At 38.6% G+C, this 275,794-nt stretch overlaps 5 protein-coding genes and 1 long non-coding RNA gene across 6 annotated transcripts; 1 reads left to right on the forward strand and 5 right to left on the reverse strand.

Moving 5' to 3' along the window:
* Positions 1 to 598: 598 nt before the first annotated feature.
* On the reverse strand, positions 599 to 90,097 carry cachd1 (cache domain containing 1). Its single transcript, XM_042006766.1, has 27 exons — positions 89,491 to 90,097; positions 54,071 to 54,133; positions 48,729 to 48,877; positions 36,534 to 36,640; positions 27,548 to 27,674; positions 26,299 to 26,443; positions 26,000 to 26,216; positions 25,706 to 25,855; positions 23,089 to 23,373; positions 22,851 to 23,000; positions 21,467 to 21,590; positions 21,231 to 21,348; positions 17,770 to 17,938; positions 17,545 to 17,687; positions 16,557 to 16,738; positions 15,663 to 15,773; positions 14,658 to 14,780; positions 14,060 to 14,159; positions 13,713 to 13,829; positions 13,205 to 13,365; positions 12,799 to 12,885; positions 11,874 to 11,990; positions 11,126 to 11,277; positions 10,386 to 10,547; positions 9,391 to 9,468; positions 9,121 to 9,222; positions 599 to 4,239 (listed from the first exon to the last, which is right to left on the reverse strand). The coding sequence occupies exons 1-27, from the start codon at positions 89,737 to 89,739 to the stop codon at positions 3,989 to 3,991; spliced, it is 3,939 nt and encodes a 1,312-aa protein (XP_041862700.1). The 5' UTR covers positions 89,740 to 90,097; the 3' UTR covers positions 599 to 3,988.
* LOC121653349 (zinc finger BED domain-containing protein 4-like) lies at positions 28,618 to 31,615 on the forward strand. Its single transcript, XM_042006767.1, has 2 exons — positions 28,618 to 30,123; positions 30,252 to 31,615. Exons 1-2 carry the CDS (start codon positions 28,661 to 28,663, stop codon positions 30,742 to 30,744), a joined length of 1,956 nt encoding a protein of 651 aa, XP_041862701.1. The 5' UTR covers positions 28,618 to 28,660; the 3' UTR covers positions 30,745 to 31,615.
* A 29,282-nt stretch (positions 90,098 to 119,379) lies between the features above and the next one.
* Positions 119,380 to 239,332, reverse strand: ror1 (receptor tyrosine kinase-like orphan receptor 1). Its single transcript, XM_042007125.1, has 12 exons — positions 238,906 to 239,332; positions 160,094 to 160,156; positions 151,500 to 151,790; positions 151,287 to 151,320; positions 132,258 to 132,385; positions 130,823 to 131,140; positions 130,348 to 130,593; positions 129,647 to 129,855; positions 126,298 to 126,477; positions 125,363 to 125,590; positions 124,216 to 124,580; positions 119,380 to 122,672 (listed from the first exon to the last, which is right to left on the reverse strand). The coding sequence occupies exons 1-12, from the start codon at positions 239,009 to 239,011 to the stop codon at positions 121,973 to 121,975; spliced, it is 2,868 nt and encodes a 955-aa protein (XP_041863059.1). The 5' UTR covers positions 239,012 to 239,332; the 3' UTR covers positions 119,380 to 121,972.
* LOC121653571 lies at positions 184,911 to 203,096 on the reverse strand. Its single transcript, XR_006012818.1, has 4 exons — positions 203,086 to 203,096; positions 198,944 to 198,948; positions 187,679 to 187,684; positions 184,911 to 185,009 (listed from the first exon to the last, which is right to left on the reverse strand). It is a non-coding gene; the product is annotated as an uncharacterized LOC121653571 (long non-coding RNA).
* A 7,050-nt stretch (positions 239,333 to 246,382) lies between the features above and the next one.
* On the reverse strand, positions 246,383 to 253,407 carry pgm1 (phosphoglucomutase 1). The gene is made up of 11 exons (XM_042005283.1): positions 253,085 to 253,407; positions 251,051 to 251,213; positions 250,768 to 250,911; positions 250,484 to 250,609; positions 250,185 to 250,375; positions 249,595 to 249,749; positions 249,161 to 249,276; positions 248,933 to 249,068; positions 248,379 to 248,562; positions 247,946 to 248,080; positions 246,383 to 247,122 (listed from the first exon to the last, which is right to left on the reverse strand). The coding sequence occupies exons 1-11, from the start codon at positions 253,328 to 253,330 to the stop codon at positions 247,033 to 247,035; spliced, it is 1,686 nt and encodes a 561-aa protein (XP_041861217.1). The 5' UTR covers positions 253,331 to 253,407; the 3' UTR covers positions 246,383 to 247,032.
* A 553-nt stretch (positions 253,408 to 253,960) lies between these two features.
* On the reverse strand, positions 253,961 to 266,360 carry efcab7 (EF-hand calcium binding domain 7). The gene is made up of 14 exons (XM_042005282.1): positions 266,301 to 266,360; positions 266,032 to 266,149; positions 265,246 to 265,457; positions 264,908 to 264,994; positions 264,288 to 264,486; positions 262,414 to 262,535; positions 259,393 to 259,534; positions 258,725 to 258,834; positions 258,277 to 258,440; positions 257,940 to 258,073; positions 257,700 to 257,848; positions 257,341 to 257,550; positions 256,712 to 256,819; positions 253,961 to 255,671 (listed from the first exon to the last, which is right to left on the reverse strand). The coding sequence occupies exons 1-14, from the start codon at positions 266,334 to 266,336 to the stop codon at positions 255,591 to 255,593; spliced, it is 1,872 nt and encodes a 623-aa protein (XP_041861216.1). The 5' UTR covers positions 266,337 to 266,360; the 3' UTR covers positions 253,961 to 255,590.
* Positions 266,361 to 275,794: the final 9,434 nt, after the last annotated feature.

A 275,794-nucleotide genomic window follows, 5' to 3' on the forward strand; every position in this document is an offset into this window, starting at 1 on the left:
GGAGCAGTTTCATTATGAGTTGTTTTTCTATTATCTGGCCTTAAAAGCACTGTCTGCTTTCCAATTCTGTTCTAGTCTAATGATGAATTTTTTATGCAGTCATTTCACTTGGAAAAGACCCTACGACTACCTGATTGCATGAATATTAAATCTGATAACATTCAAACAGCAGTAGCTTCTTAAGTTCTTATGATTTGCGTGTTTTATTGTGTGGCAGAGGCTCAGACGAATCATGAGCTGGGTTCAATCTCTACCCTTATATATGTATTATATACACTATGCTGTATGTAGGGATGCCACTGAACCCCAAATTACTCCCAGTAGCAGCTGTAAGTGTGTACGACTGGGTGAACATGAAACTAATTAAGCAAAACTGATGTGCAACATGGGCACAAACCATTTATTAATGAGTTTGTTTTTTTCATGTTGTATATAATGAAGATGATGATCAGCTGAGTTTGCTGGAGATCAGAGTGTAAAATTTATAGTTATCTCACATAAGGCTGTAGTCAAGTATCTGTACTATATTTTACTGTAGCAGAAATCGAAGACATCACATAACCACCACAATTTAAGTGTAAAATGGACTTTTATCACATTCACATTGCAATAAATTTCAATTTGATAACTTTTAAATGATACATGGGGGCTGGCGTACATGTTCCCTCAGTAAATTGATTGCAATTCAGAATGTTCTTTATACACACACATATATATTTGCTTACAACAGCCGGTAAATACTGTTTAAAAGCACTCCAGGAACAAAAATGAACGAAAAAAAAAAAAGGCCCAGCACACACAATGCTGGAAATAACGCATTAGATCCAACAATCGCTTCCATTAGATTTCTTCCACGTGAAATTAAACTTACTGAAACTGCGTACCATGTTGAGTAAAGAAAACAGGTCAAACATTCGGGGATGCTAGTAAACATTTCTGTAATTTAAGATATGAGTGGCACATTTAACCCCTTGCATTCAACAGTAGTAGTACTTTGAGGAACATGAACAAGTACTATGACAAATCCATTTCATCAGATGATTTAGCACTTGTGTAGATGAACCCTTAATGAGCTCACAAAGCATCAAGCACATTACAAAGGCTGTAAATGAACACAGCTGACAGTTTTTAAGTAGCAACAAAACCATAGCACTGCTTACTGTAATCTATAATCCACTACAAGGCTGTTGTTTTGGTCATTACTCACCGAAAAGCTGTCGTACTCTCTTACTACAATTCTAAATGAGCTTGTTGAGTTTTCATAAACATTTCGAAGACACAATAGACCTTTAAAAACTAGAATTCTCTTAAACATAAAGTATGTATTCATTTTAAAAAGTACTGACATTCATCCAATATGGACCTAAAGAAAAATAAGCCTAAAAAAAAAACATCCAAGGCTTCAAAAATATAGCAAGACACCATGAACAGACAAGTCAATAACCCGAGTATCTGAGCATCGTGAGAATACATCATGTTTCACCAACATTTTTAAAAAATGGAGTGTACAGAACATTAATAGCTATTTGTGATTCTGTATTTACACTTCATGATAAATCTCTGTAGAACAACAGAGATTTCGGCATCCAAAGGAAAAAAAAAAAAATGGATGCCACACTGACCTGCTGAACAATCAAACCCATGGAGCACACACACATCGGGTCAAGTTCAGACTCTTCATTAGAATAAAAATAAGTGGATTTCTCAATCATAATAATTTCCTCTATAATTTTCTAATACTATTACGAAAAATAATGCATTCAATGAAAACGTTCCAGGTGGATAATCACAATTTTCATCACACACTCTCTCTGACACACACACATTTAATTAAACACATGTAGAAAATACATTTTGAGTGGTTAACCACAGAGGAGACAACAGATGGGTGTAACCTCTGTGCGATGACAGCAGCATCTCTATCTTTTTTCTCTCTTTGATGAGAAGGAGACTGCATCATAGGCATCGCTGGAAATTCAACTTGTTTTGCACAAAATCCAGCAAACAACCTTAACACACGTACAGCATCAGCTGGGCCTCGGAGCCAAAAAGGTTGTAGTGAAAGAAACATTCTCTCCAGGTTTTTCTACTCGGGTTGACATTCGGCAGCTGTGAGGCCCCACCCCAGTTATTCTCACACACCGAACCCCCAGCAGTAACTTTAACTGGGAACTTTTTTTTTCTTTTGCTGGTGTTAGCTTCAGTCTTCTTTCCTCCATTCACAGGAGGCTGAAAATTTTCAGTGAGCACAAAGGTTCTGCCTCCTGATGCAGAAGACATGTCCAGCATGACAATTTTTTTTTTTTTTCATTTTGTTTTTTTCTTCCTTCCCAGTTTTATCTCACGTGAACCCCTAGAACTAAAAACATGACAGAAAAAACACATCCTGCTAACTGCTTTGAAACAAGATGTGATTAAGGCTAAACATTTTAACTGTTTTTTTTTTTTTTTTTTTGTCTTGGACAAAAGAAAAAAACACCTGGATATTTTTGAAAGAAGATTTTCCACTCAGATTTTTAGGTCCCTGCTCATCTCTACTACACAGAGTTGGAATTTTACATCATATACCAGTAAATGAAATGAAATGCAATGCAACATTCCTGCAATGGGAACTCTTAATATTTACTTTTTTGGGCCATTTTGCTGGTTGGTTGTTGGTTGGTTAGTTTGCTAACCAACATTATGCTGAAAAATGCTTCTTTATATACATAAGAAAGGCATGCAGCAAATTACATTTTTAGTGCTGGAACATATTTAACATCTCTGTAGCGGTGGCAAAAAGGTTTAATAAAATTAGTGCTTATGACAGGGATGTTGCATTGGATTTCACAGAATAGACAGATCCATCTTAGAAATGGATTTTTGAGTGTACATGGTAGTTCAACTTGATGAAAATATAATCCCAGCTGTTGTAATAAACATGTTTTTAAATTCCTAAATAAGTAACAATGTTTTTTGGAAAATAAAAACTAAACTAAAAATAATGAGCTGGAAATCTGATGCACTGGTTGCAAAAACGTCTGCAATGGCGGCAGCTGCTTACTTATCTGGCTTGAAGCTCTACCTCTTTAATAAATAGTAGAAAAATAATATCTTCCTCTTAAAAGCATTTCCTCTGGCATTTATGTGATACACTGAAACTTTTCCTACACTGAAGTTCACAGACATTCATGAAAATGTCCAAAAATCTTCCCACTGCTTGTTGTATGAGACCAGCAGCCTCTCCTTTGGATTAAGGGTGCAACTATCAGAGAGAACAAAATAAAAAACTCTGGAGTTGCAGCGCCAACGTGAGTGAAAGGTGAAATGGAAACAAGATCTTTTTTTTTTTTTTTTTTTTTTTTATGAAATAAAGTATCACTAGAGATGCCCCACAGTTTTCACAAATATAAGGAGTGCTCTGTTCCCTTCCCACCCTTTTCCACAAGTGGGCTTGGCTGGCAAGCTACCTGTTTTGTGCTGAAGACTTGGTTAAAAGAGATCCACAAGGAGCTCCAGCTCAGATTAAATTATCCACTTGAACAGGAAAACATTGAAAAATAAAAGTTTTGTCCCTGTTCAAAGCTTTTAGGCTCCAGTTGTGTGCTTTCTTCAACGATGTCTGATGAATGGGCTGAAACGGCATCATGTTAGCTTCTCTTACTTGTGAGTTTGAATTCCTTCAAAAGAAAAACTAAAAATCCCAACTGGCTTTACATACTGGCCCAAGACTGTTTATATGCTGTGTTGTATATCTGCCAGATTTCAAGTTGGGTTGAATAAAAGATGGGTCAAGGTTAAAAGGTTGCCATGGTAATGCAGCACTGCATCATCCATCAGTCAGGACATAAATCCCAGTGGCCAGGAGAGAGTCCAGCGGTGGCATCCCCCTCCCTCTTGGCAGTATACACTGCGTGTTATCAAATTAAGCATAAAAGTGTTTTTTTTTCTTTCTTTCTTTCAAAAAATAAGTTTTTAAAAAGTTCAGTCCACATCAGAAAGCTGAGGATCAGCATTCTGCATCCACACTGTGCACGGTCACTGCAGCCTGCAGATGGTGTGTATGCGTGTGTAAAGGGTGGTGGTGTGTGTGCGTGTGCCGATAGGGATGAAACTTGTGGCTAAGCAATGCTGCTGTTTGAGGAGGCGTGTCCAGGTCCATGTCATCGTCATGGTTACCGACATCAACACCTGCCGACAGCGGGTCGTTGTTTCCTGGTGGATTCTCACTGTCCTCCTGTGGACTCATGGTGCTGTAGCCTAAACACAATAAAACACTGGAATTAATGGATTTGTTTCAAGACATAAAACAGCCGTCTGACCTCCCAACCTAAGTCGTTTCAGGTTGGAAAGCTGGGCCTCACCCAAGAGCTCACCTGAAATGCACAAGGAGACATAAAGACCATATTACAACTAAAATTTGTTGTTAACGTTTTTCCCAGTTTGTCTTCTTATAGGTGCTCCTGATGATTCTCTGCTTTGTTTTCTTACAGAGGTTGTTGGATATTTTCTGTTCAGTTTCTTTACAGGTGTAGCAGCTGGTTGTGTGATTTTTGTTGCTATTTTCTATCTTTTGTATCTTTGTTTCCTTTTTCTTTTCTTCACTTTCTTCTTCTCTCTTCTGCTCACTCTCCTCACTCTTAATTTCCTCTGTCAGGTTGTCCAGCAATAATAGCTAATTTAGCAATAACCAAACTAAAAAATAAAGAATGATAATTAAGTGTCAAGGTGAGCCTTATATCCCAAAAAAATTAATTTTCTTCCATTAAGCTCTCCCTTGGTAAAACAATTTGTTCGGCACAACATGGTACATAAACCATTATTCTGCTTGCTGGACAGGACAAGATTAAAAAAAAGGAAAAGCAAAGCTGAAATTTATGATGTTACTGTCAGATTTGATTTCCCAGCATGCCCTGTTAAAGATTTAAGTTACAGGTTGTGTTACCAGTGATGAATGACCTTGTTTATATTCCCTTACTATCAATTCAGATTAATATTTGGAGAGCACAACATAGAACAACATCTTCATGTACTGTTGTAATCCATCGTTGAAAGAATTTAATTTAAGTCTTTACTCCACCTAAAACTGAGAATAAATACCCATCAACAATGCAGCCATCCTGGAGACAAAGTGGGGTGACAAAAAAATACATAACAAGTGGTTAAGAGGAACTTTCAAAACATGATGGATAAAAAGTGTCAAGAAAATACAGTACATGATACAAAGGATTTAACCCTCAAAATAAGAAACCAAGAGGAACAGCAGGAAGCGGACGACTTTTACAAGTACAAAGTCAAGAAAATGACTTTGTACTTGTACTCTATATGTTACAGGTATAAGAGGGTTATGCAAAGAAAAGGCAGGCTTTTTATGTAAGTGAAAAAAAAACCACAAAAAAAACGAAAGTATATATATATATATATATATATATATATATATATATATATATATATATATATATATATATATATATATATATATATATATATATATATATATATAATATTTTATTTCCAGAAAATTATTTTTGAATATTAAAAATAAGCGACTGAACAGATCTGTTTTATTGTATCAGAATACAACACTGAACATTAGAAGCTGCAGGATTGGTTGTTGATGCATCTTCACATTTACTGTACATGTGTAGTAACTGATGGGCATTGACTGAAGTGGAAATGGTAAATCATTAAAGCTACAATTAAGCAAGTGACACCCCCAGTCTTAGACATTTAGCACAAAACACATTTATGAAACCACTTGCTAATTCATAACATTTCTGGAAGCATTAATTAAATCATGAATGTTTTCAGATTTATAAAAAAAAAAAAATCACATACATATTAATAATCACTTCTCAACACATTCTACACATATGTTTAGCCCAAGGAAACAGTTACACAAGCCAACATGGCTGTTAGGATATAACCATAACTGGAGCAGTGGGAGGGATGTTATGCTGTCACAGAGAAAAGAGATCACTATGTCAGAGAAAAGGTAAATAAAATATACAAACAGCAGCAAATAACCATATGCTTCTACAGTCCTTAAAGTTAAACTGTTGATTCTTGTATTTTTTACTTTTCCTTGTGCTAAATAAGCCCCCCCCCCCCCCCCCCCCTTATAAACAGAGCAGGTTTCACCTTTAAGCCTATAAACTTAATCTGAATCTAAAAAATATTTCTTGGCAGACAATAAATCCAATCTTCCGTAATTCCTTTACCGCCATATTTTTTATCTTCAAAGAAAGAATTGGCAGTGTGCTTTGCAGTGGAGCATCAATCTGTTTTTACTGTTGGAGCACATAGCTCTGTGACTGCTTCCATAATTGCATTTGTAGAAAAATTGCTGTCACTTTATATGATGACACATTAAACCTCCACATATACTGAACCCTGTGATTTGTGTGCATGTGAGTGTACATGTGGATGTGTACTGCAGATATCTGTCATGTGATCTTTTTAAGGCAAAAAGAACATTTCAGATTTTCGTGATTTAAAACACTTGCTTTCAGGCTCAGACATGCACAAAAAACAGTATCAGATCTCCATAATTCTTCTGTTAATGATTTAGTTGACAAACCAACAACTTGGATATTAGACATTAGATTTATGACAAGTACTTTCCTTTATTGTGGCCATCTGAAAGAAAAAGTCAATTAAGAAAAAAGTGTCATCGTGGAATTTTTTTTTTTATTTTAACCAAAGAACTGAATCTGGAATACATACTGGATTTAACCACTGTTGCAGGTTAAAACAGGTTGCCAAGTTTGGTAAGTTTTTAATCATTTAATTATTATCATTATTACATTTATTTCACATTATCAGTTTCTTACTCTACTTAACATCTGACAGCTAAATATCTAGACAACTGCATCCATTAATCTTATTTTTTTCGGGGATTTGATAGTACAATTTTTTAGTACATTCGATTTTTTTTCCTTTTAATGCACTTGTTATTGCTCCCTTCTGTAATGCTTTTAATGTTTTATGTAAAGAACTGTACGTGAAATGTGCTATACAAATAAATTTGTCTTGCCTTGCTTTACATATATTTCAATCTTTCTACATTTTAAATACTCCAACCCAAAGGAGGTGAGCCCATAAAAAGTCCTAATATTCCATGTGTCTTGTAGTCTTGTAAATAGTGGCCCCAAAAGATTGACAGTCTTTGTCAAATCTCAGTCTGAGACTAGGCTGAGACTTAAAACTCTAAACATTTGTCTTTAGATATGATAGTTTGCTAGTCTTTTGCAAATCTTTTAAAAGTCTTGTGGCGTAAGCCCAGCTTTAGTGGCGTCATAGAACTTTTTTGCCACTAGTTGCATACACCAGCTTCTGCGAACACAACACATAAACAAGTAGGCCTACATGGCTCTCTTAGTTTCTGGCACCAGCTCCCAAAAAGCTTGTCGTCTCCACCCCTTCTTCTATCCATGCCCAGCACCATTTGGTTCTAAGGCCGTTGTCAATTAGGATGTCTTTCCCTGGCTTCATGAATTTACTCACCTTTTTTCTGATTTCGGTGAAACAAACATTGGCTTGGATGCTGCGTTCAAGACCACTCGGAGATAACGTTGACGCTACAGGTTAACTCGGCGGAGAAAAACGAAGTGTGTTGTCACTATTTACTGAACACTGAAAACATATGCAGCAGCAAGTTCTGCTTATTTTCGAAGATGAATACATGTAATTTTCGACTTTAACATTTTTCATTGTTAAATTCATTTTCTACAATTCAGAGCCAAGTCAGAGTCTCAACCACTATACAGTTTTTTATTTTTTTTCTCCCTGAGTCATAGTGAAAAGCCGGAGATCCGGCACGGTGCCGGAATACTTTAAGCCCTGTGTATGCTAAGCTAATATTTAAACAGTCTTACTTGATTTGTCCAAATGTTAATATATTCTAATTTCTTTATGATATCTAAATTCTTTATGTTGCATACACAAAACCATTGTGTAAAAAATTCACATTTTTTATGTTCCTTTCATTGTGGCTCTAGTGATTAGCTGAACTAAGCTAGTAGGCCAGCTGTATACTGGCTTTCAACTTTGAAGCCCCAACTCATTATGAATTTGCAGGAGTCCCTAATGGACCCATTTCCCCTGTTTTCATTATTTTACACCAATCTTCCTCTCTATCCATATACTCATTTCCCTTCTTTCATCACTTTTGTATCTCTCCAGCACCCCGCTTGTCCTACACTTTCACATACTGTACAATGTCCCATCCTCCATTGCACAATGTGATCCTTTTCTGCTCACTTATCTGGACTCGTTTTAGCAGTCCATTTTAGATAAAAGGACAAACATGAGAGAAAAGAGAGAACTCTGAACATGAATGTGTGATGGCCTTTCCTCAAAATGTTGCTTCTAAAGTTATAGTTGTGTCAGGCAGGAAGTGTGAAGTATGAAAAGCATGACTAGAAAATAAAGATGAGCTGATCTGTTTCCCCATTTATACTGTAACATTTAACCAATAAGCTTGTTTTTCTACCTTTTTTTTATTTTAGTTTCACTTTAGCCCACTCTCCTCTCTTCATCTTCACCCTTGTTATCTCTGAAACATCCGTTACGCAACACGTAACAGATACTCATTTCCAGGAAGTGAAGTGATGCCATATGTGGGCGGCTGAGAACCCATGTGGGTGAAACTGTCCATCCACACTGAAAATAAGTCTTGAAATTTCAACAACAGTTTTCTAGTTTTAACAGTGCGCATGAGCAGCCCGTCCAGAGCTGCAGCTCAAGAGACAAAGAGGTCCAGACCTGGAATGTAAGGAAAATAAACAAGGCAGAAGCTGAGGCAGTGCCACAAAAGCTAGACCTAAGACTTCGCTTAAAGACTGAAAAGTTAAAAAGATTAATTAAGCAACTGTAAAAATCTTATTAAAAAACATGTCAGAAGAAATTTCAGGAACTATGAGCCTTCAGACACGTTTAATTTTAAGTAAGGAGCATGAATTCAATAAAAACTCAGTTCTGCTTTAACAAACCTTTCAGATAAAACTGACTCAGTTTTTCTTTTTTTAAATGATGATGAACTTTGGTTTGGTACTGTGGTTAAAACATGTCATCACACATTTCTCTCTCTCTGCAAAAGGTCAAGCTCCCGTTCAACTGTGGACGTATGTGATGTCTTACCGTGGTCACTCTCTGTTCCAGATCTCCCCCAGTACCTCCGTCTCCGCTCAGGAGTGTGAGTGTGTCTTTCGATCACTGCAGCTATAAACCTGGTATTACTGACTAAAAGCAAAGAAAACACACCAGTGAGACTCTTTATCTGTGAAGTAATCAAGCACCAGTCAAACAGTCAGTTCTGGGTAAAATGTAAAAAAAAAAAAAAACCATGTCAAGACTTCACACTTCAAAAATGTAGTGTGGCATCTCGTAAAGATAACACATCATACTTACTTATTCCTCTGTCCTCATGACTGTCTTCATCCCTCTCATCTCTTTCATTATCAAGGTTGGACATTCTCACTGACATTTCTGAAGCACAATGGAGGCAAAGAGGAAGGTAAGAAGACTTATTTACTATTTTACGTATTACAAAAATGACCAGTTTAGGTTACATTTAATTAAAAACACAAAGACATGGATAAAAATGTGCCATGACAGCAGCATATTGTTGGTAATGGTTAAAAACTGCTTCATAAATCAAGTATTATCACACTTCACAATGAACAATTAGCAGCAGATATGGGCAAATTCACCCTGGTTATGGCTACTGTTGGGATTGTCTGAGGGAGAACATCAGCCAATCCAATTAAAATAGGATCTGCACCTGCCAGAGGCCATCTCATTAAGTAGATATAAAATATTCAGTCTGCAGCATGATGTGTTCCTACCAGTGGATACCTGGAAACTGTAGATAACTTCAGATATTATTTGGTTTCATGCAGATGTCTTACTTTAAAGCTTAAAAATGTTTAGCCTTCATTGTGTACCAATGTATTTGTTATGAGAACACTGATGTAAATATATGTACTCAACAATTGCTGATCCAGTTGCTCAGCCTACTGACTTGTGATGTTGATTTTTCAAGTTGCTTACCCAGCTGCTTGACAGGAAGTAGTATATACCCAAGAATTTGATCAAGATAGCAATTTTGTTTACATTTTCTAGCCAATTTCTTTTGTGTTGATACCACTGTCGGCTACTTAGCTGCAGCATCACTTGCCACAATGCAACCTTTTACAATACATCTGGGCATATTTTAAAAGCCATGTAAACACAGTGGCTCTTACAGGTTTTTTATGTGCTACCATTTAGGACAATGAAAGACAAAGTATAAAAATACACTACAACATATTAATAAACACATGCTGTAACTGCACTTAACTGAAAGTTGTGCCCTACATATATATTTGTGAGACATATAAATCTGTCCCATCACTCAGTCCTACCTTGTGCAGCCAGAGGTGACATGTGCTGGTGTGAGCGTCTGTGGATCTGGTGTCTGTATGCATACACAGCCAGCACCAGCACCATGATGCATCCCATGATGCCCCCAGCAACTGGACCCACAGGGGCACTCTTGATCATGTTCAAAGATGCCACCTCCTCATCTGCAGAAGATAGCAACATGGAAAAAGGAAAAGCAAGGACAAGAGCTCATGAGGGATGTCAGAATGTTTTAGAAAATAAGAAAAGAGTCGGTATCAAACAGCTCAAGCTTAGAGCCTAACTCTCATTATGATGCTGGTACATTTTCTACTTTACTTCTATTTTCACATTACAGTAAAATGCCCCAAATATATATATATATATATATATATATATATATATATATATATATAATAAGTCAACCTCAGGCAGATAACCAAGTTCCTTTGAGATGCTGAAGAAAAATGTAGCAACATTTTAAAGGATCATGACAGTCTGTGAGCTACATAAACAATATTTTTGCAATCTTAGATATCAGATTACTCTGCTGGTCCCCATCTTGTTTTGTTTTTGCTTAGACATTTCATCATTCTGCTGGCTGAGAGGTACGCTGCAGTATATCTATTAAAAATCTTTCAAAATGGTCAAATAAATCTAAAACACTGCAAAGTCCTGTATAATGAAACGATGCAAAGAGAATATAGGAGATACATTTATAAACAGGGTGATTTATCTGACTGGCTTCGTTTATGTAACTCACCAAGCAGCCCAAGGCTGTCTGCATAGGGGCTCTTTGCACCGACGATGCCTCCAAAACACTCCTTCTGCAGGGCACAGTATGGCTTGTCCAGGTGAGTTTTGCCATCACTGTCCACCATGCACCACTCACAGTCCAACACGCCAAAACAGTCACTGTAAAAAGGTGCAGAATACCGGGATTATCACAGGATTTTAACCCTTCAGGTGTGGGAAATGTTTCATTTTATATCAAGAATTTAAAAGCTGTAGCTTGGAAGTGGTCAGACATAAAGGCATGAAGTAAATAAGAGAAATGTTGACTATCAACTATGAGTTTATGACGGGAGTAAATTTACTCATTTCTCTTACATACTGAATGTGAATCTGCAAAGAGCTGAGAAAGTACTTATGCTAACAGTGAAAAGGTGTTTTGTGCTGCTTTCTCTGTAATCTGCTCTGTATCACTGACAATGAACACATCCGCATAAGCTCAGCAGGGTGAATTCATTCTACTCAGAATGGAAAATCCTCCTTGTTTCTACCACTGGGTGGCAGTGTGCCACTGATGTGTAGCCGTGTCAATGCAGGAAATACAACCTAACTGTGCACACCACATCTGAGGGTAGATTGGCGTGTTTCAGTTTGCTGCACGTATGTGCTTGTAAAATGCTCTGTATAGTATATATATATATATATATATATAAGTCTGTAAAGACTTCTGTATACTTCTGTATAGACTTTGCACATGTAAAAGTAGTTGGTGTCTGCACCTGCTGGTGTATCTCTGGCCACAGCGGGTGTTGATACACTGGGGCAAAGTGTCATGTAGACTGGGATCAATCACATTCAGACTGACAGGCTCTTGATGCACTTCACAACTGGGGTTCCTGTACAACATACCATGACAGAACAAAGTGAAAACCAGATCTGCACTTGGACATTTTCCTGGTTAAAACACAAAAGCAGCAACACACAACAGCTACTCAAATCCTGGCATGAAATAGGATTATATTCAACAGACAAATAGGCTAAAAAGTGACAAAAAAAAAAGAAAAAACAAGAAATGAAAGCATTAGCAAACCAAGTTGTCATCAGAATGGCAGTGAAAGCAAAGCAGCACTGGCTGACACCAAAAGAGAGAAAAATGACAGTGAAACATGATAATTACATGTCTTCCTGAGATAAAGGAGGGCTCTGAAACACTGACATGCTGTCAATGGCAGCTGATGGCTGATGAAAGAAGGTGGGTGAAGAGAGACAGAAAAAAAGAGGCATACTGTGATGGGTATGGATGCAGAGTTTGGAAAAGACTCAGTACAGGTAGTGAGATATAAAAAAAGAATAAGGAAACACCCCCAAAGATTCACACAGGAAGCATTAAGTTTTTGCAGAGTTGTTTGAAGGGACACACGCCCCCATACACACACCATTCAAATGATGATGAATAGAATAAAAGAGCTGACAGTAAAACAGCATTTAGTAATATTTTTATATTCCATAACAACAAAAGACAGAAAGAATTAGAATAACATTTAAATTAACTCAAGTTATTAGATAATCAACAGTATAGAAGAGCAAATTACAAACAGCTCATTTTATATAAAAAAAATTCAAGCTGCAAATTTTTTGACCTTTTCTGTCATCATTCAAAGGTACTGGTGCACATATACAGCATGTAAGACTTGTTGCACTGACCTGTTCTCAGCATTGGTGAGGTTGCCTGTGCACTCATTGACTTCCAGAGGGCACTCACATGGACATTCACACTCATTCTGCTCCATTCTGAACAACAAAAAAACAGTAAGAGGACATGTCAGAGAAAAACACTTGTAGTAGTTTGCAGTCATGCCTGACCTAACTTCTCTGTTCAATTAAAAATACATTGTTCTGTCCCTGAACACTGTAGAAATAGTGATAACTAGTATTTTACTAGTTATCTAGCATGTAAATGATGAACAGTTCTGGTCCATCAAAAAAGCTTAATCCATCTTTAAAGCTTTGGCTTGTGAAAAAATCTAACCTTCTCTGTATTTTCAATAAAGATCAGCAGTTTCTTTCATCAGTAGGAATGTCTGATGAATGTGCAGTTTCAAATAACAACCTGTGGCAGTTGAGACAGAGACGGTCCACCGTGCTGCAGGCACAGAACGCCAGCGAGTCACACGTCTCGTTGACGATACCAGCAAACGCGTTGGTGCCGGGGATTCTGGTCAGGCGGTACTTGGAACAGTGGCTGCCATGGACCAGATTGGTGAGGTCTCCCTGAAAGACAAATAATTAGGAAGATCACTTAAATCTACACATCATCCAGATCATAGCACCTTATAGTTTCATATCTATATTCGAAATAGCAATGTAAAGGTAGACGAGCATATTAGGTTTAGGAAAACATTCTAAATCTGCCTCTTCTAATCTGTAAATAAAACTATCAAAAAGCAAAGCAAGGATAAAAAAAAAAGCAGAAAAATTCCAAGCTGCAACCCCCTTCGCCACCACAAGGTGGCAGTGTTCTACCATAAAATCATGGTATATTGCACAGCGAGGGCTTGTATGGCAGCCTGAATAAGTTTCTCTTCAAGCCTTTTCTACATACAGTTTTTCTATCATACCAATATGCTGGTGTTGAACTTGTAGAAGCGCTGCACTGTGCGGTCACTGAAGCTGTTACAAAGGTTTTTCTTGACAAAGTTGGGGTGGTTCAGGATGTCGTTGGCCACCAGTGGCTCCTACAATAAAAAATAACATACAAGGGTGACCATTTAAAAACTAAAATCAGAGTCAAATGAGGATGCAGAAAGCCTTTTTTTCTCAGGTCACTTGATTTACAATATTCTGAAAGTTTATAATGGATTTATTTATTTTATTATGTTTTCTTCCCCATCTTACAACAATCTTTGTTGAATACTGTATGTGTGGCTAGGGATGTAATATGTTTATTTATGTCTGAATGTGTTACCTTGTGTGTGATGTGCTGCTGCTCTGTAGGGGCATGACCTTTAGGGTCAATGAGAGTGGGGTGAGCAACCAAGTAGCCTCTGTCCTCCATGATGAAGCACCTGAGGTTTAAACAAGTACATATAAGTATAGATTGTAAATAGAGATCAAATCACATGTCTTAGATAGTACTTCAATCAGCTTCTTCTCTGGATAAATCATAAAGTATCCAGATAATTTTACATCCCACTGGTGCTTCAGTATTTTGGCAAAAACAGCTTATTTCAGTCCCAACACCCTTTTTAGGTAATCTAGTTTTATTTGGCTCTTTAAAAATCCACAGAGAGAGCATGAAGGATGTTGAGAGCCAGATTTAAAGGTGGGGACTGATAAAAAAGGGGTTGTGACTAAGGCAGTAACAAAAAAACATCTCCAGCAGGAAAGTCATGATAATCAGCTTATGTCTTCTGCCCACTCTTTTCTCTCTCTCAGAAACTGTAGCTCTTGCAGAGACATCGAGGGGGAAATGGAAAAAAAGAGAATGAAAAGGAAGAAGGAGCATTTATCTGCAATAATAAGCAAAAACAAATCAATAACAATTCATTCAATCATCTTCCTACCGGATCTTGTTGCCTTTGTCCTGGTTGCAGATGGGTAGCAGGTCCAGTAAGACCTTATAAAAGTACCGAAGTGTGAAGTCTATACCCATTACTGCGATGGCATAGCCAGGGGCCATCTGAGAGCTACAGACAGAGCAGAAAACACAAAAAAAGAGGAATCATGCGACGATAAAAAAAAAAAAAAAAGCTTCGAAATTGTAAATCTTCTCAGTTGACCTGCTTGAAGTCAATCACATTGTGCAGTTATTCCATAAGTAGTCCTACTTGTACACAGACCTTTAGAAAACACATAAATGTTGAAACACAGCAGACAAAAAAAGAATAAAACACCAAAAACACAGCCCAAACATTTATCTGCAGGGTCTTTTGAAATCCGTATTCAGTACAGACTGTTTGTTATTCTTACTGAGGCAATGTAGAAAATACATCTTGACTTATCACACACACCGACACTGATGTTTGTGTATAAACAGGATGCTTGTGCAAACTGTGGTAAACAGTTTGCATTGTACAGCTGTAAGCAGTGCAGTGGCCATTGTGGTGGGTTGCATTTAAGCTCACTGAGCAAGAAAAAAATATTTTGATCTCAGCCCAGTCCTGGAGAAGAAATGTCTCAATCACCTCAATGGCCACTGACCAAATGGCGCCTCCATCTGTCATTTGTTGTTTCTTCCATCTCACCACCAGGGGATGATTGTGACTGAGCAGTGGATTTAATGGGAGGATATTTTATCACTGACTAAACAGCTATGAAGCTGAATTGATAAATGTTGTTTTAGTACAATAGTCTGGATGACATGTCTTTTAGATTGAGGTGCTTGTTGTTCAGAATGCCATCCTGGCTCACAACAGTCTCTACTAAAGAGAGTCATCACATGCTTTCAAGTCTGAAGGTCATGTTTTCTATGAGAAAGATAGTTGAAGCAAGAGACTGGATTTTTACTCTGGTGTGACAGAACATCTTCACTCACTTGGTAAAAAAAAAAATATACCCAGTCTGTTTACCTGGAGGCATGAATAGTGTGGCTGATGGTGACAACATAGCCGGCCCCCCCAACATCCAGGTAAGGCCCCGTAAAGGTGATGAGACCAGGGTTAGCCACAGCATGCTGGTACCTACACACAGAGTCAGATGGTGACTTAATGTAGCTGAGACCATTTAACAGAAAGAAAACATTAAACCTGAAAACACTGTTTACCAAGATCAGGATTTGTCTCCATGTTGAAGATTTAAATTTTACAAATCTAACAGAGGAACACTGCTTTGCATTTGATTACAGACATTTACAGATTACAGACAGACATTTAAATTCACAACTGACCCAATTTACACTGTCAAATGTCAAATTTAATTTCTCAATGAACGTGGTTTCACTTGTCTTAACCTGAGAAGAACCTGGTCCCTAAAATCAAACTAGTACCACAACCTATCCTGACTCCACCCATGAAACAGAGTGCTTGCAGGAGGACTTTTTTTTTTAAAAAGGAAATCTTAAAGGGATAACAGATTTCAGTACAAGACCTGCTAAAATATCAAAATCTGCTCTAAATCTTTGTTGTAGGCTTAAGAAATGCTATTTAATAGTGATGGAAAGCTGAAACTGAGAAAAACATTCATTTAAAGCTTCAAGTAAGGTTGATTGTTCTCTAAACGCATTGGATTAAATAACATTGTTAAACCCTGAAATGAGGATGAAATGAAGAAAACTTTTGTATAAATGGCTAAATAAAAACTAATCACAATTTCATTAGAAAATCTAAACTAACACCCGTGTTCCTTCAAACTCTGACCGCTCGAAAACTATCCAAAACTTCTATCGCTGCCCTACAACACACAGATGCACACACACCTTCACTCTCTTCTTCACCCCCCCTCACAGCCTGCAAAGTAAGCCTCACCATTGTCTGCGGGTCGGGTCGAAAGCTTTGTCCATCAGCGATCCTGGGTAAATCCGGAGCACCCCGCTGGGCGTTGCTATGTAACGCCGGACAATGTAGCAGTTGAGGCTACTCATTTCCATTAGTGTCATCCACTCATCCGTGACGTGACTAGTCGCCATAACCTCGTTCCTGACAGAGGACTGCAGAGGGGACAAGATGGAGGGAAGTGTGAAAAGTAGAAAGAGAAATCAATGAAACAATTGGGTGGGTTGACAAAGACAGAAAAAAGTTTCATTTGCTATTAGCTTGAATGTAAGTTGGCCAAAACTTTTGGCAAGTTCACCTCTGCAGCCGAATAAGCGAATACATCTTTTCTAAAGAGAACGGTAGTTTGATCAAAATCCCCAACAGCCCAGTTGAAAGAAAGCAAGAATTAGGACTCGATTAGCTCTTAAAGCCCTGAAAAATCATGTCCTACAGCCATTCTCATATAAGCCTTCAAGTTTGAAAGCGGTGATGAGGTCACTGGAGGGGGTCTTTAAGACTAGCCTGGGAATATGTGCTGGAAATGGGGTTTTCAAACTAACTCCCCCCAGGACAGGAATGCACACAGAGTGCCAAAACCCACTAGGAGGTTTGTCCCCTTCTTAAAGAGACAGAACATAATTTTAGCTTTTGGAATTTTAGCTGCAATACCACAAGTCTGAAAAGCTGGACATACTTGTCAGATGTAAGAAATTAGAGCTAAAAAAAAAAAAAACATAAGAAAACTCATGTTACAATAAATAAATAAATCTATTCAACAATTTCTGAATGTGAGATATATTCACTGTGTTTAAAAGAGAACACGTGAACATGTCTTAAACCTGAGCCCAAGATGAAGCATGTGCCATGTGTTTGAAAGGTAAACAAGCTTAACCTTTTGTGTCTGAGACTGTGTGCCCTCAGGCTGGTCCTTACTGTGGGCTACATTTGTGTGTGTTCAAAGACTTTTGTTCTTGTGTACCTTGAGGCCTGGGTTGGCTATGAGCCTGGTGTTATCACTCAGGTAGGCAGTGTAGTGCTCCACCATCCGCTTTGTTTCTGGCTGACTGAGGTGCTCATAGGGAGAGGAGAAGCTACCAGCTGCCAGCATCACTGTGGGAGATTCTGGGAAACAGGGACAAGTTTTTTGGACTAAGTTTGCATCCTGCAGTAACCCCGGTCTGTTGCTTTTGGTGCTTTTTCTTACCAACAGTGGCGAGTTGCTTGAAGTGCAGGCAGGAGCTGGGCTGACCCAGCAGATCCAGACGATGATAGAGCAGCTTAGAGCTGGGAGCTGTATTCAGATTCTTCAGCTGCTTCACTGGGATCTCTGGTTGCACGTACACAATACACAGGATGAATGACGTGTCCTGGACCTAGAGGACAAAACAAGGAGAGGAGGAAACCAAATATAAATTGAAATGAATCCTGTAATTGTCATCAAATCTAATTAAAGGGCCCAAACCTTCCAGCGGCTCACAGCTCTATACTTCTTCATCCCTCTAAAGGCCAGGCTCCCCAGCACATAATTTCATTTTAAAATAAAAGTCCCCAAAATTACAGAGTGCTGTGGCTTTCACATAGAATGTAAAAATGAGAAAAAAGGTGAATTCAAATGCGATTTTCAGCCATGGACTTTGGTTAAAAAAGAAGCCCTAGCAAACCTGGAGAACTTGAAGCTGATCAGCTTTAGCTTTTCAGCCTCTGTAGAAACAAGGGACATCAAAATCTAAAAAACTAAGTTAAACCTGCAAAATCTGTTTCATTGTAAGTGACTGATTTTGTCTACATGTTTATTCATTTGTTAGTTTATTTTTGTTTTGTTTTTTTTTTGGGGGGGGGGGGGGGGGGGGTACCATTCATGTTTTGGAAGGTAAAACTATATATAAGCTACATTATGTAATAATGGGTTAAAAACCTGATGTGAAAATGGGAGCAACTTGTAATTAACTCCAGTTTCTATGTGTTCATTATAATGAAAGAACAGATTTCCTGTATGAATATTTGGTGAACACATATCATAGAAGAAAACTAAACTGCACTTTATGGTTAATTAACTGGTGTTTTTGGTCTATTTAGCTGATTAGCTAATAAGGAAAAATGCAGCTTTAAGTTCCCTTTGTTGATTGATGCTGTTTTCATGTTGAATAAATCTGCATTCTTTCTAATGGCCAACGGGGGGCGATGTTTTTAACTCTATTCATTAAATACTGTTATATTGTTTTCATGATTTTTACAGCTGGTTTTAGGTAGTTCACAATAAAATATTATGTTTATTATATAAACATACTGCTTCAATTGCTTGTTAACACAAATCAGCAACTCAGTGCATTTAGACAACTTGCTGAAGTCTAAACACAGCATCAGAATGGGGAAGAAAAGTGACTTTGAGCGTAATTGTTGGTGCCTGACAAGCTGGTCTGAGTATCTCAGAACTGCTGATCTACTGAGATTTGCACACACAACAACCAAAAAGAGATAATATCCAGTGAGCAGCAGGTGTCTGGACCAAAATGCCTTGTTGATGTCAAAGGTCAGAGGAGAATGGGCAGACTGGTTGAAGATTATAGAAAAGCAAAAGTAACTCAAAATAACCACTGATTACAACTAAGGTATGCAGAATGCCATATCTGAACATCTAACCTTGAAGCAGATGGGCTACAGCAGCAGAAGACCACACCAAGTCCCTCTCCTGTCAGCTAAGAACAGAAAACTGAGGCTAAAATTCACACAAACAGACTGGACAGTAGAAGATGGAAAAATGTTTCCTGGTCTAATGAGACTTTATTTCATCTACCATAATCAGATTGCTGGATCAGAACTTGGTGTATACAATATAATACCATGGATCCTTCCTGACGCATATCAATGGTGTGCAGCTGCTGGAGGTGTAATGGTGTGAGGGATATTTTCTTGGACCACTTTAGACCCCTTAGCATCACCTGAGCATGGTTTAAACACCACAGCCTACCAGAGTATTGCTGCTAACTATGTCCAGCCTTCTTCTGATGGCTACTTCCAGCAGGATAATGCACCATGTCACAAACCCAAATCATCTCTAACTGGTTTTTTAAAACATGACAGTGAGTTCACTGTACTTCAATGGCCTCCACAGTCACCAGCATAGAGCACCTTTGGGATGCAGTGGAACAGAAGATTCTCATCCCAGATGTGTGGCCACAAATCTGCAGCAGTTGTGTGATGCTATTATGTCAATATGGAGCAAAAACTCTGGGGAAGCCATGAAGAATGAAGACAGTTCTGAAGGCAAAAGTGGGTCCAACCCAATTCTGACAAGGTGTTTCCTAAAAAGAACTGACCTGTGAGTAGATGTTCTTGTTCAAAATAAAGTGGAGGATAAAGCAGGATAGATTTTAGAACAGTGCTAACTTGTGAGTGACAAGTCTTGATGGGTGGGCAGAGTTCTGCCAATTCTGCCAATGGGATTCATGCATGGTCCAGGGGTGGGGAACGCCAATCCTTGAGAGTAGCTGACTTGCAAGTTTGAAATGTTTTCCTATTCCAACACAACTGAGTGGGGAAACATCTAAAACCTGCAGAACAGTTGCCTGGGAGGTCCAGAGTTCCTGACCCCGTTGTCTAAACAATGCTAGTGGATGCAAAAAGGGAGAGCTGGGGTTACATTCTTTACTTTAAAAACCCTAAAATAAAAGCGAACATTAATACTACCTTTATGTCAACTGCTAAAAAACTACTAAAATTAGGCTCTTGATGCCATCTTTCCCAATTAGATCAGTTTTTATATTCAGTTCTCAGCTACAGATGAGAAAAGTGTCCTTTTAACAGCTGTTTTACTATTGGTGTTTTACTCTCATACATCTCATCGCTGAATCAAGCAACATGTTGGACACACTGCAAGTAGTTTTCAGACTGATCCAGAAAACTCCAATCTCTCATCAATGAGAGAGACAAAGAAAGAGAGAGAGAGAGAGAGAGAGAGAGGCCAAATTTACACCAAAGGTGATGTGTTTGAACTCGAGTGACTCAAGTGGAAAAAAAAACATGTCAAAAGCACACAAAAAGAAGTTTGAGTAAAATGCCCTAATTAAATGTGCTTTCTCTGCTTCTGCCAAAAAAATCTAAAAGCAAAAAAAAAAATTCTCTGAAAGACGTGATGTTGTTTCATGTCCTGTTGCCATTTTCCCCTAAAACATGCCACTTCTGGGACACGGAGGAAAAGCAGATTTGAGCATTAGACAGCTGATGGCTGTGGGTTTTTTATTCCAAGGACTAATTTAAAGGTGGTGGAGGTTTGGTGGTGACATAAACATTGGGAGCAGAAATCTTTACACTGTTGTTGCAGAGCGGTGCAGTGAAGATCAAGAGAAGGGGAGGGAAGGGGCATTGTGTAAATAAATGACAGCATTGTTCCAACTATAGCAATGGCTGTTCAGGAGTTTTACTGTGTAAGAACTCACACCGGTTCTAAGGTACAATACTTCTACTAATGAGTACTCTGGTCTGCTGGCAGTGAAATGTGAATACTGAACCCCACTACATCATTTGTTTGACTCACATAGCATTTTCTCTTTGTCAAAGAGTAGAATCATGCAGACAATATGAAGAAGATAATGTGCAAAGGACTCCTTTAAAGAAGAAGTTTGAGGAATTCTGTTTGGTGTCTTTACAGTGAACAGGAATACTTACCAGTTTCCAGGCGTAGCTGACATTGTACGCGTCTTTGCTGTTGTCTCTGAGGCGGTTGGTGTGCCAGGACAGGGAGGAGTTAACAGGCACAGCAATGACTTGACTGCCCAAAGGGAGGCTGCAAAACACACACTTTGAATTACAAAATGCCCTCAACAATAAGCTCATCTGTGCATTGCAGCCTAGAGGAATTTTTGTTTTAGTCGTTTTTAACAGTAAAACTCATCTTCTCTCACCTGAGGATGTTCTGTCGGACAACAGGGAATCCTGGGATATTCTCATAGTGGATGATATCTGTGTGCAGGGGAGGCTCAGTCATCAGGTAGGGCCTCGTCAGTGAAGGGTGCATCAGGGTGTAACCTGCAGCATGATACATGTTCAGTGGTTTTAGTAAAGCAAAAGAACAACAGGGCGATCAGCTAAAACAGGAGCAGGGGACTCACTGCTGAGGACATGCAACTAACAGCTAATCATGACAACAGGTTTGCGTAATTATATGTTGGTGCATGATTTTTAAAAAGTCAGAAAGACAGTCATAAACATATTTAAATTCTTCAGACTGTTTTAAAAGAGTTTGTCACACAGAGCCTTAAAACTTCAATAGCAGATAAACTAAATGCAAGAAATATTTAAAACGCACTCATTTGCTATTTTTGGCTCTTTCCTGTCGATGCCTTTTGTTAGCTGCATATTTTAATACTAATTGGCAGCAGATGATTTGAACAGCAGCTAATAGCTTTAATGGGAGTCATTTGTCCTTGTTTATGGAGTTGAGGATCTAATAGGCAGTAATGAGCTATAATTTGATGGCATATTTATTACTATAGCAAAATCAAAAAGAGACTCATTGAAAGGTGCAGCAAAGAAGCAAACCTCACACCTGCAGACATTCTTTAACTTGTGAAAAATTCACAAGTTGAACATTTATTTCATCCTTTCAGGTAAGTCCATGTAATTCGCATTAAAAAAAAAAGCTTTAGGATGCCAACATACTTTCCCCCAAGTCCCTCCTCACATACCAAACATTTCTTTACAGCTGAGACTCCAACTTTCCTTTCATTCTTTTTCTACTCAAAGCTCCTCAGAAACTTTCCTTTTAATTTGAGATTTGGAATCCATTCTTGTTCTTACCTGTTAGCTTGACTTTTTTCACCCTGATGTGCAAAACTCCTGTAAAAGCCCATCCACTAATGTCACTTCTCTCCAGGCTGGCACAGCACAGCCTTTCCTGCTTTAAAGCACCAGTAGTTGAGTCAAAATCCTCCTCAGTCGAGGCCAACACAAACCTGGACCGGACATGGGCACTAACCGTTCGGCACTGTGGCAACGCACTGAGGCAGCTCAACGGAGAATGAAGTGCCAAAGAAATGCCAGCACTACATAGAAGATGTCAATTAATCCTAATAAGAAATAATGGCCGTAGAGGAAGATGAGACAAACCAAATAAAGAGCTTTTCCACTTTTAAGTGGAAGAACAAATATAAAAAAAAAAGACTAGAAATGTTTCCTATAGAATTCTCCTGTCTTTTGTATCATCTGGAAGAAAGTGGGCCGAAGGCAGAATTAAAGCCTATTAATGAGAAATGTTTGCATTTCTCTGTGCACGCCTCTGTGACTGACCTTTGTTGTCAATGAGGAAGGTGTATGAAGCCAGGGAGTCTTGGTAGTAGGTGACGTCCTCCAGGATGTAGGCCAGGTTTACGTCCACCCCAACGACACCCAGAAGCAGGTTACCAAAGTAACATGGCCGGCTCACAGTCATAATAAATCCTTGTGATTAAGAAATTAAGTTAATCTAAAAATCTTTCTCCTGAAACTAAAAATCACTTAATATCATCTGTGACTGGATTTCGCTCACCATCTCCCATCGGGTCAGAGTAGGGCAGGCTGAAGCGGGCCAGGTCGATCATACGATTGGGCAGGTTGATGTAAAAGCGTCCTACCGTCGTCTCAAGGTTGCTCAGCTGGTTCAGCACCATCATACTGCCTTTCATCACCTGCATCATGGAAGCTCCTGCAGATCCGGCCGAGGACGCGACAGAGGAGCGCTCTCGGTCAAACATTCGGTCGACTCCATACTTCACTGAATTCTGCTCTGCCAGGTCTCTTAGGAAGGCAAGCTCCTTCAAGCCTGTAACTCCCTCTGAGGGAGGAAAAGAGAGGAGTGGTACAGAAAGTGAGTTAGGGATAAGAAAGGAGGTCAACTGTTTGATTTAATTAAGCAGAAATATTGGGAACAGATCTGTAACTTGTGGTTTGCCTACAGACCAGTTGAAAAGGGTAACAGTGAAAATGAAAAGAGGAGGGAGTGGCTGAAAAGGAGCTGAATGAAGTAAACAGTTCTTCACTAGAGTGCATGACTCAAATTCCGACTATAAAAGGCAACATTTTCTCTTTTTCCTCTGGCTATAAGAAGAGAATTACTTCAAGAAGCTCAGAGACAGAAATCACACTCCTGCCACCAAACAAGGGCTCAATTCAAAGCAACTCTTGGGACGAGAAGTTTATTTTTACTATAATTAACCTCGTGCGCTTCACATGGTTGAACAGCAAAAAGCTGGCATTAAATTGGATTATAATAAACCTTGCCACATGAAATTTGCCCAAAAAGTGTTTCAACAGTAGAAGCAGAGACAGACATCAACATGCAGGCCTTGGCTTGTAGTCCTGCTTGATGGTCTCCGTAAATTTCACTCTTACAGTCCCATGCTCCTACAAAGCCCAGCTGTCGTCTGTCAAGCTCAGAGATCGTGACATAAATAAATCCCTCATTGCTTTAAAGACAATATTCAGCTCAAACATGAATGCACACTTCAGACTTCACCTTTCCAGGCATCATAAGGTCTTTTAGAGGATGGATGGAAAAATAGATGGATGTGTGGCAGTTCCCTACAGCTGTCACCTGAACATTTGGCATCCCATGCCACATTGGGAAGGACGGGGCAGACTGTCTGCCAGCATCCAATCACTGAATGGATTACAGCAGAATCCCTTTTTAATACCAAGGCTCTGCTCTTTTCATCATTATGCTGGGCTATAGAGTGGAGGCGATGTCGCCATGGATGATAGCATCAAACAAGCTCAAAGAGGAAATTCTGCTGACACCTCAGGTTTCTATTGACTTTCATTTATGTAGAAGAGAAAATGCTAACTCATGTAATATTCTGATATGTAATGTTTCTCAAAATTTCCAGAGGAATCTCTTTCCTAAAAGTCAAATTTACATTTCCTACTTCTCATTAAATAGTCCCTTAATTATTCTGGGGTGTAAGAAATATGTTGAACAGTCTTTTTTTATCATTAAACTACAAAGCCATTTCCCCCCCCTGCCCCCAAAACCTGCCACAGACATATAAACGCACACACTTAAACATGAAACTGTGTGCTGTAGTACTGAGAGACTGCTGATCTGCTTGAACAATCAGCACTTCACATTTGGCAGGAGATGCGGTGAATAAGAGTCCCGCACCCACAGCAGGCCTTTCAGCATTGTGCAAAACCATCGGCCACAAAACAAATGTTTTTTTGAATATGCAATGCTAATAAACTCAAAGAACGAGAGATTTCTGCATCCTTTTCATCATCTCTCTTAAAAGACCCAAGGTCCTCTGTCAGTCACACACCGAGTGAGCAGCACGCCCTTTGAAGTCTCATGCTCCCCTCTCTTAGATGTACCTCATTTCCATTCTCCAGTGCAAAAATGATTTGTATTAATGGTGGATTAATGCAGGCTCAGCAGGAGAGTGCATGTGTGTTGCAGAGGAAGGTGGGAATTAAAGGAGACTGATGGATGGAAAAGAACAATGAAAGAGGAAAATAAGAATACAGACCTCAAATTAACACACACAAAGAGAAAAAAAAAACCTTTGAGGTTTCAGAGCGCTTTTGTTACAGTCAGTCTTCTCTTGAGCAAAATGTACAAAGGAACAGAAAATATCTAATATCATGATGTGAAACGAAACATTTCCCAGCTAAGCCAAAAGGGGAAAAAGTCCTTATTATTGTAGCCAAAAAAGGGGGAAAAGAACAAATGTGTTTTTTTTTTTAGTAAAAGGATAAAATTATTCCACGTTGATGCATTCCCATCCATCTACAGAGTCAAAACAAGTATAAAACCTGATGTAAGAGAGCTACCGTGTTGTAACATTCAGGAAAAGATCATCAATATGCAACTGAACGTGAACAAAAAGCCACCCTCTCTTTTAAAGGAAAAGAAAAACTACTAATTTTTTTCATTTGAATAATTCCTGGAAATTTTCAGTATTTGTTTAACTGCAACGACAAAAGATGGAAAAACAAACTAATAAACTTCTTAAGGAGGGTTAATGAGCAGCAGATAATTCCCCTTTACTTTTAGTTGGCCCTTCATTATTGCAGTTTTTTTGAGTGTTTCTTGTAGCAAAAGAAAATACTGAATGAACTATGTTGACTTGTGTTTGAAAGCATTAGTATATCTTCCAGGTGTAGCATCTCACCATTCATGAGAGCGTAAGTGAGGATCATGACCGAGTTGTTGAGGTGTCGGTTCTCCTCTCTGACCACACTGAGAGTGGCTCTCTTCTCCTGCTCTGACGACTCTCGAGACGTGATGCCGGATGACAGATAGATGATCACCATGTCTGTGGCTAATAGAGGACACGAGACATATCAGGCAATATCAGACAGAGTAATGAGAGCACACTGATTATAGTTACTATCTGTTAATGGCAGAAGCAAAACTTGACTTCATCTGTGAAACAGCCACAGCTCAAAGCCGCAGTTTTTCTTACTGGTGCTCTGTTTGCTGAGACTGCTGGTGTTGCGGAGCAGCTGGAAGGCCCTCTGGAAGCCAGCTGCATGTTGGGTGGCTCCATCGGATGCCTTAATATTGGAGATGAAGGTGCTCATCTTCCTCTTGGTCTCGCTGGTAGCTGGAGACAGCAAACTCTTATAGCACTGGTCTAGAGAACAGGAGCGAACCGTCTCTGCTACCGACAGAATGGAGATCTGAGGAGGAGAAGTAGTTAAAATTTAGCACTTTTACTACCTAATAAGAAAAACACAAAGGAGTCTGATCATTTCCACAAACCTTGTCGTGTTCATCTATGGCATTGAGGATGACCAACGCTGAATCCCGGGCAATCTGAAGCTGGGTTTCAGTTACAGAAGCTCCATGGTCCACCATCACCACAATGTGTTTAGACTGTGGCCGAACTGCAGAGACATACACAGGCCTGCAAGGATGCACACACAAATACATGGTCAGGTAAGGGGATGTTCAATAGCATATAAGCATATTCAATAGTTGTACGGTTTTGTATGAGTTTTGATATTTTCTTTACATCACACAGTGAATATAAATGATTTTTAGAGATTCAAAGATCATGACAAAGTTGAACAAACCACAAACACATTTCACTGTGGTGATATCAAATATGAAATAAGCCTTTTAAGATCAAATCTAGAAATGCATACTGATCTGTTATCAACTTTATGGGATTAAGATGTATTCAAGTTTTTTTGTCTAATGTGTTTAAGGAAGCATCACTGAGGAGTCAGTCTGTTGGTGCATGAAGCTACAGTTCTGATGACAAAGTTTAATTACTCTTAAAATAAGCTGAATCCATTTTTTATTTGGTTAAGACAATAATATGAAGTGTGTGTCACTTAAAGTAAAATAATGTGTGTGTGTGTGTGTGTGTGTGTGTGTGTGTGTGTGTGTGTGTGTGTGTGTGTGTGTGTGTGTGTGTGTGGTCTGCTGGATGAATTGACACATACATGGGGCAAAGAATGGAGTGATATACTCACAAAGCCTTATTCACATTAGAAACAAGCTAACTTACGTCATTTCTCCCATAGCTTTTTGCCAGGTTGCTGATCTGAACAGTAACAAGATTTAAAAAAGAAAAAAAATCCAAAAGATATGAAAAAAAAAAGAGAACGTAGAATATGTAAGGGACCAAGAGAGAGTCCTTCAGTCATGGTTTTAAAAAAAAGAAAAAAAAGAATCCACAACACTGGAGGCGTAAAATTCCACCGGACTTTGGTGGTACAAAGCCACATTCCAGCTGAGGGCATGAGTGGTGGTGGTGTGAGAGCAGCATGCCATGAGCAATGCCCTCTGGGCCACCCCCACAACAACTGGCAGAGATGGACGGAGAGGGGTGGGTGAGGGTGATGAAGTCGAAGGGAGAAACAAGTTGTTGTGGCTTCAAGCTCAGCCAGTCTGTCTCAGGAGGCTGCCACGTGTATATTTTGGTAGCAACCTAATTATTTTCTGTCTGTCTAACAGCTAGATGTCAAAAAAAAAAAATCAACAGAGAGACGTTCTGGTGTACCTGCTGCGGTGCTCATAGTTTGCTTTGCAGTGAAACTTGTGAGCAGGAAAGACGGTGAAGATGCCCTCCTCTGAGCTGAAATACTGCCACTTTATGCCTGGGTTGGACTTCAGGTTGTCAGCCAGCACTGCAGAAGAAGGGACAGACAGAGAAGTTAATTTCATCAATGAAATTAGAAGAGAGAAATGTGCGTTAAAGCTGTGTAGGAAGTGATTGCTCATTTATATTTTATTTCTTTTTCATTTTAAATGTAAATTCTTAAAATTAATAGCAATATTAAGAGGGAACACCACAGTCCCTAAAGTTTGAATCAGAGACATCTAAACCTTTTTTGTTCATCATAACCCCTCTCTCTTTTACTGGTCTTTTGTTTTACAGCATATCAGAGACTACGTAAGCTTCCTTATTTATGCTTTACGAGGTCTCAAATACTGCCCTGCCTTCTGTTTAACCACTGGTCAGGGCACTGTGCACATCTTTCATTCACTTTCTGGATTTTTATCTGAGATGGCAGTCTGCTACAGCTTCTGCAGGCTTATTTTGTTAAAATTGTTAGTGAGATTTTAACAAGGGGTGTCAAAATTACCACTTGCTAAGTGGAAAGAGTTAGGGAGATACAAATAGCAATTTTTGGTCTTTAACCAAGGAAAAAAAACAACAACACAAGGGGATCAGTGTGCTTCAAAGTTGGCTTATATGAAAAACTAGCATGTGCAGCTCATTAGACGACTTTTCTTTATTTAAGATACAGAAAAGAAGGTCAACGGCAGCCAATCTAATCATCTCAAGTCCTCTAAGAGGAGGTAGAAATAACCACCAGTCTTTATATGACGCACATGCTGAAACAGGCTTCAAACATGTTATCTGCAGTGTACAGCAAAGTGTTTCAGTTCTTTAAACCATGTGAGAATAATAACAGTCCTTAATTTAATGTTATCTGAAGAAAAGGCTTGGTTTGACTTGACTAGATGTGTCAGTGTTTAATTTCTTAGCACTTATAATTATTAGGTCATTAAAAGCTTAATCTGCACTAGAGGTGTTCCGATCGATCGGCCACCGATCATGATCGGCCGATTTCCATGAAAAAACATGTGATCGGTGATCGCCGATCACATGTTTTTTTGCCGATCGCAAAATCCGATCACTTATATTACATACTTTGCAGCCTACAATGGTGCTGTTTGCGTGTGCAGTGACGTAGCTTCCGCTTTCCTCCTCACTGAACATGTGCGCAAATCCAAAATAAACATGTCCGCCGTGTGGAAGTTTTACACTGTGTGTGACAGTGACATCAAGTTTGCATCCTGTAACACTTGCGACGGAAAAATTCCTCGTGGGGGAAGCACGGCAAAAACTTTCAACACTACGAATTTAATCCGACATTTAAAAAACAATCACTTGGCGGAGTATGGTGAGTTTACGAGACTCGCTGCACAGAGTGAGAAGAAGACACCTGGAGCAGCCAGGGCGCAGTTAAGACAAACAACAATTGCTAATGCTCGTCCGTATGAACGTGACAGTCAGAAGGCTAAGCTAATTACTACCAAAATAATGGAATTCATCGGGCTGGATGACCAGCCATTTTCAGTTGTTGAAGACACTGGGTTTCGCCGACTGCTTTCACACTTGGAGCCTCGCTACTTGCTACCTGGACGTAAATACTTCATGGACGTAGCCCTTCCGGAGCTCCATCAGACTGTGTACGCTCACATTGAACGTCTCCTGAAAGAAGGTCTCTCCTCCTCCGTAAGTTTTACGACGGACATATGGAGCTCGGATGTCAGTCCTGTCTCGTTGCTGAGTTTAACAGCTCACTGGATCGACTCAGATTTTCATCTCCATAAAGCTGTTCTGCATGCCCAGGAGTTTTCTGGCTCCCATACTGCTGTAGCTTTAGCAGCCACATTTGAGAAAATGTTTGAAACATGGCATATTCCGAAAGACAAAGTGCACGTGATACTGAGAGATAATGCCAGAAACATGGTGAAAGGCATGACAGATGCTGGGTTACCAAGTTTGGGGTGTATGGCTCACACCCTGCAGCTAGCTATTCACGAGGCAGTGTTGTCTCAGCGCAGTATAAGTGACATTATTGCCAAAGGAAGACGCATTGTAGGGCATTTCAGGCATTCGCCATTAGCATATGCAAGACTTCAGAGTGTACAGCAACAACTCGGCCAGCCCACCAAAAGACTGCAACAAGATGTTAGCACGAGGTGGAATAGCACTTATTATATGCTCGTCAGTCTCCTTGAGCAAAAGCGAGCACTGGGTGTTTATGCAGCTGACCATGAGTTGCCTGCTACCTTTACAACTTCTCAGTGGGAATTGATTGAAAACCTAACAACACTCCTACAACCGTTTGAAGAGCTAACGAAGGAAATATCATCATCAAATGCATCTGCTGCTGATGTCATACCTGCTGTGATGGTTTTGAAGCGCCTCCTTGCCAAAGAGACTGCAGCAGGTCATGGTGTGAAGACAACTAAGGACACATTGCTGGAAGCTGTCACCAGAAGATTTGCTGACATTGAAGAAGAGCCCCTCTACAGTTTGGCAACACTCATAGACCCAAGGTGAGAGAATTATTATGTAATGGTGGAAAATTAAGTATTTTCAAATACTTTACATTTTTTATCCTCAACTGACCTGAGACAATTAGTTTCATGTGAAATAAATGTGATTTTCCTCTGCCCTCTTAAAGGTACAAAGACAGATTTTACTCTGAAGACTTGAAGACCAACACACACAGACTGCTTGTTGGTCTGATGACACAAGCCACTCAGAGGAGCCCAAAACAAAGACCTGAAGCTGACAGCACAGGGGAACCAGCAGAGAAGGTGCCGAGACCAGGGTCCTTGTCTTCAGTGTTTGGTGAAATCTTGGGAGAAGAATCCAGGCACCAGGTTCTCACAGAAAATGCAACACCATCAGAAATGATCATCTACCTCTCAGAGCCAACCATCTCTCGTAGTGCATCACCATTGGAATACTGGAAAGCTAACAAGGAACGCTTTCCAGGGCTTGCTAGTGTAGCAAGAGCATACTTATCTGCCCCTTGCACAAGTGTGGAGAGTGAGCGACTATTTAGCGCTGCATCCAACATTGTGGATGAACACAGGAATAGACTCATGCCTGAAAAAGCGGAGATGCTTCTCTTTATTAAAAAGAATCTTCCCACAATGCTCAACAAGTAATACGTATTTACAACAGCATGTGTTAAGGCTGTTCAACGTTTCTGCCTGTTCAAAGCAAATGCACTTTAAATTCACTTGTGATATTTTCTGTTTCATGGTCTTTAAGACCACATTAATGTTGTTCAGGTGGCAGATGGTTATTCATTTTACATATAAAGCAGCAGGCCCATTGTAGGTTTTTTTTTTATTCATAAAAGGTAAACAGTTTTTTTCTTTTCAGAACATGTAACTCATGCACAAAACAGTAAGCTCTTCTCTCAGCTAGTAACCTGTCTATGACTGTAAATGTTTCCTTTTTTACTTGACATTTTATCCTGGTAATGTTAAGGTTTTTTTATTTTTTTAATTTCTGCATCATTTCCTGTTCAAAGGGAAAGCACTTTAATTTCATTTGGCCTGTTTTCTGTTTCAGAGTCTTTAAGGCCACAGTAATGTTGTTTAGGTAGCAGATGGGTTATTTATTTATTTTACTATACATATAAAGCAGCAGACCCATAGTATTTATTTTATAAATTTAAAAAAGGTAAGCAGTTTTTTCTTTGCAGAACAGAGGTTACTCATGCACAAAATAGTAAGCTGTGCTCTCAGGTAGTTCTGATTTAATTAGTTAACTCAAATGCAACCTGCCTATGACTGTGAATGTTTCCTTTTTGACTTGACATTTTATATGGGCAATGCTAAGTTTTTAGTTTTGTTTCTTTTAATATCTGCATTATTAAGCCTGTAGGGAGCCTTAAATCTGTTTTCAGTCTGTTAACAATAGTATTACTAATTAGAATTTACTACTATTGACTGAGTAGTTCATTTATTGTGCCTTAAAGTGTTTTGTATTTTTTCTCTTGGAAAACGTAAATAAAATGTTTTGTTTTTCTCTAAATGAAGGGGATTTATGGTTTCTTTTTCCAAATCATGTAGCCAGTAGTGCTTCTAATGTAATTTAAAAAAATTCGGCCAATCCATGTGATCGGTATCGGTGATCGGCAGTGATCGGCACTTATTAGTGATCGGGATCGGAATCGGCTGATCAAAACCTGATCGGAGCATCCCTAATCTGCACACATGATATGTTGTCATTTGGCTAAATATTGTTAGGACAGGACTTCAAAATATCTTGATACACATAGTCTCTAAATGTGGGCATACTGAGTTAATCACCTGCTAAAGAAAACTTGTTACCAGTTTTGCAAGCTGATTTTTTTTTCCTCCTCCTTTTTGGTTGGTGCAAAAAAATACTCAAACATTCAAGTGACAAACAGCGAACTCACACAACTTATAAGAATTTTAACATACACAAAAAAAAAAGAAAACCACCAAAAATCACTACTGGTTATATTTACTCTTTATTGAGACACATGCATCATCCATGCCTGGTGACTCCATCCATCTCTGTGGCTCATGTAAACAGGAACCACTCAGCTGCGTCAACAGCAGAAGGATTATATAAACATATGTTGATCTATTCTGCCAACAATGTTTAAATCTCAGAAAGAGATGGACGAGGCAAGAAATTGTGACCACATGACACTCATTTTCCTCCAATTTTACAACTTCTGTCTTCAAATAATCTGCTTTGATGTATCAGCATCAACATATAAACAGTTTAAAGTACAGCTATAACACTGAAAGTGCCACCCAAGTGTATCCTTTTAGTTTCCTGCTCTAAATGTCTAAATGTTTAGTTTTATTGGAACTTAATTGAGACGAATGGTTGTATCTTTCTTTAATTTGAGTATCTTTTAGTCCCCGTTGCCTGCATCTGGTGCATAATGCAGCAGGAAGAGACAGTAATACACCAATACTTCAATTCTTACAACGTTCAAGCCCCTTTCAGGCCAAATATGATCACGACCCTGTTGCACTCTAAATTATTTACAGCTCCTTGTGCCATGCGGGGATGGCTCCATGTCACAAGGAGGTGAAGGCCATCCAGCCAGGCACTCCCACGAGAAGTGCCCTGAACCCAGCAGTGAGTGCAGTGCAGGTCACTTTCCTTCTCAGGGGGGAGTAACTCCTTGTTTGTTAAGTTCTACATGGGTCCACAACCCAGACCACAAAACATCTCCTCTGCACCCATTGTAACTTGGCCTGTTCAGCAAAATGTCTAGAGATCAAACCTTTGTTGTGTTAGTTCCATTGATCTGCACTACCTTCCACTTCAGCTGTTCCTCTCTAATGACACTTCAACAACCCAAATAAGGTAGTACAAGCTTTCTAATTCTTTTAAAACTCACTCACTATTTTACTATTTTCCATTTCTTTCTTTGCTTATTGCACATATTTTATTGGCTTGTATACCTCTATTATTGCTTCCTCTATTCCATCTCTTCATTCTGCAGGTATTAAATCCATTTAGGGGTATTAAATACATCCTTATCCCTGAGAATTAACACTTAAATAATAAAGGCATTCACTGTGTTATGGCAATCCAACAATCACAATTAAAAACATCACCAAACAGACACCAGTTTGTGAAACTGAAAGGCTCTGGGTCTGAAAAGGTGGTCACCAACATGGGAAGACTCAAAATGAATGATGTGGGTATAGTAGAAAGTGGGTATAACAGCAAAGTGGAGGTCACATAACACCTCTTCAATAAGAAAAACTGCTAAAAAATTGTTTAGGAGGAAAGACTGGAATAAAGAAAGGTTGAGGAAGGAGTGAAGATGTATTAAGCTAGCTCTGTAATCAAACTGCACTCAGCCCATTTTCTCTCCCACCAGCTGGTATCAGTACTGACCCTTCCATATCCACCATCTTCCTCTTTCTACATTAAAAAAATGAAATGATAGATGAAAGGGCAGAAGATGAAAGAAATACAATGCAGTCTTGACGAAATTATTCCATTTCAATCAGCTCTTACCCCTCCCTTCTTTCCCCTCATTTATCCTTCTCTCCTTCTCAACTATCCCTCCCTCACCCAGATACACCCTCCCTCCCATCCGTAGCAGCTTGTTTAGACTGGACTGAGACAAATGGGAGAGAATGAATACACTGGGAGTTTGGGGGTCAAGGAGGGCTGAGTGTGAGGGATGAGAAGGGGGGAAAGGAGGCGGAGGGGTAACTTGAACTTGCCTTGACTGGCTGGTAAGGAAAATAAAAACCCGCCGATGGTGACGTGTCATGAATGGCTGTCATTATGAATGGCTTGCAGAGAGGGGAGGCTGGAAAGGGTGGGGGCAACTATGGGATGACAGAGGATGAACTGATGGTGATGATTCATAAAGAAAGAGGAAATATCTGGTACAATGAAAAGTAGTGTTCAGTGCACTTCAGACGCCACATCTTTCAGGTATCCCTTTGGGAAATCGTAGTGTTCTTTTGAGATTAAAGATGTTCTAAAGTTCTCAGTTTTCTGAAGTTGTGAGCTATAACTTGCAAGCTCAGTCATGATCCTTGAAATATTCCACAATTTATACTCTATCCAGGAAGTTAAGCAAACCTGGATACGTTTTATTGGCTGAACTTTAAGCTCACTTTACAACTCCATATAGAACTGGAAATGAGATTAAATATGAAAAAACAGGTGAAACATTCGTAATCATATATATTCTTTTAACTTATCCTTTAAATTAATTTTTCAGCATTAATTAGATACAGTAACATACTTCACATTTTAACAAGCTTTTTGAAAACTATATTTCTGATTAAGCTCTTATTTTTCCCTAAAACAAAAAAAACTGTAAACTGTAAAATGTAAATAAAAACAAAATGCCATGATTTACCATTCTCATCAGCCCATATTTCATTCTCAAATAGAACCAAAACAACATATCCCATGTTGAAGTAAAATTTTACCATTTTATAGAAAATATTAACTTTGATGGCAGCAAAAAAAAAGTTGGGGCAACAAAAGGCTGAAAAGGTAATAAGAACAAATAAACAACTGAAGGAGCGGAGCCCTTCGGATGTAAAGATGGGCACAGATTCCCCAATTTGCAGTCAACCGTGTCCAAAAATTAGTAAAAAAAAAAAAAAAAAAAACTATTTCAGAAAAATGTTCTTCACCGTAAAATGACTGAAGATCCCACCATCTACTAATGTCATCAAAATATTCAGAGAATCAGGAGGAATCTCTGAGATAAGGCCGAAGGCTATAACCAGTCATCTTCAGGCCTTCAGGCTGCGCTGCCTTAGAAACTGACACGATTCTCTGCTGGAAATCACTGCGTTGGTTAAGGAACACTTCCAGAAATAACTGTTCATCATGCAATCCACAAATGCAGCTTAAAGTTCCATCATACAAGGAAGAAGCCATATGTTAGAACAATCTAGAAATGCTGCTGTTTTCTCTGTCGGCCAGGACATTTGTGACGGCAACACTAATGAAGGAGAATATATACAGTAGAGGTTTTAGAAGAATATATACTTCCATCCAATCCAGACAACGCCTCTTAGGGGAAGGCCTTGGATATTTCAGCTAACAATGCTAAACCACATACTGCATCCATCACAACAGCACGGCTTTGAAGGGATAGTCTGGATGTTAAAATGAGCTGCCTGCAGTCCAGACTGTACATCAACAAAAAAATTATAAGAAAATCCAGCAATGACAGCTCAGGATTGGTGAGCAGTCCGAGTCCTGCATCAAACAAGAATGGAACAACATTCCTCTCCTAAACCTCCAGCAGCAACTGGTCTCCTCATTTCCCAGATGTTTACAGACAGAAGGTAAAAGAAGCAGGGATGCTACAGAGTGGTACAAATCACCTTGTTCCAACTTTTTAGAGACATGTTGCTGCCATCAAGTTCTAAATGAGCTAATATTTTCCATGAAATGGTCAAATGTCTGAGTTTCAGCATCTGATGTTATTTATGTTCTATTAGGAATAGAATCCAGGTTTATGAGATCATTACTTTCTGTTTTCATTTATATTTTACACAGTGTCCCAACTTTTTTGAAACTGGGGTTGCATAAAGATGTTCAAGTGTGTCTGCTATAATGCAAAGTGAAAATCCTGGAAAGAACTAGCTGTAGTTTTACTAAATAGTTGTGTATTACTGTGGAAACTGCACCCTGTAAGTTCTGAAGGGATGCTGTGCAGTCTGAGATTTCTCCTCTGACAGCAGGCACTAACTGAGCGACAGCAGCAGAACAGACAAGCCAGCAAGGGAAAGATGGCTTTTGCATGGTTTTAATCAAAGTGGCCCATTTTGTTCTCAATCAGGCACAGACAGTTGTAAGTTTTACAAGGTAATACTCTGCAATGTGTATATCAGGAGCTTTAATACATGTATTTTGACTGCAGCGAGAATCAAACTGTCTATGGACGCTGAGGTCACACAAATTGCAATTCAGTGGTGTCTTATACGTTTGTAAACTGTTGCAACTTCCATTTCAGATCAAGCTGCTTTAATAAAATAATGATAAAACTTACATTATTTAAGTAAAACCAAAAACTGAGAGCTCAAAGTCAGACAGACTTCATTTGATTCCTTGACTGTGGAAAAAAGCTGAAAAGGCAGGAAACAAAAAGAAAAAAGGAAGACAGTACAAAGACTTCAAAAATGTCTCTTTGGATGCACAGAGCTCGTTTTAATCTCACATCAATGTCCTCTACTTCATTAAAATTTCAGGAGCTGCGAGAAAGATGGAAGCGATAACACAAGTTCATGAAAAACTAGTTGCAATCCCAACTTCTGTTTTATTGTTGCCCATTTTATAAACAGAAGAAATCATTTTGAAAAAGTTCAAAAGGTTCAGTTTTTAAACCAGTTTGGCTTATTCACAAGCAAATGCCTCTTGATCTGCACTCTGAGTCTGTGTGTGTGAGTTTGTGTGTTGAGCAAACCTGAGTTGAGGTCTCGTCCGGGGTTGAAAGCTCGGCTGTTGACGGTGGGGGAAAGTCTGTCACAGCAGATGGTCTTGGAGACGTTGGTATTGAAGTTTCCATCAAACCTAAACACACACAAACAGCCAGCATTTGAGAATTTATAGAGCATATCCAGCTCTTTTGTTGGAGGAGCGGCACTGGCTTTCAGATTTACCATTCCACTACTTACTTTATATAAAAACCAAACTCACAGGTTTGAGCACACCTCGGACTTTATGGCATTGACGTGTTTTTAGTGAAAAACCTTCTCACTTAGATGGACCTGAATAACATGAAGCCACAAAGTTAATGAAATAACATGAACCATATGCTGAAACTAATGAGCCCTGCTTGTTTCATTTCAGCTAAACTGCATTAGTAACTGTATCATCTGTTGCCCAGACCTCAAATTAAAGCAGAGGTTATAGCTTGTGAATAATACTTTCCATGGGAAAATGTTCTGTATTTTTCTCTTTAATATCGAGCTTGCCATGGTTTGAACAACATTAAAATAAAGACTGCTCACTTAATTTGATTATTTAAATCATGTATTTAAAAGACAAGACTTCTGTTATCGGTCCCCTTTCTTCCTTCAGTGTCATTTTGAACATTATATTACAGCACTAAACTGGGATTTGCAGACTTTATCTAGGTTTTGACTTCAGGAGTCTTTTCCTCAACCGAAAGCCAAACCGAGTTCCCAGGCAGCAAGAAGGTTAGAAGGTTGTACATTTGAGATGACAAAGAAACCGAATAGGACTTCCAGTGCCAAAAATTAAGTGCCAGCATCTTATGTCAACTTTTCTGTCTGAGTGATCTTATGTTTAATCTCAACAACAGCTTGTAAAACTTGCAATTTTTGTCACAGGAGTAACTGTTACATTTATTAAACACAACATTCAATCCCAATGATTCAGCTCTGCTTCAATAAGCTAGGGAGAAATAGCAGGCACCATAAGCCAAAACAGGAAGAGAAGCCTGAGTTTGAGCCCCTCAAGTAGCCTGCATAGATCTCTCCCTAAAGAATTTCAGAATAAAGTAGTTCATAGTCTTGAGCTATCTTTTTTTTTTTAAACAATGTTTTTACTGTTTGGAAAAAAGTTGGAATCTTGCGTGACTCTTCCGGCTTACGTTCTGCAAGCAGGATAAGACTCAGATGCTGCTTAAGTTAATTCTCAAAGTTGGTAGTTTAATATGAGCAGCAGGAACTTTTGCAGGAAATACAGATGATCCCACCTTCAAAGAGGGCAAGTGTTTGGCTGAATTAGGGCTGGACAATATATCAAGACTTTCAAATATATCGAGACTTTATCAGACGCAATATAGAAGGAGGAAATATTGTTTATATTGAGATAGCTTGTTTTGAGTTAAAAGCATCTTTTCTTTTGCATTTTTCACAGCTGTATTTTTATTATGGTAATTGAAAAGTATTTTTAATTTATTTAGTTTTAGGAGCATTTAATTTAATATAAAGGTACTTTAATTTCAGTCAGCTGTTTTAATGCACATGTGCTGCTGATCCTTAATAAAAGTGTATTTAGCACTGAAGGCTGTAAATTAGAGCTGTCTCTTTGGTTACTTGACAAAAAAAAAATATATATATATATATCTATATCGAGATATATATCGTATATCGGGATTCAGGTAAAAAATATTGAGATATAAGATTTGGTTCATATCGCCCCAGCCCTAGGCTTAATATTGGATTCTTCATTCAGTGTTCCAGTGTTTGTTAAGAGAAGGAGCAGTACATGAACTCTGCAGGGTTTGCGCAATGAAAGTCAAGTACATCACAGACACCATTAATGTCCTGGCTCACATCATCTACTATAATCCAGAAGTGAAAGAAGATGGACGAGTTAAAAGTCTAGCTGTTACAGAGCGAAAGAGGAAAACAACAATCCATGGTATCATGCCATTGTGCATGTTTATGTAAAAGCCTATACTTGAGGTTCACAAAGATACAAACGCTCAAGTTGATTGAAAAAATACTTTATGGACTATAAAAGCAAACCAGAACTGTAAGCAAGTACAGGCAGAGTCCAAAACAAGCCACACGTCCTTTGCAGTACTTATAAGCCCATACAACCATTCATCACAAGAACTTGTTAAAAAAAAAGATGGAGTTCACACTGACTGTTTTATCTTTTTTTTGTGTGTGTAGAGCTGGAGAACTTTGTTTATTCTTTAGAAGGAAACCTAGAGGTTTCCTTGCTCTTAATTGCCCTGACATGCATGCATGCCGTACTGGCTGCCACAGCACAGAACAGAGCAGCTCAGATCACAACACACAGGGAGAAGCCTCTTCCTAATGGCAAGGAGCTATAACTCAACCACATATTTTATATACATATTCACATCTTTTATTCATGTTTAAAATATTATAAATTATAATCAAAATCAAATATTATACATTTTACAGTTCATAAGTCACAAATATGAAAATCAGAATAATTCAAAACACTGCTGGATTACATTCAAGGGCTCATCTACGGCCAAGTCTAGGATTACAGTCAACATATGGCATTTGAGAAGATGAAAGTAGAAGAATGGTGGGTGGTCTCAAAGATAAAAATAAGATGATTGCTTCAAACATTACATTAACTATGCCAAACCCTAAAAAAATACACAGCGGAGGTCACGGATGAATCCTTCGCTCACAGAGTTCTACTGTGCTCAAGCCTATTTGGAAGAAATATATTTGAACATATAATGAGCCTCATATTTTAAATTGTTAATTAAATGATTCCTCCTCCACGATGATGAAGAGAGATGCAATTAAACGGTGCAGGCAGTATTCATATGTGGGTCACAAGGAAAGACACAGACAGGAGAAAGTCATGGGCAAAGGGATGGGAATCCAAACTCTGGCTAGGATGTGTGAGTCTAAACACACACACAAAAATAGACGCATGCAAGAAATACTGTATGAGTGACTTGATTTAAATGTAAGCAGAACATACCCAAAAAACTGCTTTTCCAAACATATTTACAACCTATCCAGGTCAGCTGATGGTGAAATGCATGCAAAATGTCCATAGCAAGTAGTTTTGCACATATTCCAAGTAACATTTTTTTCCATCAATTCTTTTTAAAGGTTTTTACAGAAATGTATCAAAGTTGCAGAGAATCAAGTTGTTGAAAACAGAGCTGAAGATTTGTGCTTTAGGCTGCACTCAATCACATAAATGCATGATTATAAAGTCAGATCTGTCTCATTGACATGATTTGAAAATTAATATAAGCCTACATACATAAAATAATGCTTGGGGTGGAGGGGGGTCACCAAGAATTCCCTTACACAGATGACATGTAATTTTACAGAAATGTATTTTAACATCATCAGCAGTGCTATTTCAATATGTGTTATATGTATGTCAAATGCAAAGCCTAGTTTCCACAGCCTGCAAACAAAAGGGAGGTATGCAGAGGAGCAGGCTGTTCTGCAGTGCACCAAGCCTGGGTACTTTGATCCTTCCTTCCCTCTAACTACATTCCCCTTCACATCCTCTGGCTTAGCAACAAACAGACAAACATGTGAACTTGTAAACACGCACACATGCTGCACACTTGCAGACCTGGCACTGGTCGTTTTGACTGACAGGTACTGTGATGTACAAGCTGCTTTTGAACATCACACATTTAGAGTCCCATAAGGCTAAAGTCATTACTATTCTCCTTCAATCCTCTCTGCATAAAGGGGGTGGGCAGGATGCTCAGCAAAATGCATGCCAGATAAAAAAAAACAAAAAAAAAACACATTTGCAGCCGCTTTGAATTTGACATCAAAAAAACATGAGAAAGAAGGAGAGAGCGAGGAGGAAAGCTGCAAGTCTGATCAAAACATCTCAATGAGGGCAGAAAAATCTGTTTCTTAAAAATGAGGCTTGACCCACCAGAGTTGCAGAAAATACAAATGCAAACTGCCTTTCATTTATTAGGGAAAAGATAAAAAAAAATTATGGCATAAATCCAAACTACTCCCAAAATATTGCTAAAAACACAAAGTTAGCATTCCACTAGCAGTGAATATTAATAACATATTGAAGGAAAGCTCGATCATCATACCCTTGAAGCCGGGTGTTCTACGATAAAATAGAATTCCCCTCATAATTCGAATTAATAAAGAGCACTAGGATCAGCGACTTTTTCAAGATTCCTTGAGATTCGAGTATATTTATCTCAGAGTTAAGTTGTGTATTACAGGAAAAATAGGACAAAAGCAGCCTTCCCAATTTGCAATGGAAAAATCTTTAAGGCACCAGAGAAAACACATGAAAACCCACCCCTTTGCAGCACAAAGGGAAAAATGCAGCCTTCCAAAAAAAAAAAAAAAAAAAAGGTAGCACCTGTCATTTTCAGTGTTGCAGCCATTCTATTACATTAAGCTGCACCCAGGTACAGGAAGTGAGTATGTCCACATAGCAGCCAACCCTACACCATTCAAAACACCCTGTGAAAACAATTACCTTCAAGAGGCTGGCTGCTGTGTGAGCCACAAAAAAGAGTAATACCATTTCTAATGTGTTTGCTATCCCTCAGTGGTAGAGCAAGCAATGTGCTAGCTGGAGAACTGAGTGCTTGAAGAAGGTCTTTCATGTATAAAGCTCTACCAAAACAGATTTGATTGTAATGCCAAAATGCAGAAGAGAAATAGGAAAACAGTTTCTAGCAGCTATTTTAGAAGAGAGGATAATTGAGGTAAAGCTCGAAGGGTTTTGATCCAGTGTCATTACATTAAACTGAGAGGTACCTCTGATATTCTGGTCTTTTATCAGGCATGAAGACAGATGTGAACAACATAGTACAGATGTTTTTCAGAACAGTGTTGCCCAAAATATGGCTGCTACTACCAAAACCTTTAAAATAGTCAGACTTAAAATAGTATGAAACTTTTTTTTTTTTCCAATGTTAGACTACCACACCGAGAAAATGAGTCCAATTTCTCCTGCATGTTTGTGTTCAGTTAACACACCAGCGGCAATCAAAAAGAGAGAGTGAAAGCGGGGTTAGATGTGAGAGTTTAAACATGTGCTTCACACATAAAAAGTGCCACAAATTATTGGAGTAAAGCTTTAAATGGCTTGTTGTTGGTCACAGGCGACAATGCACATAGCCACTACATGGTGTCAGAATGGCGTTTTTTTTTTTTTTTTTGGGGGGGGGGGGGGGGGTGTCATGGTTTGATCCCCCGTGCAGTCAAACCATCCCACATGTCCAGACAGACCATAAATCCAGTTTACAAGATCAGCTAAGCTGTTGGCATTCGCGTGGACTGACTGCAGCAGAGGAGGTTTCCAAAGCCCACAGCTGACCAACATATATGGGCTGGTAGTCAGGAGGCCTCTGGGCGTCACAAATTAAACTGTAGGCAACTGAGGTTTAAGAAACTGGTCTGCTAGTAAAGATGTATGATTATTCTTAACATTCAGGACCCTACATGATTCATTCAATTGGCTCCTTCTATTGCATCAACTGTTCAAGCTCAATCACCATGTTCCGTTACCTGCAGCTTTAAATCTTTATAGTTACTACTAGCACCGTTATGATCCTAATAGCAACCAGTACAGACATAGCTGTTGGTCCCGCTGACAATGGTGACAATGGTTATGATGCAATACACCACATTTACTGTCATCCATTTCATTTGACATTCCCAGTTTGGACTGTGTACATTTACCCACTGCATTTATATTTCAAACAGAGAAAGCTAATAGTATTTTCAGTGAGCAATCCCACCCAGTGGTGCCCCATATTTTGTTCTGACAAACTGTTGTATAACTCAACAGTTGATGGCACAACTAACACTTATTGGTATGGGTTGTATTAATCTCAGTTTGTTGCTATTGAATTATATTGAATTCACACTGGTGCTTCCACGGATACTACATTTAGTTTGGAGTAGTAAAAACCAGGGATCTCGGTTCACTTCAGTCCTGGTGCAGTTCGCTTGCAGTGTGAAAGCAAAATGTACCTTATAGTGAACCAAAGAGCAGAAGTAGTATAAGGTGTGTCATAGGGCAACATGCTAGATAACTCGCTACCCCTCCTGCTGCCCATACTGAACAGATTCTGGTAAAACTACATTAGGTTTGAACACCAAAGTAAAATCAGAAACCCCAATACAAAAAAAAAAAAAAAAAAATTGTTCCATCGTTTACCTGCAGTGAACAAGTCATTTTTGGTCCTGGCCAATCAATGAGCTGGATTTCCTCCTTTCTTTTTGGTCAGTGGTAATTTCAGGATATATTGACATTGTTTGGGCGGTTGGGTATGCTTCAATAAAGTGCAGTGTGAAAGCAAACCAAACAAAATGGTGTGAGTCCGCTGAACTATCCTGGTGTGAATGCGATAACAAGGCAAGTGTGTTTACATGGATGTGCATTCTGGTTAGGCTTGAGATAGTATGAGGCTTTTGGGATTGTATGAATTTGTTCAGAAAGCCAGCACACACAAAAAAAATACCTGCAGGAAAAATAACTCCCCGTCTCATAAAAACCAAAAAAGTTGTCTTTCATTACATTGAATACACCTGGTCAGTTAAAGATTTTTAAGTCTGCAAGGGGACGCCTACATGTGTGAGCTTCTAGGCATAAGAGAAAATGTTTTCTAAAAAAAAAGAAGGACTTAAAAATCTAAAACAGTTTGTTATTAAAAAATGTTTGTAAATGGAAATACTTCTGTGTCTATGCTTAAGAGGTCAGTGTTCATCATTAAAGGATTAAGAATGGTATTTTTCTTCAAATGTACCTCATTAGAAACCAATTATATTCACTGCATCAATGTTTAAAGGAGCCATTTCAAACCCTGCTAGAACAGCAGAGCAGATGCACCCTTGTAGGTCCATTCTTGATTTACTTGCACTTGTACTAGTATTTGTCATGAGTTTAAGGAAAAAAAGGTGGAAAAAAAGAAGAGAAAGCTTAAAACCAACATTTTCTGTGTTGCACAGACACATCAAAGATTGAGCATCTTCAAAACAGGAATAAGCCCCATAACTGAAATACCCACGTTGATGTAAACAAACACCGCTGCATAATTTAATTTGTTGTCCTGTTTTCACGGTTTCACAATTGCTTCCAGGAACAACTTCAAAGGCCAACTCGTTTCTTCAGCATTTAATGTGATCGTGGTTGAGCTTGCTGCATAGCTGTGCACCGACATGGATGGTGATGGCAGATGACAGACCGCAGCAACTAACAAGGCTTGAATGTTCACCAGCTTGTAGAGTTGTTTATCTCCAGGAGGAGCACTAGACTCAAACAAAGTTTTGGTTGTGCTTTTGGCTGTTTTAAGCATGTGAAAACAATTATTAAGTTACAGGTTAATACATGAATCAGTATTTTAACGTTATATAACATCTTGTTCTGAATTTTTACATTTTTATGCCAACTTACTGCATGGCTTCACTCAGAAACTGGGAGACAGTGATGACTGACATGTGACCGGTTACTTATGTGTTTGCCAATCCAACTTTTAAATTAATTAAAATATATTGTGGAACTGAGATCTATTTTAAAATATAAGCAAGATGGTATTCCAAATGTAGGTTTGAAGGAGGAGGAAAATAGTGAAGGACTGGAAAGAAAGAAAAGATGATGGTGAGAACAAGACAAAAAACAGAACAAAGAACAAAAACTAAAGAAATGGAAGCAAGCCAGTAATGGAAAGTTGAAGGAAAATATGGACACAGGAACTAAGAAGAAAAAAACAAAGCAGGAAAGATGAAGAGTTTGACATTAATGGAGGCATCTGCAGGGAGGAAAAATGCATTTACACCTGTTAGGGTTGCTTAAAAACCCCCTCTCTCAACCTAGCTGGAGATTTGCCATCTCCTCCTCTTATGCACACACATAGATCTCAACGTTATGCCACTGGACAACCAGAAGATCAGCTTGACTTTAAATCTGAGTAGCTACTCACTAATGCAACATATACTCTTGAAATGAACTGTCAGTCTGCCAGAAGCAGATAGTGAGAGTGCTTCCTCAGAAACAGGAGCTAAGTATTAGCACTATGCTAACTTCAAAGATTACTGGAAATTCTGCAACACAATCTGTCGTATGGTATTACTACATTACATATTAAATAGTAATGATGTGATCATTGAAGTTGATTGTGAGCATTTCTGTTTAATGTTTACAGGAGTTTATACATACATGATTTAAACAAAAAAAAAAAAAAAAGATGCATAGTTCCTGTTTGAATTTTAACTTTCTGCAGCAACATTACCGAAACCTAAACTGTATTAGAATAACAATAAAAATGGGCTTAATGCAACAGTGCAACAAAAAAAGGTCAATCAATGCATGTGTTTCTACCTTTTAGGCAAAAATGTACTTTTAATATGCATAAAAATTAAACCTAGGGTACGAGACTCTAGAAAAATGGTTTGAGCAAGCTACATTTTGAAAATACACAATTCAAAAGTCCCAACACCTTTCTTTAGACTTTCCCTTGAAGCTGCGCCTCCAAAGCACAGAAACATGCAATGATTGTTCCCGAGGATTCGCCTGGGCAACAGCGATTCGTTAACACTCTGCTTTCACTCCGCTCTCCCCTTCAGCTTTTGTTTTTCTTGGAAATAGCCTTCTCCAAAACAGATTTCCTTTTTTCGACCAGTAACCTGTCCAGGATGTACCTGCCTTTCACCTGCTAATTGCTGGGATAAGTTCCAGCTTTTCCGCACCCCTGAACTGGAATACAGGGTATTGAAAATGAATGAATGAGTGAGTTGATTGATTTATAACTGGGAAAATGGCTGCAGAAACACTGACAAATGAAAATAAAAAAAAAATAAACATAAATAAATAAAAGTAAATAAATGTAAAACTAAATGTCTTATGAGTAAAACCAGCACAATCTTGCTAAAATGGGGGCTATTCCAACATTAACTCAGGAACTAAAGCTGAACATATCCCAGTGATGTGGGTCTGCCGGAAGAGAGCTGCAGTCTTTGGGAACACCTTTCCATGTTTAACCTCTATTTAGATGAAATAGGTTATGAATTGCCTTATGAAGAAACATTTACAGGTCATATGAGAAACAATTAAAGCTTTTCTCTTCAACAACTGCTGGTGAAAAGTGTTATCTGGGCTGTTCCAGAGCACACTTCTCACTTTCGCAAGTGCAATGCAATGTGAAGCGTTGAAATGAGCAGCTGGAGATCTCATGTTAAAAACATAAACATACAGACACCCAGGAGTGGACAAACCAATTCTACAAGCCATATATATTTGCTATTTTAGGGGTCCAGCCTGTTGTTAAGACCAGGCGATGATTAAAGCATAGCACAGAGTGTTAAGCACTGCCCTCTGTGGCCTCCCTGTGAAACGATAGGCTGCCAGCTTGAAGGCTAGCAGACATGGACACCCTGTGAACCACCTGATCTCCACTAAACTGGATGACCTGACTGAGACCCCCAGAAGCAGCTGATGCCTGAAACTAGTGAGGGACACTGTGAAGTGGCCTACAGATGAACTCCTGTCATGAGTCTGAGCTCACTCCTGTCCAATCAGCCTGCAGTGTGTAATGTTATTCTGCCAACAACATAATGCAGTTTTCCTTTATGTTTACAGAATAATTAGGCCATCTAACAGCGGATAGTTTGGAAACCTTAAATTATCTGTTTACGAGCATGGAAAGAATAATCTTCATCATTCCCATTCAATTTCAGGATATCTTAGCATTTAAAAGCTGCAGGGATATATTAGAGTCAGTCAGTTTGTATATTTAAATGTACATTTAATTTAGGTGTCATATATTTAAACTTAGCCAATTTCGGTGGATGACTTGTTCTTGCTCCAGCACACACAGTTAACTGAGTGAAGTATACCCAATTCTCTTACAAAAAATGGTGATTTGCCCCTTTCAGCTTATAAATATTGATCTATTTTTCTTTAGTTTATCAACTAAGTTCAAGACCAAAACAACTTATATTAATTTTCCACCAGATAAATTCTCATACTAAATTGTCAATTAACCCTGAATTGGTTCCATGAGTACCTCTGAGTCCATTTAAAGTAATACAAGTACAAATAAACTATCTGTATGTGTTAGTCTGGCTTCAGCCTAGTGTGATTTCAGCCTAACATGTTTACAAGCATTTCTAAAGTCCAAATTTTTCATTCAGGCTAATGTAATTAAATTGTTTTCTTTATAAATATGGTAAGACTGTTGGTTGTTTCTAACAATTCTGTAACAGCAGAAATTAAAGTTGAATAATGTGACTCTATTAGCAAGAAAGTGAATGAGCCCAAAATATAGAACAAAACTTTTAATGAGGAGAAAAGCTTAAGATAAATGCTACAAAAATGAAAGCTAACTTGGCTACTTTCCACTGTTTTACTTTTTGTGTCACTAATGTTAGGCACACAGAAAATGAAATGTATAAAGAGAAAGAAGTGGTTTCACACAGAGATTTTTACTGTAACTATTTCTGGGTAAACAAGTTACATAAAACTCTTGTGTATGCTTGTTAGCTATGTGGTTGCTTTGTATACTTAGCTTAGCATAAACACCTGAAACGGGAAAAAATAGCTCTGCTTTGTCCTCAGGGAACAACATTTGACAGCCAGCACAACTGAACCTCATTAAAACCTCATTAATGAATACACACTGCTGTTTTAGTCCCATTTCAAATTCTTCTCTTTTGCCCTACCCCTTCATTTTGCAAGGGTAAGGTGCCCCCTTTTTGTGATGAAAGGGTAGTGGTAATTTGGCTCTTACTATGCATATCACAATATTTTCAGGGTCACCATCTCGAAGGAAAAAACATTTTGCACCATGTTCTCTACCTGAACCAACATCCAGTTCGAAGCCTTTTTTAAATGTAGAATTATTATTATAGGAGATCTAAATTATTCTCTATTTGGTAACTGAAATTATCTCACGATCAAGTGCAAATCCAAAAATGAGAGTAAGAGAGCTGTAAGCCTTATTCCTCCCCTGCGGAAAATGCTTTGAAGTTCAGAGATCTATCAGAGGCTTCAGTTTGGTATGTCCACCACAAACACCACTGACCTCCGCAGACCCTCCCACAAATCAATTCCCCCTTGCTGCATGGGTCTTATACAATCTTTTTACCAAGTCAGTCCTACATTTGTAAATCCACAATTTTAAAGGATATGTCCAAGTGAGCATATTTGGGTAAAAAATACAACACGTTTGTGTGTGAACAAGTGTTGAATGTATTTACAGCATGTCGTGCACTTGATTCAGCAACAGGTGCCTGGTGGCTCTGAGCCAGATGGCCTCCCCCCTCTGCACGACAGGAGGAAAGACAGGTGACCTTGCAGCCTGTGAAGACTGCAGAGCAAAAACTTCAGAGCGCAGTAACTAGTTGCATCGGCAGATAAAGGGCAGGGAGATAGACAGAAATGGAGAGAGAGGGGATGAGGGGCAGAGACAGCTGCTGCTCTGTAGATTAGAACTGAAAGTAGTGCCGTCTTTTTCTGAGCTCCGCTTTGAACTGTGTTTTTCCCAGCTGGAGTTGACGAATGGCTGAGAAACCGGGTCTGCAGTAGACCGGGCCAATTTCAGACCAGGACTTCAATGTGAAAAAATCAATTGCTCACCCAGTTTCATTAAAATGCATACAACTGTCATGTGAACACTCCTCCTTTCACAAGTCCTCATTGATTAATCATATGAGTGCCATTGACTATATATAGTTTGTATTAAATGTTATGATATCAAAGTTGATGCCAAGGCAGTCATCAAAAATCCAGATTTTCTATAACCTTTATACGCCACAAAAGCTAAAAGTGAGATAAAAGTGACATCATACCCACAACTGCTGAGGTAGCACTACCAATAAAGAAATAACTGTTTTAATAAGGGTAGAGTCTGACATGAGGCTGGAAGGTTTAAAAAAAAAAAAAAGGTTGCCAAATATCAGTGCAAGCCAATACTGCTCAGAGCTGTAAATGTGATTTATGTACAGCTAAAAGTAATCCCAGGATGATCAAAACAAGTTTAAACAAGAAAGAAAAGGGGTTTAAGTGTGTACTTCCATTATGAAGCCATGCACGGAGAGCTGAGTGCAGGTGCTAACGGTGGGGAGTGAGTTTACACACAGGGAGTTAACCTCCTGCTGAGATTTCTGTACTACAAGACAAACAGAGAAAGAAATATGTGACTGTGTGTGTGTGTGTTAAGGGCAGCATTACTCACTCCATCATTGATGCTGGTATGGAGCAGCAGTCCTGTATTGCAGTGAGCGGAGAGGTGAGGTGGGCGGTGTACGAAGCCTCTACCACCTGTTTGTTCCTGTTCACGACATCCAGGTAACGGTTAAACTTCTCCCGAATCTTCTTGGCCAGCTGGGAAAGATGAAGCACGGACATGTTAGACTAAAAGTGACACTCAAGTTGGATTTTCCACAGACAAGTCATGACAGAGCGGATACAGTTTTAAACCATTTTCTTTTCTTTTACTTTGTGGAAGGTCTCAAAGAAATACAAGATCTCTTCTTACAGGAAGTCCTGGCCAAGATGACGGCAAGAAAAAAATCTACATGTGTAATTAAAGCTACCATCTACATAGCTTGGAACATATTTGTTATTTGGCAATGACATTTGATAAAAGCCTTTCATATTTTATTTTGTCTACCGTAGCTGTAAAGACAATGAATAAATGCTTCTGCAAAAAGGGGATCAATTTATGCAGTTCTGCAACATCTGTGTTGATATTTGCAGCATTCCTGCATTGAATAGTTGTTTAAAAAGAACATCCCCAAAAACTGACTGTTTTTATTTTAGCCTGTGCAATACATCACAGACACAACACAACTGGAAATACAATAACAGCACCAAACACATGCATCGTTTGCAAGAAGATAATACAAATGAATATAAATAGAATTGGTTTCTAAAAAATATATAAGAATAGATCACAAGTTAAAACAGTTAAACTTTTTAATTCTTTCTCATTTATTCTTTCCGTCTATGTTTATCTATAACTACTCATCCTTGTTGCATCTTATTCTTTTGGTTCTTTTTACTGTGACCTTTGAATTGCCTTTACTTTACATTTTAAAAGGTAAATGAATAACTTTTACATTCAGCTCATCATCTACAAAAGTAACTCAAGTTTAAAGGGTTAAAACTACCAGTATGTGTGTTTGTGTGAACAGAGGGTGAGTCAGCTTTTTATAAACACACCAAATCAAATCTGTATCTGTATTAAGCATCCATGTGAACAGCCGTAAAACATTGAGGTTGATGTAAAGTTGTGAGAAATCCATCACAGTTCAAAGCAGAGTAGCATTGCTGATGTTTAAGGACACAACCTTGGCCTACCCATAATTCTTTTATCTACTAAAATCCTTACCCTAAAACACACCACAGTGCCATTGTAGCAGCTACAAACCATTCTGCTTTACTCACAAGTTGTTTGTAAATAATATACATTTAAAAAACAGAAAAGGTGTTTGTTTTTTTTTATGTTTTCACTGGCATGAAGGCCAGGAAGCAGGGTGGAGGAAAGCTAACAACTAGCCAGCTAGCTGGACAGTAATAACTTGCACCCTCTTATAACAAACAGCTGCTCTTCTTTAACATAAATGCAGGATATGAATGATTTTTCTATGGACGTGAAAGCTGACATCAAAAACTTTAAAGCCATGTTCACAAGTTTCTAACATTAAATCTTAGACAAAAGACAAGACAAAAGATAAAGAATACAGCAGCAAGAGAAAATTAATAAAAGTTAGAATCTTTCGTCATTAATTCCCTTGTGTTCCCACAAACATTGTTTCCTTTCGGAATGGCTGTGAGGAAAAAGAAACCAAGAGGAGGAAATTCTGTTAAAAGAAAAAAAAAAAAAACTTAGATGTTTACTTAAACTGACTAACACAGACTGTTGATGTCTCAGTATTAACTGTGGAATATATTTTTTTACATAGGGCAAGAAGCTTGGTCATCCCAGAGGGGCTCACAGTCGTTGCTTTTATTGCATTGAAAGAAGTCAAGTGATGTGGTTCGGGTATCTGTTCAGAATGCCTCCTGCACGCTTCCCACAGAAAGGTGTTTTGGACATGTACCACAGAGATGAGACCTTGGAGCAGACCCAGGGATCCGGTGGAGAGACTGTATAGGGAAGGACAACTTGGTGTCATGGTAGAAGATCTGAGGAGGTGATTGGAGGTCTGGGGGTCACTGCTTAGCAGAAGGAAGATGGATGGATGGATGGATGGATGGATGGACGGACGGACGGACGGACGGACGGACGGACGGTTAAATTTTCACACTGAGTTTTTTTGTTACATAACACAATGTGGGGAAAGTGTCATGGTCTTGACACAAAACATTACATGTTCTGCAACTGTATACTAGTTACAATTCTACATGAACTTAACTTTGAGCTAGTTCTTTTTAGACCAGAACTGGAGTGACAATAACCCAAACATGTGGAGGTTGGGACACATTAAAGGACTAAAAAATGTTATGGGTTGAGATATTGTTTCTGAATAGAAAGAAAAGATGTCTTCTTCTGTTCCACTTCTGTTTATAATAATTCTTTGAGTTAATCAGTACTCTTAGTGTTTGATTGGCCCATTTTAAATAGCGGGAGATAGTTTTACTGTGACAAAGGAATTATATTTGAGAGCATGGTAAAACTCCAAGAAATATTTAAATAATGCACGTGAATGAATATTAAGTCTTTTTTCCAGGATAAAGGGGAAAAAAAACTTGAAAAGCTTCCTGCCATGTGTTGTAATGTGCAGGGAGGGCAACAATAACACAAAAAACTGTGATCTAAATACTTTCTGTAGCCATTGTAAGCCACCTCCTTAGCCTTCTGGAATACAGAAAAGGCTTATTTCCACAGTAACTGGACCCCCTTTGTTCACATCCCATAATTACTGCTGCCTGCAAAAAAGACTGTGATTGAAGCCAGGAACAGGAAGAAGTACTGCGACCCACTGACCGCTTGTACACCTAATCAACCGGCTGCTATTCTTATTAGGGTTTTAACAAGGGCCTCAGGCACAGCCCACAATTACTGCTGCTATGCAGCAAATAACACACACACACACACACACCCACAGAGATACCAAGACACTAAAGTATACAGTCACATCAGGACATAAAGCTAAACTCCACTGCACACAGAACTGTCAATGCATAGCAATTAGCTGCATTGAACTTTGTATTAAATAAGGAAAAATGGGCCAGTGTTCAGAAGAGGGTGTTACCGACTGGGGGGAGGTAGAGAAAGGAAAAGAGAAAATACGGCTCGACTTTTAACAGAGTCACTTCAGAGAAACCAGAAACTTCTAGCTGTGCAAGTTAAAGCTTAGGTTACAGCCCGCCACTGAGCAGCCAAAACCAACCTATGCTCTGCAGATTAACCACACTCTCCAAAACACAGGGCTCCTCTCTCCGTTCCCTGACCCATCCGACCAGATCGTTGGGCTTGCAGCCCCCCAGTGGGACTGGTTCAGCCACAGAAGTGGAGTGAGTGGAACGGGTGTTGCCTGATGTTTCGTCTTGGAGCTGTGAGATTTGCCAGGCAGCCTTCAACCAAGGTCACAAGCAGCAGTGTTTTCAGGCGAGACTGAGACGTACTTTGGGACACAGGTTTGTTTTGCAGATACTGGTTTTGAAACCAGCTTATTCTTGGATGAATATTAAATTACTGCAAACCCAAGGAGCTGAAAATTTGAGGCATTACTTCCAGTAAAGGTCATAAGACTTTTAACACTGCTGACTTTGTTCCCTCTAGAAGGTGACATAAATAATCTAAAGAAATGTTTAAGTACAGAAAAGTAAAATGTTTTTACTAAACAAAATGTTAAATTTTAAAAATGATAAAATGGTAAAATATGGGAGAAAATATGGGATTGTGGAGCAGCTATTGTGTTCTAAACAGCAGTCGTTATCTTCCAAATCTGTTATAGTTGTTGTAGGCCTACATGCGGAAAGTCAATGAAATGCCAGAAATGCGGACCAGGAAAAGAAGAATAATCCAAATCTGATTTATTTTTGTTTATTTATTTATCTATTTAGCCGTCATTTCTAGTCTTGTTATTACAATTTCTTTAAATGTCACCATGTGTAAAAGGCTGTAGCTGGACTGAGTCCAGCAGCTGCAGCCCTGCTGCAAATCTAAAGAAAGTTAATAGTGCATTCAGCCTGCTACATGCTGTGCAACCATGCCTATGCATTCTCAATTCATCTTTTTTAATTACATTCTGTAGTTTTTGATGTGAGAAGAAACTATAAAACCACTTTGCTGCTTTCTAAGAACAATGGATTCTCTGATCCAAAGTAAAAACATTAATAAAAGCCAGCAGTTTAAATTATTAATAACCACTCTGACAGCACATCAATGAATAAAACAAGGAGATACACAAAGACAGCAAGCTTGTGTCTTTAGAGAGTGAGAAACAGATGTTTGCACATATCTTCTAATAATTCATTTCTACAGAAGTTTGCTGAAGATGGTGACTCCTCGCTGCAGCTCCTTTCCTTTCTCTGCTTTCTTCCAGCCTTTCTCTTTCTCTGTTGATGCCATCCTAACTGAGCCTCAACTTGGTTCTGGCACACAGCCCCTCTGACCACAAAGAGCAAGTAACCCAACCACAGCAGAGCTATAATCTGATGAAGTTAGACACCACCTCAGGAGGGTTATAGTTCAAATTTCTGGGCACTCTTTAAAATGCTCCCTTATGTAAAATGGTTTTTAAGAGCATACCTTGGGATTAATGCTAATTAAAATACAATTACTAAAAGATGCTGCCTTCAAATCTCAGGGTTATTTTTTTAATTGAATTTCTTTGAAGGAATCAGTTGAAATGCTGTAACTAGGGCACCCAAACCCACTTCTTGGTGGTGGTTTTTGTCTGTTTAGGACAAAAACAGCTGTAGAGACAACAGAAACTGTGTTTTTAAGGCTGCCTCTGGAATATTAAAATAAAACCTACAAGCTGTATTTTGCACACACAAATCCACGCACCAACACAGAAGGATTCACCAATGCTCACACAAACACGGTCACAGGAGAAATGCAAACAAACATAAACCTGTCTATTCTTGCTGGTGGCTGTTTACCAGTCTGGTGTTTATTGTCACTCGTCCAAGATCCTGTGCAAACACACACACACACACCACGTCTGCACACAGTCATTGAGACTTTACACAGACTGCCAGGATATCTAGACTTAGTAGAACCAAAGTACCACATATAAATTCTGACTTCGATTTGGGTTCATTGAAGACAAATCGTTCATTTCTAGCTGCGGTTTGTTTGCCTCTCTGAGCGTTTTTGCAGCGTCTGACTGAAGCTCTGCGCTCACATTGTAAGCAGAAGGGGAGGAAGGGAAAGAGAACCACAAGTGGAAAAGAGACAGAACTTCAAAGCCAATGAGACAGCAGCCATAGAATTTTAATAAACCCCCTGGAGTATGTGTTCACCACACATGACCAGAGACAGACATCATCCAAGACACATGCATGCACCAACAGGTATGAGCGCGCACACGCTGGACAGCAGAGGATTTTGTTACTCACCTGCTGCACTTCTGTCTCTCCGTTTGATGTCTTCTCTGTGTACACGAAAGAGTTAAAAATCCTCTGTGGAGGAAAAGAGGAAGAAGAAACATCAAGGTCAGATCAGGAGGAAGGCTGAAGATTTAGATCCAACTGAAAACAGTTACACGAGGATGTGCCTGAAGAAACATTTTGTTTTAGATGTTATGCAGAAACATTTGGCCTCAACAAGATGGAGTTTTAACATCTATAAAAACTGTTATATTATTAAAAGATAAGAGATCGTTACCAAACAGCTACTGGTAGCTCAATGTTTCACATCTGTTTGTAATAATGCAAAGATTGTATGTCGTCACATTTGTAGAGGAATCCAGTTATATTAGGATGTTTTCTGACTGATGAAATCCATGCATATTGGCAAATAATGCTTGTTAGGAAACGTCTAATGAAACTGCTGCTTAAACTGGATGCTGAACTACTAAGAACTCATCCACAGACATTTTGGATGAACACAGATTTTTTTTTTTTTTTTTCCCAGTTCAAGTTTAGTATTTTATTGTGATTTTTATTTATAGCCTCCTGTTTGTCTTTTGCATTCAGTTACAACAAAAACTGAAAAATGGCATGAGATTAAATGTTGCCTTAAATGTAAAATAATTGTAAAAAATTGGACTAAGACTAATTTATTTAGACTGAAAAAGATTTTTTAAAAATGCTCTATTGAGAAAAACAGAAATAAAATAATCCAGACCTCGAGTTATGCATGTGTAATATTCATGCCCGGCATTAAAACCTCCACATTTTCCTCAGTCTGGTTTCATATTTCTCATTGCTGTTTATGCAAATAAACACAAAGGTTTTATAAAACTAGAAGTACATCACTAGTATAAATATACTCTGACGCCAAAGAGATGGCAGTCCAATTGCAGTCAATAACCGGAATAACAACATTAAAGACCAAGACATTAATATATTAGGAAAAATTGAAAACGCTTGAAGCCACACCATAAAGAGTAACTTTATCACCTTACATCCATGGGGTGTATGAATTGTAATCTGCAGCAAAAACTTTTGTTTTCAAAACTTTTGTTTAGGTTCACTTCCTAATGTGGCCTGAATGTCAGGTTTAAAAACAGCCCATCTTTCAGCTGAACCCGTCTTCAGAAAATTTGTGATTGGTTCTTTAATGGCCCATAATGTTAATTTTTCGCTATTAGAATTAATAAATGCCAAAACCCACTCAGGTGTATTGATGCTAGAGGTGCAGAGCTGTGGTGCAAAATGATCAGATAAAGCTGTGCATTGTATCTGCAACTGTTCCAGAGGTGCTGCAAGTGAGACTCTAATGTCTGTATTCGATGGGCCAGAGTTATTCATAAGCTTATTCAGAGAATAAGCTTATGTTAACATAAAAGCTAATTTCCTTGAGAAATCCCATTGAGCGTGTGATTTTATTACATGTAGCTATCATTATTATGTCGACTCAACTTTCCAAATTGTAAGTTAATATATACGCAGCAGTAGTTTCAGACTCAGTCGAACAAGATCTTGAATCATACTGTATATCCACCTGACAGCATCCAAATCAAGTTCACTGAATTAGATGAAAAAACCTGAGCCACCATCTTGAATGTCAACCCTGAGAACAAACCAGAAACATCAGCAGCGGCAGCGATGGAATTCCCTTTCACATACAAGTGCATCTGGAGCCATTTCATTAAGCGGTCCGTAGAAAACGATAACCCAAACTATCTGCCAAAACCAGAACCCCAAAGACTCAAATAGCCAACCCCGTCCTTTGCATCAGTTTCTTGGTTAGGAGGGGAAATGTGTCACCTGAGTGAGGAGCCCAGCTTTTACACAGAACAAGGGCTTTTTTGAGCCAGGTTCACAAGTTGATGTTACATATCCAAGTTCGCCTTCCAGGCTGAAACATTTTAGTGGTCTCCAATTTATACTAAGGGAATAAGTAGCAGAACGATGCATTAAGTCATGGAGAAAATGAGTCCTGGAATGACCTCAGTGGTCTGAAAGCCTCAGAGCTGCCTGAATATTCACCTGCTACAACACACTGGCTGAAAAACATACATTTATTCAGCAGGTCTCTCGAGCCCCATCACCTACACAGTCTCTCTTTGGTGTAGTTATGCACACACACACACACACACACACACACACACACACACACACACACACACACACACACACACACACACACACAGGCTTTACATACAGGATCCAGTGCTATGTGACAGCTACAAACAGAGTAAAACTAATGTTTGTGTTGTGGCAGCAGGCAGGCAGGTGTTTCACTGTAAGCTCCCCCATCACACTTAAAGCTCTAAATTGCTCGGTTTATGTACTCCAACATTTCCTGCCGTTTGTCTACACCTTTGTTAGCCACATTGCAGAGATCCCCGAAAGCTACAGATACACACCTAGCATGGAAGTCACTTAATATAGACTTATCGCCCTGCAACAGATAACATCAAGCATCATAATGAGCTTGTAGATGTTGAAGTGTCGTAAATATAGTCACTTTTTTTCCATTGTTAAAGGTAGTTGCTTAATGTGTCTTAATTCATCAGATAATCTACAAAATGTCGCTGAACAAAGATTATTTTTGTTTGGTTTGTCCAGAATACATAATAGTGAGGGACAGCGCAAATACAAATATGATAATCACCCTTCTGTGGATCAGTTATCTGATTAGTCAAGTACAAACAGAAATAGATGCAACTGTTTACTGAAATCTCTTTATAATCCCACCGTCTCGATCATAATTAGTCATAATTTGGTAGATTGAGGAATTGAAATTTCTGACTATTCAGTTATATCTAATATTGTCTATAAACAAAGGCTAGCATAAAGATTTACACTCAGACTTTGATTAAACAAAGAGCTCAGATTTAATCCAGATCGTCTAAATCAGTCAGTCGTTGTGTCATTATTTTACAGCCCACGAGCTGTACAAACAGTTTTATTGTGTTATCATTACACTTGCATACATAAACATGCACAGTTGCATATTCCACTAGCGAGTTATTTGCAAAGTACAAAACCAAGCCCAGACAGTCTACAGGTCCCCACCCTTCTTAGTGGAAGAAAAAACGGAGGACCAAGATGTGAAGCTCTCAAATAAACACGAACAAGTACACACAAACCGAGCTGCCACCACTTAGCAGGAATCATGTGCTTTTAAAAGTTAAGACCACACAAACAAAAGACAAAGAAAATGGGGGAGAAAGAGTTACTGGAAAGGAGAACTACATTTTTCCATTGAGCCAGCAATTCTGGAAAGTTGGGAGCAAATCCTCCTGAAGAGTTAGGAAAACTCCTGTTGCTGATTAGCTACAGGTTAGCTGTCTTTCCCCCAGTGCCTTGAGTGTTTGTTGTTGGAGCTGCTTTGCGGTTTTCACAGCTATGGAGCAGTCAGGGAGGAATGCTCAGCTCTGAAACTGGAGAGGCCTGAGGCTGCCTGGGCCACCGTGGGCCTATGGCCTCCTGTGACCCATAATCAAACACTCACACATGCACAGGCACACTCACCAAAACTACAAAATATTAGAGCTTGCTCAGACTTCTCTACACACCTCACTGCTGACCGCTTTTAGGGAACAATCAATTATGGGAAAAAGTTTTTCTCAAGACCTGAAAGTGCTCAGCTAATGTCAAGGAAAGGTTAAAATGAACATGTTCTGTTACTATGTTCATGTACTTAAATGCATATGATGGTTGTAGTATCTGTCCATTTGCAGAGACACATGTACAAAGTGAACTATGACTATCAAAAGCATTTATTTCCCCAACCAAAAATAGACAAAAACAACTTCAAAAATACATAATATAAAAAATACCACAAAGACACATCATTCACGACAAGCTATATGGTCTCTTTTAAAGATTTAATGTTTTGTAGATAGATTTTCCTGTTAACCACGTTTACCTGTTAAATACGGAAAACCTACATAGCTGAGGGATTAAATCATTTTATAGAAGAGCTTGTTGAGGCAAAACTTGCACACAAAACAGAATATCTCTTTTGAAATATCCTAACTTTGTTTGGTCTCTAACGCCAAGTTAATATGAGCAAAATAAAAAGACACTTAAAAAGCTTCTTAATCTTAAATGGGCAGCATTCTGACATCTAAGCTCCCAGGAAATGCATTCAAACATTGATCACAGAGCCTTTGTCTCATTAGGCTGGTTTTTCAATCCACCCACCTCGGGGTTAATCCTGACCACAGTTGAGTGATTTGCAGGAATGGCTACACCTCAGAGGAAGCTCAAACTCGAGTTATAAAGAAAAATCTGAAGTTTCCAACACTCCTGTGACTGACACAGGTGTGCTGGCTGTTAAAGCATTTCTCTCATAAAAGATCATTTAAGCTATTTTTTCAGATTTTCAACTTAATCATGTAATTTCAGTTTTTGGTGAAAGGAGGATTAATGCCCAACCAGCTTCACTACATTCCATTAGATTATTTTGTGGATTTGCTATGACCTATGCAAAAAAGATCTCTCCCTTTTTTATTTACCTATTTTTTTCCTCTTTGCATCCTGTTAGAGCAGTTTATACCAACAGTGAAGATGCTCTCTATGTAAACAGCATCCATTTAATTGGCTGTTCCACTACTTCTGTTATACCCTCTTCAGATGCCCTAAGCTACACAAAGAGGCTCTTCTTGTTTAAAGTGACAATTTTGTTCTCAATGGAAAAGTGAACAAAAGATGAGCGATAATCGCAGACACAGGATGGAGACGCTGTGAACCACTTCAGTATGCTTTCGAGGGAAAATGGTGGAATAGAAAGAAAGATGTAGAATAAGAAGAGAAACAAGGGGGAATAGGAGCAGACTGTGGAAGATGGAGAAGGAAGAGGGGAAGGTACAGATTTTTGTGGACTACAGTTCTGCGTTTAACATCATCCTTCCCCACAGACTGATGGGCAAACTGGTGGATCTGGGTCTAACACATGCTACCTGCATGTGGATCAGAAGATTCCTGTCCAGTCGAAGTCAGAGGGTGAGAGTGGGCCCACACACATCCCTCAGCCTCAGCACCGGCTCCCCACAGGGCTGTGTGCTGAGCCCCTTGCTCTACACCTTCTACACCCCCACCCACTACAATAACACCATCATCAAATTTGCAGATGATACCACGGTGGTGGGACTCATCTCAAGGGGGAGTGAGACCACCTACAGGGACGAGGTGAAGCAACTGACTGTGTGGTGTGGGAACAACAATCTGCTGCTCAACAGCTCCAAAACCAAAGAGGTCATTACTGACTTCAAGAGGAAAAGAGAGGACATAATGCCACAGAAGATCAGTGGGGACAGTTTGGAGAGGGTGGCAGACCTCCCCTTCCTGGGGGTCCACATTGAGGAAGACCTAACCTGGAGCGTGAACACCTTGGAGCTGCTGAAAGGCCCAGCAGACACTGCACTTCCTGAGGGTATTAAGAAAGAACAAAATTTCACAGACATTGCTGGTATCCTTCTATCTATGCACCATGGAGAGCATCTTATTGTAGTGTACAGTCAATGCACAGTAGCTCAGATGAAAGCGCTCAAGAGGGACATCAAAACAGCTCAGAAGAATGTCGGCTGCCCTCTCCAAACACTAGAAGAACTACACAGTTGCCAGAGCCTCAACAAAGCACAGAATATCTTTAAGGACAATTCACACCCTGGACACTCTCTGAACTTTTGCCATCAGGCCGATGTTACAGAACAATAAAAACCAGGGCAAGCAGATTCAAAAACAGTTTTTATCCAAATGCAGTCACCACACTCAATATTATAAAACACATAAAGAGATGAGTGATGAGTCTCTGCTTGAGCTGCTTTTTAAGTTGCTTTTATTGCTTTAATTTGTACGTATTATACTAATTTTATATATGAAGTATCTGATTGTATCTACTCAGATCCAATCCAATGACAATAAAGATATTTTATTCTTTTCTATTCTAGGTAGCAAACCCACGCTGGGTTGAGTTGGGCCTGCACCTATTAACAATTCACCCAACTTCAAAGGCCAGAGTGGAGCAATGGTGAGCCATGCTAATTTGGACTGGACAGGAGAGCCAGCACACACACACACACACACACACACACACACACACACACACACACACACACACACAACTACACAAGAACACACGTTAATCCTGTCTTTAGGGCTTCAGTGGTCCAAGGTTGATCTGTGAACAGGGCAAAAATTGAAGCATCTCTTGGGTGAAGTCAAATTTAAACACACAAGCACGGGGGCTATGCAAATGTACATAAGTAATGCACATGTGTAGTTCAATGACTGCTTACCTCATTACAAGAGGGGTCTATGAATGTGAAGGTCACACACACAATTCACATCCACACATTAGGGTGGTGTGTAGATGTTTTGGAGCTGTAGGGCCTGAGAGATTGGTTTCCGCAAAACTGACAGATAAAAGCCCGAAGCCCAAGGGACAGCAACTGCTGCTTCCTCCATACTGCTGGTGTACAGCCCAGCCCCTCTCCTTCCTCTAGTACTTTATCCCCCCTCTTGGCTTGTCCTCCCTCCCAACCTGCCCCCAGCCAACTATCTGCTCATTGCACTACAAAGGACTGGAAGCCAGGGATGCAGCATTAGAGCTTCACCTCTGATGTGCATGATGTGCCCCCCCCCCTCCTCCCTTTTCTCCAAGACTCTTGCCATGTCTTCATACCCAACCTCCGCCTCCAATCTCGATTTTTTTTTCTTGAGAGCTACAAAGCAAAGTCAGAAAACAGGCACCTGTGAGAGAAACAGCGAGGGGGTGTTTATGTATTTTTTGCAACACAACAAAAAAAGGCTGAAATAATTGCATGTGCACTTTACAGCGCCACAACACACACAGCAGACAAACGGAAAGGACAAGCATTTGTATTCATTCATTTTCTATAGGGATAAACCAGCTGTACCAAACCATAAGACAAAGAATTGCTTTAACGGGTATACTCAATTATAACTTCTTGCAACTCAGAAGACTCAAGAGGGCAAATAAAAATAAAATTGGTTGATTCCTTTTTAATGAGAAAACATACAGATGTGACAACTTGCACAATGTTAGCTCACTGATTCCCAAAAGGAAACTGATCAATCTAAAGACTTTGATGTCACCAGAGAAATATTTCAAAGCTACAAAGTTAACTGAAGCCAACTTCAAAGTTAATTAATGCAAGAACAAAAAAGTTTGGATGATTCTTTGAAAAAAAAAAACAAACAAAAAAAAAAAACAACCAAAAACATAAAATGAAGATTTTACGCAAACTCTCTGAAAACAGACTGAAATCAGATCAGATCAGAAATACTTTATTAAATACGCATGAAATGAATGGAGAGGGGCCCTGCGATGGTCCAGGGTGAGCCCTAACTCTCACCTGCTAATTGCTGGGGTAGGGTCTAGCTTCCCCACACCTGAATTGGAATAAGCAGTAAAGGAAAGGGAAGGAAAGGAAAGGAAAGGAAGGAAGGAAGGAACGAACAGAAGGCTACGTCTGTGTCTGTATTTAATGCTGCTCACAAGTGAGCCCTAAAATTTGTACGTCCAGAGTACCTCTGCCTTGAAGGGGATAGACTTGTCACTATGACAACAGGAAAAGATTAAATGACATTGTATTCTCCAGGCTTTGTTATGGATAATAACTTACACATAGCCAGGCTAGGACATGACTTGTGACTGCAGGTGATCCACAAACAGTGTGACAAAGAATAAGCTCCCAGCTGTACCAATGACAGAAGATGATCAGTTGCATCTCTTTTTGTCTGCAAGCGCTAACTTTTAGAAACATTTCTGTGCATTTTTGTTGCCCAGACTAAATTTCTTTTGTACACCCAGATCTTTTGTTTCCATCAATGCACAACTGCACTGGAGCTGATTAAAGCCCATTTCTACTGTTTGACATGGGACTAAATCTCAACTTAACACTTTCATGTTGCACTTGGAAACCTGATGTTAACCAAAAAAAGCTTTACACTATTGCTAAGAGATTTAAGGAAAAGAAAACAAGCATAAAATCTTAATAATCTCCTTTATGTTGAAGTCTTCTTAACTTAATATGCATAACAGATAATTTCTGCACAGATTTTTAAAGCTTTAGATGCTACAGAAGGAATTTAAATTTTTCATGGTTTTGACTGTGGCTGGCACCTAAAAGAGGGGAAAAAAGGGAGGAGTTAAGTAAAAAGACGTATGTCAAAGCTGGATTGGTAAAGGCCACTTTAATGACCATAGAGAAACCAAACTCTTGCTAATTAAGTGCATCTCCATTTCAACCCAGTAGAGCAGGTTGGCTAATTAAATGACTGGTTGTCAGTGTCTGCCAAATGCTTGCTGCTGTGTATAAGAGGGTGCAGGGGGTCAATTTAATTTGCTTGAATCCAACTAATGGACAACCTGAGGCAATGGCTCTAAAGCCCCAGCCCACCCACTGTGGGCTGGGGCCCACACTACATATGTGTGTGTAAAACACTTGTGTTCTTGACGATGTTCATCTGCTGTTGGAAACAGGGTGTTTTTTTTTTTTCATATGCAGAAACAATTCCTTGCTTTTATTGTATACCTTCAAAAAAAACCATAGCTTGGTTGTCATAGCAACGCTGTAATGGACAAAACAGTTTAATGCTTTTTTTAAGGCAAAGTTTAAATCCCAGGCTACACTGGGCGCTTCAAAGAAAGCCTGGATGATTTCACATTTATTCCTGATGTGCACAGTGAATAATGCCTCATTGTCAAAGTGCTTGTACTGAAGCAGATTTCAGTGAGTAGAGAAAGAACCGATGGGATCTTCTGTAAGCAGTCACAGAATTTAATCTTGAAGCACCTACACAGAGATTTGCATTGTGATCAATGGAGACTTTGGAGGGTGTGGTGATGCATTCCCTGTGCTGTCAGAGAATCCAGCTTTAGGGACAGGAAGTGGAAACCGGGAATCTGTTCAACATCTGACAAGTTTAAGGCCACATATGATTGCTTTTCAGTATGGAGCGACATAAAAAGAGCAATACACAACAATGGTTTTAAAACGTTCTCTACCAGAGTCCCTGAATTTGAAGAAAAAGTCTTCTGTCTTAATGGATTAAAAAAACTAAAAGTAACAGGCATTTTCTTCAGTAAACTGACTCGGACCAATGACCACTTTCAAAACTGTTTTTGCTGATTACTTTTTAAGTTGTTAGTTTTATCTGAGAACCAAAAGAAAACCACTGAACGTCCATTTTTCCATGCAGCAAGGTTTGGAAATGTTTCTATAAAAAAAATTGTGTATTTCTAAGATAAATGTCAGAGGGTGGTAGTTCATTATTATGTCTTAAACAGAGGCGAAAACAATTTGTCATCTAAGCATGTTGCCTTATACAAGAGATAAAACAAAAAAAAGTCAGTTATTTTTTGCAATCTTTCCCAAGAGCAGAAGCAGTTATTTGATATAAACAGGACTTCTTTAAAAACGCATCCATATTTACCACAAACACCCAAAGAATGTCTGCAGGATTTTTAAAAATTCTTGCTTTGTGTAAAAAAAAAAAAAAAAAAAAAAAAAAACTAAAGCGCTGAAATATACAGTTAAATAGGAGTTAAATATAGTTAAATATAATCAATCTGAGTTTCATGAATGGAACTTCCATAGACTTAACAGAATGTAAATCTCAGCTACCTTAAAGTCAGCCCTGCTAAATCACCAATATTCTGTAGCAGGTAACAGGTAGCCTACCCAATTCCATCTTTACAGTGTGAATTTGACATGTGATAATGCTTAAATAACTTATACATATCCTGACAAGTAAACTCGACCATGATGTCACAGTCTTAAACCTCATCATGGACTAATTGTCCATAAATGACTGAAATCCTGAGACAAAAATCAGTGAGGACAGAAAAAAGTTTAACTTCTGAAATGTCCTGATCAAGTGAATAAAGACAGTTTCACTCAGTAGAATCGCTCTAAATACTCTTAAAGTTCAGATCTGAGACAATGTGGTGACATAAATAATACCCCTAAGTATAATAGTAGGGGAAAACTGAAATCTTGTAGGCCAATGCAATACAAACATACATTCTGATATATATCAATGACAATGATTTTTTACATTTTTTACAAGCTTAAAAATCCCAATACAACAGTGCCTTGAGGTCAAAACCATTTATTCAAATCTGTCCAAAGATTCTGATTAAATAATTCTAATAAAGGATAAAGAAGCCATGTTTTATTAATATTATTAATTTCAAATGCACTGGTGTGCAAAGAGGTACTACTACCAAGTACTTCTGTAAACTGGAACTGGGCTTTCTTTATCTCCCTCCACCTTATCCTACCAGGGTCTCCTCCACCCCAATGTGGTGGGAGGGTGAAGCCTGTCAGCTACTGGGTGCTGTGGTTCTGAAATAACAAGACTCTCTTTTGTTCCTGCTGCTTCAGAGCCAAGAGAGAGTCACCAGCATGCAGATCCTAACAGCCTCCCCAGCACTCCCTGACGCCTCCCCAAGAGGCTCTCAGTCTCAGCCTGAGATGTTTGCTCTCCCTCCCCAACAGACAGGATATAATGCTTTCCACATGTGACAGAGAGAAAAAGAGGGAATGGAGGGAATAAGAAGAGTTTAGAAAAGTGGGATGGGGTCAGGAAAGAGTGGTAAAGGAAAGAGAAGGATAGCAGCACTTAAAAAGGGCAGAGATGGCTCCATCGTAAAGTCAGCCATGTTTACTCAGAGATATGTCTGTCACCAAATCTGAGTACTTGATGGAACTTAATATCTGGCTCTTGAAATTGTTCTGTAGTGTATTTTAGGCATTTTTGCAAATATGACAAAGTATCTTTAGCATTTTCCCCCATCTTTAATATGTCTAATAATACATGGATACAAGCATGGAATAATGTGAATAACCAAAACATTACAGTCATTTAGCAGACGCTTTTATCCAAAGCAACTTACAGTAGTTAGACAGTAGCGTTAAGGGTCTTGCCTAAGGAACCAACTAGAAGGTGTTAATAATCGTCCCCTGGGGGAATCAAACTCTGGTCTCCCGCATGGGAGTGGGATGCTTTGCCAACTGAGCTTTCCAGCAGCATGCGAAACAGGAAGCAAAACATGCAAATACAACTTCTAGAGTTCAAACAAACAAACAAATAAAACCTGGTTGCGTTGTGGCAAAAGTCATTCGGTTCACACCATGATGGCACTAAGAGGGATGCTGCAAAAATAAATACTGAAGGATTTGTAGCTTCAAGGTAAGTAGCAAACCAGTAAAAAACGTTCTAGTGAACAGTACACACATTTTGCATCTCATAAAAGTATATTAAAGCTTATGTGATGCTTTGAGTCTGTTTATCTCATTACAGCTGCAGCTCTCTAATTAACCAGGCATCGTCATTATACAGTCTGCATGCATCAAACATGATGTTGTTGGCCAAGTTAAGTAGACACCTGTAGTATGAACCTAGAAGACAGTTGAAATCAAACTGAGTGGCTAAATTTAGAATGGGTCATCATAAGGTTGATAGTTCAATCCCTGGCCCCTCCACGTTCTAAATACCTCTTGAGAAAGACACTGAAATGCAAATTATCACTGACAGCAGGTAAAATTTGTAAAGGAGTTCTATGTGTTTTGCGTGTATTTGTTTTATTTTTTTCCCTGTAAAGTGTTTTTTGAGATTCAGTCAAGTTTAAAGATGCATCAGGTTCATCTGCAGGACAAAGGATGGTAATAAATCATTTAAATTGAGGCTCAGCTGGAGCCCAGACTGAAGCATTGTAAATCTAATAAGAGACATCATCTGGCAAGAAAGGCAAATCAGGTTTTTCTTTAATTCTCTTTGTCTTTTCTTTGGTGCCAAGAAACAGACATGAGTGTGAAAAGCACCACATATTGTCAGTTTTGGGTAAGAAAGGAAAGTTAGGAACAGTCACAAACAAATATTCTGTCTGACCTTGTGTGACAAGGTTCTCAGAGTCAGAATTCAGCAGCAATAACAAGACACATCACTCTTTTATGCATGACTATCTAGGATATTTCTCAAAGCACAAACTGTTGGCAGTCCCTGCAAGAGCATATGTCAAGTGCATGTGGTTAGAGCCATTGGGTAGAAGTCATTACCTTATGGTTTTGCCGCACAAGGGCTTTAAAGTCAAGGCAACTGAGTCATTAAAACAAGGCCTCAGGCCACAGTAACCACATACTAATCATGTGTAACTAACTGGAGATGATAAAACCTTATGAAGACAAATTCCAATATAGGGATAATTATTATTTTAAATCAAAGTCAGCGTTTTAAGTCTTGAATGAAATCCAGGATATTAACAGTGAAGGTTTATTTTAATGAATACAACTACACATGCTTAAAAAGCTTCAAATTCTACCTTTTATTGAAAGCACTCACATGCATTTAGTTCGTACCAGCAGCAGCGCCAGGCTGCAGTGCATTATGGGAATAACAACCTGGTGCTAAAGTGGAGCCAATGTGAAAACGTTCCAAAGACTGATCAAAGCTGCATACCTGAGCATCTCCATTAAGGTGATAAAATCTAGCAGTGAAAGAGGACAAAAACAAAACCTCACACGTGGCAGTCAAATTAATCCAACAAAGGAATGCACGATAACGAGAAAATTTTGTCATTTTACAGAGGCTTTGAATGTTTCTCTCTATCAAAAAGCCCACAAATGAATGAGGAGCCAGACATGAATGTGGTTAAACCTGGAATTGTTGCCATGCACCGTGAGCCATCAATGATTTGCACATTTAGTAAATAAACATAAACCAAGCTAATCAGATGAAACTTGGGAGAGAAAGAGGAAGAAAAAAAGCCCAAACTCCCAATGAGCATTGTTCCTTTGTCCATAACATTACAAAATGAAAATAAATAAATAAATTTTGGGGTTGCATGTCTCATAAACAGCAGCTCTTTGTGAAATAGCCAATCTGCTGCAGTTCCCCAACATTTAACCTCTGCAGTGGGCTTTACCCATCATAAGTTGGATGCCAACATGCCAGTGGCCCCTGGCACCACACGTCCCAGTCACACCCCAGTGCTACACCCTGGCAGGAGCAAAAAATTTAAGCTGGACTTGGAAAAATCAAAAGGTACCAGATTGTGTTAAAGTACTAAAACTCATGTACTGTTACCCTGGTCCAGAAAAGGTTGAGAGAAACAGACATACCAATAAAATCTAAAACTTTGCTCCCTGTCAAGAGAGCTCCCATCTCAACCAAGTGAAAAGATGCTCAGATGGGGCGCCTGCTCTGTCTGCACAAATATCCTGGATTATCTTCACATTCCGATGCTGTGGGCTCATCTCGAAGGGCTTTATTATGTAGTTTTCAAACATCTTAGTATGAAAAGTCTGTAAAGATGTTGCAAACATGAAAAGGGAGGGGGGACAAAAGAATTAGGGTGTTTAATTTTGGACCAAGATTAGTCAGATACGCTTGAGTCTGTTTTTATCTCTGCAATAAATAAATAAAGCCTGAGAAATAGGTGGACTGAATGATGGCCCTCACACTGTAAGAGCCAAGGATATGAAGACAGATAATGAAAACTACATAAAAAGGTAGAACTTTAATATTTCCTGTAGCAGGTGAATACGATGGGGTGGCCGAAAGAAAGCATGCAGTCAGAGGAACAGAAGGGAGAGATGGAAAAGAGATAAAGAGGAGTAAAAGATCTAGGACAGAGGAAAAGAATTCCTGGGGTGGTCTCCTTCTCTGGTTTCTGACGAGATGTGAGATCATGTCTGGCCACTGTTATAAGGTCTCTATATAGACAGGGAGCTTTGTTTTAGCTCATGTACTCTTAGGGCAGTTACATGCACTGATTAATAGAGGCAGGGGTTGCTCTGCAGAGGGGATTAAGTTAAATATGATACTGCTTTTGACTTTGCAGAGCTAAACTAGTGCAGCATTGTCTAGAAGGACCTTCATTGGCCTTTTATTGACCCAAGAGAAAGAAATGTCCTACAAAACAAAATATACTAACCCAAACCTCACTAAAAAGAGACTGCAAATGATGTGGTGCCTAAGAAAATACACATGTAGTTGAAAACCTTGATGGAATAAACGGGAATTAATTTGTAAAAGTGTGTCAAGACACAAGATACATCCTCATGTCCAGTTTTAGAGGTATAGAGTCAACCACTTACAATTAATTTAGTCAGATTATACTTTATTTCTACAAGGAAAAGTGTGTCACATAAAATCTTAAAACAACACATTACAACCAGACACCCCTAAAATTAAAAAAATACCAAAAATGAGGGCGAATCATGACGAAGTGTAATGCAAAACCAGTATCCAAGGAACTTGCTGGTGCAGATGCAGATATTTATGCAGTTTTAAAATAACTACCAACCAGCCTGAAACACAGCAGGCACTGCCTGTCCATTTCCGCTTCCCCACATTTTATCATCTGAGAACCGCACTGACTGGCCAAGAAAAATCTTTCTCTGTTAAGATTATTTTTATGTCATCAGGATATAAGAAGACAGATGAGCAGGTTCTTCCCCTTATTAACAGATAAATCTAACAAAACAAGAGAAATTGTAGAGAAAAATGTCAAAGTTCTCTGTTTAGCCAGCTTAAAACACAGTAATGTCATAAGCAAAGTTCCCCATTTAACATTAAGAGTGATCTATAGACAGAAACATAATATAAGAAAATATATTTTTTTCTTTACACTAAAATTGACCATTTAAATCCAAAGAAACAAGGTCAGATCTTTGCCCATCACTCATGGTGCACTGTGATGTTACTACGGTCGTCCAGAAATAAACTAAACATCGACTTTCAAGTGAGTCATTTGTGTTGGTCACGGCTGAAGTAGTTTGGGGGTGAGGGGTATAAATTTGGTTACATTTTACAATTTGAGCCACTAGATCTCACTGCACCCTAAACACTTTACTTTAAAAGATGTACTAAGCTACATTAGAAAAATGAAGGGATGTTGCACTAGAGTCCAAAATAAAACAAGTCAAAACGAAAGTGAAACCTAACTGGGGAGTCCAAAAAATGGCTAATAAATTCCCATTATTGAGGTATAATTTATATGGACACAGATTGCATGAAATGTGTTAAATATTACTTAACCAAAGATGGTGTTATTCAGTGAAACATCCAACTCTGCCCACATCCAAGTCATTTATCATGTGCCTTTTACAAGCTATGCCAGCTAAAATCTGACTACACACTAACCCCATCCAGATCAGTCAAAGTGGTTGGATGGACCAAACACAGGTCAGTGCCAAACAGACTTGTGTTATTCAGAGAGGTACAACTAAACATTAACTCTTTCCAAAATGCATGAACATGCACCGACAGCTACCTCTGATTATGACAAAAACAATCTCAAGAGCAGGAAATACAAGACATGCAGAAGTAAAGAGGCTGCATGTTCTTCCCAGAGTCAATACATCCATAAATCTTCATACTGTTTACTGGTTTGTTTTTTAAAATATTGTTTATTGGAATTTCTCATGATGAAAGTAGTTTTGTAGCTGCTTAACACAAATAAGTCCTAAAGTAAATAAGCATGTAAATCTCCAAACATGCAGCTAGTTTTGATCTAAACTTAAGGTAAATTAGATTCTTGACTTAATATGCAATTTTCATCTGTGAGCCAAAACACCCCAAAAAGTTTTATAATTACTCATAATTACCCAGACACCTTGTCACCCATAGTTTCTGGACAATTTCTTCCAAATATTCAGTGTTGGTTAACATAAAAGCAGAATGCACATTCCCACAGACGTTTTACAGAGCTGCGTAACGCATGCAATGGCATGACACAGCACAGTATTAGTCTTTATGACATGATGATTAATTGGATGCAGGATTTGTGTTGGCTACTCAACGTGCAGCGAGAGGCAACATGGGAGTTGTGGTGAGGAAGGAAAACATCAGCCCATGCTTGGCAAAATTACAAACATACACATATAAGCAGATTTATGCACACTCGTGGACAAACACATGGAGATGGAACAAATAACACAGCTTGAGAAATAACACACTGGCAAGCTTTTTCAGACTATTTTGACAGCACTGCTAAAGCATGCAAGTAAATGAACATTTATGGACTTGTTCATCTTGTCTGCAGCAAGAAACCACAACTAATGCAAATGTGAACCTGTCTGTTTCCTCTATTTCATGAAAGGAGTCAGAAAAGAAGAAAACTACAACAAAAGATAAAGAAGAAAGAAGTCAACACAAAAAAAAGATTGGACGAGAAAATGAGAAAAAAAAGAAATTAAAGACCATCACTAAACTTTTCTCTAACTGACACCAGTTTGAGAAAAATCCTGAGAACTGTTGTGTGGGGTTGGAGGTCTCTGGAGATATCAAAGGAAGGGAAGGAAAATTATGAAGAAGAGAAAAGAAATGCAAACAAAAGCTTGGAAATGTGCACCTGTTGGTTTTGGAACAGCTAAAGCATGGTCATTATTCCCATAAACTACCATACAGAGCTTTTCCTGGAAACACAGTCCACAGCGAGAGTGTATAAAAACACTTTTAGACTCTTCTGTTCCAAACTTTACAATACAATTATTTTTTCTCCATTTTGTATGCCATTCAGTCCAGGATGTGACCTAATATTTCTACAATGATGGCTGAACACTCCTCAAATGCTAATTTTGTTAGATGAAATTGGGGCTACAAATTTAGGATTTTATTGGATCGACGACTAAGTTAAGTTGAAACATAAATATGTGAATAAGGCTAGTTTTCATTTGGAATTTTACTTAGGCTTTGGTTTTGTTGTTGTTTGTTTTTGTTGTTCATTTATTCGTTTTTCCAAAAATCATGCAAATCTATGCTAATTAGGAAAATGTGAATGCCTCATCTGAAACTGCTTGCGGAGTTTTCTAGTTTACTACAGCATGCTTTGTTAGGAATGATCAAATATTGAACATAGACTACATAAACTTTGTTTACCATTACTCTAGAGGTCATATTCCAGCTTCTTTCTAGTGAAGTGTTATACAGGCCATGCTGAAATAAAACTATATGAAAGTTAAAGATTTTAAATCCCCTGATTTTCATTCACATTCATTGATGAAGACTTCATAATTTGATCCAGAGTACACAGTACAGTCAAAGTCCCCATATTATTATGGTATTAAGTATAAATTCATAGGCACAAACCTTGCTCCGACAAACATAAAAATGATATAAAAACAGCTTTTACAGAATTAATACTTTTAAAAGCTAACTGGGGGGGGGGGGGGGGTCCAGTCCCATATGCATCAATTTTTTTTTTCACTTCCTGTGCTGTCTAAACACTGAAAACCTTTCCTATTCACATTCATGAGTGGATCGCTGCCGTGTGCAGAATCTCTAGCAAGAGTGCTTTTAAAAGAGAGAAAGAGAGTTCCCCAAGGACATTCGCAAGTTTCTGGTATGCAAATGACGACTGGCTTTGCTGTCGTCAATGTGAGGAGAGGGGGAGCGGTGCTTTTCTGATGATGTGCGCAGAAGACATTTGACAGCTCCTCTCAAAGAAGAGTCTCCCATTTAGCATTCCTGCTGCAGCAGTCGGTCACTCAAACTGCTACACTCTGCACCTCATTTAACACCAACATAAAACTCATATTCTAATGGTGTGATATGTGAAAGGATGTTATGTTATAGACACATTTTTATTACTGGATTCCATTTGGTTTTTGTGCTACTGAATCCACTCAGTTGTTAAAAGTCTCACCGGTAACAGAACATTCCAAGTCATAGATTTATCTTATTAAATTTTAGTGGGTTTTATTCATTACAGCTGTTATAGTCTAGTCTTCTTCCCACGTTGTACTTAAATATGTACATAAATCCCTTGTCAACATGTATTTTTGGAAATAGTCAATCGATTACTGACTATAAAAGCAACAATACGTGTCTGTCAGAAAATAAATTCAATGATATTTCATTGGAACTTAATTCCATAAATATCAAAACATTTTTGTTGATTTTTCCTTTTCATGATACAATACGCTCGCTTTGTTTTTCTACTGTAGGTAACAACTTCTTTTCTTGCACTGCAAAGCTCTTATAACTCTTATATATTCAGCCCCTATTGTAATGATAAACACATTCAGTCCTTCGATACACCTCCCCTGCCAGTCACCTTTGATTTGGGGGCTTTCACACCAGGGTAGCCTGGAGGACACACATTCATTTGGTTTGCATTCAAATGCACTAAAATAAAGCAGACCTAACCAATGTCAGTTAGTTTGAACAACTGCTCGCAAAGAGGCGATACTCCCGAAAACAGCCACTAATAAATAATGAAAAAGTCGTGATCCACCGGCAGCAAGTTAACAGCACGATGCAGATGTTCTGCAACTGTTTGTGGACCGACGAGTAACCAACAAAAACACTGTTTTGTGGGTAAAAATTGCAGGTGACATTAGGATTTCTGTTTTTTGTTTTTTTTTCTCATTCCTTTTTTTCTTTGTTATTTTGTGGACATGACAAGTGTTTTACTTATCAGGTGCTGGTGTCAGCTTCACTTTGAAGCCCTGGAAGACTATTTCCATCTTGTTTATGCAGCAATCTCTCAATCAAAAAGAGCCCACAAGTGACAAAATAACAGACTACAATGAAACATAAAAATATTAAGAGCAAGTTAAATATATTTTATTGTGTTGTCTTTTCGTTATTTATATTTTGGCCTTTTTTTGGACCATGGTCCTCTTAAGATGGACCAAACAGTGGCAGTGGTAAAGCATCCTAAAAGAGTCTCCTAAATCCGTTTGATGTAATAAACGCAGACAAAAGTTTTCTGTGCTACTGTAGTTTTACACTATTGTAATGAAAGACAGGTAATTTCCACCCAAGCTGAGCGGTTACTGTCTGTAATGGAAAGCACTAAAGAATCGTGCTGAGCAGAACAAAACTACACCGTAGCATGAAAATGAAAATTTTTACTTATTACAATGATAAAAAAGATCTTTTATTCCAGTCCAAGCAACCCCACTGGGTGTGGTTCAATGATGCCCCAGCACCTCCCCTTAAAGTATTGATTGTTTTTTTTTTCTAAATGTCTTCAGTAGCCTACTGTGTAATTTTAAAATGGACATCTTAAAGATCCAGCAAACCAAACATCACAAAGGTGATGGAATTCAACACACACGACTGAATGTGTATAAAATGGCAAAAGGACACAAAAGAAGCAAGAAAGAGCAAATTCTCACAGGTTACTGTTCCCACAGAGCTCAGTATCAGTTTAACAGACCTTTCACACACAGACAGAGTAACACCAACAGATTAATGCTTCTGGAAAAGGTAAGAGATCTGGCTCTACCTTCGTGACAGGATTTAGTAAAATCAAAGCTAGCTTAAGGCCACTTCAAGCTTCTTTTTCACAAGACAGTGCCCAACATAGCTGGAGATTTTCTATCAGTCTTTGCACCCAGCTGATTTTTGTTTTAAGTATTACCATATGAGCCTATTTTTCTTCCCCCTAATATCAGTTTTATTCAGTAATAATACTTGGTGTGTTTTTGTGATTAATAATTTAATGATCTTAGTTAAACTCCTCTCTGCCCTTCTGTCAAGTAGAGCCAGAGAAAACAGAAGAAACAATCAGTGGAAATAATGTCATAAGAAATACCTACTACATATTTCCTGAAATATCAGTTTACATATGTACGTAAAAAAAAAACAAAAAAACAAAACAGTTACATAAAACTGTTTTTAAAAAGTGTGGTTCGTTCCCTGTTCTGCTGCTTAGAGATGCCAGCAGCAGCTCCAGCTGGCTGACTTCACCAACGCCGGTGCTGGACAGACTGAGAAAAGCTGGAAAGACACCAGCTGTCCAAACCTGGCAATAAGCTGGTCTTTTGGAAAGAAATGGTCCAAGACATGGCTGTTTGGAAGGACCAGAGAAGAGTGGAAGAGATTGGATAAAATGAAATTGTAGTGTTCTTGTAGAGAGTTAACGGGAGTAAAATACAGATGAATTCTAAAACACTGGCAGACCGATTTACTGGTCTGGTTGCTCAACACCCTCCCAAATAAACTGATGTAACAATCAGGTTTAGTTTCTTCGTGACAGGTGACAGCTCCTCCTTAAATTTAGTGCGTTTTTTTCTGTATTGATAAAAGCGTACAGGAATCTGGGGAAGTTAAACACAAGATAGACAGGAAAGCGATTCACCCCAAGCAGACTGGAGCTGTCCTCCCTCTAAAAACTTAACAGTGCAATTATTCATTCGTTATTTCTATTTAGTTTTTAAAAAAATGCAAACGCTAACTATCACGACTGTGCACATGTAGTCTTATTGGCCATCTCAACCAGGCGACCTCAAGAATTAAGCTAGCAAAAATGATGCTAATATGTTAATGTTTCAAACGAAGCAAGTTTCCCTCCCTAACCCCAACAGAGTCTGTTCCTACACTTAACTGAATCATTTTTACTCAGCCCAAACGTCTTCCATATTTCTTACACAGTGGGGGCTTTTGTTTTGTCAACTTCTCTGACAGTTTGGGAAGTTAACATGAGTTCAGTTTCAGTCTCAAACCTGCTGTCGTGTTCTCTTCGCCTACACTAATTCTCTCCTGCATTTCTCCTCATTTTCTATCTCATTCTGCTGGCAGGTCATAGTATTTTTTCCCTTTCCCCTTTGGGTGGTTAGCAACCAACTTGGGGGTGCATTACTGCCAACTAGTGGGCTGGGGTGTGGTGAGGGACACAGCGCTGGCTCTGTAGATAGATCGACTGAGTACATTCCCTCCAGGGTAGTCTGCTAGATTTGATACGATTAGGGGCTCGGTTCAGTTGGGGGTTGCAACATCTTTCCAGCCAGATTTTGCCTCCACGCTGCACAAACTGAAACAAACCAGATCTTTTAAATAACGTATTCCCCTCCTCACCAGTGGCGGTGATGCATCAATAACTGCTGAAGGTGAAGATGACACAATGAAGAAGAAAACTTATCTATTGGGTAATGCAGGACAACTTCCATTTCCACCTCAACCAAGCAAAACATGAAGTTGCATGGACCATATTTCTAACTAAATTTTCTCTGTGTTCTTACATATCTGACTTGGATCATTTCTCCTGGCCAGAGATGCTCATCGTTCCACACGCATGTATGTTTGTGCTATGTTTATACAATGTCCACTGCTTTGTAGTCCGCTTCCTGTATTGGGTTCACTTGAATTGAACTGAGATCCACACTTGTAGGTGGATCAGAGTTCACTTCTTTGATCCGAATCAGCTTGTTAGCGTATCCACAATTAATCAAAGCGGACTTTCTGGTCAAACAAACTAGGATTCGAATCAAAAGGGCTGGTGTGAAAGTGCCCTGAAAATATCGTGTGCTTGTTACTGCCCTACAGCTTCATGTGACTCTTTAAATATGGAAATGATCACATATGTTGTTTCATGTGCCGTGTATGTGACAGTAGCTACGTTTTCATTAGTTTTTTGCAAAATAAAAAATATTTCTAACATTTTGACAATGTGCAGTTGCGATTTGCAGGTGTTTCCATTCAGTGGTGTTTAGCGTATTAGCCGTTATTCTTGTAAAATCTCGTCCCGCGAGACTCCACTTTGAGGAGGATGGAGATTTCTAAAACCTTTGTAAAACTCTTGCATTTCATCGTTATTTCCTATCAAGGATGACGATTATATTTTTTTTCTTTAATTATCTGTAAAAAGATTTCTGTCTCATCCTGCGTCTACTCAGACTGCGCCATCTTTATTTGAAACAAACTGGTCACATGACCTGCTACATCACATCCAGTGAAGCGTAAATGCGAGAAAAGTGTTTCCATTACACTTTTGCGACATACTTCTATATCGAAACGTCAAAAAAAAAAACATCTCATGAGAGCGTAAAAACTTTTTATGTAAGTGTTTCCATACCAGTTTTTTATCACGATATTTAGCTTTTGCGCAATTCTAGGGGTAATGGAAACACACCTAATAAAGATAAATTACCTAGATGGCTGTTTAGATTGAAGAACTGCAAAACCAAAATCAACTAAGTCTTATACTTCAGAACTGCAATCAAATCATGAAGAAATTCAACTGAATTCAAAATGGCCACTGCGCAGCACAAACAATACTGTATTGTTTTTGTAAGGTGCAGATTTTGTATGCGAGTAATCTCTTTGCCAGGCTTAAATGCCTGGAAACCACTCTGAATAAAGAACCATTATATTGACATGGCTGGTCTACCACAAGTGCATATTATGTGTAAATACATACTGCTTACTGCTGGCATGCCAGCATTGTTCCACTGTTCTATCTGTACTGTAGAGACAATGATAACTAAGCACAGCTGTAACCACTCTGATGCAGTTTCATATGTGTCTCCATTTGTATGATGTGTGTGTTTTGGCAAAAACATCAATAATGTAAACTGTGTGACTTTCTGTGTTTATGGGAGTTTGGAACCATTTAAAGCATCATTTTCAGTCTCCCCGTGTTTCATTTCACTTTCAAAGCCCAGACACTCCTCTCTGCCTCCTAATTAGCAAGCTGTATCAGGTTTTCCCACTTGCCATTTCCTCCAACAGAATAAAAAACACTGCAACTCTTTTCATCTTCCAACCAGCCTTGTCTTACGGCGACAGAGGCAGGGAGACCAAAGTTCAACTCATCAGCCCAGGTCACTTCCTGATTCATCTTCAAAGGGAGCAAACCAGCAGCAAACAAAAAGCACAGGACACTGTTTCACATACCACCACCCACGGACACAATTACACCAGGAGGCAGGAAAAGATGAAGATGGTGGGGAAGATAGACAAAGAATAACTAGGAGCAGTGAGGCAGACAGCACCTTGTCAGCCTGCTGATGAGACCTAAGAAACAAAGGAGAACCACTATTTTTGAAGAATTTAACCATTTTTTAGTAAGGCAGCTAATACAAAATTATATAGATATAGAAAAATTCTCTTTGCTATAATGATACTTGTGACATATATTCTCCCTTCTTAGTCAAGAATATGTTTTACTTTGCATTAAAAATGGATGTATGGTGTAATACATACATACATCTCTGTGTTTTGGTTTAATGTTTTCGGTGATAATGACCTTTCATACGGAGGTTGCTTTGAAAAAGTTTGTGTTAATGTATGTAGGTTAAGTACCGCACGCTAAAGTGGCCTGGGCCAGAATTGAAAAAACAGATTACTGCTGTTCAGACTGTAATGAAAAAGATTAGATGTGGGCCACATATGGGGGAAAAAAATCATATTTGAGTCCTCCAAGAGGAGCTGGAGGTGTTACATGTCCATCTTTTGAGTGGTTATACATTGTGATTGGTCATCAACCAGCAAACCAGGTATAGGGATGCAGAGCTGCAATCTGCCACTTGAACAGTTAAACTATTGTGAGAAAGGGCCAGTTCACCAGGAAGCACCAAGGATCTCCGGAACGGAATCAGAATCAGAACGGTATCCGTCTGACGTAAGTCACTATAAGTCAATTAACAGCTTCTTTTCTTCCCTTTTAGTGGGAAAGTATGACATTATTCCATCATGACCAATGCATATTTTTTACAGTTTATGTTAGCCATGAGTCATGAGTTGCCTCTATGAATTTCCCATCTCATTCACATTATTCAAGCTATCGGCATTGTTTACCAGAAGCTGACTTAGGTTTATAAAAGATCAATAGCACAGTGAGGATTTCAAGATTCTGATGATCTAAGACTTCTTTTTTCCAGCAGTCTGGTGCTTATGAAGAGCTTTTAAACTAACTGAGCTGACCTCCATGACCCTGTGACCCTAGAGTTTGAGAAGTGCTAAAATCCCCCACCAACTGAGAGCAGACTGCTGTGACTGTGTTTGAGGCTCCACAATATGAGAGCCTGCATTTTCTTGGCTGACACTGCTGCACACACTCTCTTCTAACTTCTCTTTTATTTCAAGCCCATGCTTCTTATTTAGCATTTTCTCTTGCACTCTGAACTGCTCTCTGCTGTGGGGAAGAATCCCAAAGCCCATTGTTGCATATGAACAGATATTCACCAGAGAGAGTGCGCCTATCCAAACGCACACACACAGAAATGCAACCAGGCATAAGAAACATGGAGAGATACTTGAGATAACCTCAAAAAAGTGCTTCTCAAAACTGTGAAGTCTGAGTTTACTCTTAAGTTTGTGTGTGCAACAGAGAGCCCTGAGATAGACACAAAAGCACAAAAAAAAAAAGTCTGATCGGCTTCTCCACAGTAGGTGTTCCAACCCTCCTCATCGAGAATGCAAAGCCTCTTCAGCAGGAGGGGTGTGCATGCATGTGTGTGCATACTGAGGGGGGTGGGGGCTTTAAAAATCCAACTTGTCTGGGGGAGGGAGTTAGTCCCTATATTCTCCTAGCCCTCCAAAATGGGTATTTTGCTCACTACTCCTTCACCACAAAACCCCCCACTGCTTTCCTTTCCCCCCATTCTTTCTATCAGGCAGAGTTCATTTTGAGTCTTGGCTATTGTGGCGCTTGCTAAAGGGTGGCCATGGGTCTCCTGGCTCACACTCTGGGGTCAGCCCTGTTGGAGCTAACTAAGCAACACTGGCAGGAATTTCAGAAAAAGAACCACACATCTTGGATCACCAATAAAGATCCTTTCTTGCTCTATGATTGGATGTATTTGTTATCAGTTTTTGGAGTGTGTGAGTAGCAGAAAGGCTGTGTGTAAAAAGACAAGGGATAGGGAGTAATGGTGAGAGGGAGATAAAGAATGAGAGGGAAAAACACCATTAAGGAAAACTGAGAATGATCTGATTAAACACAGCCAGATAATTAGTTCTCCTCTTTCATAAGCAGGGGACTGTTACCTACCTTGGTTTAAAAAAAATAGAAATAAAAAAAAGTTGGGCTGTATAAGGATAGAATTCAAATCAACACACTAAAAATTATAAAGGTTAATCAGAAACCTGATATTTGTTCATCATTATTAATCATTAAAGTCACGGGCTAATAATGATTACAGTAGTACAGTACTGTGTGTACACATTTCAGGGCTGTTATACAAGAAAAGTTTATGTAACAGTTAACGCCTGTTTAATTTTTACTGACTGTTACTCTACTATACAGTGACCAGTCCAGACAACTTTAGTTTACATATGCTTTGGGCTAACATGTGAATGCACTCACCCCTGTGAAAATAGGCAAAAAATAAATCTGTGTAAACAATGCATCTTAATACTAGTCTTAGAATAAATTAAATCAACAAAAACCATAAAAACATAAAAGATTTGATACCAAAGTCAAGGTTTTTGTTTGTCCTTTATCTGATTAACTAAAACGGTTTCAGACAAAAGCAACCATGACAACAGTAGATCCTGATAATACACTTTCTCAGAAAGAGACCTAAAAAGAGGTAGCATAGAAGATGGCAGACGATTAAAAACATTGCAGCTTCTTCTTTGTTCCTTACTCTGGTCACGTTAGCTAAACCAGGCAAGCCACTGTGTTTGCCAGTGGTACTGCTCTGTTTGGTACGTCGGACTATGGCCCTCTGAAAATGGACCAAAATACACCTGTAAAAGGATGCAGAAGACGGATAGCAGGCTCCATCTGTATGGGTATACATCTCTAGCTTGTTGTGTAAACGAGCATACATAGACTGTAAAGACTGCTTGCAAGAAAGAAAGAAAGCTTGCTAGTGGATAAGGAGCAAGTAGAAGATATGCTTTACTGTAAGGTCAAGCTGTAGATTTAAACAGAGTAAATGACAGCAGGTGCTTTGTAAGGTGTGTGTTTTTAAATTGCTATGTTAAATACTTAATGTGAAGGCTTGTTTCATTTTAATATAGATAAATTTGTTTTTGTGTAAAGCACTGTGTTGGTTTTTGCAAGAAAAGCCCTTTAAAATAAATAAATAAAAAGTGATTAGATTTGTGTTTTTCTGTAATGTCAAACGAGGTGGTCTCCTTTCTTTTATACCCGCTACATGGCCACACTGTTGTGAAAGTGTTGCCTGGTTTGGAGAAATGGGAATGCCAGATTGGATGAGCTTGTGTCTGACATTTTAAAGTTAGCCAATAGCTTTCTGATGTAATGCCTGCTTTTTCCTGCATGCACTTGCTATGTGGACAGCCAATCGGACTAAGCACTCTCACTGACAGTAAGCTGAATTGGCAAAACAAAAAAAAGACTGAAAATACAAGAAAACAAGTGGTTCACTGACATTTTTGATACGTGCCAAGCAAGCAGCTCAATAAATAAAAACAGATAGAAACAAATAGAAAATCTTATTTTCTTCTACATACCCACTAAAGAGTATTTTTAGTCCAGAAGTTCCAAATGGAGATTTGATTTCCAACCCTACAAGACACAATTAGTATGTTTTGAAGGTATGTACTGTAATTCTTGGTGGAATGCCCTCATCACCATCAGCAAGACCTCACTTGTTAGTTTCAAAATTGCTTTGTCTGATCTCCATGGACACAGATGGCGCTGGATTGGCTCACTTCAGAAGATCATTGTGGAAGTTTTCTTTGTTTTGGTTTGAAATTTTAGCAAGGCACCATGTTGTATGCGAGAGTAATATGTTGTTCCACATTGATCGTTTTATCTTGAATCTTATTTCTTAATTACTGAAAGCCAAAACCATGAACATGCCAGCAGGTTAGCATGCACATTTATCACAAAACAGATGTGAACACAGATGCGCACTCTACCTGCTGGTGGCATTCTGATGGTAATCAGGTAAAACTGATAGACACTGTGTTTACATCTGGAAAAAATGTTTTATTCCCCGCAATCAGACCATGATTAACTTTGTTGCACTTTGATGCCAGCCAAGGAAACATTCAGTCTAGATTCTTAACAGGTGTTTGGTATTTTAGGGCCGATCAGCATGAGCAGGAAAAGATAGAGTGAACAAAAACAGACATGAATATGTTAAGGCTTCAGAGACACTGCAAAACCAATTTCAGTCAATGCCAAAGACAGAGAGGCCCTCGTTCAACTGGAAATTTGTAGAAGAAGGATCAAAAAGCGGTCAGATAAATGATCTGGCCATGTACAGACAGATTTAAACCACAGCAGCTGCAGCAGAAGAGGGAAAACACCAGTTTCATGCTAAGTTCTGACCACCATGCAGCGGGACCCAATTGATGATGCAGGGACTGTACTAAAATAAAATAAAATAAAATAAAATAAAATAAAAATGTATCCTTGCAAAGAAGGGTTGAATGACTGCTGGCAGACTAAGAGTCCGAATTATACATGTGATGCAATAATGTCTCTCTAGCTTTGGAAATGTTCAAATACACGAATATCAAAAGAAAATCTTTTCAGCAGAAAGTTTGCACATTAATCCGCAAAGTTTGGCACTAGCACACCCATTCTACGCTGATCAATCAGTGGAAAAAGTTTTTCAGAGCTCAGTTTTCTAACAGAACAAGTCTGAGGGGGATCTTTAAGGTTACTTGATTATCTTTCAGTCACAGACCATAAAACTAATACAATTACTAATAAACAGAAAAAAACAACAAATAATTAAAGGACATAGCCCTCTTTTCTTAGACATGACACAAAAAAAGGAATACTCCTAAAGGCAACTAAGCTCTTGTTCCAAAACCCTTCAGGCTCCCACAGCCTTCTATTCAAAGAGTCAACTTCATTAACTACAGTTGATCAATGTTTTCCCCATGACTCTCATTTAATGTCCAGATAGTTTTCACAGTCTCTATTACAGTCTATAGTTTCAACCAAGTTCAGCTCTACAGAGGAACTATACTCATACTTCATATACTTCTGAAACCCAATGCAGCATCAAAATATCTGCAATAGACCTCTGGTTACCGTTCAGGAGTTTGAATAATTATTATTATAAACTTTGACCACATGGACAGCAAAAAAACAAGAGTCACCAAATCCTATCAATGGTAAAATTACTGAGACTACTGACCTCCCGTGTCGCAAGGTACACTAATTCATAGGATAGATCCTGAGCTTCCTCCATGAAGATATGTGCATAATTCTAGCTTCATCTAGCCAACCTTTACCAAATATTTCCGTCTGAACTCGCAGCAGAGCGACAGACAATGCTGTTGTTATTGTTGGGAAACTGTGTGCTAAAGACACAACAAAGTATTTTTAGTTGGAGTAACCCTGGCTTAAAATTTAAAACACGACTGAAAAATAAATTAGAACATTATTTCTTTTAACCTCAGAATGAACAAAGTTTCTATCAGACAACAAAACTAATTCTGAGTCTAATGTCCAACAAGTCTGAGGACTCCACCATGTCTGGTGTATGTTAAGTTTGGAGGATAGAGACACTCCTCCTGAAGGCAGTTGGATGTGCGGGCCTCCAGAGCCCCTCACTCTCTGGATTCAAGCCAAAGCATACAAGCAGCCCACCATTTAATAAAACTGAAGCTCCATGTTTTGTTCTCTCCTGCACTGTGACAGAAAGATAAAGGTAGAGTCAACAGAGTTGGGCTGTTTCCACGGCTCTTTGGCAAGCCAAGAATTTTTCAAGGCTTATACGGAAGTCATTCCAAGTTTTAAAACACTGCAGATGTCGCTGCGGGACTCAGCAGCTACAGTACTGGGAGAAAGCCTTGTTTTTTTTCTCCAGAAAAATTAACAGCAAAAATAAAAACATTTTCAATATATACGAACCCCCCCCCCCCCCCAAAAAAAACATAAATTTTTAAAAAGCTATACACAACAGAACATATAATATCAGTTACCATGTTCGTTTACAATTCACCTGAGGAAAAAGAAGGATAATGAAGCACAAACACAATCAAAACAGTGAAGCTTGGCTTTATAAAGTATTAATGTAGCAGCAACTTGGGAGCAAGAATCCAATAAGTGTGTGAAAACAAGGAAATAAAAAAAGAAGGAAAAAAAAGGGGGTTGCAATAACACTTTGGAAAAACGCAACAGTTAAAATGGAAAAAGAACAGAGGTGCAGACAATTCAGCTGATCCGCCAAGGACTCGTAAATCACTGAGGCTCATCAGAATTTATGGGAGGTGTAAAGGAGAAGATTTCTACCCCTGCACAGCAACGTCGACCGACTAATGCAAAGCACCTGTAGCTCTGTCAGCCTGAACACACTACACACACAAAAACAAGTGAATGGAGAGCGTAAATAGGGCTTTCTCATTAGTTTGAAGAGATTAACATCCACTTTGGTTTAGATTCCTGAACATAATTAAAGCTAAAAAAAAAAATCAGGTGATGACAAATCTGTTTGGTAGGGAAATCATTTTACTGCTTGATGATCTCATGAAACTCCAGTAGAGATAGCAGGGAAGACTTTGAGCTTTTACTGTAATAAATATCTATTGTTAGTTACAAATACACTTTTATCTTTCTTTTTTAAAGTATCTAGGGGCCAAATATCAGTGAAAATTGAGAAAATTAGCCTTTTGTGATGAGCACTAATGTAAAGAAAATATCTACATCTTTTAAGATGCTCAGTTAAATCAAACATAAAATGCAGTAAAAAAACGACAAGAAAGGCTCAAAATCTTCGTGGGCCACGTAAAATATTTTATAAATTTATTTTGATCACTTCAAGAGTTTAAGTATATGCTTTAGGGCTGGACGATATGAACCAAATCTTATTTCTTGATATTTTTTATCTGAATCACGATATACGATATATATCTTGATATTTATATATTTTTTGTCAAGTTACCTAAGAGACAGTTCTAATATACAGTCTTCAGTGCAAAATATACTTTTATTAAGGATCAGCAGCACATGCGCATTAAAACAGCTGACTGAAATTAAATACCTTTTTATATTGAATTAAATGCTCTTAAAACAAAGTAAATTAAAAATACTTTTCAATGACCATAGGAAAAATACAGCTGTGCAAAATGCAAAAGCAAAAATGCTTTTAACTCAAAACAAGCTATCTCGATATAAACGATACTCCCTCCTTCTATATTGCGTCTGATAAAGTCTCGACATATTTGAAAATATCGATATATTGCCCAGCCCTAATATACTCTGACATGCACATCTAAGGAAAAAAAAATCTACACTCCAAGTCAAATGAGAGAATGAATGAGAAACGGTGCAAGTCCCAGATGATGCAGCGGACCTATGAAACTAATGGTAACCTTGACTATGTTTCCAGCCATGCAAGCAGTGCAGTAAGAGGCAAGGAGGCTTTGAAGCTTTACAGCAGAAGGCATAGCAGGAATTCTGATGTCCTGCTGTACATCCTCAAATCCCCCATAATCATCCCCCTCCAGCTCCTCCTCCTCTGCAACTGATTCAATATAAAGCTAGGAAAAGAGGAGAAATACTGTTTATGCAACAGAGGCCAATAAAAGAAGAAGCAGGTAAATGAGAAGAAGGTGGTTAAAATAAAGGCAGGGGGAGAGGGGGGAAAGAAACATATGTGCTTACAAAAAATTTTTTATTCTTTTGGATTCTGTTGCCTCTGGACACAAATCTGAAAACTACCCCAAATTACTTATTCTACACACAAGTACCATGGCCCTTAAATCACGATGAATATTTAATTAAAGGGTTTAGGGTCCTGGACAAGGTCTCCTCCATACAAGACTATTCTATGGGCTATAAGTTCTGGTTTCAGTTGGTATTGATGGGTTCATCGATGGCCGTGCTTATTTATTTTTAACTCAATATTAAACTTTTGTATCGATTAGTACTGGAGTCAGTTTAGTGCGTCCTAGTGTTGTAAAATAGTTTTAATTCAGGGTGCAAGACCACGGGATGTGCAACATTCACAATTCTTCAAAAAAAAAAAAAATATAAAAACTAGCCTCATTATCCTACAGAATTTTAAACATCAGAAACAGTTCTCCAACACAGCCTGCAAGACAGAATGATGCTATCGCTTAACGTTAGGCTATGTCCACACGGCACCGAAGCCAGTTCAGGTGTGAAACCGGTGGCAAAAACTAGGAGAAAGGCTTCACCGTCCCCACAAAACTGCTGTAGTGCATACTACAAGGCTGTGGGGGGTGCTAAAGAGCAACACTCCAAAGCTAGAACAAGACGTAGCACATGCGCAGACAAAGGCTCACTGTGTTGCAGGAAGTTCACTTGGAAGAAGAGAAGATGGCTGAGGATTCACTGCAAGGCAAAAGAGAAACATTTGTTTGGACTGAAGAAGAAGTTGAGCTTCTTCTTTGAGTAACGCTGGACTACAAAGCAAAAAAAAAAGAAGGCGTGGATTGGGAATCGGCAAGTGTTCGTCACATGGACGTCATATCTCCCAGTCTGGCTGTCCTCAGGTAACACAGACGGTTTCAGACCTGATCGGTTTCGTGGAGGCTAATCCCTGGTTTTGTGGGGCTGAAAAAGTGGATTGCTAAAATACTTATGCGGTTTTAAGGGGGGGGGGGCCCTTAGTTACACAGCTGATTCCTTGGAAGAAGTAGTAGTTACTGGATTCAACTCCAGGTCTGTGGGCACACAATGGCCCTTAGAGCATCAATGGTAACAAGCTACATCATACATCACATTCACCCATTCACACGTTGATGGCAGGAGCTGTCATGCAAGGCACTACCCATGATCCATCAGGAGCAATTTGGGGTTCGGTGTCTTGCTCAGGGACACCTCGGCATGAGCTCTCCAGGCCAGGATCAAACCGGCAACCCTTGGGCTACAAGACGACTACTCTACCCACTGAGCCATGGCATGGATTATGGCGACTCGGTCTATTTCAGTGCCAGACTTAGACTTAGACTTAACTTTATTAATCCACTGGGATGACTCCCTCAGGAAATTCAAACTCTAGCAGTTTGGCTGACACAACAAGCCAGGAGCAGGAGCAAATTCAAAATGTGTTAAATTCTTCAAAGACTGTTCTAAACTAAAGCAGAACTGATAAATTCCTCATTAAACACAGAGGAATGTTTTTTGTAAATTATTTAAAAGTAATTGAATTAGAACGCAATCACAGTGTTACTAAAGACAATAAACAGCATGACAGTTTACATCACACACGGAGTAAAATGATGGATGTAAAAGCAAAAATCATCTAAAAAACATAAATGGTCCATGCCTGCACTGAAAAAAAACACTAACTATGTTTGTTACTAAAAGATTAGTTTAACTATAAAAAAACACACACACACACACAAAACTAAGTAAAAGAAAAATCCTAAAGAGACTAAATGGCAGACAAAAAACCAAAGTCAATAAGTCTACGCTGAGACAATGAAAATGCATATCAATACAGTTTCCAACTATTTTTTTTTTTTACTTGTAGCTTATGAAACAAGAAACAGACACTAAGTAAAGGCTGATGCGTTCCAAGCCGACTTTACACTCAATCAGTGATCAGACTGAAAGCAGACAACTGCAGCAGGAAAATGTGTGACAAACAAAAGAACCCATCCCTGGAGATAAATATTTCAATATGACTGGAAAAAAAAAAATCATCAGCTTAGGCAAAGTGTCAACTCATGTCCCCTGAGTAACTCAATGACAGACTAAACAAGGCAGACCCAGTGACTCGGGAGTAGTGACGAGGAAACCCTCAAATTACACATCTGCAAGAGAATGAGGGGTGGAGAGGAGAAGACTACAATTACATTTTAAATGAAGAGGCTGGGATCCTCTCTTTAATGGCAAAACCCTCAGAGCTGATCCAAACAGAACCACATGAACTATGCATGCTGATATCTCACTGTCTAAAAGAGCAAAGAAGTTCTCTTACATGTTAAGGTACTAAATAGCCCAATTAAGTCCTTAACCTGACTAAGATGGATTTTCTGAACACCTTATGCCAAATAAATTCCTTTCGGTGTAATCAAATTAAGCCTAGAAAGTGTCAATCTCATGATTAAATTATTACATCCTACCAGAGTTTTCATTACATTTGGCAATATATGCCTTCACTTCCACAGTTGCCAGGTCTGCTTATTACAAGCAACTTTGAGCTTCTTTGTTAAGAAACAATTTACTCATTTTGAGTTTGTTTTGATAAATGGGGTTGGTCATTTCTGTCACAAGACTGGAGATGACGCAGAAGGGAACGACTACAGGTACAAGGATGACATGTTTGAGGTGAACAGTGCTGCTGTGCAAGTACACATTGACCTTGTTGGGATGTAATCCTTCAATCATTGCCCAAATGAAGCAACCAATGGATAGTCACAACAACTGGAGATTTGTTTTAGGTGAAGCTTAGACCAGATGATGCTGTTAGTATGCTGCAGTCACAAAGCCAGTCAGGAATTTGGCTTTAAAAAACAGTCCCATGCTGTTAAGCTGATTGGACAATTGTGGCATCAATCCTCAGAGATAATTGTTTCTAAAAGTTTTACACATTTCTGTTGGCAAAAACCATTTTTCTTCAACATTCCAATAGTTTTAACCCAGCTGCATGATAAAAACACCACCAATCACCTCCTGAGAGTTATTAGTAAAACATTACACATACTTCCCAAATGAAGTGCCAGCAGAGTAAAGTCCTTACCATGGTAAATCTGACTGATATGAGCATTTGCTTTGTCACATACAGCTCCTTGTTGTAAGATTTCAAGGCTGCAGTGCAAGTGTGATAACAGAGTCAGTTTTCAGATAAACACTTGCAGGGAAGGAAAAATAAATAAATGAAAACCTGAGAAATAACAGCCTCCTGTAAAGCACAAAGGAAAGAAAAATGAAAATATCAAAGACCCTGAAGGATTCAGCTCAAATGACACCCTTGCATATCTAAAGTCTGTCTTCATCCAAGCTCCACAGCAGATGTCTGCACAGCCAGCGTGGCTAACAGATTCCTGCACTCTGTTTTCATACTTGAATGCAGTGTTTTTACTGGATTGCTATCTCTTGCATTTGCAGAAACCACTCAGACACATCCAAATCTACTGCTTCGATAATATTCACATCAGCTTCACGCCAAGGCAGTTACTCGCAGCTTCTACAACATGACATCACAGCGGCGCATTCCCACCATACAGCAAGATGTTCAGGACCGCACTTTTCATGAATTTTAAAATTAGTTATGAAAATTTAAATGGGACTAAATCTGAAATTATTTTTAAGTTAATTACATGTTTTGAGTTGACAAAATGATTTTAATCTCATTTGAGAGAGAGAGAGGAAAAAAAGTACATTTTCAGTATAATAAAAGAAAAAGAGAAAGAATAATGCAAAGAATAACAGCAGAGATAACGAGAGCAGAAACAAGACAGCTAGAGCACAAAGTGGGGCTTAGAGAGGGACGGGCGGTGACAAGAGCGGATCCGGTGGGATCAGAGGAAGCCCTCAAAGCTGACTCCCAGTGCTGGGATGAAGGCAGCTCAGTGTGGAGGCAGAGAAGATGAAACACCATTTGGGGCCTGGGGCCCCCTGCTGCCTTGCCTCTGTGTTCAGGGCCTGTGAGCTCCTCTGCCTCTGAAGTGCAAAACACCCCTCTCTCAAATCCCCAGCACCCGCCGCCACTGCACCCCCTGCCATTTGGTGACTCAATGTAGCCCTGCCTGGATGGACATGGCATAGATGTATAACCTACATCTACTCAATTAGGGTGGCAACACACAAGTCTTATCATTAGTGATGAAGCTTACAATTATTTTCACAATTAGAAGGTCTTTGCTTGGTCTATAAAATGTCAAATGATTAAAGTTGATCATCAATATAGGATTAAGCCAAAGATGTGAGACAGTATGGCTATATCCAGCAAATGTATAAAAATAAGAAGTTATAACAATTTATTAAAACAAAACTGCCCATAAATAGATCCAACTGTTTCTCTGATGTAAACACCTTTTAAAAAATTTATATTTTCAGGTTCTGGAAACATTTGGATTAATATTTTACATTGTTAACTTAGGGAAACAAGCGTTGTTGAGATGATTTAACAGTAGTAATTAAAGCATATGTCAATATCTGACACATGGTATACAGGCAAAATCTGATCACTTGCTGACTCCTTTTCTTTCTTTGCACAATGACATGAACTGATCTACATGAGGATCATATGAGGAAGACACTCAGCATTCAGTAATATTCTGCACATGCAAACCATGAGGATAGGGGCATTCATGTTAAAGACATCTGATCATGTCCTCTGAAATTATCCCAGAAACGAATAAATGTTTTCAGCTCTCTGCTCGCCTTTCTACACAGATATTTCAACACAGAACGCGTTGAAATATCTGATAAGGTACCTTAAATAAAATGCGTTTATTAGATAGGCCTAGTAGATAAATTGTCAGCCGCTCAGAGCAGCAAACCTCCAGCGTGTTGGATGTCCCAGATTAATGCATCCAAACTTCAAAGCGCCTGTTGTTTCACTGCAAAACTGGGCAAAGCAACACGAGAGCTCGTTGTTTCATAACACCGATTATTTGGCCGACAAAGTTTCTGCTTGTAATTATTACAGTATTTTGGTGTGTGAGCTCGTTTGTCACTCCTGTTTATGTCAGAGGGGATTTTAAAACACGCTCCAACTTCAAGTAGAGCAACCACTACGTCAGTTTTACTGAAGACATATTACAAACGAGTTTTAAACATGTATTATGTCTGGTTTTACCTGCATAGTAAAGACTCCCAGCTCCTGAGCGGACAGCTTTTTCATTTGCTCCGCTAAAACTTGCGCTTCTTCCAGGATTGAAAACTCCGTCTCTGCTCCGCAGTATCCACAAGAAAGAACCGAACAGATTAAAACGAAGCTCAATGGTGAAGCCAACAAGACCCTGTGAAAGCGAAGGTGTTTATCCCGGAAAGCAGCGCGCGTAGTCGGCGTCAAAACCAGAGGTTTCTCCGCAGTCCGTCTCGCCATGATGGTTGTAGGTTTATAGGCTGGAGAAAGACGAAGTCCGAGATGGTCGCGGAAAAAACAAGAACTTAAAGGGAACTACTTTTACAACTTTGCAGCGTAAAGCACTTGTGCTCTTTCTCTTTGGTACGCGTCTGCAAAATTTCCAGCAACGCAAACCATTGCCGCTCCTGGAACTCCCTGAAGAGAAGGAAGCAGATCCATGCGGGGAAGAGGTTATGTTTTCCCTTCTCCTTTTTTCTCCTAACGTTGTCGGCGTTGCCTCTTCGATCAGTCGCTCCAACTCCTAGAAGTCTGGCAAAGTGTGTACGAGCCAGAGATTCACCACAATGGGGGTGAAAGTGGGAGGCGTGGAAACAGAGAGGAGTCCTACCGGCGCCTGGATTTCCCGATCAATGGATCAGAGTCTTACGATGCCTTCACTGTAACTGGGGAAAAAAGATTTTAAGCATTTATTTTATTTTGCTTGGTTTAAAATTTTATTTCATTTTAACAACTAAAAATTTATTCACAAAAAAAACAAACTCTTGATATGCGACTACTTAGCGCTGATTTCCGATTCTCTTTGAACACCCCACCAACACCATTCTCCAGACGATCTCTGACCCACACCAACAGGACAATGAAAACTTTTTTCATATTTTATTTATTTATTTTTATCTTGAACATACATTTTATTAATCATGTTGTATTGCTCATACTTCTTTTCTTCTTTACGGTGGGAGTGGGAGGTTAAATATTTAAATACTTCCAAACATACTTACTGGACAATGGTGCGTTTGAAGTCAAGAATCTTGTGTATAGAATATATTTGGTCTCACTCTACAAATGTAATATTGAAGATATTCCAGAAGGAAAAAAAGATTTCAATTCATGGACTTAACATAAAGTAAATTGACCAAAAAAGACACAGCCAGGCGAATAATGCAAAACTATTCAAATGTGACATAGATGTTAAACAACCAATTAGTGACACAAAAACAACAGAAATTGATACAAAACTTCTTAAGACATTTGATAAAAAACAAAAAATATATAAAATGGCTTAAGGTCATTCAAATCAATAAAAACTTAATTTAAATGTCCCAAATGCAACGACTATAAATAGATGTAAAAACGAATTAAAATGTGGTTTAACCACACTAAAAAGATGCAAATTGTCCTAGCTGTGACACAAAAGGCTTTCTTATATGTAAATAGTTACATAGAGATGCATACATTACCAATAGGAGACTCAAACTAACCATTCAAAATTACTATAAAGCAGCTCAATAGCTAAAATTAGACAACAAATGTGACATGACATAATTTGACTCACAAAACTTCCAAAATGAAGCTACAAAATTAACACAAAGCAATTTTAATAAGAAAAAAACAAGATCAAAAGGAGTACAAACTGATCAAAATGAACAATAAAGTAACCAAAATATGCACATTAACCACAGTGGGTTGAAAAATAATATGAAACATATGCAAGATACACAGCTGGAGATACAAAACAACCATAAATCATATTTGCGTGGTAGTTTTATGTCTCCTGCAGTCTGTGTGTCTGCCTCTTCTGTGGGACAAGTGGAAGGCCTTTTACTTGTCTGTGTCCAGGGGGGCTGTTCTTTCATAACACATCTATGCTTTTTTTTTTTTTTTTTTTTTTTTCAAAAGTCGCTTTTACATGAAAAGCCCAAAAGTCCCATATGTGCCTCAAAGAGCTTCACAGAGCCAGTATGAAATACCAACCAGTCTTAGGTCTCAGTGTGGATGTGGAAAAACTCCACATAAAAAAATGTGGAGGAAAAGGAACACCTGTCAAAAGGTAAGTTGGCAAGTTTCCTTTCCAGAATCTTTAAATATCACCTCAAACAAAGCAAATATGACTTGACTTTTCAGGTACTTCATTATTGAAGTTTTGCAAAGATCCATTCAGTCTTCAAAATTTTGAAATAATTTCCCTGAATTTTCCTTTTTTTTTTTTTTAAGTGGCTTTGATAAAAACTGAAAGGCATTTGGGTTTTATTGATGGTGCAGCCTTGCAAATTCTGTAAATGGTATTGTTTGTCTTTCTTTAAGTTTAACTTAATAATAATGCTCAGGAAAAAATTCAGTCAAAGATTGCCTCGCTTTTTAGGTATGAAATGTGAAATGTGATGATAACAGAGTTTTTCTGCTGGTATAACAGCGTGAATATACATTAAACTACAAAATTTCTATGAGATTAAATGACTTTAACCTGCAGAACCTCCATTCCTGTGGGAATCCAGTTCCTGTTTTCAAAGCAGCTTCAAGAGCAAGCAAAGATTTGTTGGATTTGGGCATTTCCCGTTTTGATTGATGACTACAAAATAAAGACATATGGCAGATAGTTGCTTCATTAAAGAATCTTGTATTGGGGGCAGATGATGTGAGGCTTTGAAGTTTAACAGCACTCCAACCCATTAAACAGCTGACCTTTAATCAGTGTTCTCTCTGTCTATCAGTTTGTCTCCACTTCACTGGATTGCAGTGCGTTTGATTTGCAGCTGCACAACTGGCCTCTCCTCAGCCATCTCATGGCTTCATGTAACGTTTTTGGAGATTTCCTGGTAAACCAACATCACATATAGGCACAAAAAACTTGGCTTTGTGGTTTTTTAATGGAGAACCAATCCTCTAATGTTGAATACAGAAAATAAACTCACTCAGCAGGCTAATTTCAAAATCAACTTTTACATTTCGTTTTGTTATTTTGGAATTAAATAACTGAATCAAACACAATCAGAACAGTCATCTGATGTTCATGCAGGGCAGAGAGCTGGATGACGAGAGCTTGGAGTTGGAGGTATGCCTGGGGAGTAAAGCAATAAAAGTAGGCAAGAGAAAGATGTAATATATGAATGAGAGGAAAGAGAACAGAATGGTGAGGGAGGATGAGGAAGGCCAGTCAGAAGGTAGTGAATCAATGTAGTGGGTAAAGTTGTGTAGGTGGTTAACATGCACAGGAAGATGCTGAAGACATGAAAGGTGGACAATCCACTATCTTTCTCCTAAAGGTGAGTAGCAGAGGAAAAACGAAAACTGAAATATAGATATTTAAGAAAAGTGCTTTACTTTATTGAAATTGATGACAGCTGGTGATTAATGAAGTTATTTGAAGAGGAATAACAGGATTTTCAGGATTAATTGTGCTTTTCTTTTTTCTTTTTCCAACCTAATCCAAACTGTTTAATAATAACAGAGATGACTGTAATGACTTAACATTTTTTTCCTGCTTTTCTGATCATGTAATGAGGTCCTATGTGCCGCTGTACTGTTTCCTGTGCCATGTACTGCTTTACAGAAACATTTTTTGCCAATAATCTTGATACCACAGACTTCTCTCCACCATTATGAGCTACTGTTGAACTAGTTTTGTGCTGCAAGAAGGATCAGTGACACACCTTTGACACACAACATAAAAAATATGTGATAAACTTGGTTTAAACACATGAAAAGTAGCTAAATGTTCTGAATTCTTAAACATCTTCTATCATTTAAATTAAATATCATTATACTACCATACTGAGGAGAATGTCTTTCACAAACATTTATGCATCACTGTACACCTATCTGGCACCAACAATCGATTTCCTATTTTCATTCTCTGTGTTGTTTCATAATGAGTCACTTGCAGACGGGCTGACTTCTTTGGAAAAATAAATGCAATGAATGTTTCAGTCAAGTCAGCTATGTTTGGTCACGGTTTTGATCATAGTGCGGATAGACAAGCCTTCCCACTATGATTATTTCAAAGTAGAGCCAAAATAACTTCACTTCATCTCAAATGAAGAAATATTTTTAGTCTGTGGTATTTTGGTATTTCAGGAAAGAAAATCCAGTCTGACAACCTGCCATTGTTACAGGAGTTGCAGTGAGTGATGTTTTTACTGATTATCTGTTTTTTAGGACATGCACCTTTTGGCCTTTTTCTTCCTTTTAAACTTTTTGGCTGTTTTGAACATCTTCTGATGACTTTATATTGATGGATCGTCCTCTTTATTAAAAGAAAGTGTGATTGATTCAGTGGTTGAACACACAGCCCTGAAGGCTGCAGTGCCATCTTGAATGAGTCGTCTGTCTGTCATTGGCTGCAGACCCCGTCAGATGTTTACACGAGTGTTAGTTGCTTTTAAACACTTGAAAACACAAGGATGTTTGTTAAGAGGTCAGATGAATTGCATGCACCCCATACATTATCAGTTTCCAACTAAATGAATGTTTTCTAGGGGCCATGTTGATTCTTCTATAGCTCAACAGGCAAAATTATAATTATAGTGCAGCCTCAAGTACATAAAAATGCATGGAGATATTAGACCAAATCCATAAATTAAAATATTAAACTCCAATAATTAGGAATAAAATTTAAATGCCATAACTTGAAAAAAATAATTCATTATTCCCCTTTCAGCTACAGGCAGAGTCAACCTCATCAAAGCAAGAGAGGCATTTATAATTTTGAAAGGTTTTCACACCTGTTATGCGTGTGTGTTTGTGTTTATGCGTTAATGTTCTTGTGCATAGATGTGTGCACTGCAGCAGCAGGTGCAGATATGTTCAAAGGGACAGGCACATCATATGACCTTCTTAAGGCATTTGACTGCTGTTGTTGTATGATGGGATGAAGATTAAGATATTTGGATTGTCATTAAACCATATAAACAAATTATTTAGTAATATATTGTCATTGCATGAATTGATTACAAGAATCCAGATATGTGATTTTTTTTTTTTATTTAAACCTTATGTAGTGAAGTTTACATCAGGGTAATACAATTTAATGTAAAGTCCATAACCTGAGATGGCGTCTGTAGTGTTTTTGATAGACTGTGCCAGCAGGAGAGATGGTCCTCTGTCATTGGTTGACTAAAGAGATAACTAAATTACCAACACTGTCTCCTGTAATATTTTGTCAGCTGTGGCTCAAGCAGTATTCTGGGGTTGTCGAGTTATCCTGAGGATAATAGTTTGATCCCCAGCCACTCCTATTTAATTTTTTCCATAGCTCTCAATTAAAGAGAGGAAAATAAGAAACTATGCATTATGAATGATAAGGGAAGATTCTTATACCTGAGCCATGACCATAGCAGTAAGCTAAAATTGTCTGAACCAGTGACAGCAGAGCATTCCTCCAGCTTATGTAAAACAGAAATGCATATAAACAATGTCTGCATGATACCAAAGCAAAGTTAAAAGCATCCCAATATATATTTAAATGGACTGGAAGTATTCAACATACTAACTGTTCGACTTCTGTTGAGTTTTATCTTACATAACTGCTCTGGTAAGTTACTGAGGGAGTTTTAGCTACCTACCTACATCAGATAATACCAGCATCATAAAAAAGTTTTCAAAGGAACAATTCAGTCTCACTAAGGCTGGAATAATAAGCTTCATAAATGCAGAAATTAAACGGCTGCTCTACATGACTCATTAGCTTTAACTATGGTCAATAGAAAATTCTCCAATTTTGTAGTATTTTGCACACGTAATGGTAACTAAAGCTTTTTTTTTTAAGGTAATGCAATATAAAAAGAGGCAAATGTAAAAAAGTAGGGATTAATGTCAAATATTTAAGATTGTTTTGCAAGATTTTCCAGGAAAAGAAAGAATGTTAATTATTAATCTTTCTTTATTGAAAAACAAAGGAATAAGTAAAGCTTAACTATTATGTTCTTTATCTAAATTTCATCTCCACATTTCAGATCACTGAATAGTTCATGTTCGGTTCTTATAAAAAAACAAACTGGCAGCATTAATGTAACGTGATCAAATGTAAACTTTTTAAGCAGAAAAAAATTGACAATATCAGCTCTTGGTTGATCTTTTGGATAATTTCCAAGTGTGGCTGTAAAACAGCTAATCCTGACTGGCTGTCCGATGAGCATCCCCCCCTGATTCTTGGTTCATTTTAAGACAGTCATTTCACTACACAAGAAAGCAGTTAGGGGTGTTCATTAACAGAGACAGAAGGATTTGTTTTACAAGATTAGCCCATTTGCATTTTTTTAATTACAGCACAGACTCACAGAGCCACCTGGTTTGGGATGATAAAGGGTAGAAGAGGAGAGTTTGAGGCTGATTAGTGTAGAACTCGATTTGTGAATATATTAAATTACATTTGGAATGAGTTGCAGTGAGGTCTTAATTAATGCAAGACGGACGAGTTTCACATCTGGCCTCAAAGACTATGACTGAGGTTCCTTTTGATGAGCAAACACACACACACACACACACACACACACACACACACACACACACACACACACACACACACACACACACACACACACACACACACACACACACACACACACACACACACACAAAATGGCTCAGGACTTTATATAACTTGTTACTTTTGGAAGTGGTGAACCAATATCCTGTGATGATATATAGCTATTAATATTTAAATAAAAAAAAAAAAAACTGTGTTCTGTAGGATTTGTGTTTCTGAGTAGGAAACAGACAGCACTACAGTTGAATTTTCTCATATTGCAAAAATGAAGCCAAAACCAAATGTTACTGAGTGAGCATAACATCCATACTGCAGCATTTCCTTCTGCAAACACAGGGGTTCCTTCAGAAAAAGAGGCATGTTAGAATCAAAGTTAGAACATTTTACACCTAAATTAGTATTTATTAAATGGTTTAGTGTGTGCAGCTGCTACAAGAACCTGATTAAATCAGTTACCGTTGCCAAACGTGTTTGACCTCAGTGCACATAATTAATACAAGTAACTACCACTATCTCCCACAGTAAAGCCTATAAACTACAACATAAAGGGATTGCATTGCACTTTATCCTCTGGGCTGTATTAGATCACTAATTTGGATGATCACAGCTTTCTGAGGTAATTAGACTAGCTTGTTATTTTCTTTTTACTATACTTTGGAGGTCAGCCTGCGCAACTAGACTGACACTGAGCAGCCGATTGTCTTACAGATGGGTAAAATCAAATAACTGCATCTGTGTTTGTCTGCCAATTGTTGCTGTCATTTACATAGTGTGTGCCTCCATATGGAACATCACAGTCAGTAAACGTGTATTTTAGGGAAAACAAAAGTGAGCTGTGCCTAGTTTTGCTTCCTCAACTTTTGCAAAACACCATGAAAATTAGTATCCACACCCAGGTATTGCATCAATGCTGATAGGAGCCAGAACTGACTGATGACTTTAACTACTGCAGTCATTTGAGGCAGCTCTGAACACAAATGCAATATTTTCCCAATGTACTTAAAACCAGATGTTTTTCGGGGGCTATTTCCTACCTTGAAATATTTATACGCAAAAAAGGGATAATTGCTTATACAAATAATTTTTTACTTTTATTGTTTTCTGTTAGTTATTGTTACTTCCGATACATTTCCCTCTGTTCAGAGGGCTGTAAACCAGTCAGACTGTGCTGTAAAAAATTCTCCAGAATTTTCCTTGTGTTTAGTATCAACTCACATAAGACCCGTGCTCTTTGGAATCACTATTATGATCCTTTTCTGACAGTTTTGTCTGCATTACTGATTGTGGATTTTTGCAAATTAGTACATTTCTCACCAAAAATCACACATTGCAGGCATAGCAGAAACATATTTTTCCACACAGGCCTGACACATAGTGACATGATTAAGTTTGGCTTCCTGTAGAAATTTTGGGGGGAATATGATTACAGTTTATGCAAATCTTTAACTGTGGTATGCAATTGTCAGCAAACTTGGTGTTGATCATTTTAAGCAAAATTTGAATTACTTATATATGTTTTAACTTATTGTGGGTGCGTTGTCACAGCCCATGGAAATGAGACTGACCATGAGATGTCTTTGAGAGCCAGGTGGATGTATGTAACTATAACAGCTTGTGCAGGGTGTTCCAAATGAATTAACAAAGATAAAACAGACAGACACAACAAATTACATCAAGGAAACAGCACAGGGGTCTCAAGAACAACTTAAACCGAAAACTAAAGAACAGACTGCAACAGAAATCCAACAACTAAACTAAGATCAGAACCAAAACCCACATATCATGACATGTGTGACCAGTGTCCTCACCACAGCTATTTTTACCCAGCTGGTGCTGGGTCATTCTCCAACCATTTGGAGGAAATGTTTTGGGTACAGCTGCTCCTACTCTTTCTATCGCTCATTTAGACAGCAGCACCATCCTGTTAAGAGATTATCTTCCCTTCATGCCCAATCAGAGACAAGAATCAAAAACAGCAGAGTGAACTTTGTGAAGCTGACCCTGTGAATTGGAAAATTCTAACTTATTTATGTGTTATATAGCATTTTTTCTCATTAGTCATTACTACAAAGGCATCTTTGTTAAACAAGACCCCTGTTAAGAACCCTAAACACCAGTTACATTTGACAATATAGAGAAGAATGATCCAAACCAACTAACTAGATTTTCTGCCTTGATGACCATGGTGCCTTGTTGATCACTCAATGGTGAAAACAGAAATCATATTACATGTAAACAGTCTCCTTATTCCCTACTGACATGAACTCACTGGCAGCTTCAACATTTCAGCGTCTCAATTTCTGGGCAGCCGTCCATCTACAGACAGGAAACTGTGGAGACAGACCAATCAGACCCGGTTCTTCTTCATGCATGACAGACCACCAGCCCATGAAAGAAGAGCAGCTCAACCAAAAGACTGCTCTGTTTTGGGGTCACAGATAGAAATGAAGAACTTATGTTAGTGTGACATTAATAGGCAAGGCAAGGCAATTTATTTGTATAGTACATTTCATGTACAGGACTATTCAAAGCGCTTTACATAAAACATTAAAAGCATTAAAGATATTAAGAAATAGTAAAAGGCAGCAACAAATAACAAGAATCACAAAATCAGAAATGACATTAAAATGATTAAAAGCAAGATAAGTTAAAAAGTTACAATGCAGATTTCATGCACAGGTGCATGAGAAAAGAAATGTTTTTTACCTGGATTGAAAAATGTCCACATTTGATGAAAGTTTAATCTCCACTGGCAGTTTGTTCTACTTACTTGCAGCATAACAGCTAAATGCTGCTTCTCCGTGTTTAGACTGGACTCTGGTCTGGACTAGTTGACCAGAGTCGTTGGATCTAAGAGCTCTACTAGGTTTATATTCCCTGAAAATATCACATGTGTATTCTAGGCCTAATCAATTCTTAATACATTCTTAATACATCAGGTTTTACCCACATTTTTTCTATTTAATTAACTTAAAATAGATCTAGTCCCATTTTAAGCAGGGGGTAGCACATAAATCTCTGTCACACATAAACAAAGAAAACCATCACAGTATCTTATTAAGAAGTGCCACCAGAAACAAGGGCCACAATTGTGTTTTATAGTTTAAAAGTTATACTGATGGCCCTCTACTGGAGTTTACTGAAGTGTAAAATAAGGGAGGCAATCATACAAATATACTTATTCATTAGATTTTGAGCTGAGTAATTCACAGCTAACTGGATCTTTCTTTTTTTTTTATCACTGGAAGAAAGCATGCCTTGATTTGGTGCTTGACATAGCCTTGAGTTGCTGCAGGGAAGTTATTGTGCAACACAGGCAAGAGAGACTGTTTGATTAAAGTTATTTTTTTTTTTACATTAAAATGTAAATTTATTTAAGATGATAGAGGAAGACCTTTTCACAACATTTCGATAGTCAAGCTATGCTATTTTTAGTTAACTGGAGGAAATCTTCATTTTTAGTTCACTCTGCTTGTTTGAATGAACACACCATAACTTACACTAAATGCATACCATCATTGGCATTTTACCTGTATTGTCTAGAGAAATAGAGAGTGTTGGAATGCCGAGATGAAGAAAAACAAATTTACAGGTTCATTATGACATGTATAAAAAGAAACTTTACTCATAATTTACCACTGAGGAATGCAAGGAAGTCCTATTTCTCTTACATTATTAGCAAAAACTGTCATAATGCTCGGGTCTTACTACTATCAACAGGTTAACAAACCCTCCTGTGTTAGTGCATGAATTTTATTCAACCAAGGCCTGCTGTGAGTCTGCCAAGGAGTTGGTTCATCAACAGCAAGTTCAAGAGACATTATCTGTCCATTGAAAACCAGTTTAAACACCATGACATAGTTTAATCCCATTAATAGCAAAGATCTGGGCGTCATCTTACCTCAGCTTAACTCCTCCTCTTGCTGTTTGGACATCCTGCCCACAGGTTTTTTTCAAAAAGGTCTCAAAGACTCTGGAGCCAGATTTGTTAAAGACTGTGAATTTCTCTTTATTTCGGGCGTCTTCTCAGAGCTTCTGAAAACAGCTGTCATCAAGTGTCTGCTAAAAATGAACAATCTAGACAAGACACAAACATCTACAATCTCAAATCTCCTCTTTCTAAGTAAGATCATTGAAAAAAGCCGTCTTTCATCAACTAAATTACTTTTTTTTTTTAACACAAAACAACTGCTATGATGTCTTCCAGTCAGGACTGGTTTGACCAAAGTGATTAATGACATATATTTGAATACAGACAATGGAAAAATGTGAGTCTTAGTTTTACTGGACCTCAGTGCTGCATTTGATACAGCTGACCACAATATATTATTAAAACGACTGGAGAACTGGGTGGGCCTCTCTGTTACTGCACTACATTGATTTAAATCCTATTTAGAGAATAGAAACTACTTTGTGTCAATAGGTAACGTCTGAGCAGACAAGAATTACATCCCAAGGTTCCATCCTGGGGCCTCTTCTGTTTAGCATCTGCATGCTCCCACTGGCACAGGTCATAAAGAAAAACAAAAATTAGTTACCATAGCTACGCAGATATATATTACAATGTCACCAAGAGATCGAGGCCCCGTACAGGCTCTTGGTAAATGCATTGAGGAGATTAATGACTGTTTTATCCAGGTTCTTTCTTTTTCCTTTCTCTTTTGTTTTAATTGTTAAATTATGCTTCTTTTTTTCTTTGAATCACCCTGCTGTTGAATTGTGCTATACAAATAAACTTGACTTGCCTAGTGTAGTGTCTAATTATTAGCATTATGTGGGTAGTATAATTAGATTTATATACAAGAGTAAATATAGGCATAAGGGTACGTTTCTGTGAGTATCACATGGATCTAAAACAAAATGACCTTCAGAGTAGAAAGTATCACTTGAACTCAGCAAAGACAATTATCGATTAACCATAGGAAACATTCCATAAGTTTAGGTTAGCCTAAGGGAAGGTTAGCCTCAGGGAAAGTGTCAGAGGTGAACTCTGGAATGTCTTTGTTTGTTAACATACAGTATATAAGTCCACTGATTTGAATGCTCAGTGGGATTCTCAAAATTGGCTAGAGACCTCACAGATTCTGCAGATGTGTTTAAGATGTCACATTTTGTAATAAATCCTTATTTTTTATTATACATCAAGCTGGCATCTGGAGCTCTTCTTTTTACCTGAAAGTATTTTTGTCACATCATCTGCTTCCATGAATAAAATGCAAAATGGCATCACGGTCCAGAGATGAAGGTCACAACACAATGGCGACACCTTATTGCAGAAACAACACTAGAGAAATATGTGCCTTTACCAAAAAGTCAGGCCAAAGTAGATGACAGCAGGGTAATTTTCACCAAGGCCTATGGTTATTTGGCTACATGTTAGTTATAAATATTTCTCCATTACTAATGTGTTCTTTCTGATTCTGAACCAGATTTTTTTTAAAAAAACATCTTTCTTACACTTTCTTACAAAAACACAAATAGTTTTGCTTCACTTTTTCATACTTAATGCAACATAGTTTGATTAGATGTTAATTGCAGTTCACCTATGCTGAAACATTAGCATTTATTGTGTTTCTCCATCAATTTATTCAAGGTTTATATTTACTTATTTTTTTTATGCAAGTCGCCTTAGGGTAGCAGTTCAATTGGCTCAATAGAAGCTCCTAGAATAGAAGTCCTGGCTCATGCCCGTTGCTGCAAATCAGTCCCACTCTTTCTGCCCTTTTCCTACCAAGCAACATTCAAGTAAAAGCCTCTGGTGCCCCAAAGTTTTAAAGTCTCGAACCTGTTTTTTTTTTTTCTTCTGTTTTTGAATAATTTATGTGACAACTAAGTATTGTTTTAGCAAGATAAGAGAAGCAAATGAGAATTTGAGGGATGTCATAAGGACAAATTCTTGGGTGACTATTTTAAGAAATTTTTAAAATACTTTTTTTTTACGTTAACTGAATTACAACAATATATGGAATGGTTGTGTTTGAGCCTGAGGACTTGTTGCAAAATGTACTGATATACTCATAATATAGTGCTTAAAAGCAGTATATCATGGCCTTGATTATCCAGCCATGTGATGCCAGTGCTTATAAAATGTTTTTCAAGGTCTGAGTCATTCTAAACATTTAGTATAGTATATATAATTCAATATTTTCTAATTGAAAAGACAATACAGGTGGCACAATTATTTACTGATGCAATTCCACTGGTCACAAAATGAAGTACTGCACAAACAAAAATGTTGTCTGTGTCATAAATAGGAATTCATGGAAATGAATTCAATACATGTTTAGAAATTGCTTGTTGTAACAGAGGGGTGAACAAGCAAATGAAAAAGCTACAACGTGAACACATGAACAGAAAGCTGTCAAAGCAAATCAAGTGAGTTAAAACTAAATTTGAAATATTCATATTAAGTTATGTCTTTGAACTTGAAAGGATAAAGATTGTATTTAAAAACCCTTTAAGTCAATAAAGGCTAGCAACACAGCAAATCATGAAAGAGAAGAAATGACAGAGTGGGAGACGGATCTGATTACAAACAGAACTTAGATCTACTGACAATAAAATGATAGCATGACATAATAATTACAGGGAGCAAGCCCCAAACATCAATACAGAAAAACATTGAGAATGTTACGCCAGCACTGTCATGGCTGTGTGTGTGAGTTTGCAGGTTGGGTTGAGCAGGTTGCCATGGGGACGGAGGGCGGAGGCTGGAGCCTCAATTGACACCACCTGCAGCTCATCAGCGGGCTCGTTAGCCGGGAGAAGAGCTGGCTATTTAGAGTCATGCAGGAGCTCCAGTCTTCGCCAGATTGTCATTCAATGAAGCGTGGTAATCAGGCCTCTACCTACGATCTATTTGTGCTTTGCTCCTGGATTATTGACCTTGTCATTTTTTCTACAGACTAAGACCTTGATCCCCTCAGTTAACCTCAGCACCCAGGATTTTGGACTACTCCTCACATCAAGCTACCTGCCTGCCTGCTCGCCCTGCCTGCAACCAAGCTCACAACACCATCCACAGATAACATCTCCTGGTTCACCCCTCCACAAAGAGTTGCCCGGACCTGGATCAAGCTACCAACACTTATCATTAATAAACATTGTCGCACCTTTCTCCCGGCTGTCTGAGTGTTCTGCTTTTGGGTCCGCTTCCTGGTACCGCGGCTGCAGGCCGTGTCAGTACAATCTGGCCAAAAACCATGGACCCAGCAGACTCTTTTCGAACGGCCCTAACAGACCAAGGGAAACTCCTCGCCGAGCACGAGAGAGCCCTGCACTTAATAGGAGAACAACAGAGTCATTGTAACCATCGCCTGGATGCAGTTTTCGAACAGATACGAAGTATTCACAGTCTATTATCTGTTTCATCCACAGCACCCACCGGACCTCCTCCCACAGCCGCCGTGCCCAGCCCTCCAGCTACTCCAGATCCCGTTTTCCGTGACGCCGCTTTCCCTACTCCTGAGCCGTTCTCCGGGGACATAAGCAGTTGTGGAGGTTTTGTATTGCAGTGCAAATTAGCCATTTCTCGCTCTCCCCGCTCCTTCCCCTCTGACTCCGCCAAGATTTCATTCATCATAGCCCTCCTCCGTGGGAAAGCGCTCGCATGGGCTCTGGCATATTTTCAGTCTCATCAGCTCGATTCAACCCTTTTTTCTTCGTTTCTAGACGACCTCAGCAGTACTTTTGATCACCCCTTAAGAGGAGCCGATGCAGTGAAACGACTGCTGAATATAAGACAGGGAAGTCGACCCGCAGCGGAATTCATCATAGACTTCCGGGTTCTGGCCGCAGAGACGGGTTGGCCGTCGGAGGTCTTAAAGGGAATCCTGCTTAACTCCCTCAACGATCAACTCAAGGATCAGCTGGCTCTGAGGGAAGAAGCCGCCACTTTCGAGGAACTCGTCACCTCAGTAATCAAGGTGGATTCCAGGCTAGCCGAGAGGCGTAGAGAACGCGGAATCCGGATTTCTCAGCTCAGCGAACGGACGGCCGCCAGGCTGGAGATGCCGTCGGGCGGTGCTAGCTCCAACTTTCCGCCTCTACTCGAACCAACCGGAGAGGAGGAGCCAATGCAGGTGGGACGAACTGGTCTAACGGCAAAAGAACGCCAGCACCGTACCCGTAATCATCTGTGTTATTACTGTGGGTCAGCAACACACCTAGTTTCAGGCTGCCAGCTGCGGCCAAAAGACGGTGCCCGCCAGTAGGGGCAGGAGTACTGGTGGGCGGAGCTCAACAGCCGAATCCTCCACGTTGTGTGTTTACTGCAGTTCTCTCCATAGACGGTACAGATCATCAGTTACAAGCTTTAGTCGATTCTGGAGCCGAACAGAACCTGATGGATCCAGATACGGCACATGGTCTCGGTCTTTCCCCCGTCGCTCTGACAAACCCCATCTCAGTGACTGCTTTGGATGGTAGGATTCTCACTACCATCACCCATACTACTGGTCCTCTCTCATTACAAGTTTCCGGTAATCACACAGAGACCATCAGATTCCTTCTGTTTCCTGTTGCTAACAGTCCTCTCATTCTAGGATATCCCTGGCTAGCATTGCACAACCCTCACATCAACTGGAGCCAGAACCGCGTAGAGAGTTGGAGTCTTTTTTGTCTGTCAAACTGCCTCAGATCCGCACGTCCCCCCACTAATTCTCCGGCCCATCCTCCTGAAAGTCCAGTGGATTTATCAGCCATCCCTCCAGTCTACCACGACTTAGGTTCAGTTTTTAGTAAGGATAAAGCTATGTCCTTACCACCACACCGACCGTACGACTGCGCCATAGACCTGGTCCCTGGAGCCACATTTCCGAGCAGCAGGTTATATAATCTGTCCAAACCCGAACGTGAGGTGATGGAGAATTATATTCATGAGTCACTGGATGCAGGCCTCATCAGACCTTCATCTTCTCCCCTCGGTGCAGGGTTTTTCTTCGTCCAGAAAAAGGACAAAACCCTGCGGCCGTGTATTGATTATCAAGGACTGAATCACATAACCATCAAAAACAAATATCCATTACCTCTGATATCATCTGCTTTTGAACCCATCCAGGGGGCCAGGATTTTCACCAAGTTGGATCTACGAAATGCCTACCACTTAGTCCGGATACGAGAGGGAGACGAATGGAAAACAGCCTTCAATACTCCCCTCGGTCACTTTGAGTATCGGGTTATGCCTTTTGGGCTCACAAACGCTCCAGCCGTCTTCCAGGCCCTAATTAATGATGTCTTACGTGACTACCTGCATCACTTTGTTTTCGTGTACCTGGATGACATACTCATTTTCTCTCGATCCCTCACAGAGCACCAACAGCACGTGCGTCTGGTCCTGCAACGACTGTTGGAGAACCGCCTGTACGTCAAGGCTGAAAAGTGCGACTTCCACGTTTCCTCAATCTCCTTCTTAGGATACATCTTCCAGGGCGGGCAGGTGAAGACGGACCCCTCCAAAGTCAGGACAGTGGCTGAATGGCCCACACCAACCAGCAGGAAGGAACTGCAACGCTTTCTTGGGTTCGCAAATTTTTACCGACGTTTCATTAGGAACTACAGCATGGTGGCGGCTCCTCTCACAAGGTTGACCTCAGTTAAGCTCCCCTTCATCTGGACCCCGGAGGCAGGACAGGCCTTCAGCACCCTCAAAGACCGTTTCATCTCGGCTCCCATTCTGGTTCAACCAGACCCTGACCGACAGTTCGTCCTTGAGGTAGACGCCTCCGATTCCGGGGTGGGGGCGGTGTTGTCCCAGCGCTCAGGTAAGGGGGATAAATTACACCCTTGTGCTTTTTTTTCTAGACGATTATCCTCTTCTGAGCAGAACTATGATGTGGGCGACAGGGAGCTGTTGGCTGTCAAGCTAGCCTTGGAGGAGTGGCGGCACTGGCTGGAGGGAGCTCAACATCCTTTTTTGGTTTGGACAGATCACAGAAACCTGGCGTATTTACGAAGCGCCAAGAGGTTGAATGCCCGTCAAGCACGCTGGTCACTGTTTTTCAACCGTTTTAACTTCTCCATTTCCTACCGCCCAGGATCCCAGAACACTAAGCCCGACGCCTTGTCCAGAATCCACGCCACGAATAGGGACTCCACTGAACCAGCACGCATTCTTCCTCCGTCAGTGGTCATTGGAGGGGTCACATGGCAGATTGAGGACAAGATACGCCAAGGCCTACGCATGGACCCGGACCCCGGGAACGGTCCTCCCAACCGCCAATATGTGCCCACATCCGCTCGTTCTGCCGTTCTGCACTGGGTACATACCGCCAAGTTTGCTTGTCATCCAGGCATTCAAAGAACAATAAATCTGGTCAAAAGGCATTTCTGGTGGTCATCCTTGGCAGGGGACGCCAGGGATTACGTCTCAGCCTGTACAGTCTGCGCTCGGAGTAAATCCTCCAACCAACCACCATCAGGATTGCTCCAGCCACTGGAAGTCCCAGGACGCCCTTGGTCGCATATTTCACTTGATTTCGTCACTGGCTTGCCGCCATCCCAAGGTAAAACCACCATACTCACCATAGTGGACCGGTTTTCTAAAGCTGCACATTTCATTCCCCTAGACAAGCTGCCTACATCCACTGAAACTGCGGACCTTCTGGTGAACCACGTCTTCCGTCTCCACGGCATCCCCGCCGAAATCGTGTCCGACAGGGGTCCTCAGTTTGTGTCCAGAGTTTGGAAGACGTTCTGCACTGCCCTTGGGGCCAAAGTGTCATTAAGCTCTGGTCATCACCCCCAGTCTAATGGACAAACGGAACGGCTGAATCAGGAGCTGGAGGCCGCCCTGCGGTGTGTCGCGTCCGACAATCCCTCCACCTGGAGCCGTTATGTGGGCTGGGTGGAATACGCCCACAACTCCCTGTCGTCATCGGCCACTGGTTGTTCCCCATTCGAGGCATCCTTGGGCTACCAACCTCCTTTGTTCCCCACGGAGGAGCGGGAACTGGACGTGCCGTCCGTGCAGCATCACCTGCAACGGGCGCAGCGGGTCTGGACGCGGACTAGGGCGATCCTGCTGCGCACGGCGGAGCGCACCAAACGCCATGCTGATCGTCGCCGTCGACCGGCTCCCGTCTACTCGCCTGGTCAGAAGGTGTGGCTGTCTGCCAGGGATGTCCCTCTGAAGGATGTGCCTCCTAAGCTAGCTCCTCGCTTCATTGGCCCCTACACTATCGACTCCCTGGTGGGTGCTTCTGCGGTCCGGCTCCGGCTCCCCTCTTCGCTGCGTGTCCACCCCACATTCCATGTGTCCCAGGTGAAGCCCGTCCTGTCCAGTCCTTTGTGCCCTCCGGCCAGGCCCCCTCCGCCCGCCCGGGTCGTGGGTGGCGCTCCGGCCTTCTCGGTCCGCCGCATTCTGGATGTTCGCCGCCGCGGCCGGGGGTTCCACTATCTGGTGGATTGGGTTGGTTATGGTCCGGAGGAGCGGTCTTGGGTTCCCCGGCGGTTCATCCTGGACCCTGCCTTGGTGGCTGCTTTCCGCCGCTCCCGGCGGCGTGCTGCTGTTGGGCCGCCTGGGGGCGTCCCTTGAGGGGGGGGGTACTGTCATGGCTGTGTGTGTGAGTTTGCAGGTTGGGTTGAGCAGGTTGCCATGGGGACGGAGGGCGGAGGCTGGAGCCTCAATTGACACCACCTGCAGCTCATCAGCGGGCTCGTTAGCCGGGAGAAGAGCTGGCTATTTAGAGTCATGCAGGAGCTCCAGTCTTCGCCAGATTGTCATTCAATGAAGCGTGGTAATCAGGCCTCTACCTACGATCTATTTGTGCTTTGCTCCTGGATTATTGACCTTGTCATTTTTTCTACAGACTAAGACCTTGATCCCCTCAGTTAACCTCAGCACCCAGGATTTTGGACTACTCCTCACATCAAGCTACCTGCCTGCCTGCTCGCCCTGCCTGCAACCAAGCTCACAACACCATCCACAGATAACATCTCCTGGTTCACCCCTCCACAAAGAGTTGCCCGGACCTGGATCAAGCTACCAACACTTATCATTAATAAACATTGTCGCACCTTTCTCCCGGCTGTCTGAGTGTTCTGCTTTTGGGTCCGCTTCCTGGTACCGCGGCTGCAGGCCGTGTCAAGCACTGCCAGATAAGACTAAACCGATCAATTCACACAGGGAAACTGAGGCATTAGCTGCTAACCCTATTGGGTTTTAATTAGCTGCAGCAGAATCCATCACTAACTACAACAGTATGATCTCTGCTGGATATGGAGAGCGGCAGCATCCATGAAAGAGAGAGGGATAGTGATAGAGAAATAAGTGATTAGAGAGTAAGTCTGCACCCACTATATGCTCTCTGCCATCAATTTTTATGAATACATTTCTTATGCATGTGTGTGTTTGAGCAGGGGGTTGTATGGGTGGGGTGGGGTTTAAAGTAGGCACCATGCAGTTACCATGGCAACATGGGTCTTTGAAGTTTTTTTTGCCCCCTTTTTACAGCTGGATCTGCTCTGTTCAACCCTCTGCTTCCCACCTCCTCTCCCACCATCTCCCTCTCACTCCTTTTGCTGCATCAAAAATTTCTCTCTTTGAAGGCTTAAGCCAATTCCAAGTCAAACCCAGTGCTATTTTTGACTCCATTCAAGACAATGGCTGTGGCTTTGTGTAGAGTTGTGTTTGACATCTAAGTATATAAAAGATGAGGATATCATTGTGCCTGTGTGTAAAAGATGTGTGCAAATGCTGAAAAAAATAAATGCATGTGTTCATACACAAAATACAAACATGGTTGCAAAGCTGCCCGCTGCTGGTGACTGATAATGAGTCATATTCGCATGTTTGAATTTGTGCTAGTGTGCATGCGGTATGCAAGTGCAGACACAGGCCTTCAAAAAGATTTCAAAAGAAATTGATGGCAGGAGTAGAAGAATAGAAAAGGAGATGAAAGGACAAAATAGAAAGGAAAAATAAAATAGCAATTCACCTTGTTTTCTCTTATTTCTAAATTCTGTCTCGAATGAGTGAAAATAGAATATAAGATAACTGTCAATGTTCAAACCTTAATCTAATCATATCAGTGTTCAAAGCTCTAGGTCTAATTTTGTGTTGAACTGATTTAATTCTAAAATCAGTTTTCCTGCTTGGATGTTGGAGTGAAAAGAGGAAAACAAAAGCCAGTCTGGCTTTTCAGATTAATTGGAATTTATTGACTATTTTGGTTAATTAGCTTCTTTGCAGAAAGTTACACAGTGATAGAAACAGTCATTCGGTATGAATCCAGTCTGCATAACCACGAATGGTTCAGCCCAGAGTGCAAATAGAACAGGCAGAGAAGTGACAGTAAGTCTTAAGTTAGGTGTATTTGTTTGTTAAAAGTGTTGGGAGAAGAATTCTCAGAAGAAATAAGTATTTAAGAGATTTTGGGTTGCCCCTGCTCTGATACCATTTGGTTGCTTGTTCCATCATCATGAAATCTTAAATGAAAAAGCCCATACTTAGACGTCAAATAGCAGTGCCGGGAGGCACTGCTGAGGGGAACACCATGGTTGAAAAGAATATTCGGCAACTATGGGCTGAGTTTTGGTAGTCGAAAGACCCCCACAATGACTATGTAGGCAATAACTAATAACTTTACATGTAATATGTGCATCTATGGGTAGAGTTGAAGAAGTGAGGTAATAAACTGGGTTAAATTACAACGTTTTCATTAACATTTACCTGTGACTGTGAAGGTGGAGGTGAATGATTGACACCCATGAAACTCCAAGCTGCCTGTAGCTAAGAGCTAACCAAGCTAACCTGGAGCTAATGGTGGCAAACCAGCTAACGGAGGTAGATGGGCTAAAGCTAAGGCGCGCTGTTTGCTGGCTAAAAGCATAGAGGCTAAAAACCACGGTTGTGCTGCACGCCCATCTTGCCACAGATATTGGGTACCTGTCAATCAAAAGGATACGCCCCTAATTATGCCAAATTTCAAGATTCAATAACATCCAAGTTAGAACCCCCTAAAATGACTTTTTTTTTTACAAGGCTTTAAACATATTTATTTATGCTGTGAACTTGGTCTTTTTAACATGGGAGTCTATGGGGATTGACTGTTTTGGAACCAGCCCCTAGTGAATGAGGAGTGAACTGCAATTTTTTTGCACTTCTGCATAAGCTTCACATTTTAGCAGTTGCCAACTGTTTGTACATTTGAAAAAAACACTTAAGGTTAAACAGGATTTTTTCTTCCATGTAGTTCCTTTTCACATAAATTAATGGATGATGGTTGTTAAGTTAATCTAACATAAAAAAGCATGGGTAATAATGCATAAAAAAGCATATTTCATGCTACCAACTGTTTAGCTAGCTGTTGTGCTCTGGTTAAACTAGCTTGAAGTAGAAATTTTCCTTAAACTCTTAAATATAAATTTTTTAAAAAAATCCTTACATTATAAAAGCATTTGACTTTCTCTTAGAGGTTCCTATTAAACTTGTTCAGTTAACCTGATATTGGTAAAAAAAAAATCTAACATAAAAAATCTAACATAAAAAAAATGCATGGGGAATAATGCTAAAAAAGCATATTTCGTGCTACCAACTGTTTAGCTAGCTGTTATGCACTGGTTTAACTAGCTTAAAGTAACAATTTTCCTTGAACTCTTAAACATAAATTTAAAAGAGAACCCTTATATTATAAAAACATTTCGCTCTTTCTTAGAAGGTGTTATTAATTTTGTTCAGTTAACCACATTTTAGTAAAAGAAAAAAGCATGAATACAATAGGCATGTTTTATGCTAGCAGCTGTTTAGCAGTTGCTAATTGATCATGTACATTTAAAAGAAAACACTTAAGGTTAAGCAGGCTTTTTTCTTCCATTTAGTGTTTTTTCACAGAAGTTGATGGATTATAGTTGTTTTTTAGGTAATCTAACATAAAAACAAAAATCTAACAAAAACAACAAAATATAGATCAAATGAGCACATTTAGCAGCTGTTTAGCCAGATTTCATGCTTTGGTTAAACTAGTTTAAAATAGCAATTTTCATTGAACTCTTAAACATAAATTTGAACTTCTAAACACAACCACACACACACACACACACACACACACACACACACACACACACACACACACACAAAAAAAAACTTATACTATTAAAGGGTCACTCCAAAATTGGAGGACAATTTGGGCTTAGAGACATTTGAAAAATGAACTGTTTATTTAAGCATAGTTTTCGCATGTATTTTTGAAAACAGCATTATAATCATACAAAAAAATTTATTAATCCAGCTTAAGCATAAAAAATGTACTTTTTATGAGATGATTTGTGGTGTGCGCCATGCTTAGTGCAACCCTGTTATGAATACTTAGGAACCCCATATACATACATTTACAATACAATTTGTGTTAATTTTACAGCATGAGTAACAGGGTTGCATTGGTTAGAGTGACACATTCAATCAAGGCTGCAATGATTGGGGAAAATATCGAAAAATTGAATAGAAGCCTTACCCTTGGTCTGCCCATTCTGTTAGCACAAATCTTGATGAGTCATTTCCTGTGTGTCATGTGACTCACTTCTTTTTTATTTTCTTCTGCCATGTCAAATAGGTTTTGGTAACAGGGTTGCATGCATGTTGTGGGACACAACTTTAGCACATTATTACTATTACGGTTTTTAAGATATACTGATTATATATCAACAAAAGAGAAACACTTCCAAAAAAAAGTGCATTAAAAACGTATTCCACTGGTTATATTTGACATGCAAGTTTATCTTCTAGAAGAAAGGATAAGAGAAAAATGCCATTTTAGGGGGTGCTTGATATCTATATGGTAGTTTGAATAATCATTTAGAACATATTTTCCAGTTTTTCGTTTCAGTTTCAACAAACAGAATACCATGTAATGCTTAAGAGGCATTGACTGACAAATTTATATCAATACTGAAGACAAGCTAGCTGTTTTTTCATTTTAGTGTTACCTAATTTGAGGTAACTGGTTTCATAGGCCTATTTAGTGCACAGAAAACTTATTGTACGTACTGCAAATTAAAGCTAAAAATCTGCACATTTCAAGTCTGTTGTTTTCATATACAAATGTGTTGTTCATGCAGAAATTTTATATTTATACTAACTTCAAGATTGCAGTGTCTAATGGTTGTGAGAACAACTGTGTGTGTGTGTGTGAAAAGGTTGTCCATGTAAAATTAATCTGTGTAGATGACAGTTTTCAGTGACACTGAAAATGTACCTTAACTGTATTCATCTCATAACAAAGAACAATACAGAAGGAAGGAAGGGCAATCTTTATGTGCACAGCACATTCAATGCTTTTAATTCAAGTAGTTTTGTTGACATTGGAGTATTTTATTGGTCACAGTGTAAGAGGAAAGACAAAAGAAGGAGCACAAGACTGCATGCATATATCACTGCTAGCTATACAAACCAAAAGTTCCCTCAAACCATTTCTTCCATTAATTTGCTAAAACAAATATTTTTTTTACCCTGCAGAACTTCAACTATAAAAGAATATTCTTCCCGGTGTTTCTCTTAGAATACAGACTGGTGCAGCAGTTTAGTTACTTCTCATGTCTTGTATATTTAGGTTATTCATTTATGTTGAATAATAGATCTACTTGAAGATTTATGGTGAATTTTAGACTAAAATAAACCAAATTTAAAAGTGCATTTTCAATGCAGTTCATTGTCAGATAATACTTGTTATTTTTAATTAATTGTTTTATTTGTTGATAAAATAACAAAAACTAGCAAAACAATTCCTCCAGCAATAAGAATACCAGTAATGAGAGAAATAATGGGAGCTGTTATCAAAATCACTGCTCATTTCTTTTAATAGGTTATAATAATTAAAAAAATAACTGAACAACTGCTACAGCATGGTGTATGCTGAAGTACAAGATTACTTAAATGTATCTCTGCTTAAGCATTTTCAACAGACCTTTTGTTTGCGCATCACTTTTTCATCAAGCTTTATGAAATTTGATGAAGTTTTGTAATTCTTGCTGACAAATTATGAAAACTTTTCTACATTAAGATGAAAGCCAAAGTGGAGATTTAAGGGAATACTCCACCCACAGACTGATTAGGTGCTGTTTTAAATTATGCCTTCAATAAAGTCTGCAGATGATTTTTTTTTTTGTGTGTGTGCTGCTTTCACACAAAATATTTAGTGCCTCGTGATGCAATCCAAAATGCATATATGATTGATAAACTCATTTATTCAGCTTAACATGACCCAGAATCTCTAGAGTGCAGGGAAAAATAAATCCAGGGACCTGGCCCACTTCCCCTTGCTGCCTGAGGCCAGGAGGGGCCCCAGCATGGAGCAATGTCTCAAACTTTAGGGCTGAGTGGAACCAGACTTGGGATTTTTGTTTGAAATGAGTTGAAGTGGAGAGGGGGAGTGAATAAAGAGTGGCAGGCCTTGCCCTTGGAGCCCCTCCACTGACGCACACACATGGAAAGCATTAAACCTCCATTTTACCACAAAGATGGATGGATTATTAGATAGTCTGAGTGGAGGGGGAGAAAAGGTGAAATGTGGAAAGTGTAGGGTGGGAATCTGAGAGTAGACATGAGGACTTGTGAGGGAAGAATGAAGACTAAAGAATTTTTTATTCACTTTTAACAGATGAAATACAAATTGTTTTTCTCTAAATGTCCTTATTCACAGATCTTTGTGTGGAGATAAAATCAAACATTGCATGCCTAAATCTTGCAAGGTCAAAGCAAAAGTAACACTACAGACCACTTTACATACATTTCAGTCAGCATATATGAGGAAGCCTGCAGAAAAGTTACATTATTCTTTTATTAAGGCAATGCAAGTCATGAAGATGAGGGAGATAGGGTGTATCTCCATCAATACTGAAATTCTGAAGTAAACAAAAGCTACTTTTAAAATATAGAGGACAGAGTTACAATCTCCACCCTGTCTAAAAATATATAAATATTTTAGATGTCCGGCATCATAAACATGTAAAAGACATTTCTTTGAACATGACCCATTACAGCTAATAGCTATCTGACCAAAATAAAAAGTTTTCATTTTCATTTGCAGCGATCTGCTTGAATGGTCTAGATTGGACTGTAAATACATATTGTTTAGTGCATGCAGAAATGTTTGTCCTTTTTATAATCTTTTTTGGAAACAAAGACACATACTTTTTCATTTACATGCAGCATTTCTAAGCGAGGAATACTTGCTAAAGGCTGTTTATGACCTTCATCCAAGAGCTATTCATACACTGCAAGCCTCTGTAAATAACTCTTTATTCATAAAATGTGTACCCCCTCATGAGATATGTATCTCTTGAACTCTAATCGAAGTGTGTTCACATGCAGCACACCTCCAATTCAACAAAACATGTGGTTTTTCAATGCATTTAAATTTAATTAGGTCATTCTATGTTCTCTCTTTTCTGGTTTGACTAAACAATCACATTTACTCAAAGCATTCAAGGTAATATTGTAAAGATTGAAAGAGTGATGTTGATTTGTTTGCAAGCACAGCAACAGTTTTTATATTTTATGATGTTAAAAGAAATGACAAATCTAATGTATTCATGCAGAGAACCTCTAGCCTCTGCTTAAATTTTTCCCCTCATAGAGGGTTGCCCAAAGGGAAGCATTTAGGTTTGTCTGTTAAAGATAGCATTGTGTAGTTGAGTAGTTTTATGTGACATTGCCTAACTTACTACAGAGAGGACAATACAAAATATTCTACATAGCATTCATGTTTATTTATTACAATCACACCTCTAATTTTCTGTCAGTTGAGCAATGCAGATATCTCATCTACTGCATACCAGTCCAGCCAGCCATAACAATATCCTACAATATTCATTTTTTTTCTATGCCTCATAAGCAAATAGTACAGCAACAAAGAACTGCCCCTTCTGTTTGTTTTGGATCAGTATGGTTTACAATACCCATCCTATCCTATGGAGTGGTGCAGCATCTTAGGGACACTTCTTGCTGTCCACTATTAGGTGTTCTTGGGACAGCCTCCTTTTTGCTTTCCATTGGTCTATATAATCCATTGATACAATGGAGGTCACCACGTTTGTGCCAATGGAGTACTAGGCCAAAGAAACCTGTAAGACAAGAAAATGAATGTGAATCTGTGTCCAGATGCCGGTCCATTGTTTTCCTCCCATCTTTCCCACTCTGAGGCTATATGAGTATCTGTCTGAAAAAGAAGAGGACTTTAAGATAGTCACGGGCAAAGTTCAACAATGAGTTTCTGATGTCATAGACACCGTTAGCACAGCACCTCAGCACTGCAGTAGATAGAGTTACTGACAGGAAGCCAAGGATCGGAGATGTGATTGATTTTTAGTCATGCTGACTTCATGGCTACATTTTATGTAGTATTAGCATTAAATTAAGTCAGATTTCAGTCAAAGTTATTATTATTGTTAGATGTCTCATTTTAAATGTCAGTATTTTGATAAACATGAATATTTTAGCATCAACAAACACAAAAAAGCACCTGTTTTGCAGGTCAAAGAAAAACAAGAATTATGAAGAAGATATAATTAGCATGACACAGGGAAATAACAAAGCAGACTTCACAATACATACCAGCTCTGTCAAAGCCCCAAGGGAAATTAAACTAGGCACTGATAGTTCACTTGACAGCATTCAAAGGCTTCACTTCTCTTCTCCTCTTCAAGGTCAGCATGTAGCAGCACAGACAGCAGAGGTCAAGCGCCTGTCAGCCCTTCAACAAAAACAGCTCATGTTCCCCAACAATCAGTGGCTTGTTAGAGGCTTCCAGAGCTGCCATGACAGACTGAGGCAATGGTGAAACTGTATCCCTTTAACTTCTCCCTCCCTGCAGCCCATCTTCTCAGTCATTGCATTGTCAAAGAGGCTTACATTCATTAAAACCTGGAGTCTGTTGGTGATGTAGAAGCAGCTCTTCTACATCTCATACCTCATGTGCTTCATTGATGAGTATAAGATGAATACATTAGTGTCTTTTTTATTGTTATTAGTTATTAGTCAGGCCCTTTGATTCTCTGATGTACTGTACATGTTGACTCAAAAAAGTCCTCACTGATAAGCCGATATACATTTTATCAAGTTGATCTCTTTATGCTGTTTTTCTAAGCCACATATAAACCCAATCAGACATCTACTGCATTTTACCTGGATCCTTCTTTGAGCCAAAGGCACATCCATTTTCATCCCCATGGCTCTTCTTTACCTTCAAAGGCCATTACAACCCATTACATCCTGAACTCAATAGGCCTAATGAGGCTTTTTTAGCAGAGTGCCCTCAAGGCTCGTCTGTCATCTGTGAAGAGGGAGTGGTCGTCCTCAGTTACGCGGTCAGGCTTAAGGAAGTGGCCGCTTCTGCTATGAACCAGAAGCGTTTTATCATTGGGACAGGACACACCCATCCCCACTCATGATTTAGACAGTGGGTCTGGTATGTTTAAGTCTGTCTAGTGGTGGTGGAAAGAAACTTGATCTGTGTCTAAGGAGAATTTTGATTGACCATATCAACCTATTTGAACTTTTATCTGAGCATTTTTTTTACCAGCTGCTGTTAAGATAAACATTTTAGTTTAATTTAGCCTTTTCATTTCCATGCTGAGATTCACTTTTTTTTTCTTGTTTTTTTTTTTCTTTCTTTCAATGTTGGATGTCAACTGGACAGATGTAGATATTCTGCCACTTTGCACACATTTTTAGCAGTTCTTTGCTGAAGGAGTTGGCTCAAAATTTCTCTTCATAATACCCCAAATAATGTGCTGTTGAATTCAAACTAAGTGACATAATCATGTAGATTCTATTTTTTTCTTTTTGCACTTCAGAAAAATTCTTATGTGAAAGATTTTCTTTGTCCCATGAATCTTTGCAGTTGGTTGAGGAAGTATTAGGGCTAAAAAAAAAACAGAACATGCTAATTAATGAACACTATGTTGAAATTTTTTTTTTTAAGAAATGGAATAAAAAATTTGGATAAAAAAGATGTTTTGATATGTATCAGAAGCTGCTCCTGCTGCAACTTTATGTGGAAGAGCAATGTAGAGTTTAAAGTACTATATTATTAAGAAAAAGCTTTACAGTTATTAGCAATCTTGATGCATAATGAGCTGTTTTCTTTATGTATTCAATTGGTTTAAAGTAGACGTTAGAAAAATAGTGTACTTTTCAATAAATTTGGATTTTTGACGGTTAACAGCTTGAACGACCTACCTTTTTAACTTTTTAAATTTTATTTAAAACCTGTATTTATCTATTCACATTCTTTTTAAGTTGATTTGTTCTTGTTTTTAATTTTGAACTCCAGAGTTTTTCTCATGGGGATCCTCCACACCAGTGGCTTTGCCTGCTTAGTCTGCAGAGTTGTTGCTACGGTGATCACCCTTGTCTGGGTGTGTGTGAAAGAGATTATAATGAGGTGTGTGTTTTTAAATTGCTGTTATATACTATTGTGTGTGAAGGCTCTTTAAACAATCAAAATAAAATATTTTTATTGTGCAAAGCACTTTCTGTTGCATTTTGCATGAAAAGTGCTTTATAAATAAAATTTGATTTGATTTTTGCACATCTGAAAAAAGGTCAGTTTTTTTTGTCAAATCTGCCATGCAGAAGAATTTATCTGTAAATCAGAAGCTATGAAAGAACTATTTGTAGGGAGTGGTAATCCAGTGAGTGAGTGAAGGAAGTCTTTAGTCTGGCTTTAAGGAAATAATAATAATAAAAAATAAGTGTTACAAAAACTCCTCCTCAAAGTAAAACACATCCACTCATTTTTAGGGCTTTGTAAATACCTGGGTTACACTGTTCATCTTAAACCCAGTCTAGCTGTCATACACAGGGTTTGATCATTAAAAAAACATTAGCATATCTCATTACCAGACTCATAGATTGAAAAGAACTGCTACTAAAACATTGTTAATACAAAAGAGGATGTAACCTCAGAAATGATCTGGAATAAACTGCTGTTAGAGAAAACCGCTACACAGACGTTGTTAAGAGATCACCCAAATGAATGGCGTAAGTGAATTCACTTATTCTTTCATTATTCTCCTAATTTATGTTAGAGTAACAGGCATTATTATATAACCTTGAGTGATTTATAATACCATAGTTTTCATTGTACAGAGGTTTAATTTCTTTAAATTGTGCTGTAAATAGACAGGATTTTAAAAGGCTGAAGCTTCACACCTGTGTACACAGACAGGTGGTGAACAGGGAAAACTGTCTATGTAAGATCACTAGAGAGAGGTGGTTCTTTGTATAACACTGTGATGGAGACCCAGGAGGGCTGAAATGTTGGTATGAAGTGTGATGGAAAGTGATGCTTAGCAAGATCTGTGTGTGTCTGTTTGTTCTTAACAGTAAATAGCAGAAGTGTCTTCTTGTGGATATTTTCACATTCATAGATTAAATAAATGTAAACAACTTAATTGATAAAGAAAAGTCATCTGTTGTATCCCTTTTTCAGACCTTTGGAAAGCTGTTCAACAGCTTGATGTCAGGAAGGGTGGGTCTCATATTCTTGTGTACTTAAGATTTTTCTTTGACCAACAAAAACACACAGCTGAGACAACAAAAAAGCAGTACACAAGTGCATGCAAGCATCAGTGCTGAATGTGAAAGTCAAATGCCTTCCATGAAGTCAGCCACACTCAGTCTCAGACAGGATCTTGGCCTCTCACATCAGCACAGATGTTGGTTTCTATCAGCTACAGCTGCCTTCTGTCTTCCCCGTCATCTCCCTTACCCTCCCTCCTTTTACTTTTTATCTGGCAGCACTTGCAAGAATGGCAAATGGCTTTGTCCTTGCCTTGGGAAAAACTGCATCTAAAATTTCCAGAGCACTGCGCCTCTAATGAAGAAGTCACGGAGATTCATTGCTCTGCTTCTGTTATCCACAGAAGAAATTAAGACAATAAGTTAATGGTTTCATGACACATCTGTATCACTGCCAACATTGGTTTTGGTTTGTTTTTTTCATGTCTATTATAAACATTTTAGCTTTTTTTTTTTTTTTTTTAGCATTTTAGCAGATTCGCAAAACAATGAACTAGAGCAAGAAACATCAAAAGATGCCTCTTCTTGCATGCCAAACTAGGGCTAAATTGACAAGTCTCAAATTCAATATATACTATGTGAATGATAAGATAGAATATAAAAAAAGAACGAGTATCTTTACTGGTAAAATGTGCTGAAAATGAATAAAAACAAAAAGATAGGTAAAGCCGAGCAGTTGTAGCTAAACTCATGTCCAGGTTTTTGGTTGCCTCTACATGTAAATGGCACCACCTTGTGGTCAAGAGTCATCATTGCATCACTAATTTCAGATAAACAACAAAAGGTGGAAATTTGGTGGCGCCCAGTGGATTCCCATTGCTATTACAAATCTGTGTCCAACTTAAAAAGAAAAGACAATAATCAGATAATTGCCAAGAAATTAACCAAACATCATCATTTAATAAATGATTTTTGCAATACAAAACATCTGTGCAAAAATATTCAGACAAAATACAAAGACAAGGCATCTCTTGGTCAAAATGAATGTAAACCTTCTGTAATGGGGACTCTTCTTGAATTATACATTTATTTGAACATTGTCTTGAAAAAAAGATCTAGAATAAAACAAAAAAGGCACACGTTTTTTAGTCAAATGCATGAATACCTAGTACATGATTAAGATTCACAGTCTTGTGTACAAGTGGTTTTTGCTCTGCTATTTAGTAATTGTACATCCTTTATGTGCTGGAAGTCATGTGAGAAAAAAAACTTTAGGCAGCTCAGACTGCTTTAAAACAAAAAACAAACAAAAAAAACTTGGAAGAACAGGGGAAAAAGACAGCTGTGAAAAAAATTGCTGGTTGAAAAATAAACTTCAGGTATTTAAATTGACTGGATTTGACTCAAGAAACAAAATTCCTTCTGAAGATGAAAACAAGGGCTTCCTCTTCATCCCCATTTGGTTTTTCTAATGAGGATATTCAACCAGAGTTTTTAATCATTTATCTGATTTATAAAGTGAAGGTGATGATTTGAGCTGCTGTGTTTATCCACTGACAACAGGAACCCTGTAGATCTTTAAAGATGGATAAACCATCTACATTCTACCACACACTCAGCGAAAGGCTGCAGGGGAACTTATGAGTTATATCTGATGTGTGTGAGAAATACAGCTGAATTACAGCATTATAGTCAGTGACAACATGGTGCAGCACACACACACACACAACCAAGAGCACTTCTGTGACCATTAAAATCCTGTTGATTGTTCATTAAACAAGTGCCGAACAATTTTTTTTCTGATTTTCGTTTTTACAATTAAACTTTAAGATCAAAATTAAGATCACAAACAATTATTTTACTCCTGTTTTGGTGGCCCTTTTATTGTTAGAAGAATCTCACATTTAGCATCTAATCAATGTCATGACCAAAAACTAACTGAAAAGACAGTTTATCTTTTACCAAACACACACACTTCTTCATTTTTAAAAAAGGAGTCAACACAACCAACTTGAACTGACTGCTTTGATGCTTTATGCTGTACATTTTGACAAATAAATATAACGATAAGCAAAGACTTGCATGGATGAACTATGCTGGTTGTTTTTGTGCTTTTCTGAGTGTTTTCTCTGCTCCTTACCTAGATCCCCTACATGTTAATACAGTTACCACCAGGTGTTACTGAAATATCGATAGAGTTGAGTAAAAGTTGCATCCATAAATCTCTCAGCACATATCACAATCTGTGAAATAAATCCTCTTTTAGGAAAAACTTTCTTTTTTCAGGCACAAAACACACACATTTAAGGACATCCAACAAGATTTTTTACTGTACACGGCTGAGACTTGAAGTACCACTGTAACCATATCAGATAAGAAATGGTGTTTTCTGTATTATACTGATAAACAAAACATAAAGACAAGCGCTAAGGACAAAATCTTTTAAGTCCATCTCCAAAATAAAACTGACTCCAGATCTTATTTGTTGGGTGAAATGCCTTCCCTGAGACCTGTTCAGTTTTAAAGTTAAATGGTGAATCTGATGGGAAAATAAGGAAAACGATAAGGAGCTTATTGTCCAATGAGAAAAAGTCCTGGGTTCTCTGATTGGGCAGGTTTGAGGATAGTTTGAACAGACAGAGATGCCTGTGTACCTGTTGGTGAAGTCTCAAGATAGTCATGTTGAGGTTGCAGAGGAAAAACAAAAACAAAAACAAACAGAAACAAAAGAAAAACATTCAGCTGTCATTTTCAAATGGATTTTGTCTGAAAATGAAGATGCACTCTCCCAGATCTCAGCATATGCTGTTGCCATTAACATCTGCAGCCCGTCCGAGTTCATATGAAATGATAGCATTTAGCTGTTAGCTGTCTGGCAAAACAGCTAAATCAAACAAACTGAAGAGCATTTCTGGACTTTAAAGGGCAGAATATCATACCTGTATACTTTAAGAAGCTCAGGACCAATCTTCTAACACAACCCACCTGTTGCTCCTATTCTTGCTTGACTGGCTATCTGATATTTTTGTTAGTACATATATAAAGGAGCAAGTCACAGCATCGCTGAAAGGCACCTAAAGGTGGTCTCATAAATGAGGAATCCTGTGTTTAAGTCTATTAATGGGCACAGGAACTCTTTATCAAGAAACCATTTTATAAGGACACAGGGTGGGATTGCTACTTCTTCACCTTTAACGTTTTTTCTTAAAAAAGTTCCTTTGAATATATATTTATGTATTTCATTCATTCACTCAGGACTTAGGTACCATATTTACAAAGGTTAAAATAACATTTTCAAATCGTGATAGTAAGTACACTTGCTTTAAACAGTAAGGCATTACAAAGTCAGACAGCTGTTTATAATACTTGTGTAGCTGTGACAGAGGTCTTGCATACCTAGATGTATGTACAAGCCTGCTTCTGTTGGGTCGCAATATGACCAAAGTACAACTGTGATACTGGCTCCCCGGCTTAGAGACGAAACTTCTCAGATAAGTGTCCAGAGAAGGGAGAGTGAGCATTCTGCCGTCCATCTACAGGTTTGCGGTGATCACTGAGTCGTTGTACATCAGTGTGTCAGAGTCAGGAGTGAGCAGAGCTGATGTTTGTGACACGTGGTCCAGCTGTGCCCCCCCTTTCTGGGAAAGTTGTCCATACATCTGAGCCTGCCCTCCTCCGCTTCCTGGCATGATACAGTGGGAAAGCAGCGGTGTGTTGGCCTCATGGTTGGAGCCTGAGGTGGAGGGCACACCACTGACGTGACCCGTGCTGGTGGAGCCGCTGGCACTGCTGGGTGAGCGGCTTTTGGGAGGTGGCAGGTGATGTTGGATTACTCTAGTGGGTGGAGCCGGGGGTGCAAAATGAGCTGGAAAGGCTGCGTATCCTGGTGGGATGGGGTATCCGTTGACAGGGATAAAGCGCTGGTGGGTTTGGGTTACAGCCATAGGCGTCCAGGCTGGAATTGGAGCCATTTGCCCTGGCGCGGGAATAGCCTGAGCTGGATAGAGGTAGCCTGCAGCAGCGGCAGCAGCATAACGAGGGTTGCTGAGGTTGCTAACAGGGCTAGCGCTGAGGGAGGTGGTCTGAGTGGTGGCGTTGCCTCCTCCAGAAGGTGTGCTGGAGCTGGCATGGGATGACAGCCCCTCCCAGGCTCGCAGGCGGGCATGGATGTCCTTGAAGCGCGGTCGGCGTGCTGGTCCTTCCTGCCAACACTCAGTCATCAAACCATAAAATCTGGAAGATGGCAGAATGACACAGTCATCATTTACTGCAACTGTTATGTTTTTGTAAATTAAACTTGATGATCAAAAAAAAATAAATGAAAAATTTTAAGATTTTGGGTTTCTCATTTCCAAAGATTCTCTCCAAAATACAAATTTAGAGGTGATATAAGTAGCTATTAATAAACAGATAATGCTTTATTTGAAAGTTTGATGAGGAATTTATTAAATTTAGAGACTGTTTGAAACACTTTTTCAGATGATGAGCAAGATGTGAACAAAATCTTTTTATATTGACTGGCCAAAAAAAAAAAAAAAAAAAGTCACCACCTGGATTTAACTAAGCAAATAGGTATCCTCCCATTAGATAAATACTGCGTTGGAGATTATCTTTCAGCTGGCACCAAGTTATTTAATCCCAACTAATGCAATGAGTAGCTTCTCATTTCTTAAACAGTCATGCTGAAACACACATCCCATGGTAGTGGAAAAGAAGTTAGTTTGTTTCAGAAGGGTCAAATCAATAACATGCATTAAGCAGAGAAAACATCTAAGAAGATGCAGAAAATACTAAAATTGGGTTGTAAAAAACTCTCCAATGTATTACTAAAATGTACTACTAAAAACTGGAAGGACAGTTGGGAACAGTAGAACTCAGGGCTATGTTTAATAGTGAAAATAAGAACATTTCCACTTGAACAATGTGAAGGAACTCAAGAGATTGGGACTCAACAGCTGTGTAGCCAAAAGAAAACCACTAATCAGTGAGGCTAACTGGAGAAAACAAGGCTTCAATTTGCTAGGGAGCATAAAGACTGAACTCTGCAGCAATGGAAGAAGGTCATGTGGTCTGATGAGTCCAGATTTACCCTGTTCCAGAATGATGGGTTCTGCAGCACACATGGCTCACACACTTTCATTCAGGTCAGCTGGTACCTGAATATACTGAATGAGCAGGTTATTCCATCAATGCATTTTTTCTTCCCTGATGGCCATATACCAAGATGACAATGCCAGGATTCATCAGGCTCAAATTGTGAAAGAGTGGTTCAGGGAGCATGAGATATTATTTTCACACATGGACTGGCCACCACAGAATCCAACCCTGAACCCCACTGAGAATCTTTGGAATGTGCTGGAGAAGGCTTTGTGTAGTGGTTAGACTCTCCCATCATCAATACAAGATATTGGTGAAAAAGTATTGCAGCAGTGGATGGAAAAAAGATCTTGTGACATTGCAGATGCTTATCGAAACAATGCCGTAATCAAAGCTAAAGGTGGTCCAATGAATTCTTAGAGTGTGTGACCTTTTCTTTTTGGTGGTGACTTCTTTTTTTGGCCCAGCATTACATTATGAACATATCCGCACTATCACTGAACAAGTGGAAGGCAACATACAGTTCAGATGACATGAAGCAGCAACTTTCATTAGCAGGCACACATTCCAAAATGTCCTGAGATTCAACAGAAAATGAGGATACAGTAGCTGTTTACTTTGTAACACCAAGTGAGAAGTAAGAGTTACTACCTTTGCATAACAAACTACTGCAACATACCTTGGTGGGCAGTCCTCTGGGCAGGGCAACAGTTGCCTCTTTCTCACCATCTCCATAACTTCCTGGTTGGAAAATCCGTAGTAGGGCTGCAAACCGTAGCTGAAGACCTCCCACAGCACCACTCCAAACGACCAGATGTCCGAGTCTGTGGTGAACTTGCCGTAGGCTATTGTCTCAGGGGGCATCCAGCGAATAGGCAGCAGAGTTTTGGGCTGGATGCAGTAGTAGTCAGAGGAGTAGATCTCTCTTGAGAGACCCAGGTCTGATATCTTTACGTGAAGCTGTTCACCCACTAAAATGTTCCGAGCTGCAAGGTCTTTATGGATGTAGAAGTGACTGGCCAAATACTCCATCCCTGCAGCCACCTATTTATGATTATGAGAAGGAAAGAACCAAAATTAATCAAGCAAGGAAAGGAGCTACAAGAAGATGAAAACTGATGTTAAACTGAAACAGTCATCATAATTACAGTTTAAATTTTAAAGGCAGCAAGTGTACAGTATTTGTCTCTTGTTACTAAGTACTATATATTTATATTTTGTTAAACTGATACAATTTTCCAGTTGTTTTGAAAATTATTCAAACATATAAATCTCTCAGTAAACATCTGTGAACCACAACTGTGAAACAATAAATTGTCTGTTACTTTATAATGAAATATACTTTATTTATCCCTGAAGAAAATGATAGTTTAATCAATAACTTTGTTCAGTTTCCTTAATTTACCAGCTCATATTAATAGCTTCACCCACTGTATGAGTAAGTTTGCCTTTGAACTGTGACGAACTGTTAACTCTGCTTCTTATCCATCTGATGACCTCGTCTCCTTCACCTGTCCAGATCTTATGTTGTCCTATCCGTCTTTTACACTCTTCAGCTCCTCTGATTATCTAGTTTTCTTCTGTTCCAGTCCTGCTCATACAAAGTCCTGCTCAAAATATACATTCCTGCTGTCTGGAAATGGCGCCAGCCACCACACCACTGTACATATGCGCTCAGACTTAACCTGGTCAGATGTTTTCTATAACAGTGGCATTACATACACAACTGTGCGTGATACACTGGATTTAGATGGATTGGTTTTATGTAATTCTAACTCTAGAGGATGTAAATAGGAATCTATGCATTGAAAGATGTCAGATCCTACCTGTGTGGCCATGTGCAGAAAGTCGCCATGATCCAAGGTGGATTTTACTGTGCCGTCTTCATCACTGCTACAGCCAACATCAGAGTGTGGTGAACGCATTATGAGGAACTCGTGAAGATCCCCATTTGGCAGAAACTCAAACAGCATACACACCGGCTGCTCCTGGGTCACCACACCCAGCAGGCACACCACGTTGGGGTGCTGCAGCTCGGAAAGCACCGCAATCTCCTTTATGAAAGCAAAATAAATTATGGTGAGTTTAGCGCGTCATTAGACTAAATTTTCTAGAGACTCAAGTAGTTAATGCATAAACTAAATCCAACTTGAGTTTCTTAAAGCTAATCTGCAACTGCTTTTCATTAGTTTCATTCAAAACATTTTTGTTGCAGCGTCACTTTAAGAGCCAGCACCTCAGGCCCACCTTATTTTTTTCAAAATGGAAAGTGAGAATAATGTTTTAAACAAGTCATCTGTTCAATCTGCCTCAACATCTAAATTTATCGGGACAACCTGTCAGCAGTTATTCTTTATTTTTGGAAGTATTTCCACAGAACTCAGCTACAGTCCAGTGATTTCTAGCCATAAGCGGTCTCCAGCCATTATATTTCCACATTTACCTACTGTGGAAATATAACAACACAAGCCCCAAATCTTGTGGAGAGAGAGTGTGTGTGTGTGTTCTTTCCATTGAGAATTTAGCCTCTTTTAGTTTATGAAAGTAGGTTATATTAGTAATGTTATTCTTCATTGACCCACACTAAATCAACAAAAGGGACCTCCAGAAATTACATCACATCACAGCTACTGTACAGGTTGTTGCTTATTTTTTTCAATATGTATAGACTATCTATGACTTTGATAGTTGCCCACTTAGCAATGACATTAAACTGAATGTAAACTAACTAAATGTTTGGAGGCATCAAACCATTCTGTACCTGTTGGAAGTCTCCCCACTGCTGAACATTGGAAACATCTTTCAGAGTCTTTATAGCCACAAGCTGGGCCTGGTCCATGCCTGGCAGGTACAGGTGACCCTTGTAGATTTTCCCCAAAGGGCACTCTCCAAGTTCCTCCATGAAACGTACTGCTGACAGGGGAAGCTCTTTGGCTTTACTCTGCAGAGTTAAAAAGTACAAAAAACAGAAACAGCAACATTAATGGGCAGAAAAGATGGGTCAGAAAACTGTGACTATTATTTTTTTTTACAGGTCAATTTCTTACAATTATCCTTGTACAAAAAAGAGAAATGAAGACAACAGGTTAGTCTGCTTTTAATTCAATACACGCACATTGCCTAACATTGCACCAAAAACAATTTTAAGTTGTAAAATAAAGTAAAACTATAGTCTAGAGAATTGATAATTGTCATAATCAAACTCAGTCCATTACATCAGCTCTGAAAAACTCCTTTACAACGTTGGAAAGCAATGGGGGAAAATTGTGAAATCTGGCAACAACATTTTTAGCTTAAAAAAACATTTGGCTCTCATGTTAAGCAGCATTTAGGATCAGATAATAAAGTGAAGTAAGTAAGTAAAATGTAGCATGAATTGCAGAATTTTTTATATGTGTATGCATATTTCCAGTTCAATTCACATGAACTACTTCTGTTACGTTTACATCTAGCTTCCACATGACTAGTACAAAAAAATAAAAATCCAGTTGTGACACAGAAACAGAGATGGACAACCATTTTCCTTTATGACTGAGTTTTATTATTCACAGTGTGCTGCCATGATTCACCATATCCATATTGAATAGTGGATGGATTACCTTACCCCTAAGACTGATGCTATGAAGAGGACAGTATCCTATAGGTCAGTTGTGTTGTGGAACAGTCTTCCACGTGAGGCTAAGGTTATTCATAGAAAGGCTGGTTTTAAAGAGAGACAAATGTATTTGTTACCAACACCTTAACATTCTTCCTCATCCTGATTGAGTGAGGTTGGGTCATGTGATATGTGACTCGTATTGTGTTTTCCTTTATTTTTAGAAAATAAGTATCTTCTATGTATTCTTATGTATATATATTTATTTCTACGTATTATCATCTGTGTAGTATTCTATTTCATATTATTCTATGTATTATTATGTCTATATTTCTATGTATTATCTTTTATGTGTTATTTTATGTATTAATTTCCATGTACTTTCTAATTTTTTAGAGACTATAATGCTTGTCTAGCTGATGTCTGGTATCAGTTAATGGGGATCCTTTTAAATTAACACTTAAAAAATATCCTTGTTATATGACCCTTTTCTGTATGTTTTGATTTTGGTTTAGAGCTTGATTACTCTACAGAACAGGCTTTCAGAATGGATGCTGCCTTTGTTTTAAATCTTGCATGCCTGCTGAGAAGAACTCCGACTGGGAGAAGGGTTATTTTTTTAAAACAAATCATTTTAACAGGGCTAAGTTTCATGATGCAGTTGCATTTGATCATGTGTACACACTAATTAAAGATGAATTCAAACTATTATTTCTGTACTTAAAGATCTGTTATAATGAACACCAATGGAGTCTAATATGTGTGTGTGTGGGAACTCTGTGGTTGTGTTCAGGAGAAGATAAAAAGCGAGGAAAGGCTGGCAGAGATTTTCAGATTCCAGGAACTCTAAGATGAATAATGAAATTCTTCTGTGAGCAGGACACACACACACACACACACACACATGGGGCGGTGAGCTATGAGGGGGGTGTGAGTGTGTGCTGAATATTATGAGATTCACAGATGTTTTCAGTTATGGGTTTGTTTCACCCTCTTCTTTCCTCCCCACACCCAAAAACCCTTAGATCCTCTTCACACCACCACAGGTTTCTGTGCATGTATACACATGTGTCTCTAAGTGGATTGTTACACACTGTGGCCCTTTCATGACCCTGAAAAAAAGCCTGCTGGGCAGCAGTGTAATTCTAACCCCAGAAAAAGTTGTAGATAATGGAAATAGGAAAGAAAGACACTTCCACAACTTGGAAAAATATACCTGAATATATAAGGATTTACTGCTCATTACAAGGGAGTTTAAAAGACTGGAAATCCTCATTTATTTCAAATTATCTTGTAGATTATTAGCATTTAGCCATTTGATTCATGGATTGAAAAATGAGCCGAAAGCTACACATCTGCAAAGGTATTACCAGTTTTAGGAGAGCTTATGTACTTTGATATGTCTGGACCACATTTCAGGTCTTGTATAATTTCATAACGGCATGCTTGTCATTCTGGAAAAACTGGCCTCAAACTCCTGTAAGCTTGACTTATTACAGGTATATTCATCATCTAAACACAACGAGGAGAGTCTCACTTTTTAGGTTAGAGAAACCCTTGTCTCCATCCAAAAAAAAAACAAAACCTAAATAAAACAGCAATATTAATGGATTCTGACATTCCTCTGACATTTGGTGGTTCTCCCTACAGTTGTTGATGGTAATATTATACACAGTACCTTGAGCATCAGCTCTGTTATGCCCAAGCAGACATGCTGTCGAGATAATCCCACACCCTCTACCTTAACCACTAAAAGTTATGTGGAAAAAGATAAACAGACACGATACAACTGAGTGTGCAACCTTGAAGGAAACATGATACAGATTCTAATGTGAGCTATGTGTTGGCTGGGAGCGCAGGAGCCCAATAATCTGCATTACAAAGAGGCTCTGTGAAAAAGGGAGGGGGTGAAGAGGGAGAAAAAAGTAGTAGAGGGATGGAGTGAGAGACATAAACAGGGCAACCCAAAAAAGATGGATTAAGTGAAAGCAGGAGTGCAAGGGAGAGGTGTGGAAAAAAAAGATACAGTGGGAGAGAAATAAACAGAGGAAAAGAGCTGCAGTTGAACATTCCTGATCCTGCTGAGACCCGATGATAGAGATCTGAAGCTTCGCCTGAGACAGGTCACTTCCACACACTCGCCCCTGCAACCCCAGCATGCTGCGATGTATCCCAGTTAACACACAGCGTGCTGTTCTAGTGTTTTGACTCCTACAGTCTGCTCTCAGGACTTGTATAGAGAAACAGAAAAAGGGTGCTTATTTAAGGGCTGACCTGACTGAAACTAAAGCTGCATTTTGTCCAAAAGCAGCAGGTACTTTCAAGGAACCAAAAAGATTATTATAAGGAAGACTGTGATGTGTCTAATCTAACCAAGCTGAAACTTTCAGTGCTTGCATTGTATTTTCTGATATTTTTTTAATCTCCCTTTTTAAATGAAAGAAGGTATAAAAAGTTCCAACATCTACTCCTCCTGAACACAGTATAGTGTATGGTGACTTGGTTGCATGCAAACCTTTGGTTTGTATGCCGTTGTGAGCATGGACATCTCCACGTTTTGTCCTCGGACCGGTTTGGGTGGCCGTGGTGCGGGAGGCCTGGAGGACTTCTGGTTGTTACGGCAAACACAAATGAAGAAGAAAAGCAAAGCGATGGCTAATGGGATCGCCACACTGGGAACCAGGATGTACAAGATCTCCATGTTGCTGCCACCAGGCTTATGGTCTACGGAGAAAAAGGAATATGAGCATTGCAGGTTATTTTATCACTACACTGTACACTATTAGCGTTGTTCAACCAACTACGAGCCCAACTATTACAATCACAATGTTACACTCCACAACTTTCATATGCACATATGGTCATCTTCAGAAATTTGTGCCTTCTACTGTCTGTCTGTACATCAAAGGTCTGCAAGTTTTATGGCCAAATTATGCGAAGAATTTCCTTCTACAAAAAGGGAAGCTATTTAGCTTCCTGAAGGCCTCATTTGTAGTTCAGACTTTTCTTCCTTTACTTGATTACAACAAAACAGAATGGGTTTTTTGAGACGGGGACTTTAAAGACTCAGGAGCTAAGATAAGCGTTTAGTATCATACAGTATAATATACTATTATTAATCTTTTTTATCAAAGCACTGAAACCTATTAAAATAGACACAATATAGAATTGTGTATATGTAACTTTAAAAATTATATTAAAAAGTTTAAGTTGTACCACAGATGGGAATGTCGCAGAGCTCCATTTCGACCCTTTCATCAAGTGTGAAACACCAGGGGGCTTTGTGCTTGTTCCCTGGATTTCGGCAGTACGAGTGACCCCCATTCAGTTCTGGGTAGTGGATGGCCAGAAAGGTGTGGCTGTGAGGATACTGGGAGTTCCACGGCTGACACTGACGCCCTGACTTAGTCATGCTGATCGTCCCTCTGTAGTCTGTCCCGCTGTTGTTGTAACATTTGTGATCTGTGGGAAAAAAGTGAATGTATATTATTTGTGCAAAGCCAACAGACGGTCATTTAGCTGCTTATGTGGTAGATGTTTTACCTCAGGACATACAAGATCATGTCAATGTGTAATCAATGTTAAAATGTAAGATTGGAGATGGCTATTAGGAGAAGATGTGGAAAAAAGAGCTTTTCTAAACAGCGTTTCATTGTAAAACCGCAGCAGTGAACAAGATAACAGGCCTTACTCTTGTTAATGGGCTCAGCCATGGGAATCCCGATCCTCAAACAGTTGGCAGCCTCTGGGCTGTCGGAGGCAGCCAAGTCCTCACAATTTGGCAGTTTTAGTCTCTTCAGTATAAGTGGGTTTGAGCGGGCGATGATGTACTCTGTCTTGCACAAATCGTTCTCCAGGATCTCACATTCATCTTTACAAAGCTCCCGAGGTTTGTCGGTACCTGAGCTGCGGTCACATGTGGGGAAGGCAAAATGGCAAAGAGATGGGATGGCAAACTGGGAGCAACGATCAGACAAATGATTGGATGTTCCGATCATGGTGAAGGCAGCTGGGAACAAGAATGGAGAAATTTGTTGGAGATAGAAAGAAAGAAAAAAACAAACACTCTTTCTCTTTAAATGACATGGTCAGCCATTTAAATCTAAGAATTTAGAATCTAAATGTTGCTAGAGGAATTGCTTCAGAATTTTACAAGAGCATCTTGTTTTTGCAAACAATTTCTCCTTCGACTACCTGCGCTCTCAATGAACCAAATACAGACTGATGATGAAAACTGTAGTTTTAAATGCATGACTCATAGCTGTATAGTTACTGCACACACATGCTTTTCTTTGGTTGTCATTATCAGTGTCACCTCGCCAACTATGTGCCAAGTGGTGAAGAGGACAGGCAAGTAATGAGAGGGTAAGTGAATCTGGCTGCGATCCAAATATTTCTACAGCACATATTGCTTGAATAAAATGATCATAAAGATCAATAAAGGTAACATTAAATTCAAATGCTAAATATGAATGCACTGCCTGTAACATTCATGATTTACATTCCTCCTGCAAGCTTATTATGATTCTGTGGCAGCATAAATCTTCAGAACCACTCGTCCTTGATGTTTCCGATTAGAGTCTGGGTCCATGGGGCCCTTTATCCCTGAACCTTTCAGGGGATAAGGTGACAGCTGCACGGATGTAATCAATAATGTTTGCATTTAGCTGACCTCTGAAGACATACGCACGCAAACACACAAAACAAAAACAGAAGCGGAGACGCGCTCATTTATAACAGAATGAAAGTGTGTGGGCCATGTGTGCTCCATGCAGATTTGAAAGCATGCTGAACTTCCTCTGAACTCCGATGTCCAACTACATTTCTTCTGCATAATGATACAGGATGAAGAAAGAAATTGGAGAAGATTTTAAGTTATTTAGGAAATGCAGAGTGGCTACTTTAATGAAGGTGCTTCATCAATTAAATAAGTAAGTAAAATAGGAGGCTGAAGATGGTTGAACTGGTGAATTCATTTGATAAAAGTAGAATGTGTTTAACAATGTTCATAAAATGCATCCGCATGTAGTTTTAAGTCTGAATCTGTCCAGTATAAACAAATATTTTGTCTTTTCAGTGAGAAACTTGAATCCACTCAAACTGCTTTGCAAACATATTTTTCTCACCTGTGATCTGGGTCTCAATCTCACCCTGCATTTGCAGCGAGTCGACAAAGATGCTGCGGTTACCGATGAAGCGAGCGCAGGCTATCCCTCTGTATGGCTGACAGAATCCCTCCTCATCAAATTCCTCTCTGGCAGGAAACAGAGACAAGAGGAAGACAAGTTTGAACTATACAAACACATTAAACACATCCTTCAGTGTCACTTGTTCAATTAGAGGAACAGATATGAAAATTCTGCAGTACACAGAAAACACCACTAGATGTCACTCTGTTTAAAATTATTACACAAAACCAGCTAGTTATGATTTGATGGGGAAAGGCTGTTTCTTGTTGTTGCCTTTGTTTGGCTTAAGACAAGCCAAAGATCTAAAACACACACACAAATTAGAGTTCACAGCCCAGATGTAAACCACATTAGGAATTAAATATGTCAGAGTTTTCCTTTTATGGCAGAGAAATGTCAGTGTTTTGTAATTTAAAAGAAGTTTACACCAGTATTCAACTTTGACTTAATTCAGAGTTTAATACAACAACTTTTTTGCCATATTTAAATCCATACACCCAACTCTCCGTCATACTCACTGTGCCTCAATCTCTCACCTTTCTTGTTCTATATATACACACACACACACAAACCACACGCCCACTAGCAGGCTATTTGCTCAGTGTGAGATCATTCAGTCATGTGCTTTAAGTCATGCCATATGGGGACTTTAAGACCAAGCAAAACCACAATATATAGTACAGGGGAGTACGTGATGCCACTTCGCATATACACACATTATTGGCTGATGTAAAGTACATCCTCACGCTTTAGACACCGAAGCTCGAGTAATAGCAAACAGAAGCACAAGTGACCAGATTGTAAAGTTTTGGAAAATACATTAAATTATATAGTGGATAGATGCCGTCTTCGGCTATGATGGTTTGAATTCAATAAAAAATACCCATTAAACATTTTGACTGTAATAAAATTCTATTCTAAATAATATTGCAATGGAAATATCTTGTTAATTTAACCAAGAGATCTATATTATTTCTATAATTCACTCTTGCTTCCACATTACAAACCCACTGCTTCACGTCTTGCAGGCTAAAGCTTTATATTCCACTCTGTCCTGCTGCCTTTGCTGATGACGCTCACATAGTTTACAAGAGACGTAACAGTGTGTGAATTAAACCAATTACTACTCCACAAAATGTAAAACTGCACTTTTAAGATGTATCTGCAAACAAGGTGACAAAGCTTCAGACAAGCACATGCAAATGCATGAGCACAATCACACAAAACACACACAGAGCCTCAGTGACATCAAGGGTGTGTAAGTTTGGTGTGAGTCAGGGGTCATTAGGTTCCCTTTCTCTGAGGAGTGTTAAGTGACTGAAGGGCCAAGGTCAGCTACCCCCTATCCCTGACTGTGCACATCTAAATGGATTTTCCAGACATGGACACAAATGCACACAAGACTATAAAGTAGTGGTCTGCATACTGTCAATTCCACACATATATCTTTAAGTTACACTGAATGTAGATTTAAGCAGATGTTATGTTTAGAATATGTTATTTCCAACTAAAATATGGATAGTATAAGTCATTTCATGTTGTGGTGTGCCTGCAGAAGGATTAGCACCCCTTCATTAAGCCACAACCTCTAAAACTGCTTCATCTTCAAATATTTTTCCTTTAGTAAAAAGCTCAGTCTCTAGGTGTCCACTGACAGAACCAGTAGATTAATTTGAGGGATTGATGATTTATTGGGTCATTGCCATTCTCAACGTGATGAGCCAAAATATGAAAAAAACAGCTGGAGCATGAGAAAACACAAATACAGCATAAGGAATGAGGGCTGGAGTGTGTCCAGGCAGCTCAGAGGTTAGTGCGTCACAGAGGATGGTGGACACACTAACATGAAGCCACACACAGACAAGTAAATGACAAGGGAGAGGAGACGATCCACCACAATTCAGCCAGATCGCCGTGGGTAAATTATAACTGTCCGAACGCCCTCAAGTGAACCAGCTCAGCCAGAATCACGAATCGCCCTCCACTGCTCTCTATTTTATTTCTTTCCTTCTTTTTCCAAATTAACTTAGATTCATAGCTCTGCCTAAAAAGCACAATAAAATGTCTTTTAGTGACTTGTAACAAAAAAGAGGAAAACAAATCTAAGAATCACAATGAGACATCTGAGGTTTTGCATCCATTTATTTTTTTGTGTTTCAAAGTATGCATGCAAGCTGTCCCAGGCAAGGAGAGCCAAGCGAAGTTGCTATTTGTGTAAACAGTGGATAGCTACTTGGGCCTTTTATTTTACACACTAACACCACGAGCCTTCTGTGTAATGTTTTATAACATTTAATTATAAGAAAAGATTTCTCCACCAAGACTAGATATATAATGCAGATATAAAACAAAAACTGAACCTTAAAACACAACCTATGTAAACAAGGTATCAAGGCGACTGATGACCCAAGTAGATTTTTCCACTCTTTTTATGTATACAGAGATGAGCTTGTTATGCTCCTTGCTTTGCTCCTTTTTAACTGCATCAGCTGGTCGTGATACTGCATTAAGCATTTGCTCTGCAGGGAAACATGTAAGACTGAAAGCAAAACATATGCTTTATCAAAAGGGTTCAACCATTATCAAAATTCAGTGATGATGTTATACTTGTGTTGACCTTGTGAATCGAAAATGTTGCGAGCATTGTTTCAGTATGTTGCTTCAGGATGCCAAAAGTCACATTACACCAATAACCAAGGCCTCAGGATTTTGAAGGGGTTGGGCTTGTTGATGTTTACATGCTTTAGAAAAGGGTTTAAATTCCTTGCAATGTTATAAATACAGTAATAGAATCACTATCCCAGCTGAACAAGCACCCTTTTCTCCTACTTTTCCCACTTAAAAACACAGATTTAAGTGTAAAGTAGTAAACCAACTGAACACACAAAGGGAAAACCTTAAGAAAAAGCATTAAACGAGACAAACACCCAAAAAAGGCTCGAAACAGAAAAAAAAGTAAACCAAAACCCAAAGACCATGATGCTGATATTTAATGCCTTAACTTAACAAGATGGTTTATATGTCTCAAGGTAAGAAAACAGCAAGCAAAACAAAAGTAAAGTTAAATGAAAGAAAGTATACTATAAACTGAGTTAGCCTCCAAATAACAATTTTTTTACCTCTCCATGTAATTAAATACTCATGTCCTAAGACTTTGATTAAATGCTGTGAAGTTGTATCAATTTATACGAAGAAAAGAAGACGGTATGTCCAAAAACACAATTCTATACATTACGTTTTATAATCATTTCACCATTGACATGAAACTGGACCGACTTATTGTATTAGGAAATATGTGCACATGCCTGAACATAAAAGCTTATACACCAGAAACTGATTAGAAGATTTATTGGGCCAATTTTAGGTGTCCTCTGATGGATGCTTGACAAAAATATTTCTGACTGTATAAACACAGATGTATCAATATAATCACACAGGTACAGCTTTGATCTCCGAGACATGGATTAATGGTCGATGACAAATTTAATGTTGGCAGCAAAGAGAGTTTACAGTTGAGAAGGTGGCTGGAAGAATCGACTCTGCACTTGATCATCTTCAGGGAAAAGTTGAATTCAGCATCAAAGCCGCAACAACTGGGTTCCTTTAAACTCATAGTCGATCAAAATGTCAGGTCTTCCTTTTTTCACTCTCCCTGAAGGAATAGCCAGAACTTATATGTCACCTCTGCTTTAGGTTTTCTACAAATATATATTTCTTTTTAAGCAGCCATTAAAAAAAACAGCTGGATAGGAACATTTTCTAATTTCTTTTGCAATTCCTGTTAGTTGCTTTTCAGTTCTTTTAGCTGATCAAACACACCATAAGACTTAGCCTTTTGGCAGAGCTTGTGCCAAGTTTTGTGTCCAAGTTCTCCAGCTGAACTCGAGTCTGTTTCTGTGGCATTATGGTGAGACTTGAAAGCCTGTGGATGAGGCGAATTTGAAACATTTCAAACAATGACAAAGAAAAAAAAAACATTAAATATTTATAAAAACTCCTTAAAAAGTGTGGGAGACTTCTGTAGCATCCACCCTGTTTATGACATACAAAGCTTTGTTGAGTCTCTACTTGGGTTTAGGATTTGATTATGGCTGACAACTTTAGGAAGTCAACTTTCTCATCAAGGATCTGTGGGCTGTGATGATGGGTTTGTATTTTAGGGCTCAAGGGATGTGAAACTCAACGCTCTTTGTTGAAGGGAAATATAGAAAGGATGGGATTTAACAGTGAGGACCCAAGGGGGCGGATCCTGATGACATTTTAGATTTCAGGGTTTAATTTCCAGGAGCTGCTGTGGGTGCTGAGTGAAGAGGAGATGAGCTGCAGGCAGCATGAGCTCACAGCTGTTGGATCCTGATTGGGGATGCCCCTAAACATGTGTAAAAATACTTTATGATTTTAACTCTCTGGTTTCACTGAAAAACTGATAATTACTTTCTGAAACACTTTAATAGAGTTCAGAAAGTGAATCTTGATCAGAGTGGCAATGTGTGTCCCTAAATAACTGACCCCATTGTTTCCATGTTTTGAGTTGCCAATTACTCTCAAGCAAGGCGAAAATGTCACATTCTTACTTTGATCGAGTTATTTTTAGGTGCATGTCTGTGCATATGAGATGGTGTTTGCATTAGAGAAAATGTGTTCAGCAACAAAACGAAGAAACTTGTGGGTCTGGAAAGGAACAGATAAGAAGATAAGAAGAGGAAAACAACAATTAAATCATTTTTACAATCCTGAAAGGTACCAAGAAATAAGTACTTGCCTACTATTTAATTTAGGTGATGTGAACGTCCTCTTTGTTTAGTTTTATTTATGAATTGCCTAAACTTATACACATATTTTGCAACAACCAACAATTGCAGGGTAGTGATTCATATTCAGCTGCTGGTGTGGTTGCACTGTGCAAAGAAATCTCAGTGACAGGGAGCCAAAACGGCCACCAGAGGCTGAGGTTGCCTGGGATCTGAGGCTGCCGGTGGCCCATGACCACACTGGAAATGAAGAGCGAGTGAGGGCAACTGAGGCTTTGCATTAGGACACAATAGAGAAAGAGAAGGCCCTCTGGGTCCTCATGTTACTGCAGCTCACTGACAGCAACAATGGAGGCTTCTGTCAGAGAAAAGGAGCAAACTAAGAAAGCAGGGAAGCAAGAACAGGCATAAGGGATGGATTTGAAGTGGAAAGTTTTCTTCTTATTTTAAATTCTGGGAAAAAAAGGGTCATGTCTGATGGACAGCTCTGAGGTAGGAATCCTTCAGAAATCATAGTTTTAGTTTTATTATTGCTATAAGAATGTCCAGTTTGACTAAAATATTCATCAGTTTTGAGTTTTATCAGGTGCTGAAACTCTGTAGAAGTTTAATAAGACTTTGTGGGAAGGAAAAGTTATTGCAGCATCAAATGCATAAAAATTAAAGAGAAAAGACACAAATATGGCTTGACATCATGACTCAGACTGACATCATTCAAACGAATGAGGAGGATACATTTTTTAAAACTATAATAAGTCAGAACCTATCTATATGGTGGTAATCTCTGATCTTGATAAATGTGCAGTTGTTGCATCTCTTTTAAATAAGCACATGTTTTGTTTTGGCTGCCAGGAATGTAAAATGCGTCACCTCAAGTGAGTCTGTGGTATTTTCCCAGAAAGGCTGTAGCAGGCACTGGGGGGGCTGCAGCTGTAAGGCAAAATCTTTATTGAAACAGCCTTTAGAGGAATTACTCTGGTAAACTTTTATTTATGTTAACACTTCACTTAATGTAACTTAAATGCTGATCTAATCTAAAATATTGAACAAAATGACTTCCAGACACTGATACTGGTGTTTGATGTGTTGAAGTGAAGAATTTGTTTGAAGACAATTACTTTGCCAGATAGTTATGAGTGTGGATAAAGCTGAAGGCTTTTAATAACAGGGTTACCACATACATGGTAACTCTACATTTGTTCCGTCACTCCTCACAAAACTCCTGACCTGGTGACATCACTTTCCCCGAGGACTGCAGAGAATCAGAGTGTGGGCGTGGGTGGGTTTGGGGAGTAAAGGTGTCAGTCAGCCTGCCAATTAGGAATGGAGGCAATGTGTTTCTTAAAAAGGAAAAAAAGGGGAAAAGTAACATAAACCCAGTGGTGTTTAGACAGACATATACAAACAAATAGAACATAGAGGTCATACAGTAGAATCAGCTTCTAAAGAGCTGAATATAAGGATGAGGGTGGTGAGCTTTGTTTGGACTAACCACATTAATATTGACAGTAATAACTAGAAGTGAAGTATGAGAAGATTTTATCACCTAAATAATAAACTTCACTCAATTTTCCATCCTTACTGCCATAAAAACTTCTTCCCTCAGCTTTGTCTTAATAATATTCCTTAAACTGTCTCCAGGCTGCCTGCAAACATCAGTGCGGAAATAATAACAAGAAAAGCAAGGACAGTAGAAAAGAAAGAACAGGGGACCAGAATCGCCAAGAGCAAAGCTACTTCTGGGATTTACACAGCGTTTATACACCCCCCCAACACATACGCACATTTTCCTGCATGATTTACGACAGCTCATTGCAGAGATCACAGATCTCAATCTGAACACACAAAGGCAGACACTTTAAGAAGACAGGAGGACACATGTTTTGGCTGACTGGCAACTGAACAAGCTTCAGGAGCAAGAACACACAGGTTCAAACATGAGCAAGACTTCCTGAGGAAAGTCAAGTAATCCTTGATGAGAGTGATTAAGAGTTGCTAAAGACATGTACTGTGGGGAGGGAAAATATTACTGAGTACTGAGAAGCCCATAAATAATCCCCCTTTACACACACTGCTGTCTAAGGTGGCTGTACTCAGAAAACAAACAGAAGGGCTTAAGACTATACAGTTTACAGTACATTTATACAACAGAACTGCTAATCAGCTGTTGACAGTAAAAGTTGTAGGACTTTGGTAGAGATCTAATTCTTTAACTTTTTCTATTTGACTGATTAATCTTAGATCAGAGCAGACAGCAGTTAAAATAGCCAGGTTTCTATGAACTGTGATCTTTTGAAAAGCAAAAAAAATAAAAAATAAAAAAATAAAAAATGAATCTAAAACTCTTCTGTTCATCGGTTTAAAGAGAATAATATGCCGTATATGCTGCCAGAGGGTGGCAGTATAAATTCTATTACTCATGATTATAATTCAGCAGAAGAAGAATCAAAACAACAACAACAACCATAGTGGACATCTACGAGGACATCCGTTTTCATTTCTAGAAATATTTGGGGACTGGGAAGTGAGTGATGCAAGTTTATTATACTGGAAACAACTGGTGAGTCACGTCATTGTAATTTTTGCCAGACCAGGCGGGATATACAAAATGATTTCCATGTGTCTTAATGCGCGGCACAACTTCATAATAGACAAAAACCACTTCAAGTGAGCAAATAAACCTATTTTGAACATCAGTGGAAGTTTTTCCATTTTTTTAAGTTGCCTTTTCTGATTCACATCTTCTGAATATGAAACTTAGAGCACTGGAAACCTGGCTAATGATTACTGATGACTTTCTCTTGGCTGGAAAACCTTCTCCTGAGAAAAATAAATTGAGTTAAGGGCATGCTGTCTGTGGTTTCCATGGATTTTGGACAAGTACTTAAAAATCTCTGGATAAAACTCAGGGAGACAAACCAAACTAAAAGATTGTGGGCACAACAACGAGATAAAACACAACACCTCATCAAAAAATCTCATGGAATACATCACAGATTTCAATCAGCCATAACAGTGACAGTAATTCTGTGGACTCAGCAATACTTTTGTGGAAGGTTTGCAGGACCAGCTACATAAAGGAAACACAGCAGATTATTTTTTTAGTGTTCCATTTTAAAGATCAATTGTAAATACAGCAGATACTGACCCAGAAATTTGACAGTTTTTAAAGTATTGCAATATATAAACTGTAATGAAGTGTAACAGTATGTTACTGTAATATTAGGTTACGACATATGACAGTTGTACATACATATATGGAGGATTTTTATCTAACTCTACACTAGCTACCAGCATGTTATTTTATTTATAAAAGGATAATAAAATCTCCTACTATCTCAAACTTAAAAAAAAAAACATACTGCTTTATGATTTACATGCTAGGGATGGACATGTAACTATATCTTACAAGGATTATGAAATGCAATAAGACAAAGTACTGAATTGCTATAACTCAGCAGTAAATCTAAAGCAGCATCTTAAAGAAGGCTCTAGTATTATATTATTATAAACAAATGGGACTAACCAGCATATTTTTTGCTTTGCTCAAGGGGCAGTAAAGCACTCGTAAAAACTTGTTACCAATATTTACAATGCGGTCCACACACTAAGTGTGTTAGCCTTTATGTATGTTCAAAGGAATACATATTTTAATTTCTCCAATGCTTGCTATAATTTTGAAATATCTGTGTCTTGTTAGTGTCTTAAAACATCTCAGAACAAATTCTCTCCTCGCTTCTCTATAAGTTAAATCCACTACTACACGCACACACACACATCTCGCTTCCTATCTGAGCCCACCCACACATTTGCCTTTTGGGACCAATTCAGGTTACGCTGGCAACAGATATTTATGTAAATGAACACTGAGTTGTTCTCTTTAAAAAACATCTGTGGGTGAAAACACATTAAAAAAACATAATTTATCCCAGTTTGTTTCCAAGCCCTGGCAGCTCACATTGTACCCCATCTTAACCATGCAGTTCAACCTCTGGTCATCACATGTGAGCCAATGTAACTGCTGAAATTGTCTTACGGCGATTATAGATAAGCATATTGTATAGGTTGAATATTTACAACACTAAAACAGTTGTTAATTATGATGAATTATTAATCATAAAAGGGAGCTTGCTTCAACTTATCTGTGGATATTTACTCAAATCTGTTAGTCTGTAGTTTGACCAGACCACTGATGTTGAAACTTGACATTCAGATGTAGTCTTAGTTTTTTTTGTTTTTTTTTTAAGAACTACATTAAAAGAAAGAATTTGATCACAAAAATCCCTCTAGTCATATGTATGCAATTTGGCAGGCGCCAGGACTAATAAATACAAAGCTGATTGATAAACTGACCTTCACTGATAGAGGAAAAGGGCATCCTTTATCAACTTTCTGAACATCAAACTCCAATGATCCTGTTAAGCTCTACAAATTACTAAATATCCTCTAGCTTTGGCACGCAGGTTAGCGATCCCAACTGCAAACAAAAGCCTCTATTTATACCTAGAAATACTCAAGGTACACTGTGGCTGACTGTTTCTGTCACACACCACCACTAAGGGGAAAGAAAGAACATTTTCTGTTCATATATGTCTCCATGTCCATGTCTCCTCTTTTCTGTGTGTTCATGAGAGGTTTAGATCAGAGTTCAGGGAAACCCCAAACCCAGTCTAGGCCTTGGAGCCCTCAGGGAGAAATCATGATTCACAAAAACACACACATGCACACACTCTCTTAAACCACAGACGTTACCAGACCTGACCTTGACCAGACCTGCCAACAGGATCACCAACAGACTGACACAAGGGAATCTGGGAAACAGGAAACAGGAAGTCGGCCATGTCCAAGCTGAGTGTGAAAGCTCTGTTCATAATGAGTTGTGTAAGAAACACGCTGTGTGTGGTAAAGCATAAAGACAGACTTAGCAGTTACTAACGACTAATAATGTAAATTGCTTTAATGGTATAAGCAGTCTACACATCATGACAGTCCAAGAGTGTGGGTGTGTTGGACTATGTATGTAAAGACCTCCCCACCCCCAGACCCCCACCGATCTTAGCAGCATTTAGCAGCAAGGCAAGCAGTCTTGTGGGAGGGAGCTGCAGAGCAATCTCTGGTTTCAAACAGCACCGATGCCCTGGGACCAGGCCATGTCAAAGGGCCTGTCCCTTATGAGCCATATTAAGACCCTGATCCCCAATCAATCAGCACCACCCTAAAAAGAATCCACAACAAGATGGCAATTAAGCTCCACCGAGGACTTAACTAAACATGTGTGAGAGAAAGCTTTTGTAAGAGTAACTGTGTGTGCAGTTCTTTGTAAAACAGCCTGTGGGTAGACACTACAGGCTACTCCGGACGTGCAAAGTGAAGGACGGAGGGAATAGAAGTGGCAATAGAGTGTCTTTGCCTTTCAGAACTGCATGAAATACACACACTGTATAACCCAAAACGCTGCATAAAGTGAATGCAAACATGAGCAAAATATTATATTACAGTTTTTAGCCATAAAGCTTCATTATGTCATTCTGCATGTTTTGCAGTCAAGTATTTAGTAATTTGGGGATCTTGCAATGGCTACTCCTCTTACCCTGAGTTAAACTATGGGCTGAGAGTCAGTTGTTGGCAAGTTCAAACAGTAACAGTTTTAGAGTGAAGGACATGCTCTCAACTGGAACCCAAAAGTTAAATAACTTTGGAGAAGCCCAGTTTTCTTTAGTTTTATGTGTTGAAGCAGTGCTGAAATAGACCATCATGTTGCAGCAAATTGCATTGAGAAACTCAGTGAGCCTGTCATTTCCCTTCGGTCTGAATGGGTGCTATGCTTGTGGTGTGGAGCAAATCATCATCGGTCCTGGCCAACATCGAAGAGCCACAGTAGTGTTGACACTGGCGCTGAGGTAAGCAGGAGTGAAACCAAAATCCAGAGTTTCTCAATAAAGCACACACAAGTTCTAGGTCTGAGTTAAGAGCCTATTGTGACAAAACAGCACACACTCTATGCTGTGGGCTGAGGGGTTGTCGAGTGGGTGAAGAGGCTGTTTTTTAAAAGGTGGACTTGAATTTCAAATGGGTCTCTTTCTGGCTAAAGTGTCCCTAAAGGGCACTTTTGTGCCCCATCTTAAATTCTGCATACATGGGAAGGCTACACAAAATACTGCAGGGGAGCTGTAGCAACATAAGAAAAAAAATGTGAAAAAACAGAGCAGCTTAATATTTTGAAGCTACTCAGTGACTGATGTGACTCACCCAAGTAAACTTGTTGGTTTGCCTTCAGGTCTAGTTGTTTAAAGAAATGTTATAGCGAGGAGTGAAGCTTGATTATGGCGTAATTTTGAACACTTCGCTGATATTTGCCAAATAAATTCTTTAACAGAGTCTCTTCAAAATGCACAGTTTCACAACACACCTAGAAGGCTGATTTATTATGAAATTACGAGTCTTAATAAATCACACAGTTCTCACACAGACCCTGTAGGTAGAACCCTGTCACGACGGCTGCAGTATGGAGAAGAATAAAGGGGTTGTGAGAATAAATCAATCTATAAATATTATGATTGCCTTACACGTATATTTTGAATATCTTTAAGCAAGCCTGAGCAAGAGTTAAGATCAACTATGTGTGATATTTTCAAGTCATTACACCTTTGGGGAAACTACTTCCTAAAGCTAATTTGTCAGCCAACGCCCACACCACAGAGGTGAGACACACATGCTACAGTCTTGTCTATAAAAATTCAAACTGTTCCTTTATTTTATACTTTTTGCTTCTTACACTGTGTATCTGGATTGTCGACACATCTGCTCCGAGGTAAATGTAATCCAGTGTGTTGGCAGCTGGCTAATTACAGAGCCATCTGCAGTCAGCTGGTTGTTTTCTTGCCACACATATCTGCAAGGTCCATATTCACCATTCACACAACTGAGGAAGACGTTGTACTCAATGTGTGTTTATATTATACCGAAGTTAAACACACCTGATTGAAATAATCGCTCCAAGTCTTCAAGTTACACCCAAACATGATCTCAACTGGCAAATTAATTGCAAACTTACAAAAGTAAATACAAGGTTTTGCTGCATTACATAGATGTTAATATACGTTAACATAAAGTTTGGACACACCACCTCATCAAAAATTAATGGGTTGATGTATCTATGAATGAGAAGAACTTCTAAAAATGCTGTAAATCTTCTATTGCTTAAAAAAAAATATATATATTAACAAGTGATAAGAAGATCAAGGATGAGCAGGGAGTGTAGACAGAGACAAATCCAGTTAAAACAGAGCAGAGCAAGTCTGTCCTTTGTTAAGCTCAATGAGTCTTTACTCCTCAGTACAGGGTTGACTGAAGGAGAAGAAGAGGCACAGTTGAGGGGGGGAAAAAACAAACAAAAAAAAGAAAAAAAAAACCCCAGCTATTTTTGCAATTGCTTTTTTTTTTGCCAGTGCTGAGAGAAAAGTGGTGGGGAAAGTTTGGAGAAATTTAAACAGCCTCGACAGCCAGCGTGTAGCGGTATTAATCTTTTCAAACAAGGAGAGAGCCCCTCTGTTATAAACACAGACAGAGACTCCAGGATCAGCGGCTGTGTTGCATAAAATCTGTTTATGGCTGCTGTCAGATTAGGAGCTTCTATATTCAGTAAGTCATCATTTTTTTGTAATAAAAAGCGATGACATTAAACCATTTGGGACAAACAGAAACAAAACTGTTAAGAAAACTCCATCACCACCTTTAAACTGGATATTTCTCATTATTTATTTAATGGTAGAAGTGAGATGGACATATAGTATATATAGATAAACTGAAAACTGATATCCAGTGTAAATATTATGTACATGTTCGCATTCATCTGGATTTATTTTTAACTGGCCATGCAAGGCCACTATTTGCTCTCTAACAGCTGAGGGAAATACGTGACTGTTCAGCTGCTAATTCTTCACATTATTCACCAGCTAGTTACTAACTTTTGGATTTTTACTGATGTCTAGAAAAAAAAAACAAAAAACCAAACAAACAAACAAAAAAAAAAAATCTAATTGTGGACCAAAGCTTAGAAAAGAGGAAAAAATGCCCAGATGAATGCTAATTTTCTATGTGTGTGGAAACTATAACCATCATGCTTGATGCAAAACTCAGGGGAGCTTTTTTTTGTAGCTTGCTGGCCACACATCATACTTTAACAACTCCCACAACACATACAATGTCGGCTATAGTGTTTTTATAAAGTTATTTAAACTAAAATACTTTAAAATTTAGGTTCAGTCTACAATGTTTCTGATGCAGCCAACTAACCAAGGGAATCAGCTGAATGAAGTCTGTAAATAAACATGAGAAAAAAGCGTTTAAATATGGGCTGTTTTAGGCTGTTCTGTCACACTGTGGCAGTTATTAGCTGCCTCTGATCTGACCTTATAGGTAAACCTCCCAGCAGCTTACACAGCTAATCACATCTGAGCGCCACCGACCCTGCAGGACCCGGGAATCAAAGAAAAACATGTTGCCCTCGAGTGTTAATGGTACCATCCTCCTCCTACTTTGCTAACACTGTTTTTCTTTCACTCCCTGCACCCTCCCACCATCTCAATCACAACCCTTTTTCTGAAAATGAAGCAAGTATTGCAGCACAAGAGACAGAGAGGAAAATAGCTAAAAAGAAATGAGGAAAGTTAGGGGGGGGTTTAATATTGGCAGGAGAGACTGTTTCCACTTTACCCTGAATTTAGTTTGGTTAAAAGAAAACAATCTCCCAGGAGGCAAGGAAAAGGAGGTAAGGAGATGTGGGAGAAGCACTGATAAAATAATGTTCTTATTAGTTTGTGATAAATGCTGATATCAGAGCTGTATTACTCATACTTTAACATAAACTTTCAATTATATGGTGAGAGAGAGTGTGTGTGTGTGTGGGGGGGGGGGGTATAATTTTTTCATTTACTATTCTATTAAAAAACAAAAATTAAAATATAATTAATCAGCTTGTTTTCCATTATATTACAGGCTGTTTTAATAGTTGTCTGTTGAGAATGAATCTAGGATTGTTGCAACCATTGCAAAACTGTTCTGGCTGGTTAGCTTCAGCTGTCCTTGTAGTTGTTACTGCAGAATGTAAAAGTAGTAGTATTCATTTTTTGTACAGGACAAGGCTAATTGAAAAAGGAAAAACAATGGGGAATATCTATACATATCTATGAATCTTTTACTGATTTCAGAGGTAACACAGACTCTGTCTAAGAATAATGGAATGAGAAGATTACAATAACAACAGAGGCAAGGAAATACGAGGCATAGAAACATCCCCTTAGGGGTTATGTGCAGGATTCTTCCAGCCTGTGCTGGTTACCTGGCAAACACAGTATAACAACAAAATACAAGGTGCTAATTAGTTAAATCTGGAAACAAGACTTTTCTTTTTCCCTTCTTTATCTTCTTCTTTTTTTTCTTTCAAGACTGCATCCTTCATCTAAGTGTCAAAATTTAAACTGAGCACCAGAAACTTTTCTGTAACTGTTCTTCAATGTTTTCACCACATCCACGTCCTTACCCAGTCTTCATCGCTATGGTTACTTACCACCCCAGCTCTGGCAAACATTGCTGGGTGAAGCAAAATGAATTGCTACTGGTGTGACAGCTGGGGATATCATCACAAACAGATTAAAAACTTGGGTTCAGTAAGAAGGACCCAGAATCACTAGTTGCTGATTCAGTTAAAGAGCATTGTGTGTCAGGTTTTCCATGTCTGCAGCCTCTATGCTCAGCTTCATATCACCAAACTTCTTAGTAATTTTCTGTCTTCACAGAACTCCAGTTTGTTTGGATTGTCTTTGCTTGAGCATCTGACATCTTCTTTCCTGACCTCCATGAATAACAGATTTGTCTGTTTATCTGTGCTTAACCTTTAGTTAGCTGTGATTCCCATTTTTGGAACTAACCTTAGGCTTGTTTGTGACAAACAAATATACTTCCTAAAATGTCAAACCCTTCCCGTCAATTAAGACTTGACTTCAGTGGAATGTTTTGGGTTTAAAATCTTAAAGCATTGCCCTTTTGAAATCCAAGAACAATAAAAAATAGAGAGACACCAGAAATAGGCATTGCTACATACCTCCCATATCTAATTATATGGTCTGTACGTTGATAGAACCTGGACCCAGTCTGGTGTGATTTCCAACTATTCCTTTAATAAAGACTGAATTTATGGAGTTACTGGATGGTTTTGGCTCAAAAGGCTTTGAGAAGGTTAAACCCTAGAACATATAAAACAGCAGAAATAAACAGGCATGCAGTCACACACCTTCCTTATCTGGCGACTAGGCCTCCATATGGATAAAATCCAGTCCCAACTGTATATAAGTTTTCACAATCACAACCAACAACCAACCACAGGCTTTTTCTACTTGCAATATCCAGATAAAGGTAAACTTAAGTTGGCCTTTCCTTCATGGATTTGAAGATCATAAAAACATGCACTACTGAACAACTCATGTTAATTTAGCGCCAAAATCTATAGCTGATGCAAAAGGTTTATTATTCTCTGATCACAAGCTGTGTGGATCATCAGCTGAACCCTCCAGGCTGTCCGTCAGCTTTCAGGGAGGCTGCGGCAGCTCTTAAAAACCTAACCCTTGGGATATATGTGAACACACACCGTAATGTTCAGCACACCACAGAGTGTATACTTGAACCCAGCGTGGAAACGATGAAAATCCGAGCACAGACTGAAGCAAAGGCAACACAGAAGACCTTAACTTCATCCTGTGTGCAGGTTCTACAAGGTGGGTGGCGAGAAATTTCCCCCAAAAGGTATTTGTGGATAATTTTTTCAAGAAAATGGAAGTCACTTTGTTTGCAAGGTTGGGGAATGTGAATAAAAATTAAAAAAAAAAGGATTGCAAAGAAAATGAGGATACTTGAATTATTAACTAAGAAGCGTCTGCACCAGATGTCTTTTCAAAAAACTTGGGAGTCAAGGAAGAGAAGCTAGGATGCTTGAACAGCTGCAGTATGAGGTAAGCAGGCAGAGGTCATTACTTGTCATCATTAGGTGACCTTGTCTTTTTGACGGCTGCCACCTTAACTTTACAGTTAATAACTCAGGCATGATGCTAACGATGACCAGCAGTGACAATCAGCCCAACGCCGCCACAGTTCTGCCTTCGACAAAGGAGGCCCCAGTCTATTTATATGAAGTCTTTAATGACTGTAATGGTTTCAGAGCTCACTGTTTTTAAAAACCTGACAAGGAACAAAGAACAAGGAGATGTTAATTTATTCAAATTCCTCACATGACACATCCAAGGAGCGCATCAGTGAGTTTAATTCTTAAAAATCTAAAGTCTAAAAGATTCTGTTGGATTAAATGAGCATGAAAACAAAATCGCATAGATTTAATGTTATTTATGAGAATGCCATAAACATAACTCTGGAATTAAAACAAATAATTTTAACATCTATGCCATCCATCCATCCATCCATCCACCCACCCACCCATCCATCCATCCATCCATCCATTCATCTATCCCTGTTTATCCGGGGTCGGGCCCCTGGGTCCACTTCTTTCAGGTTACACAGGGGGTTCTTAAGGGGGGATTATGCTGGAGGGACTATGCTGAGACACCTAGTCCCTCCAGCATATCTTACCCTGGGCCTCCTCCCGATGTGTGGCCTGAGCCACTTTATGTGGTTCCGTTCAATCCCAAAGAGCAGGAGCTCTGCTTACTTCAAAATGTCCATATGAGTGTTCTAAGGAGTTTCAAAATTAATGCATGATTAAACTTTTTTTTTTTAATTCCAGTTAGAAGACTTGAAAATCCTTTGATAAAAAGTAATATATTGCTAAATTTCCTCCGATCATAAATCATATTGGTCTGACAACAATAATCAACATGTAACATAAAACTAAAACCACATCCTCCTTTCTTACTTCCAAATCCAACTTTCCATTTGTGTTTATCTTAAGTATTTACACAACTATTGTGACAGAAAATTCTCTTGGCTTTTTTTTGGATTGATATTTCTCCTGTGACTTCCTTGTGAGATGACTGTCTCATCCACAACAAGCAGTAATGTAGTTGAACAGGAAAAAAAAAACAAAAAAAAAAAACATGTAAACAAAGGAAAACAAAGGAATGGCAGGAACAGATGTTTGAGTAGAAACCTCCTCCATTGTCCAAGTCTACACATTTAGTTGTCCAGAGTGAGTGGTTTTTGTAACTGTGTGTTATCTGCTCAGTGCCAGCAGTTTTGATTCACAGAGAGCAGCATGGAACATGGCGGCAAGCCTTGCCATATTCTCACTGGGTTAGAAATCATCTCCTGAATCCTTTAATCCTCTGAGAATCAAACAGAGTGAGTTCATAGAGTTTTATCCAATACCACAGTGGAGAAAAACAAAGCGAAGAAAGCTTGCCAAACTCAGATTAAATTTTAATATGGACAGCACTGTTTTTATGGCCACAAAATATGAAAATATTATGGTGGAATATAACTGTATTAATTTCTTAAAAACTTTGCGCATAACTTGGTTTTATTTGCGACCCTAAAAGATTTGCTTCATTCAGTGTTCAGAGAATGTTAAGACATCAGTGTGTGGTTGGCTTTTGTTATATTTCCAGACAGCTGGCAACTAATTGGTTGACTTTTAAAGGTTATATAACAGAAACCACAGAGACACATGTGGGTAATTTTGTCTTTTTATTGCTCATTTCAGAGAGCAATATTTTAAAGAGACATGATGGAAGCAGACATTCTTAATTATAATAACTTCATTACAGCCTTGATGGCAGATAAATGTTTCATTGTTGCTCTGAAATTAAACTAATGGAACACATTGGTTAAAATTTTGAGTCATATGCTAGTGTCTTGTAAGTGATTGCAATTTTTTATAATACAATAAATATAAGTGTACAAGATGCTAAAGAGATGCCATGTTTGTGTGTGAGAGTCTTCGTCATGACTAGTGTGCAGATCAGTTTATAACTGTTCACATACTTTTCAAACTGTAGCTGAGTGTAAAAAGCCCGCAATCAAATCCGCACCATGTGAGCTTCAATATCTGAGTAGAAAACTTCTTCCTGCTTTTATTTGTACTTGGCTAGACAATTGGAACATGCTGCTCACAGGAATATCCAAAAATCATCCCTGGAATGTGGAGTTTTAATCAGGATCAAGAAACAAAACCATAAAAGTGCCGTGCTGACAACATCCCACTGACTTTCAGTCAGTCTTAGCCTTGGTATTAGAATTTTAATGCTTGGTTTTAGGGTCACACACAGTGTGACAAGTAAATTTCTTTTAGACACAGCTGTGAGCTTTAATCCAATTGGACTACTTGGGTCATCTGAAAAAGCCACCTGGCACTACCACAGTTCTGCATGAACAGCAGCCTGTAGCTTTTATTTTCCAAACCACTGGATCAACCCACATAATCATAATACAGTTCGAAAGTGGTAACAACAGGAAAAATAATCTTTTAGCCGCACCCTAGCAGACTGACTTGCGCATATCAAGAATGATTTTATTTCTATCTTTTAATGATTGTCTTCAATTGTGTTTATTGGAGTTAACATTGTTAAAAATAAGTGAAAAAAGATAACAAGCCACATTAATTATTAATATGTTACAATTATGTTTACTTATGGCTTCAGTTTTACCTTTGCACTACTGACTGCATCAGTTTATACGCATGCAGCTGTAGAAATCTGTCAGGCTTTGTGTAACAAATTATGCTTCCATTTAGGAGTGAAATACGTTTAGTTTGCTTTCTAAAGAAAAAAAAAGGCAGAAAGCAACATTTAGGATGTACAGAACCTCACTGAATAATCATTTAAACCCAAAGAGACCTGAACCAGTAAAATAGAAAGTTATAGACCGCCATTGTTAGAAAATGAATGACGTCTCTACAAATAGTTTTCTCGTTTCAAGACAGTTTTATAAGGCAGTATGTCAGCATGATATGTTTCAGTTATGGACATTGAGAAGATGCTTAGCTAAATCTTACCAGTCTTCATCATGTTCCTATTTTATTTTAATGTCAAAAACATAAGAAAAAATTGTAAAATGGTATATAAAAAAAATCTTTTGAATAAAATTCTGTTGATATTTGAAGTCTGAGATTTTCTCACTAATCTCTCCTCTCAAAGTTTCCTGTATTCTTATGTATAAGTACAGTATGAACAGACTGACAAAGAGAAAAATGGATAGAGGAAAAGCAACTTACGTGGGCTTTCCTGGCTGAGGTGTAGGGACTGGATCTGGAAAAGAAGACAAGGGGATATTTTACTACAGGATAAACAATATTGCTCCCAGATCTTTCTCTGCGCAAGCTGCCAGATACAAGAGGAATCAGTAGGGATGAGTGCTGCTGTGAGGAGCCAAAATCTCAAAGTATTTATAACAGCAAGGTGATAGATTAGACCCAAACTGTTCTTACCAAATTTGACATAGAGCACTCCTGTTGTAGACACAGATCCCTCAGAATTCGTGGCCACACACTGGAAGTAACCTGTGTCAGTTGTGTCCAGGTTGCGGATACGAAGACGTGATCCATATGGCATTGTACGATAGGAGACCCGCCTTGGCTCCTGCACCACAGGGGCGTCGTTCTTCAGCCAGCGGACAGTAGGCAACGGATTGCCAGATACGCGGCAGTGAAGTTCGGCTGTGTGGCCCAGAGAAGTGGTAATGTTGTTCACGGGAGCATCAAGACGAATAAAAAAGGGCCCTGGAAGACATGGAAATCATGTGTAAGATGAAAGGAGGAAACACAAATGTGAGCAGTAATGGGAAAGTTAGGATAAATTTAAAAAACAGACCAAGTGAGACGAACATTGAGTGATACAAAAGACAGGAAAAGTGTTGTGTTACACAAGGATAAAGAAATAAATCAAACAACACTTATTGTTCTACATCAGGGCCAGGTTTTATCCTACAGAGTGAAAAAATGTGGTAAAACAACATCATGTTTTCAGATGCACATAGTCAGAGCCTGGTTTTACAAGGCATTCTGTGGTTGCCACAGCTGTGACACCTAATTCAACTTTTCCCCGTGGCTGCATGAAGCTGAACGTTTTTTTTTAAACTTGTGTATGAGAAATGCACCTACATTGTTGGTGAAGATATTGACGAGGCCAGAAACACACATAAAGTATATTATCTTGAAGTTGGTCTGAAACTGACTAACTTCACTAATTGCATTAGAGACCTTTAAATGGTCAGGAGAGATGGAAAAAGGCAAGTAAAACCTGCACCACTGCATGCCCCTGCTAGGGTTTTAAGTCTAAACACAAATTATGAACTTATGCTGGAGAGGCAAACCTTGCAGAACCCACTGTAAAAACCTCAGAATGACGTTGTTGGATTGCACAGTGTAGGAAAACACAAAGACAAACGATTGTGCTAAGTTAACTCCAGTATCTTTTCTGAAGGTGGTTAGAAAAAAAAGCATCCTGGTGGGCCACCTAAGAGTTTAATGTGCAGGAAAACATTGGTGTTAATGTTGTGAAAAAAAAACTTCTGGAAAGTTCCCTCAACCCCAAAACCCATCTTAGGTATGCAGAAATGCCTTTGGTTACACAAACCAGCCAAAACAAACAAGGGAGAAAAGCACATGGAAGGGAATCTCAAAAAGTCGTCAGTGGATGTGTGATCAGAAAAAAAAAGAAGTGCACACTGACTTCTGTTAGAAATGACACACATTTACATTTTTATTACTATATATCACATCCAACTTACACACCGTGCAGAGTTAGAAAGATGTTGAAAGATTTATAACTACTGAAACATTTAAAGGCAGCTAATTTTGCTTCTTAAAATGAGTTTTCCAGTTTGGGCTGCTTTCCTCATCATTGCTTTCACTTCAGCTTGAGTAATAAACCCATTTATCCTAAACATTTATCATAATCTGTTTAACTTTTCACACCCCACCAACAATTGAACAGAAATGTATACTGGGTTCACCATCCTGTGATAAAGTATAGCAGAAAATGATCTAATTTGAACCTTAAAATGTGCCTCTCATTCTTTCTCTCTCTCTCGCTCTCTCTCTCTCTCTGTATATATATATATATATATATATATATATATATATATATTATGGTGAGAAAGGGGCCAAGAGGCAAAACTCTTTACCAGATGATCTACATTCCTACTCTCACCTATGGTCACAAGCTATGCGCAGTGACCGAAAGAATATGATCGAGTAGAGCCACAGCTTCTTTGCACTGAGAGGAGCTAGATTAGGTGGCTTGGGCTTTTGGTCCAGATGCCTCCGGGATGCCTCCCTGGTGAGGCATTCCAGGCACGTTCTGTCAGGAGGAGATCCCAAGGAAGAATCAGGACATGCTGAGGGACCAGCACTTTGCTTTGTCACTTTGCTGGCCTGGGACACCTTGGGATCTTCTCAGATGAGCTGGAAGAAGTAACTGGGGAGAACAAAGTCTAGTTTATGTTGTAACAGTTAGTGTTGGGTTTGTTACTTTAAAAAAAAGTCATTAATTATAGAAGGTACTTCTCGGCTGCGCACACTAAATTACCCAATTTTGCCATGACCATCACTGAGGTTATGTGGCTCCTCCTGAGCCCCCGGTCAGATGAATACAGCGTCAGTGTGCAGAATTATTGTGTAATGATATCTGCACCTTCAGCTTTAACTATTAACTGGATTTGGGGACAACTTCTGGCTTGAATACAATGCTGCTTTATTCTTGACTTGTACCAGGTCACAACAGAACACAACATCTCTTCTACTCAAACACTGAATGTATTCTCCAGTTTCCACCATATCACTCCGCCTCCTCTCCACTACAGCAGTAGCAGAATATAGTCCCAACAGATGTGAAAGTTATGTTCTCCCATAACAAAAATTAATCTTATCTTACAATAGTAACGTGCTGACAGTAACGTTTTATCCTCAGCAACAGTAACAGCGCTGAGCGGATGGTAAAATTAGTGAAATTACACGTTACTAAAAAAAAGTAATGCTGTTTATTTTAACACTGTTACTCCCATCACTGGTTACAATATAAAGGTACTCCCACCATATCTCTTTCTCTCTCTCCTCACCTTTCCTGCATTTTTATCTGTCATCCTCTCTCTACATTCAGACCAACAAATCCACTTAGTTAATATTTAAGCCATTTTCTATTTCTTTTTATTACAACTTCAACAAAACTGACTAGTTGATAACATCGGTCTCTTTTTTATCATTACACTACCCATCTGCATTACACCAAATGTGTGGTCTAAACTTCTAGACTTAAAATTTTAATCTTACTAAGGTGCAAGTTTGGAAAGCGGTTCTGCACATCATGTAGAAACCATGGATCTGCAGAAAACTGAACCTTCTTTTCAAATGTTTTCTGACACAGCTCACTTGAAGAGGCAGTAGCCTGGAGAGACATCTAAGGAAAAATAATTGAATGCAGCAGTTGTTCTGCAGTTTTGTTTTTTTTTCCACAAAAAATAAAGCAAATGCAAATAAAATGGACTATGAAAAATGCTGCTGTCTGATATTAAATGTGGATTTATACTCGAGCGGCGTCTGCGTCACCGTTGTAGGCTCGGTGTAGCTCCGCGGAGGTGCAACGCGCACCTATTCCAGACCTGATGTGCACCCCTGCTATGCAGATAGTTATGCGGAAGTACTCCCTTATGATTGGTCAGTTTAGGATTACGAGTTTCTGGATTTCTGGATCTTCTCTCTGAATTTGTGTAGTAACCACCATTTTTAAAAACAACACCTAATGGATCAAGTTGATGAGAGGCTGATCGAATTATTTCTTTGTTTTCTTCCCCAAGCTAATAAAGACACTGAACCATACTGGATGCCATTGTTGTTTTAAAATTGAAAATACGTACCGGAACTGTACGATGGAAGTGAACCATCAAAAGAACTACGACCTGGTGAGTTTGCCGTCCTGAGTAGCCCTGCACCAGTTAATGTTATTGGAGTTAAGGAACTGTAAGGTTGCTGAGAGTAAAACTACGTGCATACTCTAGGTCTTAACACTCAAATAAAGATTTTTTGTTAATGACAGGCAGATATTGTGAAACATAACATTATTTTCTCTTATAAGAACAATGTTGTGACCAGAAAATTAAAATGATTTGTTCAGTAACACAAATCATATACATGGTGTCCTGCAACCTTAAGACTAGCGATAGTAAAACCATGTAAAATATTTGACAAACTAGAAAACTAACAGCCTTTACAAAAGTTTGAAACTATTTCTTTACCAGCTTTTGATAACATATAACGAGATTTGTGTTTTATATTCAAGTGTGGATTGTCATTTATTAAAAGAAGATTCTGCCAGATGAACCATAGTTTACATTAACGGACTGATGTCTAACTAATATAAAAATCAGACTGACTCTGAGATTGCCAGATAAGATGTCCTTATCAGTAACTGTGGGCCACTATTTAATGTCGTCACTCCAGCACTCCATGCTGTGCTCCATGTTGGCAAAGGGAAGCAGATACGAGGTAATTAGGACTCTCCACCTCAGTAATCGCGGTGCTGAAAGACGATGCGATACAAATAAAAACAGCTGCTGAATTTGAAGAGATAGGTGGTCCTGGTTACATTCCTTTCCCATTAAAACCATTTCTCATACACCCATTATGTAACAATACTGTATGACACTTTCCTTGGCTGTGTTGTGTGGAGTAAAATGATTACATTAGCAAATTCATGTCTCCTAAAGGTTAAAACATGCCATAATCTTAAGCATGATGTGGTGTAATATTTCTGGTCAGTGATGAAAAGCACAGCTAGTTCAGGATGGGTAATAATAACTTTAAGAGCCAAAGTTATCCATAGTTTAATTCCGAGCCAAATGTTAAGGGATTGGGACAATATGCCCAATATCTACCTAGAGATATACTTAAAAGACTCTTGGAATTCTGTAATGGTGGTCTTGGGAGATTATTTAGTCATTTTGGATGTATTTTATGTTATTGTTTTTTATCTTTAAAAAAAAAAATCAACAGAAACTTTACTGACAAACCATAGGCTTAGTTAAACTTGCAGTTACATGAGAACTATTTAAGGAAAACGTTACATGAAATATGCATATTATACATATTTTACAGCAGTACAGCTGAAAATCTAAATTGCGCTTGGACGAATTCAGTAAAACAAATCTTAAATTCAGTTTTACTAATCATAAATTTCTTACTTTGACATTTTCTCTAATTTACACCTATCACACACAAAGGGTGAGAATAACACACACACACACACACACACACACACACACACACACACACACACACACACACACATACACACACACACACGCACAGAAACATACATATCTACGGTATCATACTAAATATGCATTGCTGACACCAATCACAGAGAGGTGCACAGAAAGGTCAGTCCTGCTGGGTGACGCATATATCTTAATGAGCACACATGGTGGTTTGTCTGTGCTCACTTCTTTGTAAGGGTGTGTATTTTCTCTCTGACCTGAGTGCCAAACTATCAACAAAAAGTCATGGAGGTCTGTAGAGATTCTGTGCTTGTATTGTACACACTGTTGAGCATATAATGGACAAAATCTAGCCTATGGTACTTGCTGATGCTTTACCCAAATTTAGAGTATGAGTGTTGCACCTAAAAACAAACAAAAAAAAAAACTAACTCTTAAATAACACACATGTTTTGCCAGATTCTGGAAGGTCAAACACAGTTATTTAATCACATTTTCATTAGTTGAGTTGATGAAAAAGAAAATGGCTTAATGTGTCTGCACACTTCATTAGCTGTTATAATAACTGACAACAAATCAGTGGGAAACTGAGTGGGCAAAGGGAGAGGACAACAGAGGAGAGGTGAAGAGGAAAAAGATGCCCTGCCAATGCCTGTCTAACAAAGCCACTCTGTAAATAATTGTCTTGTGGTGAGTGTTGAGGTATTTGGCACAAGGAGCATGTTGAAACTCAAACCTTCACTGTGGACTGTCCCTTTAATGTGGCAAGCGACTAAATGGTGCCCTGTCATCAGCCAGGATTTTCTCGCAGTAGTTTTGTACAATCAAACGCTCTCATGCAGGCACACACCCACACAACCGCAACACGCCAAACTATATGTGCTCAGAGCTAGATATGTTACACAATACGCTTTCATCCCACCAGCAAATTTATACTATATAAGTACATGTGTCTGTGCATGACTCCACACATATGTTGAAGCTTTGCTAGGTGTCTCTTAGCAAGACTAATAAAGCCGAGGGTCTGGGCAGATAAAGAAACATCTCAATAGATATTCTGAGGAGTCTGGGCTTATTAAAGTTGGAACTTTCTCCAACAGAGAAAAAAGGAAGGAAAGAACATTCATGAAATGAAGCAAACACAGAGGAAAAATTAAAGACGGCCACAAGGAAAATGAGCTCTGTAAACAATCATCACCTCTGATTTTTAGCCCAATAATGAGACTCTTTCAGCAAGACAACTTCCTGCTACTGATGCATGCTGATAGAGCCACTCTACCTGAATGCTGTGTTTGGTCAATCAAAAACATTCCCCATCTGCAGACAAAACAAGTGGTGCAATCACCATCCACGCATCAGATAAGAAACAGATGTTATACAACAGCTGAGCTCAAAATGACAACCAAACTCATGCAGGTACACTGTGTTCATAGGTTTTCATATTTTTATGTTGTTAAAAAAATTAAGTTGCTGCTGTAATTTGTTTGAATCTATCCATCGTTGTGTTTATGATTTAGAAAACATCGCTGAATGGTCGGCATATTCATTATCTTCCTTAAACTGCCCAGTCATGTTTAGAAACTACTGTTTGCCTTTGCGACTATGTGCCTGTTTTTAGTGTACACACAAGCTGGTGTGGGAAGGATGTTGTGGGAGTGTTGGTTTTGCAAGACATGAATTAACTGAAGAAGACAAATGTGAGAGCAAAAATAAAGGTTCAGGGAAGTTTCATTTTGTGGATCTTCCAAGTGTGGGTCATTGTGGGAGTTTGAGGCAGATGTGAGGTCTTGAAGAGGGAAACTAAAAAGTGTAGAAGAGATGTGACTGATTACTGTGGCAATTATTTTTTTTTTAAAGTATCAGAAAACTTTGTGGATCTGCCTCATTCATGAAGGGCTGACAGGAAAACAGCAGTTTTATGCTTCCTTTGACGGGCACTCCTGAACTAAACCTGGACAGCTCCAGGAGACATGGCAGCTCTCATCACAACATCATCTCATAAAATGAAAAGAATTGAGCAAAATGCAGACATAAGATGACCCAGTCTTTATGACATACATAATGCATCCCATACAGTCATGCATTCCACCAGATTTGTACCAGATAAAAGGGATGTTGATGAGAGTCTGTCAAATAAGGCAGTTTAAGGGACAAAATCTTTTGAAAATCCAGTGCAGAAAAGTGACGTAACTGCAAGATGAAATACAGGGGATTCTCAAAGTCTGAGTAAAGCTAATTAAAAAATTTTGGATGAAAAACATTATATACGTTATAAAATAACATATTTAAGAAAATGGAAACTATTTTGTACTACACAGTGGAACTAGACTTCTAAAGAGTATACAGTACATCTTCTCCAGATGTTCGAATTTTCAGAACTTGCTTTAATTGCTGAGGAATAGTTGAATGAAGAGCAACTAGATTAGGCTACACACTCGCTTAGAGACAGAAATTGAAACTGAATCTGGATTAAACTGGCTTTAACGATTTGGGTTGGAAGATGTGAATGTTTATACTGTCTGGTCTCACACACTGTGTAATCATTTTGTAAGTACATGTCAGAGATTAGACATTCTTACTGGAAGACCGCATTGCAGAAGCAACTGCTATCAGTGGAAACTGATTCTGTGCAGAGCAATGTGGAAAGAGTTTCGATTCACTACCAACCACTGCTTTGTTTCTTAGCAGGTAATTCTGCAAACTTCTACCAGAGAAATCCAGATTTCCTCCTTCACTAGCTTAAGCCCCTTTCTGACCGAGCTGGTTCCAGTGCTGGTAGAAAGCTCTATTTGGATCTGGGATCTGTTAACCAGCGCTCTCAGCCTCAAACTCCCAGTGCAGAGTAGAATGATGCTCTGAGATGGCACTGCTAACTTTCTCATGGCGCGCAAACCTGTTTTTATATACTTAAATGTTTTAAGCAATCATGTTTAGTTGGCTGGTTAAGAACATATCTTTCTCTGATGTGGCAAATTCAGAAGTCAAATTTATTTGAGATTTAAACACATTTTAACAATTTTGAATGTTATTTCAGTATCAGAGTCAATAATGTATTTTTTTTTATCTATATCAATACATCAGCACGGTTTAAAGCTGGTAATAATTTTCATCTTACTTAAACTAATTGCAGAAACAAATGTGATGGTTCACATGGGAAAAGTTAGATGAAAATGAAACTGTAAATGTGCAAAATTCTGCTGTCACAGTTCCCAATTCAATTCTTTTCTGTTATCAGCCCCTGCAACACATGAGAAAAATAGCTCTGGTTTTTTACTTCTCCAATAATGAAGCAAAGTTGAGAAAATGAGGCTCACGGAACTTGACAAAACAAAACTTTGATTTTACATATATGTATATATCTATATATATATATATATATATATATACAGAGAGAGAGAGAGAGAGAGAATGAGAGAGAGAGAGAGAGAGAGAGAATGAGAGGCACATTTCAAGGTTCCACTAGTAATTTCTGCATAAGGAGGTTGTAAAAGTAGGTCAGTGGAAATTAGAGAAATATAATACACCTGTGGCTTTATGCCCACATGTTGAGTAGATCAATGTGCAATTCGTTCCATCAATTCTCCTCTATAGCGGCCCACACTGGGACAATGGTTGGGTTCTTGAGAATGTGTAATCTTTAACACATCATTTAATGAAATTTTAGCAACACATATGGGGTTACAGTTTAACACTGCACGTGTTAATTTGCACAGTTAAGATATCATTACGTTGTTGCCTGTAACAGATGTGTTGACGCTTATAAAAGTTTTGTTAGAAAGGCTCATGCAGGATGTGGTGTCATGCATTTACCTTCACTTGTGTTGTTCCGTGAAGTGGCAGCTAGCACATTGGGGTCCTGGGGAAGCTCTGACCCTGTGAACAAAGGAAATGGAACATATTTTTTGTTTAGCATGGTTATAATTGCAAGACACATAAAAGTGATGTTAAACATTTTAACAATGGCACCTGTAATAGGGCTTTGTTTCTGTTTATTTTTAAAATAAAAATCAATATTTCAGGCATTTCTCTGCAACAAGTCCTGCACACAGACACACATGTAGAAACAGCAGCGGTGATGACATTGTGGTGCAGATCAAAGGTTTGAATGTACAACAGGGAGCCTATCAACAAGCCATGTAGACCTAATGCTCTGTTATTACCAGCTGATGACAGAGACAGCCTCTGCTTTTCATTACAGGAGAGAGGAGACAGAAAATGGGCTTCAGTCTGCAGCGCTGCAGGTCATAGGTGATTCCCCACAAATTAAAAAGCCAAACATGTGGGTCTGACAAGTACCCTGAAACTGTTTCATCATTGCTGATTCTTTAAGGCACAAAGCCAATTGACACACACTCAGCTCACATGCATTGGAGGCAGCATTGGAGGCAGCATGTTTTGTTGCATGCTGGGAGTATTTAACATGATGAGCAAATAGCTACCAGCCAACAGAAGGCAAGCACCCAACAGTCCCAAACACAAAAATACAAGCATAGTCACTGAGTAGCTATTTACAGGAAATTATATGTAGACCTTAGACCTTGTTTTTATGTATTTATGCTTGTTTCACACATTAAAATAAAAATATTCTTAGATGTAATAAATGTTAATGGTTTAACAACAAGAAAATTTTGTTGTAACATCTGTGGCAAGCAAAACGACAGTACCGTATGTTGAAAGAAAGTGTACAGGCAAACAGGACAGGAGTCTGACACAGGGTCTCACTAATTGGGTGATAATGTGTTGTTTCACACGTGCTGTGTCAGGATGGCAACAATAACACGGTGGCGCTTGTGAAATGAGCTGTGTTAATGAGAAGTGCTTTAGGTCTCAGCACCTGTTTCTGGGGACGTCTGGAAGCTCAGCATTAGGAAGTTGCTTCATGAGTTACAGCCAAGCCTATCACAGCAAAACTCAAACAACACATGCACAATGAAATCAGGAGTGAGTTCATACAATTTTTATTTCTAATGTTGCCAGTTTTCACTGTATGGGGTGACTCGCTGGTGTATCCCAAGGGGTCCCAATAACATGACAGTGTATTACACCAAGTCTGGGCCCCAAAGTGGGTCTAAATTTACTTAGAATGTTACAAACCTAAGGCTCTGTGGTTAACAAAGGACAGAAGAGAGGAGACGATGCAGCTCAGTAGTTTCACTAATGCAAAGCTGGCCAAGCGTAGCCAGGTGAGAGTTCAATAGTTGGAGCATGACATGGGAAAAGAGAAGGAATAGGGGGGTGTGGCACTAATCTACATTAAAAAATGTTTCTTAAGTTTAAAATTTCTAATTCTGTTCAGGAACAAATAGCAAGACTAACCGATTAACAACCATCCAACCATCCACCTTACTCCCTTTTTTCCCCACTGTCTCCTACATTTAGGTCACATTTGCAGGTCACATTTAGGACAATCATCTGAAATATCTGCAATGAATTCCAAGGTAATTTAGAGATTAGTTTTCTAATGTTTCTCAGGAATAGAGACAATTTATGGCATTTGTTTTTCTTTGTATATCTGGTACAAGGGCATGCTTAAATACAGATGCATTTGATTAATTTACATTATGTTCCAAAAAAGTTACACTGCCTAAAACAACAGGTCTACACTTTATGCTTCTACTTCTTTCACTTGATATAAAGCACATGAAGAAGTTAAAGCAAAGCACCTAAAATGCTAACACCTCAATATTTCTAAATTTACCAAAACGTGCTTTCCCCTCCAGCCAAGAAACAAACCACTTTCTAGTGTCTGCCATTTCATACAATGTATATTTTATCAGCCAAAATAATTTTCCAGAATTATTTGATTTAATCTCAGCCCATTAGAGAACTATGCAGAAAGGAAGTGAGGTTTTTATTAAAGTGTCAAGTATCTTGGCTTTAATGCTAATTTCCCTTTCAATACTTTCAAAGACTAGCAATAAAACCTTGATAAAAGGGTTGTGAACATATTTCTGTTAAGTGCTGCTCAATTTTCCTTTATTTCCTTTATGGATTCTACAGTGCATTTCAAACAACTGAAATATGAACCTTTGTCAGATTGTAACCACTCCCACATGCAAAAAAAATTAAGTAAATTGATAAAATAGAGTTGCCTTAAGAAGTCTGGACATCAAATCTCTACATATAGTTGAATGAAAGCAGCATCTGTTCCCAATCCAGCTGTATTTGGCTTCTGATGATAAAAATCAAGCGGAGATATGAGCTTAACCACCATAAAGCTCTGAGAATTTGGTGTGACTTTACTGTGACAGCAGCACATGGGAATTAGAGCAGAGGTTCAAACTTGAAGGCTTGAGAGTGAGGAAAAGGAAATGAATAAAGAAAAGCTTAGGGAAAAGAAAGACAAGGGGAACCTTAGAGGGTAAAACTGAACCAAATCAGAAATGTTCAATTTGAGCAGTTATGCATACTGAAGCAACTAATATGGTGTTACATGGTCTGGGGGCTGTGTGTGGAGCCAGGATGGTTGGTGTGGTGAGTGAAACTGGTGTATGAGCTCTCCCGCTCTGTTATTAGGGCCTCTCCCAAGCTCTTCTTCCAAGTCAATTAGCTGGAAAACTGACCTAACTCTGGGGTTATCTGGAAAAATGGCAAACCCAACATTTTCATAGTGCAATATTTCTGCCTTAAAAAGATGAAAGGCACATATGCAAAGACATTCAAAGATGATAATTATTTCTGTCTCTAATTTGTCTTGATCAGCTTTGTTTCCATCCAAGAAATCCGCATCTCACTGAAATTCTTTTACTTATAGACTGAGATGCCTCTACGAGACAAATGGTCCCAATTCCCCTTCGAATCACAGACACTCCTAACTCTAGTCTGGCATACTTTACTAAAAAAAACAGTTAAAGTCTCGGTGTCAAAGGTGCAACACTGTGCAGATAAAGACAATGCAAAGGGTGAATCAAGCAGCCAACGTCTCCGTTTGTGTTGATAAATAACAGTTAAATATTGTAAAGTGTACAAGCTGTTGTAATGAATTATTAGCACAATTTGCCTGAAGACTGGAAAATCAGTGGAAAGTTACGGTCACGGGGAAAGGAAGCGGATCTGAGAGAAAGATTTTTCATGCCAAAAGGAAGGGAAGAGCAGTGCAGAGAAAAGGCCGAGGAGAGAAGTAAAGGGCTTAACTAAGTTAAGGAGAAATACAAAGGAAAGCAGAACAGCTAAGGATAAATACATGAAGGATGGCTTGGAAAATATGAAAGTGAAGAGAAGAACCTTATGAAAAAATCTCTTAGTAAACACTTGCAAAAACTGCTGTTAAAGAAGTGGGGTTTGTCCCACTGAGCAGAGTGCAGGTTAATACCTTCAGGACAGGGTATAAACAATTTCTATGTCAGAGGTATGAAGCCAAAATCGTCATACATGGACATCTTAGATGCTAGGTTTAGTTTTGCAGATTTAGTCATGGTTGTGGTTTGACCCTCCTGTTTTACCAGCAATTTCTACAGTAGCATGTAGTATGTCACCATGTGAGTAGTTAGCATCCATAATATTTTAAACAAGTCACAATTTTAAGCAAATATTCCTAAAAAAAGAGAGTAAAAAGTCCTAACAACAGCAGTTAAATGGAAAAATATCTTAAGTTTTCCATTACATTCTATTCAGGCATCAAAGCTTCAGTCAGAAATCTCAGTGTGCACTCAGAACTTAGACTGATGAGAATGTATGGAGCAATGAAGCTGAAACCTAATTTTCAAACACTCAAAATAGGTCTAGAAACATATGCAGTGTAAAGTAGATAAAACCTAGACCAGGACATCAGATAATAAAACTGATGGATATGGAATTTTTTTAGACACTAAAAATCCAAATTATCGAAATAAGACTGATCCAGTGTACAGGTTTATTGCACATAACGGCACAGCAAGTTGTTGTAAATTGTCTGAAAAAGTGCAGACACTTAAAAAAAAACACAAGGTAGATTACTGTCTATTTATAATGATCAGGCTTCATCCATAAAGTGGGTCTGGTTGGTAAGATGAAAGACTTGCCAGTTGGTAGATGAAGGAAAGCAACTTTTCCAAGAAAGGCCTTCAGTGTTATTCGTTGCGTTTCAGTCAAGAAATACTCACTGAAGCTGTGGTAGGATACCTCACCTCTTTAAGAGCCATCTTGATCACAAACATATAGTTTGGAACCATGTTTTGAAATTTTCCAAACTCCCTGGCGTCTCTCAGAAAGCTAACTTCATTGTTAGCACACTGCTATGACTGCAAATGCTATTAGGGGTGATTATCTCTGAACATGTTATAAGGTTTTCATGAAGCATCTAAATTACGTAGTTAGGTTTAGATAAAGATAACTGATGTTTGAGGCCAACTTCTTCATTGAGAGATCATGGTTTCTTGACTAAATGGCAGAGCAAGGGGCACTGGTAAGCTGTATTCTGAAGAGAATCCCAAGTAGCACAAAAGATAAAATACTGCCTAAACTGTAAAGACATCAGATCAAAATGAGAAAAAAGTCCATTAAAAAGACAGTAGAGCCAGAAAAAAGGATGTGTACCTGTGCATGTGTATGCACGCTTGTATAGCTGTACCTGTGTGCTTGTGTGCAGGTGTTTGTTCCCAGGCTCAACCGAGGCATAAAGCAGGCCCAGTTCAGGATTGTTCACCTGAGGACATCATGGCCCAGAGAACACAAGAACAACCAACTCTCTCACACAATCATACTCACTCACACTGCTGCATCGCCTCAGAAAGTCTTGCTCTGTAACCTTATAAGACCACAGATGGGTTAGTGTGAGTGGGGAGGGGAGTGTGACGTGAGCAGCGTGGGTGACAGGAGCCTGCATGACTGGGCTCTTTCTGGATTTGAGCAAGACAAGAGAAAGATATGGAGCTAAATCAGGGTCATAATGTTTGTTCATTTGAAAGAAATATTTGAAAATGAAAAAATGTAGGCTGAAAATGAAAGTCATGTTTTTACTGTGAACTTTGAAAAGCAAATAATTGGATTTAAAATAAAATGAAATGTATCAAATGTGTATATCAATTTGAATTTCAATGTGATTATTTTTGGGTAATTTTTAAAATAAACTTTAATTATAAATTTTCAGTATTATATTTCTTGTTTCAAGTTTGAGATGTTTTTTTCTTTCAGTTTCAGATTTTATGTTTTCAGATTCAGATCTTTCCATTAAAAAGGTCTTTCAGACTTTTATTTTACACTTTTAGATTAATTGTTTTCAGTTTCAAACTTTTTTCAAACTGATCTGACGTGATGGATGAGGCTACAGAAGATAAAAAACATTTGACACAACTTGTGAAACACTATTTAAAAAGCTGAATAATTCTCAGCTTCCCCTTCATGAATATTTAAGTTAAATTGTGCAACATGTTTTGTAAAAGAGAAATTGTATTTGGAATCATTGTGTGGCCTCATCAATTCCAAGTGTATCTGATTTTTTAAAGAAAAGTGGAGGTGATTCACTTAATAAGTGAGTAATTTAAGAAAAAAGTCCTAAAAGTGACACTTTCCCAGTGAAAACTTTGTAAAAAATATACCTTTAAAATACTTTTAAACACCAAAAAGTCACTGATATTACTGTATAGAAAAGTTTTAATCTGTTCTCCAAGCCATACGTGAGGCTTCAGAGAAATTTGAGCACACTGTAAACAAACTGAAACTAATGCACTTCAACAAGTGCTAGGAAGACAGTTATAAACAGCCTCATAGTGACAACTGTCAGTACCCAGTATTGAGAGGAATGAGCAATGCTATGTCTTCAATGAAAAAAAAACAAAACAAAAAAAACTCAGTCGGAATAATAACGATCCGCACAAAACCCTGGCATTTACTTCTCAAGAGGGTGACAAGCAATATATTTTTTATTGCATAAAGCTTTTAATATGAAATTTCTTTTATCATGCATCCCAAGTAACGTACAATGTGGCTAGTAAAACTTCTGTAGTAACTTTACTCCTCTAATCAGTTTGGAATCAGGGTAAATGGTCTAATTGGAGACTCTGTTCAGTTGGAGGGTTGCAACATTCAGCCAGTTCAAGTTTGCTTACACACTGCACTTAGTCAAACAAACAAATCTTTTCAATAACATGTTCCTTTCCTCGCTTGAAGCAGTGCTAAATCAAGATTTACTGAAAGAGAAAACAAGACAAACTCAATCATCTGTTGGCTTGTGCAGGACAACTTCTATTTCCACCATATAAGTTGTAGTCACTGGTTCACTTGAAGCAAATAGAGCCCTATGTTATAAGGTGAACCAGACCAGAGTTTGCTTCTTCTATGCAGCTTAGAGTTCAGTTGCACATAAACACCTCCCTAAATGAACCAGATTCTCTGAGTGAAGCAACTAGGGTTAAGATGAGGTGATATGAATTCACCAAGTTGTCCTAGCAATTTTAGCAGCAGCAGTTCCATTGATCGCTTCTGAATTTTATTTATTCTTTTTATAATTATTTATTTATTTATTCTTTAGGGGCCCTTTGTAAATGCGCAATTGTACACAAACTGTTTTCTTATTTGGTGTGCTGTTCAGGTCAGTTTGTTGATTTTCTGTGTAGTTTAGGTTTTTATTTTACAGTTTTTTACAGATCTTAATAATAATCTACTGTCCATCATGCACATTTCTGTTCTGTTATGAGAGAAGTTTTGCTTGAGTAAAGCCATGCTGCTAGCTGAGCTCTGCAGTGGAAACCACGCTGATCTAAAAGAGCTGGTGAGTCCATTTTGGGTGAGGCTTCTCTCAGCTCCAGTTACCAGTGCTGTAAGCAGACTGGTGAGGAATTTGCACCAGTATGTTGCCACCTACTGAGCAGCTCATCTGTTTTCACCTGACAGGTTTTGTACAAGTGTGAGTGCAAACGCTCTGCTCTCTGGAAAACCTGATCACTTCCAAGCAGACAGACGGAGCCCGGAGACCCTGCAGTGGCCGTCTTCTATCTGTCGTCTGTCGTCTGTCTCTGGAATGTGAATAGTGTCATCACACCTGCATGTTATGTGTCACACGGTGCAGCTCACCTCATTGTTCAAAAAGAGCATTGCATGTAATGATGGAATCAGGTATGTGGTGTAAATTAATGTTTTACATACATGATAAAATATCTGCTGTGGGTTGTGAGTTGAACGTTGAAAGATTTAAGATCTAAAGCCAAAGCCAGTCAGGCTGTCTGTTAGAAGGACATGAATATTGTCATTTCATTTGGTGTTTTGTCTGCAGCTTTTTTCTACATAGCATATATTGTATGCAAATAGTGCTAACTGTATAAAAAGGAAACTTACCTGCCTGTACATGTGTTGGAAACCCCCCCCCCCCAAAAAAAAACAGGGTGCCCAAGTGTGGAAAGGTAAACCAGTCTTTCAGTTATCTGTCAACATTCCCGGATTCCTTTAGGGTGACAAATTCAAAAGGAGAGGCCCCAACAGATGGACTCTGGGAACATGAGAGTAATGCTGCTGGATTTCAAACATGACTTGGATTTAGACATCATGTGATTACAGTTGAGTCTGGCGCCATTCCAAAACTATTCTATACTTGTGTCAGTATTTTCTTACTCGCCAGACTAAATTTTTTTTCTTGCCTGAGGCTCTATAAGGACTGCAAACTATTGGTGGCTTGTGAAATCAGTGAGACACATGAGTATTTTAGCTATTAATGAAAGCTCTGGATGATGGGTTCAAATAACACGTCAAATATAGTGATGGTGTAATTTGGAAAACATTAACGTATTAGACAGGATGCTGATTGTCGTTCATCCGTCAGGGCATGGCCATGGCTGCTTTAACATAGAAATACAGTCCAACACCAAAAATTCTCCAGTAAATTCTCACATTGTACTTGAATTATGTAAAAAAAAAAAAAAAAGCAAACAAACAAACAAAAAGGGGAGCTATGTAAAATCTAAGACAGTGACTTAAGGGATGTCATCATAAATCAGGCTGATTTATAGTGATTAAAAAATAGTTACAACTTGACAGTGAAGTAAATGCAGTGTGAGCATCATTTTGCATGACACTGGTAGGTAAAAGCTACATGCACCGACCAAATGGCCAACAAGTGTTAACTGTGGCTAATATGGGAGGCAGATTTTTTTAAAGAACTAAATAAATCTCTCAACAGTATTTTTTCCGATGTTAAAATCGGTGAAGTACTCTTTAATATTTCTATAAACATTTTCTATCAATATCTTCATCCGTTTAACCATTGGTTTGTCCGTTTTCTCTTAATAACGGATGGACCCCATGCATAATGCAACCTCTGTTTGCTGGCTTCTACAGCTGCAATGATGAACTGGTTTTCTTGGATGCATCTGAGAAACTGGGTGTGAAACATCATGTTTCCAACTCATAGCTGATTCAGCTTGTAGTGGCTGGTGCCTAAGAACAGACTTGGCCACAAGAAATCTGATTCCAGGCCAAAGAGAAATATGAAAGGTACAGAGGGGGAAACTGAGACAGAGATATGAAAAGAACAAGCAGTGGGAGAACAGAGGCAGGAAGACAGACTGCAGAGACTAAGACGGGAAGATGAAAGCGAGAGAAAAATGTCAAGCGTGCAAGAAATATTCACTCAGTAAAAGCATCCTGTGTTATTCTTATTCTTTGGCTTTCCAGCCCTATATCAGAGACCAAGCCTTGGCTGCCCACAGTGATGGTCTGAGGGAAACAGAGAATCTCTGAGTGTTTCCAGCATGCTTCCCTGTCAATCACACAGAGGTGCTCTACAGGAAACCTCTCCTTGTCACAGGTTACAAAAATAAGCACAAGCATTCTTCCACTTGTTTGGACAAAGAGACGGCCAGATAATGAAGAAGACAGGACTGAGGAGGGAAAAGGACAGGACGAGTAGAGGGAAGGATCTCTGTCTCAAAGCAGAAAACTGAAAACCAGCCACTAGGACAAAGTGTTGGTGTCCAAAACACTTTCCACTTATGAGAGAAAGGCATTTACCGCCACAATTGTACAATCACAGGAACAGAAGGGGACATCGGCTTAGATCTCCTGAATTTAGAGAAAACAGAACTACAAGATGTGAATGGAGGAGATGCATGTCAGGTGCATGAAAATGATCAAACTGCTTGGATGATAGATTGTAAACTTGGCAACATGGGAAACGCAGAATAGAATCACTGACTCAAAAATTCCTCAACTTAATGTTGGGAATCATCAGTGCAAGAGGAAATGGATGAAGGAGGGAAAATCCTGAAAAGTAGCAAAGGAGGGAAAATATTTCATAGGGGTACAGAACGATGACACAATTAAAGAACAACTGATTGCAAACCCGGCATTGAAAAAGACACCAAGTGAGCCGAGCAAAGAAAAACAAACATCTGCCTTGTAGTTTGAGTGATAAAGCAAAAAAAGTGTTTTTCCATCATGTGATTTGCACAGAGCACAGTCTAAGACAATCATTTGAAACACTTGTGCAAAACAAACAAGTGCACTGGGTGAAGCCTTGTATTTTTTTATTGGTTGGAGCTTCACACTGATGATAAAACACTTCCATCCAAGCACATGATTTCAGACTGAAACGATGAGGGATTCACCAAGCCTGGATTTGATTTGGTCGGGCACAGAAATGTGGGGGTAACTGACCAACTTTGTCTGTTGTGACAGATTTTGGGTCTCTTTGTTGTTCTTACTCCATTTTCTGAGCCTGTTGTAATTTCCATTTCATTTCATGACTGGTGCGGGGGCTGAGTGTGCAGACTTTGTAAAACATCCCATCTTGCTTCTCAAAACACAGTCTCACCTCACCTCTCATAAAGTCAATTCTCTCAAACACATACGTCATGACAGATCCACCTCCACGCCAGATGATGAAAAGGAGGATGGACAGATAGTAGTGAACAAAGAACAAAGTAGCAGCACAAGCACAAAGATGTCTATTGTAATTTCTCATTTCCTGTCCAGCTTGCAGAGATGGAGTCTGTTCTAAAGATCAGCACAGTCTGACAGACAAATCATTTCCTCTACTTACTTCACATCAGTATGCCTGACCTTTGAACTTGACAATTTACCATTTTGTTCAGTTTTAATCTTCACTTCTAAGTTGCTTTGTCTGAAGGCATCTGTTCAGATTACTGCAAACTTACCTCAATGATTATAAGTCATCACACTCAGCAATTCCCTGCTTTGCAGTCTGAGTTAACTAAATATCAGAAACATTTTAGCTTTCAAGAGATCAAAAAGACATTAAGCCACTTAATAATTCAAAATAATGAGTATTTAAGGATGAAAAGGTCAAAGAAGTTTGTGTATGCTCTTTTTTAAATGCAAATGTCATTTAAAGGTTTTATAATGAACAATAGTCAACATAACAGTGATGAAAAATGTAACATTATATGTGGTGGCTGTAAATTCATAGCTATTTAAAACATTTATTGAGAAAAACAGAGATGGAAAAAACTGAGCATCCAACACACAGAGGCTGATAAATTAGAAAAAGGCTACTTCCAAATGCAGAAGGGTTTAGTACAGATAAGAACATATCAGCCAGTTTGAATCCCAATGTCGTATGAAGTATTTATTATTGATTTTTATGAGCCTACTGTGGAGGGAAGGAGAAAGGGTGGAGTGAGAAAATGTGCACTATATAAGTCTTCAAATGTGGTGAGCTGTGTGGAGGGTGTGTGAGCCTGTGTGTGTCTGACAGAGTCCATGCGCGTGCAGTGTCTGTGTGTCAGAACTGGCAGCATGCTCTGCGATTCTGGCCTTGATTAGGCTTGTCCACCAGTTGTTGAGTGAAGCAGTGAATTACCCTGCCATCTCACTGGTGTAATGGGGACACATGCAGCCTTAAACCCCTCCTCCATCCCTCCCACCATCTTAAGGTCAAAGCAGCGGTAAGATCAAACGCCAGGGTGAAGCTTTGCTCAATAAAACAACGAGCGAGCAGGAGAAGGAAAAGAGAAGAGATTGAGGTGGAAGCGGTGAGAGCATATGGGATTTCTCTGGGTTCTGCTGTTAATTTTGTAATCTTGTCCCATTATTTGTTTTGTCAGTTATTCTTTGTTGCTCCTCCTCTCTGCTCAGGAGAAAAACCACCTCTGCAGGACTGCCCAACTGGCATTCGATATACTGTACACTGTGTTTCTCTTTTAAACACATTACACAGTATCCTGGGTCCTTTTCAAAGCAATAAAAGCCATGATGGGCTTAGGTCTGGTTCATGCTAACATAAACAATCCTCCCTCCTCTTCAAAAGGCTATGAGAAATAGAGGTTGAGCGATTGTGCTGCTTGGCTACTGAAAATCCACTAATTTGTGATGCAAATGTGGACACAAAAATAGTTTGGATCAAAACAATATGCATGGATTTAAAGATTACAAAGATGCTGATTGTGATTTTAAGACAAATATAAAGCCAGATCTCTTAACTCTAACCAAGCCTTTGATGATACAACATCAGAATGATTTCACTGGCATTTAAACTGTTTTATGAAAGGCATTAAACTGACGTGTAAACTGGAAGAGTTCATTTTGGGGATGAACTGAGCCTTGGAGTAGATGAAGAGAAGAAGGACTTAGACATGGAGACAGAGATAGATTTGCAAAGAGGATTTACTTTCTCTATGATGTGGCAAAGAGGTGTACTATTAATTCTACAGTTTCACATCAGTGTGTATTTATAGGTTGGAAAGTTGTCAGTGTGTATTTGTCAGTGTGTGGCTGGAGGCTGCAGACAGACAGCACAGAAAGCGGAGTGTGTCATAGTTCACATCTGGTGGATGGGCTCCGTTAGCTCCATCTGTCTGCCTGGTATTAGTTTGAAGCCTTTGAACTGAGCAGCCACTGCTGACAATCACCAGACTCCAATACAACGAGTCAGTTCCCGATTTAGAAAAGTAGGTGTATTTTTCTTCAGTATGTGTGTAAAGATGGGATGCTAGGCTCACTTTCTGCAAGCAAAGTCATAGCAAAGCACAGGGAGGCAGACAGGGAGTTGCTATGACCATTTTAGGTAAAAAAAATAAATAAAAAAGTACAATGTTCATTGTTTGGTTTGAGAGAATCCAGAGTTTCCTACAATGAAAATATAGCTAGTGCCATATTTAACTCAAGTTGTTACTTAAGAGTTAATAAGAAAGTATCTGGTTTACTTAAAAAACCTGCAGCTCAGCTGGACCCAACAATGTGCACCTTTCACCACTTTGTCAGCACATTAAGGCTGCGCAAAGTGTTTAAATACACTGATATATACAAGGCTTCTTTAAGCCCTTCACAATGAAAATGTAACGGTGCTAACACGGAGTGGTTCTACTAGCTGTCAGTAAGCTGAAAAATATGGAAGCATTCAGCTCTTTTTGCTGTTTCTTTCAGGATTTAGCTTCTTCGGCTGTCTCCACTGAAGGTTCAAAGACTTACAAGAATTTAAACCTGACCAGTAACGTTTCAAAGACTTCTTCAAAAGAACAGGAAAATTTCAGATCAAAGAGAGATCCTTAAAAAATATAAAATATTAAAGTACATCACCCTTCATGGTTTAGCAATGAAACCTGATCCTTACTTCATAGATAAAAGTGTCATGAATCTGCAGTTACTGAGCCTACTTAGTGACGGATCAATCAATCTTTAAATCCGCTGTGCCCAAGTCCAGTTCTCAAGATCTACTGCAACCCTTCTCCAACACACCTGAATCAAATGAATGGCTCGTTACCAGGCGCCTGCAGAGCTGAATGACATGTGGATGAGGGAATTGAGCTGTTTAATTCAGGTGTATTGGAGAAAAGGTAGCATCTAAAAGTTCCCAGATAGTAGATCTCGAGGACTGAACTTGGGCACCCCTGCTTCAAATCATTAATCAATTCTAAAATTACTTGTTTCTGTCTGACTGCACACTTTCATTCATATTCTGACACTACCCTGATGAAATTTACTTCTGAGTATATCCTAGCAGATGATCATCCGAGTCAAAGCACATCAGGAATGATGCAGTGTAGTGGGGAAACAGCCAGTCTGAGTAGAGAAATACTAATTACATTTACAGCCCCTCTAAGTCTGTTAGTGAGTCCAAAACTGCACAGCAGCACTGCCCTCTGTAAAACTAATTCCTTCTCTGTGCATGCATGTACACTGCTCATCCTGTTTATTTAGGATTTTCAAGGAACAACAGTTTGAAATGGAGGGTGCATGTTTAGATCCTGCAAGCAGGGCATGAGAAAGACCTGTCTAGGCTCAACATTTCATCAAAATTCAGGACACAAAGTCGTAAACAAATGCCTATTTGCAAAGCACAAAAACAGAAAAAGGTAAAACGTTTTTTTTTCATCTTTTTGCTCTTTCAATCTTTGTGCTCTGATATTTAATTCTTATGTTGATAACATTTATCATATAATATTAATTGCAATTAGAAGCTCACTAGAGGTAAAAGGTTAAAAAATAAAATAAAACAACATTGTTAAACAGGTATGAAGGCTTCTTCGGTTCATCTATGACTTGATATTCTCTCTCTCTCTCTCTCTCTCTCTACATATATATATATATATATATATATAAAATCAGTGTTCTTTTTTATTAAGGCAAAAAAGAAAATAAAGGAAAATGTGTTCACCAGCTGGGACGTAATTAACCATTGTCACAGAGCTAATTGCCCACCTAAATATTCATGGTTGGCTTTTGGAAGTGGTTCAACTTTCTTTTTTAAGATATGAGCTTGTGGTGTCACCATGGCTGGCCTGACATCCTGAAACAATGTAATAGCTGTTAGAGCTTGTTTGTGGTAAATAAACCTGATCCAGAGTGGGTGTGACCTTTTGGATGCATTGCTATGACAACCAGTCCCACAGTTGAGAAATACAGGATCACACCATCACCTCACTTGGTAGAAAATACAAACTTGAACTCACACTCGAGACACACTGATTTCTTTATATGATATGGACAAAGAGGATTATAACTGCCCATAAAAATCCTCATATTCAACAATACACTTAACCGTATGGGAATCTATGGGATCTGGGATGGTGAATTAAATTTTCAGACAGAGCAAACTTCAAAGATAACAACCCCCTTCTATGTGCAGTGATTTTCTTCTCTAACAAATCATGAAGAAATATTTTTACCTTCTGTTGCTTACCTTAAATCACTAAAAGTTAAAAACCAAAAAAATATGTGTGAAGTCAAAACTTCCACTGCTCTACACATCATTAAGCCTTATCTATGAAATGTTTGGAAAGAGCTGGTAGGTCACAGCATTGCTTCCACATGTGGAGGCGAAGCTGAACAGAATTAAATTGAAAACAGTTAACATGTCACATATCACCAGCCAAAAGCGCCAGCTGCAACTCCACGTAGACCAGACCAGGCCAGCATATACATGCTGTGTGTTTATTTTTGCTCGAGTGAATGCTCAACCACACACACACACAAGTTCAAAAAAAGCTGTAAAATGACTGAAACAAGCATGTGCAAAGACACAAACACACACACATTAGTTACACACATTTCGTTTTGATAATAGATCTGTTATTCCTCCACATGCACTGCACACAATGACATACAAGCTCCAAAATATGTATGCTAACATGAACCACGCTGTAGTGTCAGCCTCCCCTGATTTAAATCACTTGCAGGCTCAGAGTTTTCTCCAAATGCTCCTCCTTTGTTTGATCAAATGTGATTTGAACTTGAGCCCCTCAACATTCTTTCATTACTCTACAGTCAACACACAAGCATGCCAGAGCTGCTCCATGATCCATGCTAGAAATGTGCTATTCTGGGGACACTCTCCTACTAGAGTGGCAAACCGGAGGATTGATAAGTAGGATGGATTATGCAAGAGATTTTCAAAAGCATGTATATGTTGCCTGATAAAAACCTTTTTTTCTGAGATTTTGTTTATTATTTTAATTTAAGGAATGGCACACTCTTCTATGGGTTGTTAATCTCAAGCAATTTTAGCCCCTTTATCATGATGGCAATGTCAGCCTGTTGGTCAGTTGGATGCATCCACAAACATCTTATTCCCTATTGATTGCCATGGAATATTCATATGAACACAAAATTGCTATGACGTTCCAGTGAAATATCATCACATTTTTACTTAATTCGTTGGCACAGACATTTAGGATTTGCAGATGTTTACCAATGATTACACTGTGTGATTTCAATGATGTCCTTATTTTTCCTTTACTGCTGTAAAATATTAGTAAAATATCCTACAAACTACTAGATGAGAAGTGTTCTGTAGAGTAATAGACTATCAACCAAATGCTGCTGTTTTGATTTGGAGATCAAAGCCTTTCTACTCTCAATGTACCAAAGAAGTAATACATTGCATGTGTCATAAGAACATTCAACTCTTCTTCATTTAGCTGGTGGGCTCCATTATAACTATAAAACATCCTTTAGGCCAGCTGGACTGAGAATCCAGTTTCTGTCAAGGTCACAGTACAGACAAACCATGAAACAGCAGGACCCTCGATACCCTTTTTCTCCACAGAGCAGATGACAAAACCGAACCACTGCCTATAAAGACTCCAAAGAATTAACTATACCGGCCATGACCATCTGACCTTTCATTAGAACTAGTGACAGTGAGGCAAGACAGCTGGGCAGAAATGAGAAAATGAGCAGTCAATCAGGCTATGAATAGAGCTTTGTGTCATCTTCGAGGTCTAAAAGAGAAGAAAGAAAAATGGAAAATTAGATTCATGATGAGGGGAAGATAAAATGAGAGAAGAAAACGTAAATGTAGACATGCAGGGAGGCAAACAGAGGCAAGAGAGTGACCTGGATGGTGTTACAGATAGCAGCACCTCTAGAGTAACATTTAACCAGTTACGATTTGAGAGATCCTCACTGCTATAAATCCATAAGAACTCTGAGCGTGCTCACTGCCTGGAAAACAAAGCCTGTGTTTTCCTTCAGCCCTGTCGTTTAATCACTTACACATGAGGGGAGGAACAACAAAGCTGGAACAGCAGAGACATACAGACAGAAGAACGAGAGCACTGGAGACGAGAGGAGGAGGCCACTAAGGGCCAAAGCCTTTGATGCCCTTTCTGTCTTTGAAGAGTGTAGCAGTTGGGGAGAACTCTGTAGACAACCAAGGCAGGAGGACAAAACAAGAATTGTGCAAAGAGACAATATTGGAAAATGTGAGGTGCAAAAGAGTGAAAAAAGAAGTGAGATCAGCTTTGTTTACAGACAAATGTGTCAGGAGTTTTAAGATACAATATCCCTATAAGCTATCACCCAGACCATTTAACCTTTCCACATGCTTTACTTTACCTCATCTTATCAAGAGATGAAAAGCATACACTGCTTTAAATGGTAAACTAGTCTGCAGTGAATCTGAGAATCCATACACAGAGGTTAAACACACCAAACTATAAATCTAGCTCACCCCAGGAGATTTGTTTCCCCCTCCACAGCATATATAACTCCTGCTTTATAATCTCACTTGGCTCACTTCACTTATATCTATCCCAAGAATAACACAGCAAAAAATAATAAGCAAAAAAAGGCAGGAACACTGTCGAAAATATTAGGCACATTTTTCAAGCTCTCAGCTTATTTCATCACATTTAAAATAATAATAATAACAAAAAAAAAGTATTATCTTGTTGTGCTTGCTGGAAATTGTTTTCATGGTAATTTAAAATCTTTCAACATATTTAGTTGTGATTTCAGTTTAGAGCCAAGTTCTTCGGTTCCTCTTCACCATGACAAAGTGGTGGAGGCATGCCATTTCTGAAGTGAATTAATTTTAAAATGAAATATCACAAACGGAGAGTGTAATGTTTGTTTTGCAATGATTTCAGCTGACACCTGAAACTGGCTGATCTGTTCTTATCAGCTGAAACCTGATGCATAAAGGAAGACGTGTTCACTTTGGTGCAGATTAGTTACACCTGACAGTTGACTGGATGGAGTCACATCACAAAAGCAAGTTGGGCGCAGATTTTTGGGGAATTTCATGAAACAGGGAAAAGGTAAAGAAACCGCTTGTGTAATGGATACTTAAAAAAACAAATGCTGCCCTCCTGCTCTGTAATATGAGTTTAATATTGCAGCTGAAGGCAAACAGTACAACTGTTGTAACTTCACATAGTTATAGGATTCTCCTAACACTTTTCATGCTTCCTTTCATTTAATTTTCTATTTTATTTGTTTATCTGTTGTGCTTACTTTCTCAATGTTATATCCACTAAGGACACATCTCCTTGTATTATTACTTCTTTATATTGTGAATTTTACTAAGCACCTGCGCAAATCGCCACTTTAAACTCTGGAGCTGCAAAGCTGTAATTTATGACAGCACTCTGACTTACAGACAGGAGCTACGGTTTTGAATTCTGCAGGGGAGCATGAAAGACTGAACACATCAGCTGAGGCTAACAAAATGATTTTCATTTTCTCTGCACATGCACACATGAAATGTCTCAGACATTCAGCCCCAGATTTTGCATTGCATGCACACACTTTGACTATTTCTTTTCTTTGAATGTTATGTGCTGCCAATTCCAGCTCTTTGTTTTTTTTTGTTTTTTTTTTTGTCTGTGTGGCACATCCCTAATCATATTTCTTGCAAGACAACTCTCCTTCATTAAAGTTTATATTTCAGGATCTAGTTTCAGCTTGTATGCTGAGCAATACATGCTAAAATTATGCTTACTAAATTACTTTGTCTTCCCTTTTTTCTTTTCTTCTTTTTCTTTTTGTTTAAGGATGGCTTAATGGCACTTAATATATAAAGTTAATCACTAACAAAAATAACTAAAAATCATTACCCAACCGGTCATGGCTGCAAACACATATCGTCCAGCATTGTTAAAAGGATAAAATGACCCCATCTGTGCATTTAATGCCCAACTGAAACCAGAGTATGAGTCTCTCTGCCAATAAAAGTAAAAGTTAGCCAAACATAAATACTTTTGCTGACCCCAGTAGGAAAATCTGACATGCCCTTTTTATACGATAAGGGATTTTCATAAGGGCCTCTGAATAAGCATTGTACTTCTACTGTCTAAGCCTCATGCTTATTTGAGTTTATGTGAGACAACTCACTAGACTCGTAATGTCTGCCATTTTAGAAATTCACACATTAAGAAAAATCCCATCATATCACCATGGGGACCAGTGCTGAGAACAGCAGGCATAATAATAACATGCGGAGACTAGATGTGAACTTCTTCCATACCTGACCTGCACCCCTGCAACGCATTTGTGCGGAAGTACTCCTTCGTGATTGGTCAGTTTGGGATTACGTGTTTCCAGATTTCTGGATCTTCCCGCTGAATTTGTGTGGTAACCACCATTTTTAAAAACAACGCCCAATGGATCAAACTGATGAGAAGCTGATCGAAGAAGCTCATGATGACACTCCACCATGTTGGATGCTATTGTTGTTTTAAAACAGGAAATACCTACCGGAACTGAAGTGAACCAACAAAAGAACTCCGTCCTGTTGAGTTTACCAGCTGATACAACCCCTGTTGCCAACTTCAGGAAGAGAAACTATAACACAACACTAAAATGACTCATACCCCCTACTCTCGAGCGCAAGAGCACACTTCCAGGATCAGCTATGCTCTAACCGACCTTACGCAAATGCTGCGTAAGTATAAATCCAGCTTTAGCCTCTGACCTGGTGACTGTCATTGGTCCATGACAAGTGTCATAGTGCTCCACTGATTCTTTAATTAATTTGGCCAAATGTTTTCTCAATTACATAAAGTGCTTCACTGCTTCATTAAGCTTCATGACCTAAACTTAACTTCCCTTCTGTCATTGAAGCCATTGTACAGAAAATAGACAAAAATAGCCTCTGAACATCTTTTGTGCTCAGAGGCTCAGCCTGACATAAGTTTTACTCAAAATATCTGAATCAAGTTAAAATCTGAAAAGACTAAGGGACATTTCACTCAAATTAAGAGCAAGACAAACTGAAGACTCCGGAAAGAAGAAAGAAAATATTGACAAGGTCTGAGTAATATGGGCCTGCTTCCGTCTATATGTACAGCAAAGTAGGCGGCAGAAACCATAATGAGGGTGCTGCTGTAATCCACACCCAATTGTCCGTCTGCCTATAACTCTTCCTCCAGTAACATTAGAAGACCTAGACCATTTAAAAGCTAGGCACTGATCTCACCATTTATGTATCATTGCTGCTGCCAGATGTTATAAGGTCCTAAAAAAGGTTTTGGCTCCCTGTATGATCTTTGGTAATATGGATTTGTGGCAAGGAAACACAGGTAGTTAGACCATAAAAATTGTGCACACGCTTGCAGAGTCTGGGACTGTGCAGCATACTGCAGGCTGTTAATGTTTCTCAAAGGACCTTTCTACCCTCTTGCTACCTCTTAAATGTGCCCTGGATGTTTTTTGGTACTGCTGGCAGACAGCATAATTTCACAGTTTTTTTTTCTCTCTTCCTCTTCTCAGCAAACACTGAATTATTAACTATTTGTGTGCATGCATATAATAAAACAGCTCCAAGGTTTGGAACAAATAAACTGTCACTTTCCATTCTTTCTCGAGTACTGAAGTGTGACAGTAACAAGTTCTGACCAAGACTTCCAACGTGGACAGTCCCAGTTCTCAGTGCAGCCTCATAAAGAGAGGTCTCCTAAACTTTTACAGGCTGACAACAGTCTGGCTTCCACCACCAACCAAACGGTTCAAGTAACTCTGTGCATCAGTTTCTGCAGTAATATGACCAAAGGACCCAATCAGAAACTTAAATGATAAATAGTTTTATGCTATTATAGTGGCTGATGTCATATATGAATCTCATTTTAGCAAGAATACTAAGAAACTGAAGCTACTGTAAATCTTACTGGAGAAAAAGCATAAAAAGAAGATTTCCGTGGCTCATGACTGTTAACAAGCCTGAGTTGGTGATAACCAGTGTTTGGCACATTACTTTAAACTAGTATTTAATTGTAGTTACTAGTTACTTCTTGCAAAAAGTAACAGACTTAGTAACGGAAATACAGGATTATAAAAGTAATTAATTACTCGGAAATGTAACTATTCTCTTACTTACAAAAAAAAAAAATTAAATATCTTCCCTTTAATGGAATTTTGAATTCATCTACATGCTTATTTATTTATAATAAAAGTCTAATAAAACAAACAGAAAATTGAATAACTTTGTGTAGATAAGTTCCTTTGTGTGGAATATCTATATAAATTTGTATAATCTCCTTCCTGATTATTCATTAATTGGCAGCAAAGGTATATTAGGAGAATATTCATTAGCAAACCCAGCAGTATTGCTTTGTAACCAAATAAAAAACTTGAACTGTCTCTGAATGAAAATGGGATATGATCGAGTCAGAAAGGAAGCAGTAATCCAATCACTATCAACTCTTATTGAGTAATTGAACTAAATCAGAACAAAAATGTCTTCCACATTATCAGGGTTTTACTTTCTTAACTCACAAACAAAGAAGCAAAATCTTGGAAATGTCAGTGTTTTAAATTTAAAAATTATGTTTGTCCAGTGTAAAACAGTAAAACCACAAAAATAAATGGTCAATGGTCCGTATTTATATAGCGCTTTACTGTACCTGGGATGATACGCAAAGCGCTTTACATCATACATCACATTCACCCATTCACACACACATTCACACACTGATGGCGTAAGCTGCCATGCAAGGCGTTCAACCACAACCCATCAGGAGCAATTAAAAATAGTGTTACTTGATAAACTTCTCTAGCCAATTTTTTTCTAACTCCTATCTTATTGTTGTAAAAACCTTGAAATAACCAGTAAGAAGGCTTTAAAAGAAACCTGGCTTGTACAGCATCCTCTGGACTTCAACTCTAATGCATGCAAAACTCAATACATACAAGTTTGGATGCCACATGCATTCAAGGTCACTTTACACTTGAGCCCCTGCTGAGTGATATTAACGGTTAAAAATCTGTCACTTCAGTTGGACTGCTATAAAAAGCTGAAGCATGATAGCTAGTCAGCTTGCCTTCCTTATGGAAAGGAAATGTCTTCTAGGTTTCTGCTTGACAGACTTGGCATTGCTTTTCATTCGACGGCTTAGATGTACATCCTGGTAATGCTGGGCAGTGTGGAGCCAGATCCGATTGCAGGGTTTATGCATGCAACTAACATTGTCATTATCCCTGGAGACCTTAAGAAATGCTATACCCTGGTATAACTGTAAATAATAAGTTGGACTAACTATGAATGGCTGGTCATTCCTACGATGATTTATGAATGGCGGTTGACAGTAAATGCCATCTGAGAGTAATGGTATATCCATATTTATGACTTTGTCTCTGGCTGATCAACATCTGCCTACTTCTTTCTCTTTCTCTGGGGTAAAATCAAACACAGTGCAACTCTTTGATGAGATCTTTTTACATCATTTAGAAGAGCTTATCACATGGTCAGTTTTCATCTAGGTTGAGTATTTCAGTAATGGCCCGTTGAAAATGGGATCAGAGAATTGAGACAGAGTTCTCTTAACTGTTAACCATGTCTGTGAAGACAAGAGATGGGAGAAAGTAGAACATAAAAGAAGAAGAATTATCATGACTATTCAAACCAAGGTATGAGTCACAAAATTCTTTTACCATCACAGGAGGGAATGGGTAGAGCAAAGAAAATGCTTACAGTTGGGCTCAAAAGAGAAAAGAAGAGAGTGAAAGCTCATAAAAGCAGCATGCATCTCTTTAATTTTCACACTCATCGTAACTTTTACAAGCTGCTGTGGCAGAGCGGGGAAGTGGGTGAGTAAACAGGGCATGAACAAGGCCCCAGGCATTCACATCTTCCTGCAGCACACAACCCTGCTCAAACTATGATGGGAGGGGCACAGACCAGTCGCTAGGGGGGGCCCCAGTGGGCAAGGCCCGCCCATTCACAAGTCAGGTCCTCCCATCCAGATGTTTAATTTTATTCCATATACTCTTAGATAATTATAAATGAAAATTATTTTGAACAGTTATTTTTATAGTGGTACTAAATTATCAAAAATAGAATCAGTTCCCCTCTGTGCGTTTTTGCACTGAGAATACTTATTCTGAGACATTTGCAATTTGTGTGTGTGTGTGTTTGTATATTTAATCTATGTGTGTGTAATCGCCAACTCTCAAGATAACTTAAAGAACATAATGCGTTTTTTAAGTTATCGCGATATTTGGTGCAAAGTCATTAACTAGCTTCAATGAAGTAGTAGCAGACTGATACCTTTGGACAGTGGACATAAGAAAGCGACCTAATGATAACGTGAAGAAAGGAACACGTGTCAGGTGTCACATTGCAAGAATCAACCACTTCCAGCAGTTTGGATGATTCCAGCAATGTGACCTAGCAGATAGCAACAGCTGCAGCAACCACAGGTGCTTGTTTCTCATCTTCTTCCTCTGGAGGCATCGTCTGCCGCTGGATTAACTCAGTCCGACTTGTCCTTCCTAAGTGTAGTAAATCGCAGTTACATGTTTAGTATGTCAAGTTTTTGTCTGCTGCAGATGTTTCCTGATGTTTTACAGAGTTGATGTTGCACAAAATGAAACAGGATCAGTTTGGTTGAGCTCTAGTTGTCTTTCTAAGACGAACTAATGTAAATTGTGCAGGTTAGTAACTCACTGAGTGTTCCACCACAGTTCTTCTTTGGCTGGGATGTGGAAGTTTGTTGAGTGGCTAAAGCATGATGGAAGCATCTGTGTTGTTGTTCTGTTTATGTTGTTTTGTGTAAAATTTGATCCATGGATCTAAACGTCTCTCACATAATGCTGCTGTTTAGTTTTTTTGATTAACTGATCTCGACCTCTGACAGTCTGTCATTTAATTCTAAAGTCTGATTATTGGTTTAAATGACTAGATTGACTTTGTTATTCATATTAAAGGTTCTATTTTCTGTTAAATCTATTCTGTTACATCTGATATCTGCTGGATACGATTTTAGGTGTAGGCAAAATCTTTTTATTTTTCCCCCAGTAGTAGAGGAAAAAAAAAAAAGATTTTAAAAGAAATTGTATTCTATACCTGATCTGCTTCAACATGGGTCAAATATTGAATTATTAAACTGGAATTTGTCCTCTTATGAAGTCAAAATTCATTTGATAAATGGGGCCTGCTCACAGCGATCAATTTCCCGCCCTGGTACCCTATCTTGGCACCGGGCAGGTCCATTCCTGAGCAGTACTTCTTGACAAGCATGTTTGGTGAAAAAACATCAACAGATAAGTTTGTGTTTAGAACAACAAATGAAATGGTGTATATGAAAACTCGAATCATCTGTTAGTGCTGTGTCATCAGGACATGTTTTTGCAGTATGCAGGCATTTGTGAGCCAAGTGCATTGATTCTTGCAGCTGTGTGTGTGTGTGTTTGGGAGGCATGTCAAGTAAAGTCTATTTTGTGAGAGGGCTGGCAAGCTGTGGACTTTTTTTAAGGAGGATGTGTGGTCTCAATATTAGCATAGCAGAAAGCATTACTTGATGTGTGGCAGTGAAGTGTTTTTGTAATCAGATTTTTGTGCACCTTGAAATTTCTTCGCTGGAATATATGGGTGTTACACATTTTGAAAAAAAAAAAAAAAAAAAGCTGTCTCAGAAGTTTTTTTTCTTTTGACAAACCCTTCATTTTATGTTCCTATGCTGAAATGATATTATAGCGTGTATGGCTGGATGAGTCTGAGGTGTGTATATAAAAGCAATAAAAAGTGATTATAATAATGGCGAAAGATCCCATGGCTGGGATTTTGCATGTCTGCATGTGTGCAGCCAGCTTTTCTATGTATGAAATAAGAGTGACTTGAGAATAGAAAAAGTGTCAAGAGCTAATAAATCTATGTGTACATTTGTTGGTGACGAGTGTCAATTTGAAGGTTTTGTGGTGGAAGGAGAATGAAATTATGTCAAACTTGATAGGGTAAGGTGGAAATGTCACTTTACCTCCGCCCTCTGCACAGTCTTACAGCTTACTCTCCCTCAGGCAGTTGTTCCAGTTGGCATGTGGCTAATTTGGTTAAGTTCTACCATCTGTCTGCTGTTCAAGTGATGCTTGCTGCATGTGTATGTTTCTGTGTGTATTTTTGTTTCATTATCTCAAAATACTTCTCAGAAAATCTTTTTTTTTATTATTTCATCCATTTTCTTGCCACATATCTGGTCAGGTCACAGAGGCAGTTGCTTAAGCAGGGCAGCCCAGACTTCCCTCTCCCCAGCCACTTCTTCCACCTCATCCGGTGGGATCCCGAGATGTTCCAAGGCCAGCCGGGAGATGTGATCTCTTCAGTTCATTCTGGAGGGATGTAGAGCTGGTCCGCTGTTCCAAGAATGGGACAAAAACCACACTGCTCCTCCTCAAACCGCGATTCGACTATCCAACTGACCTTCCTCTCCAGGACCCTTGAACAAACTTTACCAGGGAGGCTGAGAAGTGTGATCCTCCTGTTGTTAGAGCACACCCCCCCAGTCCCCCTTCTTGAAGAGGGGGACCACCAACCCAGTTTGCCAGTCCAGAGTCACTGTTTTTGATATCTACGCAATGCTGGAGAGGCGTGTCAACCAAGACAGCTCCAGGGCATCCAGAGCCTTAAGAAACTGTGGACAAACCTCACCCCCCAGGGATCTGCCACCAAGGAGCAAGCCTGGAAATAGGACTCTGATTCCTCATTGGAAGATGTGTTGATGGAACTGAGGATGTCATCGATGCATTCCTTCCAGCGACCCACAATGTACTGAGTTGAGGTCAGCAGCACCCCATCTCCACTGTACACAATGTTGATGGTGCACTGCTTCCCCCTCTTGAGCCACCAGATGGTGGACCAGAAGTCATTCTCTATCAAATTGCGACCTGGAGTGTCCTGGTGCCAAGTGGGCATGTGGACATTCTTATGCCTGGTCATGGTGATCATTATGGACAATCCGTGACAAGCACAGAAGTTCAGTAATGAAACACCACTCAGATTCAGATCAGGGGGGCTGTTCCTCCCAAACATGCCTCCATGTCTCACTGTCATCCTCATGAGCATTGAAGTCCCCAGAAGACTTTAATGCTCAGAAGGTGCAACCCACTGCCCAACTTGCATTGCATTCAACCCTACGGCCCCTCCCACAGGTGGTGAGCCCACAGGAGGAGGGGGACATGTCACCCTTTCAGACTAAGGCCATGGGCCCCATGGACAAAGGCATAACCAGAATAAACCAGGCTCAAACTGAAGATTAATGGAACTGTCAGTTGGCCAGGCAAGTACTTTTCTTAGAACGTTTTCAAGCAAGCATGACATGTCTAACGAGATAATGAACTGGCCTGCATGAACTAACTTTTACTTCCAAGTTTTATTTTGTAAGTCCTTTGTGAGTACCACAGGGAAATACAAACTTTACAACAAAAGACACCAAACATCTTAGCCCTCTTGCGAAAATCTAATTTTAAAATGGCTTGCGGATCATGAGACTAAGTGGGTGGGACACAATTTTGAAAATCTTGTCAATGTTTTAATAAGGATAAGTCCTTTTCAGGTAATAAAATCAGGACATCTCTAATGTCCTTTTGGTAATGAAAGAGCCTGTCAGACAAGGGTAAATCAGAAAGTCATTTACTGTCTTGCAGGGCTTCTGCTAACCACCCCTCCTCTCCCCTTTTTGGTCTGGCTTTATGTGGTTCCAACAGGCTTTCGGTCAAGGACACCTTAACTCTAATCAGACTTCTTTCACAGGAAATTAACCAACTTATTTGCTAAAGGCATAAACAGAACGCTGACCTTTCTTCAGTGTTAAAGTAAGATTGCTTTTATGTCAATTTCTTAGTAGTTCAAAATTATACAGACAGCAAAAAGTTCTGAAATAAATCTTTGGGTAAAATGGTATCTTTCTTAAGCCTAATTTTAGCTCCCTTTAGTTCTGTAAATAGGTTAATCAGTTTCAAACCTTGTCTAACATCACTGCCCACATTCTCCCATGAATGCTTTATGTTGACAACTTAGTAGAAGCTACAAATGTTTCCTTTATTGTTTGAAGGGATTTTCACCTATCCTTTCTGCTATGAGCTTCACTTGTGTGAGATTCTGGCTGTGTTTGGCTCTTTTGAGGATTATCTACTGAAGGGATGTAAAGTTTAGCAAAGTGACTGTCAATATAAGATAATGGAGATAAAAATAAAGAAAAAACAACAGAAAAATAACGGTGTTACTGTACTGTATTTTATGTACAATCATTTTTAAACATGACTCTACATATTTTTTTTGGCTTGAACTTTGATGGAAAGAAAAACTTTAATCAACCACTTGGAATCATGAACCCAGCAAGTAACAACAATCAAAGTTTGTTGTAAAGATCAATAAATGTGAGATGTTTTCAACGCCACTAAGCAGCTAAGTTAAAAAAACATGATTACAATATTGATAAAAACATCAGTGATTAAATAAGTATTGTGATTCTTAAATTCAGACCTCTGTTGGCCGGTTAAGTACAATGAATCCCCACAGATTCTTTCAAAGTCACTTCACTGTATTTCTACTGCTTACTGCTTTCTATATCATCCTTCTTGCTTCCTCCTCTCCTGGTTTTCCTTTGGGGAGATCCCCTGTCACTGTTATGACACCTTCAGTCCTGATGAAAACTCCATAGGACCCAGCAGCAAAATTCCTACTTGTTTTACAACCTTCTCTCGACTAATAGCTCAGTATCCAACTGCCTTCAAATTAGCCTTGTCATTTTCACTCTGCCGCTGCTGCCTTAATTGCACACACATTAACACACACTGTACAAATGTGAAATTACAGCCCCTTGCATTAACATTGTCTTTCTTTTAAATATTTGTCTTGGCAAAGCAACTTATTATTAATTGTTGATCTGGGCCGTCTGTTTATTTTAGACACAGAAGGAATGTACAAAAACAAGATGGTGTTTCACATCTGGGAGGTAGAGGATGATTCATAATTAAAGAAAACAATAGGCTTTCTTTTGACTGGTGACAGCAGGGCTGGGGAATGATGCTGAATGCAGTTTTTGTGACGTCAACTTTACCCTAATTAAGTTAAACTGATGTCCAGGTAATGGATCTTCAAATTCCGAGAACCACGGTCCATGGATTCACTCTGTCCGAACAATCCATTCTTTAGTCTGTGCAGAAATCACAGATTTGTCTCCAGTTTTCATTAAACACAGATGGAGGAAGCATTTGGATGAAACCACAATGTCACTACCAACATTTTAAAATTGGGAAAGCCAAATTATTCATTTGTCTTATGAAGTAGAGATAGATCCCTGTAATTCTCTAAGTAAGACAAGTAAGGCATCTGTGCAATGCCACACAACCCAGTCTGAGGCTCATGTTAGCAAACGCGACATTATAGCACTCTTAGCTGAACACAGATCAACCCTGCTCTCCGAGCTCAAGAAGTCCTTCCAAGAGCTTAATGGCAAATTGGATGGAGTCCAGACAACCATTGCCAGCCACCACAGCAGACTGCTGTCACTAGAAGAAAATGCTGACACTGTTTACCAGTGTCTGGAGGAGATAGAAACATGAATAACTCAGCTTCAAGCTGATAACTGGAAGCTAAAGGCAAAGGTAACTGACATGGAGGGTTCTACCCCCATCTGCTGCAACATTCAGCTGACTGGGCTCCCTTAGGGAATTAAAGGTCCACAACCTATGCAGTTCTTTTCGAAACTTATGCAAGAGGCTGTGAGGAAATCTTCTCTTCCCATCCGAACTGGATCGGGCTCAACGCAGCGCGACCCTCAAACCAAAGGCCGGGGAAAAGCCATGACTTGTTTTCCTCTTCTTCTTCCACTACCAGAGAATGGAATGGCTGGTCCAGGAGGTTCAGAGGAGAGATACACTGCTTTACCAGGGTCATTCATTCAGACTTTATGAAGACTACTGTTCAGAGGTGATCGACTAGTCCTCCCCTTACAAGATGGGGTTGAAAGACTTAATCGGCTGATAAACAGCTTGTTTGAGTTTAAATGTAGTTTTCAATAAATCCCTTACTCTTTAAATTGTGTTTCTTGCTCCCGTTTCTTCTTTTTGCATTTTGAAGCTCTACTTACTACCTGGTTATGATCCACAGTTGCAAAATGTAAATACTTTTTACCAGGTCTTCAAATTTTGTTCAGAAGTCTGAACATCCTACATTAACCAAGTTTAACAGCCTCTGTGTGACAGAATTAAAAAAATGTAACATAACTTGACAGTGAAATAACCCTCAGCATGAGGGAAACCTAATGCAATTTCTTTTGATTAAGTGATTGAATCGTTGTTTGATCAAATTAAGACACTCAATTAAGAAATTTTTCATTTCCGGGGTCAGAATCATACTGCACTGTAAATGACTCATTAAGATTTATTCTAACAAGCACACGAAAGTCTACTTGCACACACAAACAAAGGGCCTATTGAGTGCTGTGTGGTAACAGCCCTTAATAATAAAGGCAAGCTGGAGCAGACTGAAAAAAAGCACACAGTCAGGTCCAAACTCTTCATGAATCTGGACATTCGATAGCTGCATGTGAAGCTGTTTGCTTGAGATTGTGACATTGATACTTTCTAATAAAACGGCCCTCTGCAACCATACATCTAGCCAATAGAGAGGTCACTCCTGATAAGTCAACCTCAGAGAAATGGGCATGGACAGAGAAGGTGGTTGTGGGGGCTTGAGGTCAGTATTTTGTGTTTGACTATAACACTGATATACTGGATCCTGTTGTGGCCTTTATGAAGAAAACCATACAAGTATGGTGTATTTTTACTAATGTCCCTGTCACACACACAAACTGAACCTTGTTGGGACCAGTTGTCCAAAGCCTGGTCCTATAGAGGCATTGATGGAATCTTTGTTAGGTTTAGGGCTAAGGGCTCAGAAATAAAACTCTGTATGCCCTGACATGGCTCTATGGTCACATTTGCATGTCTGCCAGATTGGGGCATTCCTGAGAATATGGGAACAAATTAAAATGAAAACTCCTCTTTCTTTTGGTTTTACAGTTGTTGGTTTTGTCCTAACACAGACAGGAGCTCATTATTAGCTATTGTGGAGAAACAACACATGGCATACTATTTGGGGTCCAACTGAAAGAGGCATCTTCATTTGCTGGTGAAAAAATTCACATTCTGTCACTACAGATGAGTTCTCTGCATAATAAGATATTTGGAGAAATTCACATCCATCCATCTGCATTGAAAAAAATATACCCATAAGCCTTCTGTCTGAGGTGTCTGAGGCGTAAGGCATGAAAAACCTAAGGTTAGGGTTGGGCACAATGGCTTGTGCCTACGGTATGGTTGGGGTTAGGCAACACTGAATACATGTATATCAATATATTGTCCTGAAAAGGGGAAGCTGTGCAAGCATGTCTGTCTCTGCATGCAGCACAAATGTGGTTGGTGGTAATTTTGCACCATGGTGTGTTTGTCATCAGATTTAGGATCAGTCTACACACACATACACAAACACAGCCTTGTGTAGAGTATAGCATGTTTGTGGAGACTGTGTTATGCTCATCACCATCTCTTTGCCAAATTCTGACAGGAGATATAAATCCTGTAAATCTGCATAAATCTAAATGTGATCCTTCCATGTATTGCTCCTGTGCTTTCTTTGAAAATATTACTTTAATACAACAATTGCAGGTTTTCCTGTTGAAGGAATCCAGATCTCCTTTCATCTTTACATCAATTTAATCATGTTTAATATTAATTTACATATGTCAAATAATATATAATTCTAAAAGATGAAAGGTAATAGAAAAAGAAACCTTCAGTTTTTGTCTAAGTGGTTTAACTTTGCGCAAGCAGACGATAGCAGAACAGGTTGTGGCCTGAGGTCACTGTGCAACATGGGTCAAGTAGCGAATCCAAACATACATGATCCATGTTTGCTTTGGCTCGCCAAAGAGCAGGGTACCTTCCACGCATAATTTCCTCCCCTCTCCCCTCCTTATCTTACTGAAGCATGAATTACTGATGCTCACATTGCAACAGAACTAGAAGAAAGTTTGCCTTTACATGAAACACTTTGGAGTGAAGAGAGCTTTGACAGACTGCATTGTTACAAAAACAAAGACAAATTGGGCTGATGTGAGGGGCTGAAGGGAGAACAGACAAAGCGAGAGGAAGGTGAATAGGTGGATGTTACAGCGACTGTTGAGTAACTCTGATTTACTATTTAACTCTGAGCCGTCTTTCATTTTAAAAACAGTTCTTACAGGATAAAGTCAGAAAACATCAGCATGCTGAGCCACAGAAACTGGCCAAGTTTGCACATTTCAGTGCTGTGCGATCACTGTCATGACTAAAGGTGACCCCCAAGAAAAATTCTGTTTGAGTGTACTGATGCACCAGTTTTATGACTACTTATTATATACATGCTCTTATAGTCAAATAATTTTTTTAAATCAAGTTTATCTTGTAAACTGGGTTACATTAACTGTGCATATCAGTGAATACTCCACAGTCACTTGATATGCAGGCATTTAACTGAATGAAGATTGTATGAAACTGGTCAGTGCAGCCATTGTTGGATCATTGGTTGGTTGGTTTGTCCAAACATTAAAGGGCTTAATTTCTTACCATCTTTGTATTTTCAGAGTTTATTAAAAGAGAGTAGTGGATGTGACTGAAACTGTAGAAGCAAAGCATTTCAACTGGATAACTATATCCTCCTCTATCATCCCTTTCTTTTTCTAATAGGACCATAATTCACAACATGAACTTAACATGTCTTGAAATAAGTGGTAAAACCTTTGATTGAGATTTTTAAAAAAAATCACTGAGAAAATGGTTAGAAGTGGAACCTGAGTAATTTTACACAATTTTACACCATGACTTTTATGCAACCATAGATACTGTCTTCTACTGGCTATTAAAATGCCAATTTAAGACCCTTCGGGACTATTTTGATATCTGACATAGGAGGCTTTTCCTGACTTTTCATCAACAGACAGCATAAAAAACACTAGTCAAACAGCATGGAGTCTGAATAGCTGGGAGGTAAGTCTGGAGGGATTTTCATGATCCAGATAAGACAAAGGTTGATCCAACCAACAGAGGTCAGGCCTTCTCAATATGCAGGGTAAGATGTGTTACTGTGCACAGGCTTGGTGTAAGAGCGTGTCATCAGTGGCATTTACTTAACTCGTTAAGGCCCAACCCATGAAAAAATGGTAAGAAAAGTCCAATTTTTTTAAATATGAGGTCTTTATTTGGCCCTTTATCAAAATGTAACAAAATAATTAACATTTTTTGAGGGGGGATATCTACCATTTATTACCATGTGATATATTAAAAACATTATAATATGGTTTTCGGCTTCTGGGTATCTATTAGGGAACAGAAGACAAGTATCAGATTGTGTTCAACAGGATTTTGAGCAAAGTTTATACCATAAATTGAAGCAAAATGTCTCAGAAACTGTATGTGACAAATATGTCACGTCGGGCTCTTATGGGTTAAGGACAGTCTTAATACTTGTGTATTATTGACAACATAAGAAAAAATAGAAATGTATTATGGGATAGACCAAACTTAATTGTACAAAGCAGGACATAATTATGTGGACTTCTCTGAAACTTAGAGTCCATGTGCTCATGAAGAACATATGCTAAAAAAATAAAAAAAAATCCAATTAAACTTTTATTGCCACTGTAACTGCACAAAAAGTCTTGCCCTGCTTACATGCTCTGATTGATGCCAAAATACCACATCACCACAATTTTATTACCAGTTTCCCGCACCTTAAAGTACCTAAACAAAAACAGTTTCAATGGACACATAATTAAAGCATATTGTGGGTTCAAACACGGGCCACTTACAGCATCATTTGGGTGGACAAAGCAGCCGAGGAAATGAGGTCTTTTCTCACAGCTGGCTATGGTCAAAGAGCATCTGGTTGCAAGAAGGCAGAAAAACAAGCCCTCAGAGCATTTGAACACAGGAATGATGTTCAATTAATTAAAGGTTAATCGTTACCGGATCTTTCTGTGGCCAAGCCATGAGACACAGAAGGAAGCGGTAGAGAAGGGAGAAACAGACTGGATGAAGAGCTTGTGGAGATGAAGAAAAGAGAAAATGAAATGGGATTAGACAGATGAAGATAAAAAAAAAAACAAAGCAAGATAAAAGGCGTGGCAATATTTCAGGGACCTGGTTGGATGAGTGTATGAAATGATATATTTCTACACCATGTATTGCAACTTCCATACAAGCTCTGGCACAAACAGATGGCATAACTTCTCTCGTGTCAGGCTGCTTCAATCTGGGTCTTGAGTTTAAACTGGGGGTCAAATGTTTCTGTTTCAACCCTGGCTCTGCTAGGGGCAAAGGGATGGGAACATTAAAGACAGGAAATGAAATTGTAAAGGTAAAAGGTTTACAACAACAACAACAACAAAAAGAACTAAAAGTATTAGAACACAATCTGAAAATAAGACAAAGAAACTCAAATCCAAACAATCCCAACAAAACGCTGAACTAATTAACAGACAAACCTAAGGCCTAAAGCTATTCACAAAACCAAATTACAACAAAGACCCAAATCAGTCCACCTAAAGATTTATTTAAAGCCAACAAAACCTGGTACACAGTTCAGCAAAACACACAACCCCAAGTCCAAAGACTTCAAATGGGAAGCTGCCCTGAACAATCACAGATGCCCTGAATGATTCTCAGCAGCCTGCTTAAATAGTGGAGCTCCAGGTGGACGTCAGATGACTGGGCCAATCACAGGCGGGTCATGAAAGAGCCAGCCAATTGCGGACGGATGATAGCACAGCCAGGTACATGCTGAGGAAATCCAGACAGCCAGCCAGTCACCTGGTTGCAACCAAACACAGTAATTTCCATACAGGCACAAAGGCCAGGGCCGTAACAGTTTCCTTGTTGCGTGAGCCGCTTCAAAGAGTGTGACTTTATTCTGCATTTTGTTGAATACAAGCTATCAGAACTACGCCAATATAACAAAACTAATTGATGCCTTAGATTTAGTCCTTGAGCTCAGATGGTGCCACAATGCACATTAGTAACAAATGAAGGGGTTCATAAATCATTGTGACATCCACATCAAAATCATGACAAAAGTTTTCAGCACATTGCTGGAGCAAAACAGGAACAAAGACTAGTAGGCTGACAACAAGCAGGAGACATAAAGACATTTCAAAGCTTTCATCTTGTAGTGCTGTTATCTGCTCATCATATCACAGCCCAGAGCAGCAGGACAGCTTCAATCACATACACAGAGCTCTTCCCCTTGGCCTGCATGGATGCAACATACCTGGCATTCTTGTGTACGTGTGTGTGTGGATGTGTATGTATGCATGCTAAAGGGAAATGTAACTCTAGAGATGAGTGGGTCAGAAAGGTGAAGTTGTCCAAATGCATTAAACCTATAAAAGCATCAAACAGATGAAAGCATCCAGCTGTCTTTTACATCAACATGTTTCACAATTTTCTGACATTTTATAGACGAGAAAATGTGGAAAACAAGAAAAAACAAAAGTAATGAGGAAGCAGATGATCTGTAAAGGACATTGTGTGTTTATGTTTGTGTAAAAGCCAAAGAGGGATATAAGCAGAGACTTGTCTGCTACGCCTCTCAGATGTCAGGATTGGATATAATTTCTCACTAGCACACACACTCACCCACACACATACACACGCACAACATACCTTTGATTTACTGCTTTAAGACAGACTTCACAAGCAATATAGAAATCCTTGCAAGTTTTTAAATAGGCAGACTTCAGTGAGTGGACCATGAAGATAAAGTCGCACCTCTCATAAGAAAACCCAAGGGTGTTTCAGGCGCCCTGGGTGAGGAACACATGCCAGATGTCCTGCGTGGTGTTTGAGACCTCAAGATGCTGCAGATGTTTAGGAAGTATGTAGTTAGAAAGGAGAAATTTCCTCCAGGCTTTAACAGAACACCACTACCACTAATGTCTGGAACATTCACATGACTTTTTGTACCTGCTATCTTGTTTCATTTTGCATTATAGGAAATTAGTTAATAGTGCTGCATATTATAGTCATTTTGCTTCTTCTTTAATAGTCAATTTCCTACATATTCATTTATACCCATGCAGGTCAACAGGTTTTGTTCTCTTTTACATCATGAGGTTTTTCTTTATACTTTCCAACCACAGCCATTAATTTCTGTGCAATTGAGATTTTTTAAAACTTATATTCAGCTACAAGTGATCAGACCTGTTTCTTTCTTTGGGGTTCCAGCTCTCCAGCAAAAGACAAAAAAAAACCTTAAAAGCAAAACTTTGATCAGAAACAACAAATGAGAAAGAAAAAAAATCTAAATTCTGCTTGAGATTTTATTTCTTTTACCCAATTTACACAACAGCTTCTTAACAAAACAAAAACTGGTTAATGGTTTTATCTTATTGGGACACTAAAATAACTTTAACCCTAAGTTTTCAAATCATGTAACCGAATATGTAAGTACAAAACAAACAAAAGCACATGATTTTTTTTCTTTCCATCTTTTAAAAAAAGAGTAGTAGAAAAGTTGTGGACAATTAAGAAGAAGGTGGAAAAGCAGAAGTTTGGGAGGAACACAGGAGAGGAAAGATGGATGTTAATAAATGGATGTGTTTTGCTGCTTTGAGTAGAGCTTTTCCGTGCTTTTTTTTTTTTTTTTTTGTCGAGTGGGAGGGGGTTGGGGGTGTAGGGGTGTAAGGTATCCTGCTGTGTAATCATCTGGTGGTGACTGATACAGAAGGATGGGATTGAGGGATGGAGGTGGAGGTTAGATGCGCAAGTGTGCATGAGTCCACATGCTTTAACTTTCATGCAGCTCCATGTGCTGTGGACAGTATGTCAATACAGTGTGTGTGTGTGTGTGTGTGTGTGAGTGAATGCATATGCATGAATGATTTCACAAGCAATCCATTCCCCTGTGATAGCAAATTAGTTTTGTCCTGCCATCGCTCCATCACACTGTACAACTCATTTACTATCCCTTTGCACTGTAAAACGTGGGTCACCTTCACCATCTGCAGCTGCATAAACACCTTAAATCAATTGTGACTGTAAACTGATTAGGTCAGTTAAATTAATCTGAAAGACAGCTAACTTCATTTTTTTGTTATGGAGCACATGTATGATTAAGAGCTTTACATGAATTTTACAGTTCATTTCACTGTTTTATTTATTCAGAGTACAGTGCTGAGGGTCTAACAATGAAGCAGTGAGCATGTTTCCATCCACCAGCTGTTATACTCATCTTTGTAACTGTTGTAAAAAAATAAAAATAAAAAATAAAAAATATTGAAAAGCTGGACATTTGGAAAAAGTCTTCGCTGACATGAAAATGTACAACAGATGCTAAATCACTATCTTCATATTGTTTCACCTAACTTTTCATGTGACAGTAGGGGTTTTCTTGTGCAGATCTTTTTTTTACAGATTCAGCTTCTGTTTTAGTAAAACAATCTATACAGTTATGCTAGTTTCACTGGATAATTTTAGATTAAGCTTAAAGAACAATAAAAGACAAAGGCTCCAACAACTTAGCAGAATCACTGTGCTAAGTACCAAACGTCTTTAAGACTGAAAGAAGAATGCCACTCATGAATTCATGTCATTATTTACTATTTCTGTAATTTAATTTAGTTGGTAAAAAGAATACAAATCTATTTAAATGTGATCCAACTTCTTTTTTATACTAAGAGCACAACACATCTGTCTGTTGACTTGTCTGCTTCCTTATCTCTCTTCTCCAAAGATGTCATTCTAACAACAAACATTCCTTATTCACAAACTCAACAGCCTCCTTTTCACTGTGAAGTCTCAGGGGAAAGGGGAGATACAGCCAGGGGGAAAGATCGGAGCAGGCGAGCTGGGGTCACAGGGACTAAAAGTCTAAGACTTCCTGCCTTGCTCCGTCTGCTGTTTGCAGCCCAAGGCATCTTGTCCTTTTAGTGAGAAGTTGAGGAACCTTTTGGGATAAGACTGTTACAGAAAGGAAAAGGTTTGCTTACATTTCCTCAGGCTGCACAGGTGATGATTGTGGATAGCACTGGAGATACATTTGTTTCTCTCTCTCTCTTACTGAGGAAAATGTTTCAGGAATACTTGCCAACACCAATAACTAGAAGGTGAAAAAGGCAGATATTTTCTCAAGGCCCCTAAATCACATATTCTTCCTGCTCTGAAAGAAAAACGGAACTCATTCTGATCCGATGCTCTTCCATAAAAATTTATGAATGTTATGCTAAATGGTAAACATTCAATTTGCCTTTTAATCACTGACCCACATTGGTGTAAATTAGTTTACAGTGTGTTAAACATTTGCTAGAAATACCTGCAAATTACATGCTAAAGACTCAGTGTTTCTGGCAATGGGAATTATCTTTTAAAATTCAAATATGTCCACACCCGTCAAGCAATTAGTTCTCTCAGCCACTGTCTCTTAAAACAGCATCTCATGGCTTTTTCACATTTGCTTTTGAAGCCGTGACTGATGATGTGTGCTGCAGATTATGGCAAAGAAAGCCATCATTGCTCCTCACACACAAGCTGCAACAGAGAGATTGTTTTTCTGAATTGGGCAGGAAATGAATGCCTCAAAGAGAAACGTCCCGAATTACAAAATAGGGATGCCTATCTTTACTTCAGTCTTTAAAAATGTTGATATCAGGTTTTGGGAGTCATCTGATATCCGAGTGTTAACAGCCTCTTCCACACAAAGAAATATTCTGCACATGTGTGCACATTTTTATCTTTTAATTTCATTATACAATTTACCTGGTTAAATTTATCAGGTTGTTTGTGCATCTGAACAGGAAAAGCATATTTACAAAAAACAAAAAACCACTAATTTAGCCGATCTAAAATTACATATTTCCGCCAATGGGGATCAGGAGCTTTACTGACCTGAATTCTAAATGCATGAGGCTGACTTATATTAGCGGCAGGCCATTATTTCTTATTTCCCCCTCCTTGTTAAGTATAAATGGTCATGTTCATGTACAAAGCCTGGTTTTGAACACTTCCACTTGCTCTGTTGAAGTACTGCATTATACTGTTAATACTGCGATTGGCAGTGACTCATCCTTGATTGAGAGTGAATGCCGAGAGCTCAAGTTACACTGGATCAACATGAGAATCATCATCAACACAACAGCCAACTGTATGCTGTCACAGCTTCACTAATCTAATACGAAGGTAAATGAAACAGCATGGACATCTGAACTGTAAACAAAACAAAACAACATAGAAAACCTCATGACAGATCATGCATAACATTTTAGCAAACACCTAGGACCTTTGCCACCACAGCTCCAGAAGATATGCAACACTCATTTGAGACACTAGAGTAAACTTTATATTTGAGTGAAGATTGTGTGTTTTGGTGGAAGAAAAATCTTTAGTTTATTTTCAGAGCGTATTAAAAACTAGAGCCCGACCGATTGATCGGTTTATATTCAACCTGCTTATTAGTAGTATACATTTACTCTCACTAAACCTGACCAAGCACACAACTGACAAATTAAAATGTAAAGTTTAGGACCACCTTAAAAAATGTTTAAAACATAAGTCAAAATGAGGAAAAAGATTTTTGTCTTAATGATTCCCCAGAAAAGTTGCAGTGCATCAGACCATCAAGTTTCCTTAATAAATGTGTACTAAAAAGTTTGAATGACAGCAGAATACTGCCTTTTAAAACCTTATCCCACACATACAGTTTATCTCAGCTGGTGCGGAGGAGGATATCATCCCCATGTCCATTAAAAGTGAGGCCATTTTCTGAATGGGATGCAGAGTTGTACAGGAGGGTGACATTAATCACTGACATGAGCACTGAGGTCAGCAGTAGTTCACTTCTTAGAGAAGATCAAGCAGGAGGGAAGGCCTCAAAACATGAAGCAGAAGAAGGACACAGAGTGGGTTAAAATTTGAGTCTGTGGGGCAGAGAAGTAGAGAGAATGCAGAGACTAACAATTAACATGGAAGGACAAGCAGAATAAACTGATGCGATTTACGCCACTTAATAATAAAATAGACTTAAAAAAAACCTTTTAAAATGTCCATCTGGACATTCTAAAAGGTTTATTTATGCTTCCTTACTTACGTAATAGGTACATCCATTTTAAGCATTGTCATACGTTGCTGCCCTTTTTAATTCCATGTACGTCTTTTACGTTGACATGGTTATGAAGTCAATTCATCCACTAGTGGGCAGTGCTGAGTTCAGAGTTCACTCCTGCATTCTGACATCAGTTTTGGACAGCGGTTGGTGGCAGTAATGCACCGCTATAAAGTTGTTTGCAACTGCCCAACATGCACAGACTGTCTTTAAAAGCTCTCGCCATCTCTACAGTTATCCTCATCATTGTCTTCTTCCTCCTCCTGTTCCTCTTCTTCTCTGGTTGGTTCCTTTCGAGGATCTCATGTTAGCCACACTGCTTAATACGGATCCCTTGGTTTCCGGTGGTGTTGCCCCATTGGCTGTGTCAAGCAACAGATCCATAAGGCTCCTGAAAATACACCAACTACGCATGTAAACGACGCAGGAGAAGGACAAAAGTTTCCGTCCGTCTGCGTATTTGTCTTCTGCATCGAGCATAAATGGGCCTTTGCGCTAAATTTATGTTTACGGCATTTATGTAAGTATCAACACATGATGAATGATTGTTGTAATTAAAAAACAACAGTTTGCCAAAATAAGATATCTACCTGTTGGTGCAACAGTTGCACACATGCATATTTAAATGTATATTGTAGTTGGTAGAATGGCTTTAAAATGAATTTTACAATTGCTCTTAACAACTTCTTTGCACACACCTACATACACAGTGAAGCTGAGCGGCTGCTTGTGTGTCGCCATCTCAGTGGATTGCTCTGAGTTATCTCCTTGCTGAGACATATTTATTTGTTGGTTCATTCCCAAAGTTCCTGTTTGTGGAAGTGAAATTCTGCATGCAACTCACAGAGCAGGACTAAGGAACTACTCTCACAGCCTGCAACGATTTAAAGCAGGATAAGAAGAGGGCATTCCCTTGTTAGTACAGTTTACCTTTTGCTCCCAATACTTTTTAGAAACTGACTTTTAAAGAGAAATGTTTTCCTACCAAGGACTTGAAGTTTTTTTTCTTGGTGGGTTATTTTTTTGGGAGATTTTATAGACTTGTGAAGTGGTTTGTTTAATGCTGCTTTTTTTATTATTATTTATTTACTGTACACTGGACATCGATTACTCACAAAAAACACCTTCCTTTTGACTTTACCTCAAACTTTAAATGAAGAAATTAGGTATGTTTCAGGCAGTGATCAGGTTGCTGTGCTTTGATAATCTTCCCTTGTGAGTGTGATTGGATCACTGACCATAGCAGACTCCATGAGGCCAAAACAGAAGGCTACAACTTAAAATGGAGTACTGGGATTTCTCTGTTCATTCTGAAAAATGGCAGGATATGAGTGGATTCTGACAGATGCATCCACATAAGTTCATGTACTGCATACAGGACTGAACGGTCTGTGCTGGATCAAATTAGGCTGCGAGCGCCTATATTTATCAGTGCACCAATCTTAAGACATTTGAAAGAAAACTCAGAGAGCTATGAACATTAACTGTTCCAGATCCAGGTTCACTCTGTCAAGAGTTTTCAGTAAAGGGAAAAAAATCATAAATTATGTTCAGTGAGTGAGTGAGTGCAGAGTTAAGGCTGGAGGAATAACAGCATACGCGACTGGAAGGGGAAAAAAGAGAAATGGTTCAGGCCGAGGACTAAAACTGCAAGAAAAAAATATTTGTACTTTAATAACTGTAAAAGGCATAAAAAGAGCAAAGAGACCCCTCTGTTCCACCAAACGTGGAAGTGCTGCAGAAGCGACAACGCCGAGCTTTCCACCTGGCACAAAAGGTGTGTTCAGAGCTGAGCACCTCTACAGGACTGGATTCTCCAGTTCACATGAGAATTCCAACATCGCGCAATAGTTGGTGCACTTATGGGCATTTTACAACATCAAGCAATAAACCAGCAACCGGATATTTAGCCAGTCCGACTGGGTCTCACATGCTTGCTCTTTATTAGGTATGTGTAGTATTGCACAAAGTGGTGTGATTTTCCACCTCCAAGATAGATGTCTTGTCATCCATGGTGTCAAGTATCATGTAAGACCCTTTCTCTCTCATCTGAAGGTTTCGTGCCCATGCTGCCAGTTAAGACGTAATGTTGATAGTTCAGAGTAAAATGCAATACAAAGGCTGCACATAGTTTTCTATTTGTGTGTGTGTGTGTGTGTGTGTGTGTGTGTGTGTGAAAGGAGGGGGGTTGAGGGTTGAGGGTCAGTGCTAGACAGTGTTAGAGGCCAACTGACCCAGCCTGAGGCCTGGAGCTGGGGTTGACCAGGTGAGCAGAGCCCTAGAGAAGAGAATCTGGATGGCTACAGTTTGCAAAGGGCTGTAAAAGAGCTATAAAACGGGGTCAAACAGAGGGGACACGGAGAGCTCTGGGAAAACACATTGACATACTCGACATCCCTCACTCCCTTCTCCACTCTCTCATTCATGCATCCACATTCCTGCACTGTCTTCCCTCTTCGCAAACCACCAAATCCATCATCGTCTCATCCTGCTGCTCTCAAACTCACAGTACTCATCTATGTAGTCATTCTTTTGAATCTGCAATGCCAGAAGTTATATTAATTTCTCCTTAATAGCCATTTAAATTCAATACTTTCATGCTGAGATAACCTTTCAATTTACTGAATATTATTCACCTACCTATTCTACTCACATGCTACTAACTACCTCATAAAGACATCAAATTGTCATTATCCAATAGATGGCTGTTGACTGGACACAGTAATGGAGATGAATCACTAAATGTACTAAAAAGGAAAAACATTTACTAGCTGCAGCTTCTTTAAAGCAAAATTTTCAATTTTTGATAACTATTTCAGTCAGTGGACTGTAAGTTGGGAAAAAAGAAGCAATAAACGGATCAATAAGTAATAGAAGATTACAGAATTTGTTGAATCAGTAATGCAATAATAATAATTTAAGTTATATTTCAAGCACAATTTTTTAGCCCAGCCTAACTTTTTAAAATACTATAATATTTTTTTCAATTCAGCCTAAAATAACCCAATTTAGTAACACCATTCATTTTCAACTATCTTGACAATAGATGGTTCAAGTTGAAAGCTTTCATGAAAAAATGCCTAAATAAATGATGAAGTAATTAACTGGCAAGAATCTCTTGATGAAATAGTGACAGCACCTTAACATATACATCTACAGGGGAATAGAAGAGCAGTTTTCTTTGGCTTATAAATCCCACAGTAAACACTGACCTCTGTGTAGACCACTCACCCATCACATTAGGTTCCCTCCCTTTCTCCAGCTCTCCGTTCCTCCTTCCCCCAATGCCGATCCAGAGACTGATAAATGCTGCTACTCCGTTATCCCTGACAGCTATTTCTCCTTTTTTTCATCCCTACCCTCTTGCATTCCTTTCCCGCGCATCCTCGTCTCTCTCACAATGTCCTGTCTGATTACCAACAATCCATCTCATCCACCCTGCTCTCCTGAAAATGTGTGGGCTGTGTTGAAGCTCTATAAAGTTCATGTTGATGAATGGTGATTTGACATTACATCAAGATAAGCAGGTAAAAAGATGCCAAGGGAGGCGTAGACTAAAGCCTGTCATAGATAGTTTTAAAATGTCAGTTCAGGCCGGGATGTACTTTATTTTATGCGTGTGTATTTAAAAGGTTTTATTTCATGTTATTTATTTATTTATTTTTTTTTCTAGTTCATTTTACAATTACTGACCATTTTCCAGACACCTTTACTTTAATCTGGGTAAATGATCTACCTGTGCTTATTTCCATTGTGATTTACTCTGTTGGTTTAACTAAGGCTGGCTCTTTGGGTTTTACATTGCATTACATCACATCACTCTGCCAAAACGGCATGATCCCACATCTTTAATAAACATTCAGTGTTCATTATATCCATCTAGAGAAGCTCATGTTTCAAAGAAATGATCCTGGAAAAGTGTATATAGTGTAGAGCTGCACCTTCAAATACAGCAATTTTTAAGTCACAACGGGCTTTCTGCTGGAGCTGTTTTCCCCTTCCCCGAATACCAGCTAGGTTAAAACAAAAGTACAGAAGCATAAAATTATACGGTCGTATCAGTACTTATATTTCCCTGATAAATCCAGCTGCTTCATTAGGCACTGCTCCAAATGCAGCAAAGTCGTAATAAAAAACTCCACACTAGCTCACAGTTTTCAAGTAATTAACTGGCAGTACACAACACAATCAATGATATTTAACAATAAGTTAATATCATGGTTCATTTTACAGCTCTCTTAATTGTCACTGGTGGGAGCTCATATATATTTTTTTCCAACTTTTTTCAGTCTAGCATTATTGTAAGTGGAATGATGGTCTGGCTGCCATGTTGTGCTGAACCAATGTCTTGCCAAGTGGAAGTTTTATGAATATAAAGGGAATGAAGCTTGTGAGTATAAGGCTTCCAGTGATACTTGGGTTTTCTACTTTATTTCTAAATTTGGTCATTACTGAATTACATACTAATGCCGTACCAGAGAGGGGGGAACAACAGAATGGGGAAAGAAGAAAAAAGACAAAAGGAAACAAAAAAGAAAATTCTACAAGCAAACCAAAACAGAAAAAACAGAAAAGTTGATGGCACGTGTAAAGAAACTTGACAAAAAACATCTCACGTCCTCTGTGAGAAAACAAAGCAGAGAATCATCAGGAGCACCTATAAGAAAAACTGAGGAAAAACAACACTACCACCACCATCAACAAGTACATGAAGATAAATGCATTTTTAAAACTATTTACCAGTTACTGGCCACTTTGTGGGTTGTTATAAGTAAAAGTTACATTTACATAGGCTTACAGTTTATTTTACAAATGACAAGTTTGTATAAAAAGCTTAATGTAATAGTAGAGGATGGATCTAGTAATTAGACCCACATAGTAACGAACGCCAACCCCCACCTTCAAATGCCTTTGGCCAAGACTCAGCATGTTGGGCACAGCCCTCTTCTTGCCACCTGCCTGTGGAATGTTCCATGCATGTAGCTGAAGCTCCCTAATTGGCCTGCAGCAACTAAGGTTGGCTTGTTGAGAGCTCTAATTGATTGCTTTACAGGCTCTTGGGTGGGTGACTGAAATCTCATTAGTCCCTGAGCGCTACTGGGCCATGACCTGACAGGGTTAAGCAGTGGCTGACTGAAATGCTACATTACAGAAGATAGGAAAGAAAGGAATCTGGGTGCAAGGTATCAACATAAATTCATTTTCTTTTGTTATGTGCTTAGCATCGCTGTATTTAATTCATTTATTACATGTATGGTCATTGTTTTGCTTCATGTGAGATCATGATAAAGCATCATTTTATGTTGCAGTATTGTGCAACTTTGCATCCCAAACAGCATAGTATTTCTTGTGGTCACACTAAATTTGGAAAAGTATGCAGAATCAAACATTTTCTTTCTCGAATGATTAGTGCTGGAATGTGGATCCATATAAAGCTGTTTTTGCAAAAGATGAAACAAGACAGATCTAAAAGTCAACAGATTTTTGTTGAGTATTACTGTACAACGCTACCAAAGCCCCAACCCGTACAACCACAGCTGTCACAATTTACTTTGCACATTACTTCATGTCTCATAATGACCAGGATTTCTGATAGAAAACATATGGGAAAAAGCTATTTATTTTTATCCAAAAGGTAATTCATCCCGGTCATTTTATTCAACACCCAAAGTTGACAAAATTTCACTGACGTCATGCAGAGCAAACAGGAAACCATATGTTTTCCTTAGAGCTCAACTACCTCCTCAACACAGATAAAAAGCAGACATTTATCCATCATTCATGCTCAAAGATTAAATGCAAGACTGTATTTTTTGTATTGTTTGACCAAATTTCTTATTTTAGCCGCATCACTTCCTTTGACTAAAGTGATGAGTCTTTGCAAATTCCATGGGTCAGCCCACAGCACATGCAACACACATGCTTTTTGGTATTTTTATATACTTAAACAATTCCTCAGATGTAATTTTGACTGTGTGAATCATTAAGTGCTTAAGTATTGCATCTGTGCTAAACCTAACTGCTAAATGGCAGTGTGTGTGAATGAGTCTACCACTGAGGAATGTGGGTCACACATGATGCAAGTCAGCATGCAGGCCTTAGCACTCATAGACACACACAAGCACGCACGCACACATACACTTAACACTACTTTTACCAGCCCACAAACAAACTCACCCACTTGCATATACATATGTGTATTTGTAAGAAGGGGGTTGAGTTTCATTTGGGGCACTATTTCTAAGCCATCTTGTTGTCAGCACTTTAAATCTGACATGCTAACTAGATACTCTTACTTTTACTCTGCCTGCTAACAGTTGCTGAGATGGGCCGAGCCGCTGCCAGATTTAGCCCCATTAATGACAGCTGTTACATACACCATCCTTCGAGAGAAGGAGTGAGACAGAGATGGGAGTCAATGAGAGACACGCAGACTTACTGCAAGAAAAACTTGAGAGTTAATATAAAGCCAGATGAATGGATGGAGTGCTTTGTTCAGAAGGCTTCAGCGTTTTAGGGAGCATCCGTCTCTGAGGCTGGCAAAGCAATCAGACAAAAAATACAGGAAATGTACAACATAATCCATCATCCATCAACAGATGCAAAAAAGATATTTTGTATCCATTTCTTTCACCCATATATTCTAAATATGCCCTTCTAGACTTTCAGGAAAAAAAACTATTTAACAATATATCTACAGATTCGTGATTTACTCTCAATCTATTTCAATGGACAGTATGTGAATAGGTTAAAAAGTTAAACAGATATGGAACTAGTGGTTTTTGAGTTGGGGCTTAAAGGAAAGTAGTGGTGTAGGAAAGTAACACTGCAGCAAAGAGGGGCAGCAAGCATGAATGAGCACTTTGTGGGGTGCAGGGTTAGTAATGACATGCAAATATAGGTCCAAGCCACAAAATAAGAGGACAAATATCCTGAATTTGTGTTGCGCCTACTTTAGCTGTCCATCAATGCAAATTTGTCTTGTTGCTTTCTAAGTGTCAAAAGGCAGGTAAAATGCCACTTTTAATCTAAGTAATGCTTTGTGTAATACAGTGTAACATAACTACAGTGCAGCTATGTTTGACATTTTGCTATAATTCCTCTTCCCATGACTGCTTTCCTGAAAAGAACAGACACACAACTCTGATTCTTGCAGATCAATCTTGTATTTTCCAGCTGTTGTAACTTTTTTTTTTATTTGCTTGTCCTTTGTTGGCCTTCTGTTGGACAACGAATACAAATGTGACCAGAGGAGGCCTCTAAAGGGCGGGAGGACAGATGACACCCCTGTCAACGCTAAAACCACAAACACCATGAAAACATACAGACGACAGTCCAATCCTCCCACAGGCATCCCTGCTTCTGAATTTTAACATCTGTGTTGTTCTGTGCCACTATGAGCAACTCAGATTAAGTTAAAAAAAACCTGGAACATATTAAAACAACCGGGATTGCATCATGGGACAGTATTATTTTCCCCTGCAAAGACGAAAAACACAAAACTGATCGCTGCCCTAGATTTTACAATTTAAATAACAATTACAATGCAGTGTGAGGATCTGAGTCCAGAAGTCATTGCCAAAGCTTTATTTATTGGAAAAATGGAAAAGAGGGGGAGGTGAATTAGAATTAAATAAATTCTGAAGGCAAATCAAGCACTCTCTGTGGTTTCATGCAGGAAGAGAATAGAATAAAGCTGGCCTGAACTAAGTCAGAAATATCTGTCCATTAATAAATCAAAAACAGAAATACTTTCCTAAAAAGGCAAAAAAGAAAAGGTTTTATAATTGAGTCATGTCTGTTTTCTTCTGAAATTGATTATGATGAAATCATGTCAGAAATAATATTGACATTTAACATACACATATACTCCTCACAGCTTAATGTAGATCTTATCTTGGGAGCACTTAGAAGCAGAAATCTTATCTTATAAATAATGACAGAATGTGGTACCTGCTGTTGAGTCCCATTTGAGCTCCTACCATGCTAAACTTGGTCTCTTGCTCCCGATCCAGAACTATGAAAGAATATTTCTATCCTTGTCATAAGAAAAGGGACCTTAGACAGGTAGGCCCTTGGCCAAGTGCAGCTCCCTAAGCAAAAGTTTTAATAATAACATTTAATATAATGCCTCATCTATGAGAGCTTATAAGGGAGCTTATAAAGAGGGAGAAGTCAGCCATTAAGGCACTAACTTTTTATTATCGTGAACCTTAGCCAAATATATATTAAGAATCCTTTTCTTCATGATCCAAACTCTCTGAATTGTTAAGACTACACGCCAATTTTGGCCAAATGCAAAACTGCAACAACAGTTACTATCAATAAAGTCCTCAGAGCCTCAAAAACCTGTTTTATCTCATCATTGGATACTGATTCCCTCAGTCATATAACATTTAGAAAGTCAAGGATTTTTTTTTCATCCAGTTTAACTTTGCATGTGCAATAAATAAATAAGTCAACTCCCCCCAGAATCATCTTAGACATTTTTCAACACATGCACCCTGAGAATTGATTTTAGGAATTAATCAGGAGCAACACAGAACACAGTATCAACATCTCATTCATGTGTTAGTGATAAAAGGTCCACCACATCTGGCCATCAACGCTTTCTTGGGGCCAAACTGTGAACAAAATGTTCCCACCATTGAAAATAGAAAGTGATCAAAAGTATTTTTTATTTTGCCAAAAAGATAATAAATGTCAGTGCTTGCAATAACCCTTCCTAAAATATATGGGCTGAAAGGCATTTTTTCCTCAACTGTAATGAAACTATTTAAATACAGCTACAATGAAAATACCTTTGTTTAAATTAACAACAAAAACCTTATTAGTAATGAGAAAGTTTAAAAACATGTCATTTCTGTGTATCTGTTTGTGAATTCACTTAAAATAAAGTGTTATCAATAATTAGATCTTAATGCAACCACCCGGTATTAAAAGAAAAGGAGCAGAATTCCTCATTATTATATATAAAACAGCCAAAATCATTATGTCACTTTATATATATCTATCACATTCTTCCTCTTTTTTGGCATTTGATAATTGTGATGGTGCTGTCGTTTCCACAGGCAGAGGAGGTTTCTTGAAGCTCTGTGAGTAATAGAGGTTTGCTCCAACGTTAGCCATGCTCTCCTTTCATTAACAACCCATCTATCAACAGTGTGCCGTCATCCTGCAATGCCACCCTGTCATTTTACTGCAAACCTTCAACAAACCTTCAACACACTCATGCTCGTTACTTTCTTGACACAAGTGAAAGGGCATTTTTGAACAGAGGTTTCTTTGTTTTTTAATCACAACTTGTGAATTTACTCATGTGGAATTTGTGTACATGCGGTTCCTGAAACATACTTTCAGATCTGTAACAATAATCTCAAAGCTGAGGGCAATTCTAAACCAAAAAGATGAGGAAAAGGAGAGAAGAAACAAGATGCCTTTAAAAACAACTGCTTGTTAGTAGTAGTAAATAGCACATCATCTAATTCATGGAGAATGTTAACCTTTTTGAAGTGGCTTGTAAATGTGGTCATGTGTGGTTTAATCAAGTGAAGATGCTTTTCCCTGCAAAGTTTAAGGCTATGTTTAACAGACTAAGATGTGTTCATGCTATTCTAATGTCAAGTTCACCTTATGACCCACATCTCATTTCTCATGCATTAAAAGGTCTCCTCTCTGGTAGCACACTTACTCTACAAAGTCTGCAGAGCCCTGTAGGCAAGTGTTTTTCCATGACTAAGCTGAGGATGACATTAAGCAGAATGATGTGACATTAAACTAATGCTAGTTTCATTTTCTATAGTCCTGGCCAATAAATTAGTTAAAGAATATCTGGACTGTGTGGGAGACCTCAATGTGCTCTCTGACCAAGACAGGAATGGGAATATGGGAAAAATCACACACATATACAAGGTGAAGTCCATCTCCCCCTCTCCCACACAAACATACAGGGACACAATGCACCTGGTCTATCCTTCTATCCCTCCACAGTCACAGTAACACACTGCAGGTCTAAGACTCCAGAGCCCAACAAAAACAGCAGTGTGTGTATGAATGTGCAGCACACTGCGCCGTGCAAGGCATGCGCAGCAATGTCAATAAACTGAGACGATGCAAAACCAAACAGAAAGAGCTCAGATTGAATTGGCAGTTCAGTGTGTCTACTGCACTCTGGACTGGGCTTCTGCAGTACTCATGATGAACTCCCCATTACATTTTCTGACTTAAGCAACTCTGTACTTTCCTCTAATGCCAAAACAGTAGGTAGAATTATACGTATTTAATAAATTTGATTTTATTCATGTTAAAAGTGTTTATGAAGAAAAAAACGGTATGCATGATTTAGAAACCTGGCATCAATAAAAGAATTAAACCCTCATTAGATTTTTGTTTAAGTATCTTAAAGAACTCAAAAGAAAGCAGGTTGAAGGAAAAACCAAGAGAGATGACAAATGCAGCCACAAAGACATGGCAATTAGCTACTGTTGGTAATACTTTCTCACTATGCAGGTTGCATTTGCAAGCTCCTACTTGTAGTTTTCTGTTACCACCTTTCCTGCAGATTTTTTTCATGAAGTTCATATTCATCAGAGTTAAACTTATCCTAAACCACATTTTAGATGCTTGACTTTCATGATATCTTGCTGAAGTTGTTGCAACTTGTCAGCCTGTCACATAATCTCATGCTACTGTCACAGTGTTAGTGCTGCAAGATGAGAGCTGCAACCCAATCGGATGAAAAGTTCCTGTCAGAGGATAAATATTAGAAATTGAATCCGAAGCATTGGACAGTTGATTACCAGAGGTACAGTCAATACTTCAAAGCATTCAAACAGAGTATATTTAGCATGCATCTCTTTTTAGCTTTATTGCTGTTTATAAGCCTTTCAAATTTTGTATGTCCAGCAAGGTTAAATATAAAGCTCAGTCAAGAAATTTCTGCAAATTCCTTTACCAAATTGTGCAATTAAGTCACCACTTACACAGAAGACAAAACAGTAAAATACATGTAGGAATGTACCCAATTTAAGAAAAACTTAGCACACCAGATGAAGATGAATGAGACTTCTACAAAGTGTTTATTGCAGCTAAAATTTGTCTTATTCCATAACTTTACAGAACTTCCCAAAATGTTAAAATCATTTATAAAAAATTGGAGAAATTGAAGTCACAATGCAACATCCATGCAACCAAAAGCAATCAATGCTAATAATTTGGATTACAAAACTCTTAGAAAACAGAAAACATGTATGTGTTAAACACTTGCAAATTACATTTTTATAGAATTTGGAAAAATCTTTGCTACCCTTTAAATTACAATCATATGACATTTTCCTTCTTTAGATCAACTGATTATGTTGACCAACTGTCTGCAACACTAATATGACGCTTCTCCAACTGAAAAGGATTATGTATTTGGCGTGAAACTATCCCGACATGCAAGAAGTCTTTATTTACTTTAAAACTTACACCAAGGTCTTGTCAATTTCTCGTGCACAATCCATTCCCTTATGGTTAAAATTAGCCCAAAAATGCACTTGATTAGGGCTAACAGTGACTGTTTAAAAAGAACACAATAAAAACAAAATGGATCTTAAAAAAAGATGAGAAGGGGAACTCAAACTGGTGACAGGGAGATGGAAAGATGGAGATTTGAAAGGAAGCAGAAACAGGTTCTCCATGTGCAGTCCACATGTTGATGTAATCTGTTTGTTTGTCCAGAGACACTATGACAGCTCTGCTTGACAGCTAAAACACACAACTTACTAATGATTATAGCCATGGTAAAAGGAGGCCACAGAGAGAATAAAAGTACACCAAATAAGAGTAGAGGAGGGACATCAATGACACATGAAAAGGAGTATGATCAGATCTGGTGCAATAAACTATAAACACAAGATGCTGCTTTCCCTCTGGTGTTTGTGTCCCTCTTCTACAATCTAATTATAGTAAATTATGGGTGTTTATTGATGTTAACTGTCGGGTCAAATAAATATCTGTTAGTGTGTCCTGGATAGATAATTATACAATAAACTCTTATTTCAGTTATTTACAGGCCGCCGTAGTAGAAAAGTTAAAGTGATGTTATAAATCTTACAGTTTTACAGAAAGGACCTTTGTTGTTAAATTCTGTTGATTTAATTTTAAAACATGGGAACTTCATAAAATCCTGAAAATGAATAAACTAATAACGCATGCAAGATATAAAACAATTACTTCTTAAATCATTTCTGTTATTTGTAAAGCAAAAATGTCACCGACCTGTTTTTGGTTGAGGATTTATTTCTTTTTCTATTATGTAAGAAGGTGAACTGAATATATTTGGGTTCTGGACTGTTGTTGTTTGTTATATTAAATTTCTCCATTTCCTGGCATAAGTGACAGACTTACTGGTGATGAAACTCCGCAATAGATGCAGGTCCACTTGATATCCACTGAAAATAAATGAATCCTTGCTCTTAACAAACACTTGACATTTTGACATGTTTTCTCTGCGTGTTGCTGCAACGTCATTGAAGAATCGCAGCATACTCTTAAACAAAATAGCTTTTTTTTGGGTTTGCTTTGCAGCTGAAATGCACACCAAAGCCAATGTCTGCATGTAGGGTCATGCTGAAACAGCGTCCTCCTAGTCTGCCAACAGTAGGTGAGCCCGAGCAGTCAGCTGACTGACAAAATATGGAACAAAATGTTTATTGGTGGTTGTATGTTTGAGTAAATGATGTTCTGTTTGGGTTTCACGTACCATGTATGTGTGAAAGAAAGTATTGCATGACTGAGTATGCACGGGACACAGCTTGGCTTATCATGTGTATGCTTGTCTAAATCAGTGCCACAGTTGATGAGTGTGTGTATATGAATGCCACAAAAGAAAATCCTTAGCATGGCCCCACTGTGACAGACAGTGGGTGTTGAGACTTTGGGTGGTCCTTTTTGTTTCATCGACTCTGTCACTAAAGGTTTCTAATTCCCTTCTGTTAGAGGGGAAAAAAATCAAAACGTACTTGCACTTTTTATGTTAATGTGGTTCTGCCTTTGTGAATCAGTCAAATATTTTCCAATGGATTATTAAAACTGCATATGCGTTATGTTAAGGACTTCAACCTCTACTTTATGTTCAGCTCACGTCAAGGCAGACTTTCAACTATGAATTTAACGTCTGCAAATATACATCTTAACCAAACCCACAACACTTTGATTTATTTATTTTTTATTACATGGCTGGGGGAAAAAGTCTAAGGGGCCAGGCCTGTACGTATCTAAGCCCAAAAATTAATAAACATTACTGCTGGTGTGCTATTAAGCATGATCAAATTATCAAATTAATAAAAACCTTAATTTAAAGAAGGCAAAAGTCTTCTAAAACCAGCTATGTATGTGAACGCATGTAAGTGTAATCTAAAAGCTAAAGTCCGATACCAGACATGCACAGAGGTCTGTGTTACTGCTAGCATTTTCTTATACCGTTTCCCCCGAGACAGCCATTAATTTATTCATAATCTATGACATAAACAATGATGCAATAAAGCAATAACATGTCAGATATTAAAGATTAACCTAGTCAAAGAAAAATGTAAAGCCATAGGATGATTAAAAACATGGAGTATTATCTACAACAAACATCTGAAGTAAGATAAATGCATTCAATACCCATGACAAAAGAGTACTGTGTGGTTAAACCATGGTATGATGCATTAAAACTGTTTATGATTAAAAGGACAAAGAATTTAGGAAATGGTAGAGGCACTCAAGCACAATTACAGCAGTATAGAAACTAACAGAATTTATTATAACTTCAAATGCATCAAACTTCCTCAAAACTGATTGATCTTTCCAGTCAGACGCCAAGCAAAGGCTCCATGTGGCAGAAATAAGCATGAAATGTGGTAGGGTGAACTCATGGTCTTTCCACACATAGACATAAACATGCACACACACATGGAGGCAGAGGTGTAACACCCTGTGTCTCCCCTAATAACATACCAAATCCATCAAGGTGCCCCAGCATCAAGTTCTCAGGACTGCAACCACTGCAGACAGATGGTTTAATAAAACAGCACCAGGGCAAATGAAGGCTTTGTGGATTGAGGGACATATATAACATGGGTTTAACCCATAATTATCATATATAATCCAATTATCGTCACATACTCTATAATTCAAACATTTAGCACAAAGGCCAGTCTGTCTGCCAAGTAACAAACACACTTAAAAATAAATAAAAAAAAAAACATGGGATGGTTTCAAGTCAAGACTCAAACAAATCATGCAATCATGGTTTAATCAGTTTAATACATTTTTGATGGCAAAACATGAATCTGTGGAGGATTACACAATTCAATGGGTAACATAAAAAAATAAAACAAGGGGAATAAAGATAGATCATAAAATGAAGAGGAATATCTAATATGAAGCTGGACACCTGTACAACAGTAGACTTGGGAAAAAACACTGTTTACCCACAAATCAATTAAATTATTCTGCACTGATAATTAGGAACAAATCCTATTACTTAGTCAATTCAGTTCCTGGAATGTTGCTGAGCTCAGCAGGGTCAGGCCACTGGCCTTGAATCTGCAGGGCAGTGAGATTCAAACAGCAGGAGGACAAAGAGGACGGGGAAAGGAGTGAAGGAAATTTACACATGAGCAAATTTTTAGATGACGGCATTCATATAAGCCTGTGTCTCGTTTTTTCCAGATGGAAATATGAACATGCGTCTTTACTGCCCAAATAAACAAAAAGAAAGAGCAGCTACACCTAATGAAATTTTAACAAAACACAGGAAATATACTGCAACGCTAGGAGAGATTTGGAAACAGGTGAAGACCCATGTGTTGGCACAGATAGAGAGGGGGCTGTGAGAGGTGAAAAGCCCCGTTGGTTTTAATAACTAGCCTCACAAGAATGAAGCCTTTATATAGCTCCTTAAAAGACCCTGTGGATGGCAGAGAGGTGAAAGATGGTGATAAGGACACACTACCTCAGTTATTCCTCACTTTATAAATTCTCTTTTTGCACCCAAATTCCACCTCACAAAAGAATCACATTATAACAGACCTGCAAGTCCAAGATCATGAGTAACACTTTGCCTTGCCTAAAAATGAAAAGGAAATACCTTTACCTATCAGTTCATAAGAGTAAACAATGCCTCTTAGATGATAGTCAGGCATCGAACAGCAAGATGGTGAACAAATTTGAATGTCTGGTAGCTAATACACCTTGTATTTTCCTCATCTTAGTGGCAACCTACCTTTATTTAACAAGCAACTGAAGATTTAAATATATATTTGCCAGTTCAGACACATGATTGCAACCTAATTAATATATTCAAACGCTGTGATCAAAGCTTGCTTCTGATACCCTGAGTTTTTAAACAAACATGTCAGCTGTGTTTCCCAATTTAAACACCCAGAGAAATACAGAAGCAAAGAATGTCATTAATCTAATCAGGTACTTGGTACAAACTTGACATTTACTCATACTCAAGAATTTAAAAAGTGGAGCCATCACTGACATCCCACTGATAATACAAGTTACAGTGGAATCACTGTAAAGTTCAGAAATCGTGTACCAAGTATCCAACAATAAAAATTTTAATTGATTTCTTTTTTTTTTTCTAATACAGGATATATGTAAGGTTACTGCAGCCTCCAGTTCCTACAGCCATTCTTATCACAAACAGCTCTGATCAGTGTCCCATCAGGACACACATCCAGCATGGGAAGCCGATCAGTCTGCTACACATCAACAGTCTTCTATTCACACTGACCCAACTGCTGCGAACAAACATGTAGAAAACACACAAGAGAAGAATTCTTGTGCCAGAGCACCAACCTACACATCATCACACTCCCCCTTCTTTGACTGACGCACACACCGCGGCATCTGACCTGTCCGCCTGTCAGCACACCAAAAGGCCCCTTTGTCCTTTGATAACCCTTGTCCAGCCGCCTCTACGGGAGGCTGTCTCTCTAACAAGTCTTGCCCATGGCAGGAACTCTGAGCTGGGGGCAGAGAGCAGAACAATGCCCTCTCTCCTGGAGGAGGCACGCTCACACAGGGAGCTCTAATGAAATCCATGTCTCCAGTCTTTCCCAACCTCTAACAACCCCCCTCTTTCTCCTTCTTTTCTTGGCTTTTTCTTCTGATATTTCCTGCTGCTGAAATATGTGTTTCGTCAAGGAATTGGTTTCTGAAAAACAGTATATTTAGAGCTGAAACCTGGCCGCCTCACGCTCAAAGAACAAAGCATAGAGGAAGAAAAGCGAAGAAGAGCCAAATGAGGAGGGAGAAATCAGAGGCAGCAGGGACAAAGAAATGCTGACCTCTGTTTGGGTGTGATGAGTTGTGAGTAGTGAAAAGTAGTGGGATCATAAAAATCCTGTCTACAGTCTCCATCTGCTGTGGAAATCCGTCTGGACCAGTCACCACACAGCAAATGCTGAACTGTCTATGAATTACATTCCTCTACTTTACAGTTGTTGAAAGTTCTCAAATTATTCTCCCATAAGAATATACCATATTGTACCTTTTTTTTTTGTCTCAGAACAAACATGAAGCAAAGGATTATGCCAGTAGGCATGTTGACAACTTAAAACTTGTTTGTACCATTACTGCTGATGATACAATGACAAACACAAGCCAAGGAAAAAATTTTTTTCAATCTTTAATTTAGATTTCTGTTTTTCCACACATAAAAAGTGAATATTCCCATCTATTCCTCTTTAAAAGTTTCTTTTTTTTAGCCGATATGAACTTACCTTCATTTAAACAACTTGTCAGTGATGCAGGCCTTTGTGTTTAATGTCTCTGTCAACACTTTAAAAGAGATGTGGTGTTGTGAAGAATGAGTTACAGGACATAGTAAAGGGAGGTGATTTCCCTTGAGCCACTTGTAATTGCTTCAAGCTTGGACCAGAAAGAACAAAACCAGGAAGCCTGATGCAGGAAGTTTGACCTGAAGTGGTTTGGATTCAGCCACTGAGACAACATGCTGGTTTCTCATAGAGGTGGAGTTCATAAATGTAACGTGGCATACAATCTTATTGCATTTGCAGGATATTCCTCATCAGGACTATCACACTTGGAGAGAGACAAAGAGGCACATTTTCTAAGTTCAATGAGATTTACCAACTCATCGTTTCTACCAAGTTCAGTTTCTGCATGCCATTGGTTGTCTCGGGTCATATTAAGTCTAAATCCATGTTCCCTAAGCTCTGAGAGGTCTGGTTCCTATCTGGGAGGTCAATCTGATTCTGCAGCCCTTGCCAGCATTCACACACAGGCTTTGAAGATCTGCTTTGAATCAAAAGGCGCAGACTCTCTAAGTCTCTTCTCAGGCTTGGATTGAAAACAACTGCACACACTACTACAAACAGATTCATAAACCCTTACATGCCTATATGCAAAACCTTCCAGAGAAGCCAAGATGCTTATTTTCAGGGTAAATGTGCAAAAGTAGCACATGTCTTTAGTTCTGGACATGATTTTAAATTTTTTGCACGTTTTACTAAATGTACCCAGGGGATCCTTATTGATTTAATTTACTAAAATGGTTTTATCTAGTCTAGAATCATCCGACCAGTCACAAACAATACAGACTGAAGTGGACGTTTGTTTCAATATAAATGGCCCTTGAGGGTGAAAGTGGCATTACTCACTCCCCTCAGGAGTAAAAAGACAAGTGAGCACTGAGCCGTGCACATTGAGCAAAGCTGATCTAAAGGACTTCACCTCTCGAATAGTACAGCTGTCTCATTAACTCCAAATGGCTCGATAACTGAACAGAGACCAGTTGGACCACCAGCAGAAGAGAACACCCTTGAGCCATAGAGAGAAAGCAGGTGAAAGTTAGAGAGAACCTAGTGAAAGGGAAGAGATCCCCCCAAGCTATGCTTTCCATTTCTGTCCGGACCTGGGACCTTCCTTTGCCATCTTTTTGTCTCCTCCCTCTCTCCCTCGCTTTCCACATTTTCGCCTTTCTTCAAGCAAGGATTAGCTCAGCAGGACACCAGCATTCCTTCTCTACTGGTCGTCTTTGTCTTGACATTCCCACTCCTCCCAGTGTCCTCTGCAGCCCGGTGCCCAACCAAGAAAACCAAATGCTTGACATGGTGACACAAGGTTTCACCATGTCAAGCCATGTAAAAAAACTGAAACCAATTCAAAGAGCTTTTTAAATTAAAGGACAATTTGATCCCCCAAGAGACTTAAAATGCTGGTTGACCACATGTTAAAGTGGCGGACAGATCTACTTCCTGTACTAACGCTGCAGTCCTACTCAATTTAGATTCTGGGTTGGGTGGGGGTTCTTGCAATGACTTTGATCTGGAGTCTGTTTTACACTACTGACTACCTGTTTTTTTCAAGGGTAAGATAACTGATACACAGTCCCAAACGGGTGGAATATGTGCTCCTTACCGATGACCCCTGCAGGAAAGGTCAGCAGATTGTTACAGACATGTGTTAATCCTATTACTTCAATTTCTGTGTTTATAGTTAACTCACATTTGTAGTATGGAAAACATGTTCCCCCCTTTTGTCAAGTTTTAACTTACATTTGCCTTTAAAAACCACAACCAAATTAACTTTTAGAAATCTAACCAGCTATTTGTTGCACATTTAAACAAATGCAATGCAGTGACAACATATTAGTAAAAAACATTACCAAGTTTACAGATTACTTCCCCTTTAAGATGCCCAACATACATCCCTTCTAGTGGATGTCAGAGGATATCACTAGGTCAAACATGTTGAATATTCTAATCTTATGTCTACACCTTCCTGCATTTTCACTGCAATCAAATGTTTTCCTTTTTTCCTCTTGGCAAAAGGATCAATCTGACTAAGGAAAACTGTGTAATGTTTCAAGTTATTGTAAGAGACAGGGCTGAGACCTGGGAAACAGTTTATCAGGGGCATCTGGTTTTTCACATGCATAATATGGAGATATTTTCCAAAGGAGTGTTGCATTGTCATGCTACTGTAACCATTACCAAACTTTTCTTCACTTATATTGTAATTGCTGACTGCACACTGAAATGCACACCGATTGATTTATTATTGTGTTTGAGCAATCTTTTAAAAGGCAAATATAATGATAATAAATCATCAAACAATTAGATCAATGTCGTCCATGTATAGGCACTTTCCTGCAATGATTGCATTTGGTATGTCATGCAATCACCAAATACAACAAGTTAAAGAAGTTCAGATGAGGAAGGATTTACAGCAGCATGGGGGATAAGAAGACCACAGGTCTAAGAACCAGCTGCTCTCAGGGAAGACGCTGCATTATAACAATATGACAGCTGTCAGCGGTGATTTATAAACCACAGGATACACACAGACCCTGCATGCAAATACGTGTACTCACACATGAACCTGAAAAGCACATGTTGCTTTAAAAAGCAACATGCATTATGGTTTTATGTTTTAATCCATGCTGAAATCAGTGTGAATCCGTGCTACTTCACCTGAACACATGACATAAAACAAACATAAAAAACAACAACAGGGAGAAAGACACATGAAATATAGTGAGTGGGAGATATGACTGAAACTAAAAAGCATACGGTTGCTAAATGGGAACGAAAACACAAAGGCAACCTGAGAACAAGCAGAGATGACAAGAGACACATGACTGATGGAGTATTCCCAAGCACATGCAGCCATGAGGCTTGACCTATTACTATGTAATCCTTTGCATCTGGTCTCACCAACTGTGTATGCACTCTATAGAAAACACACAAGCATGAACTGTAGTCAAGTTCTGGTGTACTGCTGTTTGATATAAAAGTGTGACAGATAATACTGTTATTAGTCTCATTACAGAGCTTTACTTCTTAATTACCATGGTGGTGTGGCTTCGTCACTTTTCAAGTACACTGTGCCCTCAAAATGTGTGTGTGTGGGTGTGTGTTCACTAATTGCACTGACAGAATTCTTCATACAATGTCCAGGTCTCTAAAGGTCCCGTGTGTACGTGCTGCTCTCAAGCTGCCAGATTAGTTTACACAAGAAGGTCATTTTAATCAGGTGAATACCAGGCCGCCAAATCTGTGGGTCTTTGGCTGAGTATAAACAGAGGATATCCCCAGGCTCAGCCAGGATCACATACCCGGATTCATGGAAAAATCATTTCTGGAGCAAACCGAAGCAATCCAATAACCTCCTGCCCTTGTGCTCAGCCCTATTTTCAAACTATCATTGTCACCTGGGGTGCAAACCTTTGTCTTATTATCTCATCACAATTTTGTCTCAAGTTTATCTATTTCCCTGCTTTATGCATGATAATAATAATAATAATAATAATAATAATAATAATAATAATAATAATAATATTATTATTACTACTACTAATAATAATAATATTATTATTAGTAGTAGTAGTAGTAGTAGCAGTAGTAGTAGTATTAAGCACAATAATTACTGTTCCCAGCCAAAGAAACACAGTTTTAAAACTTAATAGTAATTTTGTTTCACTTTTTATTGCAGTGACAATGAAGTTCTACTCTATTCTAATAAACTCATATGAGAAAAGCTAACTTGCATCAGAGCTACAATAACCCTCAGGACAGAAGGGTTGCTACAAAATACAATCAAAATGGAATACAACAGGGCTAAAACCAAGTTATTGTTGGCCACCTGTAATGCACAACAAGCTATTTCCCTCCCTCTCTTTCGTAACTGCTGCTGGCATGTTGCCTCTTTTCCTGTGGCTGATAACGCACTGATAAGGTCAGACTCTTTATCACTAATGGACACCAGTGAGGGCAGCTGCCATGAAGTGGCGACCTTGTTATCATGGTTTTATTTGTGTTTAAGTAGAAAGGCATTTTGCTTTGAGAGTGTTTGTGTGTTTGTGTGTGTGTGTACAGATACGGAAGAGAGTCATACAACGATTCAAAACAAAATATGTCAAATTAGATTGTCATAGTAGGGTAATCAAATAAGATAAATTGATAATGACATTGAACAACTTTTTAAATTAGTTTTAAGAGGTTATCAAAACATCAACAGAGCAGAAATAAATGCTGGCAGATGATGGTGCTTATGGTGTGCATTCAAGTTTTTTTGTTTTTTTGTTTTTTTTATCAGTACCAGAGTAGTGAACTATTGTGGTCGTTTCTATTCTTAGTCTGCCACTTATACTTTTGTAACTATCAGTGCTGCTCTGTTCTGAAGGAGACGGGAGTCTCAGATCACTGACTGCACCTCTAAACCCTTAAGGGTATGCAGCTAAATGTAATCTAAAAGAAAAAAAGTGAATTCCAACCAACAGCAAACCTTTTTAATGAGATTATAACTGAGAAAGAAGCCAGAAAATGTGACTGTGAGTCACTATGAGTGCATGTGCATGATGATTCAAACATTCGTAGTGACAGCTGCATGCTTCGCTTCCAGATGTTTCTCTTGACACCGACTGCTGTCAGGCATTGTTCAAGGACACAACATGAATCTGTTGCCGGAGAACTAAAAGTAACAGAATTTCAAAGACTAGAGCATCATCCCCTCTGTCCACACATGCAGACACACATGATATGTGCTGGCAGGCCAAAACATACACACTTGTCATAACAACTTCAAGTATTCCAGTGATACTGAATGTACCCAGTATCACTCACACAGTCAAAGCTCTATAAGTCATGCTTTAAAGAAAAGTGCAAATAAAAGTTCGAGTGTCGGCAAGAGAGAATCATCACTTGAGACACACTTGCGTCACAATCCTGTCATAAACCTTAGTCTTTAACATGAACCATGTGTAGTTAAAAAGATGTCCTGAGGCTTCCAGTTACCACCATAGCATAAATAAACTTAGATTTTTAAATCCTAAGGTCAGTTGGTATTATTTTAAAAATCAGAATACATCCTTAAAATCCACATAGTGACGTGTAAGGAATTGTATGTGATAGATGGAGAGAGACTGAAAGGAGCATCTTAATCAAGACTCTACATAAACTGTGGCAGTGATACAATCTATGAGGCTCACTGTCATAGTGCCAAAATTGAAAGGCACTGGAAGAGAAGCTGACTAAAAGGGTAAAATATGTAATCCCAGACTGATTTAATTTCATTTAACCAAATTACAAAATTGCATAAATCATGCGCTCTCCATTTTTCCAGCAATCAGAATTGGATTTGTGTACTATTCTGCACTATTCTGGAGTTGGATTTTAATAACCTCTGGAACACGATGAGAGAACAAAATTTTTTAAGTCAATCCGACCTAAATTAATTTGCCAGCTGGGTCACGCAGTGTGAACAGCAGGAACAGCGTTCATCTGCTTAAAGCAACAGGAGTTTTATATGATTTAAAACCACAAAGCCAGGTGCTCCTGCAGCCACTGGGAGAGTACACAGGGGAGACTGTGGAAAGAAACCTGGGATGAAAGGAAAGGGGTTGCAATTTGGTGGGGATAGATTAGATCAGAAGGGATAAGGTGATTGAATAAAGGCTAACAAAAGAAGTTAAAAGAGAAAGAGCAAAGTGGCTAACAAGTGTCTGTTCTTGGGCTGGTTTTCCAAACTCTCAGTGGACTGCAGTTGGTGGAGCTAACTATAGTCAAAGGAGATGTGGGGCAGGGGGTTGTAAGGTTTGTCATGGAACACCTGCCTCCACTTAACCCCTTTCCCTCTCTTTCTGCTTGAGCTGCCTCTTTCAACCATCTCTTCTCCACCTACCCAAGCAGTCCTTCTGCCCCGTCATTCATGCACAGGGTCACTGGCCAGTGCTCCTTCTTTTCCAAAATATGGAGGTCCGCTTAGTTCAGGCTTGGAGCCTTACGATGCAGCCAGTTGGCCAGCAGAGATTTCTTGAAGCTCAACTTAGTAGCATTTTTCAACTGATTCAAATGCATTTTTGGTCTGGAGTTCAACAAGACAAGGACATTTTTGCTCCCCTTTTGTGACCTTAAGCTAATTGTTTTGGTTATAGAGTGTACAGTCTGTAAATGATTGTTTATTCTGATCATTATACTTTCCACTTTTGGTTATTAAAAAAAAAAAAAAAAAAAAAATCAGGGCCAAATACCCACCACAATATTTCAAAGCCCACATCTAAACCCAAATATGTTCCACTGATTGAAACTCAAACCACAAAAATACTAAAAAAAACATTCCCTAGGGAACAGCAAAATATCGTTAATTTTATGTTGCTGTGGTTGTACGTTTGAAATTGTTTTGCCACAAACTAAATGGAGATAACTTCTTTGCAGATTGCTGTGTGTGCACAATCACCAACATTTAGAAAAGTCTTGACAGTAAGCATATTTCTTTCCTTCCTACAATGCAAGCAACTGTGTTCCTACCTGGTGGCTCGACCAAGAGTTTTTAATTGAACATGCAAGAGGACATGGGTTCCTTCAATTCAAACCAATGGCAGGCTTCAGCTCCCCTTCTTCTACTCCTTCCACATCTTTTCCCATGACCCATAAGAGCTTTGCCCCTCTCTCTTTCAGTCTCTTGTTTGCTCAGTCTCCCTTCTTTTAGTCTCACTCCTTATTTCAGTAAACTACCTCACATGGAGCCGATTCCCTGATCATCCACTGGTCTTCACATAAATTTACTTTAACTTGCAACACAACCAGATATGGCAGTATAAGATATGATTTCCAATGTAATCTGCTCTTACCTTTTCTTGCCGGTTTGCTTCTTCTTCCCATTTTTTTTCTCTGCTCACCACTTCTTTTTATAGTTATGTACACTAACTAAACATCAAACATCATCACTAGCTCTATATCTGCAAAACTGCGCTGCATGTCATAGTCTATTGTTTATTTTTACAAACTGAATAACAAATGTCCAACACACATACTGCATACATGGACAGAAGATGAGCTGGAAATGTTACTCGTTTTAAACGGTGCATTGTAAAGGTCTCTCAGTGGTGCTTTATTTAATGCAGCGTTCAAATGGAAGCACACAGATGCAGCCAATCTTTCCTTTGCCATTTGAATGCATCATTGACTGACTGATGGGTTGAGCAACTTTTAATGTTCTGTGAATTTCTCACTTCTTCCATTTAAATTTAGAATTTGCAAAAACAGACAAAATAGTTGCCATGTGGACATGAATAAGCAGAAGCAGGGGACCTATAAACACATGAAAGATATCAACTTTAATCAAAATGTTTTCAGCTGTAAACACAGAGAATTAGTCCATCTAACTGTAGTTCTAAGTGGTTACCCTGATGAAGATAATGTAGACAGTCATTTCCTATTTGAGCTTTTTTCTTTTCTAAAAATGCCCCCAAAAATGTTTTATTGGCCTTTGGACACAACTCTTGTTTCATTCTTAAGCAAACTCTGGTAACAAGTTTGTCTAATTTGACCAAGTTAACAAAAACAGGTGAAAGTTGGGCCAAATCTGTGTTTCAACCTTAATACACTGAAATGGATCCAAACTCATTTGGAAGTATGTCAATCATTAAAATAAGTTAATGGGTTAACTTGGGTTCAGGAGCAGGGCGATGTCTCAGCCACACCTCTAATCACCTGATGAACCCTCTAATTCTCAGTTAACTTCCTGAAGTCTGTCTGGTTCGTTCAACCCAACCCTTACCCATCCCTACTCTCATCCATCATCCATTCAGCCATTCAGCTTTTGCGCTCGTTCACCCTCCCCCTTCCCTCTCCTTCACCCCCCATTCCCATCACTCTCCCTCATATCCATCACTCCTTGATTCTCCCTCATTTCTTTTTCTTCCCTCTCTTCATCTGAGCTTTGTCTGTCTTTCTTCACTCTTCCTTTTTTTTCCCCGTTGCAGCCCTTCAACCTTCCCCATCCTTCTGTGTCATTGATCCATGTGTTCCTCCTATTGCCATTCTATTTCAGGTACCATCTGGGGGGTTGGGTGAGTGTGTCCTGTAAGCCAGGGTCACTAAATAACCAAGAAGGCACCCCCATCCTCAGTTTCCTTCATTCGACTCAACACAATGACACCCCAGATGTCCCACCTCAACCTCATCTACCACATCTCACATAACTATTCATTAATTCACTAAAACTCAAAATGTTGCTGTGTGGTTCTTGTACGTGAAAGTTAATGCATGACAAAAATCATGCAGGTCTTGTGAGATTACAAATATTGACAAGAACTGCATTTAAATAAAGTCTTGTGAACACATTTTGCAATGACAAAACTAGAGCCATGTGAATTATGATCCCGTCTCAGAATTTCCACACCACACAAGCTGCATCTGCACTGCTCTTTTCTTTTTTTTTTTTTCCTTTGTATTTTTTTTTAAAGAGGAATGTCCAACTGAAATCTTGGTGGTCCAGTTGCACTTATGGGACTAGGCTGAGAGATTTTGAGGAAGTGTGCCGATTTGCATGGCCTGCATTATATGTCTCACCAGGGAAATTCTCCTTTCATTTTCTGTACTCTATACGGGCTTCAGAGAGCAGTGTCAGTTAATAATGACTTCTCAGAGGCCTGGAAGGCATTCACTGTCCTAATTATGGATACATGAAGGGTGTGGATGCTCACTTACGCAGGTTCTTACGCACTGGGTGGCGGTTAAACTGGGGCCACCTTCTCACTTTAGGACACCACCCTCATGACTTACACTCTGTGCTACTTGTGGATGAGTCGTTTTAAACACAGCCAATTCAAAGGCCACACATATCTTTTGGAACAAAAAAATACAGATGCAATTTGTCGGTTAATTTTCTTAACTAGGTTATTATTTATTATGAATTAGTTTGAATTTATTTTGTCTATAAAGTGCCCAGAGTTGACATTGTTGTGATTTGGCCCTATACAAAAAAAAATGCTGAATTGAATTTATTTAAGCAGATTTATGGCCTAAAGAGGACTAAATTAGTATGAAATAAAATACAGCTTAAAAAGAAAAAGACACTGCTTTTCATTATGATAAAATTTGTAATTAATTTCTCCGTGTTTTTTTTTTGTTTGTTTTTGTGTGTGTGATAGTCTATGACACAAACACATGTGTAACATATGGAAATAGGGCTGCAACGATTAGTCGACGTTGTCGACAATAGTCAACAATAAAAATAGTCGACAACGAATTTAGCTGTCGACTATTGTCGGCAAAAAAAAAAAAAAAGAACCTGCAGAGTGAGACATCGTCTTCTAATCCTATCTCTGCTGAGAGTTGCACAATGCACATGCGCAAAGAGGGGAAAAAAATATAGAGTGAGACATTGTCTTCTTTTTTTTATCTCTGCTGAGAGTTGCACATGCGCCATAAAGTCCGCCAGGGGAAAAATATGTTGCCGGTCCAGGGAGGAAAACCGTGGCGGAGAACGTTAAAAGTCTGGGATAACTTCACGTTAAACTTACAAAATAAATTAAATACATGTGAGATTTGTAAAGCGGACCTTGTGTACCACGGATGTACGTCTGCAATGCTTGAACATTTAAAGAGGAGGCACGTCGGACTTACTTAATAACCTCATGCAAGATTTCAAAGTGAAATAAGATCCATATATAATAATCATGAGATACATAATCCGATTGGTCGACTAGTCGTTTTAATAGTCGGTGACTAATCGACCATCAGAATAGTCATTAGTTGCAGCCCTATTTGGAAATGCTAGATTAATACATCCTTCCTCATACAAAAGGCCTATTTATGCTCAACACAAAGAGCTTCGCCATCCGTCGCTTGACACAGAAAACGGAGCAATACCACCGGAAATCACAAGGGTAGTGCTGAGCAAAATAGCTGACATACGACCAGCAAAAGAAAACAAACCAGAGAAGAAGAAGAGGAACAGGGAGGAAAAAAAGCAGAACAAGAATGAAGACAAGGACAGCAGCTGTAAGAATGGCAAGAGCTAGAAAGGCTAAGCAAGTGTTTTAGGCATGTTGGGCGGTTGTAAATAACTTTATAGCGGTGCAGCGGTGTCTGAAACTGACGACAGATCAAGGGAGTGAACTCTGAACTCAGCACTGCCCACTAGTGGAGGAATTGACTTAACAACCATGGCATGACTTCAGACACATGAGGACGGCGACATATGACAACGTTTGAAATGACACTTATTAATTACGAACGCAGTGGAACAAAAATGGGTCTTAAGGTCTCATTGCTTACTCCTAGTTTCCTATGTGTATTTAAAGAACTGGAAAATCCTAAAGTATGTCAGAGGGGTAACAGTATCAAGGCCATAGGAGGAGAGAGCATGCAGGGACAAAAGTTAATGCACTGAAAATGTTAAAACAATGTCAATAAACTTTTTAGCTCTTATTTTGGCCGGATGGAAGCAGAGTTTAAGAAGCTCCATGTTATGACTGTCACAACATGACTGGGAGTTTTCTGTGCTGTAAATAGAATATTAGCAAGTGAAAGTACATTAACCCTCCTCAAAACATCTGTTGCAGCAGTGTTTCTATGTTTACCCAGAATCCAGATAGTGTAAAACCTGGAAATCCTGAAATGACGGATTAAAAGTGAAAGGGTATAAGCCTACGAAATCTCAGTTTTGAGCCTTGCTTTGATAAACATGATGCCTAAAATGACTCCACGGCTAAAGTGGCTTTCTTCTTGTCTGGGCAAGACTCTACTAGGAATGGGTGTGTAGGACAAAATTATAATGATAAAATTAGTTTAAGAGAGAGAGAAACAAAAAAAAACATAGCAAAGAATAATAATAATAATAAAAGAACAAGAAAGTGGTGGTTATGAATAGCAAACTTCAAAAGCTTGTAAAAAAATGGAGACCCAGAGATGCATATTTGGAAATAATTAAGAAGTGAAATGCTGACACGAGTTAGGAATTGTATCTCTGCACATGTATTCAACCTCTAATGACTTGTATCACTGGGGTTGAAAAACTCCCGTTGTGCACTCCTGTGTTTCTAATTGTGCTGTATAGTTTATGATTTGCTGATAGAGTGGGCAGGCAGAGGTCTTGGACGATCACTTGGGACAAAAGCTGCTTTTCAGCTCTCAGGGTTGATTTGTCTCAGCTCTGCTCCCTTCAGATAGCTGGAATATGCCTCTTGGGGTGGGGTGGGGTGGGGTGGGGGATTGAAGTGAGATGTGAGCGGGTGGATGCTGCTCCTGGATTTTGTTTACCACAGTGGCCAAGGTGAAAATTGCTTTACCATACAAAGAAGCTTCCATCTCTTCTGGTAAAGATTAACCTTGCAGAACTGTCTAAATCGTCTTCTTTTAAAGAGGCTATCATAATAGGGACTGTAAGAAAGTGAAAAATAAAAACTTTTCTGGGTGTTTCTAAGTGAGTGTAAGTGTATCTATGTGCATGTTTAGTAGAGAACAAAGTAAACAACATGTGAGAGAAAAAAATAAAGACAGTCGCATCAGGTGGGTTTTCCTGAGGACAGCTGCAAGTACTTTTCTGCTCATTTAGCAGTTCATTAAAAAAAAAGCGCACAAACACAGGCTGCCAGCTGAGACAGGGGCCACAGACCTGATCACACACTGTAAACATGCATTACTAACTAAATAAATAAAAATACACATACAAAAAGAGACTACAGCTAGACCTGTATGAATGTGTGTGGAACAGATTTACCGTACTCCTACTTTGAGTAAGAGGCAGATCTTTATCAATGGCATGTCCGTCTCATTAAAATGAATGTCAGATGATGTAAAGGGAGGTGGAATACATCAAAGAGTTCTGCAAGGAGCAAAGTAAATCTGGGTTTAAACTCACTGCAACCTATTTGTGTCAGAGATTTCACTATGAGCGCTCACAGGAATCTCATAATAATTTCTTTTTGAAAGCTGAAAAGATTTAAATTATCCATTTTACCACATGAATGTTCCCATTCAGTGTTTTTATATGAGATCTATCTCGTGTTTTTTAGGATTTTCTGAATTATAAACAAATAAGAAAGTCAAGTTCAGACAGAAGATAAATTACAGTCAAATTTGCTGCTAATCTGTGCCTACTGCATCTCTCCAAATCCTCCAATGTCTTAATAGTTTGTAATAACTGCACACTCCAAGGAGATGCAACAGCCACAGAGTGCCTATAGCTCAGTGTTGACCTACATACCCCTTTGTAAACTCACTCATATCAGCACTGTGTAAAACCACTGGCTGCTAATTGCTTTCACATTACAGAGCAGCCAAGTGGTTTTTGGTGGCTTTCCAAGACCACCAACACTGGGACACAGGGTGTGCACATTTGCACATGCATACCACCCGTCACACTGGCTACATTACTCTGTATGCTCAGGCTGAGGGTAGACATGTAGGCTGCTATCTGCAATGTAACCAGCAGAAAAAAAAACTGGACAATTTTTTATACAAAAGAAACCTTGAATCATTTAAAGATTAATTATCTTTGCATTAAAAACAATTTTGCTGAACATTTCTCAAGATACTTTGTGCAACACAACAGTGTGATCAAGCTAGTACCACAGTGTTGGGACTTCCTAAACACATTTACAAGCTTACAGTATCCTCATTAGCAATGAGTGTAGCAATGAGCCAATTAAACATGGCGGCTACCAGGCAGGAAATTGTTCCTTCCTTACATGATCTTACGAGTCTACAGCTAAGATGTAAAGAGTAAATAAGTGATTCAACTGTGGTTTTATCTTTAAACTTTTCTTATCTCACAGTGAAGCATGAACAAATTGTGTTTTTCCTCATTAACATCTGTGCTTGTATCATACAGTCTGAGCACCAAAATCATTTATCTATTTTTTTTTGGTCTGAAGTCTCATCACACAGCAGTCACTTGACTGTCAAAAGAACATTGTTTGCATGACACCAAGTGAACTGAAGAGTGTCAATTGCTTGTAACAGTTAATTTTAGAAATGATATAATCAAGTCTGCTGCCTGGAAATGTGTTAATTTTAGTATGCTAAAAATGTTTGTAGGGGCACATCAGTTTACTCCCATGCATGCAAAAAAACAAATATCAGGACAAAGGACAATGTCCACTGCTGCTCCCAGCCATCATGCGGAGCTTGCGCTGACCAGCTGGCTGGAGTTAAATCGGGTTTAAATTAAAGAGTAAAAGAACTAACAGTAGAGGGTGCAAATCGAGGGCAGAGGGGGACAATGGGTCACAACTGTTCAGTTGAGGACACAAACAAGAAATGACAATAACACTAAAACTAACAATACATGCTCAAGGGTATAAGTGAAATTACTGGAATGCAAAGACTTTTTATTTCAAGCTCTGCTTTGGAGAGATTTCTGAGGATGAGGAAGAACAAAAGGATATCAAGACAAATAGGAAAAAGATAGAAAAACAGAACAAAAAAATACAACTCTTGCTTTGCCAAACTCTACCTTAAGTCTCTGCCACGAGAGGACATTCGTCTAAACTGCTGAGCCCTACCAGAAGTGGGAACTTCTGACTAACTTCATTTCTGTTTACAACTCCCCTTAAAGCAGCCATGAATTACACCCACAACAGTCTCATCCCAAATTATCGGCATTGTTAATTTTCAATCAGCTGGTCCAATGTTTGGTGGGCTCAACCTCTCAAATGAGCTTTTTAGGAATAATAGATGGAAACCACATACTCGAAGCAGGGATTTCTTTTTCCTCTTGCAGCAGCTACAGAGACGGGCCACAGCATTGTTGCAAAACATCATTACACATTGCATGCAACAGCATAAACAGTTGTACATCTCAATGAAAAGCTCAATAAATACTCTATTTAAGTGCACTGGGATTGTGGCTAAATGTCTGGAAAGTTGCTGAAACTGTGCCATCGCTCCTTTCCTCCAATTATGGTTGTAATGACCTGACAGGTTTTATGGTCCACTAAAGATTAGTGTGGGACAGTGAAAAGCTGGGAATCTATTTTCTACTGCTAGGAAACAAAGCTGGTATGGATTGCTCAACAATTCAAAATTTAACTCTGCAAAAGTTGCTTCTAATCAGGAGTGCATTTTACTCGGATATTAAGACTATGAATATTTTTTGCAGATGACATGATATTTGAGTAAAAAAGTCTTAAGAGTGCATATAAACAAGGCAAATAATGCATATGTTTGTACAATAGCAAAACATGGGAGGAGACAGAAAGATGTAAGGTAATGAGCTCTTGTGGGGAAAGCTTAGCACTGCAGAAGCAGCCACGCAGAGGTTATACAAACACGCAGAGGAATCACGCGGGTCTAAGCCTCTTATATAGGCCCCTCTAAGGAGAAGATCATTTACTTCTGATAGAGGGAGCAAGGTCAGGAGTTGTGAAAAGATGGAGACCGCAAGTCCTCAATAAATGAGAGCCCTCTCTCACACAGAAGAAATAAACAACCACAAAGAGAAGTTTTCTATGGGTTTTTCTACAAGTCAGTTCTTCAAGCATTTCAACTGATAAGTCTAGCTGAGAGTTAATTCAAGCCTGCTGTCAGTCAAATACCTCTATGAAAATATTTTCTCATCTCAATAACATTCGTAGCCTTCTCAGTTTTCTCTGAGCCGAGCTAGGTCCATCACAGCCCTAACTCACCTCCTCAGACTATCAATCTTTTCATCCATTTTGAAAAACTACTATTGGACGACTTATATTCTATGAACCTCTTCCTCTCTCTCTCCCTGGGTCCCCCTCTCCTGCTGGGAGTCGCAGGGCAATGAAGTTTCATTTCCTGCCCTGCTGAAATCAATGGTCTCTGAGAGTATGAGAGAAGGAGGAGTAAAGACTGAGACAGATATATCGAGAGACAGGAAAATAAGATTTAGGTGTGAGAGGACTGCTGGTATGCAGAGCACAATTATACCACCAACTAGATTTAAACTAGGGCTAGTTCCAAGTCAGTGTCAGCTTTAATAAACATCTATAAAATAACTGTTTAAAGTTAAAATGTGAAAAACAGGAGGGTTGCTTTAAAGAGTAAACTCAATTTTCAACACTCTCCATCAGTTTTTTATTTGCTTTATTTAAAAAAAGAGAGAGAGAGAGAGGAAATGTTTTGCATCCCACAGGACAAATGTATGAATTCCTGATACCTGATTACATGAGATAACAATTGCAGTATTTCCTTTTAAAAAGAATAACTGAATTCTCTTATACAAATCCAAGCTAAATAGTTAACAACCTCCACTCTATTTATAACAGCCACACATACCACTGCCTTTTCTGCTGCATTTCATTTACACCAAACAAGGTACTTAACGTGCTTCTCCAATCCCTGGCTTGATACACATTTTTACATTTAGTCAGTTTTCAATATTAATCAGTTGACACATTAAATGGAGAAAGCTTTGAGAGTTATAAACTAACACCACCAGATATACAACAGAGTACTGAACAAAAACTATGAAGACCTTCAAATTGCCTAAGTAGAATTCTTAGGGGTGGGGGGAGAAAGATGTACTGACCACACATCTCTAAACATTTTTCCTTCTTGAACTATCACCAAGTCTGATTGATTTCTAAGCTAATGTGGAACAAATCAGATGCCAAGTCAGCAGTGGTTTGGTAGATGGACATTAAACTAACGAAGCTTCAGAAATACAGAGATCTTCAACTCGAGATTCCTCGGTCACTGTGGTCAATGGAGGATTAGAATGGAAGGAAAGGGAATTTGCATTGAAGACTCTTTCGGTGCCCTTTCATATTTATTTCTACATCACTGTTTAATTTGCAGCTGCTTGTCCTCATTGTAGTTTTGAATATTTTACACCGCTGTTAACAGGCATGCTGGACAGTTGTTTGTATAAATCATGCTGGCAAACTTGAGTGCTGTTGTTCCTACATGGCACACGTCTGTTAGTGGCACTACAGATGCTGTTCCTCGGGCTTATGTGAAAGATCTGAGATCAACAGGATCGCACCACCAGCTCAAGGCAGTTCACTAAAGTCTTTTGTGTGATTCAAGTGGTTGAGTAAATAGTAGCGGCTGGTGTGAGTGGGGTGTTTGGATAGAGAACAATGTCACAAAGGCTTTGGTTGAACAAACACACAAAGGATCATGTCTGCACTGATGCTGATCATCTACACTAAACAAATAACTCTTATAAAGTTTATTATTCTGGGTCCATTGGCGCAAGCCTCCTCGTGCAATTTTAACACCTCAAAGGATACTTTTTCCTGCACCTTTGTTCACTTTTCATTTTAGACTTGGCTTAACGTAGGTCTGAGCGATATGACCTCAAATCTATATCACGATTAATTGAACATGTTATCTTGATTACTATTAATTAGCTATTATTATACTATAGTTTTATTTTTAGCTCTCATAGCTAACTGAAAGTTTTTGTTGCAAATATTTTCATAATAGAAGAGCAGATACTGGTTTTATAATAACTGAAAGGAAGCACACACAGTGATCATGTGATCAGTCATGTGAACAAAATATTACAACCAATTCACAAATTGTTTTTCTCTCCTCTGATGTGAAGAAGAATGCTGTTAACAGGCATGCTGAACAGTTAAGAGACAGGTAAGAGGGAAAACACTTCAATTTAAATCAGCTTTATTTATGGCACCAATTCACAACAATGTCATCCCAGGGCACTTTACAGACAAATAAAAATTGACTTCCTGTCAATCCTATCTCTTTTTTGTCTAAACCTGCTGGAAAATTCCCCTGCAACTCAGCGCTTTAAAGGTCCTATCACACTGGCAGCATTGCCAGATTTCAAGTGAATGTAGCTGATGCACTACTTCTTCCACTGGTGAGTCTGTGTAGTGTAGTAGGCACACATGCCTTAACACGGAAGCGAGGAAAAACTTTTTCCAAAATTTAATGGACCACTTCTGCTAATCTTTGCTGTACTGCAGATTCCTTGTGAACATACAGGAAACCCCAAGCTGGGGGAACGTTTTGGTTCCTTGCAACAAAAAGGTGCATATCAGTGCACGGCCTGGCCCTGATGGTTGAAAAGCTGTCAAATGCTTAAATTAGTATTAAAATATGTTGATGTACTCATACATGTATTGAAGCCTAAATAATAACACAAAATTAAGACTTGATAAGAAGGAACCAAATTGCCTTACTGATAAGATGATGATAGGCATCTATAAAATATAAATAATAAAGCTGACCATCATCACTCAGTTTGTGAGTTAAAAAACTGCTTCTAGAACATTTGAGCCTCTTCCTCAAAACCATGAATGTAGAAAGAGGCTTACACATTCTCAGTGTTTAGCATTATTTTAGCATACCCTAAATCAGTTTAGTGGGCAAGAAGCTTTATTAAGCTGGCAGCTTTAAATTAAAACCTATTTGAAGGAAATAATCCTCAAAAGGCAGAATTTCTCAACTTCAGCCTCAACAGGATTAAACACTAGTCTCTGTAGCGACTAAATGTAATTACAAAGCAATAAAAGACCAAAGACAATCAAACAATTCCCTCTGTATGTTACACAAGCAGAAAAGACTTCCCATATGGCTACACAAGAAGGCAAACAATATAACAAACTAATGCTAATCCCTGACAAGCAAATCAGAAACACACACATTCAAAGAGGAAGAACAGAGTTAATTCACTCTGAACACAAATCATTAGATGCCCCGTAAAATTCAATTTCCTGGACTCCAGACATCTCTAGTTTAACTATTCCAATTCCAAGAGGAGTGAATTTCCACATCACACAGTGGTGTGGAAGCATGAAAAAGCAAAGACAGAAACAAAACAAGGGGGTGGGGGTTCTGAGTGACAGAACTGAAAGATTAATCGGAAAACACAACCAAAGAAAATGCATGTGATAAAGTTCTATTAATAAATGCAAAGTGATGAGTTTATACAAACGTCTCTGTGGAGCTGATGGTCCAATGCTTCTGCAGCGTAACCACAGCACCACATTTACTAAAAAAACAGCTCATACAGAGCCTCGACTATGTATCAAGACTGATGTTGGAGAAGACTAAATATCCCTGCAATAATCATCCAAAGGAGTTCAAAACATGCACGTCATACTGACAAGTATCTGCCAGAAGCCATTATGAGTCGTTATCTTTGTGTCCCTGCAGAGTGCAGGAGACACCCCGTTCCTAGTTATTGTTGAGTAAACACAAGGGGTTTAGCCCAGAGCAACATGTCAGTCAGATGGGCCAAGAAGGGCCAAGAGGAGAAGCCAATGAGCAGCCAAAGTGAACTGTAGAAACTGAAAGGGATATACAAATGTGTGAGAGAAAAAAAAAGAGAGAGAGGCAGCCAAGACAGTGTGAAAATAAAGGCAAAAAAGGAAAATTGGGAGAGAGTGCCAGCATTTGTCTCAGTGTTAGTTTGCCAGCCAGATAAGAGAAGTGCCAAGGAGTTCTGATGTCATGCCCATGGTGGTGGGGTGACTGAAAGGTTGAGTATCTTCTGAGCTTCCACCAAGCTGAAAAGCTCTGTATGAACTGAAAACACACCTTTACTTACTCAACATTTTTAAGAAACAGATCATTTGTACAAAAGCAAAACAATCAAATTATCTTGAACTAGGATGGGCGTCATTCTTTACCTTCTAGGCCTATGAGTTTATTGGTGTCTTGCAAAATCAGTTGCACATTAATTAATAATGAGCTGCACTTGATTAATAAATAAACATTTTCATTTCAGTGAGCATAAATTGGACAAATAGTTGTAACATAATAATGAAGCTGATAAAGGGAAAATGCATTTTGTGGAAAATAAATACTAAAATATTTTTGGCAGAGAAGCCCATAAAGTTAGAGATATTTAATACCTTGTAGGGAGACTGGTGTTGTACAAAGACCTAATTGTCAGTGAATTGCAGTCTGCTTGCAGTGTGAGTTTCCGAGGTCCTTAATGCTATGCAAACAGGGTTTAAAAAGATTTACTCTGACACATACAGGGAAACTTAAAAAGCCATGTTTTATCCAAACCCCCGTTAAAAGAAATGCAGTATAATCTCCATGTATCAAACTGGAGCAAAGTTAGCAGTGGTGGACAACAGCAAAGCAGTAATTTGACCAAACTCCAGTGCAGAGTGAGCTCAGTGATAACCAGAGCTTTCTGAGTTTGTGTTATTCCCTGCAGTCCTCAATATTAAACAGTGCCAAGTCCATATGGGAAGCTGATATGCAGTATGTGTGGCTTATTCCATTAGACTCATTAAAGTGTCACTTTGTCATCAGCACGCTCTCGCACATACAGCTTGCCTTACAACTGCAGCAATGGACTCATTGTGTTGTGTGTATAAAGTACAGCAGAGAACATTTTTTATGTGGCAGGAGTAATTTGTCTTCCAGGCAGCAGTCGAGAGACATCAACACAGAAAGTATTGAATGGAACATATAGAAAGCTTTTTAATTTGTAGTAGGGCATATACAGTAAAAGTCAATCAGTGGAAAGGGCAAACACAATTTAACCTATCATTGTACTCTGATGTACTTAGGAGAGAAATAACACTCTCCCTCAAGTGCCACATCGCCATGCAGACACACTGGCTTTTCAACATTAAAACCTAAGCCACTGTATTTTGTTCCTTTACTTAAATCTAAACAGTGCATTTTCATGAAAACAGGCATTTGCATGCAGTCTTCCACTTTCAAACAGGGTGACCTCTTGAGGAGACAGTAAATTGCAGGAAAAAGGTTTTCATGCTTGGCTACAGTTTGCAGTGGCAGAAACTTTATCAAACGTCTCCAACAAGGATCTGCACTTAGCCTTTGATTAAACGCTGCCTCTCCAAGGAACTCTGACCGCGAAGTAAAGAAACAAGTATGCTCCACAGAGTTCGATTAGTGGAAATAACAGCAATCCTCTGCCAATATTACGCAAATGCTGGAAATTTACACCTCTTGCCACTCGGACGAAGGCAGCTGCCTTACTTTGTAGACTGTAGCTCAACACTTACATCTAATCGTCCCTCCAAAGGTTTGCTGACGACATGTTAGAAGGACAAGACCAACAACTCAGTCACACATGAGGAAACTTTTATTTAATCCTTAATTTATGTTATTAGTAGTAATCAGTGAGGTAAGCATGTTAAGGAAACAATAAAAGGTGATGGGGAGAAAAAAGTTACACTAGTCAGAAAAATAAAATAAAAGAGAAAACTAGATATCTTAATACTTTTTATATTATAACTAAGAATGAAGCGTCTGTTGGATATACATCGATTAAACCATTAGCACACAATATTCTTAAAATACTGTTCCCTGTGGCAACACTGAGGCAAAAGGACCCTTGGCAAACACATGTGCTTAATAACGAATGGGAAACAGGTAATTGCCAGAGCCCGATGTATAGTTTACACACCAATGTTTAAAATCAGTGACATAAAACAGAGTCCGAGCATATGATTTATGGCTACGTGCTGAATAAATTAACGTCTATGATTTTCTTCCCATTTCACAAACTCAAAATGGAGTCAAGTTGTCTCAAAAAAAAAAAAAAAAAAAAAATCAACCCTTTCTCCCCAGAAAAAAAAGCCCATACATCTGTTTCACACATATAGCTCCTGCCACATTCTTCTGTGTCTGCCAAAAGCTTTTAGGGATGCACAGCACTTGATGCCTGAATTACTGTGGTGTGTGCATTGTGAAGAGTGGGAGTGGGAGTTTTAAACACAGCACAGTCATCTGTCTGAAAGAGATGTACCACTCACACCATGACAAAGCCCAACATTTCCCAGAGCATCTGGAAAAAATAATAATTCGAAAAAACAGCCAAACATAAAGGAGAAACTTGCAGTAACACTGTAACAATGAAAATCTCCAAAGCCAGACGATGCTTTACAAAAATGTAAGGATAAAGAATAAAAAGCAGCCACTTATTTTAACATATTTATCTCTTGATGTCTGCTTTTTCCATATAAGTCTAAGAAAAATGTGAGGAGAAAAAGAACAGAGAAAATTTAGTAGCAGCCAAAACTGGACAAGCTTCTACATAGTCTGAAAGACCAAGAGGTTTTTTTCTTTTTTTTCCAGAGGTGAAGTGCCTTTATTGTCAACAATGTGTCTTGTTGAGAACTGTACTGTGGCAGTTCCACCTAACATGATTTATGGCCTTTCTGAGTGTTATTAAAGGGCTAAATGCAACTTTAAACAGATTCCCCATAGTCACTGCCCTGCAGAGGACCTTATGTTCAGAGGTGAACATCCTGCGCTCAGAAACACTTACACAGTTTATGTAGAAATGGCACGATGGAAAACATTATCGTTACTTTATTTTTATGAATGTGTCAAGGATTATTACTTAGCTAAAGGGCAGTGGCTGATAGAGGCATGACTGTGACTGCGCTGAAAATATACTGCACCTAGCTTATGTTTACATAAAAGGCACAACCTCTGGTCTGAGAGTTCTCTACTTTCAGCTGAAATCTGATTTCCATGCTACAAAACATGAGTTCAACATCAGGTTGACTGATTAAGCATCAACCAAAGTGGCACAACCAGACTCACACTGAGAAGAGAAAAAATGACTTTAATAATAATGTTGACATGCAAAACTTGTGTGGGATTATTTTCTTTTTCTTTTTTACACCTTTCTTTGTAGTTGTTAGCAAAGGCTTTTCATGCCTTTCCTAACCAAGTGCGGACAGTTGTGAAGTCAAGCAATGCTTTTAAGAATAAAATCTCATGATCTGTTCCACAGAATTCCACCCTTGTTTAGATTTGATCCTGGACAGTAGATTTAGACACCGTCATTTTTGGCAACTATGGTGAGGTATAAAGAGGCACAAACTCAGGTCATGCAGTCATCAAACAAATCCAAACCAAATTCATTCCAACTCTTTGATTACTTTGATCAGATTTTTCACAAGGATTTAAGGGTAAAAAAAAAATATCATTAAGAATGCATACAATTCCCTAAAAGACATGGGCATGCTTATGTAAATATATGTTTTTATAACTATTATATTCAGCTTTTTCTGTTTCAACAGCATTCCTTTGATGTGGCCAAGGAAACCCTGATTGCTCCGGGAAATGCTGGAATTCAAACTACAGTGACGGACTGTGACCTCTGACCCTTGGCTGGAAGTTTTTCAGACTGACCTGCAAACCAGATAGCAGCAAATAAAAACAGATAACAAAGCTCTTTAGGTTTTTTCTTAGTTGTTTCCACAGTACAGTCGTATTACGGTCTTAGATCACAGGGTGCTGCGCTATTCTCCCCACATTTGATTGCAGCTGAACCACACCGTCTGACTGTTCCCAATTCAGCAAGCCTGAGAGCACACAAGACTTCCAGTGTTATCATCCTGGAACGGCTTCACAAGCAGCAAAAAAAAAAAACAGTCAGGTTTGTGGCTATAGTGAAAATAAAGAGCTTCTTAATTGGTGTCATTTTTCTTGTCCATATCAATTAATTTAACAGAAAAGCTGTATCTCTTTCCATGTACAGAAAAATTATGAAAATCATTGCACAAACCAGCAGCAGATCCTATCTGTGAGACTGATAGTGACGCTTCAGAACTTCATATTTTGCAGAGGAAGGGAATGCAGAGTAAATCAGTTGTGCTTCATGACACGAATGTATTAGAACATGAAATGTAAATTTTCAACTGGATTTTACTTCTAAACCATACAGCTAACATGAAAAGTACAGTCATTTCTATGCATCAGTTTCCAGATATGTAATAGACAGAAAAGCAAAGTTCCCCTCCATTCCATATTCTATCATTATAGCCCATAACATTCCTCTCTGCCTCAAAAAATAAATAAAAAAATAAATAAAATAAAAAGAGAGAGAAAGGTTCGGAGAGGTAAAAGATGGAAAAGCAGAGGCTGTGGCAAATACTGTACAGCATAATTGTAAATTTCATCCAGAAGCATTTAGGGAGGACAGAAGAAATTCGAACAAACCCAGAAAATCTTTGCGAGATAATCACATTACGACCCATCTGGACTCGGAGGATTGTTTGATACTTTGCTGCTCTCAAAACCATGTCAAAAAATGTAAATGGCTTCAACAATTCAAATCTAATTCACACTAAAAAAAAATCATACATTTGAGTCAACCTGCATCATATATCATCTTATGACTTTAAAGGCACACACATACACACATACACAGCTACTGTCTAAGGTGGAAGCAGCATCAAGATGTGTAGCCTGACAGGGGTAGTCTTTAGTCCTAACCACAGTGCTCAGACAAATAAACAGAGGAATCTTTTCAGTGTGGAAAATAAGAGAAAAAACTGTTTCAAAAAGGCCACATGCTGCTTTACTTTTCAAAAGTCCATCCTCATGCCCCTGATAGCATCAACCAAAGCGAATGTGAAAAGCAGTAGCCTAGTTGTTTGCCTATTAAATGAGCATTCATGTATCCTTATCTTTAAACTGATTTACATTTTTGGGGGGGTGGTAAGGCGCACAATGGCTATCCAGCTGACTTGCTAAGAGTCCCAGATTGTCTGTCAGTGGAGTCAAGCCTCTCCCCGTGCCGAGGCTTCAGAATGACAATAGGTCGATAATCTAAAATCCAAAGATCATTTGCATGAGAGAAGAAGCAGAATGATTGCAAACAAATCTGCTTTATATAGAGGCAACACCAGAATGAGAGAGTTAATGGGATGATCTCAGAAATAAAAACCATATAGAGTCGTCCTTAATATATAAACATGATTCAAATAGATTTTCGGATTTGGCAAAATACCCTCTGGGGCACAAATCAAATTGCTGGAAGTCCCACACATGCAATGAATTTTCATCAAGACTGGCATGAAATTGAATGTGAACCACAAGTGAGTACAGCCAAGAGAAGTGAGCAGGAACTACAAGAATTGTTTCCGATGAAAGGAAAAGGTCTCAGGACTCACCAGACGCGTTCAGATCCAGGACACTTTGGAGGAGCACGGCGATCCATAGAGCGCAGGCTGGACATCTCCACTGACGCTGGCTCACCGCTTCCTGATTTGGATACATTCCTCCGGCTCTGTGTTGAACTCCTGCTCGGTTTTCACATCCACTTAGTGCAATATTTTATTTCGAGTCTTTTCCCAGAAAAAATGAATGACCCAAAGATTAGTGCGCTGGTAAATTGCGCGCGGTTTCCTTCTTTCTTTCAAGGCGCACCGAAACTCCCTGGATGAAAGAATTCGCGAGTCTTAAAGAAAGCCGTATCTATCTGTCCTTGTTTCTGCCTCTTTTCCTCCTCTTGAGCCTGGCTCACTTTGCCCCGTCTCTGTTTCTCTCTCCAAATGAACGCAGCTCTTCCACAGAACTTCGGTGCAAGACGTGTGTCCATAGGAGCCACATGGCTCTGATTAGACGCGTGTCGCCATCGTGTGTTTATCACAGGAACTATCAGAATGCAAACGAGGCTTTCTCTTTATTTCGCCCAGTAGCTTGGATGTGGCAATGCTTTACCGCCTGGTTTTTAGTTAAGCTTTTCAGCATATTTTTGCCTGATTCAAAGTGGACCAGACCCCCACCTCACAGACTCTTTGGAGTTTTTTTTTTTTTTTTTTTTTTTTTTTTTTTTTTTTTTTTTTTTTTTTTTCACAAAATAAAAAATGAATCCTCAAATAAAATGTAACTATATTCAAGTTTTTTTTTTTAATTAAATGTAAAGTTTAACTTTTATCAAAGTCATTTCAGTTCAGATGTGTTGACATAGTCATGAAAACACAGGTGTGTTAAATGCGTTTAGTGGAGGGGAGCTCGTGCATGACGCTGTACAATTGAAGGCTTGTGCTCAGTGTCATCACTTCCTGGGACACTTTATGGACTCCATTCGACACTCATTCCGCATTCTTCCCCTACCCAGCGGAAAGGTCTGCAATACATAAAAGCCCATGTGTACCAATGCAAAACAACAAATGATGACAATTAATCAAAGATAAAAATCATTATGACTTATTGGGTCAGGGCATATTTTATTACACAGGCCCTGCTGCATTCACCAAACTTTATTTAGGCCTACTTCAATCTCTAAATTTGTGAGACACATGCGCTCTTGTGACCTGTGACCCATGCAGGGTGTACCATGCCTTTTGCCCTATGGCAGCTGGGATAAGCTTTAGTCCCCCTACACCCCTAAATTGTATTAGGCAGGTATAGAACATGGGTGGGTGTATCATAAATTTGTTAAATGGGGAAGTTAAACCTGACACAGAAGCAAAGTGAAGGAGGATTTTTTAAAAGACCTAATTTATCGACCATAAATTAATCATATAATCTAAAATAAGCTTCCCAGTCCTCTGCAGGCTGATGGACACTTGTTCAGGCTGCCTCTGCTCAAACTCCCACCAGGATGTGTGAGCTCCTAACTTGATTTCTCAACTCAAGCTTGGACACTTTCCGAAGGATGCTCATTTCAGCTGCTTGTATTTGCGATCTCATTGTTTCGGTCACCACACAAATCTCAAGACCCAGGTGAGGGTTGGAACATAGATAGATAGTAAATTGAAAGCTTCGCCTTTTGCCTCTCTATTCACCACAATGGTGCACCAAACCTCATTACAGCATGACAGAGCTACAATTTGTACATCATCAAGACGCACTCCACCCTTTTCCAATCAAGAGCCATGACGTCAAACCAAGAGTGGCTGATTGTCATCCTGACCATTTCACACTCAGCTATGAAACACCCCAGTGCATGCTGAAGATTTTTGGTGTAGAAAATGAAACTATTTATATTAGAGTTGTAGGAAACACCACATTTTGTTGCTACCTGTAGCCCATTTTTCTAAAATATGTGCATGTTTGCTTGGTCTAAGTATCATTATTGCTGCTGTGCACATTATTCATTTGCAAAAACATGGACTGGAGTAATGAATAGCTAAACTGTTAATGGAACTAAATTTAGATATCTGGATTATCTGTTAATGATCTGGTGTTGTTTTGCACGCCCCGTCATATCAATTACATACATTTCTCAGCGTATTAAAAGCACATCCAAATGTTTAATTCACGGAGAGTCATTTATTTTGCATCCATGTAGTTTATCTACAAAGAGACAGATGAATGGACAAAAAATGAAGTGTAGAGAAAAGACAAAGGTCTCTTGTGCACTTAACGATCATGCGTGCAGACACATTAAGCAGATACACACACACACCACAACACGCTTGTTCCAGAGGTTTACAGTTACTGTCAGCCCACCTCATTTTTTCTCTGTAACTCCACACATTGTTTCATTTTACTTTACACACTTCTGAATTTTGACACATGTACTTTGTCTCTGCATGTGTGTATGCACACACAGACCACTTTGAAAAGCTAATACCAGCATTTCTGGAGGCAGGGGAAGAATGGTAGCAATTTAGTATCTCTGTTTTTCCCATATTGTGACCTACCTCTGCTCATTAGAGGGAAACATCATCCTCTCTGAGGTATGTTTTGATTTAACAGTTAGTGAGTACAAGAAAAAATAACAACTGAGAATGGCTTACTTTCACCTTAGAACAAAAAAAAAGGGTGAAGTGGACTTTACCTTTGATATCCCTGCTCTTCATCAAGCCCAGTAGGCCAGGGCATAGCTCATGAACCTCATGGTGTCCCTTCCCTCCCTTAACTGTACACTCAAAGTCATCCCTGGAGAGAAGCTGCTAACCAAAGTCTGGAGATAAAACCACCCAAATTTCCTGTGAGCATTAAGCTAGAGAAAGGGTGTGTATATTTTTGTTCAGTGGTGTTTTGTGTTGAATTCCTGTAATCTTATAAACTGTGTGCCAGCAAAACTTTGCTGTGTCCCTGGTCCACCATTACTTTTCTCAAAGGAAATTTGAGGAAAAAAAAAAGGGAGGGGGAGGATTATAAGGTTTGAGAGATATAAAGCGGCAGTCAGCCAAAACTGCCAAAGCTCTGATAAAAACCAGGGATGTGGTCAATTGAACATGTAAATACTGACTGCAGTTCATATACTAATGATCAGTGAGTGTTTAGTCTCACTTTAACATGTTGCACATAACAACACTTTCATGCTTCACTTTAAAAATTACAATAAAAATGTAACTTTTCAGAGCATAGTTTCCTTAAGAGATACAGTCTGCTATATTTCAAGATGTTTTTCGGATTTGAGTGCTTACTTGTGGTTTTTTTGGGAAGACAGAAAAAGAAGGTATAACAAGAAAAAGTCCACATACATCACATTTGTTTTAATTTAACAAAAGTCTTTTGTGCTCCAGACATGGTGAGCAAATTCAAACAAAGTAAATGTCAAACTAGAATAAACTGAGCATGACTGATTATAGTCTGAACAAACAAGAGTTGACATTTGTAAGATCTTTTTCCCTCTTAAACACCCTTAAAAGTTTCAGTTTAAGCAACCACATTAATTTGACCTGAGATGTATTTTGGTGGTTTTCTTTGTAATAAGGGGCCCCACGAGACTGTAAGGGAATTCACCACAGCACAACAAGGCAGGTTTTGAGATGATTTCTGATGTCTATCCCATTTCTTTACCTTGATGTGCATAAACTTCATTCAGGGTAAAGTAGGATAAGATTAATAAAACTGCATGCACGGTGAACGTCATCTAACTTTAATGTTGGGATGAACTGGCGTTTAATAAATCTCTTTGAAAAGCATATCCCCTGGGTTTTCTGCTGTAACCACACCACATGGATTGGGAGCGTCTTTGTTACTAAGTTAGAAATAATGTTTTAGTTATTAAAGAGAAATGAAAGGATTACAAGAATATCAGCCATTACTAAATATCTGCTATATCTTTTCATATTTTGTTTCACTAGATTTTTTCCTCTTCTCTTTCATATCTCTATGGCCCTAGCAATTTGTGCTTTTATCTGATTCTCTATGCACCTCTTTGAAAATGTCTGCACATTTTTCAGTAAGCAGATAACTCAGGACAGTCTCTATAATGGTTAAGCCATGTTTTAGCTGAAAGACAATACTGGCCTCATTACATCTTCTCCTGTCCAACACACATCTGTCATAACTTGGTATGAAACATATTGCAGTCAGAGCATTACACAACAAATCCTGGATTGCTGGGATCTTCTCAAAGCCAATCCCCATGCATTAAAATAAGAGGAAATATTCAGAAAAAGTAGAAAACACCCACGTGTTATTGATACAATGATGGAACATCTACCAAGCACTGCAAAATTATCCAATTCCCTGCTATTTATTTCAAAATTTGTAGAAAATAGGTGGTATGCTGGTGCCAAGATAACTTCATAATGATCTGGTCTTCCTTACAGGGCTTTAAATAATGTCATGTTTCAGCCAAAAGAACAATGATGGCTTTAGTTGTATGGATGTAGTATATAATACATAACAGGGTATGACTGTATGCTTCATGATGTGGCACACATGGAGTGGGGATAAATGGAGTAATGAGGCAATGGCTTGGTTAAAAGAAGAAAACCTTGCTGGTTGACCATGTAAAGAGGCAGTTTGAACATTTCTGATTCCGTGTAAAGCCTCAATATCATACTTTTCTTTCACCTTAAATTCTACAGAAAGTTCAGTCTCTCCATCAAATAACCACTCCACAGGACAATGGACCATATAAGTGAAGTGTCTTCTGGAGAATTTGTTTTCTTCTTGATTTAGAGACAGAAGAGGAATCAGTGAGAGAACTGGACACGATCCAGCCTCTATTATTCTACACCGCTTGGTTCAACTGAGTGATCACAAAAGAAATGTTCCAGCTCCTCTTGTGCTGTTACTGAACAGATTTTACAGCCTCACACATCATCCCGTATAGTTTGACTCCAGACCGGGAAAACTGAGAGTGTAAAAGTGGCGATGATTCATGTGGTGCCTCCACATCTATTAATGTCAGCATTTTCTGGGATCGTCTCAGACTTTGCTAACCCCACACACCCTGTCAAAGCTTGTTCGCTGTTAGTGGATGAACAACAGATGATGTCACGCTTTAACAAGGCCGCCTAGTTGAAGTTTCCTGCTTACTAGCATGTAGAAAGTAGTTTGGTCAAGAAAGCAATAGACCTTTTCAAAGGAAAGCACAAAAGTAGTGACTTATGCCCTCACTTGCATGTATCTTTGGTCTTTTTGCTGAATTGCAGGTGAAAATGAATTAATATATAAATGTGTGGGGGCATACAGGCCAGTTTAGAATTATTGGCTCTCCAGACTTTAAATAAAAATGACAAAGAAAGTACACCCCAGACAAAAATAATGGCAGCCTTAATTAATGTTTGGCTGGTGAACTTTTAGCAACAATGAACCCCCTGCACTTTTCTTTAGCCATCTAGAAGCTCTTTTAATTTTATTATAGTCTTTTTTTTCTTTTCTTAGATTGGATATTGGTGCTTTCACTAAAGCTTGTCAAAGGAATTTAGGCCTGTATGGAGCCTAGAGGCAGACTAGGACGGTCCAGAGACACGGGCGATCAGCAGCAAACCCAGCCACCCCACCACGAAAAAGACCCCAGACCCACCCAGAGGGTGGCAGAGTTTAGCCCCAGCCAAAGGCCTCCTGGTCTCAGGGAAAAATAACAAATAAGTATTGAGTACAAATATCCAACATGAACAATTAGCAGGACTTTCAGGTGGTTATCCTGCAAATGAGTTTCTGGCTAGATGTTACAACTTTCATTGCTCTAGTGGATAAATACTTAAACAAATGAGTGTTTCATTACATTAACATACAGAAATATTACTTATATTCCAGAACAAAATGAGTGGAGATGAAAGAGCCTTGTTGCTCATTGTCATAGTCCAAATATCATATTAGAAATCCTGCAAAGCGTAAGCTGCACAATTCTCACTAGCCTCATATTTAGGACAGAAACACTGTATGTAAAATGTTATTAAAGGTGTAGAAAGGTACTACTAAATTAGAATATAATGGTGCTATTAAATGGGAATCTAAAAATTATTTTTGTAAGACACATACAGGGAAAAATAATAATTCCATCAAGCTTTACCTAACAGTTAATCACTACTAAATGAGTGAAAGAGTAAGAATAGTAAAACCTAATTTCTTTCCATAGCTTATTTGAAGAGTTTGAGAATGACGTCTTTGTCCCCTGTATTGCCCCCTTCTAACAGGAGAGCAATGAAGAGGCCCATCTAAAAATCACACGGCTCCATGCCAGCACCAGAGAAGGCCATTTGGACATCTAATAGTTAGGGACCAGGCCAGTTTAATGTAAGCCTCTCTGTGATTACCTGATGTAATGACAGCCAATCCTAATATAGCCTGTGAGCCATTATGAGCTAAACAAAAGGAACACATTATGCATTGCACTGTCAGCTTGACAGGATCTGAACAATACAGCATGAAAAAATTTCCACCCTGTTTTGACTCCACTAGGAATAAAAAGGAATTGTTTTGGCCAGTTCCAGAAAATGGTCTGTACTCTATGTTTGAAGACAAGCAACCGGCCTTTCAAAGTTTATCTGTAAACGTAATTTCAACAAAGATGAAAGATTAGACTTAATCATGACAAGCTCAAAATAGTCCGCAATGCCATGTGAAACATGTGTCTAAAAGCTTGTGGTTGTATAATCACAGGAAATGTAAATTTGCAGTAATAGTTGGCAGTGACATACCGTCATTGTACAGCAAACTCTTTACATATCGGCAAGAAAATCCAACTAGACTTGCCAGTTAGTTCCAGTTCAGAAACTTTAGACTAGCCATGTGTTTTAACAAACATGTACACCTAGCTGAGTTGGTTAAAGTAAATGATGCTGACTTACAGGACAGCTATTGAAGTATATCAACAGTAATTGAGGCCAGTACCACACACAGAGCATTTGCTGTGTGATCTTTAGGTGCTCCTAGTTTTCCAACCTCACAATTTAATTTGTGTCTGCTCCTCTCAAAACCTCTGTTTAAAATCAGCACATATTCACAAATTTAGATTTACTGTAGCTTGTAGGTTCCCCTGACCTCCTGACACGTCATAGCTGTAATCATTTATCAAGATTACTGTGACAAATCATTACACAAGAAGATTTAAGGAGGAAGACAATTCTTCAACTTATACTTCTCTGTCTCATGAATGTCTTGGTGGGCCACTGACTTTTTTTTTTCCTCAAGCACTTGGCTAGTCTCCTGAAGGTTTGGCTCATTCACTGCCCAACAGGATCATTGCATTTATCCAGAGTAATTTCCCAGCTATATAAAGGCTATCATTAACACCACAGAACACTATCTTGTTTCTCCATTTTTCTTGTCAAAGCTCAGCTTTAATCCCAGTCTAGACAATTACTACCTCGTCAAATACCAACCGGTTTCTTAAAATGTAACATCTGCAAATATTTGTGTGTGACAAGAATCAGTTTTAACAGTGAACTGAAAAGAAATTACACTGCAACCAGAAAGAATAAAAAAATAAATAAATCAAACAGTGCTTTTTATGGAAGGGAATTTTATTCATGACGGGTGTGTTGGATCGCAAAACATTTGCTGTGGTTCAGGTTGAGAGGCTATTTTGGTGATTCTTGGAAGAAAACAGAAAGGGAAGGCACTGGGTCATCATGGGAAAAGTGGAGGGAAAGGGGTGAAGTTGCCCCACAATGCTGATTTATGCTCAGTTTAGCAGTTTCTGCATTACATGATAAAAAAAATGCTGGACAATAACAAAAAAGGTTTTGAGAAATTACATGAGATAAACTCAAATCTGCTTCACTCAAACTTACTTCTCTTACATCACAAGCATAGGCTACTAAGGTGACAAAAATGTACTAATTTTCCAACCTTTCCCTACAGATGCCTTGAACATGCAACATGTCAGACAGATTACTTAAAGGTATCAAGAAAATTAATTAGATATCTAAACAGTTAAATAGCCAACTACAGTCTTGTAACAGAAGATGGCAGTGAAAACATTTGTGCAAAATCAAGTGTTCCTCATGTATTTCCTTGTATTCAACCCATTTTCATCTAACTGTATTTTAAGGACAGCCAACTACTGAAACGAAGACAGCATTCAGGGGCAGCCTCATCCCAGAGACGGTGGAGGTATCCTGTTGCTCATGAGCGGAGGCAGTGTGGTAGAGGAATCATGTGATCACAGTTGGGCCAGTACGTCCCGTCCTCTTGTGGAGCTCAGAGACCTTAAGAGCGATGTCTACCAGAGGAGCCAGCATCACCTAGACAAAGAAATAACACAAATAAACTAAAGAATCAAATTTCTTGTTCAGTTTGAGCAACATTTTCTAAAATGTGGAACTCATAGAGGTGTTAAACTTATTATAAAAAAAGTATTACAAAGATAAGCAAACTTAGTTTTGTATGTAAACTGACAAAACAGCTAGTGTTGAGTGTTTTAATAGGTAGTGTTCCCAAATACGTAAGATTTGGTGCCCTCTAGTGGTGATTTTGTTGACTGCAATCAATCGAATCTCTCTCAGTCTGACCTTTCAGAAACCGTTGTCAAAGACACCTAATTTTAAAATTACTCGGAATTTTTTTCTATCCATGTAAAACTTTAAAGCAATACATGTAAATTGTACTTTTTTTCCTTTCATGTCTTCCATCACCTCATCCTTACCAGTCAAAAGTACTTTATGAAGTGTATAGTTGGAATACAAACTCTACTTTTCCTTTGTGTTAAGTTTCCCTCCCCTCATACAGGCCTTGATAAGCTGTTACAATTCAAGATTTAGCCAAATGTCGCCATCATTATCATCATCTCCCATGCTGAATAAAATATCTAGAACTTGTCTTTTGAAGATTCCTGGTCAATGCTGGGAGTCCTGCACATTACAGATCAATCGAGCCCTGGGACTCAAGAGTAAAACTTTGCTTGCTGTAACCTGGATAGATGACTGGGGTGAGAAACTACGCCTATTTCTAAACTATCTCACCCAAAGAAATTGAAAAGAAAAGAAAAATATTTAGATTGGTCTTGGTCCCATCTAATCTTTACCTCACTGGATATAGCCAGCTATAATTACTCCACATTGTCCTGACCTGTGGATCCTGGTAAATTTTCTGGGGATCCTTCTCATAGCTGTCTATGTAGAGCCTGATGGTTGCACCCGCACTGCCTGTACCGCTGAGACGGAAGATTATCCTAGAACCGTCAGAGAAGATGATCCGGAGACCCTGAGAGAGTGTAAGAGAAAGAAGACGACAGAGGGCATGATGACAAATGAAAACATGCAGAATTTGGAAATACAATGAAAGACGTGTCATGACTCAAACCACTTTGTGTTGATGACATAATTAACTCTGTAGTTACTATTATTTCAAATAAGATTCGATCACTTTTAAATATTAAAACCAAACATCCCTTGAAATCAAGTGTGAGAAAAACTTTTTTAGGATTTGGTCTAATTAAGAAGTTGTGATGTTGCCAAGATGATGGCTGGCAAACCCAAGCACATTTGTCTTGCAACCTTACTTGGTTTTTAGATACGCTGCCATCCACAGGGTCTGTGTAGGCGAAGTTGTCAGCAACAGCCACCTCATAAGTCTTATCTCCGGATGAGAACTTCTTTCCTACAAAAGAAGGCTCGAACATTTGCGCCTCCAGATCCTTGATCATCTTGTTGGCAGCATCTGAGTCAACCTCCTCATAGTCGTACCTGGAATTAAAGTCAGACAAGGTTGATGCAGAAATGTAATCTGGTATCTGGCATCAGAGCATTTATGGTCATAAGATAAGCAAATTGTATTAAATTTTAGATTAAATTCAGTAAGAAACAGAAATCTTTACACAGCTACAGACAAGAAGAAAATGAAAGTGGAAACCATTTGAAAAATGTCATCATTGCTGCAGTTCTCTTTTCTGCCCGTAGATGGTAGCAAAATACTACTTGAGAACCCAACATTTCTACATCATCCCAGGTTTTCTTAACACTGTTTACAAAACTATACCACTACTAAGATGAAATTCTACTCTTTTGGGACATAAACTATAATTTCACAAATTTTTCTACAAGCATAATTTCTGACCTGGTGAAAAAGTTTCTGCCAAACTTCTGCCAGTGATCCTTCATGATCTCCTCCACGCTCTGCTTTCTGGTGGCTAAGATTGACAACCATGCGAGAACAGCCCACAAGCCATCTTTCTCACGGATATGATCCGAGCCTGGTTGGTTGGCAAAACGACAAGAGAGGTTGAGAGTGGGACAATGCTTGCTCTGGAGTCCAAGCTACACAAAGATAAACATTAGGTCTCACCAGTGCCGAAGCTTTCCTCTCCACACAATGACAGTTTACCAGCATCCATCAGGTTCCCAAAGAACTTCCAGCCGGTTGGAGTCTCGTACAGTTGCATCTGTAGAGCTTTAGCCACACTGGGATAAATTAGAGCACAAAATAAATCACATAAGCAAGCATGGCTTTGAGTGATGAGAATTAGGCACTCATTTAATCAATCCAATAAAGCAGAGATCTCTAACTCCGGTTCTCAAGGCCCACATTTGATGTTTCCCTGCTTCAACACACTTGACTCACATTAATGGCTCAACTTGTGCAGAGCTTGTCAGAGATCCATTTAATGTGAATCAGGTGTGTCGCAGCAGGGAGACATCTAATACCTGCAGGATAGTGGGCCTTGAGGACCAGGGTTGGGGATCACTGCAATAAGGAAAACATTAGAGTGTGGTTTTTACTTGTCAAGAGCTCCACTGGTTGGCATACTGCGTGCCAGACCTCTGACACCAGTCTTCTTGAAGTATGGGATGCCAGTAATGTTAGCAGCAATGACAGCCACAGAATCAGAGGGATTCACAAAAAAGCCGTGTTTACCCAGTACCATGTTGCGGTCCTAAAGAGAGGACAGAATAATTGCCACAGGGAGACCAGTGTCAACAATCGCAGCAGCATATGATAAGATTACGATTCCTGAGAAGTAGCAACAATTTGTTTGTAAGGCTGCAGGACAGTTCAGTGTTGGTCCAGTACTGTATGTTAAAGGTACTTCGGATTTTTCTATCTAGAAGATTCTAAAATTGTGGAACACAAGCCCATAATTTTGATTATCGTACTTACTTTTTTTATGTTAAAGAAATAAAAAGATGTTATTAATGCTAATGATATATAAGCATTATTATATGTCAGTTAAACAAAATTATTTTATACAAGCTATTACGAAAGATTGTTATAACTGATCAAAACTTCTCAGTTTTGCTCTTACTGATCCCTCATACTTCCTTGAATTTAAAAGCTGTAAAAGTATTTTTCTGCAAGTTACATCACTTACACCATCACCATCAAAGGCAGCTCCAAAGTCATATTCTCCTCCTTTCATAGTGTTGACCAGGTCAGCAGCATAAGTCAAGTTTGGATCTGGGTGGTGGCCACCAAAATCTTCCTGGGGGACACAGCTGACAGCAGAGTTGGCAGGAGAACCCAGCTCTTCACACACAATCTTCTTCACATACGGACCAACCACTAGAGGGAGAAAAAAAAAACATTATTAAAAAAAAGAGATCAATAAATGTTGCCAGACATTTGAAGAACAAATCAACCCTTTTTCTCCTGTTGTGGGCTGTTCTATACCTCCATGCATAGCATCCAGTCGGACATTAATGTGATTGGCTCCAGAGAGAAGATCCTTCAGGGCAGCAAAGTCAAAGATGCCCCTCAGCATCTCAGCATAGGCTTCAACTGAGTCCACAATCTCCACTAAGACAAGAAGGAGAAAATCCCTTTTCAGACAAAGGTAGGTTTGATCATCTAGTTTGTAGGTATGGAGACTTGCCAACTTGATCCATTTAATATTTCAAATTAATTTTAAAAGATAGAGATGTAAATTTAGTAATACATGTTACATTCTGCTGTACCTATGAAAGGCTTGAAAGTGTCCACTTCAAAGGTCTGCTTGCCAATCTTGGCCAGATCCACTTTGAGTTCTGGGCAGATGTGGTACTCCTGCAGGCTTTTGCTGACCTCAAATATTTTGTTTGTGATGCCCTCGGGAGCAGGTCCTGGGGACAAGGTAAAAGACTGGTAAGGGCTTATGCATTGCAATGTGTCTCAAACACAAACAAGAAGCCTAAAAATGACAAAATTCTTCAGTGCTTGAATAGCAGAGATCAGAACCAAAAGTCTGTGAACACCTCTCACCTCCACTGGCAATGTTGTACTTGATGCCAAAATCTCCACTGGGGCCTCCTGGGTTGTGGCTGGCTGTGAGGATAATACCACCCACTGCCTTTATCTTGCGGATCACACAGGAGACTGCTGGGGTGGACATGATGCCATTCTGACCAATTACCAGGTGATTAATCTGCAGCAAAAACATTGTTGCATAACAGATTACTGCACGCCTTCATTCTTAGACCTGATAAAAGACGTAATACAACAAGGACAACTTATAAAAAAAAAACAAAAAAACAGGGTTTCATTTATGGGGATTGCAAAAAAGGATTTATTGTTTTTAATTCATTCATGTCACTTGATAAGTTGCAAAGGCAGAAACACCAGCCTTTATCTACTAATTCAAAGACAGAGCTCACATACTAAAAAACGTTTACATCTATATTCATGTAGATGCACCAAAATCCATTTTTTGATTTAAGTAATTAAGTACCATTTATTAACAAATTTTAAATAGCAAAGGTGTACATGAAATATTACCAATATCTTCTGATCAAGCAACAGTTTGTTCCTATTTTAAGAGTTTTGTAGAGAGTGCAAGTGTACCTTCACCCTTTTAAGTTTTGAAATAATGCTGCTATCTCCATCTTAGTTTGTTTTGTGTAAACAGTGGGGCCTCTGTGTCTACATCTTAGTCAACAGCACATTTCCCCACCAATCGTTTCTTAACAGTGACCAAAAATAGCAAAGACGACAAAAATCAGACATAATTTAAACAAGTCACTCCTGCTGGCATCATTTATAAATCCTGCATGTAGCTCTGGCTTGCAGCAGTCCAAGATCGAGAAGGTCAATCTAGATACAAAAAAATATGTCCTGTCTAATAATTTGGCAGATTTGTACTTGCAATAGCCAGACACACATCTAAACCTATAGGATCTGCTGCCAAGCTGACAGAAACCCCAAATTTAAGCAAATATCTAGCGTGTTCAAGTCATGCATTTCTACAAATGTCTGCAGCTCCTATCAAAGCTGCAGACATATGCAGGGCAACGTGACTGACTGAACGTAACGCCCCCCGGTTGCAGTCACCACAGCATATTATGAAATAAGCTACTATGCATCCTTTATCTATACTAAAACCGATTTCTTTTTCATTTTGTAGACTGATCTACGAAGGTTTTGCAATACAAAACACGAGACGGAGAGACCTTAAATACATTTTAAAACCCTCTACACTGCAGAGAAGCTACCGTGTCAATGTTTAAATGTCAAAGGTAGTCGGTTGATACCAAGTGACCTTCATCATACACTTTATCCAAAAGATCACCGCGATCAAGCAGAACATGGCAGACTGCGGGAGAAACCACACGAGTGTCGATGACATCTAAATGTACCTGGCTCTATGCTCTGAAACTAAAGAAAACTGTCATATAAATTTCCATAAACAGGCTAAATGAAAACCAGGCCAATATCAAAGCATGGAAACTAAACACAAGAATGAATGCCCATCTCACTCCAGTTGTCTCTTACTACAAGAAGGGGCAAACTTGCCAGACAGTAAGCTAGTACAAGTTAAAGTGGTAAATTTTAAAGCATCATTATATCAATAAGCATCACCTAGCTAAGAACGACAGTAACTGTCGTTAGGAGCAGTTGCAAAAGCCTTAAATAAGACTTAAGTTAACTTTTTATGTTTTATTAGCACCACTTACTGGGTTAGCAATAAAGATCCGTGTAGGTCTATTGTTGACAATGACATTGATAGTTCGGGTGCTTTTGGTAGATATGTTATCATTAGCATTAGGCTATTAAAGTTACTCAACCTATCCCGTCATTTACTAGTGACAAACCTCAGTACATAGTACAGAATGTATCAAACATAGCACAACACAGAGTATATTGAGGAATAAAGTTGACAAACGTGTCAGCTAGGTCTATTTAAACTTGTGTGTGCTAACTGTGATGCTATTCAGAAGCAGTCAGGGCAGGGAGTGTTTACTTAGCTAGCTAAACACAGGACGAGCAACAAAAAAGTGTACATTTCCTTCTCCAACTGACCCCGTTGGCAGCTGCGATCTGAACTATCAACTGAATCGCGTCTTTCATGAAAAACCTTCCATCTCCTCCCACCACCAGAGTGGCTGCCTGGCGCTCGGCAGGGTCGATGACAGAGATAATGCTTTGAATGAAGTTCTCAGCATAGTGCTGGTTCTGCTGGAACACCGTCACTCTCTTCCTCAGACCGCTCGTCCCAGGCTTCTGGTCCGTGTACGGCTTGGTCTTCACCGTCGTAATTTTCACCATTTTTGACCCCCAGAAAGCACCAATGGTCACCCCGTCTGATCCGCAGTGTGATCCGACAAGGAGGCGACTGAAGAAGCAGAACTGCTGCACGTACACGCGGGACAACTCCCCCCTCACATACCCGCCCTCTCAGTTTAAAGGGCAAGTAGATACCATGGAAGATTCCTTCACTCTCCTGCAGCAACATACTGGATGCGTTGGGTAAATAAATAAAATGTAACTTATAATTCTCTTGGTACTTTATTACACGGAAGCAAATTAAAACCATACAAACAATCAAACAAAAAAATATATATATAATGTTAGCGGTTCAGTTTAGAAAAATAAATAAAAATAATAAAAATGTTATGGAGTTGATTTTTTCGAGGCATGGTAATATTTACAACTAAAATAAAGAGACAGAAGACAGGACCTCTGGATTCTCTCTGATCCTGGTGGTACAAAATGCTGTTTCCCAGCTTACAGTAAGTGCATCTCAAAAATGCAAAGTAGAAATGGGAGGTTAAAAAAAGGTTTTATACTAATATTGGATCTAAAGTTTCAATTTTGAGTCAAGCTTGAGAAGACCTCTGTTCCTTTATTCTGTGTATTGCAAGACTCCAGACAGGAAAGTTAATGAAATGTTAAGCGGAAAGTTAATAAAATGTTTAATTCATTATTAAATTAAAACCATTTAAAATGAGAAAATGTATGCATAAAATATTCAGAAAGATGTTCAGACAGTTTGCTCCAGTTTTAAAGACTGAGTCTTGCAGAGCGTTGGGAAACAGTCCACTTCTGGCCACAGTTGTTTGCCTGTTGCATAACATTGTGTTTGATCATTGCAAAGTTTATCATCGCAACAGTTAAGCATGCCTCATGAGGAAGTTGCTGTAATACCACACTTGTAAATTTTTCCCAATTTCCATTCATCCCACCACTGAACCGAAAGCAAAGCCATTTTATAAGTATTCCTCATTTATGTGTAGCATAAAATGTTATGAATGACAAAGCAGATATTTAATCTGGTTTACAACTCTGAACCCCAAATGCAAGCAGTCAAGTAATATGACTGTGTTTGGAAAAGAAGAGCAAAAGGGCTCAGTACATTAAATACATCTCACATGCTGTGTGACATTTAGGTGACTGGCTCTACTATTTCAGCTGTGAAAGTCAAAGGGCACATAATGGCCCAAGAGATATAAATAGGGGGTCAAGACCGTGCTCAACTGAAAGGACCAAGGGCAAGTAAAGTTTAGACCTGATTGCAATACAAAGGAATGCATCCGATTGCCAACCTCAAACCTTAACACTGCAAAATGAAAGTTATGGAGACTAATGGCTGTAAATGCTGACATATAATTGAATTGAGAAGTTACTGTACCTAAAAAATAAAAAAAAAGCACAAATAATAATTGATGACATATTTTACAGGCCTAAAGTACTATTGTTTCAAACTAAATTATATTATTGCATGACCAAAAGGACTTAACAGTAATGTGAAACACCATTTGAGAGAAATCTTCCTTATATTTTAGGAAATCTCTCCAAAAGGAAGATGTAGATGTTGAGGCACAAATTCTTAATCACCTATTTATCAGACTAGGAAAGTCTGTGACAGCCATATTGGTTTAAATGTATTTAAAATATATGGGTATTACATGGCTCTCCATGTTAAGAATGTAAAAATCAAAACAAAAGAAATTTTAAAAATATCTACTGATCACATAACTATATAGAGACAGAAAAAACAAAATAACCTACCATTTGAACAGCAGAGTCACGATGGCAACATTCTGAGTCTAACAATCATTGTAATTATAGGATTTTTTTTTACATTTCAGTATTCATTCAACATTTAAAAAAGTATTAAAGGCACATTCAAACAAAAAAATAAAACTGAAAGACAATGCAGTATTAGAAGGGGAAAAAATGTCCAACAACAGGAAAATAGTCTTTTGTCTCCTCAATTACCATCATGTTGTTTAACAGGTTTTCAAGTTCCTACACATGGACCTGATACAGCTGTTGGCTGCCATCAGGCAGGTCAAGATTCTGACAATGAAGTATGAGTAATCCGATATTTTGACAAAGTGAAGTGTTTCAATGAATGGTCATTTAAACATTACAATCATTAGGATAGACATTTTAAAGTTTACAATATCTGCATTAATAAAATAACAGTTGATATTGAACAAATAATAAAACCTCCTCATACCACATGTGAAACATTCATGGTTCTTATGTAGCGTCTGTATAACAGGTGTTTAGAGGTGCAGCTTTATATGTTGGGAAGTATGGTCTCCACGCAGTTATATGTCCAGTCCTGCTTCTCACTAATGGGTAAGACATGCTGGCACACCTAAAGGAAAAATTTACATCTTTGCATTATCATCTAGGATGGCACACAATCCAGAGTCATTATATTTATCAGCTGAGTTTGGTATTGTTTTTATCTTGCGTGTCTATCATGGCAAAATGTGCTCATGATCGCACTTAAAGTAGCAAGAACTGGCATAAAGGTAGTTTAAAGTGTTGTACCAGTTTGCGTACAACCAGATTTAATCAATATGAAAATGTCCCAACTGTCCGAGATGCAGGCAGATTTTCAATTTGAATGTTGTAGAAATTAAAATGATTAAAAGTCTGGAAATCCATTATACTGGTTATTTCTAAGAGCCACTGTGGAAAATTCACAAGCATGTATGTTCTTTACTTTTCTTGGTAACCATTCATCTAGTCTTCTTTAAAAGTTGAAGTAAAGTACTGACTATGATGATATTTTGACAGAGTTCTTGGATTTCATCTAAGAACATGGAAACCTTTTTGTTATATACTGTAGCTATAACTGATTTGCCTGCATGTGAGGCATTTAGGGGACATCACGAAATCAAAGCATTACCATCAACCACCAAGTAAGCTAATAAGTTATAGGGAATATAGGTGCATTTATTAAATTAATTGCATAAAAAGGTTGGTCTTTGTTGGCAAAAATAAAATCAAACAACTAATTCCAGGGATGTTTAATTTGAACTGTTGAGCAAGTTGATCCATTTCATCTCTTTGTTTTCAAGTTGTCAGTGTCAGAGCCAGATGTTATAGTTAGTAAAGAAAAGCTGTGGCCAATGCTCTTGCCCTGACTTAGCATTTTGATTGAAAATGATTACGTTCACCTGGGTGTTGGGTTTCCATCAGTGCCATGTCAAGCCAGAGCAGATAAAAGTCATTTAATGGGGATATGAATGCCAATTAGATGCTTTCACATTGTCAAATCAAAAGCCAAATCTACAGGGGAAGGGGGTTTGATCAGGGTGAAAAGGACTTCAGACAGACTTATAAGGTAGAAACAATACCAAAAAAAAAAACTGTTTTCAGAAGCAGTTCTCTTAGAAAACTGTTTACCATCTTAGTCCTGGCTGGCACTTCTACAGCAAACACAGTCATGCCTCTGCTGCTGCAGCAGTTCCTGCTCTGCTCGTTGTTTACATGAACAGTCACCTTTTGATTGGTCTGCAAACGAAAGATCAAGGGTTAACTTTTTCAGTTGAATCGGTAAAAAAGGCAGAAATTTCAACAGCTCAACAAACACAAACATATATAAACTGTGGAACCTAATGCTGTGCTGTCTGAAAACCCCAAACCAAAATAGGACAAAAAGTAATGGGTAGGGTAACTATATTTTCTCTATTCTGTACTTTTAAAACTTTGGGTCATTCTTTTAGAGGAGCTCCAGTTGCCAAGAGAATAGATACCTCTACAGAATATTAATGACAATGGACTGAATGGTTTCTGGCCACCACGGACTAGTTGAAAGTACTAAAACAGACTAGGTCTTAGGAAATGTTGTTCATCCTTCTTATGGACTCATTCTCAGTGGTCATTAGAATACAGAGCTTACTAAAAATCATATATACTCAGGACAATTAATTCATTAGCTGTTTGGGATTCACTGGTATGATATGTGCTTGTGTAACATTCAGTGTCAGAACTCTGCATGCACAGCCACATTATTTCAAACTAACATTCTCTACCTTGTTAGTGATGAGGGAGGACATCCTGTGCTCTCCTCTGTAGGTGTAAATAAAGACATTGTCATGCCCCCTAAGTGCTTTGGCTCCTGTTCTAGCTGTGATGGACTTTTGGACAGCCTGGTTCAGAAGCTTGGGTCCAGAGTCCATACTGAGTGGCTGCATAGATGACTGAGTGCCTTCACAGTACACATCTATTTGAAATGGACACGCCTGAAAGAGATGGAAGAAGGTTTCTGTTAGTTTGTCCAAAGAAGTATAAGCCTTTAAATATAGTCTATTTTATCTATATCACACCATATTATATTGTAACTGGGGTCTGTATGCTTATTTTTAGAATGAAATCTGATATGCAAACCCACCTCTACCAGTTCCAGCACACGGTTGTAGCCCATGGCTTCCAGGGTGACCCACAGATCTGCAGGATCTCCATCTTTCTCTGTGGCCTCCATCAGGTTCAGCTCCATGAAACCCTGTCGTGTCAGCTGGTTTTTTCTCATATCAAAGTTTTCTTTATAATAAAAAACATGAATGAGAGTCTTAATAGACCCATTCCCTCTAATTAATATTACATTTACTCAGAAAGAATAGCATTTTTGTACCTTTGCAGACAGCCCAGGCATCTTTGTCACATTTCTCTCCACTGGTTCTCAGCTCAAAGAAATTGTACTCTTCCAAGCTGAGTAAACCATTTCCATCCAGGTCAATCACATCAAAGATGTCAGACAGCACCTCTCTGTGGCAGAAAGAAAGTATCACAGAGATGAGCACACATCATTCATCAGTTTATTTATCTGCTCTTTTACAAAGCATGTATCAATAGTCATGCTTTTGAGCTCTGTGGTTGTGACTTTTATCAAGACCTGCATACAAATCTGCTAATTTGGTAAATAAACCTTTGCTATATGTTTTTATCCCGAAGAACTAATAAAGGCTCACCTTAGCTCCCTAGTAAGGTCCAGTTCTCCAGTATCAGTTCTGTAAACTAGTTCCACGGGTTTATCTGAGAGACCCTTTTTGCTTCTTTTCTTTAATCTGCAGCCGCTGGTGAAAGGAAGCAGGTGGTATGCCCCAGCATTTAGTTCTCCTTTCCAAACATATTTCTGCAGGAACATAAGGGTTGCAAAGTAAATTAACCCTGCAAGTAAATATCTTAGAATATAAAGTTGATAAATCAAACAAATCAAACTTCACTGTCATCGTATTAGAAATGGCTAAATCTTTTATAATCAATGCTCCCTATTAGAATAGTAGGGAGGACAAACATCTTCATGTGGCTTGTAGGGTTTTATATTAATATATTAACATAATATAATGTTAACAGACATGGACTAAATATCTCAATAGATGTTATTGTGAATGTGCCTCTCTTTACACACAAACATACTTCTTTGTCTTTTGATTCAGTGAAGCATGTTAAAGTTGAGTCCTCTTTGGTGTCGCCAGCCGACATAACAAAAAGGGCCGTGTCCACTGCCATCCACGGTGAAGACTTCTCTGAAAAAAGTAAAGCAAGATCAAATGGATATATTTAGATTTTGACATGTAAATAATGTACTTTCATATAACATATTTTTTTTCTACAAGAACATAATATATGTAGGATAAAAACCAACATAATTTATAATAGAGGCATAATCTTGGGGACAAATCAAATAGCCTACATGCATCCTAGTTTATGCAATCTTTACAATCAGCAAAATCTTTTGACAGACTACATCAATCTGATCTCTGCTACTGCTTGTTTCAGTTTTATGAACTGAACTGCACTCTCTTCATAAATTATCTTCCACTAAGCTGGAACACAGTCTGACCTGATGCCACAGTAAAATGATAAACACAAGAAGTCAGGATTCTTTGTATTCTTTATGATTTCTGTTCTTGAAACTGTTCTGACAGAATTTATTTATTTTTTGCCACAATGGTACAAACAGTATTTAAAAAATTGAACTAAAACAGTACTATAACAATGATAGAGCAGCCTTCCAGCAAGAAAATAACATTTGGCTGTAACTCGATCATCACCCTTTATAAAGTTTTATTAAAATAACCCACCAGATCTGTGGCTGAGGTTCAGTGGTTGGATGGTGAGGTAAACATTGGTAGTCTGGGGGATATTGAGTTGGTACTGCAGAGAGCTGATACTTCCATCATCTTCTACAAAGAAGCATCCTTTCATATAAGTGTGCTGCCACTCCTGGAATAGTGGACAATATTTCTGCTTAATTAACAAAACCATTACATTCATACAACCTGATATAACATGACTAATATACCAGGAGAAAAATTAATAATCTGTTACACCCACACTAAGATATTTTTAAATAACATAAAAAATATTATATCTTGTAACGTGTATCATAATGTTTATCTATGTGTGGTCTTTATTTAGATCCTGATACAATTACAGAAAACTGTTTTCTGTTTGACAACAAAATGCATTTATTCATTCAACAGAAACCAAAACTAATTTGCAGTTCCTATTTACAGGGGGATTGATCTTGTGACAGGGGAAGTGTGTTTTGGCATGAAAAAGTTAATTAAGAAGTCACTCATAACAGTGAAGTAGCTCACTTGATTAACAGAGACAGTCATTGTGATTATTACTGCTGAGATCTTTAGGGGGCATATTCATTACCACATGGAAGCTCAGCAGAATGAAAACACATGTTATACTCACACTGATCCAGAGGAGGGCACAAGTGTCACACTGAGTTTCTGAAGTAAATCTCTCTCTCTCTAGAACCTGATACGCCAAATTGAAGTCCATTTAACTTTTATAAATTCAGCCTTTTCAGTCTTGAGCAACTGGTCAGTCTAAACTATCAAGGGGCTACTTTGGTAATATTTATGAATCCTAATATTTCTCTCATTTTGAAATCCTGTTGTTCCTTTGTCTGGCAGCACAACTAAAATGAGGTAATAATTTGAAATTGAAAAGTAACATCAACACAAGGAAGTTTTCATTCCCCTCATTGGAGACACATTAAATGAAAACACAGTTGGTGTGAACACACAGTAAGAGGACACTGAGGACCAAGCATGTCTGGAATAGGCTATATATCCTTTTAGTGGACTAATAAATCACCAAGTTAAACAAAGAAAGTACCATAAAGATGGAGCATGCTACTCCTTCAGAGAAAAGCTATTTCATACAAGTATTTATCTTGGGCTGTGAGAGGCATAAAAGATCAAACCATAACACTTCAGTGGTTTGTCCAGACAATATTACATGAGGCTAAATGCCATGGGCACCTTCCACTGCTTAAGGACATCAGAATTAATGCCCCCATAGAGAGAGGGTCAGTCTGCAGACTAATACATGTGCTGTCACCTGCTCCGGCCACAGGTCTGATTTACTGTTTCAGAGAGTTGCAGGACGCTGAACCAACCTTGTACACACACACACACACACACACACCCACACACACACACACAAACCTTTCTATTTTCTTAGTTTTCTCACCTATACATACAAAATGCTAAGAATGAGTAACAACAATCTTTTCTATGTAGATTTTAATTAATGCATTCTTATTTTCATTACACAAGCCACACACATATACACACTGTCACAACTACACATCTACGCCTCCACTCAATACATCGCAATTAAAGCCAATCACAATATAAGAGCAAATACAGTGAGCAGAAGTTTCCTCTGAGGTAATCTCTGGCCGCACATTCTTTACCCTCCTGGCCTTTTCCAATCTCAACAGTCATGGACCTAATAGATGGTAGGGGCAGCCTTTTTTTTTTCCATTAATTTATTTATTTACTTCTCCCCTTGCTATAAAGCAAACCAGTCGAGGTTAAGCCAAAAAGAGTGAAAACAATGAGTGTGTGATCAATACAGTGTATATCTAATCACCCGGGGCCAAATTCATCCATCAAAAACCACTGCATGGTAGACACCCGTACAGGAGCCCACACTCAAATACATCCGGTGACTCAATGATAGTACAAATTCTAAATATTTCATATTACAACATTTTGTTGATGACAGATTATATTAATAGATTTTTAAGTAATATGTGGCTAATATTTTAAAATTTATTCATTACAATGATTTATTTCTTTTGTCTTTGAGGAACTGTGACGTGAGCTATGTTATAACAGAGGTATGGATTTCATTGCTTTGTTTAGCATAGTGATTCTCATGTTTTTAGTTTTTGTTTCTTTTTTTGGCATTAACACTTACTACACAGCCTCCTACTTTTACACCACAAGCCAAATTCACCCATTCACATGTCACATTTATTAATCACCTCTCTGTTAAACATACAGCAACTCTTTGTTTTTTAAATCTCTGTTGTGCAATTTTATCTAACACACACATTCAGAGATATTGCAGGCAGCACGAGGTCGTTCATGGCTTCCAGGGTCACCCACAGCAGGATCTCCATCTTTCTCTGTGGCCTTCTGGTTTAGTTAGTTAGTTATAGTAGTATATAGATATTTTTTTATTAATTTAAGTTGTGCTATTAAACAAAGTGGGACATGTGGTCTGTAGAAGCCAGGATCAATCCACCAACCTTAAAACTGGCAGACACCTACCATTCCTTGTGACTCATAGTTGTCCCAAATTTTTCATAGAAAAACTCCTGTTTAGTTTTCCTACATAAAACATATTCTTTAATATTTTTCTTTGGTCATTCATGCTTTTCCATCCAGTTCTATGCCACGCCTCCCAGTCTGAAAGCTCCGTGTATGGCATTTAAACACGTTTCTAAAAGTGCCTTTAAAGGAATTACTGAAAAATATCCATATCCATATGTAGAATTAGGATAATCTTGAGCAAAATCATTTCATCAAGTTTTCAATTAGTAAACTTAGAAAAAGAAACCTAACTGGCAATGACTTTGTTGTTCACTTGCCTAATAAACCAAAATGCATTTGTTATTGGGGTTAAGTCCTGACCTAAACCATTAAACAAGAACTAAAAAAGCCATCTCTGTACGTCCATAGCAACATTCAATAGAGTGAATATTTTTTTAAAAATAACACCAACATTAATGAATAATTAAGTTAATCATAAAATGCTGCTAGATAGTCAAACTGACTGTAGAGGGTCACCTGTAAACCTGGAGGCTCTGGGATTTTGATGGCCTTAGTGCTGCAAGATGTCACTGTGATTGAGTTGGACAGGGACGACCGTCTGCTGCGAGCTGAAGAAGGACGGGAAGATGATCGGCTGTCTAAGATAAACACACACATATAAGCCTGTCAGAAACTTTCATAAAAAAAAAAATTAGACCAAAGAAGAAAAAAAAACCTTCAAAGCACGACACAAAATTCAGAACAAAGTTTGATTTATGACTGACAGATTAAGTGCAGCCCATCCCTCCCTCCATACAGAGTAAACACTTTCAAAAGAGAGATGAGGTGCGTGACATAATTCACACTGTAATCTGTCTTCTCAGAAGTCTATTACTGAGTTCGAGTTAAAATGGCTGTTCTGCATTTGGATTCTAAGAAAGCGTCTCAAGTTCAAGCTCCTTTTAATTAATTATAGCGGCATTTTAAATCACAAATGGCATAACAGTGCCTTTTCAAATCCATTATCTCACACAACTTTCTTCCTTGAACACTAATTGAAGCCAGAAAATATCAATTCACTAATGAGGGGTTGGATTGTTTCTAAGCCTGGGAAATCAGGATGCAAAGTAATGTGACAGGCTTATGAGCAAATTAGTGTGGCATAGAAATAAATACACCCACTGTCGTGGTATTTAATCATGGCTCTGTTTTATATTGATGGCAGTGTTTTAATTAAGAGAACCAAAATGTTGCTCTTATGTGACTCTGGACAAAGATGCACTGAAATGTGGCCTAACAAATGCTTCTCGGTATACTTATATTAAATATTTAAGTATTATTTGAGCAAATTATTGTGACTGAAATGATCAGAGAAACAAAATAACGCAAAATGTAAGTCTAATCAATTATTTGAAAAAAAATCTGCAAAAAATACTACAGTAAAATGTATATTCCGGTTTTACAGACAAATACAAGACCAAATGAAAAGTCCAAACAATTTTTGAGCTCCAAGAAAAACTCATTCAAGATGTGCGATCACACAGCATCTCATGTCAGAGCCTTGTTAAAATGTAACAGGTATAAATCAATACATGGGAGAGGCACAATAATGTGATAATCCTGAATACTATCTCGGAGCTCATTTGTTTTTGCAGTAGTGGGCGACCGGGCCTCCTCTCTAATCCCTCATCACCTCCCCAGTGAGAAATGGTGGAATCCTCTGAATCAATAACAAGAACATGGACTGACCACTTAAATCAACCCCATTTATCTTCTTACTGTTTGCCTGTCCGAGGCTTCCTCATCCTGAGTCTTAGTTCTGTTAAGCCTTTCTTCAGCACTCTGGGTTCATTGTGAAAAAGTGGAGCTTTACATTCACTTTAAAAAGATAAGTGGCTGAAGGAGCACAAATTGCTCATGTTTGTTACAAAAACTGAAACTTGACTGGATCTAAGTGCAGTTAAAAAAAGGTAGCTGAAAGGCACTTTTGTGTGTGTGTGTACATGTAGACAAAGCTTATATCAATCTCATAATGGCAGAAATAATTACCCATACCAAAACACTTTGATGTCTCCTCCCCCCAAACAAGCTGGCCTAATTGTGTAGCTATTATGATATATGGACTATGTTGCTGAGGTGATTTGTCATATTAGTGGTGAAAAATTGATCAATAACAGAGCTATTATTTATTCATCAAAACCAATTGTTGAGGCGTACTGGGGCAGTGGGATTATAGGTAAGCGTTCAAACATGGAAATTTGGAGTATCTGCTGTATAGCTACAAAAGACTGATGCTTTGGACCTTTAGTTAATTCTTCAAATAGACTTCACCATTAAAAACATACATACTCATCTACAAAAATGTATATTTTCTCTGTTAGTAGATAACAGTAGCAGACCACATGTTGCACCTTTCTTATGTGTTGAATCAGGTTCTCCACAGTGAGTTGCTGCCTCTGCCGCTGATGATGATGCTGATGGCACAGAGCTCTTTGAAGGGCTGTGCAACTGACTGCCAAAATTCTGTCTTTTCAGCTTGGCATCAGCCTCAAGCTTGTCCAAAGCAGCTTTTTGACACTGATCCACTGTAGACACAAACAACCTGCAGAACTGACAGCAACAGGGAAGCAATACTAGGAGGATGACACATGAGGTAAGTTAGGAGCCAATAAAAAAAGGGGCATAAATGAGAGAATGTTTAGAACAAACATCAAATCAAGGCAGCTTTTTAACAAAGAAGAAATACAACATTGTGTATTCTTAACTGCAGTTTTCAATTTGGTTTGGAAGAATGTGAGTTTTAATAAGGCTATGAAACTTCTTCTGCAGTCAGTGGCCAATTATCTTACATTACAACAGTATTTGAGTCCAAGACAAATTTTTCTGGGGGTAAAATCTTTTCCAGTTTCAGACTAGATACTGGGCTGCAATTTGGAATTGAATTTTACAATATATTAAAAAAAACTCTGACTTGGACTAGTAAGATAACTTGCATATGCAGTAACTGTCAAACATGCCTCTCTGCACTTACCTCTGCATAGTCCAGTTTGCCATCTTTGTTGATGTCAACTATCGAGAAAATAGCCTTCACCTCATCAGTTGTCATTTTTTCTCCTCTCTGAAATATTTAAAGGTAAAAAAATTCAGGAAAATCAATCTATTTTTCAAGGATAAGGCATTCATTGGTTATTATACTTTCAGTTTTAGGCTAAATGCATGCCATAAATTGATTCAAAGATTAGAAAAGCAGTCTTCAATTTACTTAAATGGGCGCATGCAACTAAATTACCAACAATGAGGTTAAAAAAAAAGAAATAAAAAGAGAAGCAAATAGCAAAATGTTTAATATGAATGTATTAATCTACTCACAGTGGTTAGAGCTTTCTCCAGAACACTGTGTGAGATGTAGCCGTCACCATGCACATCAATCTTTTTAAAAGTTCTCATCAACTCAGCTTCCTCGGTTTTCCTCTCACACTTTAGAATTTCACAGAAGTCATCAAAGTTCAGTTTAGATGTTTTAGTAGTCCAATATTTATTGAGAGTGGCATGGGATGGATTTCTACCAGCCTGCTGGAGAACTGAATGAGTTGAAAGAGGAAAACTGTCAACATTTCCAAGTGACAAAAGAAAGTGGCATACAGTGAGAGTAGCATTAGAAATATAGATGAATATATAGCTCTCCAAAAGTATGAATATGTCTGAACATTTCAAACTTTACAGCAAAGCTTTTGTGTAAATCAGTCTGACATTTTCAAATGTGATGAAACACTGAGCCTTGAGAATCTGTAACAATTATATATATATATATATATATATATATATATATATATATATGTGTGTGTGTGTGTGTGTGTGTGTGTGTGTGTGTTACGAAAACAGCATCTCTTCAACCTTAAGTTAATGATTTTCTCTCATTTATTACTTTTCAATTGCCCAATGTCAAGAATAAAAAAGGGCGTTTCTGTGAGGAAACGGGGATGTTTTTACTTGGCGTTTACAATCCTGTTATTATTATTATTATTTTATATTATTTTTTAATCATAGCACAACAATAACATCCAGGCAGTGTTTCTCCTTTCAGTTGTCAACTGTGAACCCAATAGCTAGCTGCTAGCAAATTAGCAAGTCATATAACATTTTATTAAAGCTTACCACGACATAACTGCTGTTTTGAAGTAATATTTGTCAAACTAGATTTGAACAGAGCCAAGTACGCAGCTCTACACTGCATGTAGAAAGCCTCCTTGTCGTCGGAGGGACGTGGGGACTCCTGAAAAGACATAATCGGAACATCAACTAAAAAAAGATCTAGTTACCGTTAGCTTCAGCTATATGATGAAAAAAAAGAACAGAAGACAGGCTGATATGCCATTTTACTTGAGCTAAACTATAATAGATAAGATAAATGTTAAAGTACTCGCATTTAAAATGTTGCATGTCTCGCGGAGCATTGCCATCGTTTGCCAGTTGCTAGGTAAAAAAAAGTCAGCGGTGCGCATGAAATGGGACACGGGTGAAACAAACGTTAAATCGTTCCTGTCACATAAAACAATTTCATGCGCTAAAAGAAAATGTAATGCAGACATGTGTAAAACTAAAAGAGGGTGTCATTTCATTTAGGCATGTTGGTTACAGATTAATAGAACATACATACTCTATACATAAGTCACTTTCTGTCATGTTTCTGTTGTTCAAGCACTAGGCTTGTATAGAAAGACTCCATCAAAACTATCTTAGGATTTAGAAAATGATTATTGCTTTAGTTATTCCCTCAAGAAGAATGATCTAGATACATTTACATTTTTCCTTATCTGTCTAGGCTTCATTTAACGTCCTTTTAAGCATTTTCTGGAACAATATATATCGTTCTTTTGTGTTCTTCAGCATGATTGTGACTGATTGGAAATAAAAACCATATGTGTGCAAGAAATCCTTGTGTTACACCCAAAAGGATTGCTTATTAAGTTTATCCAAAAAGGAAAAAAATGTCACTTTCATATTAAGTGAATCCACAAAAGTGCCCTGCCAAACCATACAATAGTTTGTGTAAGGGCTAATATAGCCTGGGTTGGAGCTTGTGTGAGTGTTGAGTATGTCAGACTCAGGCCTAAGGGTCAATTCCCTCACCTTCTGGGGCTGGATGGTCCTCGGAACAAACAATTTCCTCAGCCTGTCTGTTGAGCATACACTGACCAATGTCTACCAATGAGCTTGCTCCTCTGTCTTTACATATGTATTTTTCCTCTTTTTGCATTGAATTCTTAAGATATAGTGCTGCCAAATATTTTCAAAAGTCACATAACTGGTTAAAGTAAAAATTCTTATGTGTAATATAAGAGTCACACAATCTTATTATGTACAGTATAACCCTGCTTTGAAAGGTCCTGAAGCAACACTGCTAAGAATCCAAAATGCTGCAGAGATGTTTCTGATGAGAACCAGCAGGAGAGATCATATTTCTCCAGTTTTAGCTTCTCTTCATTGGCCCCCTGTTAAATCTGGGAAAAAATTTAAAATTATTCTCCTCACATATAAAGCTCTCCATGACTAAGATCCACTGTATATCAAACATTTCATAGTTCCATATATTCCCAAACACAGCACTTTGCTCTTGGACTGCAGGTTTACTTGTGGTTCTTTGAGTCTCTAAAAGTACAATAGGCAGCAGAACCTTTGTAATTTATGCAAACTTAAGGTTTTAGTGCTTTTAGTCTTATTTCATTTTTATTTCACAATTACAGATGTCTTGCAATTTCACAGCAATGTTGATCTTGTGTTGATGAAACATACAAATCCTGTGTTAAGCAACCAAATCATAAGAAGGCTAAAGAAGGTTAATGCTTTGTATTGTGTGTGCACTCCAGTGGAATCCAGATGCTATTATTATCTCTACTAAGGCGGTAATGTAAAGTCATGTTTTTGATTGTGTTGGTTTGTCTGTCTGTCTGTCTGTTAGCTACTTAACTCAAAAAGTTATGGACGGATTTGGATTAAATTTTAAAGATGTCAGAAATGGAAAAGGACCAAGTGATTACATTTTTGGGGTGATCCTGATCACCATCTGGATCCAGGAATTTTTTTAAAGAATTCTTTACCATGGGAAGATAGATAACTTTGCCATTACATCTTCTAACTCAACAGATGATGTCCAGAATCATTGGCAAAAATAAAGAAAATAATCATTACAAGATGGCATCAGCTAACCCAGACTGCCACATGAGAGAAAATATGAATTTCTTCAACAACTTTAAGAGTATTATGGCAAATGTTCAATCTTGGTGTCTAAAGGTGTGTTTCCAGGGTCAAGGATTCTAAATTAGATGTATTATCTATTCTGATGATGAAATAGATAGTGATATTACTGTGAAGTATACATAAGAGTGGTGGCATGAGGTTGGTAAGCGGGTGGGCTATGGGGTGAGTAACCCTATGGCTTGGCGGAGACCTGCGCTCTCTGAGTTCTTTTAGTTAAGTATATGGAGCTTTGTTAACAAGAAACAACCAACTCTTTTATGAGAGCCATAAAATTAAAACTATTCTCTGAGAACTGTCAAAACATCAGAAGCAAAAGTCTGTAAAGCACAGAGTTACAGAGAACTCCACTTTATGAGTTGCTATATTTCAGTTGCCACACTTGCCTGATGGTCATAATGACATATCAGAATTTAATGACAGGAGACGCAGAATGAAGGAGATCCATCACTGGCCAAATTATCAGTGATTTACATAGCACTAAAAATAGTTGCATAAGACTCACTTAACACAAGAACCATTTCCTTAGCCAAGGCAGACATTGGGTATTTGGTCCATCCATCAAGACAAGCATTAGGTTTTAATTTTATAGTGCTGTCACCAACATGAGCTCAGTTTACAGTTCATTCATAACACTTAAGTTAATCACATTACAGTCATTTGGGGCACACAAGCAAAGATTACATCTGAAATATATTTAATTGTATTTTGTGAAAAAAACTAATCCTCATATAGTCAAAGTAAAAAGTGATACACATCCACACCAGTTATATACAAAAAGTACAGCAATTAGCAACAGACACGGAGCTACAGTAAATTTTTAAATGATTGAAAAAGAGAAGAAATAAAAAACTGATTTACAGATGACTAACTCAGAAATGTCCTTGGTTAGGTATAGATAATTGTTCAGCTCATTTCATTTTAAGGTTTTTAATAATTGTTGAGCTGTATCTATAATCTATGTTGCATCACCAAGTTATCAAATTTATTTCAGACTGTATCAGGTATCAACTTAATAGCCAACAATGATCTTTGCACTGTACCTTTTGTAGATCTTTAGGATGCATCTATACACATCTATAAATCTACTTTCAAATTATAATCAGTCCATTCTTCAGAGGGGGCTTTGTTGTCCTACTCTCATCTTTGATCAGACTGGATGTCTTGCTGTCTAAACTGGAAAGATCAGTGGGGACATTCATTAGGCCCAGGAAAGAGCTGGAGGAAATCTCTGTGGATAAAGTCTTTTCTTTGGTCCTAAATCTTTTGAAGAGGCGGAAATGTCTCTGTCTTTATCAAATCCTCAGACTGAGAAATGATGGTTTTTTTCATGACATGCTGAATATTATGTCTAACATGCCTTTTTATTACAGATTAGTTGAACACATGACTGAGTGACTTTTCTTTGGTTATTCATTTCCACTGCAACCTTTCTCTCTTTCTCTTTTTTGTGTGTGGGTTTCTGTTTTTTTTTGTTTTTTTTACCATATGCTAATGGATCAGCAGAGGGCAGCAGTGAACAAAGTGGCTTCATTAGATCTCTGGAATTGAAGATGAATGTAACAAACACAGAGCAGAGTAAGTCCACATATCTTTCATTGTTTAATATAATCTCAAATGATGCTGGATGAGTTAATTATTTATTTGTTTGTTATTTGCTCAATGTCCCGACTGAGTGTGAAATGGCCGACAGTAAGAAACATGTCGATAAAAAAAGGCAAACATCTCAGATTACTGTCTGCAAAAAAAAAAAAGCTTTTTTTTCTTTTTAACATGGAGTCAGCTTGAAATGAATCCAAAACCTCCAGAACTACTGTCAAAATAAGATATTAGATGATTAACCTACAGCGCAGTGGCACACAAGCTTTTACGGGTAAACGTTAATGAATTATTGTCCTTTTACACAATCAGCTCTTCAGATTACTTTAAATTTTTGTAAATAATTTATGGGTTTGTGTCCTGTGTAAGGCCAAAATAATCTGTATAGAAAAAAGTAATACCTGTTCTCTTTGAGCAACACAAACTGTTTGACAGTTTGTGTGTTTCTTCAGTCTTTCAATAGGATCCCACACCTGCTATTATGTGCAGGTTATTCTCTGCAGCAGCTAATTCGGATTAATTATTTGTTGCCAAAAGTTGATCCTTTTTATTTTAGTATTTCTCATATCCTTTACTAAATGGCCCTATTTAATACTTTTCAAATGTAAGGATTCAATTTTTAAACCTTTAAAAGATGAAAAGAAAACATTTTTACCCCAATTGTTTGGCTGACTTTTAGATCAGAAGGAAAACAAATGTAGTCACAAGGCTCTTCGGCTCTTACGGACATCCCCGTGTGCCATTTCTTTACTATTTGATTAGCTTTTTTTTCCTTGCATCTTCTCTGCTATTTAACCTTAACATCAATGGATGCTTGTCTGGATTGTGTGTTCTGCGACCTTTGGTGAAAAACAACATTTTGTTATGGTTACACAAACAAGTCAATGAGCAGATTTCCAAGGGGAAAGAATTAATTTGATTATTTTAGGCACATATTATGCCTGCAGCAGAGCAATTCTTGTGATTCAATCATACAATGGGGACTTGTGGAAAATGAATAGGGGGTATTGTCGGGAAGCAAGCTTGTTTTCCAAAAAGGTTGTTAGAAATTATTTTAATTTGTTCCAGTAAAGAAGCCAAACATACATGATACATTGTGGATCCACACCCCAGGAATGTCACATTTTTGTCACATGGTAAATCCGTGAAATTTATCAGTTTTGCATAAACCTCGTTACAACAACAGACCTTACAATGCTAAAGCAGATAGCTGTGGGAGAGAATTGGCCCTCTATGTGCACTGAGACACACATTTTAAGTAAACAAACTGTTATTCAAAGCTGCTGAAGAAGTCTGGCCTATATCTTCTGGGAGCATGAAATCCAGACAGATGATGTTGATGGTATCTTGAAGCATGATTCTCCTTCAGTGTAAAGTGTTTGTTCAGATTTTGCTGATATGGGCTTTAAGCTTTGGGCACATGCACTGAATGTCTAATAAAGTCCAGGAAACTCCAGGGAAAAGAACAGTCCAAGAATTATATGTCCATCATCAGTGGGGGTATATCATTATTTTACTGTTTTAGTTTTTATTTACTTTTAAAAGCATCTATAAGGATGTACAAGGCAATGAAGTGCTAACGTTTATTTGAGATCACACAATTTTAACTTATTCAAAGATCATTTTAATTGCCCAAACCGTTGTACCAGTTTCACTGGTTAGATACCATTTTGCTTGCTAAGCCAAGAAACACACTGTTTACTCTTTGCATTTACATTCACAGACATCCTAGAATATTTAGAGACCTGCATCTATGAGTTCAAGCGATCTGACAGTTAGCTTTGGTTATGGTATTGAAAACATTTGAAGACTATTTATGTTCAAACCAAACAGTCTGTATTGCTGTACAAACCTTTTCATCTCGGACATCTGTTAAAGATGCAGACATCAGATCAGGCATTAACAACACGTGACTGTGACAAATATATATGAACATTTATGTTATCTTTTTAAGGTGTGACTGTATAACCCAGCTTGTTGGTCATGACATTACACAGACACATGTGCAGTTTAGAGAAATGAACTAATTAGGATCAGAAAACTGTATGAAGAAGTGCAGTCCTCTTTTAATCTGTTACTGAAACCTAGGAGTATGATCAATTAAGACAGTTAAAACAATGAAGCTACGTACTACCTAAGGCCAGTGAAGACTTATGTTAACATGGATAGATATTTCTTCAGTCTAATTAAAATCATTTTGATAAAAGGTTTCAGTTTTACTGTGGATCACATACACTAAAAATAAGTTGTGCATTTACAAGCTGCAAAGCATTTAACAACAATATGACTGTTTTCATGTGAACGTGCCCACTGATCTGCTGTAAACTGATCACACCAATTTTGATTCCATTGGGTTGTCTCAATCAGAACTTGCTGTGTTTCCACATTAAATGTAAATTACTTGTGCGCCACATAAACATAGTTTATATTATATTTTTTTATGATGGACTAGGAATTACTAGACAATGGTACATGGTAAATCATAGCTCTAAAGTTGATCATATAGAGGTCAAGAATGTCACTAAACTTGCTTATTTGTCTAAAGTTTTCTAACTACATGATTAACTGCCATGGGGTTTTTGGTCATACCTACAAAACAAGTTTATGTGTGTCTTAAAAGTTTGATTATTTTTGAAAAGTTGGGTGATCTCACTTAACAGACAGTAAACTTAGGTGTCTTCTTCTTGTCTCCATGTCAAAGTACAATAAAACAAACATCCATAGCAACCTCTAACAACAAGGTAGCTAATTTAATTTACACGGACTTTACCCCTACTTTTCATTCCTCCTTTTTCACCTGCTTTTTAATGCCCCTTTCCACCTTTATGCTGCAATAGTTAAACTGCTCCTTTTGTCAGAGTGAGACTTTAGTATTAAGAAGCACTTACGACTGTCCTTTTAAGGTTAACAAAAGTTTCAGTATAAGCATTCTAAAGAAGTCACTTTCAGTGAGCAATCAGGCTTGGGGCGAGCATAAATCCTCAGGGTAAAGTCGTAGCATTACAAATACCTGCAGTGCCTGTATTTGCTGATGACTACAAAATTGAAAAAGAAAGGCCCTAATAATTCTGAGGCAAGTTTCCCTCAGCAGTAGGTATTGATTATTTGTGTGTGGTGAGAGATTTGGAAAATTCAATTAAAGGAGTTGTGCAAAGGATTCATAAATTCAGCCCCTCCAACCCATATCGAGACATGGTTATGTTCTAAATCAATGCTGCACTTCACAATATATTTTCTTAGCAACGTAAAAATAAATAACATTTAAACAGTTCTGCTTACTGCTGAAACAAATTTTGTCTTCTCTAAAGATTTTTAGTAAGAGTCAGGTACTGACTTGTGCACATCATCAGAGGGTTAACATATTTTTATTGCCGTTTTTCCCATAAGGAAATCCTATGATATGAATTTTGAGATGAAAAAATGAGGGTAAAGGCTACGGCTCAGCATTGTAAAAATTGATCAGGCCATAGATGGGGCCACATTGGGGAAGATTTGTATGTCAGCAGTAATGGACTGTATTAAAAAGATTCCTTAAGATGTCATAAAAGTGATGGGACTGTGTCGCAGGTCGTGGGCTGCCAGCCCAGGCAGCTCCTAGTCTCTGGTACATCAATCGTACGGGGACTCATGGACAGATGCCACCTTCCCAAAGGGAGTTTTATGCCTTTGATTGAACACATAGTTGCAATTAAAGGGGAGAGTTGTATATTAGAGTGTTTTGGCCCAACTGAACCCAGTGGCCTTCGATCGACAGCTTGGATAGCCGAGCATGCATTTTTTTTTTTTTTTAGGTGTAATTTAATAATTGTCATTATTTTGTACTTAGGATGCAAAAAAAAAAAAAAAACTTTTTCATATCAATGTGGTACGTAAAAAAACTATATAGTTGAGGACTGTAAAAAATGAAAAGCTAAATCGGGCTGACTAATCATCTTCTCTTCCAATCATTTACATTGCTTTAGTTATAACCCAAAATATTGACAATAATGGATCTTATTTGATTCAGGTTGCATACTATCTCCTTACCAGGTCTGGTAAACCCCTGGAGGTAGAGAAAACTGTCTAAAAGACTCATACATCCATTTTCTATACCCACTTAATGCAATGCAGGACTGCAGGGAGGATGGAACCTATCTGAGCTGCTATTATGCGCGAGGTAGGGTACACTCTGGACAGGTCCCCAAGCCTCCAAAGACCTCTAGTTCCCAGCAAAGGAAAACAAAAAAACATGAGCTCCTACAGTTAAAATGCAGCATCATTCATTCATTGTAAATGTTTGCCTTAAGATTCCATCTTTTGTAATTTTCATGTGGTTGCAGGAGAAGAGACTGTCATTGCAACTTTATAAAATCATTCCCAGTCTGTGGTGCAATAAACCATTGCAAGTTCTATTTCTGATGAAAAGTAAAAACTAGCATAAATCCCCTGCTACAGTGTGTGTACATCTTGCTTTGTTAACAGATAGCTTTGGTTTATTCAAAATATGCTTCATTTTACACAAACGTTCAGTCTTGACAGAGTCTGCAGTCTGTGTAATATCATTTTGGTGCCAGAGGGGTTACAATCATGTTTTCCTCTCTTATTTTCCCCAGATTTTTGTTAGCGAGGCATCTCAGCTTGACAGCTAATGGAATTGCTCTTCACCTCTTGTGCGTATGATCCCATGGAAATAAGGCAGGAGATGAATGTGAAGTCTGTGCTGTCAGTTGTGCGGCTGAGATGTCTTGGAAGGCGTCATTTATTTGTATGCGAAGTGTCTAAAATGGCAGGAGCGAATCCTCTAACATGTTAGACCCCGTCTCTCCAAAGGAACCTCGGTCTGGCAGCTGACAAATGTTGATTCTACATTAACCACAAAGCTGCAACGCTGTGCAAATAATGTTCTTTCAGATGGCAACCCTCATCCCCTTTATGACTAAAACTATGCAATCCTCCCCACCTGTGTAGTTTAACACCTTTTGAAAAGTAAATGTGTGGGCAGAACTGTCTTACACAACACAGTAGTCTCTTTATTTGGCAGCGCCTGGGAAGGCCAAGGCCTCTCACTGCCCCAGTCGACCTAAGCAACAGCTGGTGTTCACAGCAACATTTCCTATTTCTGCCGAAGGTGGATCGTGTAACTCTCACTTTATCGCCCTTAGAGGCCACGTGAAGGACAAAGCAAGCATGCCCATAAACAAAACTAATGTTTTCATATAGTCCTCTTTGAGGCTAATACAGGGACCATGATGCTTTGAATACCCCCTTACCACCTACAAGCATAACAATAACAAAACAAAACAAGAAAATCTCTCACCTATACCAATGGTTTTCAATATAGCTGGCAGTCTACAACTATGAGTTCTTTCTATTAAGTGCAACTATGTGTACTAGTGATTTGTTGAAATGAAGAGCTCAGAAATCTTTCAACATAAAAAAAACATCTTTCACGCCGTGTTTCAGTGTCCCTCTGTGTTTGTGCTTCATTGTAGTAACTGTTAAGATCTTGGGTTCCTATTTGTCCCTGCAGGACATTACTGGCTGCTGGCCCAGAGCCCCAGATGCACAAGCACCTCTCACTGACCTGATAACATTTATAGTTGTAATGGATTTTTTTATGCCTGTCATTAACTGCAGAAAGAAATTGCTTGTACCTTTTTCTGTTGTATTTCAACTTTATAGCATTATGTTCAGATATGTCACCTTCCGTCAAATCTTTTTAAGGCCTCTCCTGTCACTGGTTTTGTTTTAAATGTTCAGGTCTTTTGTAGAGGACCCTTGTAGCATCAAGGAGTCATAATGAATGTTTAATGATGTTGAGTAAAAGCTTGGAAAGATATAATCACTGTCCAATTATTGGCTCTGTCTCTGCCAGAGCTTCAGAGGTGATTTAGCAGACTATTTGGCTAATGTAGACAATTTATATGAGTCTGCTTTCAATCAAATCATTTAATGGTGTTGCAATAAAACTGATATTCAATTTGAGAAATGTGATTTATTTTCACAAAAACTGTGTTTGTACAAAATAACTTTAATGATGCATAGAAACGCACAGTAGAAAAACCGTTACAAAGGAAAGTATGCA

The sequence above is a fragment of the Melanotaenia boesemani genome, chromosome 14 (assembly GCF_017639745.1).
Source record: "Melanotaenia boesemani isolate fMelBoe1 chromosome 14, fMelBoe1.pri, whole genome shotgun sequence".
NCBI classification, from domain to species: Eukaryota; Metazoa; Chordata; class Actinopteri; order Atheriniformes; family Melanotaeniidae; genus Melanotaenia; species Melanotaenia boesemani.

Bases quoted from the DNA above. Each gene is read 5' to 3' on its own strand.
- LOC121653349 (XM_042006767.1), top strand. From the start codon at position 28,661: ATGTTTTTTTGCCGATCGCAAAATCCGATCACTTATATTACATACTTT. The intron at 30,124-30,251 runs GTGAGAGAATTA...GCCCTCTTAAAG, and splicing joins GCAACACTCATAGACCCAAG to GTACAAAGACAGATTTTACT.
- cachd1 (XM_042006766.1), bottom strand. From the start codon at position 89,739: ATGGCGAGACGGACTGCGGAGAAACCTCTGGTTTTGACGCCGACTACG. The intron at 23,001-23,088 runs GTGAGCGAAATC...CTTAATCACAAG, and splicing joins CTCTGACCCGATGGGAGATG to GATTTATTATGACTGTGAGC. The intron at 13,830-14,059 runs GTAACACATTCA...TTTTTATTGTAG, and splicing joins AGCAGCACATCACACACAAG to GAGCCACTGGTGGCCAACGA.
- ror1 (XM_042007125.1), bottom strand. From the start codon at position 239,011: ATGTATCCAAATCAGGAAGCGGTGAGCCAGCGTCAGTGGAGATGTCCA. The intron at 151,791-160,093 runs GTAAATGCATGA...CATGTCTTCCAG, and splicing joins ACGGAACAACACAAGTGAAG to GGCCCTTTTTTATTCGTCTT. The intron at 126,478-129,646 runs GTTTGCATGCAA...TTAACTCTGCAG, and splicing joins CAACGGCATACAAACCAAAG to AGTAAAGCCAAAGAGCTTCC.
- pgm1 (XM_042005283.1), bottom strand. From the start codon at position 253,330: ATGGTGAAAATTACGACGGTGAAGACCAAGCCGTACACGGACCAGAAG. The intron at 250,912-251,050 runs GTGAGAGGTGTT...CCTTGTCCCCAG, and splicing joins GTACAACATTGCCAGTGGAG to GACCTGCTCCCGAGGGCATC. The intron at 248,081-248,378 runs GTAAGGTTGCAA...ACACTCTCTCAG, and splicing joins GCAGCGTATCTAAAAACCAA to GGTCTCCGGATCATCTTCTC.
- efcab7 (XM_042005282.1), bottom strand. From the start codon at position 266,336: ATGGCAATGCTCCGCGAGACATGCAACATTTTAAAT. The intron at 265,458-266,031 runs GTAAGCTTTAAT...CAACTCATTCAG, and splicing joins AAAACAGCAGTTATGTCGTG to TTCTCCAGCAGGCTGGTAGA. The intron at 258,835-259,392 runs GTGGGTTATTTT...TACTTTTTTCAG, and splicing joins GAACCTCAGCCACAGATCTG to AGAAGTCTTCACCGTGGATG.